The 287382-nt window shown below is 39.8% G+C and overlaps 2 protein-coding genes and 1 long non-coding RNA gene across 8 annotated transcripts; 2 read left to right on the top strand and 1 right to left on the bottom strand.

Annotated features, from left to right (window-relative positions):
• Positions 1 to 16934: 16934 nt before the first annotated feature.
• On the bottom strand, positions 16935 to 93064 carry nup50 (nucleoporin 50). 4 transcript variants are annotated; one of them, XM_073059186.1, is made up of 8 exons: positions 92856 to 93064; positions 84418 to 84494; positions 72675 to 72758; positions 50126 to 50309; positions 47669 to 48298; positions 26797 to 26878; positions 24949 to 25067; positions 16935 to 22948 (listed from the first exon to the last, which is right to left on the bottom strand). In XM_073059186.1, the coding sequence occupies exons 2-8, from the start codon at positions 84484 to 84486 to the stop codon at positions 22737 to 22739; spliced, it is 1380 nt and encodes a 459-aa protein (XP_072915287.1). In that variant the 5' UTR covers positions 84487 to 84494; positions 92856 to 93064; the 3' UTR covers positions 16935 to 22736. The 4 variants fall into 4 exon arrangements, with proteins under 4 accessions (XP_072915287.1, XP_072915289.1, XP_072915290.1 ...); XM_073059188.1 differs by lacking the exon at positions 92856 to 93064 and adding an exon at positions 92212 to 92419; XM_073059189.1 differs by lacking the exon at positions 72675 to 72758 and having other exon boundaries at positions 92856 to 93063.
• Positions 92956 to 101309, top strand: LOC140734753 (uncharacterized). The gene is made up of 2 exons (XR_012100607.1): positions 92956 to 93087; positions 101185 to 101309. It is a non-coding gene; the product is annotated as an uncharacterized lncRNA (long non-coding RNA).
• A 35193-nt stretch (positions 101310 to 136502) lies between these two features.
• Positions 136503 to 283943, top strand: phf21b (PHD finger protein 21B). 3 transcript variants are annotated; one of them, XM_073059201.1, is made up of 16 exons: positions 136503 to 136729; positions 136948 to 137031; positions 137426 to 137458; positions 137681 to 137746; positions 190904 to 191161; positions 209334 to 209426; positions 216732 to 217076; positions 223406 to 223528; positions 231993 to 232044; positions 237587 to 237663; positions 239460 to 239514; positions 253014 to 253036; positions 268307 to 268462; positions 275690 to 275765; positions 277706 to 277809; positions 279803 to 283943. In XM_073059201.1, the coding sequence occupies exons 2-16, from the start codon at positions 136978 to 136980 to the stop codon at positions 280040 to 280042; spliced, it is 1755 nt and encodes a 584-aa protein (XP_072915302.1). In that variant the 5' UTR covers positions 136503 to 136729; positions 136948 to 136977; the 3' UTR covers positions 280043 to 283943. The 3 variants fall into 3 exon arrangements, with proteins under 3 accessions (XP_072915302.1, XP_072915300.1, XP_072915301.1); XM_073059199.1 differs by having other exon boundaries at positions 136877 to 137031; XM_073059200.1 differs by lacking the exon at positions 136503 to 136729 and having other exon boundaries at positions 136738 to 137031.
• Positions 283944 to 287382: the final 3439 nt, after the last annotated feature.

Raw genomic sequence — 287382 nt, 5'->3', positions numbered from 1 at the left:
TGAACCTGTAAAATTAAAAGGACACTGTCAACCAGAAACACTGTAATACAGAAAACTGACTTTTGGAAAAACAAACAAAAAACACGTGAACAAGATGGAGCCTACTGAGGACGGACTGAGTGAATCTCACTCCGTGGTTAAAGAATCTTGGCATGTTTTATCTATTTCAGGACACAAAGACTACTATTGGCTAACTGAGTGGGTGGATGGGGCCACAGTGAGAATGCAGGTGGACACAGGTGCTACAGTATTGCTTACAAGGAGGAAATACGGCATCTCACTGCAGAAGGGACAAGGTCAACTTTGAATATTTACACTGGCAAGGTTGTCCCTGTGAAGGGACTGGCGTATGTTACAGTGGAGATTAATGAACTCCCACTGTACATTGTCAAAGGTCGTTATCCAGTGCTTCTGGGCTGCTCGTGGTCGGAGCAGCTCAAACTCAATTGGCATGAAGTGCACCTGATTAGTGGGCGCCCTGGTCTACATAATTGAGTTCAACTTGAAACTTGATAGGGAGAAAGTAAAGTCTGATGGTGGTATGAGAGAGGAGTTGGCCAAAGTAAATTGGAAGGAGATGCTGGCAGGGATGTCAGCAGAGCAGCAGTGGCATTCATTCCTGGGCAAAATGAGGAAGGTGCTGGACGTGCGTATTCCAAAAATGAAGAAATACTCAAATAGTAAAATAATACAACCATGGCTTACAAGGGAAGTCAAAGCTATTGTAAAGGCAAAAGAAAGGGCATACAAGAAAGCAAAAAATTAGTGGGGAGATAGCGGATTAGGAAGTGTTTAAAAAACCTACAGAGAGCAACTGAAAAAAATCATTAGAAGGGAAAAGATGCAATATGAAAGCCAGTTAGCAAATAATATCAAAATGGATAGTAAAAGTTTTTTCAAGTATGTTAAAAATAAAAGAAAAATGACAGTGGACATAGGACTGCTAGAAAATGAGGCAGCAGAAATAATGGGGCAAGGAGATGGCTGATGAACTAAATGAGTATTTTGCAACAGTCTTCTCTGTAGGAGACACTAGCAGTGTGCCTGATGATGTAGTGTGTGAAGGAAGAGAAGTGGGTGCAGTTACTATTACAAGAGAGAAGGTGTTCAGAAAGCTAAAAGACGTAAAGGTACATTAGTTACCCAGACCAGATGAGAAGCACCCTATGGTTTTGAAAGAGGTAGCATTGAAGATTGTGTGGCATTAGAAATGATTTTTCAAAAATCATTGGACTCTGGTATGGTGCCAGAGGACTGGAAAATTGCAAATGTCACTCCACTCTTTAAGGAAGGAGGGAGGCAGAAGAAAGGAAATTATAGACCAGTTAGCCTGACCTCAGTGGTTGGGAAGATGTTGAGTCAATTATTAAGGATGAGGTGATGGAGTACATGGTGTCACAGGACAAGATAGTACAAAGTCAGCATGGTTTCCTTCAGGGAAAATCATGCCTGAAAAATCTGTTGGAGTTCTTTGAGGAGATTACAAGTAGGATAGATAAATGGGATATAGTGGGGATATATGTTGTATATTTGGACTCTCAGAAGGCCTTTGACAAGGTGCCACACATGAGGCTGCTTACCAAGTTAAGGGCCCATGGTATTACAGGAAAGTTACTAACATGGTTAGAGCATTGGCTGATTGGTAGGAGGCAGTGAGTGGGAATAAAGGAATCCTTTTCTGGTTGACTGCCAGTGACTAGTGGTGTTCCACAGGGATCAGTGTTGGGACCAATTCTTTTTATGATGTGTAGAAATGATTTAGATGATTGAATAGATGGCTTTGTTGCCAAGTTTGCAGATGATATGAAGATTGGTGGAGGGGCAGGTAGTGTTGAGGAAACAGGTAGGATGCATAAGGACTTAGACAGATTAAGAGAATGGGCAGGAAAGTGGCAAATGAAATACAATGTTGGAAAATGCATGGTCGTGCGCTTTGGTAGTAGGAATAAACTATTTTCAAAATGGGGAGAAAATCAAAAATATGTGATGCAAAGGGACTTGGCGGTCCTTGTGCAGAATACCCTAAAGGTTAACTTGCAGGTCAAGTCGGTGGTGAGGAAGGTAAATGCCATGTTCGCATTCATTTTTAAGAGGTCTCGAATACAGGAGCAAGGATGTGATGCTGAGGCTTTATATGGCACTGGAGAGGCCTCATCTTGAGTATTGTGAACAGTTTTGTGCCGCTCATCTTAGAAAAGATGAATTGGCATTGGAGAGGGTCCAGGGGAGGATCACAAGGATGATTCCAGGAGTGAAAGGGTTATCATACGAGGAACATCTGATGGCTCTGGGTCTGTAATCACTGGAATTCAGAAGGATGAGGGGGGGATCTCATTGAAACCTTCTGAATGTTGAAAGGCCTAGACAGTAGATGTGGAAAGGATGTTTCCCATGGTGGGAGAGTCTAGGAGAAGAGGGCACAACCTCAGGATAGAGGGGTCCCCTTTCAAAACAGAGATGTGGAGAAATTTCTTTAGCCAAAGGGTGGCAAATTGTGGAACTTGTTGCCACTTGCGTCTGTGGAGGCCAGGTCATTGGGTGTATTTAAAGTGGAGATTGATAGGTTTCTGATTGAACATGGCATCAAAGGTCATAGGGAGAAGGCTGAGAACTGGGTTGGGGACAACTCAGGGCTTTACAAGGCACCAAAGGTGAAGGCATTCATGGAGGCTCCATCACCACAGAATTCAAGTCAATTAAAATCTTTCTTAGGACTACTAACATATTATGCAAAGTCTGTTCCTAACCCAGCTAGCTTGCTGAAACCACTTGATGAGTTTTTAAATAACTCAACACACTGGCAATGGACAGATTGCTGTGAAGAAGCTTTGAAAAAGCCCAAAACAGCTTTGTCACAATCTGAAGCACTCAGACACTTCAACCTCTCATTGCTCATATAATTGGCCTGCCATACATGACCCCATGATGTGGAAGCAGTCATCTCACACATCATGCCAATGGGCAAAGAGCATCCAATCACTTTCTCATCAAAGACATTAAACAAGGCAGAAAGCCACTATGCCCAGATTGAGCGGGAAGCATTTGCAATCGTCTTTAGGGTTAAGAAATTTCAACAATTCCTCTTTGGTTGACAATTGACACTGATAGATCATCACCCTTTGACGTCGAATATTGGTCCACATGTGGACATTCCTTCCCCGGCTGCTAATGGAATGCAATGTTGGGCTTTGTTACTATCTGTGTATCAGTACGATATGAAGTACTGGAGGTTGCAGCACCATTTGAATGCTGATGGGCTGTCCAGACTTTCCTTAACTGTTACAGTTCCAGAGCCATCCTGGAAAATGATCTTGTACTTCCAGGAAGTACCCACAGCTCCAATAACTATGGCGCAAGTCCAGAAGCACACAGATACTGACCCTGTTCTATCTGAAGTGGTAGACATGGTACTCATGAATGGAAAGAGGAGCCAACCATAGAATTGAAACCTTACCAGGCTCGATGGAAGGAGCTCTCAGTCCAAGTAAGATGTTTACTATCGGACCACCATGTTGTCATTCCTCCACTATTAAGAAAGCAACTGCTTGATGAACTACATGCAGGACAGTGTGGCATCGTGAGCGTGAAAGAAATCGCACACAGCTACTTCTGGTGGCCTGGACTGGATGTAACCATTAAAGAGAAGGCCAAAGCATGCCCGCATGGTCAGTGATTGAGGAATGTTCCTCAACTTGCTCCTTTGTGTCCATGGGAATGGTCTGAAGGACCGTGGCAGAGGATTCACATAGATTTTGCAAAACCTGTAGAAGGACTTAGTCGTTCTTGTTCTTAGTCACATTGGATGCATACAGCAAATGGCCTGAGATTGCCATCGTGAAGAGCATAGTATCTGAAAAATGCACTGAGGAGCCACGTTCCAGCTTTAGCTTTTTTTGAGCTTCCATAACGGCTTGTAAGTGACAATGGACCATAGTTCGTCTGAAGAGTTCAAGGCATTTATGGAAGCAAACAGTATTCAGCACATCATCCAGTCACGAATGGCCTTGCTGAATAATTCATACAAACAATGAAATAAGCCATCAAGACTTCAGTGAATCCCGCAACCAGTATCTTAGCACTTTCTTGCTAACATACTGGAACACACCTCAAATTACTACCAAAAAGGCTCCAGCCACTGCACTAATGAAAGGGCTACTTCGCAGCCAACTTGACTGCTTAGACCCTCAAACACAAAACAGATTGTACAAACTGAGCAGAAAACCCTAGCAGAGAGATAGGCAAAGTACAGTACAGAAGTTTCACAGCAGGAGAAAGAGTACCGTACTTGTCCGGAACTACATCTCTGGAACAAAGTGGATACCTGAAATGATGGTGTAATAAACTGGTCCTGTGTTGCATAGTGGAAACTAGTAACCACATCTGGAGATAGCATGTTGATCTTGTGAAAACCAACATAAACTGTCCAATCCAGGTCCAGTTGTAGAAGAGGGTCAGGATTCTAAGACAATGACTGCAGAACCTCTGTTAAGGTCAAATGACACAGCCAGTGCTCCCCCATCACCTGTCCTTTCTGAGGTGCCCCCAGCTGACAATACAGTACCCAAGCCAAGATCTATACATAGACCAAGAAATAAAATTATTTTGGCATTATTCCCAGGTCGTCGGTATTCTCACAGGAGCAGGCAGTCTCCAGACAGATTGAATTTCTAGGTTAGTGTCTAACCCTCAGCACATGGGGCAGAATAATCCCCAGGGTTATGTCTGGGAATTGAGGAAGTCTACCTCCTTTCCCTAGTTCAGAAAGAACTATTATTGTTGGTTGAATTTGATGATTATTCCATTGAATGTTAATAGTTCAGCAGCTGTTATGTGTATGGGAAGGGGAAGAAACCTTTAAAGTAAGGGGGGGGAGTGATATGTAATGTATTCATGTGTATTTTGACCCTTAAGAGTTGCTGTCAAGCTTCCCTGTGTGTTACGTACTGAGCGTAATGTGAGAGGGCATTCTGGATAGATTACTTACAAGCAAAATTAACAGCTGCACATTTGCTCATCTTGTCTCTCATGAGTGTTATTCACAGCCACCCGCCTTCCCAGTACCACAAACATAACACTCATCGTGGTGCCTATTCAACTTTATGTGGTATTGTAGTGCGCATAGTCTACTCCCAAACTAATAAAGTAAACCCATATCAATGATCATGTGCACAATTCATTTTAGATGGCTGTGCGCCACACACAACAGCACAGAAAATATAGTCTTCCGTAAAATTCATTCTCAGTCTGTAATTATCCTTTTATAATCTCCAATCTTTTTAAGTGAAGTGCTATCCCACTCTAGCAAGATTTATCAATGCAATAGCATTATCAGTTCAAAGAGGTTTTACTTCAGCGGAGTGATTAAAGCCCGGAGCACCAACAGCTGAAGGAAAAGGGAAATATTTAGAAATATTTCAAGAATGAAATGAGCCTGTGATTTGTGGCTGCAAGGATGATGAATCTGTCAGCATTTACTGTCATTAATCTGTGAAATTACTGGCAACATCTGGCATCCCCACGTACACAGTTAAACATGGAAATCCATAAGTGTGCTCCACAGGGTGTGCTGTTGGAGTCTTTGCCATGCATTCAGCACAGACTCACTAATTTGACATGACCTTAAACGTTTTGTGCTGCATTCAAGTTGTAAAGTAGTATCCAGAATATTACACCTTGTCAAATGAGAATTAACTGTGATTTTAATGACATATTAAAGCATAATTGCTACTAACAACCTCTCTAGCTCTGAAAATATTGCCTCAAGAATTATTTTAAAATGCCACGCTTTAAAAAATATTCTTTCAGTTTCATATTTTTCTGGTATTTTGTGTGCATATCCACATTTACTGTCTGGTGTAAAGTAGTACTATTCAATTAGGTGTTTATCAGAATTTTTCACACTTCTTAAAGTGTGGTCACTACTGTAAAATATCTTCCTTTGGCTGAGAAGTTTAGGTTGACCCGAGTTTTTGAAAGCTGCTAGAGTTATACTTTTGCTCCCATTTTTTATGAGTCATTGCATGGAGGTTAGGAGCGAGGTGCATTAGTGAGAAAATTGGCATGTGAGGATTCCTCTAACAACTGGAAAATATCTATTAGGACAAAGTACTAAAGGATTACTGGTAATTACAATATCATGGAAGCTATTTCCTTTAACTGCAGAATAGAGTGTGTTTATTTCCAATCTGGGGAAGAGGGTAGAAATCAATTCAAATAATTGCATAAATGGTTGAAGAAAAAAAGTGTATAACATCCCTTTCAGATAAGACAACTGAAATTTAAGGAGCTACTTAGAAGGTTTAGGAGCATAATTACATTTTTTACACCTACCTATAAAATTTTACACTTGATGAAAGGTAAATTTGTTGAAAAATAGTATATAAAATGTGAGCATCACAATAACACAAACTGACTATGCCAAAGGGAGCATTTATTATTTCCAAAAGGTATGCCTGGGACTTATGCAGAACCAGAGTAAATTCAGGACCAACTGAGTGACAGATGGTGTTGCATCTTTCACCATGAACTGTCACTGAATGCCATGCAGAGCCCACGCTTATTAAGATCGCCTCTCCAGTCTTGCACACATTCAGATCGTTCACGAGCTCACCCATCCCAATCATTTCGGAGGCTATTCTTGGGATGGGAATGAGAACAAGGGTAAGTTTGTAATTATTTTGCTTTAATTTCAATTAACTTTAATTACTATAAACATTAAAAATAATGTTTATTGCAATTAATTTAATTGCATCATATGAATTAGGAGCAGGCATAGGCCATTAAGCCCTTGGAGCTTTTTCTGGACTCACAAAAATCAAAAGTCATACAACACAGAAATGGGCCAATCACATAATCTAGATTTATTAAATTAGCATAAGGAATGGTCTAACCAGTGTCTCATAAAGTTATAACATAACATCCCAACTCTTATATTCTATATACTTTGAGTAATGAAGGCATGCATTCCATATGCCTTCTTTACCACCGTGTTGCCACTTTAAGGGAACAATAGGCTTGAAACCCCATGTGCCTCTCAAACATGAGAAAATCTGAGCAACACACACACAAAATACTGGAAGAACTCAGTAGGCCAGGCAGCATTTATGGAAAAGAGTAAACAATCAATGTTTCAGGCCAAGACCATTCATCAGGACTGATGTCCACAACTGCCTCTGTTCATTAATATTCCTTGGTAGTCTACCAGTTAACTGTATGTCCTGACATTTATATGACTTCCAAAAGTGCACTACCCTATACCTGCCAAAGCTCCACCTAACTTTCCATCTGATCTACAACCTTCCCCATTGTTCACAAACCTACTACTCATAACACCTACATTCACATCCAAATCTTTAATATTTATCACAGACACATCCCAGCACTGACTGCTGTGGCACAGACTTCCAATCAGTAAACCATGCTTCCACCAATATCCTCTGCCTCCGACCATGCCTCCAATTAACCAGTTTCCCTGGAGCTCATCCACTGGATCAACCTACCACGTAGGACCATGTCAAATACCTTACTGAACATCTACCATCCTGTCTTCATCAGTCACCTTGGTTACCTCTTCAAAACACTCCATCAAAATAATGAGGCAAGATGTTCCCCTGCACAATATCACATTGATCGTTCCCTGTTCAGCCACCAACTTTCCAAATGTACATACATCCTATCCTTTAGAAGAAAGGCCCACTGGCCTGTAGTTACCTGGCTTAGACTGCTTCTATCAGTCAATGATCAATGCTAATCTATAATCTGAATTTTGAATTCAGCTATACAGTGGTAACCTCCTACACCCTATGTGTTTGTAACACAACCAAGTCTACCTTGCGCGTTGAAGCATTAACATTCAATGCAAAAAACACCAATTCTTCCATACGCCATTGATACCCTACAACCAATTCTGATATGAACAGTGAAAGGAACATGAGAAATTGTTGTATGTTCCAATATGTCCAGATGGAAGACAGAGTGCTGATCCTCAAGCTGACATTGAGCCTCACTAGAACAATCAGGAGGTCCCTGATAAGGACAGGATAAGTGAGTTGCAAAATAAAATTGACAGACAACTGGAAGCTCAGAGACACCTCACCGCTGAACACAAGTGCTCTGCAAGGTGGTTATCCAATCCGCTGTAGAGCCTACATTATGAGCTCCCTAAGTGGAAGTGACTACATGTGGCATACAAGAAAACTGGTGTCACTGTTGCACGAGGATCCTTAATATGTTGCTGTAAGATCTAAAGTAAAACATAATTGGAGGTTGATTTTACCACCAATCTCAGATTCATCGACAGAAATGAAGATTATCACCAAAGACATTCTAGTTTTTCGTTTTGTTTTCAATATTAAAGGGAAGGTAAAACATAACTGAAGTTTAATCTTCCCTTGATGAGTCTGTGGCTCCCCTTTGCAATTCCTCACAAAATCCTAGACATGGTCATAAAGCCATTCAAGGCTTCTTTTCCACTTAATAAATTATCTATAATCTAAACTTCAGTATCCCATTGAACCCTTGCACCTTTTGATTCTCTTTGTGCCTCGATTATACTTTGTATCTGAACATTCATCATCCCAAGATAGAGAATTCCCAAAATATACTACCCTTGTTCCAGCTCGAGAAGACAACATTTCAACATTCCTTTGTTTTGTACATTTCAATGAAAAGTCACCTCTTATTCTTCTAAACTCTAGTGTGTGTAGGTCAACTTTAAAAACAGAAAATGTTGTAAAGGGCCTTGGAGCTGAAACATTACCTCTGTTCCTTTTTCAATGAATGCTGCCTGATGAGTGATTTCAAAATGTAATTTCCTATTTCCAGCACCTACAGTTTTATTTGATTTTCAAAGGCCAAACCTAAGCTCCCTTCTGATGAAAGTCAAGCAGTGGAAGAAATCTGACATTTCACAGGCTTAAAATTATTTCTCCTTTTGCTTTTCCACTGCAACAATCCAAGACAGAAACCAGCAATTTGGAATTCCTTGCATTTGAATGGAAAGTGAGGTCCCATCTTCTCCTGGACCATAGATCAGGGTGATGTGCAGACATCCGGTAACCGGTCAGCTGTACCATTTCATCTTGCAATTAATGGTCAAGTATCAAGTTACAGGATTGTAAACATAGCAAAATATCCTGTGATCCACCTTCCTGATAAGGCAGTGTTTAGTTCCTCTCCAAGAGTGTCTGTTCTAATTAGAATTAATATAATTATCATGGAGCAGAATCATTTTCCAGCTGCTTATTCTGAACCATAATTAAAACCTGAGATAGTAAGTTCTGTTATGATTGAATTACTAGGAAACAAATCTTGCAAATCGTTGGTAATTTGGTATTCAGATGCAATCAGATGCATAAAACAACCGTTTAACTATTTTAAGAATATTTTGTTTCTTAAGCCTGTTTGGATCCCTTAAAATTTCATCAGATCATCTTGTATCTTGTGGACAATTTATGTCAGTGTTTTTATAGCATATAGTAATGAAAAATGATTGCATTTTTCAAAAGAATTCAACTATAAGGCTCATTTAAAGATTTCTGTAATAAATATGACACAATGTGACAGAATTAATAATGTATTTTTAAGAAAATAAAATGGCCTGAAGCATGTTACATTTGTTTAATTTGCATATATCAATAAATTATGCATGAAATGAAATGGAATTTGTAATCTTAATCCAGGAAATGTCAGGGAAAATAAATTGTTTTAACAGTTACTACCTATTTCATACACATGCGTCTGTTGTAATTTGACAAATATCTTTTGCTCTTCTACTTTGTAAACTGGAAAGTACATTTTGTTTCTGATTAGTGTTTATGTAACGGAGATCAAATCATCACAGATAAATGCTTTTTACCTGATTAAATTCTGGTTCTGTCCCCTGTAGAACAGGAATACCTATAAATACATTTGTTGATTTACAATTATAATTTCTGACTCCCCCCACCCCCCATAAGTCTTTTATCTTTTGGTATTTCTTTAGCTCAGCAAAGATGAAGGTGAGCCAGAGAATATGAAGCAAATTTTAAAAAACATGTGATGCTTGAAACTGAGAACTAAGTTCTACAAATACTTAGCAATTCAGGCATATATGGAGAGGGAATCAAGTAACATACAATAGCTATTAATGAACCTTTAACTGCCTCTCAGATGAAAGGTTATGGATTATGAAACCCAGTTTCTTTCCCCAGAATACTTAGCTGTTTGTTGAGAAGGGTAAGTGGCCACTAGTTAATTTTGAAAAAAAATCATTTATTATGAAGATGAGCAAAATCTTTGGATTATTAAGAAATATTACCCTCTTATTTGTCACTTTTTATTATTTAACCTCTTCAAAACTGCTTTTGCCAGAAAAGGCCACATTAAAGCTTGACAGTGTAAGATATGAAGTCCAGTGGCACGAGTTACAGTGTTACAGATTAGATATGGTATTTCAGTGGAATAAAGGAAATTACAATGGTATGAGAGGGGAACTGGCTGAAGTTGTCTGGAAAGGGACATTTGCAGGAAGGACAGCAGAGCAACAATGGCTAGAGTTTCTGTGAAAAATGAGGGAAGTGCAAGACAGATATATTCCAAATAAGAAGAAATTTTCAAAGGGAAGAGGGACACTACTGTGGCTGACAAGTGAAGTCAGAACCAAAGTAAAAGCAAAAGAGAGGGCATAGAAGGAAGCCAGAGGTAGTGGGAAGATAGAGGATTGGGGAGCTTTTAAAAACTTGCAGAAGGAAACTAAGAAGGTCATTCAGAAGGAAAAGATGCATTATGAGAGGAAGCTGGCAACTAATATTAAGGAAGATACTAAAAGCTTTTTTAAGTGTATAAAGGGTAAAAGAGAATCGAGGGTAGATATAGGACCAATACAAAATGACGTTGGAGATATTGTAATCAGAGATGACAGAGGAACTGAATGCATATTTTGCATCAGCCTTCACAGTGGAAGACGTCTACAGTACAGTGGACATTCAAGAGTGTCAGGGAAGTGAGGTTTGTGCAGTAAAAATTACAACTGAGAAGGTGCTCAGGGAGCTTAATGGTCTGATGGCCAATGAATCTCCTAGACCTGATGCAATGCACCTTCAGGTTCTGAAGGAAGTAGCTGGAGAGATTGCAGAGGTGTTAACGATGATCTGTCAAGAAACGATAGACTGTACTGGATGACTGGAAAATTGCAAATGTTATTTAAGAAGGGTGGGAGGTAGCAGAAAGGAAACTATAGACCTGTTATCCTGACATCAGTGATTGGGAGGTTGTTGGAATCGATTGTTAGGGATGAGATTATGGCGTACCTGGAGGCACATGACAAGATAGGCCAAAGCCAGCATGGTTTCCTGAAAGGAAGATCCTGTCTGACAAACCTACTGCAATTCTTTGAGGAAATTACAAGCAGGGTAGACAAAGGAGATGCGGTAGATGTGGTGTACTTGGATTTTCAGAAGCTCTTTGACAAGCTGCCGCACATGAGGCTGCTTAGCAAGACAAAAGCTCATGGAATTACAGGGAAGTTACTAGTGTGGGTGGAGCATTGGCTAGTCGGCAGAAAATAGAGAGTGGGAATAAAGGGATCCTATTCTGGCTGGCTGCCGGTTACCAGTGGAGTTCCACAGGGGTTGGTGTTGGGCCGCTGCTTTTTATGATGTATGTCAATGATTTGGACTATGGGATTAATGGATTTGTGGCTAAATTCGCCAATGATACAAAGATAGGTGGAGGAGCGGGTAATGTTGAGGAAACAGAGAACCTGCAGAGAGACTTAGATAGTTTAGGAGAATGGGCAAAGAAGTGGCAAATGAAATACAATATTGTAAAGTGTATGGTCATGCACTTTGATGGAAGAAATAAACGGACAGACTATTATTTAGATGGGTAGAGAATTCAAAATGCAGAGATGCAAAGGGACTTGGGAGTCCCTGTGCAAGATACCCTAAAGGTTAACCTGCAGGTTGAGTTGGTTGTGAAAAAGCCAAATGCAATGTTGGCATTGATTTCTAGAGGTATAGACTATGAGCCGGGATGTGAAGTTGAAGCTCAATAAGGCACTCATGAGACTACATTTGGAGTATTGCGTGCAGTTTTGGGCTCCTTATTTTAGAAAGGATGTACTGACATTGTAGAGGGTTCAGAGAAGATTCACGAGAATGATTCCGGGAATGAGAGGGTTACCGTATGAGAAATGTCTGGCAGCTTTTGGGCTGTATTCCTTGGAGTTCAGGAGAATGAGGGGGAAATCTCATAGAAACATTCCAAATGTTAAGAGGCCTGAACAGATTAGATATGGCAGTTACTTCCCATGGTAGGGGTATCTAGGACAAGAGGACGCAACTTCAGGATTGAAGGACATCCTTTTAGAACTGAGATGCGGAGAAATTACTTTAGTCAGAGGGTAATAAATCTGTGGAATTTGTTGCCACGAGTGGCTGTGGAGGCCAAGTCACTGGGTGTATTTAAGGCAAGAGGTAGATAGGTTCCTGATTAGCCAGGGCATCAAAGGGTATGGGGTGAAAGTGGGAGAGTGAGGATGACTGGATCTGCCCATGATTGTATGTGGATCAGACTCGATGGGCTGAATGGTCTACTTCTGCTCCTAAATCTTATTGTCTTATGGTCAAAGTCAGATACCACTTTATATCACCAAGAGAAAATTTGTAGATGCTGGAAATCCAAGCAGCACATACAAAATGCTGAAGGAACTGACAGTGACAGTGTCAGATACAGCATTGAGGCTGCATGGAAGTATTCGGTTTTGGGTAAAAGAACAGAAGCACTACGTAGAAAAGGAGTAGAGTAGAGCTGGCTTCTTTATAGTTGCAGAAAAATACTATTTATTGAATTTTATGACCAAGCTTTGGTGTTTTCTGTCCAAATGCAAATTTCAAAAGTTCGAAGTAAATTTATTATCTAAGTACATATGTCACCATATACAACTTGCAGGCATTCATAGTAAGTACAAGACAGACATTAGAATCAATGAAAGACCACCCCCAACAAGACAGACAAAATGTGCAAAAGGCAGCAAACTGCAAATACAAAAAAAAGGAAATAATAAAAAATAAACAATAAATATGGAGAACAAGTCCTTGAAAGTGAGTCCATAGTTTATGGAAACAGTTCAGTGATGGGGCAAGTGAATTTAAGTTATCCCTTCTGTTTCAAGAACTTCATGGTTGAGGGGCAATACTTGCTCCTCAACCTGGTGATCTCAGTCCTGACATTCCTGTAACTTCTTCCTGATGGCAACAGCTAGAAGAGAGCGTGGTCTGGATCCTGATGACAGATTCTACTTTCTTATGGCAGCGCTCCTTGTAGATGTGCTACAAGGGCTTTACCCATGATGGACTGGGCTGTATCCACTACTTTTTGTAGGCTATTCCATTCAAGGGCATTGTGTTTCAATTCCAGGATGTGATACAACAGGTCAATATACACCCCACCATACATCTATAGAGGTTTGTCAAAGTTCTAAATGACACACCGAATCTTTGCAATTTTCTAACAAAGTAGAGGCACTACCATACTTTCTTCATAATGGCACTTGCATGCTGAGCCCAGGACCGATCCTCTGAAATAGTAACACTGAGGAATTTAAAGTTGCTGTGCCTCTCTGCCTCTGATTCCCCCAGTGAGAACTGGCTCATTGATCCCTAGTTTCCTTCTCCTGTAGTCAATAATCAGCTCCTTGGTCTTACCATTCAGCCAGATTTTCCATCTCCCTCCTATATGTTGATTCATCACTGCTTTTGATTTGGCCAACCCAATGTCATCAACAAACTTAAGTATGACATTGGAGCTCTGGTTAGCCTCACTGTCACATGGGGACATTGACTATGGGGGCATTCCCAGCATACTAAACTATACTAGGAGAAACAGAAAAACCCAAAATTATGACTAGTGGAAATGGCCAGTTCTGGAACAGACATATTGTAAAAAGTTGCAGAATTCAAGATAGTCCAGAAGGTTGCAACGTCCCCAGACCAAAGATGTGCTATTCCTCAAGCTTGTGTAACAATGTAGGAGTTCAGTGAAAGTCATAGGGAGATAGGGATGGCGAAATTAAGGAGGCAGGCAGATGGAAGTTCAATTACTCCTGCATACTGAATGGACCTAAATAAATAAATATGGTACTTTTGATAACTTGATAAATAAAACCTGTGGTATTAATAACATATACTTATAAGTCAGACTATCTTCTGGCAAAGTAATTCATTGGCCAGCTGTAGCCTGAGTTAATTGCTTCATTCATTCAGAAGTACATTAAAGCAAGAAAAGGACAGAGGTATTAGGAACAAAAAGTTTCCAAATTTGATCTAGTGTTTCAGTCAAATGATTTACATTTGGGCATGTTTGTCATTAGGACAGTACAAAAAGGATGAATGCACTTGGGCTGATGGGGTGGGGGGGAAGAGAGGGAACAACACTTTTTTTCTGCTCAGCTGGAACAGTAAAAGCTGAAGTTGAAAAGAAGACGAGATTCCTTGACACAATGAGGAAAGCAGATCAATGGGGAATAAATATAGAATGAAGTATTACTGAACCATACCTTTGAGTGATTTCTTTTACTGGAAATCTAAGTGTATGTACTATCTGAAGCAAGAACCTTGGGGTGAAACAGATCCAAATACCACAGCTATTTTACTTTGAAAGGCTATGAGAAACAATGAGATGAATGCAAAATTAATGTTTCATCATGGTCATTGAGTTGAATATGACTTTAGAGTTTACTTTCTAATAGTTTGAGTACACTTTACTACCCATTACAAGAACTTAATGCTGAATCCAAAGCATGGGCAACAATCCAGCATGGAAAGTCAATCTAGTTTTGTACTTCTCAGTACAGGTTTTCATATCCTTTTAAATAATTAGAAAGCTTTACTCAAGTGTTGTCCAGTCACTTCCATGAACAAATTCAGGGGGAGAACGTACAAACTCCTTACAGACAGCAATGGGAATTGAATCCAGGTCGCCGGTAGTGTAAAGCATTATACTAGCCACTATGCTACCACGTGTAGTGGTAGTTACTAGTGTTATTCCTATGGGACGCAGCCACTCCCACATGGGAGGGATTCACATACTGTGCAAGCAGGGCTGTCAATAAAGTTGAGTATCCTGCATGCTAGCGTCCTGGTGTACTATGCACCATCCCTCAATAATGAACACAACACCATGCATTAAGCCCATAATTACATTTTTGAATATATGATTCAATTACTTGTGCTACAGGAGGCCATTCAGGCCATCATGTTTACATCAGATCCCAGCTGAGTATCCAATCAGTCCCATTATCCACCTCTTTACTTTCCTAGAGCTTTATACTTGTTCTCTTTCACATAGCCAAATACTCATGAAGAAATTATATATATTTTTTCAACTATATGAAAGAGTAATTTATAGCTGCCACTTAGCTTTCCAGCATACTTCAGGACTTCTACGGCTATTAACTTTTTTTTAATATTCAGTTTTATTTCTCACATAAACATTGAAACACAGTGAAATTTATCATTTGTTAATGACCCAACAGTCTGAATATGTGAGGGGCAGCCTGCAAGTGTTGTTATGCTATTGCACCAACTTACTACTTTGTCAATTTGAGCAAAGTACTATGCTCACTACTTACTAACCCAAACCTGAATGTCTGAAATGTGGGAGGAAATTAAAGGCAGCACCAGTGGGAATTGAACCCCATTTTCTAACTGCTATATTCCTCCTCATTCACACAATTTCACTAGCCAGATAAGATTAAAAGGAGAACACACACACTCTCACAATGTATTCTCTCTGATAAATGCCCAAAACTAAAAACTGAAATAAAATATATTTTTTAATATAGCACAAGTATTTGCACCCAGGATACTTTACAACCAAGTCAAATATCACTTCCACATATTACCTCACAAACAGAAGTTTTGGGTACAACAGAAATCCCAATTTTTAATTTGTATAGTTCAGTTAGTTCTAAGTGCAATAGGAACCAAAAGAACTTAGTATTATGCAAACCAATAGTTATGCAAGCATTCAATTTTTAAACATTTTTGTTAACCAAAAGTATAAGGGATATGGAAAAGGACTTGGAGTCGGATCATGCATCAACCATGAAGTTACCATAAGGCAGAATAGGACTGAGGGAATATGTAGTCCAATGTTCCTGTGGTTCAATCAGAACAGAAAACAATTGATAACTGATAAACAATTAGAAATGTTACTGACACATAAATAAAAACATCTGTGTTACATAAATGCTCAAAATCAGCATCTTTAAAAGAGGATAACTCAAATATCTATTGGTCTATATTTTATTCATGCAAATACTTAATGGCTTACATTTTCATCTTCAAGTGTTTAAACCTGGCTCTTAATCAGTATCCTGCAACAAAACAGTTCACTTTAAAAGCTGTTGATGGAAAGCACATTTAATGAGAGCTTGCAGGTTTCTCAAAATTGGGGAGCATTAATATACCACATGCCCTCGTGCTTTATGGTCAGTAGTGTATTAATATTCTGTGTTCAAATATTATTCAAATAAAGTTTTGTTCCCAGTCAAAAATTCTTCTGGGATAGGGTACTGGTAAAAAGTGTATGTACCAAATAAAACTGTAATCACCATGTTAATTAATAATTAAATTAAGACAGCGCCTTGTTCTTAAATTAATTCAAAATAAAATTAAATTGCCCCACATCAAACTATGCATTCATTCCCTTACATTAAATAAGCCTATCAGAGAGAGAAAAAAAAATCCTTAGACTAAGCCTTCACACATCTTACAACTAAGGCTTTTAGACATCAAGCAACAAGATTCTTAAAAACAAAACAAACTAAAATGGTGTAAACATCTAATCAATGATTCCAAAATCAAGACAAAAAATCCTTTGTTAAGCATAACAGGCCAGAATATACTAAAAGTTTTAGAAAAACTATTATGAATAAAAGAAAATCAAGCCAATTGTCTCTCAGTCATTTATTTTGTAATCCACAAACATAATATAAAACTAATTCATTTAACATTGTATGAATTACAAATGCTGTAAACTAAACTTGTCTTTTCAAACAGAGGCATTTATTGCAGAGTTAGAATAAAAGGACTTCATGTTCTGTATAATAAAAAGCTTTCATCTGTGCCACTTGACAAAGTGTCACAATCTTAAAGTACACAGTACCTAGAAAACTTGCATCGGATAAAAACCCCTCATCTATTCCTGTCATACTGTTCACTTACACATCCCTCTCACATTTAGCGATCCCTTATTATTCGCATGCCTGCCTCTTTCCCTTATTACTAAATTTCAAATTTACAGCTCAAACCCACTATTTATTTATTTGGAGATACAGCACAGAATAGGTCCTTCTGGCCCTTCAAGCTCCACTGCCCAGCACCTCACAATTTAACCATAGCCTAATCACGGGACAATATACAATGAATAATTAACCTGCTAACTGGTATCTTTGGACTGTGGGAGAAAACTGGAGGGCCTAGAGAAACCGCACTATTTCACCGGAAGTACATACAGACTTTAATAGTGTCACGCTAACCGCTACAGATTGGATTGTCAAACAAAGTGAAAAATCCTCAAAATGTTCATTTTCGAGAACAAAAGCTAAGCACAATGAACATGCAACTGGACTCAAGCTTTTCAAAAATTCTGATAAATTGTTTTCTTTCTTTCATTTCAAAATCTGGATTCTTCAATTCACTTCCAATCAATGACTATCAGTCATTAGGAATGTCTAGCTGTATTGGGAGCAAATTTGTAAGAGGGAGTAAACCAAATTAAAATCACCTGTGAAGTAAGAACAAATTAAAAATCCATTCCCATTTGCAGCTAGGGTGTTAAAAAGACTTTTGCTTTTAAATTTACTTTTGAAACTGGATCAAAAGCAACTATTATAAAATGAACTGGGAACACATTCTGCGTTTGGATGCCTCAATGTAGAATTGCTGACAAAGATGAACACAGTCAACATTATTAAATATATTTTTGATTTGTGGAAGGATTTAGAGTTTCAGTTCACAACACTTGCAGATTTAAAAACCTATCAGTCACATCCTTAGGCTCACAGGGCAACCATAATTTTGCCTTCTTTTTAAAAAATGATACTGAGTGATTTAAATGTTTTCTAATTAACCAGTTAACCCATAATAAATAGGAAATGCCAGAAGCTCCTGGCCTACAAGTCAGTCAGTCAGAAGCCTGTCATGTCTATTCTTCCCCCCCCCCCCAGATAAAAATGTGATTACATTAGCTATATTGAGCAGGAAGAGAGTGCAATACTATTGCTGAGCCAATAAATTCACAGAAACTATGTCAAAAAATACCAACCAAAACCAGCAGCAATTTTGAAAATAAAAATATAAGTAATTCACATTATCAGTATTTTCAAATATCCTATAGAATACACCATACACAAGGCAGAAATAGCTGGAAATAGCCAATCAGACAGCATCAATGTAGATATACATAAACAAACAAAATTACCCTTCCAGGTTGATCTTCCATTGTAATTGTGAAAAGCTTCTCTTTTTCAGTATCAGTGAGACATTTGTTTTGCAGGAATGCCTAGCTGCAAGTCTGAAATGCTTCATAAGGCTGCTTGTGATTATAAATTTGGATGCTAAATAGCATAGTGGTTAGTGAGCCACAATTACAGCTGAAGGCATTCCGGAGCTCAGTCCAATTCCTGTGCTGCTCTCTTAAGGAGTCCTCATGGAATGCATGGGTTTTCTGTGGGTGCTCCAGTTTCCTCCCACCATCCAAAGGCGTACTGGGTAAGTTAAATGGTCATTGTAAATTGTTCCATGACTAGGTTAGGATTCATTGGGGTTGAGGGGTTGCTGGAGTGACATGGCTCAAAGGCCAGAAGAGCATACTCCACACTGTAACACTAAGTAAAAATAAAACAAACAAACATCTAAAACTGCTAAGTGGTTGGTGCTGCTGTCAGTGCACCCTGTAGAGTTCAACAGGACAATGCTAAAACTTCTTTAAGCATTAGCAGCCCCAGCAACAATGCTGGGAAGTCAACCTGTTGAACCTGCACTTGGTTACATCTTGCATAGCTCAGACACTATTTATTTCAATGAGGACAAAGTAGCTTAGGAAGGTGGATAGGTTTCAGATGACAGGAATTACTTGAGTTAGTTCACACATAATAAAGCTATATAAAATAAACTATCAAAATTAATATCATTCAAAATTTTAAAGATGTCTCAAAGATATTCAATGAAAACTGAGACCTCGCCTGATTGGGCTTTACCAATTAGGAATCAACTTTATGGATGATGTCGTCATTGCAAATATTCTTGGGAAGGAAGGGAGGAAAATATTGAAAATAAACAAACAAAAAAATCAAATGAGACTTGACAGATCTCTCTCAAGATCAATAATTGACTCTTATGAGAAACAATTGCAAAATATGCTAGATCATCCATAACTCATTAATGAAAGACCATCTGACTGAGAGAACTAGGTTCAAAAAATCAGGTTTAAAATCTTGATGAGATGTGCATTTCTTCTTTCTGCTGGCTAAAAGTTCCACAGCTAACACAGATGTGGTGAGGCTTAATTTAAAAAGCAGACAGCATCTTTAATCTATATCTGTAACTGCACCAGGAACTTGCTGTTTAGAGGTGGCCCAGATAGAACTGTCTCATGAGTAGTCTTGGCTCACAAGGCGTATCTCCTGCACATGAGATATACATCTCAAAACCTGTTAATCTCTTAACTTTTCCCAGAACTGTTACAAGGTCATCAACACATGTTAACAAATTTTTTTCTCCACAGACCCTGTATCACATCCATTGCATATTTCTGACCTTTTTCCTGTTTTAATTTCAGATTTCTAGCAATCACATTATTGAATTTTTGAATTAATTAGTTTCTATTCCATGGGATACCTGATTGGCTTAAGATGCAAATGTTTTCAAGTCATTTTGCTTTATCAATTACTCTAGCAACGTTTATAAATAAGTGACCAGCTTTCAAGGCCACATACATGCAAACAGTAACATTCTGCTAAACCTTAAAAAAATTCCAGTGTCAAAATAAATCTTTTCCAACAGAACATACAAATTCTCAATTTGGTTCAAAATTGTTTATGTTGAAAGATAGTTACTTTCATCTTGTTTTCACAAGTAGTTTTGGCAATTCAGAAATAAATTCAGAAGATGCACATCACAGGTTACAAGCAATTTTACTTCCAGCTTTTACAAAGACAGTTAGCAGGTAAAGTTGGCAAGGTTCTTCATGTGGAAGGCTCTAAGGTGCTGTACATTTCCTCTTATGAGAACCATTTTATTAAATCAGATCACATGCGATGATACTGTCTTTAACAAACTGTTAAACTGAATAACTAGACACAGAAAAGGATAGCAATATTTTAAAAATTCCTGCAGGTTGGTAAGATATAGATGTAGGAAATACCAACGTTTAGAAGAAATCAAGTTTGGAATCTCTGGGATTCAGCAACTGAATTACAAAAATAAAAGTTATAGTCTTTCCCAAGCCACTATAACTCAAAAGTTTAACACTTTCATTGGTAAACTGATTTTTAAAATTACTTTTAAAATACTTGTATGGCAAAATTTCAGCAAACCGTATTTACCAAAATTAGTTATAACAAAAGCCACATTTTAGATCAATTTAATAATGTCATCAATGGATTGCCAGTACAGACACCTCTATGCTGGTGTTTATTTCACGAGTTCCTCACCCCTTCTCAGATAACTGAGAATCTGTTCTTTTGTCCCTCTTGTGCTTATCCAGCTTCTGCTTATATTTAACTACGCTACTCAATTGGTCCTCTGCATAGAATATTCCACTTCCTACCTACTTCCCAACCTCTAGTTGCAGATTCATCACTTGGTAATATTTTCTAGGAATGAGTCACAACTCATTACATAACGATCATAATTGATCTCCTACCTTTTACTTCCCTAGAGAAAATCCCCAACTTATGACATTTTTATAGTAAGTACATCCAACTCATTTCTGATTTCATCCCTGTGCATTTTTGCCATCGCCCCAGCCCCCTGCCCCTATAGATCGTGGGATTCAAAACTGATGCCAATGATCAAAATGATGTCATGTGACACATATGAACAGTGCATGTTGCTTGATATCACTGGGCATGAGAACTGGCTAATGTCAATCTCAGCATTAATAGTTGAGGTTCAAATATGCAATACTTATCTGGATTGCTATCGATTCAATAATAAATCTGTGCATAGAGTTTGTAAACGTTCTAATTATTTTATACATCACTTTAAAATATTTTAAATACATCAACTAAAAACATTACTAAGACCATGACAAACTCCTCAAGCTTTATTCATCCAAGGAACATTTAAAACTATGCTTACTTTCCAACTCCTCAAGGATTCCCTGATCAATACAAAGTACACCTCAACATTGATATTTAGGATTCATGAACTATAAATGTTCTTAGTTATATCTGCTTATTTAAGTACAATTCAAATTTAAATGCTACAATCCAATTTCTAAAGTGGTCCCACTGATAGATCTCTTCAACAGCTGCCTATTACTTATGGCAAAAAACCCCATATTATATAGAAAATATGCTTTAAAAGCTCAGATAAGTACTGCATGCTCTCCAAAATATCGTCAAACAAAATAACATCACATAGCAGGACACACGAGGAAAAATGAAATCATGTAAATTCTGTCAAGTTAGCTTGTTTTAGACAATATTTAATTAGAGCAGATAATGCTCAACTGTGGAGATTGATTTATAATATCAGGTTATGTTTAAGAAAGCTTCTGTAGTGGGAAAGTATGGCATTAAACCACATCTTTGGCCAAATTTACCACCTTACGACACCAGTCTGAAATGCATTTTATATGGTCTAAAAATTCTTATCTTCCAACAAATTAAGTTTAATCAAATGTTACGTAAATTAAGAATCAAGATCAACGATCAATAGTTTTTTTTGATACAACTTTATGATACGAAGTGAAAGCAATGTAGCTCACCAATAGTTAAAAATGGACAGCTACAAGGGAGTTTAGGAAAATGGCAAGAATTCAACATTTATTTATTCACCAATTCCAATCACTGATGATTTCTTAAATTTACGTCATTGTATTCACAAAATCATTTCCATCCTCCATGTGCCATTTGACTTTAGTTAAGTTGGATTTTATTTTTACTTCTTCCCTGCTCAGTTCAGCTTCCAAGCTCTCTTCGGCTCAATATTTTATCTTATTCTAATAAGAGGTGTGAACCTTCCATGCTTTATCCCCAAATTGGTGAACAGGGATACTCAACTGCCTTTTTGGAAATGGAACAGAGGCAAATATCAACTGCTACAATGGTTTAATTAGGTGTTTCAACATTATTCCTATTACTTGATTATAATTTGCACTAGAGACCAGAAAAAAAGTGGAACTGGAAGTCTGAATGTAAGCAAAATAAAATTCTAATTCCCTAGGTTAGCACACAGATTTTTCCATGACATTGGTTGACAGGTTATTAAATATACTGGCCCCATTTATCAAACTCATGGTCTAAATGATCTATCAATGCTGCTGGAAATCAGGTCAGGCCACTAATGTTCACAGAAAATAACTCCAGTACATGGGGATGTCCCTTTCATAGGTAAAGCACTTCAGTGCAATCTGCCAAACAATTATAATTTCCTCAACCAGTAACATTTTATTTTAAAAGGTGAGAATTGAAGACCCTAGCAGCAACTTGGCAAAACTTGTTTACACTATCGGAGCACCAACAATTACGCTTGATGTGCAGCCTGTTTCTCAGTGATAATTTTGTGAAGCTCATCCGCATCCTGAGTAGTTTTCACACGGATCAAAATTGGCATAGCAGTGTCTGGATTTTTCTCATCAATGGGAGGATTAGGAACACAGACGAGAAGGATGTTGTTTTTTCCTGTTCTTGTACAAGGTAATGATGGATGAAGCATAATATTCAGTAAAATATTTCCTGGTTGAGAAAAAAAAGTTGAAAGCCTTAAAAATCTAGCTATTTCCCAGAAACGTATTCTCATGTACAATTAAATTTTATATTCAAGTCTACTCTTAAACATAAATCACACATTCTACTTCCATTAAGTTTTATTCAATGGCTTGCTTCAATGACTTATTAACTAATGGAAATGTTTCCCAGCATTTGTACTTGTAAAAGTACTTCTAATTTAAACAGCAACTTACAAACTCAAACTCAGTAAAATCTTTCACCCAAAACAAAGTATTAGATTTGTAAATGGACCATGGGTTCTTGTTTTATTTCCTCCAATAGTTTGTGTTTTTATGCTGGATAAGATGTTGTCAATTTTCAGTTAATAAATCTATACATATATTATAGAATAACACATCAAAGCAAGCCATTCAGCCTAAAGGCCACCAAATGGCTTTTCCAAAAATCAATTCACTTAGTAATATGTAACTATACTAATGAAATACTGAAATCATATTCAATTGTTTAGATTTCATCCCTCTCTCGCCTCGAAGGCTTTTAAGTATTGTATCAAGGTAATTTTTAAAAATCAGACATGAGCAAGGTATTTCTTACTTGGTACTGGGTCCTCTCTGTAAAATCATCATGCACAGCTAAGAGTTCAGATTCACTCTATGCTCCCTCAAGGTGGCCTGGTGTGGATGAGACACACCTTCTTCAGGAATGTGTGTTTGCCAATACGATATGGGAAGAGACGCTAAGGCTTTTTTCTGATCAGTTGCACAACACTCATTGGGTGTTCTAGGACATATACTGAGACAAACTTCCCTATCAGTGACTCAGTAAAAGATGCACTTGGGTCTGCCTGAAACTTGCTGGTCTTCCAGTGCAAGGAGCAATCCAAAACTGACTACTGTAGTCTGGATCTGTCCAATCTGAGGGACAAACTGAAGCTTTGTGTAGCTACCCTAAGCTTTCATGTGGACTGTCAGAGCAGAGTCCTTTGGAAAATCCTCTCGAAACTTAATGGGTGAAAGTTTGGGAAAGAATAATTAAAACCATGTGGACCACTACTACTACGTCAACTCAGGCCTAGGGGGCTGGCGTTGGGCACAAGGCATAAGGCCATGTGGACCACATCTAAGTAAATAAATATAATAATATGCTAAGAACACCGAATTGTCCCATAAAGCAATGGCCTGCATATATAAAAACAGTTTTTAATGAAAAAAAGCAGTTTTGGAAAAAAAATTCAAATGTGGAGGTTTCAGAGAATAGAAGTGTTAAAATGCTGCAACTCTATGAAATACAATGAATTCATGCTAGAGGACGAACAGTACCTAAAGGGTGTTGTATTGCTAACAAGTAATTGGCTGGTTTTACAGCAGGTTTTTTTCCCCAATATAATTTACAAGTGGAAGGTGTTGGGGAAAACCAAAAAGATTGTGTGCATTTCCTCATGCCATCAATGTCATTGCTAATGTTTCTTGGGGTGGTAGTGCAACTGACACCAAAAACTACTATGGTTAAAGACACTGCCACAAAACTGTTAGGGAAGGGAACTCCACAATTTTAACCCAGCAAGTGAAGATCTGTAACACATCTACAGATTGCCAACATGGCTTTTAAAGTGGTACGGATCAAAAGTCTGGGTGATGCTATTAAAAGTCTGGAGAGCTGTGGCAGCTCATTTTGCAGATAGTACATCTCTAATGAAGGCAGTAAAGCTTTAACAGTACAAATCACAAGGGCTCATCTTCTCTGATGGTGTTGTTAGAAGTGCACTTATCCAAATACGTGCATAGTATTCCATTATTCTGTTGGCCACTGCCTTATTTTACGTGAAAACCTTTGATGAAGATGAGGTACTTAATGCAGTCACCAGTCAAGTTAAGATGGCTAAACCCAGGATTTGATGATCACATTTAAGATGTAAATCTCTGGCATTGCTGGATCTGCCTGGTAGATTCTGTATAAAGTACTTTTGCTACATGATTTAGGTGAATTATAGATGCTAATTAACTCACCTAGATTAGTATCTGCTCGTAACAACAACTGAAATTTTTGATCTGCCACAGGCTTTATATGGATTGTACCAATTCCTTTATCTTTAAAATCTCCATCCTTCTTGTAGAACATTTTACATCTGGAAAAGCAAAATTTAATACTTAAGCTTAATAACATTAGGTACACCCCGATAAGAGACTCTCATGCTGAGCTTGACAATTTAAGACTGAAATTCCATATTGACAACCATGAACCTTTTCCCATATATAATAAGTGACTTTCGAAAATCTGCTTCAGGGCATCTGCATTGAATTTATGATCAGTCTTTATTGCAACATCACAAGTTTCCCTAAGAAGGTACTGATGGATGCTCCAGTTGAACTGTTAGCAGCAGTCTAACAGCTTATTAAAGCAACTCAGAATACTCCAGTGCTCAGGAGCTGGGTTTGGGATGTAAAGAAATTAGTTTCATCAATTAATAATATATTCAAAAGTGAACTTTTAGTTCCAAAAAGTTTAGGATGTCATATGATTGTCAAAAAATAACACTTAAATAGCTGTTTCTTTTCGGGGGGGGGGGGGGGGGGGAGAGGAGAGAGAAAAAAATATTACAAAGAGGCAATATTTTTCCAAAACAAATTGAAAGTAAAAATTAACCTGAAATACCAAAGTAAAAATAATTGTCAATATGTAAATAATAATTAAATATTTGTTAGTTTTATACAGAACAGAAATGGGCCTTCTACAATATCATCAAATCCATTTTAAATATTTTTCCCATCTACACTAATCCCATTTGTCCTCATTACATCCATATCCCTATGCCACAACTGTTTAGACAGGTATTTAAAATGCCTCTTAAGTGTAACTCTATCTGCATCTGCATCCCAGTGTCAACCATTTTCTATGTAAAACCTACCCCCTCAATGTCCTACCTCTCATCTTAACCCTTTAACCTCTTATTATTTTGATACCCCTGCTATGTGGAAAGAGATTTTGACCATCTACTCCATTTTTTATAATCTCATATTTCTATCAGGTCATTGCTCAGCTTCCTTTGCTATAAGGAAAACAAGCTTACACTATCCATTCTCTCCACATAACGTATACGTCTCCAAATTTTTCTTCCTGTTCTAGAAATATGTCAGCAGATTGTTCACTATTAATTACCCCTAATATAGGACAATGGCAGAAGAGTCAAACAGTTGATGGCCAATCTGAAAAAATGGCAAGGCTGGAAGTAATAAAGTGGAAAATGGAATTGTTCTGCTGAGAACTGCATGGATCAGATGGATCAAATGATCTTTATTTGTATTTTAACAAGAATCCTAATCTTTGCATCAACAAGGTATAGAATATTGAGTGCAAAAAGGAAACATGACTTTGCAAAAAACTTTAGACTTCAGCATATGCTGTTCTTTGACTGCAACAAAGCAAGTTATAAACTAATAGAACATGGGCAGATAGAGGCTAACCATTTCCAGTAATTGAACAGTCCAGATAAAATACTTAGTATAAGATTGGGAACAAAGTCTTGCATACACCATTTTGTATAGAGCTCTATGGGGAAAAAAAAATTATTTCCAGGATTAGTAAAACAGAAACCATGGCAATAGGCAGATGGATCAAAGAAAAGGGTTAAACTTAAAGTTAAACTGATTAAAGGTCCTAAATAAATACTTGCATGCAGGACAAATGCAAACACATTTAAAATAGATTCCCATTGTAGAATCTGAATCAAGTTAAAAATAGTTAAGATCCAAAAGACAATTGAAATTTAGATATGCTACTTTTACCTTCGAAATCAAGTATACACCATTCACAAAAAATCAGTTACGACAAACTTTACTTCAAATAACACTACGTACTTCTTTGAAAAGATTGCATCTTCTTCCTTGATTTCATTTACAACTGGTTTAGGAGGCTCCTCACTCTCTTCTTCATTTTCATCTACAAATTGGGATAAGCAGCAATTTTTAAAAAAATGACGGCAAAGTAAACAATGGATACAAAAACTAAGAAAAATAATTAAAAATGATTGTCAATGAGTATATACAAGATGGGTAAAATAACCTTATTGCAAGAAAAATGAACAAACATTGGTCTATATTGTAATGGTGACATTGATGATTTCCCCCCAATCCATTGTAAACAATTAATACTCAATGTGTTTTGCTATTAAGATCATACTTTCGAATCACGTACAGTAAATTTTGGTTAGTTAATTGGGCCATTGGATAATCAGGGCAGCCGCTTATTTGTTGCACCTTTTTAAAGAACTACACCTAATCCAGGAAATAGCTGGGATTCCCTTCATTTATTTGGGACAATATTCTGCTTACTCAGGGCAGGACACTGTTGTCAAACAGTACATAACCAGCATCAGTTGCGTGCACTTGTGTGGCTGTTAAAAGACATTACACCATGCTTAAAGCAATCAGTTTGTGTGTGTGTGTGTGTGTGTGTGTTATTTTCCTCCTATTTGCAGAATCTTTTGCACGTTGATTGTTTGTCCATCCTGTTGGGTGTCGTCTTTCATTATTTCTATTAGAAAACTAATCTCAGGGTGTATATGGTGATACACACACACACACACACAAACACACACATATAGAGAGAACATAAGAAGAAGACTCCTTGAAAGTAAGTTGAGGGAACAGTTCAGTAATGGTGCAAGTGAAGTTGAGTGAAGTTATCCCCTTTGGTTCAAGAGCCTGATATTTGAGGGGTACTAACTGTTCCTGAACCTGATGATGTGGGTCCTGAGGCTCCTATACCTTCTTAGTGACTGCAACAGCAAGAAGACAGCATAGCTAGGGTGGTGGGAGTCCTTGACGATTAATGTTGCATTCCTGACATAGCGCTCCTTGTAGATGTGCTCATGGTGGGGAGGGCTTTCTCCGTGATGGACTGGGCTGTATCCAGTTCTTTTTTTTTTAAAAAAAAAGGCTTTTCTGTACAAGGGCATTGTAATACAACAATCAATATACCTATACCCTCCTCCACACATCTACAGCAGTTTGTCAAAGTTTTAGATGACATGCCAAATTGTCACAACCTTCTAAGTAAAGCTCTGCCATGCTTTCTTTTTACGGTAATTGTCCTATGCGCTGGGCCCAGGACAGATCCTCTGAAATAATAACAGATGAATTTCAAGTTGCTGACCCTCCCCATCTCTGCTCCTCCAATGAGGACTGGCTCATGAACATCTAGTCTCCTCCTGAAGTCAATAGCTCCTTAGTTTTGCTGACATTAAATGAGAGGTTGTGGCACCTCTCAGCCACATTTTCTATCTCCCTCCTATATGCTGATCCGTCGCCATCAATTCGAATTTGAGATTACTGAATTGCTGGAATTTCCTAAATTGGAGGGTAACGTAGACTGGATTATTGGGGCTATTTAATGGCGGATGTAAATACACTTTGGAAAGAGAGAAGTGAGGACCATTGGGAACTGGGACAAGACAGATGAGGCGTGAGGAAAATCATACTGAATGATAGGGCATGCTTGAGTGACTGAGCAGTCTACTCCTGCTTGTATTTCTTATGTTCATGGATAATAAACATAAAAATGAATGCTGAAGGCAACAAGGATACAGGCCTGTGAAGTGAGTAACATGTAGTTAACATGACAAGTGAAACATTAGGAACAACACCAGACTCAAGTGTGTAGCCAAAATATGCATTCATTATAAAATTGCCGAGTGCAAGGAACAAAATGAGCAATCTGCAGATGCAAATTACGTTCAGTTGTTATGAAATGGATGCCTGAAAAATGGCTAGTACACCTGGTTATAATTTAGCAGCAACGTATGTAGCCCTTAATGATAGATAACTGTCACTTTAAAGACAAGAGATGATGCAATTGGAAGCATGCAGGAATCAGCAACTGTAAAGGAAAGATTGAAGAACTTAAAAAGAGTCATTGCTGTTCATTGGGTTCCTGATGAGAACTGTAGAGTGGCAAAATGCACAAGTACAAGTAGTAATCAATTATGTTGCAAAGGCACGATGATCTCTATGGAGTATTTTATCTTTCATGTTATCTGGAAAAATTATGAGCTGTTGTGACACTGTTAGGATAACTTTTCTTGCATCACACAGGTGTCTTCCTTCTTCAGGAAGTAACAAGCAGGATAGGCAAAGGGGAGTCAATGAGTGCTAATTTCTTGAATTTTTAGAAGGCCTTTGATATTGTGCTATCCATGAGCCTGCTGAACAAGAGAGCCCATGGTATTAGAGAAAAGGTACTAGCATGGATAAAAGATTGGCTGACTGGCAGAGTGCAAAGAATGGGAATACTGGGGACCTTTAGAGATTGGCTGGCGATGACTAGAGTTCTGCAGGAGCCAGTAATGGGTCCTCTACTTTTAATGTTATACATTAATGATCTGGAGACAGAATTGAATGTGCTGTAATTAAGTTTGCAGACAACACAAAGGGAAGTGGAGGAACTGGTAGTGTTAAAGAGGGAGTCTGCAGAAGGACTTGGATAGGTTGGGAAAATGGACAAAGTGGCCAGTGTGATACAATGTGAAGTGTATGGTCTAGCAGTTTGATAAAAAGAATAACGGCATAGACTATTTTCTAAACATGGAAAGAAATCAGAAATCAAAGGTGCAAAGGGCCTTGAAGGTTCAGGGTTCCCTAAATGTTAACTTGCAGGTTGAATCAGTGGTAAGGAAGGAAAAAGCAGTATAGGATAAAAGGATGCTTCTTTATAATTGAGAGGAGGAGGAATTTATTTAGAGGGTGGTGTATCTGAGGAATATTTGCCACAGATGGCATGGGAGCCAGATCACTGGTTATATTTAAAACAGAAGTTGATTGGTGTTTCATTAGTAAGGGTGCCAGAGTTTTGAGGGAGAAGTAGGAGAATGGGGTGGAGGGGGTGGGGGAAGAAAATAATCTAAGTAAGAGTGGGCTGTCGTTGGAGAGGGTACAGAGAACCTTCATGATAATAATCCCTGGATGAAAGGTTAACATGACTGAATGGCGGAGCAGATTTGATTAGTCGAATGGCATAATTCTATTCCTATGTCCTATGGTTTTACGTAGACAGCATGGACATGAACCTTTATCATTCATCAAATTTAACAGGTAATGTTATAAAGGGCAGTTGTTAGCACATCATCTCTCAGTAGCTGAAGGATCCAGATTATAATAATAGTTCAAGGTTTCCTAAAGGGAGCCTGAAAACACCTTGTACAAAAACTGTATGGAAGTGGAACTTATTTTCACTGTTAGCACATCAAAAACGTAGCAAGGTAACAAGATTAGGCTGGTGGAAAAAAGTTGAATTAATGTGGGATCATTGGTAAATGCTTGTGTAGTGGACAAAAACAGATATGACATTTACTTCATTTTTAGTTAATAGGAAAGTTGAAATAACAAAAATAACTATCAGAGATTTAAAAAAAACACAAGACTGACAGAAACATATTTACATTTATAATAATGAGCCAGATTTAGTTAATTGAGCCATGTATTAAGCTTCATCTAACAAGTATAATCCATTTGAAAAGGAGAAATAAGGAATATCTACCAAGAGTTTAGATTTAAGCGTAGCTGTCACATAATGGAAGACTGATTATTCAAGGTAAACTGGGCACACATATGCATGAGCTGAAAGGGATTTTAGAGCAGTGGAAATAGTTCATAAATTAACATGCTACAGAATCAATTTATTTCCCCATGCAGAAAGACTTGTGCTTGCCAAAGCAAAAACCCATGCACAACACAAGATAAGCAAAAGGTGAAACTAAATGAAATTGAATACTAAAAACAAAAAAAGAGCAGATTTAAACAATTTGAAAAAAAACGCTAGGTGACTGAGCAAAAAGAGCAAAAACAAATCTGAAAATAAGCTGGCAAAGGATTTCAAAGTCAAGATATTTTTAACAAATTCAGGGAAAAACAAAATTATTGGAAGTAAAGTGAGACGATCAAAATTAGATATTAGGAATATTTTCAAATAAAAACAGAAATGTCAAATAATTGCCTATATTACAGCAGCGATTTCCAACCTTTTAATCCATGGACCCCTCAGTTAATGGTAATCCCTGTATTTGAGGAGAGGTACGTTGATCAAAACAGGGATTGGGAGTTGCCAAAATTAAGGCAAATGAACATAATGAAGCAAGTAATGGCATTAAGGAATGGCAAATCCAAAATGACCTTCTACTTTTCATCCCTAAAGCATAAAGTAGAGGAGATTCTTAGAAGATTATATCATTAAAACAGTTGTAGGTTTTATTCATGAATCATTTACTCAATTGGGAAAACTCTACATCATAATCAATTCAGGAAAAACAGGGGATTAAAAATCATAAAAGCTTAACAGAGTTTTCCTATCCAATTGCAGGAAATATAAAGCTCTGCCTTCTTCGCTTCCATTGTTCAGAGCCTCACTCTTCACGCAAAGCAGCAAATTACTTGCTGTACTTCTATTGCAGATACAAGAGAAATTACATATCTAAATACATGAGAGCATCTTGAAAATATTCTTTGATCAGTGGGTCAGTATGGGTATGGTAATAGAAGAAACTGAATATTTTAAAGAGCCATCGAAAATAATGAGCAAGAAATGTCTTTGGATACTTATATGATCTAAGAGGCCATATGACAAAACCCCTTCTCCAGAACATAAGTTTGAGGAGTATGGGCAAAGGAAAGCGCAGTACAAAGGAGCAAAAGTTATGCTATTTTGCAAAAGGCTGGAGAAAGTTTGGGGTGCATGCATTAGAACACATGCTTCAGCCTTGGAATAGAGTGAATGCTAAATATTTAAAATAATCAAAAAGGAATATGGAACAAAGGAAGAGCAGGCCCTATAGCACTTTATTACATAACCAAACAATGATTTTTAAAAAGTCTAAGCTTTCAATCCCAGCATGTCATTAGAGATCACAGAACTTTGAAACAGTCTCCAAACTAAGGAATCTATGAAAAGACTCAAAGACCAACCCAAGGGTTTATTTACCTGCTTCCTCAAAAGGTGTTTTGTGCTACCATTACAATAGAGAAATTGCAAGAACCTGTAAGATAAAAAACGATCTAGTGCTTTCCCAGCATATATGACTAATAAACATTTCTCAGGTTTTCAGCTGGGTACAGGCCATTGATTATAACCGACATTTCGTTGCAAACTCTGCCATCTTCATCAGATGATACGTACACGACGCTGGAAGAACTCAGCAGGTCAGGTAGCATCCGTGAGAAAAGAGTAGCCAACGTTTCGGGCCGAGACCCTTCATCAGGAATGGGGGGGAAGAGAGGGCCGAAACCCAGTAACAGAGATAGGGGAGGGGATAGGGCTAGAGGTGCCAGGTGGAGAACCAATCAGAGGAAGGATAAAGGGGGGAGGGGATAAGCATGAAAGAACTGTAGAGATAAAGGAGCAGAAAGTTGAAAGGGGAGAGGGGCAGAGAGGGACCTAGGATAGGGTAAGGGGGAGGGGGAGGGAATTACCGGAAATTGGAGATTTCAATGTTCATACCACCAGGCTGGAAGCTACCCAGACGGTAGATGAGGTGTTGCTCCTCCAACCTGAGTTTGGTCTCATCACAGCAGTAGAGGAGGCCATGTATGGACATATCTAGATGGGAATGAGAGGCAGAATTGAAGTGGGTGGCAACCGGGAGATCCTGTCTATTGTGACGGATGGAGCGGAGGTGCTCGACGAAGCAGTCCCCCAATCTGCGTTGGGTCTCGCCGATGTAGAGGAGGCTGCACCGGGAGCACCGGATGCAATAAACTCCAACAGACTCGCAGGTGAAGTGTTGCCTCACCTGGACGGACTGTCTGGGGCCCAGAATGGTGGTAAGGGGGGAGGTGTGGGGACAGGTGTAGCATTTGTGCTTGCAGGGATAAGTGCCGGGTGGGAGTTCTGTGGGGAGGGACGTGTGGACCAGGCAGTCGCGGAGGGAACGATCACTGCGAAAAGCTGAGGGGGTAGGGAGGGAAAGATGTGCTGGGTGGTGGGGTCCTGTTGACGGTAGCGGAAGTTGCGGAGGATAATGTGTTGGATCCTGAGGCTGGTAGGGTGGTAGGTGAGGCCAAGGGGAACCCTGTCCTTGTTGTGGTGACGGGAGGATGGGTTAAGGGCTGAAGTGCGGGAGGTGGAGGAGATGCGGGTGAGGGCATCTTTGTTGACGCCAGAAGGGAAACCACGATCCTGAAAGAAAGAGGACATTTGAGAAGTCCTGGAACGGAAAGCCTCATCCTGGGAGCAGATGCGGCGGAGACGGGGGAACTGGGAATAGGGAATGGCAATTTTGCAGTGGGCAGGGTGGAAAGAGGTATAGTCAAGATAGTTATGGGAGTCAGTGGGTTTGTAGAAGATGTCAGTGGATAGTCTGTCTCTGGAGATGGAGACCAAGAGATCAAGAAAGGGGAGAGAAGTGTCCGAGATGGATCAAGTGAATTTAAGGGCTGGGTGAAAGTTAGAAGCAAAGTTGATGAAATTGACGAGCTCAGCATGGGTGCAGGAAGCAGCACCAATGTAGTCGTCGATACAGCGGAGGAAAAGTTGGGGAGTGGTGCCAGTATAGATTTGGAGCATAGACTGTTCCACATAACCCACAAAGAGGCAGGCATAGCTGGGGCCCATGCGAGTGCCCATGGCTACACCCTTGATCTGGAGAAAGTGGGAAGAACCAAAGGAGGAGTTATTGAGAGTTAGAACAAGCTCCGCCAACCGGAGAAGTGTGGTGGTGCTGGGGAACTGGTGGGGTCTGTTATCCAAAAAGTAGCGGAGGGCTTTGAGGCCTTCTTGATGTGGGATGGAGGTGTATAAGGATTGAACATCCATGGTAAAAATGAAGCGGTCGGGGCCGGGGAATTGGAAGTTATTGAAGAGGTGAAGGGCATGGGATGTATCCTGGATGTAGGTGGGGAGAGTCTGAACTATGGGGGATAAAATGGAGTCCAGGTAGGCAGACACAAGTTCGGTGGGGCAGGAGCAGGCTGAAACTATGGGTCTGCTGGGACAGTCAGGCTTGTGGATCTTGGGGAGGAGGTAAAACCGAGCTGTGCGGGGTGTGGGAATTATGAGTTTTTTGGCTGAGGGAGGAAGGTGTCCGGAGTTGATGAGGGTGGAGATGGTGTGGGAGACAGTGGATTGATGTTTTTTGGTGGGGTCCTGTGGCAGGGGTAAGTATAAGGAGGTGTCGGAGAGCTGCCGTTTGGCCTCAGTGAGGTAGAGGTCCGTCCGCCGGGCTTATCCCCTCCCCCCTTTATCCTTTCTCTGATTGGTTCTCCACCTGGCGCCTCGAGCCCTTCCCCCTCCCCTATCTCTATTACTGGGCTTCGGCCCTCTCTTCCCCCCCATTCCTGATGAAGGGTCTCGGCCCGAAACGTTGGCTACTCTTTTCTCACGGATGCTGCCTGACCTGCTGAGTTCTTCCAGCGTCGTGTACGTATTCTTTGATCCACAGCATCTGCAGTTGTATTTTTGTGTTTTCATCAGATGATGCCTGGGCACATCTAGTCCAGTGGCATTTATACCCCCGTAGTCCGTCCCTCCTGATTAGTCCTCATCCAATCAGGTTTCTGCTCTTCCACCCTGTTTACAGTCAAATTCCAGTTTACTTAAAGCGACACCTACGTCTTCATAAAAAATACCAGATTAATACCATCTGCAACCTGTAAGAAAGCTCAAATCACAGCTTATGCTGGTCAAAGGTGACCAGGGACTCAGGTCAGCTGGTGTTTACAGAATTCCGTGAATGCAGAGCAGCATATATCGGCCAGATGGGACGCATGGTGGAAACCGCATCTAGGAGCACAGGCGGGTTACCTGAAGAAATCGGCAGTAGCAGAACTGTGCATTTGCAATGGCCATAGAATTGATTTAAACAGCACAAAACTACTGTGTCGTGCCAACGGCTTTTGGGACTGCCTGGTAAAGGAAGCCATTAAAATAAAACTAGAGAAAAAGGAATTTAAGAAAGACAAAGGTCTTGCTCTAAATAAGAACTGGAATTTGATTGTAAACAAGGTGGAAGAGCAGAAACCTAATTAGATGAGGACTAACCAATCAAGAGGGACGGACTACGGGCGTATAAATACCACCAGATTAGACATGCCCAGGCATCATCCCTGATGAAGATAGAGTTCATCAACAAAACATCAGTTATAATCAATACCTATACCTGGCTGGAAGCTCAAGAACAATTTAACCTGTAAGGTGATGATAACCTCAGGAGTCCTTCCAAATCAATACAATTTCTGTGTGCAAATTATGACAAGTACCAACAGTGCATAGATCTGGAGAAAAGAGCTAATATGGATAGTATGATCATGAAGGAAGGGCTTAATAAATGTTAGGGGTAGAATTTTGTGATTGCAGGATAAGCTGCTTAGAACCAGAGAGTGAACCAGCACTGACCACAAAGATAGTTGGCTCCATCAACCATCACTGATGCTACATTCTTAAATGGAGGACTGGTCAACTACATTTAATAGTCAGTTATATTTAATAGTTAAACATTATTTAAGCATAAAGACTACATTAGTACTGTGTTTTGCAGCAATTTTTAATTAAATAATTCCTTTATAGTTTCTTGCAACTATTTTATAGTACATGTTAGTTGTGATATTGACTTAATAATGATTAGAACAAAAGTGCTCTAGATTGGTTTAAGCAAACTTCTGAATGGCTAAATTAATCGGGGCAGCCACCCCCCCCCCCCCCCCCACCAATGTTAGTATTTTTTTAAAGGTGGCAATGGATCTGTTTAAGATGACTGGAGGCATGTTTAGAGATTAGAGGTAGTGTTTTTTTTTTAAAGTATTTGGTGCCTACAACATACTGCTGTGTAGAGGATAAGAAAAATGGAGGGTTATGGACTGTTTAGGAGGGAATGCTCAAGATTGATTGTGGAGTAGTTTTATATAGGTCTAGATTTTATGATCACTGCCATTAATTTCACTTTCCTGAAGATCATGATATTATGTGTTTAAACATACTTGTTCGAAATTCACTCGGATTTGAATATACTTCATGCCTCAGTGTAATCTTTTCTCTTGGGATTGCCTAAGAGAGAAAAAGATAGAGATGATTTCCTTCTACTTCATTTGTAGGTACTGTGGGGCTGATAAGGCAGAAGTGATTCTTGATATCCACAGCTTTCATGTACAGAATTTGAATGAATCAAAGCAGGGGGAAAAAATACTCATTTCAAGCCTTAAATGGGCATTCTCTCTCAGAGATTCATGTTCTCTGGTTCTTAACTGCCCATCAGAAAAACACCCTCACGGCATTTACATTATCAAACCTAGTAACTGTTTACCGGATTGATTCATGTGGAAAAACTTCACTGCTCTATGGCCCACTGCCATCATGGCAGGTATATCCTAGCATAAATAAGGAGTCTCAAAACTACAGGTTAATTCATGTGTGGTGTTACGACACAACTTTCTTATTCTCGCACTCAGTGCAATAATCAGCATTCTATTTGCACTACACAATAATGATTCCTGTCCTGCAGGACGCACTCTCCTAGGGAAAATAGCAAAGGTACTGAATTTCCTCCATTTGTAGACAATTTCTCAAGGTCTTCAGAAACGCTATTGTAGCCTTTTCCAGCTTCATGCATCTCCACAATTCTTCTTCCAAGGTCCTCTGAAAGTTGATCAAGGCATGGTGCACAGAAGCAGATCTTTCCTGAGAAGAGCAGGCTAAGTCAATAACCTGACTTTGTGTGTCTTTTTCATAGGGCAGGGCACCTCTACAACCCACACCTCCAATCTCATCTCCTTGATTAGAACACTATATAGTTTTCATAGAAGGCATTAGCCCAGAGTTAACATACTTTTTTGAACCTTGACTCTGATTGTTTAAATGATATACTCATTGATGAGAAGTACAGTTGTTTCTGTTATTAGTTTAAGCAGATTGTGTTTGTCTATTTATTGTGACTTAGATTAAATCTGACTACACTGAGTAATTAATGTAGAAAAGCAGGTAACTGCAAAGGATTCAAAAATTTTCTTGCAACTGCACATACTGCAAATCTAATCCACAATCAATCTATGCCTTTCATTCTGCACAGCCTGAAACCCTCCATCTTTCTCACATAGATGTATACATCCAAGAGTCTCTTAAATGCCCCTATCGTATCAGCCTTTACCATCACCTTGGCAGTATATTCCAGACACCTACCATTCAGTATAATAAAAACCTGATTTTGCCACTCCCCTAAACTTCCCTCTGATCACCTTAAAACTATGTCCTCTGGTGTTGGCCTGGGGAAAAAATAGCTTGCTGTCTACTTTATGCTTCTCAATCTCTGTCATTCCAAAAAGAAAAGCTCTAGCTGGCTCAATCTTTCCTCATTAGTCATGTTCGCTAATCTAGGCAGAATTTTGGTAAATCTCCCATGCACCCTCTCTAAAGCTTCTACATCTTTGCTATATTGAGGCAACCAGAAATGAACACAATACTCCAATGGTGGCCTAACCATTTTTATGGAGCTACAATACTACCTGATAGTTCTTGAACTCAATCTTCTGACTAATGAAGGTCAAACATCATACACCTTCTTAATTTTGAGGAATCTATGAACCATACTCTACACTGTTAAGAATCTTGTATTAACCTTGTACTCTGCTGTCAAGTTGAACTTTCCAGAATTTACTTTGCACTTTTCCAGACTGACTCCATCAGCCATTTCTCCGTTCAGCTCTGCATCCTCTCTATATTTTGCTATAAGCTGTAACAACCTTCTACACTATGCACAACATCACCAACCTTTATCTAAATAAGTCTACAAACACACCCTTCCATTTCCTCATCCAAGTCATTTATTAAAAACCACCCTGTGTAGGGGCCCAGAATAGATTCCCGTGGAACACCACTAGTCAGTGACAACCAGGCAGAGCGTGTTCCATCTACTATCATCCATTGCCTTTTGTCAGAAAGCCAATTCTGAATCCACACATGGATCCACATCCACATGACTTTCTGGATAAGCCCACCATGGGAGCCTTGTGAAATGCTTTACTAAAAATCAATATACACCACATCCTCCAACTTGTTTTGTCAGCTCCTTGAAAAACTCAATTAGGTTCTTGAGGCATGAACTGCTCTTCACATGTTGACTATCCCTAATAAGACAATGCTTCTCCAAATGCTCATAAGTCCTGCCCCTAAGAATCCTCTCCATTAGTTTGCCCATCGCTGACACAAGGCTCACAGGTCTACATTTCCCAGAATTATTCTTTTAACTTTCTTGAACAACAAAGAACATCTGCCATCGTCCCAACCTCTGGCATTACTCCCATGGCCAGGAAGGACACAAAATATCAAAGATTCAACCATCCTTCCCTCACATTCATAGTAAACTGGGGCATATCCCATCCATCTCCAGGGATTTACTTGTCAATGTTTTTCAGGAGCTCCAGCACATGCCTCATTCTTCGATATGTGGCTGCACATTAACCCAATCTATGCTGACTTAACATTGGAAGTCCGATTCAGGTGGGGGAGGGGGGGAGAGCCTCACTTGTCTCATTCTCCTCAGGAAGTAGAGATGATGCTGTGCTTTCTTGACCAGAGGTGAGATCATACATTATGTGTATTCTCAGAAACTTGGTGCAATCATCTATTTGGCCTTCAAGTTGAGGCTCGCTACATTCTACCAGCTACTCTACCTCCTCTCTGTATGGTGTGTCACTGTTGTGTTCGATGAGGTCAACCATTGTTGTGCCATCAGAAAACTTGATGATTCGATGTGAACTGGATCTCGCAGTGCATTCATGCACCAGCAGCAGGCTAAGCACACAGCCCTAGGGGCGCACCATGACGGAGCCAGAGATGTTTCTGCCAACACAGAGTGACTGGTCTTTCTGTGAAGAAATCCAGAATTCAGTTACGAAGAGATATTGAGACCCAGAAAGGACAGTTTGCCCACCAGCTTCTGAGGTACGGTCATATTAAATGCCAAGCTGAAGTTGATAAACAGCATCCTGGCATATGAGGCACAATTTTCCAGGTGGGACAGGACAGCGTGGAATGCAGAGGCTACAGTAGACCAATTTGAACGATAAACAAACTGGAAAAGGTCCAGTGTAGCAGGGTGATGGGATTTCATGCGATTCATGACCACCCAGTCAAATCACTACATTATTGTTGAGGTCAATGCCACTGGACGGTAGTCGTTAAGCCAGGTTGCTGTCACCCCCTTGAGCACTGGGATTATGGTGGCTACCTTGAATGAGGGGACCACTCTTGTATTAGGGAAATCTTGTAACAGTGGGGTAGAGGCTGTCCTTGAGCTTGATGGTACATGCTTATAGGCTTTTGCATCTTCTGCCCAAGAGGCAATTGGTACTGTTTTCTGTTTTATGGCCAGTTTCTATAATTTCAATGTGTTCCTACCTTAGTCACAGTTCTGATAAAGAACTGTACCATGAGAACTGAAGTAGCAAATTTCAAAACTTGTCATATAATCTCTGAAAGTAATCTGTGTTTTATCAGGTATGAACAACATCATGACCAGAATATTCAAAATATTTAGCAAATTATAGCCCTATTTAATTACCTGGTCACATTTTTAGTACATATTTGCCCATGCTTTATTGTACCTGATTAAAGCACAAACTAGGATGCAGCCTGCCCAAATTATGTAAAAGTTGTACATATGTACCATTATTTTTCATAACAAAAATAGACTGATGCCTGAATATGACATTTACAAAGTGTTTGGCTCTATCCTTTGATAGCAAATTTTTTGGCTGCATTCTGAAACTGTGAAATAAGGAGAACTAGAAAATTACAAAATCAATTTTTGCAATTGGCTACCAAAATGTGTGAATACTAAGTGTGAGTAAATTCTCAAAAAAAAAGACAAATCCCTACATGAATTACAGTTATGTTTATACATAATCTCTTCAAAAGATGGCAAACTGGCAACATATAGGCTTCTTAAGCCTTAATCTTACAGACTATTAAATGCATTTATTTGTACATTAAAATTGTCCCTTAAATTCATCATTGGCTTCAATTACATGTGTCTCCAGCTGCCTAATCTCAGTACATCTCCCAATAACAGGAGGAAATGAAGTCTACTTTTAAATGTATGAAACAATGGAAACCAGTTGCCATGTTAATAGTGAGATCATGAAAACATGACAGCTTCCAAACCTCAGTAAACAACCATTTCTCACAATGAATGGCTGCAGAAAGTCAAACATCATGCATTTTTATTCATCATCTATGCCAAAGCAAAGGTAAGATGAGGGTGAAAAGAAGATCCAAAAGACAGAAAGCAAAATATGTATCTGAAGTAAAATTGGTCCACAACAAAATGGCAATAATGAATTGTTTTAAAAAGCCTAAATATTTTGGAAAATGTTTACAACAATAAAGGAGGAACAGGATCATCTAATTCCCACACAGGGAATTCAAACATCTATCTGTAGTGCTGTTGTTTCAGGCCAAAGCGCAAAAATTGGCAAGATCCTTTAGGGATTTCTGACCCACTGATTTCTAGCCGCCAATTCACCAAGAAAGTTGTCATACCCCATTGGAACCTTGCTATGCTACAGAGAAGTGAACCTCTCACACCTCGCACTGTTGCTTGGTCTCCCGTGGACCAGTGGATCCCAAGTGGATGATATTGCGCCCCTCCCCCCGGGTGTGGTGGGAGTTTTTAAGCGAGCAATGGGGAGGGGCACAGTGGCAAGTGGGGCAGCTGTGGGATTACAGGCTGAAGTAATGAATTAGTTATAAGCATTTGATCTTCGGTGCTCATAAATGATTACAATTGCATAATCACTTTATCTCTTACCACCATTCTCTCAAGACTTTGCTCAAAGGGCATTATAGTTGTCAAAAAGCAATGACACTCTGTAATTGGCATATCATGAGACATCTGGACTGAAGAAATAGTGCTATTTCCAGGTCTGGCCCACATGTTATTGCCATTCACTAATGTAGTAGTGTTCCCTAGTACAATTCCCAAACTCTAATTACACAGTGATGGATTTCCTGTGAATCAGGATATAGCTATCAATGGGGTAAAGTCACAATCTGCCCTTTTGAGTGGTCACATCTGCATTTATCTAGCTTATGGCCCAACCAAGAAATCACTGCCCCATTTTGTGTACATTTGGGCAGTCAGGTTTTGCCTGAGCTATGATGACATCACAACTTTCCCCTTTATTAACTGCAGCGCTTGAGGTTGAATAAACAATAGGTGATGACCATGGTTATTAATTCATAATGAAAATGGCAATAATGGCAAAGTAGCCAATATGCCTGTTATGAGAAAAAGATTTTTCAAATGAGACAATGAAACCGCCCAAGCTCCTTGAGTATTTGAAGATAATACACTCTGATAAAGCAACCAAGAACCCGACTTGCTTTCAGTTGCTTAGTGAACACTTTCAGAAAAGGAAAACACCTCAAAACATGCTTGCCAGCATGCAGAACAGTGTGAAGTTTTGAATAGCAAGAGGCATCAGGAAAGATCAGGGTCTCTGACTCACTCCAGGGCATCAGTAAGAGGCTAGAAGAAAAAGTAGTAATTTCTACAAATAAGAATATCAAAAGGTGGAAAGGAGATGGTGATTGAGCAATGAAGTTTCAGGATTTGAATTCCTCAGTGAAGACTTTAATCCATGGACTAAACACAGAGTGTGAAGGTTGGAATACAACTGAAGAAACAAGGTAAGGCCAATTTAATCCAATTTGTTCTTAAAGATAATTGATTTCTTTTATCAGTAAAATGAATTTACAAATCAAATACAAAATCACTTAAGAAAATTATACAAATCACATTTTCAGGTAAGTATTCTTCAATTACACCCCAAATTCTTATACAAAACAAAACCATGTACTCCAGTTTCAGATCAATGCAAAATTTAAAAAAAAAATACAAGAGTCTGCAGATTGTGAACCTGGAGCCAAAAAAAAGACAAAAATTTCTCCAGCAGTTTGCTTTTGCTCTAGTTGCAGAATTATCCTGCTTTTATCACAGACTTTTTGTGTTTTCTTTGTCTCGATGCTCTCTGGTCTGCTATTTTCAGCTTATTGATTTCTTTTGACACAGAAACAACCTTGCTGTTTGATGAACGTATAAAAACTGGATTTAAGCCAAAATATCAAGGTGTCAAAAAAAAATCTGTGAACAGGAAGGAAGAGGAAGAAAAGCAGAATACTAGGAAGAATCAAATGTTTTTGGACAAATGCCACTGGATCAATTTTTACCACTTCACTATGCAAACAGGTCCTCCAATAAGGAAAAATAGTTTAATAATTTTAAAATAATTGTAAATTGAGTAATCAATCCAGACAGTTTCTAAAAATAATGGGAATGATTTGGAGTAGTGACACAATGCAAGCAATTCAAGATACAAGAACTATAACTTAGGCAGTTTACATGAGCACACCACAATCAGTTTTTACATCTACATTGGACATGGTACTAATTCTGAACAGGTTCTAACTAGTGTCAGTCGCATGCACTTGTGTGGCTGTTAGACACTACAAACTGGCGAGAGATATTGTTCAAAAAGTAGTGACTTTTGACACTGATAATTGACAAGAAATGAGCAGCAAGACAATTTAGCATTGTTTTGCTCACTGTGTTCAGGTATCCAAGTTTGGAGAACCTAGAAACAACCAGGAGTAAAAATAAAATGATTTCACTGCTTCAACAAGTTAGGATCTATGAAGAATTTGAAGGTATCAACGATCATCTTGAAAGTCACACCGAAAATGAAGATGAAAATAAGGAAATGGTAGATAAATCAGTTACTGTGCATAGCCTTCGCCACTAATAGTTGTAGACTGGGTTTAGAAGGAAAGAAGGAAATATACAATCAAGTAAATAGGCAAGTAATATCCAAACGCTGGGAGCTGTAGGCTAACAAATCCTCTGTGATGCAGATCATGGGTTCTGAAAGAAGTGGCTGGAAGGTAATTAACGTGTTGGTTTTGATTTTCTAAAATTCCCCAAGATTAGAGAAGCCTCCATTAGATTGCAAAATAACAACAGTAACTCTTCTGTTCATAAAGGGAATGAGACAGAAAACAGGAAAGCACAGTCCAATTAGCTTACCATCTGCCACAGGAAAAACACTAGAGGTTATGAGTAATGATATTATAGAGAGGCATTTAGGGGAAAAATATCAAGATAATCAAGCAATATCAACATGGTGATTTTATGAAAAAGACATGTTACCGAGTTTTTTGGAAAAAGTAACATAGGAATGTCATAGATAAAAATGAATAATGAATGTACTAAGATTCTCAGTCATTTCAGTTAAAATGCCACCTCAAACACTATTCTAGAAAATAAAATTTCACAGTACAGGAAATGGCAGATTGGATGGAATAGAAATAGGAGTATTATGCATAAATCTTTTCTGTCTGGCAAGATGGAATAAATGACTGGGACAAAGGCACTAAAAGCTGGCTGCTAAACTAGCCAATGACATAGGATTGGCAAGTTGTGAGAAGGACATAGATGTCACAAAGAGATATAGATTAAGCAGGCAAAGATCTGGTACATGAACTATAATGTGAGAAACCAAGAATTTAGTAGGTACAAAAGAGAGAAAGCTAACTGTTGAGAGATAGCAGAGCTCTGAAATGTAGAGGGAACTGCATGTATTAGTGCAATATATATATATATACACAGTTGGCGCGTGGCCTAGTGGGCACGGCATCAGACTAGTAACCTGAAGGTCACTGGTTCGAGCCTCAGTGTTTGTGTCCTTGAGCAAGGCACTTAACAACATATTGCTCTGCGACATCACCGGTGCCAAGCTACATGGGTCCTAGTGCCCTTCCCTTGGACAACATCGGTGGCGTGGAGATGGGAAGGCCTGCAGCTTGGGCAACTGCCGGTCTCCCATACAACCCTCCCCAGGCCTGCGCCCTGGAAACTCCAGGCGCAGATCCATGGTCTCTCGAGACCGACGGATGCCACTACCATATATATAGTAAAAAGCACGAATGCAGATCCAGGAAATAATCAGGCAAAGTACAGGAAGCACTCCATTGCAAAGAAAAATGAAAACAAAAGTTGAGAGATTTTGCTCCATTTATATAGGACCCTGGTGGAATCACAACTTGAGTACTATGTACAATATTAGAACATAAGAAATAGGAGCATGAGTAGGCCATCCGGCCCACAGAGTCTGCCCCGCCATTCAAAAAGATCATGGCTGATCTGTCCATAAACTCAGCTCCATCTACTTGCCTTTTCCCCATAACCCTTAATTCCCTTACTATGTAAAAACCTATCTGTTTCTGAAATATATTTAGTGAGGAAGCTTCAACTGCTTCCCTGGGCAGAAAATTCCACAGATTCACCATTCTCTGGGAAAAAGTTTCTCCTCATCTCCGTCCTAAATCTTCTCCCCTGAATCTTGAGGCAATGTCCCCTAGCTCTAGTCTCACCTACCAATGGAAACAACTTTCCTACTTCTAGCTTATCTATCCCTTTCAAAATTTTGTATGTTTCCATAAGATCCCCTCTCATTCTTCTGAACTCCAGAAAGTATAGTCCCAGGCAACTCAATCTCTCCTCATAGGTTAATCCTTTTATCCCTGGAATCAACCTGGTGAACCTCCTCTGCACTGCCTCCAAAGCCAGTATATCCTTCCTCAAGTATGGAGACCAGAACTGCACACAGTACTCCAGGTGCGTCCTCACCAGTAGCCTACATAGTTGCAGCATGACCTCTCTGCTCTTGAATTCAATCCCTCTAGCACTGAAGGCCAACATTCTGTTTGCCTTCTTTAATAACCTGTTGTACCTGCAAGCCAACTTTTTGCGATTCATGAACAAGTACTCCCAAGTCCCTCTGCACAACAGCATGCTGCAATCTTTCACCATTTGAACGGCAATCTGCTTTTCTATTATTCCTGCCAAAATGGATGATCTCACATTTACCAATGTTGTATTTCATTGGCCAGACCTTGGCCCACTCACTTAACCTATCTATATCCCTCTGCAGACTCTCCACATCCTCTGTATAATTTGCTTTTCCACTCAGTTTAGTGTCATCAGCAAATTTTGCTATGCTACACTCAATCCCCTCTTCCAAATCATCAATGTAAATGGTAAACAGCTGCAGGCCCAGCACCGACCCCTGTGGCACCCCACTCATCACTGACTGCCAACCAGAGAAACACCCATTTATATCAACTCTGCCTTCTATTGTTTAACCAATCCACTGTCCATGCCAATACACTTCTTCCGACTCTATGCATCTGTACCTTACTTGTAAGACTCTTGTGCGGCACCTTATCGAACGTCTTCTGGAAATCCAAGTATACGACATCCACCTGTTCCCCTCTATCCACTCATTATGTCCTCAAAGAACTCCAGTAAGTTTGTCAAACAGGACCTATCCTTTCTGAATCCATGATGCGTCTGTCTAATGGAACCACTCCTATTTAAATGTTTCGCTATTTCTTCCTTAATGACAGCTTCAAGCAAAAAGCTCCTTATTTAAGGCTACAATAACATAAACTGCTATTTGGAATCCAGGGTTGGTCGTATCGATCAGGCTTCTCTCTGGTGAAAGGCGACTTGATTAAAACACAAGACCCAGAAGGGTGGATTCGTAAAGGATGTTTCCTCTTGTGGGACACTGTAGATCTAGGGATCCCTGTTTAAATAAGGGGTAAAGGAGCCAAGTGACCCAATTAGTTAGTACATTGATATGTATTAAAAAATAATTATGAGCAGACCGAACTAAAGGAATCCTCTGACCTATCAGATTCATTTGAAAGACAAAAATGCTGCCATCATTGAACTTTAAGGTGGTATTTTTTCATGATGGTAAGAACTTGTGTTTGTTTTTAAAGAACAGAATAGTTGCAAAAATCTTCTTCCTGGATGACAAGACAGACTCCCTACAATTATATCTTAGATGACTACTCAGTTAGTTTCTTGACAGGATTGCTTATCAGAGCTTTGCACTAAGATCTGACTTGCTCAATTCAAAAAACAATTTAAGAGTAAAAAACATTCTGTGTAGTAGGTCCTACTGAGGTAGCATCTAGGTTTAGATGGCTAATTTAAAAAGCAGTATCTCAACATTAATAAATCACTGTCTGAACTAACAACCAACTGGCATTGAACCAAATAAAGAATTAATATATTACTGAAGGGCTAAGGAGGGAATGATGAGCTCTTCCTTGTGGGGTAGAACAGAGTCAAACTTTTGGGACGGGCTCCTGCTGAACTGAAAAAGGGTAAATGGGGAGTTGACAAAGGTTTTAAACTGCAAAGCTTGGACAAACAATAATAAATTAAAAGCATGAATATAAATAAAACTGTGAAAAGCCAAACAGCTTAAACTGAAGGAAGATATAAAAAGCAAGAAACTGCATTACCAAACAGGAGAATACGATGTTAAAAATCAATTGAGAGGAACAGCTATTAAAAATTAGATGAACTGCCTGTAAAGCAATGTACAGTGTTTGTATTAAAACAGGGGAAATGGAGGCAATAGTATGTGGAGGGGAACCAGATATAGATTAATGAGACATGGCAAACAGAATGTCAGAACTCAAATTTTTACATAAAGCCGTTTCATGTGAAGGTGATATGCTGTATTTCAAGATAACACTGAAACTGACTATCCCAAAATTATCTGCCTATAAGAGCTGAGCAATGGGTAAATGCAAATGGACGTGCCATCTTGTGAGCATCTCCCTTTTTGTATGCAGACAGCAAAAAATATGCCTGCTAAATGCACAAGAGCAGACCAGAAGTACTTTTAGACAATATTAATCCAACACAATGAATTTAACACAATAATTGAGAATGAGTCAAAGAGATGAAAATAAGATGTCAGACTGGAGAAAAGGCAATTCTGAACTACAAGTAGGGAAAACAAAAATAAAACAATTTTGACAAAAAAATTAGTAGCACTAGGGTTTATCTTAATCAACGTTCAAAAGAATACACAAGCATTCTTTCTACCTTAAAAACAATAACCAAACACCGACACGAGACCATGGATGGATAAAGGGTCTAAAGGGAAAATAAATAAGAGGCAGAAACTACATGCTTGGGAGCAAACGAAGGCAAATACAAGTTATAAGAATTATTTTTCAGAAAAAAGAACCACAGTTAATTTATCCAGCCCATTAAAAATAATCCACTAGTGCAAATGAAAATGATAATCTGAAACAGTCAATAAGGGATGGTCAGGATTAAAAAGAATCTCAAACAAGCAAATCAGAAGTTCCAAACATCAAAAGAGAATAATTTTTATAACCTGACCTTATAACAAACTACTAAGTGAAAATGGAAGCATCTGCCACAATAAAAGCTAAACAACAAATTTTTACATTCTGTTCTGTACAACAGCAGATGTGAAGACATCAGATTATACCATATGCTGTACCCTTAAGGACAGCAAAACTTCTATTAAATACATGCCAATGTTAATCAGAACTTTCATGGACAACTAACTCCTTGTAAGGTTTTACCCATTGTGTTACTTCTTTATGAGAAGCTTTTGAATTGACACATACCATCCTCAAAGCCCATGAAAATTATACTTATCTTTGCCTTCTTTTGCCCACTGTGATGCAGAAATATATAATAATTAAATGTTGGAAACTTAAAAACTATTAATTTTCATGGAAACTGGGAGGAGAGAATAGTCCTTACGGCTAAGCAAAGATTCTATTTACACCAATACCTTAGGACATCAAGCCTTGATTTAATAAAATATATTTAATGTAATTATTTATTACCCATACCTTTGTGCTCACTACCTTTTACTTCTTCCGTTTTTTCTACAGATGCTGTGAAGGAAAAAGTTGGAGCAACGGTCTTCTCCTGGTTCACATCTTTTCCAAACAATGAGCCTGATGTTCCAGCACCGAAAGAAAAGCCAGTTAAAGGAGAGTTTTCCATGTTTTTCCCAAAGAGCAAGTTGATATTCCCACTATTTCCCATTGCAGTCTCAGGTTTTTTTTCTGAAGTGACTGGAATAATATCCTTGTTTTTGACAGATGAGAATAAAGATGATGGGGTTGTTCCCTGTGGTGTTTTGCTAACACCAAATGTGTTAACAGATTGCATTTCTGGCCTCTTGCTGCTTGTGTCACTCTCTGAGCCACTGTCAGAGCTGCTACCATATTTCTGTTCAATGCTTGTCAAATGCTTCTCGTAGTCTCTGAAGATTGGGGTCAAATCACAGAGTGGGTTCTCATTGACATGCTTGGTGATCCAGTCTCGGACTGAACAATTCAGTGCTGCTAGTTGTCTGTTGTACTCACTGGAGCCCACTTTATCCCCAGAGTTAATCTGATTAATACCATTTGTTTTCGTACCTATTTCACCTTTTGCCAAGGGGTTTGGTGGAGGGCCATTAGATAGAAAAGAACCTATGAAATGGAACAAGTTAAATGTTTAATTAAGTTCAGTGAAACAAAACCTATTAAATTGTTTGGAGTTCTCAGCAGTCTTCAGACAGATGAGGAATTCCTATGACAGCATGAGCCCATCTAAAAGTACAGATGGGACACAATTTCTATAATGCACAATAGATATAGCAGTGTAACATTTGTTTAAACAAGCACAAAATGCCTCAGAAATACCAGGTCAAATCAAACTCTACTCTCCTTTAACCATTTTCCACTCACCTAAACACACAGCATAAAATAATGAAAGTTTCAAGAATTGTTGAGGTGTTTTCAAGCCTGTATCCTTTACCATTAATAGTCTTATTGTATTCAACTAATGTCATAAATAATGATATGAAAGGTATTCAGTCATTTAACAGGAATCCTAGCACAACAGTTTAATTTCAGAAGGCATTTCAGGCAAGTATAAAATCAATAATTTAGGTACAGGCCCCAAGTTTGCCAAAAGTTGAATAATCAAAAATAGCATTGCCTATTTTTTTTTAAAAGAAGACATCCACAGATGCTAAAATGGGGAAAACAGGCTAACAGTTGACAGACTGATCTTCAATGAGCAAGGTAAAACAGGAATATTAATATACTAAATAGCTTTAATAACAAAGAACACTCAATTATATTACCTCAGATTGTTAGAGGCATTTTTCCCAAAAATAACTGCCTTCTTTCAGAAAATGACTAATGTTAATGACCCATTGTCAAAACTGAAATGTGAAAACACAAAAACTTCCTGCAATGTAGTGTTCAACACTACCATAAGGATATTGAAATTTTAAAGAGGGTACAATGCCAATTCATCAGGATATTGCACACAATAACTTTTAAAAGGACATATTTCCATGAGTCACATAATAGAAAAGTCAGATTTGAGAGTGGATAGTTACTTCTTTGAATTTAAAAGGTTAAAAATAGAACTTTTCTTGACATGGGATTGTGCAGGTGTAGATTTCAGCTTCACACTTAGCAACTGAGATGAAAATAAAGAGGTTGAAATGATAACAGATTGTATTTGAACCATGAGTCATTAGGCCCATTCATGAACAAATGATCACTTTCCATTTGGTAGATTTGCTCAATTGGTCCAAAGTACATCAATTAAGTGGAAGCGGAAACTTCACTTGAGCATTTGAGGATACTGATTTGAGCATCATATAATAATCCTCAACTTTTCACTGTTCAGTCCAAAAACTGACCATCTCAGATTCAGTTGTCAAGCATGCTACAATAGTGACTATGCTGCAAAGCACTTTGCTGACAACAAATATGGAATGGCCTGAGATAAAGAAGATGAGCATGTACTCTCAAGTAGAGAGAACAGAGTAGCTGGCATCATTCTTCTTAGAAGTAAATATTAAGGGGAGATTTAATAAAGGTTCCTAACTAAGAAATAGGGAAAAAAAATTGCACAGGCAGAAGTGCTGATAATTTAAAAAGTTAACAGGAGAGAAAACTATGCAATAAGTGATTATGATCTAGAATACACGCCTAAAAAGGTGGCAGAATTACATTTAATACAAACTTTCAAAAAGAAATTGGATAAACAGTTAATTAGAATTTTCAGGGCCAAGAGGAGTAGAAGGAACAAGAGTGGGTTTAAGTAGATAATTCAAAGAACCTGGCACAGCTGCACTGGGCTGTGTGCAAGATCCTATCTCTACTCTAGGAGTGCAAATTAGTTAAGAAGCTAACTAAAGATCTGTACTGAAAGGGCAAGAGGAGGAAAACACTGCACATCAAGAACACTTACAAGTAAAATACATGTAGTAGTTAACGATACTTGATTCTACTTACCCAAAGATTTATTTAAGTCTGTAGCACTACTATGGGAAGGCTTTGAAGAAGACGATGAAGTATTTCCATTGGACAACCCATGTAAAGGCTTAAAACTAGAACCATTGCCAAATGCTCCAAATCCAGTACTTCCAGTTGATGACACTAGGCCAGAAAATCCTTTGAAAACTCCACCTCCTTCAGACTGGAATATTTTGAAAACATAATTGATTAGTAGACTTTTCAAATAAGAACACAAGGTTCTAAAACAACTTGATGTCCATGTTTGACATAAAAAGTCGATAGATTCTGGCCTGGTTCCGGAGGACTGGAAGATTGCAAATGTCAACTCCACTATTTAAGAAGGGGGCCAAGGAAGCAAAATGGAAATTATAGACCTGTTAGCTTGACATCGGTGGTTGGGAAGTTGTTGGAGTCGATTGTCAAGGATGAGGTTATGAAGTACCTGGAGGCATATGACAAGATGGGCAGAACTCAGCATGGTTCCCTTAAAGGAAAATCCTGCCTGACAAACCTAGTGCAATTTTTTGAGGAAATTACAAGTAGTCTAGACAAGGGAGATGTAGTGGATGTTGTGTATTTGGATTTTCAGAAGGCCTTTGACAAGATGCCGCACATGAGGCTGCTAAACAAGATAGGAGTCCATGGAATTACGGGAAAGTTACATACGTGGATAGAGCATTGATTGATTGGCAGAAAACAGAGGGTGGTAATAAAGGGATCCCATTCTGGTTGGCTGCCGGTTACCAGTGGTGTTCCACAGGGGTCTGTGTTGGGGCCGCTTCTTTTTACATTGTATATCAACGATTTGGATTATGGAATAGATGGCTTTGTGGCTAAATTTGCTGATGATACAAAGATCGGTGGAGAGGCCGGTAGTGCTGAGGAAACAGAGTCTGCAGGGAGACTTGGATAGACTGGGGGAAAAGGGCAAAGAAGTGGCAAATGAATTACAATGTTGGAAAGTGTATGGTCATGCACTTTGGTAGAAGAAATAAACGGGCAGACTATTATTTAAATAGGGAGAGAATTTAAAGTTCTGAGATGCAACGGGACTTGGGAGTCTTCATGCAGGATACCCTTAAGGTTAACCTCCAGGTTGAGTCGGTGGTGAAGAAGGTGAATGCAATGTTGGCATTCATTTCTAAAGGAATAGAGTATAGGAGCAGGGATATAATGTTGAGGCTCCATAAGGCACTTGAAATACTGTGTACAGTTTTGGGCTCCTTATTTAAGAAAGGATTTGCTGGCATTGGAGAGTGTTCAGAGAAGATTCAGTAGAATGATTCTGGGAATGAGGGGGTTAACATATGAGGAACATTTGATCGCTATTGGACTGTACTCGTTGGTGTTTAGAAGAATGAGGGAGGATCTCATAGAAACATTTCAAATGTTGAAAGGCATGGACAGAGTGGATGTGGCAAAGTTGTTTCCCATGGTGGGGGAGTCTAGTACGAGAGGACATGACTTGGAGATTGCAGGGCGCCCATTCAGAACAGAGATGCGAAAAAAAAATTTAGCCAGAGGGTGGTGAATCTATAGAATTTGTTGCCACGGGCGGCAGTGGAGGCTAAGTCATTGGGTGTGTTTAAGGCAGAGATTGATAGGTATCTGAGTAGTCAGGGTATCAAAGGTTATGGTGAGAAGGCAGGGGAATGGGACTAAAGGGGAGAGTGGATCAGCTCATAATGAAATGGCAAAGCAGACTCAACGGGCCAAATGGCCGACTTCTGCTCCTTTGTCTTATGGTCTTATAAAAGCCACCTAATGCATTAATGCAGATTTCCAGCATCTGCAGATTTTCTCTTGTTTGTAATGCATTAATGTTTTGGTACTGATTTTAGAGTTATACAGCAGGGAATCAGGTCATTTGGGCTACTAAGCTCATGCCACTCATCAAGCAGTCAACTACACCAGCCCATCTTATTCACTCTGAATGTCAACCAATCTATCTTTAGGGTGTAAGAAGGAACTGAACAGGAACAGCATGCAAACTCCAAAAGTTAAGAGTTCAAACTGGGCCCTTGGAGCTTTGAGGCAGCTGCTCTACTAGCTGCATCATCACACTGCTTAGAGCAGATGAAATCGCTCATTTATTCCTTGTTTTCATTATTCTTAACGAAAATATATAGGCCCTTAAAATATGTAACTAATTAAGCTGCAAAAATACTTTAAATATAGCCATTAATAAAATTACAACAAATTTCATCAAACCTTTTTAAAATTATTACCCACATACAAGTTATTGAACAACAAAGCTGCAATTTAAACACAAATCTCAAATAGTCCATATTTGAATAAAAATCAATGCAAAGTGAGAAAGTGCAAAATGGAAGAAATCTAAAAATCCTGCAGCTCAGATCTGGGCACCTACGAGATACTCGGTAAGCAATGGTAGCAGCACAATTACATGACACCATCGGGTGTAATCTCATAGCATCACCATTCAGCCAGGGGTTCAACTGTAATTTAATGGTGGAAGCACCAGAACTAACTAACTAATGAAGATTTCGGGTAAAGCAAAAGCAAAAGAACTAATCATACCAAACCAAAAAAAACCCTGCATATTGTGGACAGAAAAGCAATTCCATAATCAACAGGTCAAAGCCTTGTACACATTATCCCATTGTAAATGATGGACAATTAAAGTGGAATGGGGGGGGGTTTGAAATAAAACCCATCCACAGCAATTGCATATACTATTGTCAGTAGAAAAGACAAGCCAAATCATTTGTAACCATCTTCAGCTACAAATGCCAAGTGGCTGATCTATCTCAACAACTTGCTAAGCACTTGCGACCAGAGAAACTAGATTTTGGTCAATTTGATTAATTCCCAGCAGACCAAGGATTGGTTCTGTGCACCAAATATAGTAAAAGGAATGGACCCAAACTACAATCTAGCTAAGGCAATGAAGGCTTCTTTTCCAGAACCAGAAATCTGACCCACCACAATGACAAAAGCATCGGCATGACGAAGTGGAAAATCACCCAAGCTCATCCTGTCTACAAACAGTGGAACAAACACAATCCATTTTACTGTACCATTGAAAATTCCCCCCTCCCATAACAAAGTGAAGGAAAGGTTTGTCAACAACACTGTCAAGCAACAATTATTCACCAAAAACTCACTCATCAATGCTCAATATAGACAGGGACATGCATTTCTACATATTATTTGAGTCTTGATTTAAATAAATAAGATCTGAATTTCAGAACAGCAGAGAGAACACTGCTCTTGAAATCAATACAGTATTTTTCTAATTGCGGTATCATCTGCAAAACCAACCAAAGGCTTGAGTTACAAGTATTGCACAAAATGATGGCTATGGTTGTTGAAGATTAATCATCTCATTCTTGATCAAGGCAGCATTCTGGACTCATCTTAAGTTGCTTCATCCCCTAACTAGAAGTGGCAATACTTGGTTGTATTTGCAACTCCCAAGATAATGCAATTTTCCCAGCAGAATTTGGACAATATTCAAGATTGGTCTGATGGCCCAATGATGAGACAAACGTCACAACAGTGCAGCAGTTTGCCCAATGCTATTACAGCTCGGGGTGTTTCAGAATTTGGAGTTCAATTCCGGTGCTGTTCTTTAAGGAGTCTCTGTACGTCCTCCCTGTGGAATGCATATGTTTTTCCCCAGGTGCTGTTTCCCTCCCACAGTCCAACAGCTTACCAGTTGTAAATTATCCTGTGATTAGGTTAGGGTTAATCCGGGTTGTGGGATTGCTGGGGTGGGATAGCTCAAAGGGCCAGAAGGGCCTACTTCATGCTGTATTGGCAAATAGATAAAGATCATCTTTTACTTATTAAAACTGGAAGCCAAATAACTGAAAACAAAGACAACAGCAGAAGAATTAAGCAATTTAAGACTAAAATTAAGTTTGCTTTTCACCATTTTCTAGGAAAAGGTGAAAATCCATTCCTCAATTTTGCAAAACTTCTAAATAATTTGACAATTTAGTTTCATAATGCCAGCTAGTATTTGTTTATATAAAATTTCTCCCCTTCTACATCAACTGTCATCTGGCTTTCAAAAGTAATCCTAAATCCATTCATAATTCAAATTTTTAAGCAAATTTCAACTATCAAGAGATCCTTGAGAGTTACAACAGGGGCACTAAATCATTAACATATCTGTGTGAAAATATGGATTTGAAAATTAATCTATCTCCCTTTGAAATCTGCTTACTTAATTACATACAAGATTGTGTTGTGGAATCACACACATTCAGAACAGTTGACACTCAAAATCTGAATTAAGTGCCATATTACACAATTGAATATAAACACAAAGTTCAAAACTATATTTGAATAGTATATGAAAAGATCTAAAGATATGTAATAATTCAAATGGATTTTATAGCTACTGTGATATCTGATTCATCATGGCCCAGATTTTTAGCCTCTGGTAAGGAGATAAATAATGCTTGGATTTGTGGCTTACCTAATCTACAATCTGATCCAATATTCTGCACTCTACAGAGCAAATGAGAATATAACAAATAATAGGAAATCCTTTCAATCAGGTTGAATAATCCCTGTTGAGTCCATACCTGGAAATATTGAATGAGAATGAACAACCAGGTTTTAAATCATGTCCTGAGAAAGAATTTTGAAACTAAACTGGTCTGAGTCAACAGTCAGTTATCAGTACAGGTGGCCCCCTTTTTCAAACATTTGCTTTACGATACCTTGCTGTTACGAAAGACCTACATTAGTTACCTGTTTTCGCTAACAGAAGGTGTTTTCACTGTTACGAAAAAAGGCAGCGCACGCCCCCAGAACTGCATTCTAGCCGCCATAGCTTAAACACGTGCCTGTGAGCATCTGTGCTTTATGTCGATTTATTTTGTGCATCCGTTAACAAGATGAGTTCTAAGGTATCGGAAAAGCCTAAAAGAGCTCGTAAGGGTGTTAAACTCAGCGTAAAACTAGATATAATTAAGCGTTTTGATCGTGGTGAACGAAGTAAGGACATTGTTCGTGCATTGAACCATTCACACTATTTATATGCAGAGAGAAAGAATCTTGAAAGTTGCTGATGTTACTGTTGGTTCTGCTCGTAGCAAAGTGGTCTCTCTTAGTCGGCATCCAATAATGGATAAAATGGAAAGTCTATTGCTTGAGTGGATTGAAAGGTGTACAAAGCGTGGTGTTCCGTTATCTTATACTTACGGAGAAATTAGTCAGTCTTTTTAGTAAGCTGAAACAGAAAGCACTGGACGATGGTGATGAAAGTGTTGCGAAAGTGGAATTTAAAAGGTAGTCATGGGTGGTTTGATCGGTTTCTGAGGCGAGGGCAGCTTCATAGCTTAAAGATTACTGGAGAGAGTGCTTCAGCTGATACTGAAGCTGCCGAAAAGTTCCCAGCAGAACTTAAGATAATAATTACAGAAGGTGGTTATTCGTATAAGTGTTTAACTGTGATGAAACCGCAATTTATTGGAAAAAAAATTGCCGAGCACCCCAACCTCCGATGACACAGCCTAACACACCATCAGTGTGCTCGCTGTCTTCCCGATTCCGGTAAGTGGAACAACATTGTACATACATTATTTCTACTTTATATAGGCTGTGTATGTTTATGTGTTATTTGGTATGATTTGGCAGCTTCATAGCTTAAAGGTTACTGGAGAGACTGCTTCCGCTATGTAGCGAGATTATATGCTACACTAGACAGTGCAGCAATGATTGCAGAAAAGTATTTCTACTGTATATAGGCTGTGTATCTATATGTTACTGTTATTCTAGGTTTTATGTGTTATTTGGCATGACTTTGTAGGCTTTTTTTGGGTCTGGGAATGCTCACAAATATTTCCCAAATAAATAAATAGTAATTGCTTATTCACTTTACAACATTCCGGCTTACGAACCATTTCATAGGAACGCTCTACCTTTAGATAGCGGGGGAAACCTGTATTCAGATATGCCAAAAGTTTCAGCACACAGGTTGGCATTAATGAGTCTCATCATTACTTCAATTACAAAATCATACCAATGATTTACATTACAATGTGACTCATAACACAACACAGTTCTGTTTTTAAAGAGCAAACACAAGGAAATCTGCAGATGCTGGAAATTCAAACACACAAAATGCTGGTGGAACACAGCAGGCCAGGCAGCATCTATAAGGAAAAGCACTGTCGACGTTTCGGGCCGAGACCCTTTGAGACCCAGGACAAAGGGTCTCGGCCTGAAACGTCGATAGTGCTTTTCCTTATAGATGCTGCCTGGCCTGCTGTGTTCCACCAGCATTTTGTAACAGTTCTGTTTTTACTACATGGAGTACATGAAGAGCGGTAGGTGCTTGGAATGCAGTGCTAGAGAAGGTGGTGGCAGGCAAGTTACAATAGCAAGGCTTAATCGGCATTTAGAAAGACATGAACTGGCAGGGAATGGAAGAATATGCAAGCAGACTGGATTCATTTAATTTTAAAGCATAGAAACAGGCCCATCAGCCCAAGTGGTCCTCCCCTCTATATACCTATCCAAATGAGTCTTAAATGTTGAATTTGTGCCCACCTTAAACACTTCCTCTGGCAGCTTATTCCGGTTACTCACTACCCTTTGTGTAAAGCAGTTACCTCACAAGTCACAATCTCTCCCCTCTTACCTTGTGCCTGTGTCCTCTAATTTTGGACTCCATAATCCTAGAGAAAAGACTATGACCATCCACCTTATTTATATCTCTCATGATTTTGTAAACTTCTGAGGCCACTTCTCATTCTCCTATGTCCTAAGGGTGGCCAACTTTTCCCTAGTACTCAGGCCCTTTAGTCCAGGCAGCATCATTGTAAATCTCTTTTGAACCCTCAGCAGCTTGACAATGTTTTCCCTATAGCAGGAACTGTACTCAATGTCCCTAGCACAGTCTCACTAATGACAAGGATAACTGTAAAATGCCTTTAATATACTGTAGCGATGTGCTACACACAGCGCTGAAATAACGACACGCAGTCGGTAAGTCGTTTTGAGACTAGTTTATTCAAACTTTGCGGCGCTGGCATTTAAATCCCCAGCGCCCGCCCTCTCCGGGCGGAAATGACATCAGAGGTGCATTACCAAAGTCTCCCCCCGCGCGCTGGCTATTTGTGAGCCGGTTCGCCTGCGCAGAAAGTGGGTCGCCACAATACCATCGACTTGCATGGCCTCAATTTCAGATCCCTGTTCCACAACACTTGCCAGTGCCCTGTCAAGTCCTACCCTGGTTTGAATATTCAAAATGCATTGCCACACACTTGCCCAAGTTGAAATTCACTTGCCATTCTTCAGCCCACCTCCTTAATACTCAAGCCCTCTAATTCAGGCAGCATCCTCATAACTCTATTTTGCACCCTCTGCAGCTTGATCAAGATTGCTTTATAGTTCACTGTTACCTACTTCACCATCAAGAAGACCCACTAAATTTAGCATCACATCCTAATCATTTATATAAAAATGAACAGAGGTCACAACACTGACTCCTGGTCACCAGTCAGAGAATTCACCTTTAACCATCACCCTCTGCTTCCTATCAATGAGGCAATTCTGAATACACCTAGTTAGCTCCCCCCGAATCCCATGAAACTTAACTTGCAGATAAGCCTGCTATGCAGGCCCTTGTCAAAGGCCTGGCTGAAGTCCATACAGACAACATTCACTGTCCTACCCTCATCTATTCACTGTCCTACCCTCATCTATCCCTCTAGTGACTTCAAAAACGAACTCTAAATGATTGACCAGACTTAACATCCCTTCCACAAAATCATGCTGACTATTCCTGATCAAGCCTTGACTACCCAAGTGATTGTAGATCTCATCCCTCAGAACTCCTTCCAGTAACTTTCCTACATTGAAGTTAGGCTCACTGGACAGTAATTCAATGCCTATCCTTGCTACTCTTCTTAAAGAAAAGATTAACCACTCTCCAGTCTTCTAGGGTAGTGGTCACCAACCTTTTTAAGCCCAAGATCCCCTACCATGGCCTTAGTAAAAGGCAAGATCAACCCCAGATCAATTAGTTACATGCATGCACACCAGGGCAGAAAAGACCGGAAGTAAAACCCCACAACCCAGAAGTAGAAATAATGTATAAACACCAGGAGTACCAACCCTTTTTTTTACACCGTGGACTGGTTTAATATTGACAATATTCTTGCGGGCCGGCTGACGGGGGAGTGGGGTGTTAAACACGACGGGAATACAGCAATACTCAAAGGAGGTTCCTTATGTCCAGTCTATTCTGCAATTTAGTTTTCGCGGCTCTCGGCACTTAGCTTCTATCCCACGCTGCTCACGTTTTTTCCGCTGGAAAAAAACTCAACAGGCTTGTCTTTCAGTGCAGGGTTCTTGGACTCAGGGTACCGAAGCAGTTTTGAAGGCTTCATTGCCTCATCAGACAGCCTTCGGGTCCGAGCTCCAGCCTCCCTCCACCCGCTGCCAGACCCCTTGGCCAGGTGCAGCTGTTCCTGTACCGGGGCTGCGGCAGTCGCAGTCCGGAGAGAGCAACCGACCGAGCGCAAGCCCTCCCCCCTTGTAGGATCTATCGGCCAACAAAAGTTTGTTTCAGTAGATTGCAGCGAGGTAGCTGCTCTGATACTTACGAAACGCTGGGCCCAAATTAGGTCGTCTGCAAATGTTTTAGCACCAGGTTCCCCACATTCGGTGCGTTAAACAGGTTTAGAGGCAGTGCTCCAGGTCAGTAGCGACAGCACTTCCTGCTGGCCGCCTGGGCCAACCAGTGACCCCTGGCACGAGGGTGTCACTGCGTTTAGGCGACTGATGACCTCGCATGCGTTCAAGTTCAACAGTGGGCAGGACAGGGAATGAGGAAAGGTGCAGCTGACTCGTATTTTCCTCGCGGCCTGGTGGTTGGGGACCACTGAAGTACACTGTGTAGTGCGGGGAAAGCTACATGCACACGCACTGGGCAGAAAGAACGGAACTAACCCCGCAACCCGGAAACAATCTCTCAACAGTAGTTGTGTATTATTTATTTATTTATTTATTTATTTTTTGGGATCTGCTGGGAAAGTCTCAAAGATCAACTAGTTGATCGCGATCGACGGGTTGGCGACCACTATTCTAGAGGCTAACAATGAAGCAACTATCCCTACAAGGGTGTCTCCAATTTCTTCCCAGGCCTCCCATAACATTCAGTGGTGTATTTGTTCAAGCCCTGGGGGTTTACCCAATTTGCTGTGTTTCAAGGCTGTAATACCACCTTATATGTAATATGCATTTGATTCAACACCTGCTTATTACGTTCATTTCCATGGCATCAATGATAGTAAACACAGGTGAAAACAACTTTAAAAGACTCAGCCATCTTCTCCGGTTTCATAGGCAGACCTGGTTGTTTTTAAAGAGGATTTAGTCATCCTTTTACTGTTAATAACTGAAGAATCTCTTGGGATTATCTCTAACCCTGCCTGCCAAATCCATCTCATCGCCTCTTTTTGCCCTACTGATTTCTCAAGCCTGAGGATTCATTTATACCCAATTGCCTAAACACAATGTATACTTCCTTCATTACCCTAGTCAGAGCCTTAATATCACTGAGGGGTCCCCAAACTTGCTGTTTCTACCTTTCACCCAACACGATCAAAGTTGTCGCTGAACTCTTGCTACGACCATTTCAAAAGCCTCCCAATTACCAACTGCTGCTTTACCTTTAAATAGTTATTCAGTTGACCCCAGCTAGATCTTGCCTAACGTCCTTCAAGTTGACCCTGTTCCAGTTCAGGACTTTAACCTGTAGACCTGCTGTATTTCTTTCCAAAGCTATTTCAAAATTAATAGAATTGGGATCACAGGAATCTACACAATTACATAAAACTTCTTCAAGTTCCTGCTGGTGGGTGGCGGGGGTGGTAAGGGCTATAATATAGCCCTACCAAGGTGACCACGCCTTCTTAATCTAAGACCTAGCCAAAAGGCCTTATTAAAATATCCTCTAAACACTGCTGCAACGTCCTCCCATTTCAAAAAGGCAACACCCCCTATATTCTTATCTGTTTCTCTAGTCACATCCAAAGCTTCAGTATCCTGAAACATTAAGCTGACAGTCTTGCCCTCTCCTCATCCGTGATTCTGTTATAGTTACAGTTCTCCAGTCCCTGGAGGTATCCACACCACCAGTTTTCTGCCTGAATTATTAAGCTACATGCACTGAAATAGATGCAATTTAAAGTAGCAGTCCTACCTGCTCTCTTACTGTAAACATGATTATCCTGATAATGAAGCTTAGATTCTTTGGTTCAAAGTTCAAAGTGTAGTTATTATCAAAATAAGTACAAGAACCTTGAGATTCATTCTCTTACAGGCATTTACAGTTGAACATGGAAACACAATGGAACCAATGAAAAACTACATAAAGACTGACAAACAGCCAATGTGCAGAAGACTACAAACAGCAAATAAAAATAATAAATAAACAAGTAAAAAACACTGAGAAAAGGAGTTGTAGTCTTTGGAAGTCAGTCTATAGGTTAGTGGAATTAGTTCAGAGTTGAGTTGAGTGAAGTTATCCATGCTGGTTCAGGAGACTGATGGCTGAAGGGTGGTAACTATTCCTGAACTGGGTGGTGGGACCCTGTCCTCCTTACCAACAGTATCAGCGAGAAGAGATCATGACCTGGCTAGCAGGGATCCTTGATGATGGATGCTGCTTTCTTACTGCAGCGTTTCTTGTAGCTGTTCTCAGTGGTGGAGAGGGAATTTCCTGGGATGGATTGGGCTGTACCAATCACTTCTTGTAAACTGTTCTTGAACACTGGTGTTACCATACAGACTGTGATGCAACCAGAATACAACTCCACCGTGTAGCTATAGAAAGTCGTCAGCTTTAGATGACATGCTAAATTTGCGCAAGTTTTTAGTAGAGGCGCTGTCACGCCTTCTTTTTAAATGTTACTTACATGCTGGTCCCAGGACAGATACTCTGATACGATAACGTCAAGAAATTTAAAGTTAGGTACCCTTTCCACCACCAATTCCCTAATGAGGACTGGTTCATGGACGTCCTCATGGACTGCACGTATACCTGTCTTCTCACTGATTTCACTCTTTCAAGTAACTCCCCAATCTAGTTTAAAATCTCCCTGGGCAAATTTCCCCACAACGAGATTCCCCCCCCCACCCTCCCAAGTGTAACCTGTGCCTCTTGTACAGGTTGTCTCTACCCCAGAAGTGATTCCAATGATCCAAAAACCTGAATTCCTCCCCCGCTGCAGCTTTTCAGTAATGCATTCATCTGCTCTAGCTTTCTATTGCTGGACTCACTAGCACATGATCCAAAGATTACTAACTTGCGGTCCAGCATTTCAAATTTCTTACCCAATTTCCTATCTCATTCTCTAGGAAGAGATTTTCTGTTCTACCTGTATTATTTGTTCCAATGTGTACAACAAGTTCCGGCTATTTACCCTCATCCTTGAGAACGTAACGCAGCTGCTCAGACGTCCTTAACCCAGGCACTTGGGAGGGAACACGTCACACAAGCATTTTTTTGCAGCCAAAGAATCTCCCGTCTGTCTCCCTCACTATTGGGTCTCCCATCACTACTCTCTGTCTGACAGCAACCTATCCTTCTGAGCCTCAGAGCCAGACACAGTGAGCTGAAATGCCTCTTCAATGCTATACTCATTCACTTTCTAAATACATTATCTACTTAGAACTCCACATTAAGAATACTTCTTAACTAATTAATCCATCAAAACATATCACTGAAAACCTGGCTTCAAAATAATTACTAACACTTTAAATTTTAAATCTACAACTATTTAAATATCTGTGGACGGCAATTGTTTCTATAATGTGACTTCCTGCTGTTATGTTTATGTTAGCCTCACCCGCCCATTATTAATTCACATGAATTCACTCATTTATTCACATTTCTCATTGCTACATTCATTACTGGAAAATCTGGCTACTGAGATTTCACAAATCAATTAATTGTTGCTCTTCAATACCAATTCTCACCTGACACTTCCAATTTTCGAAAAAGTGCAAGGAGATTTTCAAAATTGACGTTATATCAACATGACCATATTTGCATTTTGTAAAAACTTTATTTTTACTTGCAGATCCCTTTTTTAAAAAAGCCCAAGCCACACTAAAATTTTCGCATTATTAGATTAATCCAAACTGTGCTTCAGAACAAAGATGCTACATATGTGCATTCTTGAGATGCATCAGCTTCATTCAAATAACCATATAGATAAATAATCTTCCTTCCTAATATACTTTCATCTAAGTTTATTTGAAGGGTGATGTTGAAAAAAGATGTAAGTCAAAGTTAATTTAAAAATGTTGAGTTTGTAAAACAGATTTGAAACAAGCCACATGTTTAATTTTGCACTAAATTTCAATATAATGCCAACTAGCTGATATCTGAAGCAGGACAATTATCAATTGGTGCTTAACTCACAGAAAAATTCAACTACCACACTCACCTTGAAGATTCCAATTCCTATCAAGGAGAGTGCTTTCTCTCTTTTGACAGAATACTTTTTCCTTAAAGTAAAAAAAGCCTCAAGGATAAAAAATAAGCTACTTAAAGTAAGTTAACAAATGTTATTAAGAACAGTTAGGGAATGATCAAGAAATACACTGAGTGGAGATTTTGGACAAAAAGGTAGGTAACAACATCAACCAAAAACTAGTCAGTGATGGCATTCAATGCTAAAATTTTCATTAAACATTGAAAAATCAGTTCTTATCAGAAAGATAAAATCAATCCTACTTCTGGTGACCATCAAAAGGTAGCCATTTTTGGGATGAATATACTTTTGTCAGTTCCAAAGTTCTCTCTCTGTGTGGATTCTCCTCCACCATACATCTCAGTTCAGTCACCCATTCATTTTACCTTCTTGTTTGGTGTCAAGTTTTGTTCATACACCTATGAAATACCATGGGAATAGTTTACAGCATTAAAAGATGTTAGCGAATGGAAATTGGTGCTAGGGTATTGAGAGAAACTTGATTTCAATGCTTAAGAGAAGTACATGGATGGCAGGGGTATAGAGGACTATGGTTAGGATGTAGGTCAATAGGACTAGGCAGTTTAAATGGTTCGTAACAGACTGGATGCGCCAAAGATTCTTTTTCTGTCCTGTACTTTTCTATGGCTCTAGAAGCACCTCAGGTTGAGTGACCACACTTAGGAAAATTTCTTTTTCCACTTTCACACTTCTTTCACTCATTTTTAGAACTTTAAGCTAGTAAATGTTTCATGGTATTCATTAATGATTAGATGCAATATAAATTCCATTAGATTAATTATGCATATTGCTAGAGATCAATTAAATGAATTATAGTAAGGATATGTACAGAGGTAGGATAAGAGTAGATATGGAAAACAGATGTTTCTAACAGAGACATCGGCTTTAGAACAGTTCTCACTTGCATAAAGAATGGAATCCTTATGGAAGTTGGGGACTGTCTGTACTTTTACCAGGACTGGAGTGGTTCAAGCAGGTGGCTCATCACTTTCCTAATGACAAATTGCCAGAGATGCCAATGATCAATAAAAAATAAATTATAAATTAAACTGCCATTGGGCTCATGCTGTACAGTACTGCTGTATGCTTACTTGAAGATAATATTGAAGTCAACTACATAGTAAATACATACGAAATTTAAATTTACAACCTAGTACAATAAGTGAAATGTGCATTACTGATCACTAACAACACCCAAAGCAGAATGTACAGTCTTAAACACCTGGAACATGAAGAATAAAGTGTAGACAGTTTACACAAGATTTAACATGCACTGTAACTATTAAGCACTGCGCAACCTAGAAAGTTGCCAGTTACATCATGTAATTTTTAAATGGGTGCAGCTTTAATACTACTTCTGTAAACTGTAAAATAAGAACATGCACATAATGGGAAAAAATTGTAGGAGATTAAAGTGGAGGAAGTGAAACAGCTCATTATCTCTCAATGTGGAAATTAAAAACATGTCTACAAAAATGAAACAGACATTAATGAAATATTGGGTCAAAGTTGATGCACGACAGAATTTAGTGCAAATACCAGAGAATAACCTGGGTCAGATTGCCATATCTATGATCTCAAAAAATATTACATGGCAGCAGGAGACCCATTCCCTGCAAAATCAAAATATAACTTAAAAGATAACTCAAAAGATAGCAACAAATATGATGTGTAGATTTCAGCATCTCGACTATTCATTTTTCAGCAGACTGGTATTCTCTAGAACTGAACAATATGCCTACATAGAAGTTTAAACCAAAACACAAGATGCAAGACTCAAAGGACAAATTCACAAAAAAAATTAAAAAGGAAATTGTGCAAATTTCTTAAAATATTTCAAGCCTCATGGATGAGAAGGTTCATTTCAATGCCCTGCATAAGGAAAAACTCTGAAACAACTACTTCAGAATTAAATTATACTTTTATTGCAAGAAAAGTTCCTTTCCAGTGAGGCACAATTTCATCATCAAAATAGAACACAATGTTTTGAAGTTATGAAAATTAAACCCAAGTTCTCCAGAAGGCATGCCTTGGACCAAACTTATTTACCACCATCAAAACAATTAAAATGTTTGCTGCATTGAGCAATCAATGTCATACTGCAAACACAAATACTATCCAGTGAAAGCTTTTAATGACTAACCAATACATCATCTAACCAAATAACATTCAATTTAGTTTAAATCAATGCATTCAGAACTTTCTGACATTACTTCTTGTCATTTGATATACAGGTAGAGAAAATGAACAGCATCATGTTGGTATAGCTGGCAGTTTCCCTTCACGTTTATTCACACTGAAAAGTCCTGAACATGTGCGATGAAACCTAAGATTTCAGGATTTAGTGGTAATTCGAATGGCCATTTCTATATCAGTATTCCTTGATACTTTGGCATTATGGTGGAGAAACAGCCATTCAGACCAACGTCAGACCACAGTTTACTGGGGCTTCAAGAGCATAGCCAGGCTTTAGATATTTTTAAACATTGTGTTTTTATTTCATTTTTAAAGTTTTAATATATTCCAATATATCAAATATTTTAACAATTATTTCAATTTCTGATAAATGAAAATCCAGTGCAGTAAAACTGATAATCCACTACCTGATTATTTGGAAATGGCAATAGTCTAGCATCAAGTTTGAGAGAAAATGTTTTCCACACTCCTAATCCAACTTTCCCGAGGGCCACGTTTTCCTATTCACTTAAAATTCAAAGTTCTACTGCCTGCATTCCCTTGAAATTTAACTGATTCCATTTCCTGTGGTCCCTTGAAACTGAACAAGGTTTGATTGGTCACACTTCCTTTGAACTAAGACCTTGTTTCCCATTTTTCCTTTAAATCTACCAGTTCACTGCAGAGTTTATAATTCTACTGTACAAAATGGTGAGGCCACATGTAGAATATTGCGTTCAGTATTGGACAAACTGCCATTACCCTAAATTGAGTGGAGAGGACATTACCAGGCTTAAGGGACTGAGTTGTAAAGAAAGGTTGGGTAAGCCAACCTACCTCCTATTCATTGGAGCATAGGAGAATGAGAGCTGATCGTAAAGAGGTGTATAGACTCATGAGGGGAGGGGCACAGACAGAGTTAATGCACAAAATATTTTCCCCAGGGTTAGGGAATCAAGAAATAGGCAGCATAGGTTTAAGTTGAGGAGAGTTTTAATAGGTACCTGAAGGGCAACCTTTTCACCCAGAGGAACTACAAACCTGTATTAATTAGAACCGATTAAACACACATGCATCACCTCCGGTCAACATCAGAGTAAATCGAGTCACGGCAACAACATAATAACATAAGAGGCGTCATGTAGTGAGCGAAGAATCCAATGGTCAAAGTTTGTGCAGCAGCAGAAGTAGGATTGGCTGGACTTCCTAATCAGGGAAGTTGGTGAGGCTATGGACTGTGAAGGGACGGGAGGGAGAGATACAGCAAGAGTGAACATAGGAAAGGGACAGTCATCTAATACTAAAGGTTTTTTTTATAAAAAAAGTCATTAAAGAATTCATCGGAGAGAGAGAGGCCATTGCAGAGAGGGTTGAACAGTTGTGGGCCCTGGAGCGAGAGGCTGTCATGCTTTGTGTGCTTCATACAACATTTCAAAGCTCATTACGAAACCTGAAAAACCCTATACAATGGGACTGATTATGGCAGTAGTACTGGAGGTTCCCAGTACAGTTTTGCATAAATCACAAGACCAAATAATTAAAGCAATTCTGCTCAGCAACTACACTGTTCAAAAGACAAATTGATGAAATTTCTAAGAATGTGGAAGATACATTGTGCAACATACTCAGGACAACAGAATTTGCTCTGCAGTTGGATGAGTCAACTTTGCCAGGCAACAAATCTTTGCTTCTTGGATATGTTGGCTTTATGAAAGGTGAAAACATGGTTTAAGAGTTGTTATTTGCAAGGGGGCTAGAAACAGATATGGAGTTAATATTTCAACAGACAGGGCATCATCAATTTCTGGATGCCACTGTGGGGTTATTATTTACTTGAAAAAGCTGTATCTAACATATTTACCATTCACTACAATTCAGATATCTGTTGCAAGATACTAAGTGAACGGCTGCATAAATGAAATACTGTTATCACAGCAGTAAATTAAATCAACTCCCATGCTCTCAATTCTTGACTATTTCAAGAGCTGTTGAACAATTTAAATGCTTGCTGTTGCACATAGAAGTTCGATGGTTCGCAAATGGAAACTGCCTGACTTTTTTTTTTACGCTTTTTGAAACTGTGATAAAATTTGTTGAAGACACGAATGCTTCATTTCAGTAATCAACTCAAGAATATTAGGTATGACCTTGCTTATCTGTCAGAGTTATTCAAAGTTTAACAATATCAATTTTCAATTGCAAGGGAATGATGTGAATCTTATCAAAGTCAAATCTATCATCTCCACATATCTGTCCAAGTTAACCCTATTTAAGTGCAACATTGCCTGGCACAATCTTTCTCAATTTCTCCGAATTGGAAGAGAAAGAAAGAGTACCAGATGATCTTCAAGTATACTGTGTCCACGTGGGTGAGCTGCATAAAGACCCGTCAGAGAGATTTCAGAATCTTCTCTCAGTCCAAATTCCAGATTGGGTAATAAATCCATTCTAGAACACTTGTAATGAGCAATTAACAGGAAGGATGGAGGAAGAACTGATCTTGCTACAAAATGACTGAGCTGAAACTCAGGTTCAAAACATACCAAGACTTTTGGTTGTAGAAATAAATCTCTGAAAACTATCAACCACTGCGGGGAAAGGTCAAAATGTTGTTTATTGCCTTTCCAACATCATACTTAATCAAGCATGATTTCAGTCAGACGCCCAACTTCTTTCAAAGCAACAACAAAAGAATACAAATTACTGAACTGAGGATCTGAGACTCCTTCTGAATGACATTCAGACTAATCTTGAGAAGTTGATAGCACTGCAACAAGCCTATCCATCTCACTGAAAGGGGAAAAAATGAAGTACTGAATAGTTGGACTACTAATGTATGCTCTGCAATTGTTGATGGAAATTGTTTTTACTATATAATTAAATAAATAGTTTTATTTGCAGCTTTAAATAGATTTGAATAATCTTTGCAATTATTTGTCACTGCTTTGAATTTGCAGTCCTATTTTCTTTCACTGTCAAGTAAATCAAAATTCTCGTTTCTAAGTCATGCCCAGAAAGAGAGGGGGTGCTGGGGATGTGGTCTGGGAACCAAAGGGGTGGTAATCCAAAAATGTTTGGGAACTACTGTACTAGACTAATATCTCCAATGTTTAGGCTGTCCTATGAGGTAAACATGGACAGGCTAGGCTTGTATCTACCAAATTTTAAATGACCAAGAAGAGATAATTGAAATGTTAAAGATCCTGCATGATCTTATCAGGGTGGACATGGAGAGAGAACTTCTTCTTGTGAGAGCACCAAAATGTGGTACCACAAGGAAGTACAGGGTTTAAGAAAGCAGTAGGACAGAATTGTCTCAAGCTTTGAAATTCTCTGGAACCCTCTTCCTTAATGAGCAGTGAATGTATAGTCTTTGAATATTTTTAAGTTAAGAGCAGCAGATATACACTTGAAAGACAAGGAGTTAACATTGAAATTAAAAGGAAATCTAACATGATACATTAAATAGCAGAACAAGCTTGAAGGGCCAAGTGAACTACTTTTGTTGCAAATACATTTCTATGTATTTTTAATTTTAAATGTCATTGTCTTGCTGGAAAACAAATCTTCTCCCCAAGTCTCAGTTTTCTTGCAGACTGCTTCAGGATTTCCCTATATTTTGATGCATCCACTTTACCCTCTACTTTCACAAGCCTTCCAGGGGCTGCTGCAGTGAAGCAACACAACAGCATGATGCAGCCACCACCATGCTTCACAGTAAAGATGGTGCGTTTTTGATAATGTGCAGTGTTTCCCTTACCACAAACATAGCATTTAGTCTGATAGCCAAAAATCTCATTATTGGTTTCATCAGACCATAGATCCTTCTTCCAGCTAACTTCAGAATCTCCCACTTGCCTTCTGGCAAACTCTAGACAAAATTTCATGTGTTTCCCCCCCCCTTCCCCCCCCCCCCCAACAGTGGCTTTTTCTTTGCCACTCTCCCATAAAGTTGTAACTTTATGAAGCATCCTGGGAATAGTTGCTGTATACGTAGTCTTCCCCCATCTCAGCCACTGTTCCTTGTAACTCCTCCAGAATTGTCATAGGTCCCTTGATGACCTCCCTCACTTACTCTTCTTCTTGCATGGTCACTCAGTTTTGGAGGACGACCTGCTTTAGGCAGGTTTATAGCTGCGCCATATTCTTTCCACTTCTTGATGATTGACTCAACTGTACTCCAAGGAATATTCAGTGACTTGGAAAATTTCCTGTATCCATCTCCTGACGTGCTTTTCAATAACCTTTTCACGGAGTTGTCTGGAGTGTTCTTTTGTCTTCATGATATAGTTTATACCAGGATACTAACTCACGAGCAGCTGGACCTTCCAGATGCAGGTGTATTTTTACTACAATCTACTGAAACTCCTTGAATGCACGGAGTGATGATTTGGTGTGTCATATTAAAGGGGGTGAATACTTACGCAATCAATTGTTTTGTCTTCTGTTTGGAATTAATTTAGATAATTTTGCTAAAGATCTATTTCATTTGACATGAAAGTCTTTTTGTTGATCAATGTCAAAAAAAAAAGCCAAATTAAATCCACTGATTCAATGTTATAAAACAAAGATTTCCAAGGGGGAGGTGAGTATTTTTAAAGGCACTGTACGTCACTATACGCAATCACGAGATTCATTTTCTTGTGGACATGCTCAATAAATCCATAATAGAATAACAAATCACAATAAAATAAATGAAAGATCACACCAGCATGGGAATTCAACCAGTGGGCAAAAGACAGCAAACTATGCAAATACAAAAAGAAATAATAATAAATAAATAAGCAATCAATATCAAGAATATGAAATGAAGAGTCCTTTAAAGAGAGTGGATAGGTTGTGGGAATATTTCAATGATGAGACAAGTGAAGTTAAGTAAAGTTATCCCTTTTGATTCAAGAGTCTAGATTGTCGAGGGGCAACTGTTCCTGAACCTGGTGGTGAAAGCCCTGAAGTTCGTCCAAGTTTTAGATGTCATGCCAAATCTAAGCAAACTCCTGAGGAAGTAGAGGTGCTGCAGTACTTTCTTCGTAATTGCTCTTGCGTGCTGGACCCAAGACAGATCCTCCAAATGATAACACTGAGAAATTTTAAGTTGTTGACCCACTCCACCTTTGATGAGGACTGGCTCATGGACTCCAGTTTTCTCCTCCTGAAGTCAATAATCAGCTCCTTGGTCTTGTGACATTGAGTAAGAAGCTATTGTTAAGGTAACACTCAGCCAGATTTTCCATCTCCCTCCTAAATGCTGATTCATCACCACCTTTCATTCTGTCTATGACAGTGGTATTGTCAACAATATGACATGGGAGTTGTGTTTAGCCTTACAGTCCAAGTGTAAGGTGAGTGGAGGAGGCAGTCAGTCAGTCACACAACCTTGTGGTGTACCTGTGCTGATGAAGAATATGAAGGAAGTGTTATTGCTAATCTGAACTATCTGAGGTTTGCAAGTGAGGAAATCAAGGATCCAATGAGGTATTGAGGCCAAGGTCCTGAAGCTTATTCATTAGTATTGAGGGGATGACAGTATTGAATACCAAGCTGTAGTTGACAAAGAGCACCCTGATGTATACATCTTTGCTGTCCAGATGTTACAGAGTTGAGTGAAGAGCCAATGAGATGAAGCAGATCGCCCAAATCACTTCTCAGTGAGGAGTTGATATGTTTCATCACCAACCTCTCTAAGCACTTCACCATAGTGAATATAAGTCCTACTGGACGCTGGTCATTGAGGCAGGTTTGCACGTTCTTCTTAAGGCTGATACATACTTGTGCGTCGCATCGACACCGTAGGTAATGCATACCCTACATTGTAGGGTGATGTGCACCTCTCCAGAGAAGTTACTCATGCGTCGCGGCAATGCAGACCACAACAACTGTGATTGGTCCGCTTGGTAGCATTGCATTTCCTCCTACGCATTTCCAGTTGCTTCTTCTCCTCCATGTCTGTAGGCTGTGCGTACACCGATGCGAAATAGATGAACCAAATCGTCAAATCTATCTGCCATCATGCAAAAATATTTGAAATGCATTTCCTCGTCCATGTCTCTCACGAAGAAACTCAACACAGTGGCACAGAAACCCCACCGCCAACTAGCATTTTGGCACACACCAATGCATGCTTGCTACGGCATACAGCGACGCAGAAGTGAAAATCAGGGTTACGGCACAGGTAGCAGCATAGCCCATTAGGCACCGATACTAGTGAAGTCTGCTTAAAAATGTTTCCCTCAGACTGCTGAAGCAAGAGGTTAAAGATCTCAGTGAACACTCCAGCAAGTTGAGCAGCACAGGTACTTGGCCAGGTACCCCATCTGGGCCAGATACTTTTCATGGGTTCATCATCCTGAAGACTGCTTGCACGTCGGCCTCAGAGACTGAAATCACAGGATTATCAGGGTTTGTGAAGGTTCCTCCACATTTTGAAAATTACGAAAAAACCCTCCTTTGATTTTTAACTTGTTCAAAATGCTTAAGCTTGGCCATTCCAATAAGACCAGACTACATGCGGTAAGTTGGAGCTGTTGAAAGAAAACTTTGTTGTCTTCTGTTGTGTTTTAATTTTCTAGACAAGCAACTTTCCAGTTTGATACTGGTCAATAGCTAATCTCCTTCAAGTACAGACAATGTGCTTATAACTAAAAGGCTATAATTCTCCTGGAAGTAGTATTATCACTATAAGTGCTCAAGAATCATAAAAAATTTTGATCCTCTAGTTAGGATTTTAAGATTATTCTTTCAATGAGTAAGAGCATAGCCTGCACATTAAATTCAAGACAAAAGATACCTCAGCAGACCTGTCAAATTTTTCTGTGGCCATTTGTGTTCAGATGAAAAACACTCCAAAATCAAGTTTGGTCATCTCACATGGACACCATACTAAATAGCAATGGAAGTACAAGTACCAACTTACTCCATTATGATCTTTACAACAAATCCAATGCTAATCACCTAATAATACACCACAAATTTTTCATGCTTAAGTAAATCAAGTGCATCTGGTGAGAAAATGTACGCCAAAGTAAATAATTCTAAAACTCAAAATGGCTTTGAAAAACGATAAAGAGAATACAGATTACTACATAATGATTACATGCAGATTTGGAATTAAAAGATTTATAAAAATAACTTCCAAGTTAAAGCAGTATAAAATAATTAACACATAAGCTTTAATCAAAATTGAAATATCTAATTAATCCCCATCTGAAATGGCTAATAGCATCTTTTCTTGAAAATGCACGGTTTTCCAAACAGTCAACTTCTGTAACTACGATCAAAAGATTCTATCAAACTGCAGATTCATAGTTTCTGGGATCAGACTTAAAACGAAATGCTAGAAAGTAGCAGTAGCACAAATTCATTGGCTAATTAAAGCTACATAAATCAGGCATCATTTATGTCAATGATGCAAGTTAAGTTACATGGAGGTAGGAGAGATGGTTAAGTGGAATGAAAAGATATCATAACTGCTGAAAACCATTATTTCAAAAACTAATTTGCATCAGCCTTTGAAAGTTATACATGCAAGTCCTTTTTATTTTTTATATTTAAGGCACTAAATTATTTCTTTATATGGTGATAAAATCAAGATTAAAATGAAAATTGTCACACTGATAGGTTTATCACTCTGATCACTAACACTAACCACAGGATATACATAAAATTCCAAACGTTTTCAGCTGGACTACCCAAACAGGTTAATAAAATCAGAGATTAATTTTCAGTTGGTGGCTGTTTGCCTGATTTGTGAACAATTTTCAGTTTGAATTCTGCAAGCAAGTCCTAGGTGCCAGTGTTGCAATGACATTTAATAAGTGACCGTAGGCAAAGCCCCACACAACACCCCAGAAAGGAAATAAAAATTCAGTTATATGACTTGCCTCATTGAGGACGTTCCTGCGTTTTGCTTTTTTAATAGCTCTGTTTTTCAGCACATCTTCACTTGCAACTGAGAAGGTTCCTGCCTAAAAAGCAAAGTACTCTATGGTAAAACAATATAAACAACTCAATATCCTGTGTTCCCTTAGAAAAGGAAAAAGAATACTGAAGCTGCAAGAAAATATCAATGTGACTCATTACATTTTCATACTGGAGCCAGGAATTCAGATGAACACGAGACTCGTGCTTATCCAAAAGAAGTTTCCTGTCTTTTTTCACCCTGAAACTTCACCTCCTCCAAAAACTGGGTGTTCATTATGGTATAATCTCATTTAGAGGATAGTTCTATACCTTATTTACCTATTATATTCATGGACAGTGAACATAGATGATCGAAAGATAGGCTATAAATGAATCCCTGGCTAACTTTAGATTATTGTAGATTATACCAAAGGGATCTGCTTATCATGTTTCACATTAGATAAATCCATGTTACATTCCATTTCATCTGATGATATCAGTTTAGCACCAAGTAGTTACTGTATAAACCTTTCTCACTGTTCAAGTATTGCAGTCATTGGTTTGCTAGATCTAACATTTTGACAGCTGACAAAAACTACAAAATTGAGAACGTAATCCAGGTGAGTATAATAGGTGAACAATATTCTGGGCAGTACTTCTTCAAAAGAATGTACTGGAGATTATCAAGCAATTACATTGCTAATTTGGGAACTTCCTGTGTGAAAACTGCCTGCTTCATTAACACAAACTGCTGCAAACGTATTTTACTGATTAAGGAATTCTGGTTTATCCTAGAGTTATGCAAATATTCATTGGTTAAGTGGAGACTGCATCACGGAGTTCTAAAGTGGGTTTACAGAAATAATGGGATGTATTAATTATCTTCCCACATGCCCTAGATTCCTGGAGTAGTCCTGACAAATTGGAGGTACCAAAATGTAACACTGGCATTTAAAAGTAGGTAGCAACTACACGCCAATTAGTCAGATCTCTGTTAGTAAAGTTCTGTATACTTCATTAAGAGCATAAAAACAGGAAAAGAGTCAACTATTCTGTAAAGCAAAAGGCATCCTTGACAAATCCAGTAATAATTCCTTTTTAAGAATGCAAATGGAAGGCAGATAAGGGCTTCGATTGCTGTGTAAAATATGGTATTTCTGGATTCTTAAAATTTATTTAGTAAAGTAATATAAAATGTAGGCTCTTGAGATATTGCAAATGCAGCTCTCAAACACCACTAAATTAAACAAAGTGTTTTAATGTTCCAGAAATATCATTCATTGAATATAAATATAGCTTTAAAATTAGTCAACAGTTTTTCAAACATCTCTAAATGCCAGCCATTTAAAATATAAAGAACACACCACAGCTTCGACAGGGCACAATGCTCTACAGCCACCTTTGCTTTTGATCAGGGATCGGCAGAGGTTCATTAATGAGCAGTTCCGTTTCTACTTGCTGTTATCTAAAATCACCTTTCGATTTTAAGAAACTGTAAACTTGGATTAAACATCAAGTATCTAAGACCAAAGGTGAGAAAATGCTCAAAGCAGCAAAATGTAAACATCTGAAATTATCTCCTTCAGAGGGATCTGGATGTTCAGATGTTAAGTACATACATGACTCATCTTGAAGGTTGAGAATCAGACAAAGTATATGATCAGCCTATTGAATAAGTAAACTGGCTTGGAAAATGTTATAAACAAAATGTCTGAGTCAGTGCAGGATGGCAATTAAGGGTAGCAAGGAATTTTATTGAACTCTGCAATTCAGGCTATTTCTTGCATAGCAAAACATGAAAGTAAAAATAATGAAAACACGTGAACACCATACACAAAATGCTGGTGAAACACAGCAGGCCAGGCAGGCAGCATCTATAAGGAGAAGCTTTAGATGCTGCCTGGCCTACTGTGTTCCACCAGCATTTTGTGTGTGTTGTTTGAATTTCCAGCATCTGCAGATTTCCTCGTGTTTGCCCCGTGAACACCATGATCATTTTTGAAAAATACCTGCTACCTACAAGTTAGTTACTTAATTATTGTCTCTAGCAACAATTGAAATTTTATGTATACATATTGGGGTTTAATTTTGGAAAATTTGAATGCACAAGATAAATTGCTTTTATTTTCACCATTTAAAAATCTCTGTTATAGGGTGCTTCCAGAAAAGCTAGGCTCAGTAAAACTCTAGGAACTAAGAATAGCAGGAAAAATGGCCAAGAGAATAAAAGGTCAGGTTGGGTTAAAGTTCAAGAAGAGGATTGTACAGACAAAAAGTAAAACACGGGCTGAATATGCTATTTCATATTCAATGTCTATAAAAAGTATTCATTCCCCCACCCCTGGAAATGCTCATGTTTTATTGTTTTACAACATTGAATCACAGTGGAGTTAATTTGGCTTTTCTGACACTGATCAACAGAAAAATGTGTCAAAATGAAAATAGATCTCTACAAAGTGATCTAAATTAATTACAAATATAAAACAAAAAATAACTGATTGCGTAAGTATTCAGCACCTTTAATATGACATATCAAATCCTCACTAGAGCAGACAATTCAGTTTAGAAGTCACATAATTAGTCAAATGGAGATCACCACGTGCAGTCAAGGTATTGTAGCGATGTACTACATACAGAGCTAGAGACGACACGCAGTCGGTAAGTCGTTTCGAGACTAGTTTATTCAAACTTCGCGGCGCTGGCATTAAATCCCTAGTGCTCGCCCTCTCCGGGCGGAAATTACGTCAGAGGTGCATTACCAAAGTCTCCCCCCGCGCGCTGGCTATTTGTGAGCCGATTCGCCTGCGCAGAAAGTGGGTCGCCACATAACAACCCCCCCCCCCCCCCCAGAACCGGCGATACACCCCCCAACCTTGACCGGCTACGCCAAGTCCACATGGGCTGGTTTGAGTCGGTCCACCGTGAAAACCTCTTCTTTCCCCCCAATGTCCAGAACGTATGTGGACCCGTTGTTGTTGATCACCTTGAACGGCCCCTCATATGGCCGCTATAGCGGTGCCCGGTGTCCGCCCCTTCGTACAAACACAAACTTACAGTCCTGCAGGTCTTTGGGTACATGGGTCAGGGTCTGTCCGTGCTGTGAAGTCGGCACAGGGGCCAGGTTGCCGAGCCTTTCGCGTAGTCTGTCCAGGACTGCTGCAGGTTCTTCCTCTTGCCCCCTTGGGGCTGGTATGAACTCTCCTGGGACGGCCAGGGGTGCGTTGTATACCAACTCGGCCAACGAGGCGTGCAGATCCTCTTTGGGCGCTGTGCGAATTCCAAGCAGGACCCAAGGAAGTTCGTCCACCCAGTTAGGTCCTCTCAGGCGGGCCACGAGAGCCGACTTCAAGTGACGGTGGAAGCGTTCCACTAGTCCGTTCGACCGTGGGTGATAGGCAGTAGTCTGGTGTAGCTGCGTTCCCAACAGGCTGGCCACAGCCGACCACAGGCTGGAGGTGAACTGGGCACCTCTGTTGGAGGTAATGTGGACCAGTACCCCGAAACGTGCTACCCAGGTTGCAATCAGTGCTCGGGCACAGGAATCGGCAGATGTGTCGGTGAGCGGGACCGCCTCTGGCCACTTCGTGAACCGGTCTACCATAGTTAGGAGGTACCGCGCTCCTCGGGACACTGGTAGGGGGCCCACGATATCCACATGAATTTGGTCGAACCTCCGGTGGGTGGGTTCGAACTGCAGCAGCGGGGCTTTAGTGTGCCGCTGCACCTTGGCTGTTTGGCACTGCGCGCACGTTCTGGCCCATTCACTGACCTGCTTGCGAAGTCCGTGCCACACGAACTTGCTGGAGAACCAGCTGGATGGTTGTCCTGATAGATGGGTGCACCAAACCGTGTATGGAGTCGAAAACTCGCTGCCTCCAGGCTGCCGGGATGATGGGGCGAGGTTGGCCGGTAGCCACGTTGCACAGGAGGGTCCTCTCACCTGGGCCTACGAGAAAGTCCTGCAGCTGCAAACCCGAGACTGCGGTCCTGTAGCTGGGCATCTCATCGTCTGCCTGCTGCGCCTCCGCCAGTGCTGCATAGTCCACCCCCAGGGACAGCTGATCTGGAGAGTGCGTCCGCCACAACATTGTCCTTTCCCGAGACATGCTGGATGTCCGTCGTGCACTTGGAGATGTAGGACAGATGTCGCTGCTGGCGAACTGACCAGGGATCGGACACCTTCGTGAACGCGAAGGTCAACGGTTTGTGGTCCGTGAATGCGGTGAACGGCCTGCCTTCTAAGAAGTACCTGAAATGCTGGATTGCCAGATACAGTGCCAACAGCTCCTGGTCGGAAGCACTGTACTTGAGTTCGGGTGGTCGTAGGTGCTTGCTGAAGAACGCCAGGGATTGCCAGCGCCCCTCAATGAGCTGCTCCAGTACCCCACCGACTGCTGTGTCGGATGCGTCCACCGTGAGGGTGGTCGGAACGTCCGTTCTGGGGTGCACCAGCATCACGGCATCTGCCAAGGCTTCCTTGGCTTCAACGAAAGCGGCCGTGGCCTCCTCGTCCCAAGTAATGTCCTTGCCTTTACCCGACATCAGGGTGTACAAAGGGCGCATGATACGGGCTGCTGAGGGGAGGAAACGGTGGTAGAAGTTCACCATATCAACGAACTCCTGCAGGCCTTTGACCGTGTTGGGCCGGGCAAAGTGGCGGATTGCATCTACCTTGGCGGGTAGAGGTGTTGCTCCATCTTTGGAAATCCTGTGGACCAGGAAGTCAATGGTATCGAGACCGAACTGGCATTTGGCCGGGTTGATCATGAGGCCGAAATCACTCACGCGGGAGTAGAGCTGGCGGAGGTGGGACAGATGCTCCTGGCGACTACTGCTGGCTATAAGGATGTCATCCAAATAAAGGAACACAAAATCCAGGTCGCGTCCCACCGCATCCATTAGCCGCTGGAACGTCTGTGTGGCATTCGGAGGAACTCGAACAGGCCGAACGGGGTGATGAGTGCTGTTTTGGGGATGCCTTCAGGGTGCACCGGGATTTGATGGTATCCCCGGACGAGGTCTACTTTGGAAAATATTCTTGCCCCGAGCAGGTTTGCTGCAAAGTCCTGTATGTGCGGCACGGGGTAGCGGTCTGGAGTTGTAGCCTCGTTCAGTCTGTGGTAGTCGCCACATGGTCTCCAACCCCCGACTGCTTTGGGCACCATGTGCAGGGGGGAGGCCCATGGGCTGTTGGACCTCCGTACGATCCCCAATTCCTCCATCCTCTTGAACTCCTCCTTCGCCAGGCGGAGCTTTTCCGGGGGGAGCCTACGTGCGTGGGTGTGCAGGGGTGGTCCCTGGGTCGGTATGTGGTGCTGTACCCCGTGTCTGGGCATGGCTGCCGTGAGTTGCGGTGCCAGAATCAATGGAAAGTCCGCCAGGATTCTGGTGAATTCGTTGTCCGACAGCGTGATGGAGTCCAGGTGTGGGGCCGGCAACTTGGCTTCACCCAGGGAGAACGTCTGGAAAGTCTCGGCATGTACCAGTCTTTTCCCTTGCAAGTTGACCAGCAGGCTGTGAGCTCGCAAGAAGTCCGCCCCCAGGAGTGGTTGGGCCACAGCAGCCAGTGTGAAGTCCCACGTGAACCGACTGGCGCCGAACTGCAGCTGCACTGTGCAGGTGCCATAGGTCCGTATCGTGCTGCCGGTTGTGGCCCTCAGGGTGGGTCCTGGCTTCCTGTTGCGGGTGTCGTACCCCGTTGGGGGCAAGACGCTGATTTCCACTCCGGTGTCGACCAAGAAGCGGCGTCCCGACTGTTTGTCCCAGACATACAAGAGGCTGTCCTGGTGGCCAGCCACCATAGTCATTAGCGGCTGCTGGCCCTGGCCCTTGCAGGGCGGGCAACAACGGCGGGCTTTTGTGCCCCACCGCTGGTGGTAGAAACACCACTGTTCACTGTCCTCTTCACTCCTGCCTCTGTGCTGTGTGCGCCCCCCTGCCGGGCTTGGTCTGGTCTGCTGTTGGGTGCGTGGCCTGGTAATCTGACCGACGGACGCCACGCTCTCCCTCTTGGCTTTCCACAGCACGTCTGCCCGGGCCGCCACCTTCTGGGGGTCGCTGAAATCTGCGTCGGCCAGCAGCAGATGTATGTCCTCAGGCAGTTGCTCTAGGAACGCTTGCTTGAACATGAGGCAGGGCTTGCGTCTGTCAGCCAGGGACAGCATCTCGTTCATCAATGCTGACGGCAGTCTCTCTCCCAAACCGTCCAGGTGAAGCAGCTAGGCACCCCGCTCACGCTGTGAGAGGCCAAAGGTCCCAGTGAGCAGTGTTTTGAATGCTTCATATTTGCCTTCTTCCGGGGGAGACTGTATGAAATCCGCAACCTGGGCGGCCGTCTCCTGGTCAAGGGCGCTCACCACGTGGTAGTAACACGTGGAATCAGAGGATATCTGCCAAATCTGGAACTGGGCTTCTGCTTGGCTAAACCACACGCGTGGTCGCAGCGTCCAGAAAGTCGGCAGTTTTAGCGAAACTGCGTGAACAGATGAAGAGTCCGTCACCTTTGGTCCAAATCCCGTTTGGACCGTCGGGGTCACCAATGTAGCGATGTACTACATACAGAGCTACAGACGACATGCAGTCGGTAAGTCGTTTCGAGACTAGTTTATTCAAACTTCGCGGCGCTGGCATTTAATCCCTAGCGCCCGCCCTCTCCGGGAGGAAATGATGTCAGAGGTGCATTACCAAAGTCTCCCCCTGCGCGCTGGCTATTTGTGAGCCGGTTCGCCGGCGCAGAAAGTGGGTCGCCACAGTATCTCAATTGAACGCAGTAGAAATAAACCTGCATCTGGAAGGTCCAACTGCTGGTGAGTCACTACCCTGATAAAAACTACACTACGAAGACAAAAGTACACTCCAAGCAACTCCGCAAAGAGGTTCCCGCAAAGAAAATTTCCAAGTCACTGAATATCCCTTGGAGTACAGTTATGTCAATCATCAAGAAATGGAAAGAATATGGCACAGCTGCAAATCTGCCTGGAGCAGGGGGTGCAAACTTTTTTAATAGGCACTGTATATGTAATACTATACAAAAGCTGCAACCAAAATGATTTTGAAAAATAATTGAATTAAAGCAGGATTAGGTAAAGTAAAAATACCAATCACAATTTAGAGTCAATTACTCATGTATAGTTCAAATTATTTCAACTTTTTAAAAAAAATTAAAGATGATCAAAGCAATTTGAGCCTATTACTCTTGAAAATATTATAGTATTATGCACAAGTCTAAGGTATATATATCCCAAGACTTTTGTACAGTACTGTAGTAATTTCATGTATTGCACTGTACTGCTACCACAAAAAAAAGACTTCATGACACGTGAGTGATAAGGCAGATTCCGATACAGATCTCTATCGTGGACTGAGAGTGGAAAAGGGGGAGGGAGAGGGGAATCATAGTTGGGAAAAGGGGAAAGGAGCAGGAAGCACCAGAGATACATTCTGTAATGATCAATAAACCAATTCTTCAGAATCAAATGACTTTACCCCTTATCTCAGGACAGAGTGCATCTGCATCCACGTCCCTGGCACTCCTTCTCTGCCAACTGTCCCACACTCCTCCCCTGACACTCCAGTTCAGATATTTACAATTTGCTTCATTGAGCATTTTCTCTCCTTGGCCTTAGAAGCCTGACATTTAATCCAAGTCAAAAGGTGATTTTAGATAACAGCTAGTAGAAACGGAACTGCTCATTAATGAACCTCAGCTGATCCCTGATCAAAGGCAAAGGTGGTTGCAGAGCATTAAGCCCTGTCGAAGCTGTGGTGCGTTCTTTATATTTTAAACGGCTGGCATTTAGAGAGGTTTGAAAAACTGTTGATTAATATTAAAGTTATATTTATATTCAATGAACTGATATTTCCTAAACATTAAAATACATTGTTTAATTTAGTGGTGTTGGTTAAGAGCTGAATATGCAATATCTCAAGAGCCTATATTTTATATTACTTTCCTAAATAAATTGTAAAAATCCAAAAATACCACATTTCCCACCAGGTTTTCAAACTCGTTCTCCACTCCACATTGACAATTACAGTACTGTGCAAAAGTCTTAGGCTATATATAAAAAATAAAATGTGGAATCAATGATACTTAGAAACAAAATTAATCATCTACAAAAGTGCACTGCTCAGGAAACAAAGTAACACAATATTGTATTATTCTTACATCTGATACAATTTTCACAGATAGGAATAACTTAAGTTTTCAAATTTTAAAATTAAAAATCAAAGATTAACTTTGTTTGTCACGTGTACATTGAAATACAATGAAATCTGTCACTTGCAGAAAAAAAATCAATTCAGCGAGGATTGTGCACTTGCAGTGCCAACATACCATGCCCACAACTCACTAACCCTAACCATACCTCTTCGGAATGTGGGAAAACTGGAGCACCTGGAGAAAACACACATGGTCATGGGGAGAACGTACAAACACCGTACAGTGGCGAGAATTGAAACCAGATCTGTGTTGCTGACACTCATAACATTACAGTTACATGACGCTATCATGTTGTTCTTTGGATAAATTAGGGCATCTGTTTATTCTTTGGATATTAACAAACCAAACTACAGCTTTCAGTCTAATGTAGCTTAATACAAGTCCTGAGAATATTTTTTTTTTAAATGGAAGAGCAGCTGGAATGGACTTTTTAAATATAGAAACATAGAAAACCTACAGCACAATACAGGCCCATTCAGCCCACGATGCTGTGCCCAACATGTACTTACTTTAGAAATTACCTAGGGTTACCCATAGCCCTCTGTTTTTCTAAGCTCCATGTAAAGTGGCATGCAAAAGTTTGGCCACCCCGGTCAACATTTCTGTTATTGTCAATAGTTGAGTGAGTAGAAGATGAACTGATCTCCAACAGCCAAAAAGTTAAAGAGGAAACATTTCTTTCAACGTTTTAAGCAAGATTAGTGTATTATTTTTGTTTTGTACAATTTTAGAGTGAAAAAAAAGGAGTACCAAACAAAAGTTTGGGCACCCCAAGAGATTTAAGCTCTCAGATAATTTTTAACAAGGTCTCAGACCTTAATTAGCTTGTTAAGGCTATGGCTTGTTCACAGTCATCGCAAGGAAAGGCCAGGTGATGCAAATTTCAAAGCTTTGTAAATACCCTAACCTCTCAAACCTTGTCCCAACAATCAGCAGCCATGGGCTCCTCTAAGCAGTTGCCTTGCACTCTGAAAAGTAAAATAAATGATGTCCACAAAGCAGAAGGCTATAAGAAGATAGCAGAGCGTTTTCAAGTAGCCGTTTCCTTAGTTCGTAATGCAAATAAGAAATGGCAGTTAGCAGGAATGGTGGAGGTCAAGTTGAGGTCTGGAAGACAAAAACACTTTCCAAGAGAACTGCTCGTAGGATTGCTAGAAAGGTAAATCAAAACTCCTGTTTGACTGCAAAAGACTTTCAGGAAGATGTAGCAGACTCTAGAGTGGTGTTGCACTGTTCTACTGTGCAGCGACACCTGCACAAATATGACCTTCATGGAAGAGTTATCAGAAGGAAACCTTTCCTGTGTCCTCACCACAAAATTCAGCATCAGAAGTTGGCAAAGGAAAATCTAAACAAGCCTGATGCATTTTGCAAACAAGTCCTGTGGACTGATGAAGTTAAAATAGAACTTTTTGGCCACAATGAGTAAAGGTACGTTTGGAGAAAAAAAAGGGTGCAGAATTTCATGAAAAGAACACCTCTCTAACTGTTAAGCACAGGGGTGGATCGATCGTGCTTTGGGCTTGTGTTGCAGCCAGTGGCACTGGGTACATTTCACTGGTAGAGGGAAGAATGAATTCAATTAAATACCAGCAAATTCTGGAAGCAAACATCACACCATCTGTAAAAAAGTTGAAGATGAAAAGAGGATGGTTTCTACAACAGGATAATGATCCTAAACATACCTCAAAATCCACAATGGACTACCTCAAGAGGCACAAGCTGAAGGTTTTGCCATGGCCCTCACAGTCCCCCAACCTAAACATCATTGAAAATCTGTGGACAGACCTCAAAAGAGCAGTGCATGTAAGAAGCTGCAGAAGATCCTGAACATAGCCCAGCACATCACACAAACCAATCTTCCATCCTTGGACTCACTTTACACCAGACGCTGTCGGAGCAGTGCTGCCAGGATAATCAAGGACACGACCCACCCAGCCAACACACTTTTTGCCCCTCTTCCCTTTGGGAGAAGGTTCAGGAGCTTGAAGATTCTTATGGCCAGATTTGGGAACAGCTTCTTTCCAACTGTGATAAGACTGCTGAACGGATCCTGATCCAGATCTGGGCCATACCTCATAAATATCCGGACCCGACTTGCACTACCTTACTTTCCCTTTTCTATTTTCTAATTATGATTTATAATTTAAATTTTTATTATATTTACTTTGATTTGTACTTCAGGGAGCGTGAAGCGCAGAATCAAATATTGCTGTGATGATTGTATGCTCCAGTATCAATTGTTTGGTGACAATAAAGTAAAGTAAAAGATGGCCCAAGAATCTTACAGAACTAGAAGCCTTCTGCAAGGATGAATGGGTGAAAATTCCCCAAACAAGAATTGAAAGACTCTTAGCTGGCTACAGAAAGCGTTTACAAGCTGTGATACTTGCCAAAGGGGGTGTTGCTAAGTACTGACCATGCATGGTGCCCAAATTTTTGCTTTGGGCCCTTTTCCTTTTTTATTTTGAAACTGTAAAAGATGGAAATAAAGCAGTAATCTTGCTTAAAATATTAAAGAAATGTGTCATTTTTAACTTTATGCCTCTTGGAAATTGGGTCATCTTTTACTCGCTTAGCTATTCAGTAACAGAAATTTTGACCGGGGTGCCCAAACTTTTGCATGCCACTGTATCTATCCAGGAGTCTCTTAAAAGACCCTATCGTATCTGCCTCCACCACCATCGCTGGCAGCCCAGTCCAAGTGCTCACCACTCTCTGCGTAAAAGTTGGTTTTATTCCACATTACATGCATAATTTTCTGCCCATACAACCCACTTCTGTTATACACCCTCCACATCAAAGTACACTATACATGAACACCACTCTTCACCCCTTACCTCACCATAACAATATACCATTTAGGCTGGGGTATGCTTCCCTTAAGACCCTCCCATCTCTTTGCAAGTTGTGTTCATATCTCGCTGAATTACGGAAATTACTACTCAACAATAATTTTTACATAGGTTTTCTTGAACTTAGATTACATTACTCAGAGTATAGTCATGTATGAATACTTGAATTTTACGAGCAAATGTACTATTCCACTTGGGCTACAACATCCCAAAATAAGTTTGGAAAATGTTTGTGGAACTGACGTAGTAGCTGAAAAAAGATCTGTTGCAGCACTGAAGAGTTGAATAGTAAAATGTAATTATTTAATACTATTTTTGGCATTTAAAACATTCTACTGCACAACAATGCAATAACACAATGTATTTCAACCATTAAATACTCAGTTTTCAGCAGATTATGCTTCAGCGATAAAAAGTGGAAATTGTAACTTTCTCACAGTTGCTTGCCCTAAACCAAATTCAATAAATATGGACCTGGCAATTAACTTAAAAGACTTGGGCTCATTTTATTTTCCTACCAATAACTACCATTGACATTTAACATTATACAGTATTACAAAGAACTGCTATTTCTTTCTTCATCTCCATTCCGTACCTTGAAAAATTGTACTTTAGATTAGATATATAATAAAATGTTTGTGCACACACCTCTTCCGATTCTTCTTCCTGGTCCCAATTCCGATCAGTTAGTTCTTTGTCTGCAGTTCTCTTTGCCATTGTTATTACTGAAAAAAACAGACAAGTTTGTTCTTGTTATAACTGGATGAAATACCTCAAACTAAAAAGACAAATAGTATGAAACTATGAAAGGTAAAAAAAAAAGCAAAATTTGGTTTGACAATTATTCCTTCAAGGTCAACTTTGTTTTCAATATAATAGAAAGTTGAATGATTAATTTATAAGGTAGAGGCAAGGGGAACAGAGATAAAAGAATGAAAAATGGTGCAATAGTGTGCAAGGGAAGACAGAATGAGTAAAATGGACACTGTGTGTACAAACAGGAGAGGAGAGACTGGATAAGTATGTAATAAATAGGGCAAACCATATTAAACTTTCAACATGACAAATGTGTGTAACTAGACTTGAATCACCATTAAGATACAATAGTCTAATTCAGAGGTAACAAATTCCCACCCAAGAAAACTAATTCAAATTAAAGTTTAATTGCATTCAACCATACATGTATACAGCCAAATGAAACAGTGTTCCTCTGGAACCAAGGTGCAAAACACAGCACATACAGTCACAAAAAAATTATCTGAATATCAAGTGCATGTGATCTTGCCCAAGAGCCACATTTTTGCAAGAACAAGTTCCCCAACTTGTGCTTCAGCCCCAGATGAATGCAATCCAGCTCATCTTCTCGGGCTAACTATGATGCTAAGATGGCGACGCGACGCAGCAGCCACTTCAGAATGAATATCTGTAATCTGTCAAGTAGGATGCCGTGTACAATCCTGATTTGATGGAGATGGACGGGTGAAGCACGGAGGAACATCTGGTGAAACTTTTGAAATGCCTGTTTTCGCTGCCGCTGCTACAGTGCAATCGGAAAATCTCCGGCAGGAAGGCCCCAAATCCTTGGCTTTGCCTGTTGCTTGGCAGCCGGGGTCGAAGCCCTCGGCACAGATGATGCTCGGTGTCGGAGGCTCGAAGTTTTCGGACGGACTCAGAGTTGGCTATGGTTGGGTGCTTCCAGGGGGCTTTATCGGCAAGGTTGCAGCACTGGAGGTTCATGGCAGGAAGAGTTTTTCTTCCCTCTACCATCTGCATGAGATGATGGGCTGTTGGGACTTTGAGACTTTTTTTTACCGTGCCATATAGTCTGCTCTTTATCAGATTACAGTATTGCTTTGCACTGTTGGAACTATATGTTAAATTATGTGGTTTTTGTCAGTTAGTCTTTTATCAATCATGGTATTGTCTGCACTGTTGCAACTAAATGTTATGTGATTGTTGTCAGTCTTTTATCAATCATGGTATTGTCTGCACTGTTGCAACTAAATGTTAACTATAACTGTGGTTTTGTGTAGGTTTTTGGTTTGTTGGGTGGTAGTGTTGGTCTCTTGACTTGGTGTGTCTGGGTAGTCTTGTTTTGTCTGGTGGATTTGGAGTTCCTTTCCGGGGACCGTGCTAAGATGGTAGCGCGATATTGATACGCAGCAGCCTCTCCGGACTCTGGATTGGGGATTACCAAACGGTATGTGGTTTTTCTTGTGTGGTCTGCTTTTCAACATAATTGTATAAGGGTTAAGAGTGTTGTAAAAAAAAAAGCCTGAAGGCTTTGTGTGTCAATGTGAGGAGCATTCGTAACAAGGTGGATGAATTGAATGTGCAGATAGTTATTAATGAATATGATATAGTTGGGATCACAGAGACATGGCTCCAGGGTGACCAAGGATGGGAACTCAACATCCGGGGATATTCAATATTCAGAAGGGATAGACAGGAAAGAAAAGGAGGTGGGGTAGCATTGCTGGTTAGAGAGGAGATTAACGCAATAGAAAGGAAGGACATTAGCCTGGAGAATGTGGAATTGATATGGGTAGAGCTGCATAACACTCAGGGGCAGAAAACGCTGGTGGGAGTTGTGTACAGGCCACCTAACAGTAGTAGTGAGGTTGGGGATGGCATTAAACAGGAAATTAGAAATGCGTGCAATAAAGGAACAGTAGTTATAATGGGTGACTTCAATCTACATATCGATTGGGTGAACCAAATTGGTAAGGGTGCTGAGGAAGAGGATTTCTTGGAATGAATGCGGGATGGTTTTCTGAACCAACATGTCGAGGAACCAACTAGAGAGCAGGCCATTCTAGATTGGGTATTGAGCAATGAGGAAGGGTTAGTTAGCAATCTTGTCGTGCGAGGCCCCTTGGGTAAGAGTGACCATAATATGGTGGAATTCTTCATTAAGATGGAGAGTGACATAGTTAATTCAGAAACAAAGGTTCTGAACTTAAAGAAGGGTAATTTTGAAGGTATGAGGCGTGAATTAGCTAAGATAGACTGGCAAATGATACTTAAAGGGTTGACGGTGGATATGCAATGGCAAGCATTTAAAGATTGCATGGATGAACTACAACAATTGTTCATCCCAGTTTGGCAAAAGAATAAACCAGGGAAGGTAGAGCACCCGTGGCTGACAAGGGAAATTAGGGATAGTATCAAGTCCAAAGAAGAAACATATATATTAGCCCAAAAAAAAGCGGCACACCTGAGGACTGGGAGAAATTCAGAGACCAGCAGAGGAGGACAAAGGGCTTAATTAGGAAAGGGAAAAAAGATTATGAGAGAAAGCTGGCAGGGAACATAAAAACTGACTGTAAAAGCTTTTATAGATATGTGAAAAGAAAAAGATTGGTCAAGACAAATGTAGGTCCTTTACAGTCAGAAACAGGTGAATTGATCATAGGGAACAAAGACATGGCAGACCAATTGAATAACTACCTTGGTTCTGTCTTCACTAAGGAAGACATAAATAATCTTCTGGAAATAGTAAGGGACCGAGGGTCTAGTGAGATGGAGGAACTGAGGGAAATACATGTTAGTAGGGAAGTGGTATTAGGTAAATTGAAGGGATTAAAGGCAGATAAATCCCCAGGGCCAGATGGTCTGCATCCCAGAGTGCTTAAGGAAGTAGCCCAAGAAATAGTGGATGCATTAGTGATAATTTTTCAAAACTCCTTAGATTCTGGATTAGTTCCCGAGGATTGGAGGGTGGCTAATGTAACCCCACTTTTTAAAAAAGGAGGGAGAGAGAAACCAGGAAATTATAGACCGGTTAGTCTGACATCGGTGGTGGGGAAAATGCTAGAGTCGGTTATCAAAGATGTGATAACAGCACATTTGGAAAGAGGTGAAATCATCGGACAAAGTCAGCATGGATTTGTGAAAGGAAAATCATGTCTGACAAATCTTATAGAATTTTTTGAAGATGTAACTAGTAGAGTGGATAGGGGAGAGCCAGTGGATGTGGTATATTTAGATTTTCAAAAGGCTTTTGACAAGGTCCCACACAGGAGATTAGTGTGCAGACTTAAAGCACACGGTATTGGGGGTATGGTACTGATGTGGATAGAGAATTGGTTGTCAGACAGGAAGCAAAGAGTGGGAGTAAACGGGACCTTTTCAGAATGGCAGGCAGTGACTAGTGGGGTACCGCAAGGCTCAGTGCTGGGACCCCAGTTGTTTACAATATATATTAATGATTTAGACGAGGGAATTAAATGCAGCATCTCCAAGTTTGCGGATGACACGAAGCTGGGCGGCGATGTTAGCTGTGAGGAGGATGCTAAGAGGATGCAGGGTGACTTGGATAGGTTAGGTGAGTGGGCAAATTCATGGCAGATGCAATTTAATGTGGATAAATGTGAGGTTATACACTTTGGTTGCAAGAACAGGAAAACAGATTATTATCCGAACGGTGGCCGATTAGGAAAAGGGGAGATGCAACGAGACCTGGGTGTCATTGTACACCAGTCATTGAAGGTGGGCATGTAGGTACAGCAGGCGGAGAAAAAGGCAAATGGTATGTTGGCATTCATAGCAAAAGGATTTGATACAGGAGCAGGGAGGTTCTACTGCAGTTGTACAAGGCCTTGGTGAGACCACAGCTGGAGTATTGTGTGCAGTTTTGGTCCCCTAATCTGAGGAAAGACATTCTTGCCATAGAGGGAGTACAGAGAAGGTTCACCAGATTGATTCCTGGGATGGCAGGACTTTCATATGAAGAAAGACTGGATCATCTAGGCTTATACTCACTGGAATTTAGAAGATTGAGGGGGGATCTTATTGAAACGTATAAAATTCTAAAGGGATTGGACAGGCTAGATGCAGGAAGATTATTTCCGATGTTGGGGAAGTCCAGAATGAGGGGTCACAGCTTAAGGATAAAGGGGAAGCCTTTTAGGACCGAGATGAGGAAAAACTTCTTCACACAGAGAGTGGTGAATCTGTGGAATTCTCTGCCACAGGAAACAGTTGAGGCTGGTTCATTGGCTATATTTAAGAGGAAGTTAGATATGGCCCTTGTGGCTAAAGGGATCAGGGGGTATGGAGAGAAAGCAGGTACAGGGTTCTGAATTGGATGATCAGCCATGATCATACTGAATGGCAGTGCAGGCTTGAAGGGCCGAATGGCCTACTCCTGCACCTATTTTCTATGTTTCATCGTGTGCTTTTTTTGTGATATCATTCCGGAGAATGTTGTCTTATTTTTTTAAACTGCATTGCATTTGTGGTTTCTAAATGACAATAAACTGAATCTGAACACTAGAGAGCAACACTGACCCAGAAGGGCTGGCCTGCAGGGGCCAGCTCCCGATCAAGCATGATTTCAGCATGACTGCAGCACCTCTGTTCTCTCCTACTGCCTCTTGTGCTCCCTCCCCTCAGTGGCAGTAACAGGTGATGCAGTGGCATGAGGGGATGGTCCAAGCAACAGTTGAGGCCACGCAGCTCTCCCATCATCAGTCTCGCCAACAAAACAGATTTAGAGTATTTTATATTACCAATGTCCAACAGGGTCTTGCAATAACATTTAAGACCAACATATGTGACAAAATTTTTAGTGACAAGATCAATTTTGTGTTGCAGGTGGTTGAGGGTAAAGCAGTGGCCAAGAACCTACAGTGTTTCATGTTAAGGGATCTCTTAACTTGTCTCAGCAGACAAATAAGACAGTTTCACAGAAAACCTGAAAAACAGCGTCATTAACAATAGGCCAAATGCAACAGGTTTGTCTCTACTGCCAATAATTACTTGGTTAATGTAGATAAAAAGTGTTAAAGGATTTAAAATTATTTCAAAATATTAGGCATATCAAGAATTAAATACAAAAATTTTTTAAAAAAACAACTAAGTTACCCTTTCCCCCAAATTCTCAAATGTAAATGCGAAATTGAATTAAATGGGGTTTCTGGCCCTATGTTAGATCTCACTGTCACAGGAAAAGAGGCAGACATTCCAGCACTCTGCTGGCAATGGACTATGTAGAGTTAAGTAACAAGGCGAATGTCTTATTTTGCAGAGTCGGAATGCTTTTTGCAGACTTAAGAAAAGGCAGTCAGATCTCGACACCTACTTGAGGAAGAGGCCAAAGTTAGAGGAGAACCTACAGCCTGGTCCCTCCTCCAAGATGTAACCAACATCCACTTCCCTCTGCTGCTGTTGTGATTTGATATACAACTTAGACCTACTTGTGTGTTTGTTACTCCACAAATTACTGTATATACATAAAATATCTCATATCTGGTTTTTATTTTTTAAGATCAGGCACATGTCCATTTACAGTGTTACAATAGCACTCCACCTCCGAGGAACACGTCCTCAGTGTTAAGCGGGGTCTGAGAATACTGTATTTCATCCCTTAAGATGGATATCCTGCTGGTAATCTTCACACACTCACTGCTGCAGTCAGAGGTTTTACCTACTTCAAAAGGGCTTCAATCATCCCAGTGCCCAAGAGGAGGAAGGTAAGCTGCCTCAATGACTATCGCCCAGTCTACTGTGATGAAGTGCTTTTCGAGGTTGGTCATGGCTAGAATTGCCTCCTTCCCAAGCAAGGACCTGGACTCGCTGCTATTTGCCTACCACAACAGGTCTACAGCAGATGCAATCTTACTGGATCTACTTGGCCTTGCACACTTGGACAACAGCAATACTACATCAGCCAGCTGCTTACTGATCAACATTCAACACCACCGTTCCCTCAGCACTGATCATCAAGCTTCAAAACCTGGGTGCCCATACCTCCCTCTATAACTGGATTCTTGACTTCCTCACCAAGAGATCACTCAGTGTGGATCAGTAATATCATCTCCTCACTAACAATCAACACATGTGCACCTCAAGAATTTGACCTTAGCCCACTGCTCTAATCTCTTTACACTCAATTGTGAGCTGTGCCTAACGACAACATTTATAATTTTGGCAAAATTTCATGAGGTGCACAGGAGCAACATTGATCAGCTGGTTGACTGGTGTCATGACAATAACCCTACATTCAATGTAGTTTAGACCAAGGAAGTGATTATGGATTTAAGGAAGGGAAAGTTGGGAGAACACACAGTGAGAGGTCAATAGTAGAAAGGATAAGCAGCTTCAAGCTCGAGGATCTCAGAGGGCCCAATGTATTGATGCACTTATGGAGAAGGCACGAAGCATTTATACTTCATTGGAAGTTTGAGGAAACTCAGCATGTCACCAAAGACTTACAAATTTTTGCAGATGCACTAGTGAGATCTTTCTGACTGGCTGCATCACAATGCAATACAGAGGATAGAAAAAGGCTTCAGAGAATTGCAGTCTCAGCCAGCTCTATCATGCGCACAGTGACATTGGTATGAAGGACCTCACCATACAAGAACGCAGCATCTAGTTCTAAGGACCCTCTCCATCCCAAAAATGCCCCCTTCTCATTAGCACCATCAAGGAAGAGGCATAGGAGCTTGAAGATCCACACTCAATGTTTTAGGAAAGTTTCCAACGAACACTACATTGCTATGCCTTGTTTGCGCTTTTTATTTTTTTTTATATTGTAACTTATGATAAATATATGTCTTGCATTGTACTGCTGCCACAAAAAAATCATGACATATCTGTGATAATAAATCTGATTCTGATTACAATGCAATCCATGACCATTCATATCTTAGTGAATTAATTTATTCCATTTGACTCCACAGCATTCAAACGTCACAATTTCAAATATCTTAATTTTAAATCCATGAACAAATAATTTAGATTATACAATATAAAAAATGCTTGCAATGGAAACTTTATAACACAGATTACCTTCAAGGTAATAATAGTAATAATTAGATAACAAAATCGATATTAATGAGAAATTTTTAAAATACGAAACTTGATCAGATCGATACTGAAGGTCTAACTAGTTAATGATATCACAAAAGTATAAGCAGTGACCTTCACCACATCCGCATTTACTTATGAGGAAATCAACGTCACCCACACTAAACGTGGCACAAATACAATCAATTGTACAGGACTCATCCGACTAACTCCACGTGTTCCGAATCAAATAATTACAGTGTTCCAGTAGGGGTCGCTGGGCAGAAATAAGGATTGAAAACTATACCACTTTAAAAGATTTTTTTAAAAACCTTAGCTACTCGTTAAGATCTACACGTATGTCTGAGATCAGAAATCAACCCTTCAATCTCCATGTAACCCAATGTATCTAAAAGGACTTGTAAACTGTGAAAAACGATGCACTGGAAAAAAAACAGCTTGGTTTAATATCACTGGCATGTGTCTTGAACTGTGTTAACTTTACGGCAGCTGCACAATGAAATACAAAATAAATACGGCGAAAAACTGAATTAAATACATACTCTATTAAATAGTTGAGTTAAAATTAGTGCAAAAAATGTATATGATGAAACAGTTGTTTTACTAATCGTTTTCATTATTCCTAACCTGGTTAGATGTCTTCAGGAAGAATGTTACTTCCTCCACAAATTGAAGAAATCTTAACTTTTATCCGGAAACTTGTAAATTAACCTTTTTTCAGCAGTGACCAATTCCTTTCATTGCGGTAAATCTAGGCACGTTTTACCCAAGCCAGGTCAACTTCCATGTGGGCAAAGCTGAAGATAGGCTACGTCGACAGATCGACAGGCTAACTGACCAATCAGACCGCGGGCCAAAGCCAGCGCCAGCCACAATAAGCGGGGACCGTAATCATCAAGTTGGACAGCCTCACACTCATATAAAATGAACACGAATGTCCAATTAATGGAATAGCTACCGTTCTGTGGCTCCGTCAGCTTTACAAACAACCGAGATGGCAGAAAACGCTGTTAGGTGAAAGAGGTGGAAGTCATCCCGGGTCAGGATCAGGATCAGGGCCGAGGCCTACATGTACGTCGGGGCAAGGCCGTTTACCATTTTACTTTGAACACTCCTCCCCGAGTCATCCGGGTGGGTCTATGAAAGCGGGCGATTATGCAGTACAGTCCGCCTGCAGCACTGCATGCCCACAGCTTTTGTGCTGAAGCGGCGCAAGCGACGGTTATTATTTAAATTGCGTGCGAGGCAGGACTACGGAAACCTTGGCTCACCTGCGATAGGTGATTCTATGTTGTCGATAAACCAGACTCCCTGCCTGGGTAAGGCCCTCCACAAGTGATAATCTTGATGCTCGCCCTATCCTGTGTTAATACTGTAATCGGATGCTCGGCACTCTTTTCCCTGAAACCCTCTCCCGGCTGCTCAGCAATGAGGGGACGCCGCCATTTCGTCCTGAAGAGGCGGGCCCCGCGCATGCTCACCGAGCGGAGCTTCTATAATTAGGTGTGTAGTCCTAGCGCTGCCAATGCAGCACTGTTGTCGATTGAACCCCGTTACAGCCAAATTGCAAGTAATATTTGAGAGTATGCTAATTCATCAGATTATCATTTTGAAACATCGAAATGGAACACGTATTAGGTACAGATGAATAGTATTAAACCAGCTGTAAAACCTTCATCAGCCCCTTTCCCAGAAAAGTCATTAATATCAATTTAATTTTCTTAAGAGATTTCGATCTAACATTCTGAGGAATGGAGCATTTATATAAGACACAAGACATTCTTATTACATTTAATAATGATTGTGTGATTTAATAACCTTGTGTGCAATATGTTGCCCAATTGCATTATACCTAATATGCCAAAAATCAAGTAAAGCTTTTTTTGTCAACATAATTTCTGTTGCACGGAGCTGCATACTTAATAGAACATAGTATCCTGGAAAAGATTCGTTTTCCTCTGTCTCAAAATATGCCATTTATGGTGTCCATGCTAATCCCATCTAACAGCCAAAGAAACAAGGTCAGTTGTCATGGAATATTTCTAATCCAACTTCCAATAACCGCATCCAACCAGTATACAAATACACCAGTGTCTTACTTATGCTGAATGATTGCCCACCCATGCTTGCAAATCTGCTGAGTGGCTAACATTTCTGGTTTTTTTTGTTGCTTTGCCAATAATTTGGTGGCAATTAGTTCCTTTAGGAATTAGCACACCCATACTGCATGCCCCAGTCAGTGATAGTTATAGAACTCAGTCAACCTGAGCGGGCATTGTCGTGGTTTTTCGTGCCTCACAAATGACCAAGAGACGCAGAAGATTCTTCAAGAAGGGTTAAAATTTAATTTGCAAATCAAAACTGAGACAGTCATTGAGCTAGTCGCTGATTGCCCACCGATCCCCGGACACAGCATTTTTTATAGCAATCTCCTGGTCCAGTTGCTATAGTTGCATATCACACGTACTATCTTGTCCCTATTGTTTCTACCCATTGACTTAATCATGTTCTAATCTGCATCTCTTTAGCTGCCTCTCATTAACATACTATTGTCTTCTACATTCTTAAGATATATGCATAGCAAATAGCGAGCTCTTTCTGTAGCTACCTCTCATTAACACACCATTGTCATCTTAAGACTTCAGTCTCCTACCAAATTGGGTACCTGCATAGCAAATAGGAAACTTCAAAGCTGACTCCAAAGATGACTACACCTCTTAGCTACTTCTCATTAAAATATATTAACACACCATTGTCTTCTACATTCCTAGCATTTCACATAGTTTTGGTTACACAGCAAATAATACAAGTTTTATACTCCATAATATTTTATACTCCAATAGCATTCCAAGGCCAGGTGACTCCCAGAACATCGAAGTAGTCTTCCCATTTTCCACACCGACATGCTTTGTAGCCTTTTTGAACTTCGCACCTTGTGATCCCAAAGATCCCACTTGTAGTGCTGCTGTGAAAATGTGGACCATGTGATCGTGGGAATATCTTTCTGCTTGAATGTTTTGCACCTTAGGAATCAGGCCCTGAGCAAAAATGCTTCATGTACTTCCCACTACCCAGAATGAGCAAAGAAGTGGCAGATGGAATACAGTGTCTGGAAGTGTATGGTCATGCACTTTGGTGGAAAGAATAAAGGCATAGACTATTTTCTAACTGGGGGGAAAAATCAAAAATTAGACCTGCCAAAGGATTTGGGAGTCCTTGTGCAGTATTCCCTAAAGATTAACTTGCAGATTGAAATGGTGGTAAGGAAGGCAAATGTAATATTAGCATTCATTTCTAAAATATAAGAGCAAGGACATCATGCTGAGGCTTCATAAGGCATTGGTCAGACCACACTTGGAGTATTGTGAGCAGCTTTGGGCCCCATATCTAAGAAAAAATGTGCTGGCATGAGAGAGGGTCCAGAGCAGGTCTACGAGAATGGTTCTGGAAATGAAAGGGTTAACCTATGGGGAATGTTTGATAGCTTTGGGCTTGTACTCACTGAAGTTTAGAAGAATGAGAGTGGATCTCGTTGTGCATTTAATATTTCAATAATATAGTAAATATATTATTTGATTAAGCATTCTTTGCATAATTTGTTGCAGGTTATGTGTTAAAGTACATGAATGGCATAGATTATTGAGTCATCACTAAAGTAAAAACTAAGAAGTGTACACATTATTCCAAATCTGTGTTTTTCTTTCAATTACTTAGTTTTGGAGTTACAAAATATATCAGTGGCAATGAATATGTTTTAAAATAAAGTACAGCATGATTTTTTTTTCCTTCAGAAAAGGAGAAAGATGGTTGAGTTAAAAAAGGCAAAAAATGGACAAAATTCATAGGTTCATAAACAGTGAGTACCAGGTGATAATAATCATAAATGTTAAAAAACACTTGCACAAGGGATAACTGGCTGTTCTTTACTGAGTGAATTAAGCAGTATTTTAAAGCAATTGAAATAGCCAATGAGAAATGAGTGCCAGTTTTACTGAGTGCAGTTGGTAGAAGAGCATACAGTTTGCTTAGAAGTTTGACTACTCTGTTGTTGTGTGTATGAAGTCACCAGAGAAAATTGCCGCTAGATACAAAGTAGCTTCTTTATTCAACAAAGCAAAGTACAGCAAGCATCATATGTAGACATTTTCAGTGGAAAGGTGTGCTGGCCCAACGTGGGGCTTGATATTTTATGTGCCAAAGGATAACTCCATATGTACAATGTATGAGCAATCCTTTCTTTGAATCCATATATAATCTTTACACCTTCTGAGTTGCATCCACAGCATAGACATCCAAGTGAATTTTAATCAGCATTGACTGGTCTGAGATTTACAGCTTTTAGAAACCCATTGTTCAGCCATTCAGATAGATGGCTGTGGAGGCCAAGTCATTGATTACATATAAAGTGGAGGTTGATAGGTTCTTGCTTAATCAGGTCATCAAACATTAAGGAGAGAAGGCAGAGAATGGGGTTGAGAGGGATAATAATTCAGCCATGATGGAATGGCGCAGCAGACTTAAAAGGCTGAATGGCCTAATTCTGCTTCTACATCTTAAATCTGAACACAATGCTTCCTCTTATATTCCTCAATTCACTTATTACTGGTCTGCACTCACAATACCTGATATAAAAAGTCTGAAAATGCCACTTCATTATATTGTCCACATACTTATCAATTATTTCCTCTGGTTTCTGACTATATAGCCCAAAAATTTAGCTCCAGCAATTATGCCAGTTTAAAATGTGCTTTTAAGACTTTTACCATATAATAAACTCAGTCTTTACTTCATGATGCCATCAGACTCACTGATATGGCTCTGATCCCACAACTAACGACAACATTACCTTCTAATTCTCATGTATCATTATGCTTCTCTTCTATGCTTCTCCGTAGACCTCAGTGATATTGTTCACATTTGGAAACATGCCCAATTTTTCCAGATATTGGACAACTTCTAAATCAGTTTATATTTGATAAGTGTATTACTATGTTCATTATGTGCCAGCATCACTGTCCTACTTTAAAAATACTAATTTTCTATTTTCTTCAAACTATTCTGCTACTTCCTCAAGCACAATATCCTAATCTTCGTGCCAATGTAGTATCTGTTGCCTGTGAAGTACCTTTGCTTCCAAAGGCAAGTAGCAGATGTATGGTATTCAAAAGAATATTCCTTAAGTTCATAATAAATGGCAGTGTCAGTTACACTTATTTCTGAAAGGTAGATTTACACATACATATAATAAAACTGATTATTTGACACTAATAACCCACTAGAATATCTAAAAATAACAATTGGTGTACTTTATCCACTAAGATGATTTTTGGCATTTATTATTGTTCAGCAATATTCTGTACATATATTATTTATCTTTATAATCTTTGGGATACTCAACAATGTTATATTAATCCAATCCATTGAGCCTCAGCTTGACAATTTTAAGCGCAAATGTATGTTGCACAAAGCTTCCCTTAGCTCATCATTTCCCGTCCAAATGATTAACTTCAAATTGACTCCCCAATTTATAATCCATTATAAGCATAACTTTAACGAATCTGAATCTTGTCTTTTCTCATACTTCTCCCCTTCCTTGCCTATGCAAGACTTTGGCACTTTGTGTGTAATAGTGAACACAGGCCTTTTCCTCTATCTTCAGTCCTCACACTACCTAGCAGCATTAGATTACTTCTTTTTTCCAGTATTAAGATTGATAAAAAAAGAAGCATTGTATAATGTAAATGTAATTATGTCTTTAATAGGGTAAATATTGGAAAATACATTCACTTTGGATCATGTGCATAGCACATCAAGCTGTAAGATCTAGTGTAGTCTTGAGGTGCTGAAGGTGATAAATACAAAAATACAAAAACCAGCAACAAATGGTAAATTATTTTGTATCATAAACTATCATAAATATTATTGAAGTATAAATGTACTATTCCACATAAATGCATTAAAATATTAAATTATCCCAACATGGAAAGATAATGATTATATAAATATACTCCATGGATAAATACTACCCTTTCCTCCAGGATACAACTAGCTAAATTGAGTTTGTTGGCCTATTATATGCACTGGTTGTCTTTTTCCAGTAGATTATGGAATAGTTACTGCAGATTTGAGGTGGTAACTGTGATCCCACTACTAAAAAAAGAGGAGGAAAAACACAAAAATACATATTGGTTAGTTTAATATAATGTGGGGAAGAGACAACAATTTATTACGAAGAATACAGAGTAGTTAACATGGGAAATGATATCTTAGCCTTCATAGCCAGAGGATTTGAATAAAGGAGCAGTGATACCTTGATGCAATTATACAGGCGCTTGGTGGGATCACACTAGTAGTGATATGTGCAGTTTTGGTCTCCTTAGCTAAAAAAAGGAATGTTGTGAACATTGAAGAAAGACTTCAGTAAAAAGCAAAGGCTTTAATAAAGTCCATCTGGATTTCTGAAAGGGAAATCATGCTTGACATACACTGTAGTTTTGAGTATATAACTGGTAGACAGTTAAGGAAGAACCAGCAAAAGTGATGACTTATGATTTTTAGATTATAATACCTTAAGCCATTGGACTTGAATTAGGCCAGTCATCCCATTGAGTCTACTCTGCCATTCAATCATGGTTGATTTATTTTCCTTCTCGAATCCCCATAACTGGACTGATCAACCTCTGCTTTAAATGTACCCAATGACTTGGTCTCACAGCTATCTGTGGCAATGAATTGTACAGATTTACCACATCTGGGCAAATAAATTCCTCCTCATCTCCGTTTAAAGGGATATCCTTGCATTCTGATGCTGTTCCCTCTGGTCTGAGACTCTCTCAACTTTGGAAACATCTTCTGCATGTCCACTCTGTCTACGCTTTCCAATATTGGGTAGGTTTCAGTCAGATCCCCTTTCATTCTTCTAAACTCCAGTGAGTACAGGCACAGAGCCATCAAACTCTCCTTGTACATTAACCCTTTTACTCCTTTGATGCTCTCCAATGCCAGCTCATCATTTCTTAGATATGAGGCCCAAAACTGCTGACAATATCAAATGTGGTTTGCCAAAGCCTTATCAAGCTGCCGCATTACATCCCTGCTTTTATTTTTTAGTTTTCTTGGAATAACTTCTAACTTTGCATTTGCATTCCTTACTACTGACTCCTCTCTTTCAATATTTTTATTAATGTATACAAGAATATATAACAAATACAGAGTATATATATTTTTAAAATTGCTAACAGAATACAGACAATAGAAAAATTGAACTGTATAGGACTGAGTAACATACATGTACCGGTATATAGTACTCCGGTGATGATTACTAATACTGCAAATTTATAAAGAGTATACATTAGGAATTTTATATATATGTATAAAAAATCTAGCCCCTACTAAGAAAGCCAATGGGTAAGAACAAGGAAAAAATATTTTTTTTTAAAGTGTCGCTAAGTTGTTAACAAAGAATAACATAATTAATAACATCTACATAGAAAAAAAAACTTTCACAAGTTAGAGTAGTAGTTCATAAAAGGACCCCATGTCGTATAAAAGTACTGTACTGAATTAGAAATAGAACACCGAATCTTCTCCAAACTAAGATGAGTCATAATGTCTTCTAACCACTGCATATGAGTAGGAGAGACTGCTTCTTTCCATTTAAGCAAAATCCGTCTTCTTGCCATAAGTGAGATACAAGTCTGAGGGAGTTAAAGTTATATCTTGAGTTCCGAGAATACCGAAGAGAGCAGTAAGAGGATTAGGTTCAAAGTTAGTGTTAAAAAGTTGAGAAAAAGTAGAAAATACATCTTTCTAAAATTTTTGTAAGCTGGGACATAACCAAAATATATGAATTAATGAAGCATTGGCTGAATAACATTTGTCACAAGTTGGAGAAATATCAGAATAAAAACGGGATAATTTCTCTTTAGACAAATAGGCTCTATGTACCACTTTAAATTGTACCAAAGAATGGCAAGCGCAAAAAGATGACTTATTCACTAATTTCAAAATGGCATTCCAATCTTCATCAGAGATTTGCATATTCAGATCATGCTCCCAAGCTTGCCTAATATTATATAAAGAAAGCTATTTAAACATAAGCAGTTTATTACATATTTGATCCATCAAAAAAAGTTTCAAATTTAAAATATCTAAGAGATTCTTATCTGAACTTGAAGGAAAGGTAGCCAATTGAGAACACAGAAAATCTCTAATTTGAAGGTAACCATAAAAATGAGTTTGGGGTAAACCAAATTTGATGGACAACTGCTCAAATGACACTAAGTTCCCATCAACAAATAAATCCAAAAATTGTCGAATACCCAATCTATTCCATTCTATAAAAACTGTATCAGTAGTAGAGGGTGGAAAAAAATAATTACAAAGAATGGGACTAGAAAGGGAAAAATGAGACAAACCAAAAAACTTCCTAAATTGCGACCAGATTCTCAAAGTATGTTTAAGAACTGGGGTATCAGTAATTTTACTGAAGGGTAAAGGAAGAGAAGAAGAGAAATAATTGAGGCATTTTTAACCGGTTGAGCTTCTAGTAAAATCCATGGTGGCCAGTCGTCCCTCTTGATATAATATGACCAGAATGTGATATTCCTTACTACTGACTCAACCTACAAGTTAATCTTTAGGGAATCCTGCACTAGAACTCCCAAGTCCATTTTGCACCTCAATTTCTGAATTCCCTCTCTGTTTAGAAAATAGCCTATACCTTTATTCCTTCTACCAAAATGCACGACCATGTACTTCTTTGCACTGTATTCAACCCACCACGTCTTTTCCCATTCTCCTCTGTCGAAGTTCTTCTGCAGACTCCCTGCTTTTTTAACACTGCCTGCCCCTCCCCCTGTCTCTGTATCATCCACAAACTTGGCTGCAAAGCTATCAGTCTGTCATCCAGATCATTAACATATAATGTGAAAAGTAGCAGACCCAACACCAACCACTGTAGAACACCACTTGTCACTGGCAGCCAAACAGGAAGGATCCTTTTTATTCCCACTCTTTGTGTTCTGCCAGTCTGCCAAACTTCTGTCCATGATAGTATATTTCCTGCAATACCATTGGCTTTTATCTCTGTAGCCTTATGTAGGGCCTTCTCAAAGGTCCTCTGAAATTACATGTAAACAATATCCAGAGGCTCTCCTTTGTCTATCATGCTTGTTATTTTCTGAACGAATTCCAACAGATTTGTGGGCCTATTTTATTGTGTGCCTCCAAGTACCCCAAAACCTCATCCTTAATAATGGTCTCAAAAATCTTGCCAACTACTGAAGTCATACTGACTGGCCTATAATTTCTTGTCTTTTGCCACCCTCCCATCTTAAAGAATGAGGTGACATTTGTGATTTCCTAGTTCTCAGGATGCATTTCAGAATCCAGTGATTGTTGATGGTTAACTACTAATACCTCCATGATCTCTTCAGCTCCCCTTTTCAGAAGCCTAGGGTGCAGTCCATCTAGTCGAGATGATTTATCCACCTTCAGACCTTTCAGTTTTTCCAAGCACCTCATTGAAATAAGGAACTTATTCAAAGTGTACAGTCTTTCATCGTATACAATACTACCTTGAGATTTATTTTCTTGCAGGCATTCACAGTAGAACAGAGAAGTACGATAGAACCTGTTGAAAACTACAGACAAACGAAGACTGACTAACAACCAATCTGCAAAAGAAGACAAATTGTGTAAATAAATAAATAATGCTGAGAAAATGAGTTGTAGAGTCCTTGAAAGTAAGTCCATAAGTTGTGCATTCAGTTCTTCTGCCATTTCTTTGTCCTCAATTTTTACCTATCCAGTGTCATTTTTCTATAGTCTGATCCCCACTTTTACTCTTTTTATTAAAAAAAAACACTTTTGGTATCCTCCTTTATATCATTGGCTCGCTTGCCTTCAAATTTCATCTTTTCTCATCTTACTGTTTTTTAATTGCCTGCTGATGGTTTTAAAAGCTTCCCACTAGTTTTATGCTATGCTGTATGCCCTCTATTTTGCTTTCATGCTCTCTCTGATTCCCCTTGCTATAGTTGATTTATTCTCCCTTTAGAATACTTAATATTCTTTGGGATGGACCTATCTAGCGTCTTACAAATTACTCCCAGAAATAGTAGCTGTTGCTGCTCTTATGTCGTGTCTGTAAGTGTTCCCTTCCAATGAAATTGCAGGGTGAATTCTATGATATTATGATCTTTGCCTCCTTTATCTTAAGCTTCCTTTTTTAAATCTGGTTTGTTGCAATACAGAATTGGCCTTTCCCTAGTGAACTCGACCAACTCCACTAAAAAGTCATCTCTCGGGAATTCTACAATTCCTTCTCCTGGGATCCAGCACCAAACTGCATATTAAAATCCTTCATGACCACCATATCCTTGTCCTTTTTACGTGCTTTTCTATTTCCTGTTTGTATTCCACATCCAGACTACTGTTTGGAGGCATGTATATAACTCCCATCATGGTCTTTTTACCCTTGCAGTTGCTTAACTCAACCTACAAAGAGTCTACATGAGTGAATTTGCAGATGCTGGAAATAAATAAAAAACACAAAATGGTGTGATCACGTAGAGGCACCTATCACCCTACCAGCCTACAGATCCAACGTATAAGCCTCCGTAGCTTCCGCCACCTCCTACGTGATCCCACCACCAACCACATCTCCCCCCCCCCCCCCCCACTCTCGGCTTTCCGCAGGGATCGCTCCCTACACGACTCCCTTGTCCATTCATCCCCCCCATCCCTCCCCACGGACCTCCCTCCAGGCACTCATCCCTGCAAACGGAAGAAGTGCTACACCTGCCCCCACACTTCTTCCCTCACTACCATCCTAGGCCCCAGACAGTCCTTTCAGGTGAGGCACCACTTCACCTGCGAGTCAACTGGGGTGATATACTGTATCCGGTGCTCCCGATGTGGCCATTTATACATTGGGGAGACCCGCCGCAGACTGGGAGACCGTTTCGCCGAACACTGGCGCTCAGTCCTCCAGCAGTGGCGGGATCTCCCTGTGGCCACACACTTCAATTCCACAGACCACTCCCACTCTGACATGTCTGTCCATGGCCTCCTCTACCGTCAAGATGAGGCCACATGCAGGTCGATGGAGCAATACCTTATCTCCCGCCTAGGTAGCCTCCTTCCTGCCGGCATGAACATCCAACTCACTGACCTCCGTTGATACCCCTGCCCCCCACCCTTACCCCCATCCCTATCTATTATTTTAGTCTGGTTCTCTTTCTCTCTCTTTTTCCTCCTCACTATAATCTCTCCCCCCAGCCCTACCTTTCTTTCTCTTTTGTTTCCCATAATTCTCCACCTTCCCCAGCCCATTTCCCTCCATCCTATCACTTCCCAGCTCTCTACTTTATCCCTCCCCCCATTTCTTATTCCCCCCTCGACCATCCCATGTTACTTCACTCCTGATGAAGGGTTTCGGCCCGAAACGTCGTTATTACCTCCTCCCATAGATGCTGTCTGGCCTGCTGAGTTCTGCCAGCATTTTGTGTTTTTTATTTTTTCTACAAAGGGTCTACATCTTCTGATCCTATATTATGGGGATTATGATGCTGAGATAGATGAAATTGAATACAGAAAATGCACTGAACGGCGGAGCAGCCATAAGGATCTGAATGGTCTGCCATTTCCTTTGTTTCTATGTTTATGACCAATGAGAAGGACAGCCAGATAAACCCGACATTGATCTCACTGAAATAATGTACCCTTCGTTACTGCCTCTTTGTAACTCTTCGAAAGGATCTGGTATCTTTTGAAAGTAGCGCATAATTGCATTCAAGCCTTCCACCACTGCCACCTCTCAGTTAACTAAAGCTCCAAATACTGCTTTTTCCAGACACTTCTACTTTTTAAAGACAATATTACCAATTTAATCTCTCTCAGCTCTCCTTGCCCAATTTATTACTGAATCATCAGTTATTTTCAGCAAACACACCCATAAATAATTAGGGATTGAATTATGGACCATTTTGTTAAGTGTAAATCCCAGCACAGCCACAGCCACAAGATAAAATTCCCTATAAAAATCAGATACATGTTTCTTTCTTGATCTTTATTGACATTGCATGCAATATTTGTGTTTATCATTTACTAACAGCTTACTAGATCAAAATCTATTTTTATTATCTTGTTAAGGTTGTAGATTTCTTTACTGTTTTCTTCTTCTAGTGACTATATTGAAGAAAAATTCCTATGGCACTTCCCTTAATTTTTTCTATAATATTTGCTGCTCCACTTCAATTTTTTTTAATGTTATGTTTTCCACTTCATTTAAATTTTTTATTAAACTATTAAGAACTGAACGTATAAAGCTGATTTATTGCCTTGCTCTTATTACACTCCTGTCTATCAGAAGTGGCATTCAATCACTTAGTTTTCTGTATTTCACGGAGTATCTCTACCTCTTGTAAGTTGTTGAGTGATGAAGACTTAATATAAAGTGCCTGCTATGTTATGTCACAGATTATCTCTTTTAAAAGTTTGTATTGGTTTGCATCTGTTCCAAGAAAACAGTTTAGAGTACTAGTTTAAGATTCCAAGGCCTTTCAGCATTAATTCACAAGAAGATGGTTTCTTGACATGGCAGCTATTACTTTTAGCTTAAATTGAAATACAAGGTTAAAATTTTCTTTCATTTAAAAATAATACATTTTCCTTCAAATTTTTCATAATTTCTGTCAAACAGGTCTTGTAATACATCCATCCATTGTGCAATTACAAGTTCCTGCCCCAATCACTTACTACAGCATATAACCATATAACAATTACAGCACGGAAACAGGCCATCTCGGCCCTTCTAGTCCATGCCTAATGCTTACTCTCACCTAGTCCCACCGACCTGCACTCAGCCCATAACCCTCCATTCCTTTCCTGTCCATATACCTATCCAATTTTACTTTAAATAACAATATCAAACCTGCCTCTACCACTTCTACTGGAAGCTTATTCCACACAGCTACGACTCTCTGAGTAAAGAAATTCCCTCTTGTGTTACCCCTAAACTTTTGCCTCCTAACTCTCAACTTATGTCCTCTTGTTTGAATCTCCCCTACTCTCAATGGAAAAAAACCTATCCACATCAACTCTGTCTATTCCCCCTCATAATTTTAAATACCTCTATCAAGTCCTCCCTCAACCTTCTACACTCCAAAGAATAAAGACCTAACTTGTTCAACCTTTCTCTGTAACTTAGACGCTGAAACCCAGGTAACATTCTAGTAAATCTTCTCTGTACTCTCTCTATTTTGTTGACATCTTTCCTATGATTTGGTGACCAGAACTGTACACAATACTCCAAATTCGGCCTTACCAATGCCTTGTACAATTTTAACATTAAGTCCCAACTCCTATACTCAATGTCTGATTTATAAAGGCCAGCATACCAAAAGCTTTCTTCACCACTCTATCCAAATGAGATTCCACCTTCAGGGAACTATGCACCATTATTCCTAGATCACTCTGTTCTACTGCATTCTTCAATGCCCTACCATTTACCATGTATGTCCTAATTGGATTATTCCTACCAAAATGTAGCACCTCACACTTATCAGCATTAAACCCCATCTGCCATCGTTCAGCCCACTCTTCTAACTGGCCTAAATCCCTCTGCAAGCTTTGTAAACCTACTTCATTATCCACAATGCCACCTACCTTAGTATCATCTGCATACTTACTAATCCAATTTACCACCCCATTATCCAGATCATTAATGTATATGACAAACAACATCGGACCCTGTACAGATCCCTGAGGCACACCACTAGTCACCGGCCTCCAACCCGACAAACAGTTATCCACCACTACTCTCTGGCGTCTCCCATCCAGCCACTGTTGAATCCATTTTACTACTTCAATATTAACACCTAAAGATTAAACCTTCCTAACTAACCTTCCATGCATTCTCCGGGCACAGCGGCAGAATGGCAGACGAGGAGATCCCTAGTTACAGAACCGCAGTCTCCGGTTTGCAGCTCCAGGACCTCCCCGTAGGCCCAGGTGAGAGGACCCTACTCTGTGACGTCACCACCAGCCAACCCCTCCCCGTCGTCCCAGCAGCGCGGCACCTCCTGACTATCGTAGACCTGTTCACAAGATGGCCAGAGGCGGTCCCACTCTTGCAGCAGAGCAATCCCACCAGTAATCTAAAGGCATTCTCCCCTCTCCAGCAGCAGAGCGATCCCAGCAGCGATCAAAAAGCTGGCAGCCAGGGCTCACCCTCTGTATTCAGCTCAATATTTCAATCTTCCCTATCGCTTTAATTGGCAAAGAATGGGAGCTTTAATCAGTCCCTATTGCTTGTCAACCTGCCTCTGTTTCACATCTCCCTCCAGATTGTCATTTCTGACTCCATTGAAAATGACTGCAGTTAATTTTTACTTGGTGTTAAAACCATTCTGGTTGTTGGGAACCCGTTATGCACAATTGCAACGGTCAGTGATCTCAGACAGCTCCGATTCATGCAGCAGAACACGAATATTATTCTTGAAAGATCATTATTTTACTTTCTATTTTATAACTAATGATAGGCTTGTTGCTTTTACTTTTCTAGCTGTTTTGCAGTTTGAGGGATCATTATTGTACAGATAATAAAATTAGAAAAAAAAACTTAAAGCCCAAATGCTGCCTAGGTTTCCTGCCATAATAAGTCAATTATGGAAGTCTGTTAATGCTCTTTGTAAAGCATAGATATAAGAAAGGGACAATCACTTTGACGGGGTTATACAAAAAGTCTCCAACCAGCAAGAATTAGAATCAGAACCAGGTTTATTATCACTATATATGTAATGAAATTTGCAGTTTTCCTTCAGCAGTGCAGAGCAAAGACATAAAAAATTACTATGTTACAAAATACATAAATAGTGCTAAAGAGGAATAACAAGTTAGTGTTCATGGACCATTCAGAAATCTGATGGTGGAGTGGGAGACGCTTTTTCTAAAATGTGTGTGGTCTCCAAGCTCTTGAACTTCCGCTGATGGTAGTAACCGGAAGAGACATATCCCAGATGGTGAGGGTCCTGAAGGATGGATGCCATCTTCTTGAGGCATTGACTCTTGAAGACATCTTCATTAGTAAGGAATGTTATACCCATGATGAAGCTGGCTGAATCTGCAACACACCACAACCCCTTTTGACTCTGCACATTGGACTCTCCACACCAGCTGGTGATGCAACCAATCACAATGCTCTCTTCCATATATCGGTAGTTTTGGTGACATGCCTAATCTTCTCAAACTCCTAATGAAGTAGAGTCACTGGTGTGTTTTCTTCAGGACAGTATCAATGTGTTGGCCCAAGATAGATGTTCTGAAATGTTGATGCCAAGGAACTTGAAGCTGCTCATCTTTTCCACCTCTGACCCCTCAAAGAGGGCTGATATGTGTTAGAACATACAACAGTATAGCACAGTTTCTTTCAACTTCACCTTCCTGAAGTCGACAATCAATACTTTGATGATGAGTGTGAGATTGTCATTGCAACACCACTCAACCACCTGATTATTTCTCTCCTGTATGCATTCTAATTGAGATCAAGATCAGATGTACTGGCAAATAACTGTATTAGAAACATAGGAAACCTACAGAACAATGCAGGTCCTTCGTCCCATGATGCTGTGCTGAACATATACTTATTTTAGAAATTAACTAGGGTTACCCATAGCTCTCTATTTTTCTAAGCTCCATGTAGCCATCCAGGAGTCTCTTAAAAGACCCTATCGTTTCTGCCTCCACCACTGCCATCGGCAGCCCATTCCACACACTCACCACTTTCTGCGTAAAAAACTTACCCCTGACATCTCCTCTGTACCTACTTCCAAGCACCTTAAAACTATGCCCTCTCATGTTAGCCATTTCAGCCCTGTGAAAAAGCCTCTGACTATCCACACGATCAATGCCTCTCATTATCTTGTACACCTCTATCAGATCACCTCTCATCCTTCATCGGTCTAAGGAGAAAAGGCCAAGTTCACTCAACCTATTCTCAAAATGCATGCTCCCCAATCCAGGCAATATCTTTATAAATCTCCTCTGCACCCTTTCTATGGTTTCTACGTCCTTCCTGTAGTAAGGCAACCAGAATTGAGTGAATTACTCGAAGTGGGGTCTGACCAGGGTCCTATATAGCTGCAACATTATCTCTCGGCTCTTAAACTCAATTATATAAAAGCAATAGGAATGTAGTGACATGGAATTTTAGCTTTCCTGATATTGACTGGGATTGCTCTAAAGGACCGAACTCATAAAATGCATTCATAAGGGTTTTAAAGCAGTTTGTAGAGAACCTAATTAGGAAAGGGGCTGTACTTCATCTTAAAGTCATTGAGTCACACAATTACAGAACATGGAAACAGGAGATATTTAAAGGCAAGATAGTTAGAGCACCAAGTCGCCATGTTTGAGCAGTGGCCAATCAGAGATCCGAAGCATGAGAAGACATAGTTCACTCAGGTTCATTGATTGAAGCATCAGCTTGAGGCATTTTGGTATTTTGAGCAGTGGCCAATCAGTGATTGGGATTGGTTGGCCAGAACAAATTAAAATATGGCTGGGGCAAGCAGAGCGGCCATTGTTGGAGCAGCCATCATTGGAATGGATAGTGTTAGAGTGGGGATTTTGAGGCTTTAGCTCTTCAAGGCTTCAGTAAGGTGAGGCTTCAGTCAGAGAAAGTGAAAAGCTGTAGGTAGATTGTTTCCCCACAGTTTATTTATTGTTTTTCTTCCTTTATATTTACTCAGTTAAAACAGTAGAAATGCCAGGCAGGATAATTGATTGCTCCATTTGCAGGACGTGGGAAGGCAGAGAGACCTCCGGTGTCCTTGATGACTACACCTGTGAGAAGTACATCCAGTTGCAGTTTCTAACACTCTGTGATAAGGAGTTGGAGTTGGAACTGAATGAACTCCAGATCATTCAGGAGGCTGAGGGAGTTATAGATAGGACGTATAGTGAGGTAGTTGCACTCAGGTTGCAGGACACAGAAAACTAGAAGGGGAAAGGGGTTAAACGACCAGTGCAGAGTACCCCTTGTGGCCATCCCCCTCAACAACAGGTTTATCACTTTAGATACTGTTGGGACGGATGCCCTAGCAGAGGAAAGTCACAGTGGTCAGGTCTCTCGCATTGAGTCTGACACTGTGGCTCAGAGGGAAGGAGGGAGAACAAACACGCTGTGGTGGTAGGGGATTCTTTAGTTAGGGAAACAGAAAGGAAGCTGTGTGGACAAGAAAAAGATTCCTGGATGCTATGTTGCCTCCTGGGTGCCAGGGTCCAGGGCATGCCAGTTGAAGCCTTCAGCATTCTTAAGTGGGAGGGTGAACACCCAGAGGTCATGGCCTATGTAGGTACCAGTGAACTAGATAGGAAGAGGGATGGAGTTCTGCAAGGTGAGTTCAGGGAGTTAGGCACTAAGTTAAAGAGCAGAACCTCCAGGGATGTGGTCTCAGGATAGCTACCCATGCCACATGCTAATGAAGCTAGAAATGGGAAGTATGTGGTTTAACATGTGGCTAATAAGTTAACATAGGAGTGAGTGCATCAGATTTTTGGATCATTGGGCTGTCTTTCAAGGAAAGTGAGACCTGTAGAGAAGAGATGGTTTGCACCTGAAATGGAAGGATCTAACATCCTAGCGGACAATTTGCTAGTGCTGCATGGGGGAGTTTAAACTAGAGTTGGAGGGGATGGGAACCAGAATGCCAGAACAGTTAGTGGAGAGTTTGTGGAGACAAATGATGTTAAGACCTCAGACAAAGTCAGGAATCAAAAGATTGAACATGATGTGACTAATGTCCTGAGCTGTGTATATTTGAGTGCAAGAATTATCATAGGAAAGGCATGGACCAGCACATGGATTTATGATATTGTAGCCATTAGTGAGACCTGGTTGCAGAATGGGCAGGATTGGCAGCTTAATATTCTGTGGTTCCATTGTTTTAGATGTGACAGAGATGAAAGGATGAGAGGTGGTGTTTCTGGTTAGGGAAAATGTCACAGCAGTGCTCAGTCAGGACAGACTGGTGAACTCATCTAGTGAGGCATAATGGGTGGAACTGAGGAATAAGAAAGGTATGCCCACATTACAGACCACCCAGCAGTCCGTAGAGAGATTGCAGACTCCTGTAAGAAACATAAGGTATTAGTCGGTGATTTTAATTTTCAGCATATTGACTAGGACTCCCATACTATAAAAGGATGAGATGGAATTGAGTTTGTCAAAGGGATATAGGGAAGTTTTCTTAATTAGTACATAGAAGTCCCAATGAGAGAGTGTGCAATATTTGATCTGCTATCTGGGAACGAGACAGAGCATGTGACAGAAGTTTGTGTAAGGGAACACTTTGCATCTAGTGATCTTAATGCCATTAGTTTCAAAGTGCATGTGGAAAAACATAGGTCTGGTCTGTGGGTTGAGATTCCAGAATGGAGAAAGGCCAAATTTGATGGTAGCAGGAAGAATCTGGGAAGTGTGGATTGGGGTAGGCCGTTTTCTGGCAAAGGTGTGCTGGGTAGTAGGAGACCTTCAGAGGTGAAATTTTGAGAGTACAAAGCTTATATGTATCTGTCAGAATAAAAGGTAAAGGTAACAGGATTAAGGAGCCTTGGTTTTCAAGAGATATTGAGGCCTTGGCTAAGAAAATAAGGAGCTAACTAGCAAGTGTAGGCAGGTAGAAATAAATGAGGTACTTATGGAGTACTGTATAAGAAATGCAAGAGAACATTTAAGAAAGATATCAAAGGGGCTAAAAAGAAGGCATGGGATTGCCTGAGCAGACAAGGTGAAGGAGAATCCTAAGAGATTCCACAGATATGTTAAGAGCAAAAGGATTGCAAGGGGCAAAATTGGTCCTCTGGAAGATCAGAATGGTAACTCATGAGTGAAGGCAAAAGAGTTGGGCGAGGTCTAAAAATGGATTATTTTTTCATCTCTGTTTACTCAAGAGATAGACGCAGAGTCTATAGAAGTGAGGCAAAGCAGCATCGACTTCAGGGACCCTATAAAGAATAACTTTACAGACTAACCGACCTCCCATGTGGGACCTTGTCAAATGTTTTGCTAAAGTCCATGCCATGACTTCATCAAATTATTACCTATGCAGGTCATAGGAGAAGGTGTTTGCTGTCTTGAGGCCAATTAGGGTAGATAAATCCCCAGGACCTGACAAGGTGTTCCCTTGGACCCTGTGGGAGGCAAATGTATAAATTGAAGGGTCCTAGCAGAAATACTTAAAACATCCTTAGTGACAGGTGAGGTACCAGAGAATTGGAGGATAGCTAATGTTGTTCCATTGTTTAAGAAAGGCTCTAAAAATAAACCAGGAAATTATAGGCTGGTGAGCCTGACATCAGTAGTGGAGAAGTTATTGGAAGGTGTTCTAAGGGACCGTTCATATGAGTATTTCTATAGACATGGACTGATTAGTGATAGTCAGCTTGGCTTTGTGCATGATAGGTTGTATCTAACCAATCATATACATGTTTTTCGAGGAAGTTACCAGGAAATTTGATGAAGACAAGGCAGTGGATGTTGTCTACATGGACTTCAGCAAGGCATTTGCCAAGGTCCCACAAGGGAGGTTAGTCAAGAAGGTTCAGTCGCTTGACATTCAAGGTGAGGTAGCAAATCGGATTAGATGTTGGCTTTGTGGGATAAGCTTATAGATCTTTATATTCTGTGTTTTTCGCCTAGTCTTTCTTGTTTTTTGTGTGGGGAGGGGGACTTGGGGTGGTGTCGATATGCCTGTTCCATTTTGTTCATTTTTGTGCAGGGAGGAGAGATTTGGGGGTTGGTGTGCCTGTTACATTTTTGTTCGGGTTTTTTTGTATAGGGTCCGGGGATTTGGGGGTTGATGCTCGTACTGCCTTTCTTTTCTTTCTTGGTTTCATGGCTACCTGGAGAGGCAGAATTTCAGAGTTGTATACTTTGATATAAATGAACCTTTGAACATGGATGGTAGGGATATGATGGGCAATGGTCCCAGTGCAGGTCGATGGGACTAAGCAGTTTAAATGGTTCAGCATGGATTAGATGGGCCAAAGGGCCTGTTTCTGTACTGTACTTTTCTATGACTCTATATTCCTGTAAAGATAAGAAGCAAAAGTGGTACAATGACCTTGATTTATAAATGAAACTTATAGTTTTATCAGAACTAAGAAGAAAGCATATTTCAGATATCGGCACTGTTGGTATATAGCATCTCAAAGTAGTGTATAGTATCATATACGTACTTTGAAAATACAGTACATTTACATTGAACTTGAACTTTGAATTTTGGACAAACTTGGATTGTTTATTTCTGCAGCATCAGAGGCTGAGGGGGTGACATAGTCAAAATATAAAATTATGAGTGGCATAGATAGGCTTCTTCCCAGTGCCAAATACTGGAGGGCATAACCTTAAGGTGAAGAGGATTTACAAGGCAAGCTTATTCTACAGAGAGTGCCAGGCGCCTGGAATGTGCTGCCAGGGGAAGTTGTAGAAGCAGATATTATACTGTTGCATCATTCAAGAGACGTTTCTTTAGGTTTATGTACAGGCAGTGAATGGAAGGATAGGGACCATGTCAGACAAGTGAGATTAGTTTTCATTGGCATCGTGGATAGCATAGACATAGACATGTTCTTGTGCTGTCTTGTTCTGTGTTCTATGTCTGAATCAGAAAGGAGAACATATTTAGAGATATTGGCATATAAGAAAGAAGGTTGGTAGTAGCTATTCCACGATGCTAAGGGAACAATGGATGAGATGGCTAGGGTCTAATGAAGATTTTTGAATCTTCATTAAACACTGGTGAGGTAACAGAAGACTGGAAAAGTTAGGAGGGCAAATATGAGGGCATTAAAGTACCTCAGCAAGCTGGGTTGAGCATCATCTGTTGGGGGAAAGGAATTGTCACTGGTTGAGGTCAAAGCCCTGCGTATGGACCCAGACAAGTCAAGGTTAAGAAAGTTTTAGAAGGGAATTGTAATCTGGAGCATTATTGTGCAATGCATAGGAGCTACTTAGAGATGTGTCACCTCAGTTCATCTTTAAAAAAATCACAGTTGAATAATATTGCTTTGTAAATAAAATGGTTCCATGTGACAAAATCTGTATTATGAATATATTTTAGCAACAACACAGTTTCGTATATTCTTTATTTAAAATTAATACATACAGGCAATTAAGATAGGCCTCTGAGAAATTTAGTAAACAACGAGTATACTATCATTGGTTACCATTTGCTTCACTGAATGACAATACAGATTTTTATTGGCCCATTAACTATTACAGATAGGTCCAAATAATGCACTTGCTGCACAAATGCTATCACCCCAGTTGGAGAAATGCAATTAACAAATGTGTTGAAATTTTACTTTCACTTATAATCTATATAGATAGCCCAGATGGCCATTTTAAGTAATGCAGCAGTCTTTCCTGTGTGATTCCCGGTGAGAAGAAAGCTAGTAACAAATGCAATGTGGCAAAGAAGGCTTTTCAAACAGTACGGCATATGTAACAAAAGACTTAAAGTTTATTTTCCTTTTTTTAAATCTTTAAAATCTTTTAAAGCATTGCCAAGCGGACAGCAGATAGTGGGAATACAAATGCAACAATTTTTTTTATATTTAATTTTCTTTCCTTATTTGACTGTGATCTTGCCCCATGCTTCTAGTGTCAGAATACCAAAGGAGACAAAATGATCAGAATTATGTTACTCTGGTACATCTGATCTGAACTGTGTTCACCGGACAGAATACCCCTAGAATTAAGTATACTCTCTTTTCAATGTGCTTCTCAGAATATATAGAACATAAATGAGACCCGAATAGGTATATATTGAGTATACTGTCATTTATCTTCATAGGAACACAGAAAAGATGCTCAGTAGAAACTTTACTTGCAAAAGCTTTAAAAACTTGTTCAGCAGTTATTCAAATAATTTGGAAAGATAACTCAGCTAATAAATGTCTTTGACTTGTAACGTTTTTGTCTCTTTAAAATGTACACCTTTAAGTTTGTTCTTGGTAATAAGGGAGTTGAGGAGGCAGAAGGAATGACTAAAAAATACTACAAAATAATGTAAATAACTTAACCAATCCAAGTGACTGAACATTGGTGCTACATTCTTGAAAATATCATAAACCTGGATAACAATAACAAGTTCAAATCCAATATTTCATGAGTAAAAACTATAATGCACAAAAAGCATACAAATCATTAAAGAGATTTTGGCATTTGTTGATAGCTATTTTTAAGTTAATTTATGGACACAAGCATACTAATAACAGCTATACCTAATGATCACATAGAGATATTATAAAATGAGCATACCCAAGTGTTGCCCATTAATAACACAAACAAATAAATTGATAATGGTTTAAGTTAAGCATTATGATTAAAATGGTAACCATACATAAGCTCATGCAAGTAGGAAGTTTAGATAAATGAAATATTTTAATTAAACTATTATTTATCTCATTAACTCTGCAGCCCATGCTCCATTAACCCTTCCCTATTTCATCTGGATTGCTTGTGTACAATACTAAATACTATAATACACTTCATATTTACTCCACTCACTTCCTTTGTCCATCATTGTTCATATGTGATGATTTGTGAATTATACTTTCATACCAACATTAACACAGCTGAAATACCTTAATATTAGCAGTTGCCTTTTATAAAACGCTGATAGGCTCTGGAAATGTGGTGCTGTTACATTACCCTGCTAAGTCTCCATAGCAGATCTCAGAACCTAACATTACCTATGTTTGAAGCATCTAAACTATCACACTTCTTTTTTGTTGGATAGTTTTTTTTACTTTAATGGATAGATATTGTATGAAATAAGTATATTCTGCCAATTCAGGCTCTGCCCCCAGCTAATCAACATATTGCACTTTGCTCTCTTGCCTAATGCCTGAATACCATGCTCCCCATTTGGACAAAATATTCTCTCAAGTTTAAATTAGAGCACTTTCTAATGTTAAGATTCTTTTCAAACTCTTACATATGGTGCATAGTTCCAATTTTTCCAAAGCAAGATGATGCCAGTGACCAACAGTGATGTTTTACTGTTATGGGTGATGAGAAAACTATGGGGAGATGGGGTCCAGAGTTGACCCCCCGTGAACTATGCTGCTAACGAGAGAGAGATAAAGAGGGGGAGAGGCGCCATGCTGCACGTGCTGATAATGAGAGAGACACAAGGATTTAAAATTATGGCTTCTTCGCTGATTGTTGACTTTACTTCCAAGGACTTTTGCCACTTTGCCTGCTTGTGTGAATCCTTGCTGACACAGCAGAGTGATGCCAAGTGCTTGCTGAAACAGCAGGGAATGGCCCAGTTTGATGGACATGGACATGGTCAGTTAATGGATGGCTGGTAGCCTGGCAAGGAAGGTAAAAGAAGAGTCTGCTGAGACACAGGCAGACACGCCACTGGACACTGAACGAGTGTTGTGCACCCACAGGAAGGTGGGGGCTTGGAGGATTGATTCAGTGGAATCGGTCCGAAGCTCACAGTGTGTGAAGGCAGGCAGGTGGGGGCTTGTGTGTGTGTCCATCCTCACCTGGGTGGCAGGTCTACCAGTAAAGAATGGTCTAGCCGAAAACGGAAGGGTCATAATCGATTACCACAACAGTACAACGGATCAAGAAGACAACAGAAGGTTTGCCTGCTGCAGCTGCTCATCTCTCGATCGCTCACACTCTGTCTCTCTCTCCAACGTCACAACAGCAACTACCAAGTATCAAGGGATATGGGGACAAGGCAGGAACCGGGTATTGATAGTAGATGATCAGCCATGATCTCAGAATGGCGGTGCAGGCTCGAAGGGCTGAATGGTCTACTTCTGCACCTATTGTCTATTGTCTATTACCTCAACCCAAACTGAACTGAACTGAACTCTGCATTATCTTAAGACTATTCATTTAACCCTAGACTACGATAGAGCTTGGTTTTGATTCTTATTCCTACACTTCTGTATTTATCATTGCTAACCTGTTTTATATGTATATTTGCATTTTTGATACTGTATTACTTAATTTACTACTAAACACCTTTAGTTACAGTACCACCAGACTCCAATGTATCACTCAATTTCTGCTGGTTTGGTAACCCGGTCACTGGGTACGTGACATTACAGACAGCTCACAAAACTTCTAGATACTATAATATAAGGTTTCTCAACTTTTTTTATGCCATGGACCAAAACTATTAAGCATGGTGTCTGTGAACCCTGGGTTGGAAGCCCCTACTCTAATAGATATACAGTACTTCTCCTGAACTGCAATTGCTACAGTCTACAGCCTGTAATTTCTCTTTTAAGAATGTTGTTTTGAACTGACTAAATGATTTGGTTTTTTGCATTCCACTCTGGTATTTGGTGAACTAGCTCCTCGAGAATGCAGGTACAGTTAAGGTGATTGTCGCTGGGAGCGGACACTGCATTAAGACCTCATTTCAGAAGACAAACCAAGGATCGGCGTCATTACTCCACACTGATTAAAGCATCGAGCAAAATTAAAATCATTGGGGGCGAGAACAGAAAACGAACATGTGTTCAGCACTGTCCACCTGTGTTTCCTCTCTTTTCGCTTTTATTGTCAGGTGAGAGGTGTAGGAGCTTTGGGTCCCAAGCTGCCAGATTCGGGAACAGTTGTTGTCCTGCAGCAATTGGCCTCATTTGCCTCAGTGCTGAACTGGCTCTGTGGCTACGGACTCCCTTTCGGGTTGCCTGTGGTTAATGTTCTGTGTGTTATTTGTTTACTTCTGGCTTAATATCCATTGAGATATAAGCATCTGATGGAGGCCATGAGTGCACTCTTTACCACTGCTAATTATCATGAAACCTATAAAATATCCTTCTGGCTGGTGTAAAGATAATTATGGCAACAGAAGGGAGAAGGAAAGCTTCATAATATGGCCTGTCAATCTGCTTATCAGTCTCAAGGACAGAAATGTATACAACTGTAGATGTTAGAATTCTGAAATTAAGTCAGAAATTGCTGAAAACACTCAGCTGACTTCAGGAAGGGTAAGACGAAGGAACACATATCAATCCTCATAGAGGGATCAGAAGTGGAGAGAATGAGCAGCTTCAAGTTCCTCGGTGTCAAGATCTCTGAGAATCTAACCCGATCCCAACAATATCGATGTAGTTATGAAGAAGACAAGACAGTGGCTATACTTCATTAGGAGTTTGAAGAGATTTGACAGGTCAACAAATACAGTCAAAAACTTCTATAGTTGTACTGTGGAGAGCATTCTGACAGACTGCATCACTGTCTGGTATGGAGGGGCTACTGCACAGGGCCGAAAGAAGATGCAAAAGGTTGTAAATCTAGTCAGCTCCATCTTGGGTACTAGCCTACAAAGAACCCAGGATGTCTTTAGGGAGTGGTGTTTCAGAAAGGCAGTGTCCATTATTAAGGACCTCCAGCACCTTTTTCTCACTGTTACCATCAGGGAGGAGGTACAGAAGTCTGAAGGCACACACTCAGTGATTCAGGAACAGCTTCTTCCCCTCCGCCATCTGATTACTAAATTGGCATCGAATCTTTGGGCACTACCTCACTTTATTTTTAATATACAGTATTTCTGTTTTTGCATGTTTTTAAAAAAATCTATTCAATATATGTAATTGATTTACTTGTGTATTTATTACTATTATTTTTTCTCTGCTAGATTATGTATGGCATTGAACTGTTGCTGCTAAGTTAACAAATTTCACGTCACATGCCAGTGGTAATAAACCGGATTCTGATTCTGATTCTGATCAGGTAGCATCAGTGGAAAGAAAAACATTAACGTTACCTTTGTCAAGTCTTTGACCAAAATGTCAATACTTTTTCTCTTTCCATATAACTTGCCTAACCTAGGAAGTGATCCCAGCATTTTCTGTTTTTAAATTCACCTCAGAGTTTTTCATCAAGTGTGTTCTCCAAGGAAGAGTACAATGGACCAAGAAAACACCACTTTTTGTTTCTATCACACACAAGCAATGGAGAGAGCTTTTACCCACTTAATATCAAAAAGTCATAGTTCTAATAGACTTGCTGTCAATGAGGGGATAAATAATTACCCAGGATAGCTGAGAATGTGTGTTGAATTACAAACAGACCAGCCATGACTTTATTGACTAGCAGAGCAAAATTTAAGTGTTTCTTCAAACTCCCACTTTAAATTTAAATGTATGTTTATGTTTTTTTTTGTTTTTAATAAAATGTTTTTCTACTTCCACCTCATAACAAAAAGCTTGTCAACTTTGGTATCATCTCAGTGAATTTTTTCTGTAACTGCTCATGATTGTAAATATTCTGTAAACCAACAAATTATTTCTGTAGTTTAACATTATTTGTTTTTATACTGTAGAATTTCAGATTTTTAAGCTTTCCTTTTAAAATAAAACAACTTTTTCTCATTTATGCCACTTTAAAAGATTTATGTCTGTTCTGTTTGCACTTTCAAGTCTCGTTTCTGTTTTCTCCTCACTGTTCTTAAAATGTTTCATCTCACCTCACTTTTCTTATCAGACTTATATTTACAAGTCAACTTCTGTTCTCCTGCAACCACTTATGTCTTTCACAGTTAGCAAAACTTCCCAGTTTTGGGTAGATATAGTGGATTCGACACATTGGGACACATTGGGACATTTTGGCCCAATTAAGTGGTTGCCCCAGTTACCCAAAGTTTCATGGAAATAGCTAAAAAGGAATAAAAAAGACAAACTAATTTTAACTAAATAACAAATATGTATTTATGTAACCGGGTGACCATCGAATCTTACTCAGTATCGTTAAAAGTGTACTTAGGTATTCATCCGGGTAATGCTAGAATAGTTGTCTGTGCCTTTAAATGGAGATGGTGACGTTATTACACACGCGCGGGATAGTGGGGAGACCATTTTGCTTTCTGCTGCAGGAGCTGGTGGGGCTTTGGAATTGAGTTCCTCCCGGGGAAGCCAGTCATGGTGAGGAAAGATATTCACGAGTAAAGAACTTGACGCTGGATAGCATGGCTTGCAAAGTTCCTCACCGGCCAAGTAGAATTGCCACTACCATATTAGTACTGTTTTAGATTTGTGCGATTTTCTTTGTATTTTTATGCTGCATACGCAATCTGTCGATACGTAAGTGTGTGGATCGAAGGTTAAACGGAGATTGTAATGGCAGAACCTGATTGTAAAGTCGTTCGTTTTGTTTTAAGACCCTCTTCTGGCACTTAAACATCTAAAACAGATAAAGGAATTAAAACCCGAAAAAGCGGTTGTTGTCCTGAGTGCGTACTTTTCCCCAGGCTACAACATTTAAATGAAATGCAGAACAAATTAGAACATTACCAATACTACTACAGTTCAATAGTTCCATTTAATATCAGAGAAATGAATGCAATATACATCCTGAAATTCTTTTTCTTCGCAGACATCCACGAAAACAGAAGTGTCCCAAAGAATGACTGACAGTTAGAATGTTAGAACCACAAAGCACCCCCCAACTTACCCCTCACACAGCAGCAAAGCAATGGCCTGCACCATTTCCACAGAACAGCATCAGCACCCTCCACCTATCAAGCAAGCAATAGCAAGGCCCCCAATAAAAACCATGATTTGCAGTACAACAAAAACTAATCGTTCACCCGACAATTCAACATGCCACAGGTTCTCTCGCTCCCTAATAAAGGGAAAAAGAGGTGTCCCCTTTCACAGCGAGAAAAGAGATATAACAAAACATTTCATTGATTTACAGTGTTAATAGTTTGACATGCCATTTTTTTTCCAAGTTCTGTGATCCGAGATTCAGCAACAATCTCTCACCCACCAGCTAGAGAGAGAGAGCACAACTTGCCGAGTACACAGCCTCCAACAGCTGATCTGCTGCTGTTTCTGATGTTCTGTTCCCATGACGCTTCAACTGGTGGCACTAGCTTAGAATCAGCCCATCCAGAGGGCCGCAAAGCCTCAGAACCCCGGGGGTGCATCCTTGGGATATTGAAAAGCAGCCATCTGTGAGCTCCCAGGAGCGGGTCCCAACACTGCAAAGAACCAAAGTCTGAGTGTGTTTACTTTACTACAAACTGTATATTAGTTCCTAATAGTTATTGATGGAGGAATTCATGCAGCGTATGCTGTGGTGTTCTTTTGACTGACAGTAAATAAACAAAATCAGTGCAGACACCCAGTGCAGCTAATGGACTGGCTTCATACAATACTTTTGATGAATGCATCCTACAAATCTTCATCTTCATTGTAACATTCAAGATAATTGTTGATCCCTCAAATTCTTCATAGTTACTAACTGGCTGAAGTAGTGAAATCATTTCATTGTCACTCCTGGCCCTTTCTGGCATTTCCAAGCCTGAGTTTTTGAAACTTCGGTGAGCAAAACAGTTTTGAATTGTCTCACTGCTTATTTCTCACCAACTATCAGTGATAAAAATCACTGATTTTTGAATCCAAAACACACGCAACTGACGCTATTTAAACAGTTTGCTCTCAGCACAGTGTAGTGTCGAATGGCCACAAAAGTGCACAGGACTGACACGAGTTAGAAACTGATCAGCAAAATCCTGTCTCATTTAGATGGTATTGTATCCCAAATAAATGAAGGGAATCCTGGCTATTTTCCCGAGTAGTTTTTGTTCTTTAAGAGTTATCCCAAATAAGTAGCTGTCCCAATTAACCATTTGCCCGATTAACCGTAATCCGCTGTATTGATATTCTGACCTGTGGATCCAAGCCAATAACAAAATACATTGAAAGTGGAGGTAACCAATTTTGAACAACAAACATTAAATTATGTTTTCCGTCCTTCCTATCCACATTGGTACTCTCTTTTAAAAATCTTACTTGGCAAAACCTTACTCTAAGGTAGCACAGTGAATATCATTCTCAAATATACACATACGAAGGGTGATTGATAAGTTCATGTCCTAAGGTAGAAGGAGATGAGTTATTAACTTCAGACTTTCTGCACTTTCACTCAAAGATTTGAACTGCATGTGCATGTAATGAGAGCTTTATTGATTTGTTAATTAAAATGTGGAATAATCCGAAGCCAGTCCATCCCTATGTCCAAGTACACACTAATACAGCCCAGCAGCTGAACTCTAAGGAATGTGGTTTTTGCTGGGATGGGATCTGGTGCAGTGGTACTCATTGCAAATGGCTTACAGTGACTTTGCTGGAATCTCTGCATGTAAGGAACTTGAGAATGTGAGAAAGCCATTTAACATTGAAAGCATGTTTCCACATTCAGCATCCTGATTTATCTGTACATTAATTTCCATTTATTCATAACTTCCCTTCACATGCTACATCTGAAGAAAAAGACTTCAAATTTTTCAGTTAAACTAGCTTTAGCATAATTTTGATGAACAGTTATTAATTTACTACATTCCCTTTAGTTGAAAATTAACACTTTTGTAAAAAAAAAGCCCACTGAGAATAGGACTCAATGCAATCATTAAAAATTAGGTACTGAGAGCTGTTGGCATATGTGAAATCTTGCCTAAAATTGAAGTGGCATTGCTTGAGAAGGAGAGGACAAAATCAAGGTGGGAAATGACTGATGGACTAAGCCATCAGTCAGATTTATTATCATTGACTTAGATTACGTAGAATGTGATATTTGTGGCGGCAGTGAGTGCAAAGGCATAAAACTAATATAAATTGCAAGAAAGAAATACCTGGTAAAAAAAAGTTATACTTACTTAGTGTTCAGAAATCTGATGACAGATAGGAAGAAGCTGTTTCTGAATTGGTAAGTGTGGATCTTCAGGCCTATCCAAAATGGTGAGGGTTCTTAGTGATGAATGCTGCCTTCTTGAATACCACCTCTTGAAGACATTCTCAAATGTAGGGAGGGTTGTGCCCATGATGGAGTTGGTTGAGCCTATAACCCTCTGCACCCATTTGCATTGGAGCCTCCATACCAGTCAAAATGTTACCACTGTATGTGAATGCTCGAGCTCATGCTTATGCATTGAAAAGAGGCAGTGTGTAACCTGATCACCTTATCTCAGTTTTTCCTAATAATAATCAGAATCATGTTATTACTGACATACAGTAGGTCATGAAATATGTTGTTTTGCAGCAGCAGTACAGTGAAAGACTTAAGTTTGAAACCAGGGCCTCTGTACCTTTCTCTGCAACTGGATTCTAAACTTGCTTATTAAGAGACCACAGCCAGTACAGATTGATGATAATATAAGACCAAAAGATATAGGAGCAGAAATTTGGTCATTTGGCCCTTCGAGTCTGCTCTGCTATTTTGTCATGGCTGATTCATTTTTCTTCTTAGCCTCAATCCCCATATCTATCCCTTCATACCCTGACCAATCAAGAATCTATCAAACTCTGTCTTAAATATACATAAAGTCTTGGCCTCCACAGCTGCCTGTGGCAACAAATTCTATAGATTCACTGCTCTCTCGCTCAGGAAATTCCTCTTCATCTCCTCGAGCAGGTTTGAGTTACTGGGCTTCAACGTCTCAGAGGAACGATCTTTGTTCCAACATATTGATGCAGTCATGAAGCAGGCGCGCCAGTGCCTCCTCTTCATTAGCATTTTGAGGAGATTTGGAATGTCACCAAACACTCTTACAGACTTCTACAATTACACTGTAGAGAGCATTCTGACTGGTTGCATTACTGTCTGGTACGGATGCACCAATGCCCAAAATCATAAGAAACTTCAGATGGTTGTAACCTAGCCAGCCCCAGGCCTCCCCACCATCAAGAACATCTTCGAAAGGCGTTGCCTCAAGAAAGTGACATCCATCATTAAGGAGCCTCACTACCCAGGACATGCCCTCTTCTCATTACTACCATCAGGAAGGATGTACAGAAGCCTGAAGATAGACACTCAACATTTTAGGAACAGTTTCTTCACCTCAGCTATCGGAGTTCTGAACCATTTATGAACTCATGGTTATGACCTCACTATTACTCTCTCCCATGAGTTATTTATTTATTTATTTGTTTATTTATCCATTTATTAATCCATTGATCCATTTATTTATTTATTTATTTATTGTAACTTATAGTAATTTGTTATGCCTGCACTGCACTGCTGCCATAAAACAACAAACTTCATGACTTAAGTCAGTGACAATAAATCTGATTCTAATGTTACTGATCCTTCACTGTCACTCACTACAGGTACTTGTCATCAAATATCTCCATTACCTGGACTGTAGTATTTTAAGAAGGGGACTTATTTTGGAAGGAAGTGAAGTAGGGGCTTTGTCATCGTACTCATGTTACAAGTGGAGCAGAAAAGAAACAAAATCACTTGCATATTTAATTTATTGCAGCTAAACTGATTGAAACTATGATGAATAAATTTTATTTAAAAAGCAAATAAGGCAGTAAAGTGGAAGAAAGTGCAGAAAGTGCATTCGAAATGCCAACTAACCTCTGACAATGGCAAGAAGAGAGGAAAAAGGTAACAGATCTTTGAGAGGAATGTTCGTAGCTTCTCCTCATCTAGGAATGAAGCACCATCAACAAGCTGAGGCCATAGGCAGAAAAAGTGTTCAAATAGAAAGTGCAGAACAGAGGAAGAGGACCTTGCCGGGAACCTGTGAGGGAAGTAATCATTCTGAATCTCTCCATCTCTGGGAGACTGGGAGAACAATATTGTTCAATGCACCCCATATACAGCAGACAAAGGACAGCTACAGTGCACCCTAGGGCTGACAAAGATGGAGGCAACAGCAGTAGTGGAGTCAGTCTGACCTTCCCCAGCAACATTACCACCTTCATCATAGTCGAACCTACAGCTGAAGGAGATCAGAACGAAAATCTCAGCCTGGAGCAAGTGCAAAATTTTTCACAGGCCTTAGGCTTGCTGGGTCAGAGTAACTGACTTTGGTAATATGAATTTGGATCTTACCTCTGCAATACTATGGGTGTAAAATTGCATCAGTCAATATATGCTGTAGGAAATGGATACCTTGACGAAGTCAAGGCTGCTGTGCTGTTTTTGCAGAAGTGTGGCCTATTGCACTTTACAGCTATCAGCAGTTACTGCAATATGCCATCAATATGCTTGCTAGATCAACAACAGTTGTTCCTCTGGCCTATGGGTTCTGCTGCAGGAAGGCAACTTCACTGTCACTGAAGTCAGAGTGATGGTTGCTGGCTGTCTTTTCAAGGCAGACGTAAGGTACAGAACATATCACTCCATCTAATCATTCAGACATGCTTAGATTACTTCTTCCAAAAGGTTTTGAATGAACTCTGTGACTCATTTTTAAAGAGGAAGATCTGTCTGTCATATCTTCTCAGCTGGAAATATTGAGAATCATACTGTATGACTGTAGAATACATAACAGATGCTTTGGTCCACAATATGGGGCCAACTAATTAATCAGAGTTGGAATTGGTTTATTATTGTCACACATACCGAGATACAATGAAAAGCTGGTCTTGCACACTACACGTCCAGGGTGGGGTCAATGATTATATTGGTTGCTTTACTGAGGCAGCAAGAAGTGTAGGCAGACATCGTATAGGGGAGGCTGGTTTCCGTGCTGTGCTGAGTTGTGTGCACAACTCTCTGCTGTTTCTCGATGTCACGTGCAGAGCAGTTGCCATTCCAAGCTGTGCTGTATCCAGATAGGATGTTTTATATGGTGCGGCATTAAAAATTGGTAAGGGTCGAAAGGTACATGCCAAATGTTTTTTCAGTCTCCTGAGGAAATAATGCCACCGGTAAGCTTTCTTGGCTGTGGTGTTGGTGGCCATTTAATTAAGCTAGTAATTAAATGCCTAACTAAACTAATCCATTTTGCCTGCACAATGTCCGTGTCCCTTCATTCTCTGCACATTCATGTGCCTATCTAAGAGCCTCTTAAAAGCCTCTGACAAATACCTCCACCTTCATCCCTAGTAGCTTATTACAGGCAGCCATCTCTCCTTGTGTAAAAAAATTGCCGTACATCTTTTAACTTACCTCTCTCACCTTAATGTACAGTGTTAGATATTTCAACCCTAGGATAAAGATACTAACCATCTATTCTATCTATGCCTCTCATAATCTTATGAATTTCTATCAGGTCACATGGGGATTCAGGAGGTGCTAATGAGGTGGATTCGGAATTGGCTCGATGATAGGAAGTAGGGTGATGGTTGAAGGTCGATTCTTCAACTGGACGTCTGTGACTAGTGAGGCACTCCAGGGTCAGTGTTGGGACTTGCATTGTTCATTTTTTTATGTAAATGGTCCTAGGGTTGAAATATCTAACACTGTACATTAAGGTGAGAGAGGTAAGTTAAAAGATGTACGGCAAAAAGGTCTTATTGGTAGCAAAGCAGGTTACAATGAATTACTAGGAGATCTTGATCAAATTGGAATAGCAAGTGGATTTCAACTTAGATAAGCGTGATGTATTGTGTTTTGGCCACTCAGATCAGGGCAGGGAACTGATGAGAGTTGTGAAACAGAGGGACCTGGGAGTACTGGTACACAGTTCACTGAAAGCAGTTGTGCAAGTAGACAGAGTGGTGAAGAAGGAGTAGTTTAGGAGTAGGGACATGATGTTGCATCATTGTTAAGACAGCACTTGAAGTATTTGTTTTAGTTTTGATCACCCTGTTATAGGAAAGACATTGTTAAGCTGGGAGAGGATGCAGAAAAATTTATGAGGATGCTGCTTGGACTCGAGGGCCCAAGTTATAGGGAGAGATTGGCCACACTGGACCTTTATTCCTTGGAATGTAGGAGAGATGACCTTATAGAAGTTTATAAGATCATGAGGGCTATGGATAAAGTGGACAGTCATAGTCTTTTCCTCAGGGTTGAGAAGTCCAAAACTGGAGGACACAGATATAAATGGTGAGAAATTTTAAAAAGACCTGAGAGGTAACTTCTTTTCCTAAAAGGTAATGCATACCTGGAATGACCTGGCAGGGGTGTCAAACTCATTTTAGGTCACAGGCCGGATTGAGCAAAATGCAGCTTCATGCGGGCCGGATCAGTCGGACACGTGCGAACGCAGCTTTCGTTGCCTCCGTTTTTTCAGCCTGCTCTCATGTGTTTCAGTCTCTGCTATAACTACAAAGTGTTTCACTTTACAAATTCCGTTTCTTATGAAGAAGACTGCCGAATAAACACTAAAAACCCTGAAAACCTGGTACCTGAATAAATTCAGCATTAGCCATATCATACACCATAGGCGCTTTGATTACTGGGGCCAGCTTTAATAGTAATTAGATATTATCTCGCGGGCCAAAGATAATTCCACCGCGGGCCGGATTTGGCCCGCGGGCCTTGAGTTTGACATATATGTGCTAGAGGAAGTGGTTAGTGTGGGAGGAGGCATTTGGATAGGTACCTGAAGGGGAAAGACTTGGAGAGTTATGGGTCAAATATAGACAACTAGGACTAGCAGGGAGGATGCAGTGTTTGTTATGGATTAGTGGGGCTGGAGGGGTATTTCCATTCTGAATATGGTCTTCTGACAGCCTCCGTAGCTCCTGAGAATACAACCCAAGTTTGCTTAACCTCTCCTCCTAGCACATGTGTTCTCTTCCATTCTGCAACCACTTCAAGGCCTCCATATTTTTCCCATAATAGGGTGAACAGAATAGAATGTAATACTCCTGACGCAGCCTAACCAGAGTTTGATAAAGCTACAGCACACTGTAACTTTTTGACTCTTAAACTCAATGCCTTGACTAATAAAGGCAAGCATGCCATACACCTTCTTTACCCCCCCTATAAATCTGTGCAGCCACTTTCAGGGAGCTGCAGACTTGGACTTCAGGATCTCACTGTACATCAACTGTGTTAAGAGTCCTACCATTACATTCAAATCCCATTTGCATTTGGTCTCCCAAAATGCAACGTTTCATATTGGCCAGATTGTGCCTCATCTGTCATTTCTCTGCCAATACTGGCAACTGATCTACACTCAAAGGCCACTTTATTAGGTACAACTGCTTGTTAATGCAAACATCTAATCAGCCAATTATGTGGCAGTAACTCGATGCATAAAAGCACGCAGACGTGGTAAAGTGTTTCAGTTGTTGTTCAGGCCAAAAATCAGAATGGGGAAGAAATGTGATCCAAGTGATTTTGACTGCGTAATGATTGTTGGTGCTTGACAGGGTGGTACGAGTATCTTAGAAACATCTAATTTCCAGGGATTTTCACACGAAACAGTCTCCAGAGGTTACAGAGAATGGTGTGAAAAACAAAAATCATCCACTGAGTGGCATTTCTGTGGGCAAAAACACCTTGTTAATGATAGAGAGAGTTCAGAGGAGAATGGTCAGATGGTTCAAGCTGACAGAAAGGGGGCAGCAACTCAAATAACCACGTGTTACAACAATGGTGTGCTGAAAAACATCTCTGAATGTACAACACATGAAACCTTGAAGTGGATGGACTACAGCAGCTGAAGAACATAAACTTACATTCAGTGCCACTTTATTAAGTTTGAGAAGTACCAGACAGGGTGGTTTGAGTATCTCAGAAACATTTGTATCACTTGACAATCTTCTACACGAACCCCAACACTACCAATCTTCGTATTGTCTACAAATTTACTAATCCACCCATCCAGAATTTCATCTGGATCATTTATATACGTCACAATCAGCAGAGTTCCAGTCCAGATTACTTTGTAACACCACTAGTCACAGCCAGGATCAGTCCTGTTGACTTCTATCCTCCTTCTTATATGGGCAAGCTGGTTCTGAATCCAGATGCATCTTAATGGAAAGACCACAGACAGCATAGCTTTCTTGAACACTCTGTCCTCTGTCTCACAGGTTCAAACAAGAGCAAACAAAGGTTGGACCAGCCACTAGCCCCCAAAGTATCTGAAAAGGCAGCTTACAGATAAAATTATACTTAGGTTTGTGAAATGGGCCCATATCTACCTGAAGTATACAACTTTATGCATCTTGCTGATAGCATATCAAAATATACAAAGAAATGCATATTCACCCTTATCGACAAGCAGACAGAAGACATCAGACTTACTTGTTAGCATGGAGAGGAAAGGTTTTTGACAGAATATCTCACCTACATAATGATGTTCTCTCCAAACTGGGCTTTGGGAAGGGAATCAGAAGGTAGATATACAGTAAATGCTCTACATAAACACCAGTAGTACAACTCAAATTAATAACTGGAAAATGGAAATGGCTGCTATTACGTGTGGCTACGTCAAGCTGCGTGAGATTGAGTGCACAAACATCAAATGTCAGTACATGTCAGTCTATCTGTCCCATGTGTCCACATGGCCACATAATTTAGTGGACCTTTAGTTGGATCTTGGACCTGTTTTTTGCAGAAAAGTTTATGCTGAAAAGATCTTTGACCACAAATCCATCAAGAAGTTGTCATCATGGAATGTTCTGGGAAGCCTTGCAAGGAAAGGAGAGGGTAGATTTGTGGATAGTTCCCTGAGAAGACTGTCATTTGGCATAATATTGCATTACCAGAACTCATAAACAAACAGCAAATGGTGATAGGGGCCCTTCTTATATAGTCAGAGTCTCAATCCCACCACACAATGTCTTGCATTTACCAAGAAGGTCTGAAGCGATTTTTTTGAGGTTTTCCCCAAACAGCCGTGTAACATATGATTCAACGTTCTACAGTTCATTCCCGGAAGTGCATACTGAGACCAACATTGACTGTTGCCAGATCATCTCAGTTAAAAACATGTACTGGTCGGCCCAAAAAATGCTGCTTTTTGGATGTAAGGAAATATCCACAAGTGGATCCTGTTAATTTGCCCCTTCAGTATGCGCTGAGAGATACATGGTGCAACCATCACAAAGGCTCTGTGTGGAGGACCAGAGTCTGGGGACCTGCTGCCAGTCGACACAGAGGAAAGGCTCTGTGTAACAGCCTCTTAAAAACTTCACAGATAGATTGTTTAAGGATATTGAATTGCTGCTATAAAAACACAGTGAAAGACATCATTGTATTTACTGTATATATTATGGGAGAAAGTATATTTATAAGAAAAAAAAGTCCTTGATTTACAAACACTTCCTGCAATGCCTAGAAACTGTGTTTGCATTACTAGTGTGTGTATGGAACTGGGGGAGATAGCGGAGGTACTTAATGAATAACTTGCTTCAGTATTCACAACAGAAAAGGAGCCTAGCAATTGTAGGGATGACTTACAGCGGACTGAAAAGCTTGATCATATAGACATTAAGAAAGAGGATGTGCTGGAGTTTTGGAAAGCATCAAGTTGGATAAGTCACCGGGACCAGACGAGATGTTCCCCAGGCTACTGTGGGAGGTGAGAGAGGAGATTGCTAATCCTCTGGCGATGATCTTTGCATCATCCATGGGGATGGGAGTGGTTCCTGAGGATTGGAGGGTTGCAGGTGTTGTTCCCTTATTCAAGAAAGGGAGTAGAGATAGCCCAGGAAATTATAGACCAGTGAGTCTTACTTCAGTGGTTGGTAAGTTGATGGAGAAGATCCTGAGAGGCAGGATTTATGAACATTTGCAGAGGCATAATATGATTAGGAATAGTCAGCATGGCTTTGTTAAAGGCAGGTCGTGCCTTACAAGCCTGACTGAATTTTTTGAGGATGTGACTAAACACATTGATGAAGGTAGAGCAGTAGATGTAGTTTATATGGATTTCAGCAAGGCATTTGATAAGGTACCCCATGCAAGGCTTATTGAGAAAGTAAGGAGGCATGGGATCCAAGGCTTCCTCTACTATCAAGATGAAGCCACACTCAGGTTGGAGGAACAACACCTTATATACCAGCTGGGTAGCCTCCAACCTGATGGCATGAACATTGACTTCTCTAACTTCTGTTAATGCCCCTCCTCCCCTTCTTACCCCATCCCTGACATATTTGTTTGTTTTTTTCTTTCTCTCTGCTCATTACTCTGCTTGTTCTCCATCTCCCTCTGGTGCTCCCCCCCTCCCCCTTTCTTTCTCCCGAGGCCTCCCGTCCCATAATCCTTTCCCTTCTTCAGCTCTGTATCACTTTCGCCAATCACCTTTTCAGCTCTTAGCTTCATCCCCCCCCCCCCCCCCGGTCTTCTATCATTTCGCATTACCCCCTCCCCCTACTACTTTCAAATCTCTTACTATCTTTCCCTTCAGTAAGTCCTGACGAAGGGTCTCGGCCTGAAACGTCGACAGTGCTTCTCCTTATAGATGCTGCCTGGCCTGCTGTGTTCCACCAGCATTTTGTGTGTGTTGTTTGGATCCAAAGGGACCTTGCTTTGTGGATTCAGAATTGGCTTGCCCACAGAAGGCAAAGAGTGGATGTAGATGGGTCATATTCTGTTTGGAGGTCGATCACCAGTGGTGTGCCTCAGGGATCTGTTTTGGGACCCCTACTCTTTGTGATTTTGGATTTGTGATGCCATGGTTGCCCATATGTCAAATGGTTATTCTTCCAGACAGATTTACCATTGCAATAATGCTGAAGCACACTATCATAGTCATTGCCTTTCAGATGAATCATAAAACTAAGACAATGTATATTCTGCAAAAGATCTCATGGCCACTCGGTCGGTGTCCAATGAAAGGTGCATTTGTTTGTTCTTTATGTCTTTTTTATGATCACAAATCACTGCTGGGTACCAAGAACATCAAGAACTGCAGGACTTTCCTATCAGCGAGTTGATCGATAGCAATGAAGGTGTTGTTGTTGTTGCCTGGATTTGTTGCGTAACATACCAAGAAGTTGTGCTGCATGATTGTCTTGGGTGTTTTTATTGGAATCACTAGACACTGTTGGACATTAGCAACATAGAATACTGTAATTCCAGTTCATTGGCGAGTCTACGGCAGGTGAGTGAGCTGCATTGCTTTGGTTGTGGTGAGAACCAGGCCTATACCGCAGGGTTGCCTGTCACAGCTACCCTGTCCAGGACTGGAGACACTGTGGTAGTATGGGAGAGACTCAGTGGGGCATGTTGTAATCTGTATTAGGTTGTCTTGCCTCTTCCATTGGTGCTGCCCTCTGGTGTTCACTCAGTAGGAGAACAAGCTGGACCTGGACAACATCCCATAAATCTGTCATGCTACTCTGGGACTTGAGCTATATTATTATTTTTCTTTGTGATGTATGTTTTTCTGAAATTGTAAAAAGGGCCCAATGGATCATTGGGGACCTGAGTCACCCAACAACAAACTGTTCCAGCTGCTACCATCTGCAGACAACCCACCTCTCCTGGAAGTTCTGGGAGTCTCCCTGTGGTGAACTATTTATACCTGTCTGGACACGCCCCCCCGCTGACTGCTCCTGTGGCCCCTCCCACGGACCCTGGTATAAAGGCGATTGGAGACACCGCCCCGGCCTCAGTCTCCAGGATGCAGTGTGGTGGTCAATTGCTGCTTGTTCTTTCTTCCAGCCAATAAAAGCCTATATCTCGCCTCACGTCTCCAAGAGTTATTGATGGTGCATCACTCCCGCATATTGATAGCAGCTCCCTGATGCCAGCAAATTATATACAATATCCCAGAAATCGATTTTTTTGGAGAGTGGAGAGTGGACATCCTGATTGGTCCCTCTTCGTGCTAAGTAGACCTATCAGTTTTCTCTGTGGGCGGGCTTTACAGTTGACCTCTCTCTCTCATTGTCCATCAGTTCAGTTTAGTGTCCTGCTGCGCCTTGGCAGAGTGTTCCAAAAAAAGAAAATATAAAATGTAAACACGAGGAAATCTGCAGATGCTGGAAATTCAAGCAATACACACAAGATGCTGGTGGAACACAGCAGGCCAGGCAGCACCTATAAGGAGAAGCACTGTCGACGTTTCGGGCCAAAACCCTTCATCAGGACTGTAAATATAAAATGTACTTCACCCTCGACTACACTAAAGTGTACCCCTGCCTAATAGGGGTCAAAAATAATGACAGTGTTGCTCGCTGCACTGTTTGCAACAGTGACTTTTCTATTTCCCGTGGTGGGTTAAATGCCTGTAAAAGACATGTTGAGGTGAGTTTAACAGGTGTCATTTGTTCATTAGCATAGCTAACGTTATTTAAACTAGCTGGCTAGCTGCTAAGGAGCTACAGTACTCAATTGATGTCCTACGATGAGCCCAAACTCCCTGTAGAGTTGCTTAAAGTTGTAATAGAATAAAAAAATGACTCCACGATAATATAAGTACATATTTTAATGTCACATTTTCTGCATATACCCAACTTGGTTTATAGATTAGACAAAATCACTAAACAAAGTATTACATATACCCTTGAGGTCCACTGGTGGGGGTAGATATGGGGTTGCAGGGGGCAGGGGTGCTACTTCCCTGAAATGAGTTTTTGCAGGGTGGGATGTCTGCCTTCTGGGAAACGGTACCACAGAATGAAAGCCAGGACCAACAAGCTCCAGGACAGCTTCTTCCAGCAGACCATCAGACTGATTAATTCACGCTAATAGAACTGTATTTCTATGCTAAATTGATTGCCCTGTTGTAATGTTTATTACAATATACAATGAATTGCATATTGCACATTTAGACGGAGACCTAACGTAAAGATTTTTACTCCTCATGTATGTGAAGGATGCAAAAATTAAAGTCAATTCAATTCAACCATATGTTCTATGTACTGTTGGTAATATGTTTTGCACCTTGACCCAGAGGAATGCTGTTTCATTTGACTATATTCACGTATGGCTGAATGATAATTAAAATTGAACTTGAACAGAGAAATTCTTCTCAGTGATCCAGTTGAAATGTATACTACAATCAACATAAATAAATGCATTTTCTGATGAAAGGCCATTGACCTGTAATATTTAATCAGTTTCACCTTGTCGTTACTGACTGACCAGCTGAATTCTGTTTTTGTTATCACCAAAGGCAAGTAACATTTTGTTGTGGCACTCCAGAGTACACAGACTGTCAGCCAAATTTCCTAAAGTAGAGCTCATATTTAAGTTGATGTGAAGATCTTAGGGACACAAGGAGGTTGTGAAAAGAGCAAGGAAAGATATTCCTTTCCTTTTATTTTGACCAGGTCGACTTCGCGATTGTTAATTGTAACATAAAGCATTTTGAGTAATGATGAACTGTAATTACTGGCTATTACCTTCAACCTCCAGAACAGCTTTCTCTATGAAAAATATTTCTTAATATTATCAGTAACTAGTAAAGATTGGCAACTGGGAATACTGCACACATATCTGGAATTTGATTTATTTTTTTAACCTTGCTGTTACTTGTAAAACAATTTATAGATATGACAATACATATACGAAAAACCAGTAATCCAAACCTAGCATTATTGATATGGCTGGAACAAAGCCAAAATACAAAATCAACAGATGCTAAAGTGGTTGAAACAGCTAAAGATAATCAGAAAGGCATAAAATAATGTCATATTTGAACTGTCGATGAATTTGGGATCGTGCCAATTTTTAAAATGTTCATTGACCACTCGTCCCCTCCCCATTTCAATTGAAAGAAAGAATAGGCTGCTTTACTCAAGTTCAAACTGTGGTCCATATCAGAAGCCCACATCTTGTCTGAGTTTTCTACACCTGACTGAAGTACTTTAATGATAGGAGATAACAATTTAAGAATAGGATTGGAGTTAGGTGTGTGAACTTCAGATCCACAAAAAATAATTCTAATATTTTTATAATTTTTGCAAGAATAAGCATTCAATTCTTCAGAACCCTAAAAGCGAATTCATACTTTAAAAAATGCAGTTTTTGTTTTGGTTGGGTCTGGAGTTGTATGACTCAGGTAGACAAATTTTATGGGCCATTTTGAGCACTGTGTTCGGTTTTCAGCAGGACACCCCAGCAAATGGGAAGGAGGAGGAAAGACTTTATAAATGATGGCGAGCAATAGTTTAACGAAGCATCTAGCAAAAAAGTTTGAATGCAGCACGAGCTGATAATGCGACCTTCCCACCCTACGTTTCCCATCTCCATGTTAGAACCACTGTATCTTTAGCGAACCAACCAAGCTACACCTATTCCTGACAAAATAGAAATCAGTACAACAAAAAAAGTTTTAAAAAAATCAGGAAAAAAAAACACCCAAGCAGTGAAATAAACCATAAACAACACAAAAAACTGTAAAAGAAACAAGTACACTGAAATGAAATACAACATATAAAATAACTCATTTTGAGACTCGGGGAACACAACATGGGAGCCATGAAGATATTTCATTGGAGATGCTATTAAAGGAAGGCGTTCATGATGCACAATGTTGAAGTACAACTGTGTCCTCTCTGTACACAGAAAATGACATCAGATTCCATTTATTAAACAAACAGAAAATAAATCACAATATGTGACTGCATTCACAAACATAATTTATTGGTTTTGAGGCACTGAGACATCCTGAAAGTGCAACAAGGCATGACATAAATTCACTTCATTTTTATGACAACTTTGGGTTACAGCTAAAGTGCTTTGCAAGGTTCCCCCCCCCACCATTATAACAAAGTAGGATGCTCACATATGAACTTTTAAACTGCAATGTATTGTCAGAACAATTCCATATTTTCTGTGAAACATTTTAGCCACTGCTTTGAAAACTAATTTTAAATGTGGTCCTGATTTATTTTGCATGTGCAGAAATCTTCCCCACTCGTGAGTTTCAACACTGTAGCAGAAAGTATCAGAATTTACAAAGAAATCAGATGAAATGCAAAAAAGTTATATTTTGCTCATTTTTAAGTTTCGCAAGGGACGAAAAAATTGCCATAAATGCATTCACATCTTGAACATCCTCCTGGTGATCAATCAGCATCAGCTGATTAGGTGCAAACTAAGTATTAAAAATCTAAATAAGCCTTTTGTAGTACTTAGGTGATACAGGATATTAAAATAATATGCAGCGTCCTTTTGAGTTAGAAATTCTATTTTGAGTCCAAACTGAGATATTTGTATTTAGTTCTTGGGTTTACCACAAAGCCCTTTTGGAGAGGGGGAGGGGATGGCGTTCTCTTCAAGTTAGGTTTGATACTACCCTTTATGTGCATGTAATGGCGTTTACTTACGCAACCAGAAAGACAATAAAAAAAGCCTGCTATATTGACTTTTCCGTTTAAGTATGCTGAAAGTCGATGGGATTCAAAGGTAAATGTAAAATGGACGTTAAGGCGAGGAGCTCCGGAGTTTCACCATCTAGCCATATAATGAAAAGTAAGAGTAACTGAACAAGAACAGAAGCAGTCGATCCAAGGTTAGGTGGGGGATGGGAGATGAAATCATATGCATTTCTATGTCCCATGAATAATTCCATAAACCTTTAAAATTGAATCAAAATGTTTTAGCATTTTAACAAAGGATCCTCGCCACGTTACATTAAGGAAATCAACACGTCGTTTAACAGACTATACGTAAATTCTAAATCTATATTTGTGTTGTATTTTCCACGCCCTATCAACATCAATATGCTTTAGATTTAGAGATCCAATAACTACCAAAAAAATGCAGACAGCTTCTATAACGGCAGTTACGTCAATATCGCTCGTTTAACTATGGGAATGATCCTTCTTGCGAATTTTCAGGAACAGTTTACTTGTATGAGACTACGTGGCTTTCTAAATCGAGCTGTTGCACCTTTTAGTTGGGTTGCTAACGCGCCAGCACTTTCATCAAATTGTAAAGATGTTGTAGAGTAAGATTCATTTGTGCTGAAAAGTGAAAGATCTTCTTTTCGCCCTCATCAGAAATGTTCAGTCTTGCATTAGCAATTGGGGAATGGAAGTTTCTTTTTGCCTGTGTAACCATTTTTATGGTTTGCCTCATTTCCATCGAATAAGCGGAGAGCTGAAAAAGCAATTGCTTTCGTACATAATTTCTCTTTCTCGCAACTCTGTACTTTACTTAACGCCAAATCCCGCCTTCGCTCCGCGTTGATTGGTGCAGTGACGTCACGCAACACCATTTCAGAACGTTCCCTAGCTGCGGCGAAACTTGTGATTGGTTGAGAGCGGTGCCCTTGCACAGCGCTCACTCACTCTCTGTCATTCTAATTATTTTTTTGTTCCTTAACTGCAACCTACCTCTTCGTTAAACCGCAACTAATGAATCAAACTTGAAAGACAGGCTGGAAATACCAAAGCGTTCGGAATATAGTCACAATAAATCATGTCTGCAAACTAAACGTTGAAACACTGCAACTCTTTATTTTTCTTATTTGAAAAAAATGGGTGCGTAACAATGTAATTAAAAGGCACGCGCTTGCGCACACCAGCGATTCAATCAGTCGAAAGAACAGTCACCCGCCTTCTGAAGACGCTGGCGGATTCTGATTGAACAGGCCAGCTGTCTATCAAGCGTAGGACGAGATTAAAATACAGAAGTGTTAATTAAGTTGTCTATATGCAAATTTTCTAGTTCTGCTCTATAAATTTAAATGAGTAAAATAGATTACGTAATAAATCCGGGGAAAACTCATTTCGTTTCTTCCAGTTTACTCCCTAAAATATAGACTATTCACTCCCTCCTCGCTAGTCTTGAAAATTCACCATTGTACAACATTCTGTAGGTCAATTCACAAGAATGAAAAGTACAACAGATAAACACCTCCTATCTGAGCTAGTTAAGTTGCCTGTTTACTTTATATACTGGTTAAAACTTTGAAAATATTAATTGAAGCAAAATTACACCACAAAGGATTTATTGGATTAAGCCTCTAAAATACACTTTTGGCACAAATTACAACCCACCGCGAATGAAGCAAGGAGCATTTACCTTTTAGCTAACTGTAAGGATAATTCCAATTAAAAATAAAACTTTTGCAACCGTCTAAGACAAAGTATACATATAGACTTTTAAGCGCAGAGAAGGTCGAGCCAGAAGCAATATCTAAAGTTAGTTCTAATTTTGTGCAGCTGGTGTAGGGTGCTGGCAGCGCGCATGCGCGGCGCTGTTCCCTGGCAGGGTTCCATTGTTCCATCCGGGTACTCGATATTAGCATTGGCAGCCGAGGCACAACTTTTCCTCGAGGCAAAGTGAAATCCAGGCGCGCGCTCGCTCCCGCTGAATATAGTCCCCGGATCTCGCTGCCCAGCCGCTAACGGAAAAGCAGCGGCGGCGGCGGAGAGGGCTCGCTTGTCGGAGGCCGGGCAGCCTGGCGCACGGCGCGGCGGGCGCGCTTCGGGTCGAGCTGTTGGCCACTTTCCCCCTTCTCCGGGAGAGTTTTGTAAAAAATGGCGTAAAGTGAGTGATGAGTCCTGTGTCCGTACTAGCAAGAGAGGCGAGAACTTGCTTTGCAGACTGTGTACACTTGTTCTTTCGATTGTTTACTGCTCGATTATTTATTTTTATATGTATGAAAATCTGTTTGAGTTTTTTTAAATATTGCAGACGCGCTCCTTCCCTTTCACGCCGACACACACGCACACGAACAACTAACTTCATTTCGTTTGGATTCAAAGTGTCTGAAAAAGTGCTTTTGAAGTACAGCCATGGAGATGCAAAGCCTTCAAGAGGCACTGAAAGTAGAAATCCAGTGTCACCAGGTAACAAAAAATCTTTTTACCCTTTATGGTGTTGGGGGGGGGGGGGGAGGGAGAGCGAATCAAACCCGTTGAAAGCTGTGCATTTCTTAACGGTGCTTTGGATCTGAGGGTCAAGCCGTGGCAATAACTGCCTTCCGATATTGTTTACGTCCAAGATCTTTAACTTTGGGGGGAGTTTTTGGTGGTAGTCGAGTTCAGAGCAACAAGGATTTGGAGTAATATTGCGGTTGGGTTTGTGAGATTAGTACGAGACTTGAATATTTATGAGATGCTCGAACTGACTCAGTGTTTGCGTGCCTCTTTGTTCCTCCCAATCATGACAACTTGTATTGCTCTTTGACCTTTTTATATTTGGTTAAAAAAACATTGTAAACATTCTGTTTCTTTTTATCAGAAACTAGTTGCACAGATGAAGCAAGATCCACAGGTAAAATATCAAAATCTTCAATAATTCTTGTACGATGTGTTCGGGAAGATGATCAGAAACTTTATCAGTGTAGATCTCATTTGGTAGTCGGGATAACTACTGTGTTTTACGTTGTTCTGTAACTAAGACTTTATCGTACTTAAATGAGCAATGTACTATTTATTTTAGCACATATTTACCAATAATATATGCCAGTATTTAAAATGAATTACGTTTTTCCAGAACGGAGAACTTAAGAAACAACTGCACGAACGACAATCCCGAATAACATCTCTTAGTGAGAAGCAAGTAAGAAATTGGTTCAATTCTTGTCTGCTTACTAATGTGTATAGTGGTGATTTAACATTTGCAATGACTTTCACTTAAAGTAATTGTGGGGGAAGGGAGGATAGATGGGGCGGGGGTGTTAACAATGAATATGTAATCTTTTAAAGGTAAAACGATTGAATGCCGAAAGCGTATGTATAAAGAACAACTACTAAAGTTAAAATGTTTTGTATACTGCGATGAGTTTGCTTCCAAATGAAGTTAAGTTGTGGCGTGCATTTAAGTTGGCAAATTCTGAGGCGTCCATTTTGGATAGGTCGACATATTTTCCAAGTCTAGAAAGAGAAGGGAAATCTGGCAACTATATTGAAAATTATTTAAAGCGCTGATTTTTACGTCAAGTTGCTTATTCAGTTTTTTTGTTGGAATGCTAAAATAATTTTATGTACCAATTGATATGCTGCTATGTGTTATCTCCTTGTTCTGATTGACGTGTAAACGGTGAATTCGGGGCTAGCTTCACTTTCATTTTTCTAATCTGTGAATTTAATGAGGGAGGTATTGGTCGGGCTTATGATTTTGACAGGGATTTAAAAATACCGTAGTGTATGAATATTGGATTCGCGAAGGCCGACTTTGTATACTTGGACTATACTTGGCTTCTAGCGGAGAACCTTGATAATTACAATAGAGAAAAAAATTTCAGCACCACGAACAGATGCCATTGAATGCACAGCTTGCTGTGGTTTTGTCAGCGCTGAACTTCTCTGCTGTTTTCTGTATTTATGCAAGAAGATTTTAAATTATCTGTTATTGCTTTAAAAACAAACTTTAATTGTCATGAAGTATTTTAGAATCTTTAAAATGTAGACTCTTACTGAGTTTTTGTAAACTCCATTGATTTTGTTTCTTTTGGAATGCAGTATGCAGCATCAAGTTAACACTGCATCTTTAATTTTACTAAAGATCAAGGCATACTGTATACGGAACATTGGTAGTCCTGTTTGTCAGCTTATTAATTGCTGATATCAGTTACGAATCTTTTGTGCGGAGGGAGGGGGTCGGTCAGTGGGGAGAGATGAAGCTGGTATGTATCACCCTATTATTTATTTATTTATTTTGCCGGTACATTCAATTTCTTAGTGGAAGCTTCCATTTTGTAAGTAAGGGGTGTTGTGTGTTTTCCTAACATGGAGAAAACTATGCAAAGAAGAAATCGCAATCTGTAATAGGAGGGGGAAGGGGGACTCATTCATGCTGAACATTACGGTTTTGATCGCTTTTGTATTTTGTTGAATTAAGGGCTAGGGAGGAGGGAGCGTTTAGACTTTTAGTTATAATCGCCTCGTGTGTCAAATCAGTCGTTTGAATTTGCCAAAAATGATACCCTCTTCCCTCCCCCCCCAATGGTGGAGGAAGGTATTTTTGTTTTTGATCACTCAGCATTTTTCACACAGTAGTTAAAATAAGGTATGGAAAGCTCTGTTGTTTTTCCTTTATTGATCACATCATTAACTTTTTTTGTCTTGGTAGAAATTGTTGAGTGATGTGATCATATACTTATAGAGGTAATTGGAGTTAACTATTTGAATTTAAAAAGTCTCAGTAAAATTATAGCTAATTGTTAAAGCATTTTTGACACTTAAATTGCTTTTGATGAAAGTGCTAATAATCTTCCAGTACTTTGTGAGGGTATTCCTAATGATCCCGATATATGGAAGGTTGAAAACAAGTTCCAGTAAAACTTCTGATTATGATTCATTGAACTTATGGTGTTGCACTGCATATTCAATGTTATTTTGACACTACTTAAGATTTATTACATACACATTTTCATGCACCTGTGCCAGAGATTTTTGCTTAATTTTATATATTATAGATTCTAGAAACTAACTTAACATTTCTTATTACTTGAATTTCCAGTTTGATTTATTTTAATTGGATATCTACAATAAATTGGTTATGTTGTTACGAAAAAGCATATAGCTTTTTATTTTCCTTTTTTAGAGGGCATATAAGCTATTTTGATTTGAACATGAATGATTTAATTTTAAATTGTCTTGATGGCTTATTGTAATCTTGGAAAATAATGCAAAATTTTTGACTTGTATGAAGGTATAGGCTAATGAGAAGATAGATTTTGATTTTCAGGTACACAAGATAAATAACTGATCAGTTTTTGCATATGAATACAACTGAGAGAAATTCTATCATTTGCCCTCTTGCCCAGCAGTCCAGTATTATAACACAATACAAATGTAAAGGTAAATATAGTCTGTAGTATTGAATAGAATTAACTTCTGAATATACAAAGGTCTAGTGTCAAGATTGTGTTAACAGTGAGTACTACAGTAGGTAGAATGTTAGGTTAAAAAGTAACTTTGAAATATTTGATACACTCTACATAGAAGTCCCAACTAGAGAGAGTGTGATACTAGATCTATTGGGGAATGAGACAGAGCAGGTGATTGAGGATTTTGTAGGGGAACACCTTGCAACTAGTGATCATACTGCTTTTAGTTTCAAGGTAATTATGGAAAAGGATCGATCTGGTCCTCGGGTTGAGATTCTAAATTGGAGAAAGGTCAATTTTGATGGTATCAGAAAGGATCCGGCAAGTGTGGATTGGGATAGTTTGCTTTTTGGCAATGGTGTGTTTGGTAAGTATGAAGCCTTCAAAAATCAAATTTTGAGAGAAAAGAATTTGTATCTGCCTGTCAGAATAAAAGGTAAGAATAACACGTTTGGGGAACATTGGTTTTCAAAAGGTACCGAGGCCCTCGTTAAGAAGGAGGTGCATAGCAGCTATAGGCACAAAGGTACAAATGAGGTACTTGAGTATAAGAAATGCAGGAGAACATTTAAGGAAATCAGAACTACTGAAAGAAGGCATGAGGTTGCTCTGGCAGACAAGGTGTAGGGAAATACTAAGGGCTTCTACTGATATATTTCGAGCAAAAGGATAGCAAGGGACAAAATTTGTCCTCTGAAGATGAGAGTGGTAATCTATGCGTGGAGCCGAAAGATTCGGGAAAACTTTAAATGGACTTTCTGTGTTTGCTTGGGAGATGGACGTAGACAAAATAGTAAGGCAATGCAGCAGTTAGTTCATAGACACCATACAGACTGTAGAGGAGGAGGTGTATACTGTCTTGAGGTAAAGTAGGGTGGCCAACTCTCCAGGGCCTGACAGGATGTTCTCTCGGACTCCATGAGAGGCTAGTGCAGAAATTGCAGGGACTCGAGCAGATATTTAAAACCTCCTTAGCCAGGGATGAGGTGCTGGGGGATTGGAGGATAGCTAATGTTGTTCCATTGTTTAAGAAGGGCTCTAAAAATAAACCAGGCATTTATAGGCTGGTGGGAAAGTTATTGGAAGGTATTCTAAGAGATCGGATTTATAAGTATTTGTTTAGACAGAGACTGATTAGGGATTGTCAGCGTGTTCTTTGTGTGGCAAGTCATATCTAACCAATTTTCTAGAGTGTTTGGAAGAATTTGCCAGGCAAGTTGAAGAAGCCAAGTCAGTGGACGTTGTCCATTTAGCAAGGCCTTTGACAACTACTCGTATGGGAGTTTGGTCAAGAAAGTTCAATCACTTGGCATTCAAGATGAGGGAGTAAATTGGATTAGACATTGGGTTTACAGGAGAAACCAGAGAGTGGTAGTAGATGGTGGCCTCTCTGACTGGAGGCCTGTGACTGGTGATGTGCCACAGGGATTGGTGCTGGGCCTGTTGTTGTTTATCTATATCAACAATCTAGCTGATAATCGGGATCAGGAAATCTGTGGATGATATCAAGATTGGGGGCTGTAGTGGACGGTGAGGAAGGCTATCAAAGCTTGCAGCGGGATGTTGACCACCTGGAAAAATGAGCTGAGAATGGTGGCTGAAGTTTAATGCAGATAAATGTGAGGTGTTGCTTTTTGGGAGGACCAACCAGGGTAGGTCTTACACAGTGAGCAGTAGGACGCAGAGGAGTGTGGTAGAACAGAGGAATCTGGAAATATAGATCTTGAAAGTGGCATCACAGTTAGATAGGGTCGTAAAGAAAACTTCTGGCACATTGGCCAAAATATCATTTGATTGTGTACAGGAGTTGGGATGTTTTGCTGAAATTGTATAAAATTTGTGAGGCCTAGTTTGGAGTGTTGTGTGCAGTTTTGGTCGCTTACCTACAGCAAAAATGTAAGTAAGATTGAAAAAATTATTGTTGTTCCTTTCCATGTTTTGTGGTGCATCAGGTGGCAACCTTGCTGTTTCTTTAGCATTTTGTTTGTTTTTAGCTAGCTGGGGTCGCTCAACCCAGCATGTATGGAAAGTGTGCTAGGAGACGGCTGGATTCAAACCTGGGACCATGCACCTGAGTCCAGTGTGGATGCCACTACACCTCAGCCATTTTAGGACTGAAAGAGTGCAGACAAAATTTACAAGGATATTGCCAGGACTTTAGGACCTGAGATAGAGGGAAAGGTTGAATAAGTTTGGACTTCATTCCCTAGAAAGTAGGAAATTGAGGGGGAGATTTGATAGAGGTATGCAAAATTATGAGGGGTATAGATAGAATAAATGCAAGTAGGCTTTTTCTAATCAGTTTGGGTGTGGCCAGAGCCAGAAGTCATGGGTTAATGATGATTGGTGAAATGTTTAAGGGGAACATGATGGGGAACTACTTCATTTGGAGGGTGATGAGCGTGTGGAATGAGTTGCCAGCACAAGTTGTGGATGTGAGTTCAAATTCAATGTTTAAGAGAAATTGGCATGGATGGAAGGGATATGGAGGGCTCTGGCCCGGATGCAGGTCGATGGGATGAGGCAGAAACAATTCAGCATGGACCAGATGGACTGAAACGCCTGTTTCTGTGCTGTAGTGTTCTTTGACTCTGATGCTGCTGCATGTACAAATGACCTAAGCCAGAAAATAAATAATTTGCAACAAACAAATTTAAATTGAGGGGCTATAAAATGATGTTTGAAGCAATAACAGTGTAGTTGAAATTTAAACAATGGTCTCTTTGGTACTAATACCTGAACATAATATAATGGTAGTGTTGCAGTCTTTTTTTGCAAAACTGTCTCCTTTCTCACACACTGCTCTTGCCAGAAAATTAGTGATAATGCAGTCACTGATGGTTTAGGGTAATTTGCTATGTGATTTCAGTGACCCAGGTGTTGATCGGAAACGCTGGGCCTGTATGTAATACAGTAATGCAACTTGGTGTCACTGGAATTTTTTTGCATTGCTTGGGGGGGTGGGTGTTGTGTGTGTATATAAAGTAATATTTGGGACATAAGTTTAATGAAGTGATATTTCAACTTTTATAAATATTAGATTTCATCTGCAATGAAATGCTGTAAATGGTACCAGTTTTTCATTTTTGCATTTAAGCCACAAGGTTGTTTCAACTTTTCAAGCTGAATATTCTGTTGGCTCGTCTACTCCTTTTGATTTCTAACTTCTATGGATTTTAATAAACAAAACATCCTAACTGCTTTTTAACAAATGTTCATTTCAGTAGTATGAGTATTTTTATTGCTTAAACCAACAAGTGTTGGGAATAATTAATTTTAGTTGACTTGAAATTGCCTTCCGAAATCGAATGATTTATCTTTTGTCATAAAATATTTCCACCAAAAGTGGGGCTAAAACCAAAAGGTGACATGACTGCTTTTCCTAGGTGTCTTTTTCTAAGTACCATTTCTTAATTGGATATCTCTCTTGTGACTGTGACCATCTTTCACATATAACTTCATTCTTGTAGCTCTGGGAATTGTAAGGAGGATACACAATGGTCAAGTCTGAAAGTTTAAAAAAAATTGATGTCCATGTGTTCGTTCGCTTTCCAGCAGGGGTCACTGGAAAGCAATTAGAATAGCAACCAGCAGAAGTTTTTTGTTTTATTTGCTCATGTGTTGTGGTCAATTTTAATATGGTTAATACTGTTTTGTAATGATCATCCAGTTTTGCATAGATCAGCATTATCAAGCTACATTACTTTTCTGCTCAATGCAGGAGTATGGACTGTGAATGCTGTCAGCATTTTATTTAGTTTTGAGCATGTCTTTTGTTTTAATCAAATGGCAGGAGCAGAGATTATTATTCAGAGGTTAAAAGAATATGAAAAACTTTACAGGTGATGAAATCTGACCATCCTTACCTAACATCTGTATCAACTGCTTACTTTTTGTAAAATAGGAATTTCTAGTATGTTGTATACTGCTAATATACTGTATGTTGTAGTCTAATCTGACTTTTTAATCTTTGATAGCAGTAATGTGTGTAGTGCAAAATCTGTTGAGGTTATATAAAAACATTGTATTAAGAAGCTGAATTGGGTTCCAACTAAAATATTTGGTAATTACAGTAAAACAATTCAATTAGTAAATTACAGAAATATATGTGTGACTAATGAGAAATACCAATTGATTTCCCCACATTTTTCTCCAAATTAATGGAAACTGATATAATTTAAACATTTTATATGGTTAGTTTATTTTCTACCTATTGTGGGGAAAAATAAATGCATCTCAGTCCACCAATCTTGAATGTTATTCATTTCCAACATGTATTCTGAACTATAGAACTTGTGTAATTAAGGTTATAAACAACATTCATGATTACATAACTTTAAGAGCACATGTACTTGTGAGATAATTTAATTGTGATCATGTGACAATTACATTTTGGTTAAGAATACTGGGCTGAAGACTAAGAAGGGTGGTGAAGAATTTCTTTCTTTTAGTAAGTATTTTTGCAAAGTATGTTTGTGCTATATCCTTGTAGCTGTCTCTCCCTTCAGACACCCCACCCCACCTCTAGCAAATGCATGAGTGCTCACAACAGCCAGTTAAGTGTATTTTTTAATTTTGGACTGCCAGTGCATATGTGTTTCAAAGGTTAATATTTTACAGTTAAATTTGTAATTGATTTGAAGGCCATATTTCATTACTTCCATTAAATATAAGTCATCTATATAATGTGAATCATACTTCCATTCACATTGCAATAAGTAACCAAGTTTTTACAGCATTTTAAAATATACAATATCTATCACTAAGAAAGACTAGGGCAGCTGGTGCTTATAAGTATTACCACTTGCAGTTTCCCTTTGTAATATGCCATCCTGAGTTGGAAATGTATTGCCATTTCTTCATTGCATTTGGTCTAAATCAGGGATTCCCAACTTGGCAACCCTCGCTTAATGGTAGGGTTCTATGGAATAAAATAGTTTGGAACCACTTTTCAAAATCCTGGAACTTCCAATTGAAACTAAGAATATCTTGAGAGCAAGGAGTTTGAGGGGAATGTGAGAGGGGACTGCAGGTAGAATTTGGAGAGAGAGAGATTTGAGGCTGCTAAAATGGGTAATAGGTTGTGTTTGGAACCAAACTACAGAAGATTATAAGATTGTAATATACCCCAGGTATATGGTGACACAAGGTATTTGTGCTTATAGCAATAATGTGGAAATATATACCTCAATTTGGTGTGAAACATGATCTTGAAGAAGCTGTACCATTGGGATAGTTGACTTGACCAGGTTGAGGACTAGTTTTTTTAGTAGAGAGGGTAAATATTGCATTTGTAAAAACAAGTAAAGAGGGAGTGGGAGTGTGGTGGTCAGGTGAAGATGCTTTTGTAATGAGCAACGTAAATGTCTTTGGTTTAAATAGCTGTCATAGAGGTGTGCTGCTGATGACCAAGACTGGTAATTGCATATTTCAGGGTAACTTGGTGGTTTGGAAGGATAGAAAATGAAACATTTTAAATGGAGATTAGAAATAATGGTGCAAGGAAATCATTGGGGTCCCTTGTAAGTGCCTCAGGTTTCATAGCATTTAGATTTGAGAGTAACCATAGAACATTACAGCACAGAAACAGGCCTTCTGGCCCTTCTTGGCTGTGCCGAACCATTTTTCTGCCTAGTTCCATTGACCTGCACCTGGGCCATATTCCTCCAAACCCCTCTCATCCATATACCTGTCCAAGTTTTTCTTAAATGTCAAAAGTGAGCCCACATTCACCACTTCACCTGGCAGCTCATTCCATACTCCCACCACTCCCTGTGTGAAGAAGCCCCCCCCCCAATGTTCCCCTTAAACTTTTCCCCCTTCACCCTTAACCCATGACCTGCACTTGCCAATCATCGGACCTCAGACGTCACACTTCAGTCTCTCCGATTTGCAAACCCATGTGGTCATCAGATCTCATTCTTACTGCCTGCATGCAGCTTTGATCTTGAACCTGCTGATCACTCAATGACCCGGGGGTGGGGGGGGGGGGGTATCACCTGACTTTTTCTGTACTGCTTGTTAGCCCAACATCTGGCTGGATATCCCAACCTGATCTGCAGACATCCCACATCCATATTGTTGTCCTTGACTGTGGAATGAAAGCTTAAGATTCCAGCCTGTCCTCTAATTCCCTCACATCCTTGTCCCTAAAACCACAACCTGACCCCTATCTTCTCTGTCTCTGTGATTCCCCTCCCCCCCATCCCCATGAACCCAAAAAATACCTTTTAAAAAATGCTAAAATCTGAGCAGTGACATCAATGGACGTTGCAGTTAGGTGACATCTTGAAGTGTATACTTCAAGTCAAGTCAAGTCAACTTTTATTGTCATTTCGACCATAACTGCTGGTACACTGCATAGTAAAAATGAGATAACATTTTTCAGGACCATGGTTTACATGACATAGTACAAAAAAAACTAGACTGAACTATGTAATAAAAAAAAGAGAAAGCTACACTAGACTACAGACCTACACAGGACTGCATAAAGTGCACAAAACAGTGCAGGCATTACAATAAATAATAAACAGGACAGTAGGGCAAGGTGTCAGTCCAGGCTTCGGGTATTGAGGAGTCTGATAGCTTGGGGGAAGAAACTTAAGAACATAAAGTAGCAAAAAATACAAAAATGTATTTCTTGAGCTACAGATATGTAACATGGAGCCATAGTAAAACCTAATTACTCAGCTGAATTGAAAGAATTAATGATGGGAATAAGAAGTGAGTAGTTAAACAAATATTTTATATCTATCTACACGAAGGAAGCCATTGTAAAGAGAAAATGATGGGCGGGGGGAAGAGGGAGAATCTTAAAATCCACTGTTTGCTGGATAAAATATTGGGCAGATATAATGGAAGTGAAAACTGACAAATCTAGTAGATCTTTATGGCTTGAATCTTGGTTCTGAAAGAGTGTTGCTGTAAACAAGTAGATGCATCGATAAAAACACAAAATGCTGGCAGAACTCAGCAGGCCAGACAGCATCTATGGGAGGAGGTAGTGATGACGTTTCGGGCCGAAACCCTTCATCAGGAGTGAAGTAACATGGGATGGTCGAGGGGGGATAAGAAGTGGGGGGAGGGATGAAGTAGAGAGCTGGGAAGTGATAGGCTGGAGGGAAATGGGCTGGGGGAAGGTGGAGAATTATGGGAAATAAAAGAGAAAGAAAGGTAGGGCTGGGGGGAGATTATAGTGAGGGGGGAAAAAGAGAGAGAAAGAGAACCAGACTAAAATTATAGATAGGGATTATAGATAGTATATCCGGTATTATTTAGCGTCAATTAGTCAAACGTTTGTCTTAGTATATAGTATATATTTAACCTTTCTACGCATATAAAACACTTAAGAAATGTATGTATTTCAATAATTAAACCACTGCTTCTTAATAATTGTAGCTTTCATCAGGGCAGGGCTTTTCACATGCTCCATTAAAATTGTTCCGATCGTTGACTGACTGTAGCCTAACACTTTTCCAATTTCACCTCTTTCTGATCGCTTTATTACTTCCACTTTATTTTCAATTGTGATCCTGATTATTTTCGTGAACAGAAGCACCATGGATTCAGAGCTGTGCCGGGTCCTAAAGATCACCGCACCGATTCAGGTTAAATAAGGTCTGGGGTTCCGCTGGGTCCTAAAGACCTCACTGAGACAGGTTAAATAAAGGACTTGAGCATCCGCGCTTTTTGGTATCCGCGGGGGGTCCCGGAACCAATCCCCTGCGGATAAGGAGGGCCGACTGTAATTTTATAACTCTTGAAGTTGCTGCACGGGTTGATGGAATGGTAAGTAAGGCATATGGCATGTTTGCCTTTTTTAGTTGGGGGACTGAGTTCAAGAATCAGGAAGTTTTATTATAAAACTCTAGTTAAACCGCATCTGTAGTATTGTATCCAATTCCGGTTGCCCCAATATAGGAGGGATCTGGCGCTTTGGAGAGGGCACAGAAGCCATGTGCTATGAGGACAGGTTGGTAAACTTATATCGTTTTGTTTGGAGCAGTTGAGGCTGAGTGGAGACTGGGTAGAAGTTTATAAAACGGAGGTGCATAGATAGATGTTCAGTATCTTTTTCCCACAGTTGAAGTTTTTATACCAGAGGCCATGCACTTACGGTGTGAGAGGATAAATTCAAAGGAAATGTGTAAGGTAAGTTTTGTCTTTTATAGAGTGTTGGGTGTCTGGCATGCCCTATCATGGGTGGCAGTGGAGACAAAAATGGTACAGTCGACCCTCCTTATCCGCAAGAGATTGGTTCCGGGACCCCCTCACGGATACCAAAAAACGCGGATGCTCAAGTCCCTTATTCAACCTGTCTCAATGCGGTGGACCTTAGGACCCAGCAGAACCCCAGACCTTATTTAACCTGTCTCAGTGCGGTGGACATTAGGACCTGACGGCGGAGCTCTGAACCCGCAGTGTTTCTGTTCACGAAAATGATCACGATTAAAAATAAAGTGGAAGAAATAAAGCCATCGGTCATTGGAAAAGCGTTAGGCTACAGTCGGTCAAAGATCGGAACAATTTTAAAGGAGAAAGTGAGAAAGGCCTTGCCCTGATGAAAGCTACAATTATTACTAAGCAACGCAGTGGTTTAATTATTGGGTTTTGGGGTTTTGGGTTTTTGATTCTCCACATCAACCTGGCACAGAAGGATAGCGCGCCTGGGAGCGATCTGTCACTGGATCGATCTCAGGAACTTCTGTTCTTGAGCCTGGCGCTGAAACATACGTTCTTAAGTGTTTTATATGCATAGAAAAGTAAAATATATACTATATTCTAAGACAAACGTTTGACTAACTGACGCTAAATAATACCGGATGTACCTGTTCCGACTTACTTAGTAAGAGAACTTCCAATTTTTTTTCACTCCCGATCCACGATAACCTACACACATCCACCTATATGCTTTAAATCATTTCTAGATTACTTATAATACCTAATACAATGTAAATGCTATGTAAAATAGTTGTTATACTGCATTGTTTAGGGAATAATGGCAAGAAAAAAGTCTACATGCTCGAACAACAAGTGCTAGAAGAGCACTTCCAGGTTTTCTCAATTTGCGGTTGGTTGAATTCGCGCATGCGGAACTCGCGGATGAGGAGGGCCGACTGTATTTAATGTGCATAGAGGGAAGTGGGCTTGTGTAGGCAGAGGGACTAGTTTAGTTAGTCTTTTAATTACTAGTTTACTTAGTCCAGCACAACACCTTGGGCTGAAGGGTTTGTTTTGGTACTGTCCTGTTCTTTTCTATTAAAATTTAATATTTTATTGGCAAAATGCTAGTGTGTTGCAAAGAATTAAAAAAAAAAATCACCAGTAGTGCTGAGTCAAAATGGTTTTATGTTTAACAAACTTAGTAGAGTTCTTTAAGATGTAATCAGCAGGTAGATTAAGGGCAACCTGACGATTTTAGTTTATTCAGTTTCCACAATATGTTTAATAAGGTGTCCGTAAATTTTACCCACAAAATGAGGATGTTATTGAGGGTAATATTTTAGCTTACCTAGAAGATTGGATGACTAATAGAAGAGAGTTGCAATATATAGGTTCTATTCAAGTTTTGGCATACTGTTATTAGTTGATTGCCACAAGGAGCAATGCTAGGGTACATTCCATTTACTTTTTGCATTAATGATTTTGATGAAAAGGCTCAAGTATAATTACTTGTGTTTGCTAACAAATCAAAGGTGGATAGCTAAATTGGGCAGTGAAGAGAAGTCTGTAAGTATATACGGTAGGTATGTTGAAGAAAGGTGCCACATTGAAGTTAATGAGACTTTTTTTGGAAGAAAAGGAGAATAAATGGGGTGAATTGAATGCTGATGTTACGAGATCTTTGAGCTCAGAAGGAAGTTACTGTGCAGGTATGTCGAATAATTAGGAAGATGAATGGAATGCTTACCTTTTGGAAGTGGGATGGGGTATGAAAGTAGTAATGTCTTCCTTTAACTGTACAGTACTTCGAGACAACACCTGGAGTAATGTACACAGTTTTGATTTTTTTGAAACTTGCAGATGGATATACTTAAGACTACAGAGAAAGTTTGCTGGATTGTTTGTATGCTGAGTTGTCTTATTAAGAAAGATTTGAGCTTGGAGGATGAGATTTTAAAAAAAATTGAGACATTAAAGATTTTGAGGCAACTTAACAGGGTAAACACTCCCTTCAAGTTGGGATGGTGGTGGTAGAGGGGCAGGAATAACACAGAATTAAGATCTTAGTCCAAGGATAGTGTTTTGCCCATTTAACATTGAGATGATTCTGTAGAGAATGTAAATGTTTGAAATTGGGTATCCCAAAAGACACTGGTATTCAAAACAACCGAAGATTTATTTGACTATTGAAAATCCTTGATTATGGGCATTGGATATAAAATGTATGTCAAAACCAACAAAAGATCAAACATGATGATAACCTCAAACTCTGGTGTTTTAACATATGATGGCAGAACCATTTTTTAATATAGATTTACTCCCTTCTAAATCTTCAACATTTGGACTGCACCTGTCCTTCTAAACTTGGTTGAATATGATCAGTCTTGCTCTTGTTCTCGCTATATCCAACCCTTGTTATTTTAAAAACATCAATGAAGGTGTCCAGTTTTCCATTTCAAATATTTTTACTTCATACAGCTAGCTTCCCATTCAACCAGCATTTTATTAATGTTTTAATTAAAAGATGTGTGTAAAAACAATCTTGTATTTGCAATCTTAGGTTCCATTGAAGGATTTTGACTCCTCCCCCCCGATACGTTGGCCCGTGGCGTGCACTTCTGCACTCCTCTTTTGCCTATGTTCCCCCCCCCCCCCCCATCCGTCAAAAGTAGAATTTCCTGATGGCCAACCATTTTAACTCCTATCTTAATTACCATTCCAACCTGTTGGTCTATGGCCTCCTCTTTTATCGTGATGAGACCATTGGCGGAGCAGCACCTCATATTCTATCGAGGTGGTCTCCAATCTGATGGCATGAACATTGATTTCTCTTTCTGGTATTTTTATTTTCTTTATCCCTCCACGTTTCCTCTTCTATTCCCACTGTGGTCTCTTGCCTCATCTCCTCACCTTCCCTTGGTGCCCCTCCTCCTTGCCTTTCTCCCATGGTCTCTTCTCTCCTATCAGATTCCTTATTTTCCACCCCTTTCACCTTTTCCACCCACCTGGCTTCACCTATCATCTAGCTCATCCTCCTCCTCCCCTAGCTTTTTATTCTGGCGTCTTCCCCCTTTCCAGTCCTGAAGGAGGTTTAGGCCCGAAAGTTGACTGTTTATTCATTTTCATAGACGTTGCCTGACATGCTGAGTTCCTCCAACATTTGTCTGTTTTGTGTTGGATTTCCAACATCTGCAGAATCTCTTGTGTTTATATTTTGACTTCTACTCTTTTACAAAACCCTATGTTCATCAAATTTATGGTTATGTCCACTTGCTGTGCTGCTTTTCATACAAACCTGAACTCTTCAAACCCCTTCTAGCTCTTTTCTTGAGGATCTTATCATGTAATCTCTTTTTCCTGCTCCAAACTAATCAATAGAAGCAGCAGGAGACCATATGAATCTTGAGCCTGCTGCATCATTCGGTAGTATTCATACCTTTCAAGTTCTCTTATCCTCAAGTTCCCATAATGTTTAAAATAAATACCAGGAGTGGTGGGGTGGAGTTGCACCTTTACCAAAGGAGATGTAAGGTGCTTCTTCCTTTTGTTAGCCTGCAGGTCTCCATTGGGCAAGTTGTAGCATCTGTGTAGAACCCTCTGATCAGGGTCTTGTGAAGCCATAGGAGTAGGTGGTGGATTGTCTTGTGAAATGCACCATCTGCTCATAAGTCCTGATATGTGACCACTGACACCAGGCTGAAACACTGAAGAGTATTGATATTGGCTGGGGTCACCTGTCTTGTAAAGATGCTGCCCAGAAGAAGATAATGGCAAAACCATTTCTGTTGAAAAATTTGCCAAGAACAATGATGGCCTTGAATATACTTGATGAGCAACCAGCACCTTCTGAGGTAGAAAGTTCCAAAGCTTTACAATCCTCTAAATCAAGATGTTATTTATGTAATTTTTAAAAGGTTGAATTCCTTCGGCATTGACTATTCCCAAAAGTTTTATTCTCACTAGTTAGAGGAGATGCCCTCTTGGCACCTGCCGTACTCAGTTCCCTCAAGGTCTTGCATGGTCTCTTGGTCTTCTGTACTCCAGTCTTTGTATTGGACAATCCATTCATTCACAGAATCAACTTAATGTATTGATCTAATCTATGCTGCATGGGTTTCTAATATTATAAAATTTTCTGTTTCTTTTAGTCCTTCATTTGAATTCTAAGTCACAGATTTTCTCATGTATTACTTTTTCAACTTGCTCATATATCTACACACATTTTGTATACTTTCTGTTTGTTCTCATAAGCTTGCTTGCCCCTGCTAAGCTGAGTATCTTATCAGTTTGTTGTGGGAATTCTGTATCCACAGGGATGGCAGTGGTTCAAGATCTTCCCAAGTAATTATAGAAGGGTAACAAATGTTGGCCTTGTCAGTGACCTATTGTAACCATGATGGCGTTTATTAAATTTGTTTATTAACAGTTGGTAGGGAATTGTAATTTGTTGTAGTTTTAATTTCACTTTTAGATCTTTGCACATGCTGCTTGTCTAGCTGTGAAGGCAGACAGGCCATGAAACCCAGGTTTAACTTTGCAACTCTTACATTTGTAATTTGGGACTGTGGGAAAATAAACTGACCAGTTCTGCAACAGTTCCCTTTTTGCAATTCTTTCACTGAATCAGTGTTGTGGAGCCATCATGAATGATGGTCTACTGATTATCTGAGTAAAGGTTCAGAAAAAACATGTCCACATTGACAGAGACAATGTAGAATCTTAAATGAGTTTCCTCATTTCGAAGTGATTTTGTTTGAAGTTCAGTTTTAACTCTATTACAGTTATTATTGTAAGGATGATATAAAGCATTTTGATAGAAAATCATACTAGATCAATATTGCTAAATGCACAGTAGTAGAGTTTAGTACTTCAGCACTTTGGAAATGTGTTTATACTTAAAGCAAATGGAATTGAATTTTGAGAGTACAGTGGATTCTTGTTAATTGGGCCACTGGTTAATTGGAGCAGTTGCTTATTTGGGACAACTCTTAAAGAGCAAAAACAAATTGAGATAAAAGCTGGCATTCCTTTTGTTTAATTGGGACATTATGCTGCTGAATTGGGACAGGAGATGGTCAGTCATGTTCACTTATTGGCCATTAACATTACACTGTGATTAAAGTGAATAATTGTGTCAGTTGTATGTGCTTGTGTTATGTTATCCATTTGGGCTGACAGACACCGATTTTAAAAAGGAGTGATTTTTTGATTTTGCTTTTTTAGTTTCAACTTTAAAAAATTTTTTTAGGCCCTTGCCACAATAAGATTTAACACTAGCTGACAAAAGTACTCTCCTGGACCAAATTAAAAGCCATCTGCCTAACACTACTCATCATCAGCTAACATGGATAACTGGAGTGCCAAAATCTATAATTGCATGCTTGATATGTCAACAAGATGAGCTGCAAGAAGAAAGGGTATTATGCAAGAAACAGGGAACATCCCAAAAACGAAAGTGTTAAACGTTAAGGATCCAGGTGTTGAAGAGGACTTTAATCAATGATTTTAAATTGTAACTGTATGAGGTGTGCGTGTCAGTGGACCAGTGTTTAAAAACAGGTCAGAGAAGCTAACTAAGAAGCTGGGGCATAAAGATTTTAAAGCAACAGATGGTTGGCCTCGGTGGAAATGTAGGCACATTAAATTCAAGAAAGCTCACAATGGGAAAGGTAGTGCTGCTTCTGCAAGTGCAGAAACATGGAAATCTACAAAAATCTCTGACTTGCTTCAGAAATTTTGTACATATGATATCTACAATGCTGATGAACAGGCCTTTTTTTTGTTCCATACTGGACAGTTCCCTTGGCTACAAGCACACACTATCAGGTTCAAAGAAAGCAATGGATTTACATAATGATGTTGTTCAAACCTGTCAAGAACTGATCAAAAAGAAATTGTTGGTTATTGGCAAAAGCGTTAAACCTAGATGCTTTGAGGGGCTAAGAATGAAAAGTTTACCAATTGAATATTATGTCAGCGTACACTCGATAAATTCTTCTGTCGGTAACTATTACAAACTAATACACAGTTCTATAGTACTGTAGTATTCTAATTTGTATTTCATTTAAGTACTGTGTGTGTCCTGATGTGTCCTAATTAAAAGGAACCAACTGAGTTTTCTGCTGTAGTTAGTGTTTTGTGCATGTGACGGTGGGGGGGGGGGTGGGGTGGTGGCAACTAACTCTTTTATTTTGCCATCAAGATTCAAAACCCCAAATCCTAAGAACTTTCTACAGGGGCACAATTGAGAGCATCCTGACTGGCTGTATCACTGCCTGGTATGGGAACTGTTACCTCCCTTAATCGCAGGACTCTGCAGAGAGCAGTGCAGACAGCTCAGCGCATCTGTAGTTGTGAACTTCCCATGATTCAGGACATTGTGTAAAAAGGGCCCATAGGATTATTGGGGACCCAGGCCATCCCAACCACAATCTATTCCAGCTGCTACCATCCAGGAAGCAGTACTGCAGCATAAAAGACAGGACCAGCAGGCTCCGGGACAACTTCTTCCACCAGGCCATCAGACTGATGAACTCATGCTGATTTGAGTGTACTCTATATTACATTGACTGTTCTATTTATTATAAAATAATATGATTGCACATTGCACATTTCGATGGAGATGTAACATAAATATTTTTACTCACGTATGTGAAGGATGTAAGAAATAAAGTCAATTAAATTTGTAGTTTGCTATTTGCTTTGGAAAAAGTTTGTCCTTGAAGATGCTTTTGCTCAGTTGCTTGCCATTAGAGTTGATAAAAATTTAAATCATTTAATAGATTTGAAATATGAATAGAAATAAAACTAGGCAATTTTAGAGAACCCCAGCAGTTTTGTTAAATCCCTGTTAATGAACTACTTTAGCACCTTTTATAAGTAACACAATTTGTTAATGCTTTTGTAGCAGGAACAGTTAAGAGAAGTTACAGAGAAGCCTACAAAGTATTATTTTCCTTCTATTTTCATCCTATAATTGCATGTTTTAGCAATTCAACTCTAAGTCTCTTCACATTTTACTAATAAATCCTCATTTAAGGTGGACATCATTGATATAAAAATACCATGTAAAGTTAAAACTCTTGGCTTGAATCATGAAATTGTACTAAGACATCAAACTTCCTTGATATTTTTTTCCATATTTTAGAATACAGCAGGAATTTGTAAGTCTAAATGATGAGTACGTAGATTGTCTTTGGGGAAAAATCAAATTTTCTTTCTGCTTTTGCATAAAAATTAGTTGTCTTGTTTGGAAAATCTGGCTTTGAAAGTGATGCTAGGAGAAAGGCCGTTGAGAAAGGGCATTTATCTTGTCCTGTGGTAAATATATATCAAGCATAAAAGATTCACAAAAAATGCTTGTCACCTGAACACTTGGAAGGTAGTGTGGAAAATCTTACTAGAATTAGCAAGATTGAAATTAATCTTGCAATGTTTTGCAATTTGCTTTATTTTTTTTTGTAGAGTGTATTCTAATGGAGATAATTTGGGCACAATATTTAGAATCTTGGCGTAGTGGTATATGCCTTTTTGAATGGTTGAAGGAATGAATTCTGGTAGATTTCTACCCTCACCCCAACTTCTCTCCCTTCATACTGCTGCCAGTTGAGGTATAGTAGCAATGAGATATATGCTGTAATCCATACCTATCCTGTCAACTAGAAAGGTATCTGGCATGAGCAGCTTAAACTTAAAGGAAAATACAAATAATTGAAATGGGGACAGATATTGAATTATTTAATTCAAATCATATAATTGGATAAAAAATGAAAAACATGAAAAGCATTTTAATTAGAGTAAATTGTATTGGTATTATTAACCTTTTATATGTTCCTCTCTAATTAATGAAGTTTTTACCATGGACTGTCTGCTTGTTGTAATAGGGTGCAACTGGCTCAATTACTGATTCAATGTTTTGTAATCTTATGTGGGATAACAGGTCATCCAGGGAAAAAACAGTAAACAAAAATAATGCAGGAGCTTTAAAAACAAGAGATTCTGCAGATGCTGGAGATGCTGGAAATTCAGAGCAATATGCACACACAAACTGTAGGAAGAACTCAACAGGTCAAGCAGCATCTATTGAAATGAAACACCAGTCAACACCCTTCATCAGGACCAGAAAGGAAGGGGAAAGATGCCAGAATAAGAAGTTGGAGAGAGGGGAAGGAGGGCAAGCTGGTGGAAGGTGATAAGTAAAGCAGGTGGGAGAGGGAAGGGATGAAGTAAGAAGCTGGGAGGTGATAGGTGGTAAAGGGCTAGGGAAGAAGGAATCTGTTTCGGAGAGTGGACCATGGGAGAAAGGGAAGGAGGAGGTGCACCTTGGGCGGTGATAGGCAGGTGAGGAGGTGAGAATGGGACCAGTAGTAACCGGGGGGGGGGGGGGGGGGTTTGCGGGGTAAAATTATTGGAGGTTGGAGAAATCGATGTTAATTCTATCAGGTTGGAGGCTACCCAGAAGGAATATGAGCTGTTGCTCCTCCAACCCGAGAGTGGCTTCGTAAGACCACAAGACATTGGAGCAAAATTAGGTTATTCAGCCTATTGAGTCTACTCTACCATTCCATTATGGATTTGCCTCACTATGGCAGTAGTAGAGGCCATGGACTAGCATGTTGGAATGGGGATTGGAATTAAAATGGTTGGCCACTAGGAAATTCTGATTTTTGTGTATGGAGCGAAGGTGCTTGACAAAGCAGTCCCCCATTCTATATCAGGTTGTCACCCATGTAGAGGAGGGTGCATCAGGTGCACTGGTTACAGTAGATGATCCCAACAGATTCGCAGAGGAAACATTCTCATCTGGAATGATTGGGGCCCTGAATGGAGGTGAGGAAAGAGGTGAATGGGCAGGTGTAGCACTTCTTTTGCTTGTAAGGATAAGTGCCAGGAGAGAGATTAGTGGGGAGAGATGAATGGACAAGGGAATAACAGAGGGAGTGAGTCTTGCAGATGGTGGAGTGTGGTAAAGACATGTTTAATGCTAGTAACCCATTAAAGACGCCAGAAGTTACAGAGAATCAGACACCTCCCCCCTTTCTTGTTCTCTTTGTCTCCATCTCTGGAGACAAACTGTCTACTGATATTTTTTATAAACCTCCTGATTCTTCCCAACCTGTCTCCTATAAAAATGCCATTCCTTTTTCTCAATTCCTCCATCTCTGCCATATCTGTTCCCAGGATAAGGCTTTCCTTTCCAGGACTTTAGAGATGTCATCCCCCTCCTTCAAAGAATGGGGTTTCCCTTCCTCTAGCATTGATGTTGCCCTCACCTGCATCTCCTTCATTTTCCAGACACCTTATCTTCCTGATGCATTAATAGATATAGAGTTCCTCTCGTTCTCACCAACCACTCCATGAGCCTCCGCATCCAACACATCCAACTCCGCAACTGGAGAGGAAGGAGGAAGATGCCAGAATAGGAAGGTGGTGGGGGGAGAGCGGAAGGAGGACAAGCTGGAAGATGATAATCTGGTAGCTGATTTGGATGATGCCAAATCATCTATTCTTACCTTCACTGGTGCGTGGCATAGGCAGCAACCCAGAGATTGTAACCCTAGAGGTCCTGCTTTTCAGCTTTCTACCTAGTTCCCTAAAATCTCTCTTCAGGACCTCCTCATCTTTGCTACCTATGTCATTGGTGTCCAAAGTATGTAGACTTCTGGATGCTCACCCTTCACTTTTAAAATGCTCAATCTGACCCTGGCACCTGGGAGGCAACATGCCATATGGGTGTCTCTTTTTGTGCCCACAGAATCTTGTTTCTGTTCCTCTGACTTGGATGATGGAATTTATGGCTTTGTGGCGAAGTTTGCAGACCGTACGAAGATAGGTGCAGGGGCAGGTAGATTTGAGGAAGCTGAGAGGCTAAAGAAGGACTTGGACAACTTAAGAGAATTGGGCAAAGTGGCAGATTGAGTTAGTGTTGGGAAGTGTATGGTTATGCACTGTGGTAGAAGAAATAAAAGTGTAGACTATTTTCTAAATGGAGGCAAAATTCAAAAGTCAAAGGTACAAAGGGACTTGGGAGTCCTTCAGGCAGAATTTCCAAAAGGTTAATTTGCAAGTTGAGTCAGTTGTGAGGAAGGCAAATGTGATATTAGCATTCATTCCAAGAGGACTAGAATATAAAAGCAAGGATGTAATGTTGAGTTTTTATAAAGTACTGGTGAGGTCTCATTATTGAGTATTGTGAGCAGCTTTGGGCCTCGTAGCTTGGAAAGGATGTGTTGACTTTGGAGCGGGTTCAAAGGAGGTTCATAAATAATTTTGGGATTGAAAGGCTTATCATATGAAGTGTTTGATAGCTGTGGACCTCTACTCACTGGAACTCGGGTTTCAATGAGGTCATGTTGAAGGGCCCCAAAAAAAGTGGATCTGGAGACCGTGTTTCCTATGGTGGGAGGAAGTCTTAAGACCACAGGACGCAGCCTCAGAATGGAGGGGTGTCCTTTTAGGATGGAGATGAGGAATTTCTTTAGCCAGAGAGTAGTGAATCTGTGGAATTCGTTGCCACAGGTGGCTGTGAAGGCCATGTCATTGGGTATATTTAAGGCAGCAATTGATAGATTCTTGATTAGTCAGTGCATGAAGAGATATGGGGAGAAGGCAGGAGATTGGGGTTGATAGGAAATGTGAATCAGCCATGATAAAATGACAGCAGACTCAATGGGCCAAATGGCCTAAATCTGCTTCTGTATCTTATGGTCATAACTTCTGCCATTTTAAACGGGACCCTCCCATCAAACACATCTTTTACCCCCCCCCCCCCCCAACTCTCTGCTTTCCACAGGGATTGCTCCCTCTGTGAATCTCGTCTATTTGTCCTTCCACACTAATTTATCTACTAGCATTTATCCCTGCAAATGGAAGAAGTGCTACACCTGCTCATTCACCATCTCTCTCACCTCCATTCATGGTCCTAAACAGTCCTTCAAGGTGAAGCAACACTTGACCTGCGAATCTTCTGGGGTCATCTAATGTATCTGGTGCACCTGATGCCCTGATGCTGCCTCCTCTACATTGGTGAGACCTGACTTAGATTATGGGACTACTTAATTGAGCACCTTCACTCCATTCGCAAAAAGCAGGATTTTCCGGTGGTCAATCATTTTAATTCCAATCTCCATTCATATTCCGACACATTGGTCCATGGCCTTCGCTACTGGCACAATAAGGCCAGTCTCAGGTTGGAGGAGCAACACCTCATATTCTGTCTACGTAGTCTTCAACCTGAGGGAATGTCCATTGATTTCTCCAACTTCCAGTAATTTTACCCCTTCCCTCTTTTTCAATTCCCCACTCTGCCCCCTGCCTGCTCACCCTTTCTCTTCTCACCTGCCTATCACCTCTCCAGGTGTTGTTCCTCCTTTCTTTTCTTCCATGGTCCTCTCTCCTGTTTTATCAGATTACTACTACATACTTTTCCACCTCTCACCTCGCAGCTTCTTACTTCATCCCTGTCCCTCACCTATCTAGCTTCTCCTATCACCTAGTCTGTTCTACTTCCCCCTTCTCTCCCCCCACCTCCCACTTTCCTATTCTGGCAGTTTCCCCCTTGCTTTCCAGTCCTGATGAAGGGTCTCGAAATGTCAACTAGTTATTCATTTCCATGACCTGCTGAGTTCCTCCAGCCTTTTGTGTATAATTCAGAAGTTACAGATTTGATAGAAAAATAACTACAAGAAGCAGTTACTTTGCAAGGCCAAGTGTTCTTGTAGTGGGGAAAAGATGAGTGCTGTATAATGAAAATTGTTGATGAAACTGGTCATCTGTTCCTTTATAGATGTGCATGTTCAATTCCAGGCTGTTTGTTCAATAAAAGATTCAGAAGAGATAATGGGTTTGTAGACGTTTTCCCCGTAAGATGTTACTTGGCTCTTACAATATCCTGAGTGCATCGTAGAAGTATAAGATCTTACTTTGGGCCTCAATGTCTTGTTGATGTTTGGGCTGATAGACCTCAGTATGTGCGGTTGGGAGACTGTAGGTCTGACACGGTGGTCAGCAGCACAGGAGCGCCGCAGGGAACCGTACTCTCTCCGGTCCTGTTCACCCTGTACACATCAGACTTCCAATATAACTCGGAGTCCTGCCATGTGCAGAAGTTCGCTGATGACACGGCCATAGTGGGGTGTGTCAGGAATGGACAGGAGGAGGAGTATAGGAAACTGATACAGGACTTTGTGATATGGTGCAACTCAAACTACCTGCGTCTCAATATCACCAAGACCAAGGAGATGGTGGTGGACTTTAGGAGATCTAGGCCTCATATGGAGCCAGTGATCATTAATGGAGAATGTGTGGAGCAGGTTAAGACCTACAAGTATCTGGGAGTACAGTTAGACGAGAAGCTAGACTGGACTGCCAACACAGATGCCTTGTGCAGGAAGGCACAGAGTCGACTGTACTTCCTAAGAAGGTTGGCGTCATTCAATGTCTGTAGTGAGATGCTGAAGATGTTCTATAGGTCAGTTGTGGAGAGCGCCCTCTTCTTTGTGGTGGCGTGTTGGGGAGGAAGCATTAAGAAGAGGGACGCCTCACGTCTTAATAAGCTGGTAAGGAAGGCGGGCTCTGTCGTGGGCAAAGTACTGGAGAGTTTAACATCGGTAGCTGAGCGAAGGGCGCTGAGTAGGCTACGGTCAATTATGGATAACTCTGAACATCCTCTACATAGCACCATCCAGAGACAGAGAAGCAGTTTCAGCGACAGGTTACTATCGATGCAATGCTCCTCAGACAGGATGAAGAGGTCAATACCCCCCAATGCCATTAGGCTTTACAATTCAACCGCCAGGACTTAAGAACTTTTTAAAAGCTATTATTAATGCTTTTTGAGATAGTGATTTAGATGCATATCATATTTTTTACTGAGTTAAGTATTGTATGTAATTAGTTTTGCTACAACAAGTGTATGGGACATTGGAAAAAAAGTTGAATTTCCCCATGGGGATGAATAAAGTATCTATCTATCTATCTATCTATCTATCTATCTATATTACAGACCCGAACTCACATTGAACCTTCCTGCTTACAGTCTCCATGTTACTGGCCCTTCTACAGAGGGCTGATCGTGCCATTCTTGAATTTAGTGCATGGCCTAAGCAGTTTCGGGGGCTTCATCTGCTACCACAAAAGCTTTGACAGTTGGCACATCCTTTCCCTTGGGTTTACAAGTGGTCAAAGCAGGAGAATGGTTCCAGAAATGTGTCAAAATTCAGATATTGAAAAACTATTGAAAATGAGTTAACATTTATTTATATTGCAGAATTTTTAGAAAATGATTGAAAAATTAAAAAAATACTGGAGAGAAAACAGTACTTTCCTACCCTTTGATTTAAGCGATTTGAGCGAGTAAGATGGGCCAGATATGAGGAAGGATTCCCCTAGTTTTTGAAATACTGCCATAGGATTTCTGAACTGCAACCTTATAATGTTAATTTGGTTTTGGCAAATCTATTAGTATTGATGATGGACAATCTCATCAAGAACAGAGCTCTGTTGGGCACTTTGTATTGGCCGGTGAGAGTATATTGATAGATGTGGCGCCATCTGTTGTTCAGTAATTATATGGCATAAAAATCCTGGACTGGCTGCCATTTAAAAGGGCTGAATGTTGACACTTCCATTTCAAACTGTAGTATTTGCCAGAGAGATCTGGCTCTTTGAGGGGTGTTTAAAATTACATCTGCACTCACTCAATTTTAAGAAAGATTGAAGTAATCTTGTTTTCTTGCTGTGGCTCCTCAGCTCTGTATTTTCATCTCTAAATTCTTAGCCATTTTGTTTTTGATGCTGTGATGACTGGTTTAATTAAAAATTGAGTAAAAGCAAATAATTTGCGCTCCATAGTCCACTGTAAATATTTTTCATAACTGATCTTGTAGCAACATTTTTGAAATAGCTTTATAAAGCTTATTTTTGGATTTTTGTAGTAATGATCTTATAATGGTAAAAAAGGGAAACAATATTTGTACCAGTGAATCAAATTGTACATTCTTGATAACCTTATCCTTCCATGATGACTAATATTTTACATACTGCTCTGAACTGTGACATAATCAGTTTCTTGTATTACCGTAGATTCCGGATTTTAAGCCGCTACTTTTTTCCCACATTTTGAACAGCTTTGAACTTTGCGGCCAATAATCCGAAGCGGCTAATGCATGGTTTTTTTCATGCCGCCTCGTAAACATTTTGCCTCGTAACAGTAGACCAATAAAATTGATGAGTAGTTCACAGAGGTCCAATGAAATTGTACGATAAATCAAGCGCACTTTCACAATTAAATTATTGTAAATCAGTCATTTGTACTCACCCTCATCAACATGGAAAACACTCGAAGCATTGTGCTACCTACCCTACTTAGTTTAAACTATATTTGTTTTCTGTACTACATCGCGGGATGCTATGACGACACACCCGGTTTCGCGGTGTCTTGTGGGAAAATGCCGTTTGCGATGAAACAGGACGGAGGGGGGAGCGCATTACGCGAGCGGCTTTGGATCTGAGCGAAATCTGCTTTTAAATGCCGTTTGCGATGAAATGGAAAGGAGGGGGGAGCGCATTACGCGAGCGGCTTTGGATCTGAGCGAAATCTGCTTTTAAATGCCGTTTGCGATGAAACGGAAAGGAGGGGGGAGCGCATTACGCGAGCGGCTTTGGATCTGAGCGAACTCTGCTTTTAAATGCCGTTTGCGATGAAACGGAAAGGAGGGGGGGAGCGCATTACGCGAGCGGCTTTGGATCTGAGCGAAATCTGCTTTTAAATGCCGTTTGCGATGAAACGGAAAGGAGGGGGGAGCGCATTACGCGAGCGGCTTTGGATCCGAGCGAACTCTGCTTTTAAGTTAAAGGTATCAATAACTTTTCCTGGTAGGCTGCAGTATATATATTTTTTACCAGTCGTTAGGAGATATTGGAATGTTGTTCAGTAAAGAAGTATACGCAACGTATATTTAAAAGTAGCCGCGTACGGGCACGGTTCGAAAAAAAGCATTTGCAATATGTATTTGTTTTTGTTACCATATGGATTTAATTAAAAGTTAAAAAAATCCTCACGTGTAATATCTTTCTGTGTAAATATCTCATATTACAACGTGGGACACCTGCGGCCTAAAATCCGGTGCGGCCTTTACAATTAAAAAAATGATTTTATTTCTAAAATTAGAGCCAGCGGCTTAAAATCAGGTGCGCTCTGTAGTCCGGAATCTACGGTACTACTTCATGGTTTGCAATTAAGCACTTAAAATAAATAACTATTTGTACATTCAGTCTATAAACCCAATCCTTCACCATTTTCCATAGAGGTGCTTCACAAAATAACTTAACCCAAAACATAACATTTTTCAGCACTAAATATTACTTATTTACCAGTTTTGACTTCTGTGATCTGTTTTGCAGTTTCCTAAAACTCCTAGTTTTATGATCCATGTTGTTCGGACTGTGTTTTAGAGAGCCAAATCCAAATAATTTGGTTACTGTGGATTGGATTGGATCTCATTACGTTCTGAATAATGCACATTATTCCTGATCCGTAAAATGTTCTCTTGCACCTGTAGCTTTCTGGCAAGAACTTTGTGAAACAGTTTTTGAACATAAGTCTGTGCGTGCATTATTTAATCCATTTGCTTTATCCATTTATTTTCTTTAAAGTACTTTTGCCAAGCAATAACATTTATTAAAAGTTGCAGGGAAGCAGATAATGTCTTTCTAAATATTCACTAATTATTTTTCAGAATTTCAATCTTTTTATTGCATGAGCAACCCTTTTATTAAACCTATTGTTGTTGAAGCCCTTTGAATTTATTTTCCAGATTGTGTACGAGTTTTCATTCTGACTCTTTAAGACATTTTTTTTAAACCAATTTCCTGTTCTAAAATGCCAAATATTTTGGAAAATGAGAATTATTTGAGTTGTGCACGCAAAATGCTGGTGGAACACAGCAGGCCAGGCAGCATCTGTAGGAAGAAGTACAATCAACGTTTCAGGACGAAGGGTCTCGGCCCAAATCATGGACTGTACTACTTCCTACAGATGCTGTCTGGCCTGCTGTGTTCCACCAGCATTTTGAGTGTGTTGCTTGAATTTCCAGCATCTGCAGATTTCCTCATGTTTAGATTATTTGAGTTGGCTAGTTTTATGTCTCGGCTTCTCCAGGTAGCAAACAGTTACAGGAAAAATTTCTGATATGTTAAGCATGTTTATTGTAATGCCAAAAATACCACTTTAATTGCAGCATAGATTTAGGGTACTTAACATTTGCTTAACTCATTATCAGGTTTGGATGTTCCTGGCAAGGACAGCATTTATTGCTCTTTAGAGTAGTCATGAGCAATTGCTTTGAATGCTGCAGTTCTTCTGGAGAAAGTACTCCCACAGTGCTGTTCAGTAAAGAGCTCGAAGATTTTGATGCAGCAATAATGAAGGGACAGTAATTCTTATCACAATGGTGTGAGACTTGGAGGCAAACCTGAAAGTAGTTGTGTTCCCTTTTGTCTTCTACCCTTGTTATCAGTGATAATGGATTTGGGAGGTATTTTTGAAATAGCCAAGGCAAATAACTTCATTTTATGAATGGTACATAATGGAGCCACTAAATGCTGGTGGAAGAAACTAGTATTTTGAATGGTTGATGAGGTGTCAGTCAAATGAAGATACTTTCATTGTTGCCCAGATTTGTGCTCTGTAGGTGATGGCAAGGTTTTGGAGTGTCTGTAGTGAGTCACTCTTGGATAAACACCCTCTGTTGCTTTAAAACCATGATATTTAGGTAATAGGGCAGATATGATTCCTTTATTGTTGATGCTATAGGCCTTGAAAGTGGTGAGGCCATTTTATTTTAAGCTTAGATGGTAAGAGTATCTTGTTGACAATATTACTTATTGGCACATGAATGAATATCGACTAAGTCTTGCTGGTTACAGGCATGGATTGCTCAACTTTCTGAGGAGTTGTGAAGGGGACTGAATAAGTAATAACACTTCTAATTATAAAGGATGGAAACACCTGTGAAGCAGCTGAAAATAGTTAGGCTTGGGACACTGTGCTGAGGAACTCTTGCAGTGACATCCTTGGGCTGGATGATTGACCTCAACAGCCAAAACAATCTTTCTTCTTTTTCAAATCAAATCAAGTTTAATTGTCAACCATACATGGATACAGACAAATTAGACTGCATTTCTTGGGCCAAGGTGCAAAAACATACCCGCACATTCAAAATAACGAGAAAGGAAGCAAAAATATAGTTACATAAGCAAACACATTTCAGACCAAATTCCTGATTTCCACGTTCCAAATTCCAAGTCCTGCAAATTAATGGTTCCTGTCAGTCCAGCATATAATTCCACCCTCCTGCCACTGGAGGGCAGCACCAACAGGCGAGGCCACCCCAACTGAGCCTGGATGTCACTCTACAAGGCAAGCCTGAGGATTGAGGCCTAGATCTAGTTACAACCCTGTTGGCACTACCTCCTCACCGCCTGACCTCTGCCAAACAAGGGAAGCAGACCTGTGGCAGTCAATGTCCAACAGGGTCTTGCGATTGCAAAAGTAATGCCCAAGACTGACACTCACTGTTTCACTGCATGCCACCTTTACGCCAATTCAAAGGCACCAACTCTGGCACCTCCAAGTAGCACGCGGCAGCATAGTCTCCATCCAGGTCAGCTCTTCTGAAACCAATCCAGCTTCTGTGGATCTGTAGGCCGACTCAAATCCCCTGGCCCAATAGCTTGATATGATATCCCTGGCTAAATGGTCTGATTTGACCTTCCCAGCCTCGCAGGCCAATTTGAAAACCTTTGTGCAAGGTTTTTAGTTTGATACCTATTGGCTTTTAGTTTACCTGGAATTCTTCATGCCACACTGGTCAGTTAGCCCATCTATTTCTGCATCTTATTTTAATAAAGAATTAACTTTCTCTTGTGCCTCTTTGATTTCCTTGTCCACTTCAGAGGTATAAAATCACTGATCAGCAGAAACAAAGATTATGCGAGTCTGTCAGAAGACATACATGATGTACAATACAGTATCATCAATATCCTATGATACAAAGAATAGCTTTCAAGCTAGTTGCTCTTTACAGAGAAAAATTTACACAATGAAGTTTCTTTCTGAGGATCACTGCACTTATATGAAATTGTTGCACTAGTTCTTTTGCTTAAAAGCTGAATCTTTGTTATGTTGAATTTCAATTGTATTATGTTCTTGTTTTCCCAAGCACATAATTGTTAAGGTGCTAGCTAGTTTATTTTTGTGGTTATTTTGGGTATACATAATGGATCAAAAGTTTCATTTGGGAATTGTACCTCAATGTTAATTCCAAGTGTTGCTCAAAAATAAGAAGGGTGTGTTGAGAGCACCTCTTTCCATTGTGCATCACTAAGAAGCAAAACTGATCATTGTGTGAATTTTCTTTAACTCCATGTCCCACACTATCTTAAGTAGGATTTGCATTGATTTTCCTTCAACTATTTGAGAACAGTAATTTGATAATTGCTACTTGACACTTATGAGAACAGGATAACCATATGCACACTGCAGAGAAGACAATAAGACATGGGAGCAGAAGTAGGCCATTCAACCCATCGAGACTGTTCTGTCATTTTATCATGGCTGATCCCAGAACCCACTCAACCCATACACCTGCCTTCTCACCATATCCTTTGATGCCCTGATTGATCAGGAAAGATCAGCTTCCGCCTTAAATATATCCACGGACTTAGCCTCCAGTGCCGTCTGTGGCAAAGCATTCCACAGATTCATGACTCTCTGGTTAAAAAAATTCCTCCTTAACTCTGTTCTAAAAGGATCACCCCTCAATTTTGAGGCTGTGCTCTTTAGTTCTGGATAACCCCCACCACAGGAAACATCCTCTCCACATACACCCTATCTAGTCCTTTCAACATTTGGTTGGTTTCAAAGAGATCTCTATGCATTCTTCTAAATTCCAGTGAGTACAGGCCCAAAGCTGCCAAATGCTCCTCATACGTTAATCTCTTCATTCCCAGAATCATCCTTGTGAACCTTCTCTGGACTCTCTCCAATGACAAAACATCCTTGCTGAGATATCAGACCCAGAACTGTTGACAGTACTCAAGTGCGGCCTGCCTAGTGTCTTATAAAGGCTCAGCATTATCTCCTTGCTTTTATATTGTACTCCCCTTGAAATGAATGCTAAAATTGCATTTGCTTTCTTTACCACAGACTCAACCCGTAAATTAACCTTCTGGGAGTCTTGCATGAGGACTCTTAAGTCCCTCTGCAACTCTGATGTTTGAACCTTCTCCCCATTTTGATAATTTGATTTCATCTGCCACTTTTTTGCCTATTCTTCCAAATTGTCCAAAGTTTTCTGCAATCACATTGCTTCCTCAGCACTAATTCCCTGCATTACATTGTAAACTCAATACATTTAATGGTTGGTAATGCTTTAAATTATGATGATGACCTAAGTCTGAAGTCTATGTAGGTTCCTGTTCCCTCACTAATACACTAACCTATTCACCTATCAACCCATTTTACCATTGATCCCCCCCCCGGTTTTGCTACTCACCTATGCTCTGGAGGCAATTTAAACTGGCCCGCTAACCTATAGTCTTGCAGTTCTTTGGCATGTGTGAGGAATTCAGAGTACCTGGTGGAAAACGGAGTTATTAGGGGGAGAACATACAAACTCCACTGAGATAGCATAAGAGATAATAATTGAACCCTGTCATTAGCACTGTGAGGCTGCTGCTCATGTAGCTGTGCTGCCCCACAGTAATAAGTTGGCATAAATTTAAAATGTTTAAAGCTGAGATAATTGTATTATGGACAGGATATTAACTTGAAATGTCTTTTGAAATAATTCTATTAAAATAAATATTAAAGGATGCATTATTTCAGATGACGTGCTTCAAGTTTTTTCAGACTTAATGAAGCTGGTGTGTGACGAACTGTTCTGCATGGCCTTTGGAGCACCATTCCTGTTACAACTCGGACAACCATTCCTGTACAACTTATTGCATCATATCAAGAATGTTTTCTGTGCTGAATCCAAACTTTATCAGCGTTCCAATGGATAAGCTGAAATGTTTGAGATGCTTAGTAACTGCAAGCTGTTCCTGTTCATGTTTAATGTCTTTAGTGGTGACAATTTTTGAGAGTATTCCAATCAATTCTTGATTAATTGACAAGTATGGGTATAATGAGATCCTTGTTTATTCCTATCAGTTTTGAAGGTAAGTATATTCACTTGTCAAAAGGTAGACAATAAGCCCTTTAAATTGTAAAAATATAAATGGAGCACTTGTAATACTCTGACAGTGAAACACCAGTAGATGGCATTGGTTGGACATGTTTAGACTAAATATGTTGAGTCTAACTCTGTACATGAGATTTAACTGCTTTGAAATGGCTTTCCAAATAAAAGTAATAACGGCTTGTATTTAGTATAAATGAAAAAAAACTTGCATTGATAACTTTGTATCTTGGAGATGTGTAGAGAAATTAAATTTATAAAGACCTTGGGTGGCATCTGACATTGTTATGAGACAGCTTCCATTATTATAGTTGAATTGCAGTGGAATGGAAAATAGCTTCTTGTTGCTTTTGACCACATAATAAAATTTTTAATGATGAGTTACTTTGTGAATATTGCTAACTGCATAAGCATTCTGATTTGTACTGTTGCATGCCAAAACATGATATTACATTGTTTTCCTGTTAATATACTGCAGAGATTCTGAAGGTAGCTTAACTTATGTACAACCAAATTGTGTATCTTGATTAATTAACAGTATGGTGATGCTGTTTAATAAGGTCATAAATATTGCCAGAAATATTTTTATTGCTTGAGTATTGGTATCCATAATAGAAGTTTTACTGCTGTAATTAATGCATTTAAGTATTGTAGGCTAAATAGATTAATGTGGATTAAAATACAATTTTAAAAGTAGTGTGTTGTTCTGACAGTATTTTTCTGTTTGTAATGTTACTTGAAGTCTTTCATGAAATTTAACATTGGATTTCATCCAAAATCGTTAACTTGACAAGTATTTGTATATTTTAACCAACAGCAGCCACCATTCTTTGCTTTTAACAGGACTGAAAAATGAGTATTCTTTTATTATTCTCAAATGTACAGAGAAGGTAAAACTTTATTTGCTTTCCTTCTAGTCAGTTCATACTATCTTTTAAAATCATGGATCTTTTCCTTCAAGGAAGCAGGGTTAATGTGATTGCCACTTTGCTGAACAGTTTGTAGATTCTCTTGTACATGACAATTAATTTGTCAATATTGAATATTAATCTGCTTAATTGTCTCTTTTTTTAAAAAGTGCTTGAGCTCTTGGTTGCCATTCGAGGTTAAACAGAACCTATTTTGTGGATCTATTTGATGCTTAGCAGGTTAAGATATTAAAATGCTGAGCCACGTGGACTAGAAGGTTAGCTTTACATAAACTAATTTGCATTATGAGCACTTAAATTTGACAGTGAAGAAAAATCATGCACTTTTTAAAAATAAGTTGCCACCATGAGTCCGGGTGTTCAATTTGAATCAATTTAGAAATGAGAATGTATTATAAATATAAGTTTAATTTTAATTTCTGGCTGGCTTCAAATATAAACTACAAAACTGTAATATGACTAAATAATTGAGAGGACTTTGGATTATATATCACTGTAGGGTATATCACTACCGCAGGGCACCTTAACAAAAGGATAGAAGTGATCTTGGAATCAATCCCAGATTTTTTTTCTCTGTGGAGGATTAATTGAAGCTTTTCACCTTGGTGTAAACTTTCTGTCCTTGTACTCTTTTATCATTACATATCAACTCTGTCTGCAGTCTCTTGTACTTCACATGAATTTTAGAATATTTTTGTATGTCTTTGATACTGGTGTGTTGACGTATTACTCGCTGCCTTTTGCAATTAACATTGGAAAGCATAAACTGTCATAGAGCCAATGTAGTTCATCTTTTCATCTAATTAAACTTTGTGATCTCTTAACTTGAATGTGTGCAAAATTGCTTTGATTTAATTTCATGGAACTTGCAGAACATCCATTTAGATACATAATTTTTCTTGTTGAGGCAAGAGTGTTAGTTTGCTTTTTATTTTGGTGCCAGTGTTCCTTATAATTCTATTCAATATCTGTTACAAAGGATTATAAAGGAGAGGAGTAATCTTGTTTGTTAAAAACAAAAGTTGATAGCTTTTTGCTGAGTGCCCGATTTAAAAGAAAATTTGGCTACTGTGGTGAAAGGGCTGAAGGGTGGGAAGAATTTATTGCTTCCTACATAGAACTGGTATGCATGCTCGATCATTCAATAAGATTGTGGAGTTCTGGCCAAGAACACTGCTCCAGCTACCTGCCTTTTTCCCATAACCCTTGATTCCCTTACTACACAAAAATCTATGTAACTGTTGTCTTAATAAATATATTTAATGAGTAGCCTCCATTTTTTGTGCAACAGTAGCATAGCAGTTAGCACAATGCTATTACAGCTCGATGTATCAGGGCTCATTTCTGACATTATCTGTAAGGACATCCTTCCTGTGGACTGCATGGGATGCTCCAGGTGCTGCATTTCCTTTTGTAGTTAAGGAACGTTTGGTTAATAGATTATTTGCTGATTGTAAATTGTCCCGTGACAAGGCTAGGGTTAAATCGGGATTGCTGGAAGGCCTATTCCGCACTGCATCTTAATCAATAAATTAAATATATTTATTTCACAGGGCAGAGAATTCCACAGATTCACTAATCTTTGGGGAAAAGAAGTTTCTCCTCATCTCTGTGCTAAATTTCTTTCCCTAAAATTTTCAGGCTGCGTTATCTAAATCTAGTCTCCCTTACAGTGTGGAAACAGCTTTCCTGCCTCTATCTTATCCATCCCTTTGATAATTTTATGTTTCTGTAAGCTCTGTAATAACTCTTCTGAATTCCAGCAAGCATAGCCCCAGGTGACTCAATCTCTCCTCATAGGCCAAGTCTTCTCACCTCTGGAATCAACCTTTGGAACCTCCTCTGCCCTTTTCTCTGCACCTCTCCCCAAAAGAAAACCCAAACCAGACTACTGTCCTTCAGAAAAATCTTCCCACCCAACTCTCGATGTTCCATGCCATCCCACTCTTGACACAACATTCTTATGTTGGACAGTGTGAATCCTTATCTTTAGCTGAAGTCAAAACACTCTTACCAGCAGGACACACTGCTTTTACAGAGAATTGCTAAAATAAATTACCTCACAGCACAGAGGTAGAAATCTTATCCAGGGCATTACAGCAGTTAGCTTTCCAAAATGTTTTTGGAACATGGGAGGTGTTGGAAACCACTTTTTTTTCACTATGTGGTGGGTCATTCCCACTCACTGGCGGAAAGTGGTATAGCAATTAAACTGATGGTTTAGCAGCTTTTTCATTGGCTAAGTATCAGCACATTACCCACATGATGTAATTGTTTTAAATTATGTAGTCTGTTAACTAGTTTATTCGCTATCTAAGAAATTCCCGTTATCTATAAGAGTGATGGATTTTTCAGAGGAACCATTTTGGCTTCTTTATTCCTTTGTCTTTGCAAGCATACACCTCTTAGTATCATTTCTCAGTTCTTTATTTAGTTTGCTTAGCATTTATATGTACTCTAAAATAAACTGAAATCTTGAAATTCAGACTGCTTGTCAATTCTGACACCCAGATGAATCTTATGGATCAGAAAATAAACATAGATCCAACAGAGGAAACTGGTGCATGTGATCAAAATCCATGGGAAGATGCAAACTCCTCTCAAAAGCATCAGAGGTCAAGATCTATCTTAGGTCCATGGAGCTCTGTGTCATCTTGCAGCCCTTGTGCAGCTCTGGAAATGTTATTTTTTTATTACTGATCAAAGCAGATTTTGAAGCCATCAAAACGTTTGTGAGAGGAGAGATAATTCATGAGAATTAACTTCAAGGGATTTGTAGGAAAACAATAATCTTCAAGCATTGCTGTGCTTTGTGTGTTCCATGCTTCCTTTATATAAACAAAAACTATTGAAAGATTGTTTCACTATGCCGTGAGGAATTATGGGCATTTATCAGTTTATGTTCCCTTTCCCTGAAAATGTAATGGGACTGTTATCAGATTGGTATTTTATTGTTACGATTGTTTTTACCCACCAACGAAGGATGCCTATCATTTTACTGTTAGTTTGAGATTTACTGGTAAATAGAATTCATGTAATGATAGGAAATATTTTTATTCGAATCAGGATTTATCTTGGAGTTGGAATTCTAGATGGAGGGAGTTAATGAAATTTTATTCTGTGGTTTAGGAATCCTGCCAGAATAGAATTTTTCTGCTTGTCAATGTAATGATGCCCAAATAGTTTGGTGTTCAGTACACTGTGTTTCATCAGTCAGGGCACTGAGTATGTTCCGTTGCAGTTGTTGGTGAGGCCACACTTAGAGTACTATGTATAGTTTTAGTCACCCTGTTACAGGAAAGATGGCAGTTAAATTGGAAGCAGTGTAGGAAAGCTTTGTGAGGATGTTTCCGGAAGTAGAGGGCCTGAGTTACAGGGAGTGGTTGGCCAGGTAAGGTCTTTATTCCTTGATGTAGGAGAATGAGGGGTGACTTCAGAAAAAAGTTTAAAATTCTGAGAGACATAGATAAAAACATTTCTCTAGGTTAGAGGAGATCAAAGCCAGGGGCATAGATTTAGGGTGAGGGGAAAGACTTTGAAGAGAGCGGAGAGTCAGCTTCACACTGAAAGGTGGTGAATATATGGAAAGAGTCACCAGAGGAAGTGGTTAAGGCTGGTAAAATGACATACTTTAAGGAACACTTTGGGTAGGTCCATTCAGGATGTGGCTTTAAAGTATATCGAATGCGGCAAATTGAGTCTAGCTGGGTAGGTGTGAACTTGTTGGACTATAATGCCTGTATCTGTGCTGTACTTTTCTATGGCTCTCTATGAAAGACTCAAATTTAACAAAAAAATCTCCCTACCGTATGGGCCATGCCAGTTCTTGCAGCTACCATCGGGCAGAAAGTACAAAAGTCTGAATTTCCACACCATCAGGTTCAAGAACATCCACTTCCTTTCAACCATTTTGTTCTTGAACCAATTGGCACAACTCTAATCACAACAGCAGAGCAATACTTTGCTTTATGGTGGATTTTTTGTTGTTCTAATTGTGTTCTTTCCTGTTAAAATATTGTGTATAGTGTATTTAATTTATTTTTGTTGTAAAAACTGCCTATCTGATGCTATATGCTGTAAGTTCTTCATTACACCTGTGCATCATGTACTTGTGCACATATATGACAATACCCTCAACTTTGCTACTTTAGCCACATTCTGTCTAAATAATTTGTATACAATACCACTTTTTTTCTTTTATTCTTGGAGAATATCCTTTTATAGCAAGTTGGAAAGGATAATCTTAATAATATTGACTTACATTATTTTTCCCCAATTTATGGCATGTTGCTATCACTGGCAAAGCCATCCCTAATTGTTTGGCTGGTATAGTCCCTGGAGAAGCTGGTACATGCTGTCCTGAATCAAATTCAAGTCCTTTCCAATCCTTGTGCCACAACTAGATTTTGGCCTGCAACCTTAAGGGCTGGCAATATATTTCTAATTGGTGTGTCAATTAATGGGTATTGATAAGATCTTAGTGAAAATATTTTAAAAGATATAGATGTCAGAAATCTAAAATAAAAACAGAAAACGCTGGACATACTCAGCAGGTCAGGCTGCATCTATAGGAAGAGAAAACAGATCAGTGTTTTGGATTGGAGGCTTTTTTTTCTGTCAGTACTTTGAGAGACTCACACAGTCTTGGATGTCGAACATACTGGAAATGCCAATGTCCCAGTTTGTCCAGGCTCATACTTTTGGATTCTTGATGCCAAGGTAGCTTATGTTATTCTCATGGATGTATTTGAAGATGCAACTTTTTTTTAGAAGCTATTTGCCACCATCTGGTGCTGCAGAATCTCTAATTCCTGATACAGTGAAGGTCTAAGCGTGGAATTTATTTGCTTGCCATCATTGAACAGCGGGTTTGAGCTTGCTGCTTGCGGTCTGTATGCAGCCTGGGCATTGCAACTCTCTGGTTCCCTCCTCCTTGCTCTCCCCATCAATGACTCGTCTAGCTTTTGGCTTTATCTTTTTAACTTTACCTCTCCTGAACTTCATTTCTCTATTAATTTTTTTTAACCTCCCTTTTGACCACCCTGCCAACTCATTTTCTCTTGTGTAATTTGGTTGGATGCAACTGCTATCTTAATGTAGTCATGGTCGTTTTTCCACCAACAGTGAAAACATAAGAAATAAAGTAGGATTAGGCCATTCAGTTCCTCATTCATGCTTTACCATTCCATAAAGTCATAGCCTTGCTGCCAGATTTTTACCTTCCAAAGCTTCTAGGGATTTTTGAACCAAAGCTGAGAGCTCTTCTAGCATCCTGGCGAAAATGACATTTTAATTGTTCGTTTGATCTGATTTTTGTGAATTTTTGCGTTGCAAGTAACTGATACATTAAGCAGTTGTTAACGTGATATGCTGAATGAATGTCCTTTTCTTTGCCTCTGGGCAGTTGTTCACTGGCTGCTGATTACTAATTTATTATGACCTACTTGGTGACAGTTGCTGCTTAGTTAATCTCGGAAACAGTGTTTATTTTTCATTGCATCAAAATCAGTTTACAACAAAGTTTATCATTGAAGTTAAATAACATACCGTGACATCAGCTTTTGAACTGTATTTGTGTTTAGGATGCTGTATTTGTTGGTACTCATCTGTGTACAAGATATGACAGCATTAAGTAATTCCCTTAGGATATATTGTCTGATATATGAATATGCTTATAAAATGGAATCAGTACAAATCATTCTTGCACATCTTTGTGTCTAGTCTTTAAATGATCTGTAGCAGAAGAGATTGGTTAACTTTGGAGTGAAAATAGACCTTTTTGAACTTTTGTTTAGCGCTTGTCTGAAGGGCCTAAAATATCAGTATGAGCTGGCCATGTGTTAGATAAATTTATTTCCTTCAATGCTACTTAAATGTTTATTTTGCCTTTTGAATGTACTACTCAACTTGTCATGGAGGCACTTGCTAATCAGAAATTATATACTTAACTGCCTGACTGTAACTCTAATTCATACTTGGAATAATTTGACCCAGTGATATTCCTTTGAGTTTGAATTACTAGTTAACATTTCAGGTCAATTGCTCATAAAAAGACATTGTCCTGAAACATTAATTCTGATTTGGTTTCTGGACTGTCGCTATTGGCTAACCGATTGAATATGCCTAACAGTTTTAAAATGTTATTCGAGCCAAGTTATGTACCTGTGAAGTATCTTGACATGCACGTATATACATGTGTACGAAAACAAATGAGTGCATGCATATGTTGGTGCATGTCTACTCACAGATAAGTAAATACATTCAGACCACTCTTAATATGTCGTCTGCTTTCGTACCTTTTTGATCTGTCAAGTTTTGATTATATTTCTGCCAAATACCATGGCACATTTTGCTAGTTATATAGTTGTTTGTGGAATAAATTTGGGTACAGGTGGCTGTATTTTTCAAACGTTATCTTTATGACAGCTCGCTGTTATGAAAAATCTTCCTTGGTTAGCGAAAACAGGTACTAATGAAAAACCTGCACTAGTACCTGTTTTCGCTAACCAAGGAAGATTTTTGCTTTTATGAAAAAAAGACGCTTGCTTTATACGTGTGTGTACCTGAGAAGATTACTATGACCGTGAAGCCTTGTGCGGGCAGTTGTGTGCACATGCGTGTACGTGCATACGCATGTACTTGCGTAGGCATGTACGTGCTGATATTTTTTTCTCTCCAAATCGATTTTGGCTCACTGTCACAAGGAAATCTGCAGATGCTGAAAATTCAAGCAACACACACAAAATTCTTCCTTCTCCTTGTTTATGTTTATTGATTTGTTTAACTGCACTGTACAGCTCTGTTGTTAGTGGGAACACAGCAGGCTAGGCAGCATCTATAGGAAGAAGTACAGTCGATGTTCCTGATTTTGAAAAGTGAAACTACACTGTACATACAATATTTCTACTTTATATAGGCTGTATATTTATTATATCATTCCTGCTTTTACTATATGTTCATGTTATTTTAGGTTTTGTGTGTTATTTGGTATGATTTGGTAGGTTATTTTTTGGGTCTGGGAATGCTCAAAAATTTTTCCCATATAAATTAATGGTAATTACTTCTTCACTTTACGACATTTCGGCTTACAAACAGTTTCATAGGAAAGCTCTACCTTCGGATAGCGGGGGAAACCTGTATGTATTTATTCAGATATATTAGGAACAATACATAAAAATGTTGTTTACTGTTCGGCAAGATGGATCGAGTGGTATGCCATAAATATTGATGCTGGGACCACAGATTTTCATCATTTGTATAAAATTTGGATTAATGTTGGGGGGGGGGGAAGGAGGTGAAAGTAGAGAGCAATGCTGAACTGAGATTGCAATTAGAACAGCCATGATTTTAGTAAGCTTCAAAATAATTTTGAGGGGCACGGTGGCTTCCTTCTCCTTGTTTATGTTTATTGATTTGTTTAACTGCACTGTACAGCTCTATTAGTGGTAATATAGCGGTGTGCTACACACAGCGCTGGAATAACGACACGTAGACGGTGAGTTGCAGTTGCATAAAAAATTTATTCAAACTTCGCGGCCTCGCTTTTAAGCCTTCCAGTTTCCGCCCTCCCCGGGCGGGAATGCTAAAGGGGGCGCATATTCACAGTCCCTTCCTGCGCGTGGGCTTTTCCCCTCGCTGGTGAAGAAGGTCTGGCGCCCTTTTTGGGGCCGGCCTCTCTGCCGGCACGTGCCATTTTGTGAGCAGGTTCGAGTGCACTGGAAAGTGGGTCATCACATAACCCCCCCCCAGAACTGGCGATACACCCCCCAATGTCCACAGTCTGAGTCAGTCTCTGTTTGGGAGGTCTGCCTCTGTGCCGCGGTGCTGGAATCTCGACTGGCTGCGCCAAGTCCACGTGGGCCGGTTTGAGTCGATCCACTGTGAAAACCTCCTCTTTCCCCCCAATGTCCAGCACGAACGTGGACCCATTGTTCCTGATCACCTTAAATGGCCCCTTGTAGGGCCACTGTAGCGGTGCCCGATGTCCGCCCCGGTGTGCAAAAACAAACTTACAGTTCTGCAGGTCTTTGGGTACGCAGGTCGGGCTCTGTCCATGCTCTGAAGTGGGTATGGGGACCAGGTTGCTGAGCCTCTCACATAGTCTGTCCAGGACTGCTGCGAGTTCTTCCTCCTGACCCCTTGGGGCTGGTATGAACTCTCCTGGGACGACCAGGGGTGCGCCGTACACCAACTCGGCCGACGAGGTGTGCAGAGCCTCTTTGGGCGCCGTGCGGATTCCGAGCAGGACCCAGGGAAGTTCGTCCACCCAGTTAGGCCCCTTCAGGCAGGCCATGAGAGCCGACTTCAGGTGACGGTGGAAACGCTCCACTAGTCCGTTTGAATGTGGGTGGTAGGCAGTTGTGTGATGTAGCTGTGTTCCCAAAAGGCTGGCCATAGCTGACTACAGGCTGGAGGTGAACTGGGTGCCTCTGTCAGAGGTAATGTGGGCCGGTACACCAAAGTGAGATATCCAGGTTGCAATCAGTGCTCGGGCGCAGGATTCAGAGGTGGTGTCAGTGAGCGGGACTGCCTCTGGTCATCTTGTGAACCAGTCTACGATAGGAGGTGCCATGCTCCTTGCGGCACGGGCAGAGGCCCCACGATATCCACATGAATGTGGTCGAAACACCGGCGGGTGGGGTGGAACTGCTGCGGCAGGGCTTTGGTGTGCCGCTGCACCTTGGCAGTTTGGCAGTGCATGCACGTTTTGACCAATTCACTGACCTACTTGCAGAATCCATGCCAAATGAACCTGTTGGAGACCATCCGGACGGTTGTCCTGATGGAGGGGTGCGCTAAGTTGTGAATGGAGTTGAAAACTCAACGCCACCAGGTTGCCAGGATGATGGGGCAAGGTTGGCCGGTAGCTATGTCACACGGTAGGGTCCTCTCACCTGGGCCTACGGGGAAGTCTTGGAGCTGCAAACTGGAGACTGCAGTTCTGTAACTAGGGATCTCATCGTTTGCCTGCTGCGCCTCCGCCAGCGCTGCATAGTCCACTCCCGGGACAGGGTCCGGATGGTAGGTCTGGATATTGCGTCTGCCACGACGTTGTTCTTTCCCAAGACATGCCGGACGTCCGTCGTGTATTTGGAGATGTAGGACAGATGTTGCTGCTGGCGGGATGACCAGGGATGGGACGCCTTCGTGAATGCAAAGGTGAGCGGTTTGTGGTCCGTGAATGCGGTGTTGGTCCTACCTTCTAAGAAGTACCTGAAATGCCGGATTGCCAGGTATAGTGCCAACAGCTCCCGGTCGAAAGCACTGTATTTGAGTTTGGGTGGTCGTAGGTGTTTGCTGAAGAATGCCAGGGGTTGCCAGCGACCCTCGATGAGTTGTCCCAGCACTCCACGGACTGCTGTGTTGGATGCATCCACTGTGAGGGTGGTAGGGACGTTCGTTCTGGGTGCACTAGCATTGCGGCGTTTGCCAAGGCTTCTTTGGTTTTAATGAAAGCGGCTGCGGCCTCTTCGTCCCAGGTAATGTCCTTGCCCTTACCCGACATCAGGGTGAACAGGGGGCTCATGATTCGGGCTGCTGAGGGGAGGAAGCGGTGGTAGAAATTCACCATACCCACAAATTCCTGCAGGTCTTTGAGTGTGTTGGGCCGGGGGAAGTGGTGGACCGCATCTACCTTGGCTGGCAGAGGGGTTGCCCCGTCTTTAGTAATCCTGTGGCCCAGGAAGTCGATGGTGTCGAGTCCGAACTGGGTTGATTGTTAGGCAGTATTCACTCAGTCGGGCGTAGAGTTGACGGAGGTGGGACAGATGCTCCTAATGACTACTGCTGGCTATGAGGATGTTGTCCAGATAGATGAATGCAAAATCCAGGTTGCGTCCCACCGCGTCCATGAGCTGCTGGAACGTCTGTGCGGCATTCTTTAGGCCGAACGGCATGCGGAGGAACTCGAAAAGGCCGAACGGGGTGATGAGTGCTGTTTTGGGGATGTCGTCTGGATGCATCAGGATTTGATGGTATCCCCGGACGAGGTCTACCTTGGAGAAGATCCGTGCGCCGTGCAGGTTTGCTGCGAAGTCCTGAATGTGCGGCACAGGGTAGCGGTCCGGTGTCGTAGCCTCGTTCAGCCTGCGGTAGTCGCCGCATGGTCTCCAGCCCCCTGTTGCTTTGGGCACCATGTGCAGGGGGGAGGCCCATGGGCTGTCGGATCGCCGTATGATGCCCAATTCCGCCATTCTCTTGAACTCCTCCTTCGCCAGTTGGAGCTTGTCTGGGGGAAGCCTTCGAGCATGGGCGTGGAGGGGTGGTCCCTGTGTCGGGATGTGGTGCTGTACTCCATGTCTGGGCATGGCTGCCATGAACTGCGGTGCCAGAACCGATGGGAAATCCGCCAGGACTCTTGTGAATTCGTTGTCGGACAGCGTGATGGAGTCTAGGTGTGGGGCTGGCAACTTGGCTACACCCAGGGAGAAAGTTTGAAAAGTCTCGGCGTGGACTAGTCTCTTTCCTTGCAGGTCGACCAGCAGGCTGTGAGCTCGCAAAAAATCCGCCCCCAGGAGTGGTTGGGCCACGGCGGCCAGTGTGAAGTCCCACGTGAACTGGCTGGAGCCGAACTGTAGCTGCACCTGACGGGTGCCATAGGTCCATATTGTGCTGCCATTTGCGGCCCTCAGGGTGGTTCCCAGTTCTTTGTTGCGGGTGTCATAACTTGTCGGAGGTAAGATGCTGATCTTGGCTCCGGTGTTGACCAAAAAGCGGCGTCCCGACTGTTTGTCCCAGACATACAGGAGGCTATCCTGATGGCCAGCTGCCGTAGCCATCAGCAGTGGCTGGGCCCTAGCGTTTCCTGGGAATTTGCAGGGTGGGCTACAGCGACAGGCTTCTGTGCCCCACCACTGGTGGTAGAAGCACCATTGTTTGTTAGCCTCCGCACTCCTGCCTCTGGGTTTTGTGGGCTCTGCTGCTGGGCCTGGTCTGGTCCGCTGTTGGGCATGTGGCTTGGTGATCTGTGTGACTGACTTCCCACTCTCCTCCTTGGCTTTCCACAGCACATCTGCCTGGGCCACCACCTTCTGGGGGTCGCTGAAATCCACGTCGGACAGCAGCAGGCGTATGTCCTCGGGCAGCTGCTCTAGGAACGCCTGCTCAAGCATGAGGCAGGGCTTGTGTCCTTCAGCCAGGGCCAGCATCTCGCTCATTAACACTGACGGCGGCCTGTGTCCCAAACCATCCAGGTGCAGTAAGCGGGCAGCTCACTCGCGCCGTGGGAGTCCAAAAGTCCTTATGAGCAGGGCTTTAAATGCTGTGTATTTGCCGTCCTCTGGGGGCAACTGTATGAACTCCTCAACCTGGGCAGCTGTCTCCTGGTCGAGGGAGCTCACCACGTAGTAGTAACTTGTGGAATCCAAGGTTATCTGCCGAATGTGGATTTGGGCTTCTGCTTGTTGGAACTATAGGTGAGGTCGCAGCGGCCAGAAGCTTGGCAGTTTTAATGAAACTGCATGAACAGATGCGGCGTCGTTCATCTTCGGTCCAAATATCGTTTGGGCCGTCGAGTTCACCAATTGTAGCGGTGTGCTACACACAGCGCTGAAATAACGACACGCAGACGGTGAGTTGTAGTTGCGTAAAAAAATTTATTCAAACTTCGCGGCCTCGCTTTTAAGCCTTCTGGTTTCCGCCCTCCCTAGGCGGGAATGCTGAAGGGGGCGCATATTCACAGTCCCTTCCCGCGTGCGGGCTTTTCCTCTTGCTGGTGAAGAAGGCCTGGTGCCCTTTTTGGGGCCGGCCTCTCTGTCGGCGAGCGCCATTTTGTGAGCCGGTTCGAGTGCACTGGAAAGTGGGTCACCACAGTAACTATAAATTCCCTTGGATTCCAGAGCAGAAGAAAAGCTTCTTAGTGGGATATGAAAAATATTGCTGACCTTTTGAGACAAATATTTGAGATTGAAAGGAGGAATTGCTGCTACTTCTGCAATGAGGAGAATTTGAGCATTCAGTGCTGATGTAATCCAGCTGTGGAAGCTTCTTGTCCAAGTTTTGGTGAAAGAGAATAGCAGTCTGGATGTCCTAAGGACAGAAGTACTTAAAGGATGAAATTGTCTCATAACATTGAGATGATGAAGACATTTCCAGGATGGATATACACTTCCCAGCAAAATTGCATTTTTTTCCCTTCAAATTTGTCTTTTGTTTTATTTTTCGGTATTTCCAGAATTCTGTTGGTTGAATTAAGATGATTGAAGAATGAAATTTAACGTTGTGAAGTGAATTATGACTTTGTTGCCAAAAAGCAGTACATTGCCAGATACATCTTTTAAATGAATTCATACTTAAGTGAAGAAAAATTGCTGCTGCCTATTTTATTCAGTGTCATGGGTTTATATAGAAGAAAATAATTTTATCTTCATATGCATATACTGAAAACTTGCATGGTGTTTTTAGAACAGCCAAGTTTCAAAGTTCAGTTTGGGAGAATCCTTGGAGACCCCTTTGGTGATCTTATTGAAGTCAGCATTTTCAATCTGTGTCTGCTCTCCTAAAGTTTAAAAAAATTATATTGTAGTTTCTGATTATGGGCCAATCTATATAATTGTGATTGATCAGGTATGGGAGCAGTGTCTTGATCTTTTAAATCAGGCTGTCCTCGTTAAAAATAGGAGCTATTCTGAACTTGGCCCATCTCCACAGTCTCCTGCTTCACTTCATTGTAGTTTAAATTTTCATGTAAAGGACTTGGGGAATAACAAATTGAATTTATGCAGCATTCTCTATACTTCCTGGTGAAATGTATAAAATAGCTTAAAAGGAAAGAGCATTTTATAAATAAAGGAATTAATTGGGAATGAGAGGTGGGAGACTTCGAGAAAATCTGTTGAAAGAACAAGGATCAGTTTGTTTAGGATTTGAGTTTGAGAATTGGGTAGAGAGTGCATGTCGAAAGTGGTAGATTAATGTGAGTTATACAAAATTTTAATGCAATTATAAAACTAATCTGTTTGCAGAATGGTCTAATGAGAAAGGAAAAAAACTATAAAACTCTTACATGAAGCTAAGTACACAGTAATCAGCATCATATGAGAGTTGAGATTTATTCCTATCCCAGGCATTATCACAGTGAATTTCATGTGAGAACAGTTGCAGCAAAAGTAATTTATTAGTGATATACTGTTCAGAAATGAATGAAAATAATTTTAGAGAAGATGACCATTTAGCATACCTATTTTCCATTCCAACATGTGTATGTTTCTACATTGAATGCTGTTTTCACCTGCACAGAATCTATTTTGTGTATTGATATTTTAATTTCAAGTAAGATTTAAAAACAGTAATTTAAAAAAAAATTGGTTCCTTGAGCCAATACTCTTATTTTTTTTCATTTATCTTTTCCATTTAAGAATCTTTTCATTTCAAAAGGATGACCTACAGTGCCATCTTACTGGCACGAGCTGATCAAGTTTTTCTAGAATTCCCAATTAACCGAAACCTCAGTACAAAAAATGGAGTACCTTTTTTTCCTGAATGCTGCATTCCTCACGTTGACCTCCATCTGCTAGTTTTCTCCAGAATACCAGAGTTTCATAGTAAATTCCAACTCCAGTGGATTTCATTTGTAAAACTGATATGACGACTATAGTTTCCTTTGCTGGAGCAATTGGAAAGTTTTGCATATAGTGGATCGGTGTAGATTGGAAACAACAGCCTCCCCTAATAACAAAGGTGCTTTACTTGCAAAAAGTATTTTTTCATATCATTGCTTTGATTGGTGAGGAAAGAGTAATGATAGATAAGCAAAGGGATTAGAATATTGTAGAGCACAAATTTCTAAAAACTAATGCAAGTCATATTAGGCACAGAACCAGATTATATATTACAATTTTTTTCCCTGTAATATGCCAGTATGGATAGAAGATTGGATGATTGACAGAAGTCCAAAAGTGGCAATAAAGGGGACCTTTTCTGATCGGCTGCTGGTAAATATTGGTGTTCTGCAGAGATTGGTGATGGGACCTACTTCCTTTCACATTATATGTTAATGATCTGGATGACGGAAGTGATGGCATTGTGACCAGGTTTGGGTGCGAGGGGCAGGTAATGTTGAGGAAGCAGGGAATCTGCAGAAGGATTTTGACAGATTAGAATGGGCAAAGAAGTAGCAGATGGAATATCTTGTAGGGAAGTGTATGGTCATGCACTTTGGTTGAAGGAATAAAGGCATAGATTGGTCTCTAACCAGTGGAGAGAAATTTAAGAATTCGCAGATGCCAAAGGACTTGGGAGTCTTAATACAGACTTCCCTATAGGTTAACTTGCATGCAGAATCGGTGTTGCAGAAAGTATCCATCTTACCTGTTCCTGAAAAGTCACTCCTCCATGCTACCCAAGGACTGGCCCGTTTAAGGAGCATTACAACCTTCCCATTGGCTGCCGCTTAGCGTCTCTGCTGGTTGATGATGTCTCGGTGCAGGTAGAGTGTGCTGAAAGCATCTAGCCTCTTTGCTCTCTGGGTCATTGTGGACCAATTTGCAGATTATGCCATGGAAACAATGGTAGTGTGCTGCAATAAGAAAGGGCCTGGGTGCACACTCTAGATATGTATTTGTAACTGAATGGAACTTGAACAATTTATGAAATGTTTAGTGTTTGTCTTGGCCTGTAAATAAATGGGTAACTTACTTACCAATAGTGAATGTCTCCTCTCTCTCCATTCGCCAAACCCATAACCTTGCGTTCGTCACCCATGGAACTGATTTCACACAACATTCAGTAGTAAGGAAAATGTGTGCAATGTTAGCATTCATTTCCAGAGGACAAGAATATAAAAACAAGGATGTAATGCTGAGGCTTTGTAAGGCATTGGTCAGGCTGCATTTATAGTATTATGAGCAGTTTTGGGCTTCAAGAAAGGATGTGTTGGCATTAAAGTGGTTTCTGAGGAGATTTACCAGAATGATCTTGGGAATGAAAGGGTTAACATGAGCTTTTGATGGCTCGTCACCTGTACTTGCTAGAGCTTAGAAGAATTGGTAGTGGTTGGGGGGGGGGGGGGGGGGTTGGGTTTCATTGAAACCTTCTAAATTTTGAAAGACCTAGATAGAGTGGATGTGGAGAGGTTATTTCCAGTAGTGGAGGAATTCAGAACCAGAGGGCATAGCCTCAGTAGTGGCAGGCACAGGAAGCTGTCGACAGAGCGAAGGCACAGCTGTGGCACAACATTTTGGTGGGCGCTGTGGTGGTGGGGCAGGCAGGACTGGGCTGTTTTCCCAAACCACGCTACGACAAAACCTGCGGAAAGAAGAAGCGTCAACTGGTTCAGGACGAGATACGAGCAGAAGTGGAGGAGGAACGATACAGCAAGATGGTCAGCATGTACAAACAGGGCGCCTGGACTAGATGGGAGCATGCAGAACCTTGTGCAAGTTCTCCTGGACAGAGCTCTGGAGAGCCGAACCATTGCGCATCAAGTTTCTCATCCAATCAGTCTATGATGTTGTCCCAAGCCCGGCCAACCTGCACAGGTGGGGCATGGCAAACACTCCAGCATGCCAACTGTGCCAGAAGAGGGGCACTTTGGAGCACATCCTCAGTTGCTGCCCTGAAGACATTGGAGGGAAGGGCGATACTGCTAGCGCCATGAGGTCCTGAGATCCTAAGGTCCAAGGTCTATGGCAACGCAATCAGCACAGTGATTCAAGACAGCAAAAATCAGCACACTCCCAAACAGTCCATCACCTTTATTAGAGCAGGAGAGAAGGCTCAACATCGGCCTAGCTCCTCAGGAGGGCTACTTGCCACTGCACGGGACTGGTAGCTCAAAGTCGATCTAGGGAAGGCAGCTCAGGTTCCCAGAGATCATCACAGCTACTCAGCTGTGCTCGGACACGTTGTTAATATCGGAGTCTACAAAGCAAGTGGTCCTGCTGGAACTCACTGTCCCCTAGGAAGACCGGATTGAAGAGGCCAACGAGCGCAAGAGGGCTAAATACACAAATGTTGTTGTAGAATGCTGGAGCAATGGCTGGAGAGCTCGTGAGTCAGTCGAAGCTGGGTGCTGGGGCTTAGTTGGCTATTCATTACAGCGGACTCTTAAACTCCTTGGAGTAAAAGGACTGCAGTGCAGAAGAGTCACTGAGAACGTTCTGGAGGCTTCTGAAAAGGCCTCGCGGTGGCCGTGGATCCGGAGGCGGGATCCGTGGATTAGTGCGCCACTTGGACACAAGTCGGGGGGTGATCACTCCATGCTGGGTCACCTGGGCAAGGGTGTCTGATGATTAAAGACCCGAAACATCCTACGACCCCGGGTTCATCACTGAAGACGTGTCCAAGTAACACCAGTAGGTCAAACACAAGGAAATCTGCAGATGCTGGAAATTCAAACAACACACACAAAATGCTGGTGGAACACAGCAGGCCAGGCAGCATCTATAAGGAGAAGCATTGTCGATGTTTCGGGTCGAGACCCTTCGTCAGGACTAACTGAAAGGAAAGATAGTAAGAGATTTGAAAGTAGTGTGGGGGGGGGGGGGTGGAATGCGAAATGATAGAAGACCGGAGGGGGTGGGATGAAGCTAAGAGCTGGAAAGGTGATTGGCGAAAGTGATACAGAGCTGGAGAAGGGAAAGGATCATGGGGTGGGAGGCCTTGGGAGAAAGAAGGAGGGGGGAAGCACCAGAGGGAGATGGAGAACAGGCAAACAACTAAATATTGTCAGGGATGGGGTAAGAAGGGGAGGAGGTGCCAGTCCCGCCACCCCACTCGGGATAGGGTTCCCCTTGTCTTCACCTACCACCCCACCAGCCTCCAGGTCCAACGTATAATTTTCCGTAACTTCCGCCACCTCCAACGGGATCCTACTACCAAGCACATCTTTCCCTCCCCCCTTCTTTCTGCTTTCCGCAGGGATTGCTCCCTACGCGACTCCCTTGTCCACTCATCCCACCCCCATCCCTTCCCACCGATCCTGGCACTTATCCTTGCAAGTGGAACAAGTGCTACACCTGCCCTTACACTTCCTCCCCCACTACCATTCCTCCCCCACCACCATTCAGGGCCCCAGACAGTCCTTCCGGGTGAGGCGACACTTCACCTGTGAGTCGGCTGGTGTGGTATACTGCGTCCGGTGCTCCCGGTGTGGCCTTTTATATATTGGTGAGACCCGACGCAGACTGGGAGACCGTTTCGTTGAAGACCTACGCTCGGTCCGCCAGAGAAAGCAGGATCTCCCAGTGGCCACACATTTTAATTCCATGTCCTATTCCCATTCTGATATGTCTATCCATGGCCTCCTCTACTGTCAAAATGAATCCAAACTCAGGTTGGAGGACCAACACCTTATATACTGGCTGGGTAGCCTCCAACCTGATGGCATTAACATTGACTTCTCTAACTTCTGTTAATGCCCCTCCTCCCCTTCTTGCCCCATCCCTGACATATTTAGTTGTTTGCCTGTTCTCCATCTCCCTCTGGTGCTTCCCCGCCCCCCCCCCCCCCCCCTTTCTCCCGAGGCCTCCTGTCCCATGATCCTTTCCCTTCTCCAGCTCTGTATCACTTTCGCCAATCACCTTTCCAGCTCTTAGCTTCATCCCACCCCCTCCGGTCTTCTCCTATCATTTCGCCTTTCCCCCTCCCCCCACTACTTTTAGATCTCTTACTATCTTTCCTTTCAGTTAGTCTTGATGAAGGGTCTTGGCCCGAAACGTTGACAATGCTTCTGGGATCTGCCAAGGGATTCTACCTGGGAGGAGGTGGGGTGAGAGTAGAAGTGCAGAAATGCAAAATATGCAAGTGAGAGATTCAACAACCACTGTCGAGGGAAAGCGAAGTTTCCTGCAAATGATGCTGCCTGGCCTACTGTGTTCCACCAACATTTTGTGTGTGTTGTTTGAACTCCAGTAGGTGTATTCTACAACTATAGCTAGAGGGTGGTGAATCTGTGAAGTTTATTGCCATGGTTATCTGTGGAGGACAAACTATCGAGTATATTTAAAGCAGAGGTTGATAGGTTCTTGATTAGTGACTATATCAGAAGTTATGGAGAGAAGGAAGGTGAATGGGGTTGAAAGTGAAAGTAAATCAGCCATTATTGACTGATGGAGCAGACTTAATGATCTGAATAGCCAAATTCTGCTCCTATTTCTTAGTCTTATGGAATATTTATGATTGTGGCTGAATGAAAATCAGCTGTAAGCATAAGTTTTTCAACCAGATTTTATTTAATTCATTAATTTGATTTAGAGATATAATGCGGAACAGGCCCTTTGAACCGTGCTATCCAGCAACCCCTGATGTCACCGATTTAACCCTAACCTAATCACTGTAATTTACAATGACCAGATAATTTACCCGGTATGTCTTTGGACTGTGGGAGGAAACTGAAGCACCTGGGAAAAACCCACACGTTCCACGGGGAGAACATACAGAGACTCCTTACAGAGGACCAGAGGATGCCGTGATTGAACTCCGAATGCCGATGTCCTGAGCTGCAATAGCATTGCAATAACTGCTACACTACCGTGACACCCCATGGTTGGATATGACTTCTTTTCCAAAAGCAGCTTTTATTCCCAGAGCAAAAAAAAGACTGCTGGAGGGATTCAGTGGGACAAGCAGCATCTCTGTGTACCTTCCACCCCACCGTCAAGTTCTCTTGCGCTGTTTCTGCCACCTCTCTCCCCTTCCTTGATCTCTTTGTCTTCTCAGGGCACAGGCTATCTTATAACATCTACTATAAACTCAGTTTACCCATAACTTAACTATGGTAGACCACTTCCATCCTCTGTCTTGTAAGGACACCAATCTGGTGTCACAGTTTCTCCTTGTCTGCTGCATCTGTTATTAAGATGTTATTGCCATCCAGGACATCTGAAATCATTTGCTGGAAGCTTCGCTTTCCCTCGACAGTGGTTGTTGAATCTCTCACTTGCATATTTTGCATTTCTACACTTCTACTCTCACCCCACCTCCTCTACACTTCTACTCTCACCCCACCTCCTCCCAGGTAGAATCCCTTGGACCTTACCTTTCACCTTGCGAATTGATTGCAAGTCTGAAACTCTCTTGCTTTTATGTTTTTTCCCCCCTCTTAAAATGATTGTTCTTAGTAATGTGATTTTGTATAATATGAGGTTTCTTTGGGTTGCAACTCACGTTATGTATAGAAGAACCCCACGTACTAATGGAATCGAGTCAGGAAAGCATACAAATCAAAGGAGTAGGCATATTAAATGACAAAGCATATTTGAAGCTGTATTGTAATACTTACATTTCCATTTTAAAATTATGAAACTAAGCTATCTTAACAGTTTATATTTCTTTTTATTTAGAAAACTGAGGGGTAGTTTAAAATGTTTGTTTAGCAAGGCCATTCCCTCTGGTAATAGTGTTGTAGAGCACTACATCACAGAAAAAGGCCCCTGCAAGTGACCCAAGTGCTGCATCTGCCCATTCATCTCCATTCAGGGCCCCAAACAGTCCTCCTAGGTGAGGCAACACTTTACCTGTGAATCTGCTGAATTGTCTATTGTGCCTGGCACTGTTGATGCAGCCTCCTCTACGTTGGTGACTCCTGTCGTAAATTGAGGTACAGATTCATCGAGCACCTCTGTTCCATCCACCAAAAGCAGAACTTCCCAGAGGCCAAACTTTTTAATTCCCATTCCGACATGTTGGCCCATGGCCTTCTCTTGTGCCACAATGAGGCCATACTCAGGGTGCATGAGCAACACAAATTCTGTCTGGGTAGCCTCTCACCTGATGGCATGAATACGGATTTCTCCTTCTGGTTTAAAAAAAAATCCCATCCTCTTTCCCTTTCCTTCTGTTTCCCACCCTGGCCTCTTACCTCTTCTCACTTGCCTATCACTTCCCTCTGGTTCTCCTCCTTCCCTTTCTCCTATGGTCCACCTTCCTCTCCAGCTCTTTTCCTATCCACCCGGCTTTACCTATCAGACAGACAGACAGACATACTTTATTGATCCCGAGGGAAATTGGGTTTCGTTACAGTCGCATCAACCAAGAATAGTGTAGAAATGTAGCAATATAAAACCATAAATAATTAAATAATAATAAGTAAATAATGCCAAGTGGAAATAAGTCCAGGACCAGCCTGTTGGCTCAGGGTGTCTGACACTCCAAGGGAGGAGTTGTAAAGTTTGATGGCCACAGGCAGGAATGACTTCCTATGATGCTCAGTGTTACATCTCGGTGGAATGAGTCTCTGGTTGAACGTACTCCTGTGCCTAAGCAGTACATTATGGAGTGGATGGGAGACATTGTCCAAAATGGCATGTAACTTGGACGGCATCCTCTTTTCAGACACCACTGTCAGTGAGTCCAGTTCACCCCCACAACATCACTGGCCTTACGGATGATAACTAGAATCACCTTCGAGCTATCCTCCTTCTCCTCCCCCTTTCCCCACCTTTTTAATCTGGCATCTTCCTCCTTCCTTTCGAGTCCTGAGCCCAGCATTTTGTGTATTTTCCTCTGTGGAAAATGCCTGCTTGAATTTCCCCTGTCTATAGCACTCAAAATTTTGTATAATTCTATCAAATCTCTCCTCATTCTCCTATGCTCTGGGAGGAAAAAGTACTAACCTATTAACTTTTCCCTATAATCAAGTTGGGTCTTCAAGTCCCAACAACATCCTTGTAAATTTTCTCTGTACTCTTTCAGTCTTATTGGTCAAGAGACCCAGTCTTAAAGTTACAGTGAAACCATGTTGGAATAATCTCTTGCAGCATTTATTCTCATAAAAGATGAGGCATTTTTGTTTTGGGCTCTCTTCTGAAAGGCAGTCTCAGTTGAAAATTTAAGACTGCACAAAACCTCTTGATTTTGATCATCCACTACAAACAATTTAACTAGACATTTAATTTACCAGCTTATTTTTGGGGGTACTATGAAAAGAAGCCAGAGTATCAAGATGAATCTTTTGAGCGCAGGGGAGACATACAAACTCTACACTAATATCACTGAAGGTTGAGATCAAGCACTAGTCACTGTGCTACCCAAGTATAATTTGGGTCTCTCTTAACTTCAAGCGCTGTCTGTTTAAAATTTTTTTTTTAAAATCCCAATAGCTGAGTGAAGACTGACTGGACTCAAAATGTGTCCTTTTATTTTTGTAACATTAAGTTAACTCTACTGTCTTAATTAATATCGGGTCAAATTAATGCAATAAGTCTTTACAAAAACTCCAAGCAGCTGGTAGGATGGGGGAAGAGGCAGAACGAGCCTCTTGGATTTGGAGTAGGCGAGAGGAGGGAAGCTGGAAGCCACGAGCAGATGAGCAGTGATTTGGCCACCACTGCCGGCCCACCAACTGGAGAGTGTCGTGGTTAAGGGTCGAAACACTCTGTGAAGGTTGGGAACCACCTGATGACATCTGCTCCTGGCTGAAGGCTACGGTTACCTCAAGGTATCTGGAGAATGCACCGTAACAGGTGTATGTAACAAGTAACAAGTTCCTTTTATTTGGCCATGATAAAATTCATGCAAGTTAATGTAAATGTTTTCACTAACTTTTCATCAGCTGAATGTACACATTTAAGCATTTAAAAAAAAAAATGAAACTTTCTTTATTCTCTTTCAGAAGCTTGCAGTGAGAAGTTGTCCTGTTGGGAGCACTAAACCTATTTCACTCATCAAGGCACCTAACCAGAGCATCGCAATATCAGTGGTGCCATCTAAGAATCCCATCACCATGGTTACTGCACACATTAATGGACAGAAGACAGCTAGTACAGATCCTCCACAGATGGCCCCTATCAACCTCCAGACAACAAGTAAACTGACAGGGAGCAATTTGAATTCCACTGGAAGGCGGGTTCCAGAGACATCAAACTCACAGGTAGATGCTGTTAAATACACTAAACAAAAAAAATTAAAATACTTGTGCAGAAATGGTGTAAAATATCTAGATTGGTTGTGGAGTGATGATTTAAAGTATCAAGTTCATTCACTGAGAAAATATTCTTATAAAGATAGTTTGTGATAACAGATAATAGATTCTTAGTTTAAAAACCTAAATTCCCTATGCTCTGTCTTGTGAAAGTTTCTGCATTACATTTTTCAGAAGGGTTACTTTTCTTAAGTATAATGTCATGCATGAGAAACTATGGTGTGTTGTACTACAGGTAGTCCCCGACTTACGAACGTCTGGCTTACGGACAACTCATACTTATGAAACGAGGAAGGAGAATGCTGTCTGCCATTTTAAGTCGGATCGCGACGCCGTCTGCCATTTTAAGTCATTGCCGTTGACACTGTGTTGAGTGTGTAACTTTGTATTTGATTTAAATTTTTCTTAGCAAGATTCACCCTGACCCCGCCCCCCCATTCCGGTCAGCTGGTGGTGCAGTGAGGTCAGCACCGGGCTCAAGAACAGAGGCTCCCGAGTTCTATCCAGTGACAGACCGCTCCCGTGCTGGGTTGATGTCGATCCAGTGACTCCCGTAGCCTTCATGCCGGGTTGATGTCAAGCTCGCAACTCGACCTCGTAAAAAAACACTGCTACCTCCAGTTTAAATTCCCACATGGAATATTGTGGAGGATCAAATACCCAAACCCAGCACAGCCCCCACTTGTCCCATTTAACCTGTCTCAGTGCGGCGGACTTTAGGAGCTGGGGAATTTAGTAGGGTGGTCCTTAGGACCCAGCGGACCTCAGGAGCTGGCGGATGTCGGGACCCGCAGCCTGCAGTGTTTCTGTTCCGTTGATGGGAAGCGATCGCAATTGAAAATAAAGTGGAAATAATAAAGCGTTTGGAAAGAGGTGAAACGCCATCGGTCATTGGAAAACCGTTAGGCTACAGTCGGTCAACGATCGGAACAATTTTAAAGGATAAAGGATAAAGTGAGAATAATGGAGCATGTGAAAGGCCCTGCCCCGATGAAGGCTACAATTATTAATAAGCAACACAGTGGTTTAATTATTGGAATACATACGTTTCTTAAGTGTTTTATATGCATAGAAAGGTAAAATATATACTATATACTAAGACAAACATTTGACTAACTGACGCTAAATAATACCAGATGTACTTGTTCCAACTTGCTTACAAATCAGACTTAAAGACGAACTCAGGAACAGAACTCGTTCGTAACCCGGGGACTGCCTGTATATAATGTTCCATTTAATACTCTTGACATGGTATTGGAAGTATTTTTAAAAAAACTTCTGAAACAGCTATTTTCATTTTCAAACCTTATTTGTACTCATGAAATCTCTAGATTATATTTTGACTTTGTATCAACGATAAATAAAATGAGGTAAGTTCTTTTTAAACACGGAGAATGGTTAGGTACCTGGCTGGTGGTAGAATCAGATACAACAGTAATGTTAAAGATGCATTTAAATTGATGCATGTATATCAGGAAATGGAGGAATGCAGAGCATGTGCAGGCAGATGTGATTACTTTAGATTGCCTTCATGGTCAGCACAGATCCTTTGTTCTGTTCTCTGTCTGTTCAGACAAATGTTTTGGATTTGAAAGAGTCACTATTACCAACGAGAAAATGTTGCTACAAAGAAGTCACTTCTTTTAGCATCTTATATAATGAAGTAAATTGCAATACTCCAAAGGTAAAGCATAAAAACAAAGCAGTAAAGGAGACGAGTAACCTGATGTATTACTTGTTTTTACCTTTCTCAATAAAACTTAGGAAGTGATTTCCCAAGAAATGACAGTTGTAGCTTGTGTTCAGAGGCACTTTTTAATTATATTGAAAGCACCGTTGGCCATTTCAAGATGGAAGGGGTGAGAACACCAAGATTAGATACAAAAAATATATTTTATCAGTTTTGTTGAATATGGATGCAGCTAGCCCATCTCCACTTTCTCATGAGTCATAGAGCACCACAACACAGAAATAGTCCCTTTGCTTCATCTAGTCCACTTTGAACTATTATTCTGCCTAGTCTCATCGACCGGCACCTGAATCATAGCCCTCCATACCCCTTCCATCTATGTATTTGTTTAAGCTTCTCTTAAATGCTGAAATAGAACCCACATCCACCACTTCCGCTGGCAGCTCATTCGACACTCCTACCACCTTCTTAAGTGAAGAAAAAGATGTTGATGGTGGTGATGAATCTGTTACTTTGGTGAAGATACTCAGTATTGTTGCAGGGATAGTTCCCAAACTTAGACTCTTTACAATCTATGAGTGGCATGATATTGAAGAATCAGAATGGGGTATAATTTAGAGATTAACCTGCAAAGTGGCAGTGAGGTTGCTGGTTAAATAGACTGCATTGGCCTGGATGTTGTCAAGCTTATTGAGGGAGTTGCACTTGTCTCAACAAGGTGGGGAGTATTTCATCAGACTTCTGATGTATGCTGTGTATATGAAGAAACAGCTTTGGTGTTTCAGGAGGCAAGTTACTTGTCACGGGATACCTAGACTATGATCTGCTATATTAGCTATGGTATTGATATGTCCTTGAAGTTTACCTTTATTGATAGCTGTAAGAGACTTGTGAAGAAGAACTGGGACAGATTTAATAGAATGACCAGCAGATCAAGGATATAATTAATCGCAAACGTAAGGCATTCTTGGATTGGAATCTCCTGCTTTTCTCAAGGGAAAAGAAACAGTTTTAGAGGTACCTGCAGTGGAGTTCCACTGGAAGTTCCGGGGTTAAAGAACAGATGCTGGATTTTTGGATCGAAAGAGCACAAGAGAAAAAGCATCAGGGACACAGAGGCAGGCAGTGCTCACTGGAAGGAACACTCCAAAGACCTTGTTAATTATTATTCTGCTCTTGATGCAAGCTCAGAAGCCAAGCTCCAACCATCACTGATTCATATGACATCTACCAAGCTGATCTTTGCTGCACTAAATGACCCAACACCATCCGTACCCCAAATGTGGTGCTCTATGCGCAAAGTTCCTTCAGCAGATTGTTACTTCAGCATTATTATGGTTATGGCATCTGAGGATTCAGAGGATTTCCTGGACCGTGTTGTGGCCACAGAAAGTGGGGCAACTTCTTTTCACTGGGTGACATCAATGAATTGACAAAAGAACCCATTCACAGTTTTACCCAGTGGAACGAATATTGTCACTCCTGATTTCATTACAGTCTTGGTCCAGACGTGGATACGTAAATAAGTAGATCCCCTTTAACTTTTGACCAGCGGTATGACTTGCTTCATCACTGATATTTTTTTCATAAGAAAATAAGAAATACAAGAGTCATCCATTGTGTATGGGACTTGCTCTGCTCTTCATTATTATTCTAGCTGATTCAGTACTTTGTCCAAACTTTCAGATACCCATATGGTTTTATTCTTTTAACTTGTGAAGAAAACCCAATAGTTTCAGCAGTGTATATATTAATCACTGAGATCCTCATACCATAAGGTATAAAATCCCCAAAACACGTGGTTTTCTGTGTGAAGAGACTTCTCTTAACAATTCTAATGTCTGATTTCTTATTCTGGTACTGCTTCCTAATTTTGTTCTTTCCAATCTGAAGAAACAGTGTCCTGCACTTATACTATAAATCTTTCTCAGATTCTATGTCAGAACAGAACAACCGCTCGTGCTACTCAGCTCCAGGAAATATAAAGCGTTGCATTCAATAATCCGAAATTCTTCCATGGATACTTAGAATATTTAACTTGATCTTAACAGGAAAATTGGGCTCAGGGAGTGATAACTGTTTTGTTGATACCCAGCTCAACTCAGGGGCAATGACTAAATTGGTCCACTCAAAGAGAACAAAGCAGGGCAGTAATTTGGTAGTGGGAAAGAAAGGGTGAGTGCATGAGTGATGGGTAAGCACAGAAAGCTCAAGCTGGTTTGAAGAATAGTATGAATTACTGTGAAAGTTGGAGAACAAAATTACAAAGCTAGCTGAATGGACCTGTCATTTGAGGTCTGTGCAGACTGAAAAATAAGAATGCAATCATTTAAGTGAAAATCTAAAAAACAACTGCAGATGCTGTAAATCTGATTTTAAAAATAGCAAAATACTATGAATTTTCATATGGTTAGGCTGCAAATTTTTCTGTGACTTGAAATGTTGACTCTGTTTCCCTTCCCACAGGTGTTGCCTGATCTGCTGAGTATTTCCAGCATTTTTTGTTTGTTTTGCAATCATTTAAGTGTTTGATACTTCCCCCACCATCTTGGGGTCAGTCCTTCAATTAAATCATCTGATCACTTGTTATGGAATTTGATTTCTTTCACCCATTTTCATTAATGCAGTTGTGAGATTCAGAAATGCAATGAATGTGATGGTTGCATGACTTATAAATGAAATCTCTTGAGTCTCATGAAGGGTCCTTTGTCCAAAACATTAACTGTTTATCTTTTCATACATGCTGTCTGACTTGCTGCACATTTCCAGAAATTTCCATTGTTTTTTGTTTTTTTTAATCCTATATGCATAAATCTAGTCAGCCAGGAAATTTCCCATCATTTTACCATTGACAACTTAATATAAGCCGACTAGCTTAATATTATGATAACTCCTCATTAAGCCATTTTGACTCCTATTATTCTAAAATGTTGCCCTTTGTTTAACACATCCCTGACTCATCTTCCTTCCTGAATAATATGACTTTAAAGATCATAATCTACTGAAATTCTGTGAAATTAGTACCCCTTTCTAGGTAGTCACAGTGACAGTTGATTGGACCATTCACTTTGTACCTTTGTCAAAACATGAAATAATGCTTTTTAAGGATTTGCAAAAAGCTTCAGTATAAAGTCTTATGAGGAAAGATTGAATGAGTTAAGGGCATTTCTCTTTGGAGTGATGGGGGAAGGAGAGGCAAATTGATAGGTGTATAAGATTATGAAAGGTATAGATAGAGTGGACAGACATTACCTTTTTCCCAGGACGGCAATGGCTAATACCAGAAGAGATACATTTAAGGTTAATGATGCAAAGCTTGGGGGAGATGTTCGGCTTGTACGGGAGAGTGAAGAGATAATTGATCAAAGTTGCAGGGAAGTAGTCACCCCAAAGTTGCAGGAGGCAAGTAGCTGGGTGACTGTCGAGACAAATGGAAATAGGCAGTTAGAGCAGAGCACCCCTGTGACCATTCCCCTCAAAAGCACTTTTGTGGGGGTGACCTCCCAGGAGAATGCCATGGCGACCGGGTTACAGTTACTGAGCATGGGTCTGGAGTGCAGAAGGGAAAGAGAGAGAAGAAGAAGGAGTGGTAGTGACAGGGGACTCAATAGTGAGGGGAACAGACAGGAGATTCTGTGGATGTGAACGGGACACTCGGATGGTATGTTGCCTCCCAGGTGCCAGGGTCAAGGATGTCTCGGATCGCGTCCACAACATTTTGGAGAGGGAGGGGGAGTAGCCAGATGTCTTGGTACTTATTGGTACCAATGACATAGGCAGGACAAGCAAAGAGGTTCTGAAAAGAGAATTTAGAGAGCTAGGTAGAAAGCTGAGAAGCAGGACCTCCTGGATAGTAATTTCTGGATTGCTGCCTGTGCTTCGCGCCAGTGAGGGTAGAAACGGGTTGATTTGGCAGATAAATGCGTGGCTGAGAAGCTGGTGTTGGGTCAGGGTTTCAGGTTCTTGGATCATTGGGATCTCTTCTGGGGGAAGTATGACCTGTTCAAAAGTGATGAGTACCAATATTCTTTTGGGCAGGTTTGTTAGAGCTGTTGGGGAGGGTTTAAACTAAATTGGCAAGGGGATGGGAACTGGAGTGAAGGGACACTGGGAAAGGACGGATGGTTAAAAAAAAAAGGTAAAGATAGCATACAGTCAGACTGTCAGGAAGGACAGGCAGGTGATGGGACTTAGTTGCAGCCAACAGGCTGAGTATTGAAACATTAGGGATGCAGAATCAGAAAGGATAACATATGGTACTCAAGGTGTTGTATCTAAATGCGCATAGTATAATAAATAAGGTGGATGATCTTGTTGCACTATTACACATTGCCAGGTATGATGTTGTGGCCATCACTGAATCGTGACTGAAGGATGGTTGTAGTTGGAAGCTAAATGTCCAAGGTTACACATTATATTGGAGTGATATGAAGGTAGGCAGAGGGGGTGGTGTAGCTCTACTGGTAAAGAATGGCAATAAAATCAGTAGAAAGAAGTGATATAGGATCAGAAGATGTTGAATCCTTATGGGTTGAGTTAAGAAACTGCAAGGGTAAAAGGACCCTGATGGCAGTTATATACAGGCCCCGCAACAGTGGCTGGGGAGGTGGACCACAGATTACAACAGGAAATAGAAAAGGCATGACAAAAGGGCAATGTTATTTTAGATATGGGAGATTTTAACATGCAGGTCAATTAGGAAAATAAGGTTGGTAATGAACCTCAAGGAGTGAGTTTGTTGAATGCCTAAGAAATGGCTTTTTAGAGCAGTTTGTCACTGAGCCTATAAGGGGATCAGCTATACTGGAGTGGGTGTTATGTAATGAATTGGAGGCAATTAGGGAGCTTAAGGTAAGAGAACCCGTAGGAACCAGTAATCACAATATGATTGAGTTCAACTTGAAATTTGAGAGATGGAAAGTAAAGACTGATGTAGCAGTATGTCAGTGGAGTAAAGGAAATTACAGTGTTACGAGAGAGTTTACTTTGGCCAAAGTAAACTGCAAGGAGCTGCTGGCAGGGATGACAGCAGAGCAGCAATGGTGTGAGTTTCTGGGAAAAATGAGGAAGGTGCAGGACATGTGTATTCCAAAAATGAAGAAATGCTCAAATGGTAAAATAGTACAATCATGGCTTACAAGGGAAGTCAAAGCTATTGTAAAAGCAAAAGAAAGGGCATACAAGAAAGCAAAAATTAGTGGGAAGATGGAGGATTGGGAAGTTTTAAAAAATCTACGGAGAGCAACTTAAAAAAATCATTAGAAAAGATGAAATATGAAAGCAAGTTAGCAAATAATATCAAAGTGGATAGTGAAAGTTTTTTCAAGTATGGGGAAAAAAAAGAGAAATGAGGGTGGACATAGGACCACTAGAAAATGAGGCGGGAGAAATAATAACGAGGGACAGGGAGATGGCTGATGAACTAAATGAGTATTGTGTATCAGTCTTCACTGTAGAAGACAATGGCAGTATGCCTGATGATGTAGTGTGTGAAGGAAGAGAAGTAGGTGCAGTTACTATTATAAGAGAGAAGGTGCTTTAAAAAGCTGAAAGATCTAAAGGTACATAAATCATCCGGACTAGAGGAACTGCAACCTAGTGTTCTGACAGAGGTAGCGTTAGAGATTGTGGTGGCATTAGAAATGATCTATCAAAAATCACTGGACTCTGATATGGTGTCAGAATACTGGAAAATTGCAAATGTCACTCCACACTTTTAAGAAAGGAGGAAGGCAGCAGAAAGGAAATTATAGACCAGTTAGCCTGACCTCAGTGATTGGGAAGATGTTAAAGTCAATTGTTAGGATGAGGTGATGGAGTACTTAGTGACATAGGATAAGATAGGACAAAGTCAGCATGGTTTCCTTCAGAGAAAATCCTGCCTGACGAACCTGTTGGAATTCTTTGAGGAGATTACAAGTAGAATAGATAAAGAGGATGTAGTGGATGTTGTGTATTTGGATTTCAGAAGGCCTTTGACAAGGTGCCTCACATGAGGCTCCTTACCAAGTTAAGAGCCCATGGTATTACGGGCTCATGGTTAGAGCAATGGCTGATTGGTAGGAGGCAGCGAGTGGGAATAAAAGGATCCTTTTCTGGTTGGCTGCTAGTGACTAGTGGTGTTCTGCGGGTGTCGATGTTGGGAACCACTTTTTATGCTGTATATAAATGATTTAGATGATGGAATAGATGGCTTTGTTGCCAAGTTTGCAGATGATATGAAGATTGGTGGAGGGGCAGGTAGTGTTGAGGAAACAGGTAGGATGCGGAAGGGCTTGGACAGATAGGAGTATGGGCAAGAAAGTGGCAAATGAAATACAATGTTGGAAGATGCATGGTCATGCACTTTGCAAGTAGAAATAAATGCACGGACTATTTTCTACACGGAGAAAATCCAAAAATCTGAGATGCAATAGGACTTGCGAGTCCTTGTGCAGAACACCACCACAAAGGTTAACTTGAAGGTTGAGTCGGTGGTGAGGAAGGCAAATGCCATGTTTGCATTCATTTCAAGATGTGTAGAATAAAAGAGCAAGGATGCTGAGGCTTTATAAGGCACTAGTAAGGCTTCACCTTGAGTATTTTGAACAGTTTTGGTCCCCTCATCTTAGAAAAGGTTGTGCTGGCATTGGAGAGGGTCCAGAGGAGGTCATAAGGATGATTCCAGGAGTGAACGTTTGATGGCTCTGGGTCTGAACTCGCTAGAATTCAGAAGAATGAGGAGGGGATCTCATTGAAATCTTTCAAGTTGTTGGAAGGCCTAGACAGCAGATGTTCAAAGGATGTTTCCCATGATGGGAGAGTGTAGGACAAGAGAGCACAGCCTCAAGATAGAGGGCGCACTTTTGAAAACAGATGCAGAGAAATTTCTTGAGCCAAAGGGTGGTGAATTTGTGGAATTTGTTGCCATGTGCAGCTGTGGAGGCCAAGTTGTATTTAAGGCAGAGATTGATAGGTTTTTGATTGGACGGCATCAAAGGTTATGGGGAGAACGCCGGGAACTGGAGTTGAAGAGGAGTAAAAAAAAAGGATCAGCCATGATTGAATGGTGGAGCACACTCGAATTGCCAGCTGGTCTAATTCTGCTCCTATGTCTTAATGTTCTTATGTCAGATGTCGATATTTTTTTAAGCGGAGTGATGAATGTCCAGAACCTACTGCCGGTGTTGGTGTTGGTGTTGGTGCTGCTATAATAGTAGCAACATCTATGAGATTCTTAGATGTACACATGGGTGTAAGAAAAATTGAGGGTCAAGCTGTCAAGGGGACTCCACAGAGTGGATGTAAAGAGAAAGTTACATACACAAAATGTTGGAGGAATGCAGTAGGCTAAGCAGCATCTAGGAAAAAAGTATAGAGTTAACATTTTGGGCTGAGACCATTCATCAGGACCGGGGGGGGGAAAAGGATGAGAAGTCAGGGTAAGTAGGTGGGGAGAGGGGAGGAAGAAGTTCAAGGTGGTAGGTGATAGGTGAAACTGGGAAGGGTGAAGTAAAGAGCTCAGAAGTTAATTAGTGAAAGAGATGGCTGGAGAAGGGAGAATTTGCTAGGAGAGGGTAGAAGACCTTGGAAGAAAGGGAAGTGGGAGGTGAACCAGAGAGAGCTGATGGGCAGGTAAGCAGATGGGGTGAAAGAAGGAAATGGGGAATGGTGAAGGAGAGTGGAGTACAATTACTGGAAGTTCAAGAAATGAATGTTCATTCCATTAGGTTGGAATGTAAGGTGGAATATCAGGTGTTGCTTGTCCAACCTGAGTGTTGCCTCATTGCAGCAGTAGGGGAGACCACGGAATGGGAATGGGCAGTAGAAATGAAATGAGTGACCAATGGGAGATCCCACTTTTTCTGGCAGATGGAGTGTAGGTGCTCGGTGAAGTGGTCTTCCAATCTACATTGTGTCTTGCTGATGTACAGGAGGCCACACCAGGAGCACCGGATACAGTAGATGACCTGAACAGATGACATATGAAGTATCACCTCACCTGGAAGGATTGTTTGGGGCCCTGAATGGTAGTGTGGGCGAAGGTGTTCTGCTTGGGTGGGAAGAGGTATCATTCAGGTAGCTGTGAGGGTCTGTTGGTTTATAACAGACATCAGTAGATAAACTGTCTCCAGAGGTAGAGACAGAAAGATTGAGAAAGTGGAGAGAATGGTTGGAAATGGACCAGGCAAATTTGAGGGACAGGGTGGAAGTTGGTGGCAAAGTTGATGAAGTCAATAAGCTCAGTGTGGGTGTAGGAAGCAGTAGCAATGCAGTTGTCGATGTAGTGTTGGGAATGTTGGGGAGTGATACCAGTTTAGGCTTGGAACATTGACTGTTCCATGTAGCCAACAAAAAAAGCAGGCATAGCTGAGACCCATGTGAATGCCCATGGCTACACCTTTGCTTTGAAAGAAATGGGAGCAGCCGAAGGAGAAGTTATTGAGAGTGAGGTCCAGTTCTGCCAGATGAAGGAGAGTGGTGCTGGAGGGGAACAGGTTGGGTTTAAGGTCTTCCTGATGGAAGATGGAGGTGTATAGGGATGGGACACCAATTTTAAAAAGAGACGATCAGGGCCAGGATTTTTGAAGTCATTGTATAGATCCAGACTGTGTGAAGTGTAGGTAGGAAGGGACTGAACTGGGGGGGTGTGGTGAGGGGTGGATAAAACAGATTTGAGGTATGCAGATTTAAGTTTGGTGGGGTAGGAATAAGCAGAAACAGTGGGTCTACCTGGATGGGCAGGTTTGTGGATCTTGGAGAAGAGAAGGTTTGCTTTTTTGTATGTATCTAGTAAGATGAGAAGTTGCCTATGAACCATTCTTCCTCCAAAGAGTGATGAAAGCAGCCTTAATGCAGAAGTGGATAGTTGGTTGATATAATAGTGGGGGATGGTGTGGATCACTCCTGAATGGTCTTCCTTTGGTTCTGAGACTGTAATCCTTGGTTTCAGGCATCCTGTTTAGGGTAAACTTCAACCCTACCTCTACAAGGCCATAAGAATTTTGTACGTTTTGATAACATCATTTCTGATTCTTTTCAAGCCTAGAGCATGGACTCAATCACTGTTACTTAGCCTCATTGAGCAATTTGCTTCTCTCCTAGGAACCATTCTGGTTAATTTGCACTTCTATTGCAAGCATGTGAAGTATACAATATTCTAAATGTTGTCATTTAAGGGCCCTTCATATTTCCAATATATTTTAAAATATTCTTCTGCTCAAAATCCTCTAGTCATTAAGTCCAGTGTACTATTTGCAATCCTAACAAATGCTGTGAGCTGGCATTCCTCGTGACTCAGGGCATGCAGATCCTTATAGATCCTCTGCATGTGGACAACCCTCAGTTTCTCATTTTAAAAAAAATCAGTTTTTCTGTTTTGGCCCATCAAAGTTGCCAGTAAACTTTTTTTGTGTTGCATACCTTTGTTATCATCCATTCATTTGGCCTGTCAATGTACTCCTGCAAACTGTTTGCTGTATCCTCATATCTGGCACTGCCATGCCAGCCAGCTTTGTATCATCAGCAAAGTTGGGTATATTAGTCTTGTTTCCCTCATCCAAATCATTTGATATAGTTCGTGAATAGCTGGGGCTCCTGCTCTAATCTTTGTAGCCTCTCAACCAAAAAAAATTATTCTTGTATTCAGATTGTTTGTTATCCTCAATCCATGTGAATGTTTTATTCTCAATTTCATGTGCTCTAATTTTGTTTAATTTCTTGTATGGCACATTTTTTTGAAGGCCTTCTCAGAAATGAAATTTATCACATCCATTAGTTCCTCTTTACCTATTCTGCTAGTTAACATTTCAAGAGGACTTAAATATAAAAGCAAAGATGTAATGTTGAGGCTCTTTCAGGCACTGGTGAAGGCTCACTTGGAGCATTGTGAGTAGTTTTGGGCCCCTTATCTAAGAAATGATGTGCTGACATTGTTGAGGGTTCAAAGGAGGTTCACAAAAATAATTACACCATTGAAAGGCTTACCACATAAGGAGCATTTGATGGCTCCAGGCCTGTACTCACTGGAGTTCAGAAGAATGAAGGGGATCTCATTGGAGCTTAAATGTTGAAAGCCTCAGTAGAGTGGATAGGGAGAGAATGTTTCATATGGTGGGGGAGCCTAGGACCAAAGGCACGGCCTCAGGATAGAGGAAAGTCCATTTAGAACAGAGATGAGGAGGAATTTCATTAGCCAGAGAGTGGTGAATCTGTGAAATTTGTTGCCATAGGCAACTATGGAGGCCAAGTCATTGGGTATATTTAACGCAGAAGTTGATAGGTTATTGATTAGTTAGAGCATGAAGGGTTATGGTGAGAAGGCAGGAGATTGGGGCTGAGAGGGAAATGGATCAGCTATGATAAAATGGCGAAACAGACTCGATGGGCTAAATGGCTTAATTCTGCTCCTGTATCATACTGTCTTATGAGTGGTAGTTCTGTGGGTGAAAATGCCCTGTTGGTGAGACAGGTCAGAGGAGAATAGCCAGGCTGGTTCAAGCTGACAGGAAGGCTAAAGTAACTCAAAGAACCATGTGTTAACAACAGTGTGCAGAAGAGCATCATTGAACACACACATGTTGAACCTTAAAGTGAATGCGCTACAGCAGCAGAAGAACACACCAGGTTCCACCCCTGTATCTAATAAAGTGGCCACTGAGTGCACTTTCTTAACTCTTTGATAAGTGCACCTTAACCACAAAATTAATTAGAGCATAGAACATAGCACACTTACAACCATGATGTGATAGTAAGTGATCAGCCATGATCTCAGAATGGCGGTGCAGGCTCAAAGGGCCGAATGGCCTACTTCTGCACCTATTGTCTATTGTTATACCAACATTTTAACTTTATATGATCAGTCTAAACTTTCCCTTCCAGATAGCCCTCGATTTTATCTTTAAATGACTGTCAGTCTTGCACAAGTCTGGATCTAACATAGCATCACACAAATTTCTGTGAAGAGACAGAGCCTCAGAATAGGGAGCCTTCCATTTAAAACAGAGATGAGGAAAAATTTCTTTAGCCAGATGGTAGTGAATCTGCATAGTTGTTTGACATAGATTGCTGTGGAGGCCAAGTCATTGGTAAATTTAAAGCAGAGGTTAATAGATCCTTGATTAGTAAGGGCATCAAAGGTTATGGGGAGACGCAGGAGAATGGAGTTGAGGGATAATAAATCAGCCATGATGGAATGGCAGAGCACACTTGATAGGCTGAATGGCCTAGTTCTGCTCCTATGTCTTATCGTATTAACATCCGATCTGTGGGCATCACTAAAGAACCAACAGAATTTTGGAAGTTGAGGACTTACCCCATTTTATATCTATTTTACCTTTGGATTTCCAGAGCTGTCAATATTTTACTTGTACATCATCAGAAAAATACATAAACTCCAGGTAATAAATTCCACTAAAAGATAATTCAAGCAAAGATGGCATTACTTAGATTTTAAAGGATTAATAGTTGATTTGGTTGAAGTTTAGAAGAAACTAGTTGATCTATTCTACATCAACAAGTTAGGGATTCTCCAACTGAATATTAGAGCCAAACTTTGAAGAAGTAAGATTAGTAAATGTAAATGCTTCAGCAAACTCAGAGCAAGCAGTAATTGCTCTGAGTTGTTATTTTGGAAATATTTGTTAACCAGAGTGATTGTCCAGGTGTTAGATTACAATCATAACAGAGTTGCTGCCATTTGCTGTTATAATTACATGAAAAGGACATAATTTTCAAACACTTTGCTAATGTGTAATGCACCATGAAATGTACTGGTTTTTAGTTCCCTTAGTTCCCCATGTTATTTTTAATCAGAGTCAAAGTTAAGTTTATTGTCATAGGCATGAGCACATATATTCACTGGTGCAGTGAAAAGCATGTTTGCAACAGCATTACTTGCATTTAGCATTGAATAAGCAGCATTCCTAAAAAGAACATAGATTTAATATAAATCATACAGAATTTTCACATAAAACACAATTAGAGCGAAAATAATATTCATTTTAGTGCAAAGTAAAGTTCATAATGTTTCTAAACTGGTGATTAGGGTACTTGTTCTTGGACTGGTGATGTGGCAGTTTAGGCTTTTGTATCTCCTGCCTGATGGCAGGTATGAGAAACTGGCATGGATCGGATGGTGGTAATTTTGAAGCTCGATATTGCCTTTTAATAATACTAATGTTAAGGAGGGATGTATTAAGTATTCTATGCAGTTTCTTGCATTCTTGCACATTTGAATTGCCATAGCAGACCATGATGCAATGATTCTCGATTCAATCAACAGTACAACTGTAGTAGTTTGTTAGTGATTTGATGACAAGCTGAGCCTTCTTAACCTTATAAGTAAGGTGCGTCATGGCCCTTATTTTCTTATGATTGCAATACTGAGCTGTAGCTGATGAGCTGTTGCCTCATATACCTGTTCCTGTTCAATGGTCCAGAGCAGAGAAGAACCATAGAAATTGCACTAGCAGTTGACCTGTTGTCGTAGTGGACCTTTAGAAACAAATTGGAATGGATCCGGATCACCTTTGAACAATGGATCTGGATCACCTCTGAGCAAGAGTTGATTCACACCATAACTAACATCTCAAAGCACTTCTTTAGGTTGATGTAAGTGCTACCTGATGGTCGCCATTGAGCCAGGTCACCACTCTCTATACTGGCACAATAAATGCAACCTGTAAAGCAGGTGGGAAAATCAGACCATAGAGGTAAGAGATTGAATATGTCTATAAATGCTGCAGCCAGTTAGTCAGTACTCAGCCAGTTACACCACCTAGACCAGATTCATTTTGTAGATCAGTCTTCTAAGGAATGCCCAAACATTGGCCTTTGAAATTACAGGGAACTCTGGAAATGTGGGGTTAGTGTGGAAGTCATGGTTCTCCCTATGAAAGAGCACATAAAAGGCAGTGAGCTCATCTGGGAATGATGGGTTATTGCCACTTATGCTACCCAATCTTGCTTTTCAGGAAGTTGTATTGTGCAAGCTTTGTGGTCACAATTTAGTCTGAAATTGCCTCTTTGAACTTATGGCCTTCTGAGGTTGTACGGGGAAGACTTGTGTTACCCTTGGTCTCCACAGATCTACCCCTCAATAGGTTGAGTCCCTTGATTCAGAGCTTCTGGTCGGGATAATGATCCTTGTAACAGCTGGGCAGTTAATGCAGCATTTGTCCTTTATGGTTTGAAAGGTTCTTTCATAGAAGAAAGAACCCTTTTGTTATCCTTGTCTGTTTCAGGAAAATGGATAAATCACATCTGCTGCAGTATATTTATATAAATTTCTACCATAGGTTGTGGGAGGAATTGCACAATATTGGATTCCCTTGCCTTATATGGGCATTACAGAATTGGAGTGCAGTTGGGAAGCCACTAATGAACAGGTTGATGCAACTTTAGGATCCTGATGCAAATGTACATCAGTGGCATTCTAAAACTGTGTTTTGAAGTAATATCAATGAACAACGGCAGTTTTACGTGAGACTGGTGGAAAATTCTGGACATCTGTATGACATCTACAGACACTACAGAATTTCAAAAACATAATGGAGCTTGGTTTTTGGTGCATCTCAAGCAGCAGAGTGCTTTAGAGCAGAACTGCAGTGGTGGTAGGAGTCCTGGAAAAGCTGCTGAGACTATCTCACCATACTGATACAACATGAGTAACTGCTTGCTGATTACTAGCTTTAAGCAAAATTGATTGCTGAGTTTAAGAAAAATTTATTATTAGAATGCAATTACTTACAGTACCTAGATCATGCAGTTCACAGATGACTCAGTTCCTTGTAATGACACCTGCACTTTTTAAAGAAAAATAAATTACCCATGACCCACCAAATAACTCTGAATGGAATATCACACTACTATGTTCCTTCTATTAAAAAGGAATCCTAATGGGCCTTACTATTTCTTTGTCATCTCTTGTTTATGAAAGGTTTCTGTTTCCTTTTGTTAGCTCCTAATCTTTTCTCATACTATCATTATGTCTCTAAATACAGTACAAGAAACACGGTGAAAATACATTTCTGAGGTTCCCTTTTGAGTTTACGTATATTGTCTCTTCATTTGGTTAGCCATGACAGTCTGTGTTCCCGTTTCCTAATCTACGAATGCTTCTTGCCTCTGGTGAAGAAAGTCTGTGGCCATTTTAGGAATTCTTAACTCTTGCTCATTGTTTTAACTATGTCACCTTAGACTCTTCGAAATATGGCCTCCATTTTGAATGTCCAGCTCCTTTTGTCCTTCTGACAACTCAGTTTATGATCCTTAATGTGGTATAAGGTAGATGGTCTTGTTGTACAGTTCGAGATTGACAGGCATGACGTGGGCATCACTGAGTTATGGCTGAAAGATGATCCTAGTTGGGAGATTAACAGCTAAGGAAACATTTTATTGAAAGGATTGACAAGTAGGCGGATGGGGTGGGGTGGCTCTTTTGGTTTAAAAAAAAAATGAGATCAGATCCTTGGGAAGTGGTGACAAAGGATCAGAAGATTTACAATCTTGTGGGTAGACTGAAGAAACTGTGAAGGTATAAGACCCCGATGGGAGTCATATACAGTCCTCTGAATAGTGACCAGGATGTGGGTTATAAATCACAACGAGACAGTAAAGGCTTGCAATAAGGGCAATGTTTTGATAGTCTTGGGGTATTTCAATATGCTGGTAGATTGGGAAAATCACATTGACGTTGGATCCCAAGAGATGGAATTTGTAGAATGCCTACGAAATTTCCTTTTGGAGTGTTGTTGAGCCCAAGAGGGGAAAGACAATTCTGGATTGGGTGTTGTGTAATGATTTTGATTTGATTAGGGAGCTTTAAGGTAAAGGTGCCTGTAGGAGACAGTGATAGAATTTCTCCTACTGTTTGAGAGGGAGAAGCTAAATTCAGATGTATCAGTATTATAGTGATTAAAAAGGAATTTCAGAAGCATGAGAGAGGAGCTGGCCGAAGTTGATTTGAAGGGAACAATATCAGGGATGATGACAGAGCAGCAATGGCTAGAATTTCTGGGCGCAATTTGGAAGGTGCAGGATAGATGCATCCCAAAGATGTATTCTAAAGCTAGGATAAGGCACCCATGGCTGACAAGGTAAGTTAAAGGCAGCAAGTTAGAGGATTGGGAAACTTAAAAATCAACAGAAAGTAACTAAAAAAAGCATTAAGGAGAGAAAAGATGAAGTTGTTAGTCAGTAATATGAGAGGAAAGAGTGGAAAATGACACTGGAGGGGTAGCAATGGGGTATAAAGTAATAACAGACGAATAGTAAGTATTTAGCGTCGGTGTTCACTGTGGAATACACTAGCAGTATGCCAGAGATTTGAGAGTGTCAGGAGGCAGAAGTGAGTGTAATGGCTATAACTAAGGAGAGTGCACTTGGGAAGCTGAATGGCCTGAAGGCAGTTAAGTCTCTTGGGTCACATGAAATGCACCACAGGTTACTGAAAATAGCGGAAGAGATTGTGGAGGTACTAGTAATCAAAAGTCACTAGATTCTGGAAGATTGGAAAATTGCAAATATCACTCCACTCGTTAAGAAGAGAGAGAGAGGTAAAGGAAGGAGATAAGGCCAGTTAACTAGACTTCAGTGGTTGGGAAGATGTTTTAGAGTACTTGGAGGCACATGATAAAGCGGGCCAAAGTCAACATGGCTTCCTCAAGGTATGTCACATTTTGGGTATTTATGATGGAAGTGGGTTAAATAATGTCACATCTTCAGCAGATTTAAAGAACAAAATACTGAAATCTTCCTTCTTGGAAAAGGTAGAATTGAATGTTATTTAAAATAGTAATATTTTAAAATTTTGCAATTGTGTAAAGCATCCTCAGTGAATTATGTATTGTATTAAAATCTGCTTCATCCTGAATATGTTCACAGCATCTCTCGTGTGAAATTTTGTGCATCATTGGTTTGAGGCCTGATCACAATTTACAATAAATTTCAAAATCCATTCTAGTATGAATTGGTTTAACTCAGAAGGTATTTGGTTGTTTGATTCCAACAGCCAGACTCTTCATTCTCAATTTTTTTAACACCTCATGCTAACTTTAGAACAGATTTTACAGATGAGTAAGAGCCTTGGAAATGCAGGATATGAACTATTACTACATTAACTGTACATTTAATCCATGTTAACAAGTAACTAATGTGTATGTTTTACAAGCCCAATAATGAATATATATTTAAAAGGCTTTTGGCAGTGAAAATACCTCTGAAATAAAATACTCGTTTTGTTTATTTAATGTAATATTGCCCTTGTTTCTCATGAATAATGTTCATTGTTCCACATGTATGATCATTACTGTTTAAATTGTTGATAAATCAATATTTTATTGTGTTTTGTTTCAGCTTCTGTCAGAATTGGATTTCCATATTTGGAAGGCAATTGTAAACAAATGCCTAACTTAAGGAGAAGTTGTATTATGATTTTTTTCCCTTCTACAGACTGTGGGAACTATTACTGCAGTGCCCATCAAGGTCCCCCAAGTCAGCTCATTACAGAGGTTGGCAGGCCAAGGACCCCCAGTGCTACCTCAGGTAAAGATTTTGTTTATTTTATTTTGAATTATAGTGAGGAATAGGCCCCTCCAGCCCAACGAGCCACACTGCCCAGTAACCCACCTATTATTTGGAATGCTAAGTAATAATCCCTTTTGGTTGATACCTTCACTGTTGGACAGCGTTCTTAGGTGTTCCTTGTGGAACAAGGATAACTTTCTTATACTTAAGCTTTATGTATCTTTTGAGCAGGTGAGGAAGGAGATGCTTGACAGGATAGGTAGATGTTAAATTTACTCAATTTTTGTTTCATTCAATGTTTTTGAATCTAGGTGTTATTGGCAAGGCCAGCATTATTTATCTACCCCTAAGGCACTTAAGAAGGCAGTGCTGGAAACTGGTGAGGGTTGAATAATCTCCAAATTAGCATGAACTCCATTCAACTATCTGCTTAATCCTGGATGACATTGAACTTCTTGAGAGTTGTTGCAGCAGTATTCATCCAGGATGTTAAAGAATATTCACTCATGCTTGTGATTTGTGTATTTTAGTTGGCAGAGACTTCAGGATCAGGGGATAAGTGAACATTTTTTTTGTTTCGAGTTAGTGGAGATTTTGAGGACACTGATGTTGGTGGATTTAGTATTGGTAATATTGAGTGAAAGGTAGATGGTCACACTCTGTTTTTGGAGGTTGGCATTACCTGCCGCTCTTGTGCAAATGTTACTTGTCAGGTATTAACCACGCTGCAGTGTTTGATAGATCTTCACGCAGCTTTGAACTGCTTCATTCATTGAGAATTTGAATAGAATTGAATACTGTGCCATCATTGAATATTTCTTCTGCTGACTTTACAATGAAAGAAAAGTTATTGATATAGTAGTTGGAGATTTTTGTGGTTAAGCGATCGCATTGAGGAACTCTTGAAGTGACCTCCTGGACTGGAGATGATTGAGCTTCAGCAACAGACATCTTTGGGCATGGCATTACTCCAGCCACTGGAGCGTTGTCCCTTTGATGGGCATGGATTTAATTTCTGTCAGGGCTCCTTAATGCCACACGCAGACCAATGCTGTCTAATGTTGAGCAGTCACTCAGCTCCACTCTGGAATTCAGCTTGTCTGCATTTTGATGAGGGGTATAAAGAGTTCTAAAGTCAAGCGATCCTGATGAAATTTAAACTATCCATTAGTGTGCAAGCTATTGATAGCAAGCACCACTTGGTAGCACTGTTGATGTCACTTTTTGTCCCTATTACAGACTGGGAGTAGATTGATTGGGTGGCTGACTTAGTTTTGCCTTGTTTGTGGGCATGATGTACTTGTGAAATTTTTCAGATTGTTGGGAAGGTACTAGTGTTGTAATCATGTAGAAACAGCTTGGTTAGAGTTACAACTGGCTCTGCAGCACAGTTCTTCAGCGCCAAGCTAAAGTGTTGTTTTTGGTCTTGGGGCTTATACTATGTCCAGCCATTTTTGAGCTTACTGTGATTCAAGATGGCTGGAAACTGATTTCAGTGGTAATGCAATCTCAAAATGAACATAAAATTGATAATTTATTCAGCATTTCTGTCATTTTGTAGCTTCTTATCTTGTAGCTGTCGTCTTATATTTCGATTGCCCTTCAACATGTATTGAAGCAGGGTTCATCTCCTGGTTTAGTAGAAATGGGAGGAGCAATTAAAGAGTATTCAAGTTCATGAGGTTACCTAAGACACATTTCTACTGCCAAATCCTTTGAGTTTATCCCATTTAACATGATGGTAATGCCATATAACAGAGTGGAGGATGTCATCGTTGTGAAGCTAGGAATTCAAATCTGCTGGGACCGTGTAGTGGTCATTTCTATAATTGCTATCATTGTCAAGGTTTATCAGCCATTTAAGTATAAAGCTTTTCCCTTGTGGGCAAACAGGCCAGTGATTACTTAAATAATAGTCTTTGTAAGTGCATGTACCAAAGCATTGTTTGCTAATGCAGCTTGATGATAGAGGTTGGACTAACCTAAGTTCTGGATTGGAGGCAAAATGGGTTGAACAATTTCTGATTTCTCAGCACTGTTCATGCAGAAAGTTTATTGGAAGTGAGCTGCAACAATATGACAATAAAGACTGAGAAAGTGCTTGGATGATTATACAGCTTTGTGACGTGTATCATAAACTGCTATATGAGTGCAATAACTTGGTTACACATCAGTCAGAGTGCGAACCATTCCTTGATTCTCGTGTGTTGAAGTTGATTGTCCTGAATGGAATCTTTGGCTGTTTAACTTGCATATGTGTAGCAGCTTACATACATCACAGGATGGCAGAGGAAACAAAATTTAATTATACAAATCCAGTGGCAAGCAAGCCTTTTATTGATTCTTTTATCCATTAGATAAACTTATCTTTTATCTAATTTATTAAATGTAGGTCTATGTTTTTGTGATGAAATCACAATATACATTTTGTAATTTTTTCTATTGATATTTCCATGTGAAATCTGATTGTAGATAAGGTATCTTGTCTTAATTCTTTGCCCCAAAAGCAACCAAAACCTAAGGGTTCCAATAAATAGGCTATCACTAAAGTTCTGCTAATTCTGAACATCAGACTAAAACACCAGCTCTTCCCCATGCTGGCTAATTAAAAATAATCCTTAATCTCCTCAGATTCTATAAAATTGCTCAGCAAACTTAATTGTGTGTTTTATACATCCACTGCTTACACATCTTATCTAGTTGAAAATATTTGCCCCAGGTGAAAAATTTGAAAATAAATAATGTATTGACCAATGTCAATTGGTTCTTGGTTAGAACATGGAAGGGCCTTCAATACAGCTAATCTAAGTATACTAATATTGGAATGCAACAAGTATGATATATTAATGCAGTAAATTAGTATAGTTTAATCATCACTTAAATTATCTTGACTCGCTTGTTTGGCTGAGTTTTAAAAAAGAGCTTGTGGCTTTTCAGGATTTCTTGGCGGGCTTCAATCATAATGATCTGTTAGGCACTTGGGAAAGACCAATAAAAGCAAGTGAGGTTTAAGTAGAGCAGCTGTTGTGGGAGTGGCTTTAGTTGGAGTAAACAGTGTCAGAGTGTTCAGGTTCTGGCATGCAAGGGTGAAGGCCAAGATACATTTCTGGTATGTTTTTATCTTTCCTAGTCTGTTAGTATATGGCTAGTCTGGTGAGAATGGGTCCACGATTAGTGATATCAGACAGACAGACATACATACTTTATTGATCCAGAGGGAAATTGGGTTTCGTTACAGCCGCACCAACCAAGAATAGTAAAGAAATATAGCAATATAAAACCATAAATAATTAAATAATAATAAGTTAATCATTGCCAGTGGAAATAAGTCCAGGACCAGCCAATTGGCTCAGGGTGTCTGACACTCCTAGGGAGGAATTGTAAAGTTTGATGGCCATAGGTAGGAATGACTTCCTATGACGCTCAGTGTTACATCTCGGTGGAATGAGTCTCTGGCTGAATGTACTCCTGTGCTTAACCAGTACATTATGGAGTGGATGGGAGACATTGTCCAAGATGGCATGCAACTTGGACAGCATCCTCTTTTCAGACACCACCGTCAGAGAGTCCAGTTCCACCCCCACAACATCACTGGCCTTACGAATGAGTTTGTTGGTTCTGTTGGTGTCTGCTACCCTCAGCCTGCTGCCTCAGCACAGAACAGCAAACATGATAGCACTGGCCACCACAGTCTCGTACAACATCCTCCGCATCGTCCTTCGTGTTATGTTCTTCATGTGAGATGTTGGAATTCTGGGAGACCTCCATTCTCCCTTTTAACTGCATCTACACAAGTTTCATTGATCTACAGCTTCTTAGAGATCATGTTAAGGAACTGGATTTGCAGATCAATGACTTTCGACTCATGGGAAAATGAGGAAGTGATGGATAGGAGCTATAGGGAATAATTGCCACTAAGGTGCAGGAGGAAGAGGGAAAGGATATAGGCATCCAGTGCAGAGTATCCCTGTGGCCATTCCTCTGAATAATACATAAACCACTTAGCATACTGTTGGGGGAAAATCTGCTAGGGGAAGCTGTAGTGAGTGGCCCCCTGGCACTGAGCTTGGCTCTGACTTAGAAGAAGAGGGAGGGGGTGGAGAAGAAAATGCAGTATTGATAGAGGATTCCATATTTAGAGTAGTAGACAGGAGATTCTGTGGAAGTGAAAGAGACACCCAGAATTTGTGTTGCCTTCCAGGTGCCAGTGCAGATATTTCTTGGATTGGGTCCACAACATTCTAAAGGGATAGGGTGAACAGCTGGAAGTACAACATCATGGGTAGGAAAAGGGATGAGGTCTTGAAGAGAGAATATAGGAGTTGGGAAGACAGCTGAAAAATGGGACCAAGAGTAGTAACCCCTGGATTGTTGCCTTTGCTGCAAGTCAGTAAGGGTAAGAGTAGGATGAACTCGCAGATGAATGCATGACTGAGGAATTGGTGCAGGCTGCAGGGTTTTTGATTTTTGGATCATTGGGGTTTCCTCTGGGGAAGGTATAACCTGTACAAAAAGGACAGGTTACACCTGAACCCAAGGGGCACCAATATCTTGCAAACAGGTTTGCTAGAGCTGTTGGGAAGTGTTTAAACTAATTTGGCAGGGGTATGGGGATAGGGCTGAGGACGGGGCAGTTAGTAAACAAGTTGATGCAGTCTGTAATGAGACCGTGAGAAAGGACATGCAGATGAATGTGAAAAATTGCAGTCAGTGGGATGAATTAAAGTGTTAACGGAGACAAAATGGAAAGGGGTAAAGAATACAGGACTGAAGGTGTTGTGTTTGAATGCACGTGGTATACAGAATAAGGAAATCCTTTAAGATAAGGTTACTAATTAACCCATATTTATTTATTGACATACAGCATGGAATAGAGCCTTCCAACCATTTGAGTCACACTGTCTAGCAACCCCTGATTTAATCCTAGCCTAATCACTGGAAAATTTACAATAACCAATTAACTTATCAACCAATATGCCTTTTGACTGTGGGAGGAAACCTATGCAGTCACAGGGAGAACGTACCAATTCCTTGTAGGCGGTTGTGGGAATTGAACCTGTGTCGATGGCACTGTAAAGCGTTGTACTAGCCACTACACTACTGTGCTGCCCCTAACAGGACAAGGAAATTCTGTTATGATTCAAGTAAATCTCTTTATGATGAGCTTTCTGTGGCTGATTGCAACAATGTATGAGCCCCTGTAACAGCATTGTATTATGCATCTTGTCATCCTTCTCCAGCTTCTTGAGTGTTTGACATGGTATAGTGTACCATCCTTTAACTTGTTTTTCTACTCCACTTCCCAGAGCAGTGCCATTCTTTTCACTTAATTCCATTCTTTCTTAATCTGAAATCAGGTACATATTTCTAGCTATTGATCTGCCTCCTACCTGTATATAGTAATATTGAGAATCTTCCATTTGCGTTCTTCCATTTTCTCATACATTACATTAGTGACCCCAGTCACACAATTAATCAGTTTCCACGTTTAATTTCCACGTTCAACTCCACATGAAGCATAATTTTTTCTCCATTTAAAATATGGGAAGACAAGCCGTATTTGCATTTGATCAATTTCATTTATGGATAACTGGACTGGGCTGTGCTGTTGTTTGTAAGGGACTTTATTCACTCCATCACACTGTTTGATATTGATAATTAACAATGAAAAGAATACATATTTACATTCCCTATAGAGTGAATGGGAACTAAAACAATCCTGTTATTGATCATTAGCCATATAAATTACTGGAACATAAAATATCTATATGTTATATTCATAATGAAATTCTAAACACATCAAGTATCAACACTTGTGGAATTTTGTCGTTGAGCCTACTGGGGGGAGCAGCTACACTGGGTGGGTTTTACATAATGAACCGGAAGTGATTAGGGAGCTTAAGGTAAAAGAACCCTGAGGAGACAGTGATCACAACTGAACAACCAAACTAAATAATGGTACTGAGGCCAGTAATCATGAAGTACTTTGACTGGCTGGTAATGGCACATATCAAAAACTCCATTCCCACCATACTGGGCACTTTCCAATATGCTTATCGACAGAACTGCTGTATGACAGATGCCAGAGCATCTGTCATGCACCTGACCTTGACACACTTATTTTAAAAATGCAGGTGCCTCCAGGACTACGTGCTGAGCCAATTGCTGTACACTCTGTTCACACACAAATGCATGGCTGAATACCCGAATAATCACTTCAAGTTCACCGGTGGTATGACAGCAATGGGATTATCCCCAATAATCGCTATGAATGGCCTGCAGAGAGGACGTGGAAGAGTTCCATGCCTGGTGTGAAGTAAATAACCTCTTCCTGAATGTCAACAAGCCAAAGGAAATGGTTATCGACTTCAGGAGTACTCATACCACTCATACCCAGTTTTACATCACCTAATTAGCAGTGGAAACTGCAAGCAATTTCAAATTATTGGGCGTGCATGTCACGCACAAACTCTCATGGCCCCAGAACTCATTCTACACGATCAGGAAAACTCACCAATGCCTCTACTTTCTGAGGTGGCTGAAGAGAGCTGAACTATGCACATTAATACTCATATCCTTCTACAGATGCGTGGTAGAGAGCATTCTAACATGCTGCATCATTGCATGGTATGGAAACTGCACTGCAGTGGACAGGAACTCAACTCATCACCCACACTAGCCTGTCTGCCATCAAGGATGTAGGTACAGAAGGGTACTGGGAAAGGGTCAGAAACAGCATGAAGGATCCCACCCACCCTGCTTATGGTCTATTCCTCTGACTCCCATCAGGAGGAGGTTACATAGCATCCATGCCAAAAACTGGCTCAAAAACTGCTTTTCTCAAGCAGTAAGGCTGATCAACACCTCACCCACTAACCCACCCGTCCACACCCCCCCCCACCACCACTAGTTTAGCATATCGTATCAGTCACCTTATGTATGGTACATGCTGTTTTTTGCCTAGTGTCACTTTTTGGACAAAAAAATCAATTTATGTATATAAGCTATCTTGTGTGTTTATATTTATTACATCAGATCTGGAGTAACAATTATTTCATTCTCCTTTACACTTGTGTCTGGAAATGACCTAATGAAAAATGGGCAATCTTCAATTTAACTTTGGTGAATTCTGCAACTTCGAATTTGTTTCCTCATTGCTGTATATACAAAAATGTTGGCACTAAGAGAAAACATCGTTAATGCTGTTAAGTACTCATTTAGAATAGATAATCCCTCAGTAAAACTCAAATGAATTGTATTATCTAATCAAGGGTATTTGTTTAAAATCTCTTGTAAAATTTTATGATATACTTGCTTCTTCAGGTTAGGCCAAAGACCCTAGTTCCAGACAGCCTCTCAGTCACTCTGTGTCGTGACCAGACTTCCGGTCAGCCTCAGTCTCTTCAAAAAAGCACCATTGTCAGCATCAAGAACCCAAGTCCGACTCTTCCCACTGCCAATAATACCGTCAATCATGTGCAGACATCGACTAGCCAAACACAAAACTTTGCAGAGTCGTCATTGGTTACGACACCAATCAGCAGTGCTGGTGTGGCTTTTGCAATCATCTCTGCTTCCCCCAACAATGGCAGTTCCATGAGCAGCAGTACAGTCTCCCTGACCAGTGACACCATCAGTGTTCAACCTCTTCTGCTCAGCACAGATAAGGTAAGGAAAATCTAAAGAAAACGTGTCATGAGACTAAACAAAACATGATTAGAATACAGTTTAATTTACCACTGCAGTAGATTTCTTGTATTATGTATAATTACATTACCTTTAACTTTAATCAGCCACATTGCTTCATAGTGCCAAACAGAAAAAATTTACATGATGGTACATTTCCATGTGAAAAAGTATGGTCTTTATTTTTGGTAATATCATTGAAAAGTACTCTTATTAGAAGCTTCCCATGATTTTTGGCATATTACTTAAAATACAATAGAAGTTTCCAAGGTACTTCACTAAAACATTGAAGAAAATTGAAGGGTTTTGGCCTGAAATGTCGACTGTACTTTTTTCCATAGATGCTACCTGACCTGCTGAGTTCTTCCAGAATTTTGTGTGTGTTGCTGAAAAAAAAACAGTACTTGCTACCTGTTTTACTGCTGGTGATTAGGGCAGCAATGAAGGTCCTCCATCTCTGGCAGTGCTCCAAGCCCCCGAACATGTCAGTAGCTTCCTTTTGGTTTTCACTACTATCAGTTATGCATGTCCTGGAGACCCAGGAACACTGTCACACCCAGTTGCAGAAGGGTTCTTTGTTGCTGTTTCCGTAACAATTTTTTTTACCCTTCACTGTTGTTAGCCCTGAGTTGAACCCCCAATCTGGAGGACTGGCGGACTACTCTGAGTCTGGCCTCTACCCTTTGACCTGTTTGGCATGAGTGACCCTACCAAGAGCCAAAGCATTAAGCCCTGACTCCAGTCAACATAGCTCAATGGGTGATTGAGGCACACACACCTCTAAACCATGACAAGGTTGTGGTTCTCTTGGAGAAAAGAAAATGGTATTGGTCCCTTGAAAGCTTCAAAGTGATATAAAAAAAAGCTGTAAGAAGATGTACAGTGCCTATAAAAAGTATTCCCCCCCCCCCCCCGGAAGTTTTTATGTTTTACTGTTTTATAGTGGATTTAATTTCGCTTTTTTGATGCTTGTCAATAGAAAAAGACTCTTTCGTGTCAACGTGGAAGCAGATCTCTGTAAAGTGATCTAAATTAATTACAGATATAAAACACAATATTTGATTGTGTAAGTATTTAGTGTGTATGACACACTAAATCATCATTGGTACAGCCAATTTGTTTTGAAGTCACATAATTAGTTAAATGGATATGTTTTTGGAGACCTGTGTGCAGTTAAGTTGTTTCCATTGATTGTAGAAAAAAATTCAGCTGTGTTTGGAAGGTCAAACTGCTGGTGAGTCAGTATCCTGGCAAAAGGTACACCATGAAGACAGACTAACTATCCAACCAACTTCGCAAAAAAGGTTTTGAAAAGCACAAGTCAGGAGATCGATACAAGAAAATTTCCAAGCCACTGATTAGCCTTTGGTGTACAGTTAAGTCAATCATCAAGAAATGGAAAGAATATGGCACAGCTGTAAATCTGCCTGGAACAGCTTGTCAAATACTGAGTGAATGTGCAAGAAGGGTACTAATGAGGCATGTCACCAAGAGACCTAGGACAACTCTGGAAGAGTTACAAGTCTCAATTGCTGAGAAGGGCAAGACTGTGCATACAACAACTGTTGTTCAGGTCCTTCACCAGTTGCAGCTTTATAGGAGAGTGGCAAAGAGAAAGCCATTGTTGAAAATAAAAACCCACATGAAATCTCGGCTAGAGTTTGCTAGAAGGCATGTGGGAGATTCTGAAGTCAGCTGGAAGTAGGTTCTATGGTCTGATGAAACCAAAATGGAGCTTTTTGACCACCTGACTGAACGCTGCGTTTGGCATAAGCCAAACACCGCACATGATCAAAAACACACCATCCCTACCGTGAAACATGGTGGTGTTGTGGGGATGCTTCACTGCAGCAGGCCTTAGAAGGCTTGTGAAAGTAGAGGATAAAATTAATGCAGCAAAATACAGGGAAATCCTGGAGGAAAACCTGATACAGTCCACGAGAGAACTGTGACTTGGTTAAAGATGTGTTTTTCAGCAAGACAGTGACCTCAAGCATAAAGCCAAAGCTACACAGGAATGGTTTAAAAACAACAAAGTTGTCCTGGAGTGGCCAAGTCAGAGTCCAGGCCTCAATCCAATGGACAATTTGTGGCTGGACTTGAAAAGGGCTTTTAACTCACAATCCCCATCTAATCTGACAGAGCTTGAGCAGTTTTGTAAAGAAGAATGGGGAAAATTTCAGTGTCCAGATGTGCAAAGCTGATAGAGACCTATCCATACAGACTCAAGGCTGTAATTGCTGTCAGAGGTGCATCTGCCAAGTATTGACTTGAAGGGGGTGAATACTAATGCAATTGATTATTTTGTGATTTATACTTGTGATTAATTTAGATCACTTTGTTTTCACTTTGACAAGAGTCTTTTACTGTTGATCAGTGTCAAAAAAAGCCAAATTAAATCAACAGTGACTCAATGTTGCAAAACAATAAAACATGAAAACTTCCAAGGGGATGAATTCTTTTTAATTGGCACTGTTGATTTCATAAGCAGTATAAGTGATGGTAGATGGGCTGAAAGGTCCAAGGTGTGAATTCCAGAACTGTGACAAGTAGGCCATTGCTATAGCATTGAAAAATAACAACATGAAAGAGACCAGGTTGCAGGAATTTCAGAAAAGTTTGGGATTAGGCTAAATTTGAGAAGTGGTAGGGTGTTGCAGAAATGAGACATACAGGATTTGAAAATCAGAATAATCTTTTTAAATTGTGCTGTTGTTGGTCTGGGAATGAATAATAATCAATGTACACATATGTTAGATAAGAGGTTTGAGGCGCATAAGTAGGAGAGTTTTGTTCATCTCAAGTTTATGAATAGATGAGTGTGTAAGTTTAACAGTAGTAAAAGCGCCAAGTTTCAAAAACAGTTTTATATTGGTATATTGCCACATGTACCAAGTTACAGTAAAAAGCTCTTATTTTGTATCCCATCCAGACAGATCATACATAAAGGTAGTAAAAAGAAAACAGATCAAACAATGTAGTATTGCAGTTATAGAGTGTGCAGTCTAGGTTGGTAAACAAAATGTAAAGGACATGATCTAGATGAGGACATCAAAACTTCATCTTTTAGCTTATGTGAAGTAGAAAAGCCAAAGTCAGGACAGGAATGGTGGAGAATGAGCATCTGTGGGATGAAGGAAATTGTTAACTTTTCTGATTGAAACACTTGATTAGTTCTGGTTCAGCTTTATATATTATCCATGGAGAACAATGATCAGTAGCTGTAGAAATAATGGCAGGGGTTGAAGATTGCTTTTCCCATTATTTTCTGTGGAGGAAGCATTTAAAGATAATTCAAAAAATGTGCATCTTGTTTCCTCTCTAATGCCCTTTTCTCTAAAAATTTGTAATGGTGTTCATTTAGAATCATGGCTACGATCAAGGCTGTAATAACTAATTGTTGACAATATTTTCAATGGTAAAATGAATTTTTTATTTAGAGGTACAGCATGGTAACAGGTGCTTCCAGCCCAATAAGCTCGCACCACCCATTTACACTCATGTGACCAATTAACACGTCTTTGTCTTTGGGATGTGGGGAATGTGGTTGAAAACTGGTGCTCTCAGAGGAAACCCACGTGGTCATGGAAGAATGTACAGCGTCCTTACAGACAGTGATGGAACTGAACCCGGATCACTGACTCTATAATAGCGTTCCACTAACCACTAAACTACCATGCTGTCTCAATTCCAAAGTTAATCTGGAAGCTTGCCTCCTGGGTAAAGCCCTCTGAAAATATTTTGGGAGTCAAATTGATAACTGAAAATAAAAACAAAACAGTGTTGTTTATAGTGAAAGTCTGATAATTTGGTATCTTTGCACTAGGTTGCTGAACTTGCAGAATTCCTGGACTTATCAGAATCAGGTTTATTATCACCAGCATGTGATGTGAAATTTGTTAACTTAGCAGCAGCAGTTCAATGCAATACATAATCTAGCAGAGAAAAGAAAATAATAAATAAAATAAAAATAATAAACAAGTAAATCAATTGTGTTATATTGAATAGATTAAAAAACATACAAAAACAGAAATACTGTATAGTTTAAAAAAAAACATGAGATAGTGTCCAAAGATTCAATGTCCATTTAGGAATCGGATGGCAGAGGGGAAGAAGCTGTTCCTGAATCACTGATTGTGTTCCTTCAGACTTCTGTATCTCCTACCTGATGGTAACAGCGAGGAAAGGGCATGCCCTGGGTGCTGGATGTCCTTAATAATGGAAGCTGCCTATCTGAGACACCACTCCCTAAAGATGTCCTGGGTACTTTGTAGGCTAGTGCCCAAGATGGAGTTGACTAGATTTACAACCCTCTGCAGCTTCTTTCGGTCCCGTGCAGTAGCTCCACCCACCCTCCATACCAGAGTGATGCAGCCTGACAGAATGCTCTCCACAGTACAACTATAGAAGTTTTTGAGTGTATTTGTTGACATGCCAAATCTCTTCAAGCTCCTCATAAAGTATAGCCACTGTCTTGCCTTCTTTATAACTACATCAATATGTTGGGATCAGGTTAGATCTTCAGAAATCTGGACACCCAGGAACTTGAAGCTGCTCACTCTCTCCACTTCTGATCCCTCTATGAGAATTGGTATGTGTTCCTTCGTCTTGCCCTTCCTGAAGTCCACAATCAGCTCTTTCATCTTCTGACACTGAGTGCCAGGTTGTTGCTGTGGCAGGACTCCACTCGGTGGCATATCTCACTCCTGTACACCCTCTCATCACCACCTGAGATTCTACCAACAATGGTTGTATCGTCGGTATATTTAAAGATGGTATTTGAGCTATGTCTAGCCACACAGTCATGTGTATATGGAGAGTAGAGCAGTGGGCTAAGCACACATCCCTGAAGTGCGCCAGTTTTGATCATCAGCGAGGAGGATATCTTATCACCAATCCGCACAGATTGTGGTCTTCCAGATAGGAAGTCGAGGATCCAATTGCAGAGGGAGGTACAGAGGCCCAGGTTCTGCAACTTCTCAACCAGGATTGTGGGTATGATGGTATTAAATGCTGAGCTATAGTTGATGAACAGCATCCTGATGTATGTGTTTGTGTTGTTCAGGTGTTTTTTTTGGATGTTATTCCAATTATTCTACCACAGAATTTTAATTTACCTTTTTTCTAGTGAACCAGGAGAGTTCAAAGAGAATATGGAAAATGGGAATCTGATACAGCAGTGACATCGAATTTATTTGAGGCGGGTGTGAGGCATTGCAATTTGAGTTGTCTCATTAGTGCTGGACATTCACAGTAGACAACAGGGACTTTGGAAGCAGTGATATACAGAGAGACCTTGAGGTAGAAGTTCATAGCTCACTATGAATGATGACACACTTGAATAGGGTTGTGAAGAAGGCTTTTAAGTTGCCTTCAGCGACAGGGATATTGAATATACAAGTTGGTTCATCATGATGTTGTAGCTATACAACACATTGGTTAAGCCACACTTGGAATATGGTGTGCAATTCTGGTCACCCCATTTTAGAAAGGACATGGTAGCACTGCAGAGAATGCAGACGTGATTCACCTGGATGTTGGATTTTGAATTGATTACAGAGAGATTGGTTAGACTGGAATTGCTCTTATTGGAGCGTAAAAAGCTAGGGGATAATCTCATAGAGATTTGTACAATTATGTGAGACACATTAGATAGGTTAGATAGTCAATAGATAAGTTAGATAGTAGGTAGATAGTGTTGGCAGTACTGTAGTGTAGTGGTTAGTGCAGCACTTTACAGTGGCAGCTATAAGATCAGATTCAGTTCCCACTGCTGTCTGTAAGGGCTTTGTAAGTTCTCCCCAAGACCAGTGGGTTTTCTCTGGATTCTCTGGTTTCCTCCCACATGCCAAAGACATATGAGTTGGGGTTAGTAGGTTGTGGGCATGTTACAGGATGTTGGTGCTGGAAACATGGTGACACTTGTGGACTACCCCACTACATCCCTGACTCAAGTCATGCATTTCACTGTATTGATTATATGTGACAAATAAAGATAATCAAATAAAGCGAATTTGATCTGATCTGTCTTTTTCCATGAATTGGGGATTCTGAAGGGTGTAATTTCAGGTGGGAGAAAATATGTGATGGAGGTCTGAGGGGCAAGTTGGGTATTTCAATAGGCATGAATGAGTTCTGCTGAAGGGCTTATTTTCATGCTGTGTGATTCTGTGACTCTCCCTTCACCACTCCTCCCTCTCCCCCCCCCCCCCCCCCACACCATCAGATGCCATTTTTTGACTTCTTCCTTATTAACAGTATGGTGTTGTGTAAGTTTTAAAAAATTGTCATTCATTTTATAATTTTTTTAGGTATTAATCATTCAACCTCAAAGCCAGACACAAACAGAACACTTGACAGAGAAAAGAAAAACTTCAGTAGAACAACCACAGGGCCATCTTTCTGCAAAATCAAAGAGAGAAGAAAATCCCGAGGTAATGTAACAACCGTGGAGGATACAGCAGAGTTTTTTAAAGAAATGACATACTTAAAAGATTAGTATCACTCTAAAGTAGGATCATGGACCAATCTAAAGGCCCAAGCTCTACCGACCTTCTGGTAACGAGATATGAAAGTGTTTCAAGAAGACTGGAGGAATTAAAATGCTAATTCAATTCAAATAAGGGATTCAAAGAATCCCTGTTCAAAAGAGAGAAGGATAAACATAGTAACTGTAGACCAGTTATTTGTATGTCATGAACTGGAATTCTTTTTGTAGCATTGTCCTGTGCAAAATTAATTATCAATAACTGAAAACCAGTATTTTGCAGATTTATTAAAAGCAAATTTTATTCTATCAACTTGGTAAAGTTATTAAATTATGTAATGTAGAGAATTGCTGAGGGTACACCAAAAGATGTGATATTTAGACTTTGAAAAGTCATTTGACACAGAGCCACATAATAAAACTTACCAAAATTGTCCATGCCATTAACAGAGCGGTGGTTGCGAATACAAAATTGTCCACCATATGACCATCAGATTAAATGTAAACAGTTGATTTTCAGGTATGAGACAAGTATGCATTGGTTTCTCCTAAAGGGTGATTTTAGGCTTAATGTATATATAAAAAAATCTGGCCTTGGGCATAATTTGAAAGCTTGTAGTTAATATGAAACCAAAATGTGATAAACAAACAATAAACAATGGAACAGCCACAAGAAGGTCAAACATTGTATAGCAATTATCAAAAAAATGAATAAGTATGTTTGTGATTAGATTAAATTTAGCACTTTTTGATTCAGGTTGAGGGAGATTTGGGGAGAAAAAGTTGATAAATGATAACAGTTTTGAAGAGTGAGTCGTGGAGTTTGAAGGAACAGAAAGACCTTGGGATATACACTAGTTTCCACTTTATTTGGTACAGGATTGCAACCTCATGTGGTCTTCTGCTGTTATAGCCTACCTATTTCAAAGTTTGACCAGCTGTGCATTCGGATGCTCTTTTGCACACCACTGTTGAAAGGTGTGGTTATTTGAGTTACTGTCACCTTCCTGTCATAATGAATCAGTACCGCCACTCTCCTCTGACTTCTCTCATTAGCAAGGCGTTTTCATCCACAGAACTGCTGCTCACTTTTTTTTGGGGGTATTTTTGCACCATTCTCTATATACTATAGAGACAGTTGTGCATGAAAATCCAAGAAGGTCAGCAGTGTCTGAGATATTCAAACCACCCTGTCTGGCAACAACAATCATTTTACGGTCAGTCACTTAGGTCACATTTTTTCCCCATTCTGATAGTTATTCTGAACACCAGAACTTCTTGACATTATCTGCATGCGTTTTGGCATTGAGTTGCCCTTACAGGACGGGTTGATTAGATATTTGCATGAATGAACAGGTGTATAGGTGTACCTAATAAAGTGACCACTGAGTGGATTTGGGGAGGAAAAAGCTTTTCAGGTGATTGGCAAGAAGACTTTTAAGCAACTCAAAAAAAAAAATCATCTCTGACATTGGTTTATAGTAGCTCGTATTGTGAAACTTAATAAAAACACTTGCTTGAGCTTGAGGATTGTTTCCAGTCAGGGTATTTTAGTAGTATATTAATATCTTAGAGTCTACAAATCGATTTCCCATACTTGGGTTACATGGAGTGACTAGAGAAAAAGGGGTTGTTATCATGGTGGTCAAGTTAAATAGATATTCAGAATCTTAAAAGATCCTTGATAACTTAAACAAGGACATTCCTGTGTCCAAGAGATGGCCTCGTTTTTTTTCCAGAAGTACCAGATGCAAGGTAACCAAAATATTTTAAGTAATGAGTAAGTGGAATAGACTGCTTGAAAAGATAATGGAAGCAGATCAAATGAGTTTTAATAGGCAATTTGATAAGTCCTTATGTAGAAAAGCTTGCAAGGCTGAGAAGAGAGGATAGGGAAATCAAATTAATTGTATTGTCTTAAAATGGACCAAGTAACTACTTCCTAGCCTGTATTTTTCACTGATGTCTTGTGGGAAAAAATATGAAACCTAAAAAAATTCCATACCCCCTTACCAAACCATTGGCAGACCATATTGGTTATAATTTGAGATTTCTGTATGACCTATATCTACTATAGCCAGAAACCAGCCCAATTCTCTTCCTGTGCTAGTCAAGACATTGTTTCAGAATAACTAAGGCTAATTTGTCCAAATTATGTCTTTTTTTGTATATATTAATGGATTATTCAAATATACTTGCCACAAATGTATTTGTGTTGGTGGAAGTCTATGCTTATGGAGCCTGCTTAAAAGCTGAAAAGCAAAGTAGTGCAACTGCTCGAAATTTAAAATGAAAATGAAAATCATTAAGTCAGAGAGCATCATAAAAAGAGAAACTTTGGAATAGCTAAGTTCTTGAAAATGAATTAAATTTTGATTCCTGAAGTCAGGTAATGTGTCCAGTGGGCAGGTGATATTCTGCACTTCAAGCTTACATTGAGCTTTGTTGGAACATTATAGGAAACCAAAGACACAGGTCAGAGTAGCATGGAGAATTGTTGACAGGAATCTGGCAGTTTGGTGATTACCTTTGTGAACTGAACAAAGTTGTTCAACAAAATGGTCATTTTTTCTACCCAATGTAGAACAGACCACACCATGAGCATCAAATGCAAAACAAGATAATTAAAGCTCTTGGAAATGAAAATGGATCATTCCAAATATTTTGCCATTTCTGTGAGAGGCTTGCTATTAATTCTAAGAACACTGTCTAGTTTCCTGGAAAGAAGCTCCATATACAAAAAACTGCATCTATTAAGATTTTGTGAATGGTATCCTGTGTTTACAGTGTAACCCATGTGTTTCTTGGTCAAAAATTTTTAAAGGAGATTTTTAGACACAATTAGCTCAGTATAATTTTTTTTGGCGAAGGGCCTGTCCCTGTGCAGTTTTGTGTCAGAAACCTACTGTACATACAAATGATGTGGAAAGAAATAATTTCTCAAATCTGGCACTTGGATGTAGAAGAAACCAGCATGTCAAAAAATGAGTCATCAGTAAATAGGAGATGGTAACCATATTGGAAAGGTGAAATTAGACATAGGGGACAGTGAGAAAGGTCCTCAAATGGTACAGGAGGATACAAATCAGTTCAAAATTTGTGAAGAGAAATGGTGGATAGATTTTAATCTGGATAAAGATAAGTTGTTAAATTACGAGGTCAAATGCAAGAGGAAAAGATTATGAAAAGGGAAAATGGAAGAAGTTCTATATAGTGGATTCCAGTTAATAGGGACACATTGGGACGAGTACACTTTGACCCAATTATGCAGCTACCCCAATTAATTGGTTTCGTGGGAAAAGGTATAAAATAGACAAACTGAGTATGTATTTAAATGAAATATGGTACAAATGAGAACACTACCAATACTAGTCCAATAAATAAAACTATATTAGTTCCTAATACTATCAACGAAGGAATTCATCAAGATCACATTTATTTTTGACCGTAAATGAACAAAATCAGCACAGACACCAAGTGCAGGTAATAGACTACCTTCGTATAATGTTTTTGATGATTGCATCTTCCAAATTTTCATTTTCATGGTTACTTTCTTTCTTTCTTTTTTTTTAAATAAATTTTTTTAAAATTAGTTTTTCAAAACATTTTACAAATTAAAAACCCCAAATCCCAATGAGGAACATTAATACAGTGCAAAATTAAGCATACAATAACAATATGCTACAAAGGAAGAGAATTTAACAAAAAAGCACCTAAATTAAAGACAAGTAAGCTTAGTATCCTCCTCAAGCCCCACAACACAAGAGAAAAAACAACAACAACTCCAGACCGACCACAACACAATATAGAGAGTATAAGTCAGGACAGTCAAACTCCCAGACTGTGAATACACTTAACAACAGAGGATAATGCCTACTACCAGAAAAAAAAGGGAGCTGAAAGCAAGGGACCGAAAAGAAGGAGAAAAAAAATCCCTAGTCAAGAGGAAGGTTATGAAAGTACTCGATAAAAGGTCCCCAGACCTTATGGAACTTTAGATCCGAATTAAGAACTGAATAATGAATTTTTTCGAGGTCCAAGCAGGCCATAATGTCGTTAAGCCATTGCGCATGAGTGGGCGGGGCAACATCTCTCCATCTAAGGAGGATCAAGCGTCTAGCCAGGAGAGAGGCACAGGATAGTATTCGGCATTTGGTCGGACCCAGACGTAAATCTGTCTCGCCCCAAAAACCGAACAGAGCAATTAAGGGGTTTGGTTCTAGGTGCTGATTCAGAATACATGATAATGTAGTGAAGACATCTTTCCAGAATTTCTCCAAGCTAGGACAGAACCAGTACATATGGATGAGAGAGGCCATGGTTACTTTCAAGATGATTGATGCTTTCCAATTCTTCGTGGTTCCAAACTTGAAGTAGTGAAATTGTTTCATTTTCACTCCCAGTGATTTTTTTTGGTATTTTGAAACCCGAATGCTTGAAATAGCATTGAGCAAAACAACTCTGAATTGTCTTAATGCTTATTTCTTGTCAACTATCAGTGTCAAAAATCACTGCTTTTTTGGAATACAAACACATGCGACTGACATATTTTAAAAACTTTTTGCTTGAAGAACCATGTCGTGTCTAATGGCTACTCAAGTGCATATGATTGACACCAGTTAGAAGCTGTTTGGCAACAGTTTCCTGCCACAATTAAACAAAAGGAATTCTTGCTATTTTCTGGATTAGTTTTTGTTCTTTAACAGTTGTCCCAAAAAAGTGGCTGCCCTGATTAACCAATGGCCAAATTAACAGGAACCACTGTATTTGACTTTTCTGAAGGTATTTGGTAAGGTGTTGTGTAATAGGATGCTCACGAAGTAAGACCTTGTGGTAATGGTGGTTAGTATTGGCATGCATGGAGGATTTTCTAACTAACAGAATGTAATCAGTGTAGGTGGATTACTTTTAAGTTGACAACCTATATTTAGTGGGGTGCCAAAAGTGCTTAGTGCCTCAATCATTTGCTGTCTATGTTAGATGAAGACTGACAGTACTGTGACCATTTTTGTTGTTCATACTAAAGTAGGTGAGAATGCAAGCTGCGGGAGAATGCACAGAACTTAACAAAAACAAATAAATGAGCGAAGTCATCAGACAGAAATTTGACAGAATCTAAATTGTGGAAATGTGATTTTATCAATTTGAAGGAGGAGGAATAAAAAGCAGTGTTATTTAAAGGGAGACCAAAGATGGCATAGTACAAACCTTGGTCTCAGCTTTCTGTGGCTTTGTACATGAAATATAGGGAGTTACCATGACAGTACCACAGTTAATTTAGAAGGCAAATGGAATGTTTGCTTTTATTATAAACAAAATGGAAAAGGTAATGAATTTACTGTGTGGGGCATTGGGAAAACTTAATGAAAGTTAGGTTTATACCTGAGAGAGCGAGTTTGGCTTATGAGGACAGTTAGAGCCTATATACATTAGCAATGAGAAACCAAAGAAGCAATGAGAAACAATTGAAATTTGTATTACCTTCAGTAAGCTTAATGCAAATACTGAGAGAATGTTTGTCCTTTTTTGGGAAAATCTGGAACTCAGATATACAGCTTAAGAATAAGAGGTTGCCTGATTGAAGGAGGTAGAAAACATAGAAACATAGAAATCTGCAGCACATTACAGTCCCTTCGGCCTATAATGTTGTTCTGACCATGTAACCTACTCTAGAAACTGCCTAGAATTTCCCTAGTGCATAGCCCTCTATTTTTCTAAGCTCCATGTACCTATCTAAGAGTTTCTTTAAAAACCCTATTGTATCCGCTTCTACCACCTTTGCAGGCAGTGCATTCCATGCACCCACCACTCTCTGTGTGAAAGACTTACCTCTTGTCAACCCCCTTGTACCTATTTCCAAGTACTTTAAAACTATGCCCCTTCGTGTTAGCCATTTCAGCCCTGGGGAAAAAGCCTCTGGCAATCCACACCAACTATGCCTCTCATCATCTTATACACCTCTATCAGGTTACCTCTCATCCTCCGTCACTCCAAGGAGAAAAGGCCACGTTCACTCAACCTATTCTCATAAGGCATACTCTCCAATCCAAACAACACTCTCTATCGTATCCACATCCTTCCACATGAAGTAACCAGAACTAAACACAGTACTCCAAGTGGGCTCTAACTAAGGTCTTGTATACCTGTAACATTACCTTGTGGCTCTTGAACTCAGTTCCACAGATGATGAAGGCTAACACACCATATGCCTTCTTCACCACACAGTCAACCTACGCAGCAGCTTTGAGTATCCTATGGCCTCGGACCCCAAGATCTCTCTGATGCTCCACACTGCCAAGAGTCTTACCATTAATACTATATTCTGCCATCATATTTGACCTATCAAGATGAACCATCTCACACTTATCTGGGTTGAACTCCATCTGCCACTTCTCAGCCAAAATTTTGCATCCTATCGATGTCCCACTGTAACCTCTGACAGCCCTGACTATCCACAACACCCCCAACTTTTGTATCATCAGCAAATTTACTAACCCACCCTTGTACTTCTTCATCCAGGTCATTTATAAAAATCACAAAGAGGAGGGGTCCCAGAACAGATCCCTGCAGAACACCACTTGTCACCGTCCTCCACGCAGGAAAGAATCATCCACAACCACCTTTTGTCATCTGTGGGGAATTCTGGATCCACAAAGCAAGGTCCCCTTGGTTCCCATACCTCATTTCTTTCTGAATGAGCCTTATCACATGCCTTGCTGAAATCCATAGGAACTATTTCTTTACAAGTCAAGATTCTGTTGAATTTTATATTGCAGAAATAAGTGGAAACTGTGTCATTGAAAATTTTCAAGGTTTTGCTGGGCACACTTTTGATCTGTTGAGTTGAGGGAACACATAGAAAAATTGTGCTGAATATTGGTTGATTAAGCATTCTTGTTCATTTAAATAATTCATTATGTGTTATATGTATAAATATGTGAATTGCATACATCCTGATGGTACTACATGATAGGCGTGTTAAGAAAAACATGAAGGTTAGACTCGTATTTTGGACTCCCTTGTCTTTCTTTGAATTAGTTTAATGTTTTGAAGTTCCAAAACATAAAAGTGGCGGCGAGGCACTTTTAAAAATGAACGTGAGATGGCTACTGACCTGTTGAAGTGCAGCTAGGAATAGTCGAGTTTGAAGAAAAAAGGGAGATCGGATCATAGAAGGAGCAATAGAAAGATTAATAAGGGAATACTCCAGTGAACTAAATGCACCTTCCCAAGATCAAGATAGACATCCTAGAAAGAAGAAGAAGAATGGGAACAAGCAAGAAAGAATCCAGAACTGGGAGAGAAGCAAAGATCAAAGTAGATTCACAGAGAAAAGGTGAAGAAAGGTGTCCAGAGCTGTGAGAACTACTTCCTACAGTCTCAAAGTCAACTACAACCAACCAACCTGAAATGGTTTCACAGCCACAAATCTCATCTGCCAGACAGTGATTTCCCCTTGTCAGGAAAGACATTATCCCACAGTGATTAAATCTTTAGGGCAAAGTGGAATAATTTAAAATTTATTATGCTGTGAATGTCTATATATAGTCATTGTATTATATAGTATATTGTGGAAACAGTTGAGATGCATTCTCTATTGAGTTGGAGTTTGTAGCTAAGCAGGGAGGAGTGTATTTAATACTTTAATAGTACTTGAATAATTTCATAAATATATTGGTTAATTAGGCATTCTTGATTTAAATTGTTTATTACGGGTTATATGTATAAATATGTGAATTGCATAAATCATCACGCTACCACGCAATAAGTGAGTGTGGCTCGCTTCAAGCAAAACACAAAGTACGACTCGCATTTTGGACTCCCATATCTTCCTTTAAATTAGTTTAATCTTTTGAAGTTACAAAACATAACAAGGTGGAGAGAACAAAGGCAATGTTTGTGATGGGTGGGGGCTATTGTTGTCTGAATGATCCAGTTCTTCCAGAAGTTGATAGTTAATAGATGAATAAAGCTAGAGAAATGCATTAGAAATGGAAAAGGCTCAACATAGCAGCTGCTGGAAATACCACAAAATGAGCAGCATCTATGGACCAAGAACAAAACTTAAGGCCATCATTTTCATCACTATTGGGCATTCTGGCATGACAGAAAATGCAGTTGTTCTGACATTGCTGAATTCAGTCTTGAAGCTGCTGAAGTGGGAGCTGAGATGCTGTTCCTTGAGTTTGTCTTGGGCTTCATTGGAAGGATATAGTAGACAAAAGATCTGGAAGTCAGTAATTTGGAATTAAAATTAAAATTTAATAAGCCATGAGCTTTAAGAATAACAGAGAAAGCTTGAGTTCTCTTGCAGAAGTAGGATTCTTACATTCTTATGTTTGTTTAGAATTGTATTTCACTAAGTAATACTGGCTTCATAATGCCTGTAACATGTACTCTTAAATTTGCAGAAACTTGCCTTTATGGTATCCCTTGGCCTGGTTACTACTGAGCACTTGGAAGGTAAGTTGAATATGAAATTCTTGAAGCAGTGTTCTTTTTGAGTAAAGATTGGCAAATAATGGATGTCAGAGAGCATTTTAAGAGTGAATTAAAAAACACAGTATGAACACATTTAAACTAGAGGAGGCAGAATTCCTGGCATTTAAAAAAAACAGAACAAGTTAAATTTTCAAGTGATCATTTTGATTTTTTTTTTCAAAATTCCATCTTTTTCGATATTTGCTTTCATGTTAAATGAAACAGGCGAGCCATTAATTATTAATGTATTGCTTTGTTATTTTTCTAGTTAAGTCGACAAATTGTTTTTGTAAGTTGTCAGTTTTTCTGGTGGTATTAATGTTTGCTGAATAGTCGAGAAATTCGAATAAAATAATTTTTAGAATGAATTTGCCTGGGCATGTGGGTTTGCCTGTGTCATTTGTGAACCCCGGTACACTTCAGAGAAGTGTACAGAGTACAGAGAATTATAGTCAAATGCTGATATGTCATTAGTGAAGTTTTTTCCCCTCTGGTGTCAGTATAAAAGATATTACATATCTGAATTAGAAGGTTGAAGAGGCAGGCAGAAAATGTAGTCTTCATGCAATGGCATAGTTTAGAAAACATTAACTGTTTCTTCAGAGCTTCAGGAAAAGTATTTAAGAAAATAATCTCTCCAGGGTCTGCCCAGATGCTCTACTGCCCACAGAGAGTAAAGACATGATGATAGTGCATGACTGGACAAATTGTGAAGGAGGATTAATTTCAATTCATAGGACATTGAGAATAGTTCTTGGACAGTAGGCTAAATAACTAATAACAGATAAGGACATACCAACAAGAATTGAATATGTCTATTTTTGATAGATAAGGTGCCACATAAAAGGTTGTTACACAATGAGAAAGATCTGTGTGGTTGCAATAATTGGTGGATTATACTGTAAGCAAAAGGGGCCCAACCTCTCCCTCAGTGTCGCAAAAACAAAGGAGCTGGTTGTGGATTACAGGAGGAATGATGAGAGGCTAGCCCCTATTGACATCAATGGATCTGGGGTTGAGAGGGTGAACAGCTTTGAGTTCCTTGTCATAAACACCACCGAGGATCTCACGTGGTCTGTACATACCAGCTGTGTAGTGAAAAAGGTGCAACAGTGCCTCTTTCACCTCAGACGTTTGAAGAAGTTTGGTACAGGCCCCCGGATCCTAAGAACTTTCTACAGGGACACAATTGAAAGCATCCTGACTGGCTGTATCACCACCTGGTATGGGAACTGTACTTCACTCAATCGCAGGTCTCTGCAGAGGGTGGTACGGACAGCCCAGCTCATCTGTAGGTGTGAACTTCCCATTATTCAGGATGTTTACAAAGACAGGTTTGTAAAAAGGGCTGGAAGATTCATTGGGGACCTGCGTCACCCCAACCTCAAACTGTTCCGGCTGCTACCATTTGGGAAATGGTATCGCAGCATAAAAGCCAGGACCAACAGGCTCTGGGACAGCTTCTTCCACCAGGCCATCAGGCTGCTTAATTCATGCAAATGCAACTGTATTTCTTTGTTATATTGACTATCCTGTTGTACATAATATTTAATATAAGTTACTATAAATTGCTCATTTAGACGGAGGTGTAACAAAGAGTTTTACTCCTCATGTCTATGAAGGATATAAGTAATAAAGTCAATTCAATTCATTTCAATTCATGTAGGGAGTAATAAAGAATATTGGGAGGTAATGTAATCCAAATGCTACTGCTTGGAGGGGCATGCAAGAGTCAGGGGCCTAAGGGCTAAGGGTATTCACTGATCTTTACAGTTGATTAGGCAGTTGGGAAACATTGTATGAAATATTTGGTTTTATAATAGTGAAAATGGCTACCAAAAAAAGATGTGCTGAATTTTACAGTTCTGTTATTTGGTCTCAACTAGAATGTTAAGCGTCATTCTTGACACTATTTAAGAAGAATTTAACGAATGAAAGTTATGAGTGGGTTGACTGGGGTGATGGTCAGGTCGAAGGACATAAATTATATAGAGAATTTAGTGAAGTTTACCTTGTTCTTAAAGTAGAGACAATGAATTTTTAACAAAGTTATTTAAGATTGTGACGTTTTGTAAGATCCATAGGATGAAAGTTGTTTCTTGTGACAAATGAAGTGGAAGTAAATTTTAAGATGTTAAGATCTGAGTATGCTTCTTGAGATCAGATCTCAGAGGAGCTTTCAAAAAATAATGAAGCATGTACAGTGGATTCAGGTTAATTGGGACACATTAGGACCAGCACGTTTTGGCCCAATTAAGTAGCTACTCTGTTTAGCTAAAGTTTCATAGAAATAATGTAAGAAGTATAAAACATACAAACTGCCGTTGAACTGAGTAACAAGTTATGTATTTAAATGAAATACAGAACCAATTAGAACACTACCAATATTGCTATAGTACTGTAAACTTGTGTATTAATTTCTAATAGTTATTGATGGAGAAATACATTTGCCTTGTTTATTTGATTGACTATAAATGAACAAAATAAGTGCAGATACCTAATGCAGATTATGGACTGCCTTCATTGCCTTCCTGGATGAAGTAGTGTTGTAATCCAACAATAAATTTCCTGGCATCTTGTGTAGTCACTAGCTTAGGTTCAATTTTGTCATTCTCATCACTTTCCTCACCATCGTATTCCCCACCTTGGTGTTTTGATACATTGCTTTCGATGATTGCATCCCCCAACTTTTTATTTTCATTGCAACATTTAATATAATTCCCGCTATTACGGACACTTACACTACACGCTGCATCCGCGAAGTAAACAGCATTATGAAGGACCCCACGCACCCCTCATACAAACTCTCTCCCTCCTGCCATCTGGGAAAAGGCACTGAAGTATCCAGGCTGTCACGACCAGACTATGTAACAGTTTCTTCCCCCAAGCCAGCAGATTCCTCAATACCCAGAGCCTGGACTGACATCAACTTACTGCCCTCTACTGTGCCTATTGTCTTGTTTATTATTTATTGTAATGCCTGTACTGTTTTGTGCACTTTATGCAGTCCTGGGTAGGTCTGTAGTCTAGTGTAGTTTTTTTTTCTGTGTTATTTTTAAGTAGTTCAGTGTAGTTTTTGTACTGTTTCATGTAGCACCATAGTTCTGAAAAACGTCTTATTTTTACTGTGTACTGTACCAGCAGTTATAGTCGAAATGACAATAAAAGGTGACGACTTGACGATACCTTAATATTTTTCATAGTTCTCGTTGAAGGAGTGAAATCATTTTATTTTCATTTCTGGCATCTCAAAACCTGTATGCTTGAAACCGCAGTGAGCAAAACAGTTCTGAATTGTCTTGCAGCTTAATTCTCGCCAACTATCACTGACAAACTGTAGTGCCTGTAAAAGGCAACTCTTTCACACACTTCCTTGGCTGTTAAAAAAGGTATCTGTAGACTTTCCTCAGTTGCTTCCAACTTTCTGCAATACAATGTTTTTAAGTTTGTTATGATTCCCATATCCATTGGTTGCACCAAGAATCTTGTATTGGCAGGCAGAAATTCCAACTGCAAGTTTCTCAAATATTCTACATTACGGTGTGCTGCACAATTGTCACCAAGCAGTTCAACTTTGCTTGATTTCTGCTGTAGCTCCCTATCCCAATTCATTAGCCATTTCTTTAAAATTTAAGAAATCATCTGTGCATTCTTATTAGCATAGTATGTAATTGATAAATTATCCATTCCTAGCCCCTTAAAGCATCAAGGTTTAACATGTTTCCCAAAAACCAACTATTTATTTTTATCAGTAGTTCCTGACTTATTTGAACAACACAACAGTTATGTGATCCATTGCTTTCTTTGTATTTGACAGTGCTATGTGTTTGTAAGAGGGAACTGTTCAGCTGGGCGTGATTTTAAAAAAAGGCCTGTTTCATCGGCATTGATATCTGCACAAGAATTTTGAAGGAAGTTGGGAAGTTTTTAAGATTTCCATGTTTCTGCACTTACAGCATCAGCACTACCTTTCTTGCCATGTGCTTTCTTGTATTTCATGTGGTGACTTGTTTATTGCTGTTGGTCCACTGATATGCACACCTCGTACAGATACAATAGCAAATCATTGATTGAGGTCTCTTCAACATCTGGATCCTTACCTACACACTTTTGATTTTTGGGATATTTCCTGTCTGGCAACAAGTAATGAATGCCTACTTTTTACCCTGCTGATGTATCAAGCATGCAATTATAGATTTCTGCACTCCAGTTACCTTTGCCAGCTGGCAATGGTGTTTGGGTGGATTGTTTTTAATTTTGTCCAGTAGGGTAATTTTACAGCTGATGTCAAGTATTTTTCTGGCATCTTGGCAATGGTCTCAATTTTTTCTAAAAGTCAAATTTTCAAAATATAAAAAAAAACAAATTGATCAGAAATCATTGCTTTTAGAATCTGTGCCCGTCAGCCCAATGGATAACATAACACAAACTTGTAACTAATGCAACTGTTCGCTCTAAGCATGGTGTAATGTCTAATAGCCATACATGTGACTGACCATCTCCTTTGCCAATTAAGGGACATGGTGTCCCAAATAAACAGAGAGAATCCTGGCTGTTTTCTCAGTCAGTTTTTATTCTTTAAGAGTTGTTCAAAATCGTTAGCTGTCCCAATTAACTGATGACTCAAATAACTGGAATCCACTGTATTTGTAAAAAGCAACTAATATACAGTTATTTAGGAAAGGCTAGGGATGTGTAAGATCAATTGTTTAGCTCTTTCAAAGAGTTTGCATCAACATACCATGCTGGATAGCTCACCACTGAGCTGTCAGGTTCTATAGTTTTATAATTGGACAGATTGCAAATCACTTTGGCCTAAATTGTGAACTAATTAGAACAGATGATAATTACCCACGTGACTGGGCACTACTAGGGTAAAGTCAAATGTTTATATCTCTAAATAATTTCTTCACTGGCTTTTGAGGAATAAAAATTGCGGATACGAATCTATTAACTTTTTATTTGTCCTTTGGGAATTGTGTTGAGCTTTCAGTGCTCAACTTGAAAATTATCTGTAAACTGCATACTCTTCTCAATTTATTATTTAAACCAAACATCTTGCTTATTGTGGAAGTGCTTTTCTAACAACTCTTTATAGTAGTGTAGGTGTACATCAGATATAATTGGGGCTATTAGTTATTTTATTGCATTATTCCCAGTTACAAATGTATTTTCTTCTCCAAGTTATTCTGCTGTCCTGATTACAGATGTTCTTTTAAAAATATATAACAGCTATAAATAAAATGAATTATGCTTTCTTCTGGAGATCCAGTCTGTTCACATAATGTGCTTTTTCACATGAAGCATATTTTTCACTGCATCATTTTATGGTTACTGTAATGTATATTATAGTTATTGTGAATTGATTACTGATTGTGACATTAAAATACTTTGAATGGTGCTGTAGATAGCCTTAATAAATACTGTCTAAAAGTGTGAATGTGGCATTTAGAGCAACCACTTCATTCAGTTTTATTTTAAAGCAAAATACTTGCTAATAATGGAAATGCTGTCATGGTTACAGAAATCCAAAGCAGGCGCCAAGAAAGAAAGAGAAGAAGCACAGCCAATCCAACATACAGCGGATTGTTTGAACCAGAGGTAAATGTTATTTGGATATTTGGGTAATATGATACTTCTCTGAATCAGTTGAGGGTTGATGGTCAAATGTGGGCACAGTGCCCCTGTGTAAAGATGTACTTGGAAGTTAATTCTTCTTTGCGATCCTAAAGCTTGAAATGTAAAATAGGTACAATTATTAGAGGTTGCAGGTTAATCTTGTTTCCTGTAAGATGCTACCATGATTACTATTTTACATGTTAACCTGAGGATTCAGTTTAAAAATGGAGTAGCTATTGTATTAGTGGTTGGGACCAACTTTTTGAGTTATCCTGTGATTGTTTGGGTCATTTAATTTGATTTCCCTCCCCCAAAAAATCATAAAACTACTATTTACTGCTCTAATCTTAACATAGCATTTCTGTAAGCAGTTGTTCTGTTAGGGACGGAATAGTTGTATTTAATTATTCAGAATTATACACCCAATGATTAGTGTATTATGCATTGAGCTTGATTGCAGTTAATCTATATGTAATGTTTTGATAGCAGGAAGATGTGGTTTATAGAGTAGGGCAGACTGGGAACAATCAACAAGCAGAGTGAGAAATGGAATTATATCCATGTTCTCTGTAGGCGGAGAATATTAAGCATTTTTGTCATTCTTAATGTATAATGAACTATTTGAATGACACTCAGTTCTTTGTAGCAGGGAAAAACAAATAATTCCAGTAGACATAAAAAGAGCTTATAGTGCTGAATAATAATTTTCAGTATTTTATATGCCATTCTGACCCCTCATTTACTCTGTTTAAATCACAGAAGGAAGTCTTTCACTCTGCATTCTTTGCTATAATATCCAAAAATTATGTTGCCACCTTGCTCTCTTACTATATTGCATCTCAGTATATTTCAAGTATATTTCCAACTTTTCCTTTTAAAAAAAAAGTCTTGCCACTTTCCGTAGTAAATATTACATACCACGATAATCTCTGTAAGCAATAACTCTCAACCTATCAACAATGAAAAAATAAAACTTATTGCTATATAAGGTTGGATAGGAATATAGGTTAGACAATGGCTTTCACCACTGACCTGAATTAAAGTAGAATGAAAGATTGAAAAAGTGGAAGACAAACAAAATCAAGGACATTTTAATGTAAAGGACTAAAATATGAGATTGTTGTTTCTGGATTAACTAAGTCCTTTCAGATGAACAAAATGCAGAATTCTTTTTGCATTTATTTATTTATTTGGAGATGCAACATGGATACTTCAATATTTAGATATTTCTCAAAAAAATCTACCCCTGTTGACAAGTAGGTAACTAATTTTTCTTTCAAGTTAATGAAAAAACTAAGCAATTATCCTTTGTCCCTACCACATAGTCTTCAAATTCATTGACACAATTCTCTGTTTGATGTACAGCTGCTGCAGTTATGCTGTCTAGATTTTTATTCTTTTGCCTTTTAAGGCCTCTAGATTTTTTGAAAAAGTGTTTTTTTCAGTAATGATCTCAAAGTTTTGCGCCTCATCTAATCTCATGGGATTCATGGGATTGCAGGCTATAATATTGGCATGATTTTGTTACATAAAAATGTATGATTGGATTAGCTTTTAATATATTAATGCTTTTGTGTATCACTGTAAAAGTATTTAATTATTTGTGACAGTCAAGCATCTAACACTAAATGGTCATTATCTTTGCCAGCATAAAGGCACTTTAAAATATTTGTCACAATACAGCACACAAATACAGATGTTTTTTATTACAAAAGCTAATGTCTATTTTTTAAAAAGGTATTGACTTAATGGTCTTTCTTGGTTAATATTCCCCCCAGCGTAAACGAATTGCAACAAGCTATCTAAATGGTTCTTTGTATATTTCAACAAGAGGTATGTATTTCTAAGTTCATCCAATCCTTTCATTTTATAGTTTCATGTAATGCAGATGATAATATAATGGGAAGTGTGAATATAAGCTGCAGGGAATTCAACAGAGATTTCATTTTTAGGCAAGCATTTAATAAAGACTTGCTACTTTCAGTTTAAGATATTAACTCGTGTCAAAACATGTTTGCATATATGGCACTACAGTTACTGCCACAGAGCTCCAAGGACCAGGATTCAATTCTTGCATTCAGTGCAGTCTATGTGGAGTTTGCATGTTCTTTTTTTAACTATGTGGGCCTCCTTTGAATGTTCTGGTTTCCTCCCACATCACAAAAGCATATTCTAAGGTTAATTGACAACTGCAAATTGCTCTTATTTTAGGGTTAATAGCTACAGGAGTCAAATAAGGAGTTGATGAGCATCAGTGGGAGTCAATAGCCTGGGATATACTATGGACCCAAAAAGCTGAATGCCTCCTGTGTCATTGTATCTATGATGTAATAGCAGAATATTAGAGTTTTGAGATGGGAACTATATTTTAACTGTATGATGCTAGCTTTACTGATCTGCCTTAAAATAATCAATAGCATGTAGATTAATAGGGTGGCATGGTATCATGCCTTCACAGTTTGAGAATCTATGTGTAAGAAGTTGATGTTGCACTTTCCCTCGGCCGAACCACAGTCCTGAGTGAAGTCAAAGTTCAAAGTACATTTATTATCAAATTACGTATGAAGTATACAACTCTGAGATTTGTCTTCTCTACAGACAGCCACGAAAGCCATGAAACCCATTCAAAGAAAACAAACCCTCATGCGCAAAAAAAAATTGCACAAACGACAACAAGAACATCACCCCCCCCGGCAGAAGTCAGTATCAGTATTAAATGCCCTTAATAACTAACTGTGCATCCATGGCCTTCTGTGATAGATAATTTCAAAGATTTAGAGTTGTTTGAGTTTAAAAAAAAATCTTACTGTCTCAGTTCTGAATAAACACTTTTACTGCAGTGGCAGCACAGTGGTAAATAGACAGCAAGGAGTTAGCTCTTGAAATCTTGTGCATTTGGTCATGACATTAGATCTAACCTCCTCCAGCTTACCAAATGGCTGTGGACTAAATGTATAGATTCGGTGTTCTTTCATATTGAATGTCATCTGGAAGAAGTAAGAGCACAAAGTTCTCTTAAGTGAGGAAGTTCAGTATTCCTTATTGAGAGTGGCTTCATAGCAGCAATATTGACTAATCCTGAAGGACACCACTGCCAAACTGGATCTACAGCAAGTAGTGGGTAAGCCAACATCAAGGATAAACCCACATAACATCATCCAATCAGTTTACCTGTTTGGGATGCATCTGTTCATGACAATTTTGGGTTTGGCAATCTATCCAGTTCAAAAAATGTTTCACCTTTGTTTCCCTCTTGTTTAACCTATCCAATGTTACGCATTCATACTGAGGTAGTATTTATAGCAACAACATTCCTTGGTAAACAGCAAGTATTATTGTCATTGAAAAATTAAACAATAGTCTTGAAGTTTTGGAAATCTGAAATAACAAAGACAGTGAGCAAGTCAGGCATATCTCTGGAGAGAAAAGTTGTTACCATTTCAGGTGAAAAATAATGTTCCTTTAGAACAGATGATGAGAAATTTCTCTAGCCAGAGGGTAGTGAATCTTTGGAATTCATTGTCACAAATGAATGTAGAGGCCAAGTCTTTAAATTTTTCAATTAACAGGTATCTTTAAAACAGAGGTTGCTAGATTCTTGATTAGTATGGGCATCAAAGGTTACGGGGAAAAGGCAGGAGATTTGTTTTCCCTCTCAGACATAATCAAATGGCTGAGCAGACTCGTGGGGCTGAGTGGCCTAATTCTGCTCTTATGTCTTGTTTTATGGTCAATGACCTTTCAGTAATATTTCAAATGCTGTCTGAGATCCTGATTTTCTCAAGCACTTTCAGTTTTTAATTTTGGAAAGCAGTTAAAAAATAATGATGAAGATACAAGGAATTAGAATCTCTCTGGCCCCCATCATCTTATTTTTACTATGGTTCCGTTCCTTCCTACCTACATCTGTGATACATCACAAGCTCTTGATCTTTTCAAGGATTTCAGGTTCTCTGGCCCCCATCTTATTTTTACTGTGGATTTCCATTCCCTGCACACCTCCACCCTCCACCAGGAAGGCCTCAAAGCTCTCCGTTTCTTTCTGGACACCAGACCCAACCAGTTCCCACTCTCCTCCGCCTAGTAGAACTTGTCCTCACTCTAATTAATTTCTCCTTTAGCTCCTCTCATTTCCTTCAGACAAAAGGGCTGGCCATGGGCACTTGCATGGGTCCTAGCTATGCCTGACTGTTTGTCGACTACGTGGAACAGTCTGTGTTCTAAGCCTGCACTGGTGACCATCCGGCACTTTTCCTACGTTACATTGAATGTGTTGGTCTGCTTCCTGCACCTGTGATGAACTCGATTTCATCCAACTTACACCCTGCCCTCAAGTTCACCTGGTCTATTTCTGACACTTCCATTTCTCGATTTCACTGTCTCTATTTCTGGAGACAGCTTATCCACCAATGTCTATTATAAACCAATATACTCTCACAGTTACTTGGACTATATCTTGTCCCACCCTGCTATTTGTGAAAACACCACCCCCTTCTGTCAATTCCTCCATCTCTGCTGCATCTGCTCTCAGGATGAGGCTTTTCATTCTAGAATGAAGGAGATAACCCTCTTTCTCAAAGAAAGGGGCTTCCCTTCCTTGACCATCAATGCTGCCCTCAACTGTATCTCTTCCATTTCACACACATCTGCTTTCATCCCATCCTCCCCCCACCCTACCAGGAATAGGGTTCCTCTTGTCCTTATCTACCATCCCACCAGCCTCCACGACCAGCACATAATTCTGCAAAACTTCTGCCACCTCCAGCGGGATTCCACCAACAAACACATCTCTTCTCCCCTCGCCCCCCCACTTCCTGCTTTCCTTAGGGATAACTCCCTACGTGACTCCCTTGTCCATTTATCCCTCCCCACTGATCTCCCTCACTATGATTCAGGGCCCCAAACAGTCCTTCCAGATGAGGTGACACTTCACCTGTGAGTCTGTTGTGGTCATATACTGTGTTTAGTGCTTCCGGTGTGGCCTCCTGTATATCGGTGGGACCCAACGTAGATTGGGAGACCGCTTTGCCGAGAATCTACGGTTCATCTGCCAGAACAAGTGGGATTTCTCAGTGGCCACCCATTTTAATTCCACTTTCCATTTCCATCCCATTCCGATATGTCCATCCATGGCATCCTCCACTGTCGTGATAAAGCACAGATAGGTTGGAGGAACAACACTTATATTGTGTTTGGGTAGCCTCCAACCTGATGACATGAACATCGATTTCTCAAACTTCCAGTAATGCCTCCACCCCCCCATCCCTTCACCATTTCCCATCCCCTTTCCACCTCTTATGTTATCTCTTTACCCACCCATCATCTCCCTCTGGTGCTCCCCCCCCCCACCATTTTCCTCCTTTCTTCCATGGCCTTTTGTCTCTTTCACCAATCAACTTCCTAGCTCTTTGCTTCATTCTTCCCCCTCCAAGTTTCAGCTATCGCCCGGTGTTTCTCTCTCCTCTCCCCCCCCCCCACCTTTCAAATCTACTCTTCAGCTTTTTTCCTCCAAGCCTGCTGAAGGGTTTTGGCTTGAAACGTCAACTGTGCTTTTTCCTATAGATGCTGCCTGGCCTGCTGAGTTCCTCCAACATTTTGTACGTGTGGCTCGGATTTCTAGCATCTGCAGATTTTCTCTTGTTTGTGATTAGACTCTCCGTACTACAAACCGCATTTCCAGAAAAGTTGGGATATTTTCCAAAATGCAATAAAAACAAAAATCTGTGATATGTTAATTCACGTGAACCTTTATTTAACTGACAAAAATAGAAAGAAAAGATTTTCAATAGTTTTACTGACCAACTTAACTGTATTTTGTAAATATACACAAATTTAGAATTTGATGGCTGCAACACACTCAACAAAAGTTGGGACAGAGTTAAAGTAAGATTGAAAACTGCACAGAATATTCAAGTAACACCGGTTTGGAAGACTCCACATTAAGCAGGCTAATTGGTAGCAGGTGAGGTATCATGACTGGGTATAAAAGTAGCGTCCATCAAAGGTTCAGTCTTTGCAAGCAAGGATGGGTCATGGCTCACACCTTTGTGCCAAAATTCTTGAGAGAATTGTTAGTCAGTTCAAAAGGAACATTTCCCAATGCAAGATTGCAGAGAATTTAGGTCTTTCAACATCTACAGTACATAATATTGTGAAAGGATTCAGAGAATTCAGAGACATCTCAGTGCGTAAAGGGCAAGGTTGGAAACCACTGTTGAATGCACGTGATCTTCGAGCCCTCAGGCGGCACTGCCTAAGAAACTGTCATGCTACTGTGACAATTATAGCCACCTGGGCTTGGGAGTACTTTGGAAAACCATTGTCAATTAACACAGTCCGTTGCTGCATCCAGAAATGCAACTTGAAACTGTATTACGCAAGGAGGAAGCCATACATCAACTCTATGCAGAAAAGCCGGCGAGTTCTCTGGGCCTGAGCTTATCTCAGATGGACAGAAAGACTGTGGAACCATGTGCTGTGGTCAGATGAGTCCACATTTCAGCTAGTTTTCAGAAAAAACCGGCATCGAGTTCTCTGTGCCAAAGATGAAAACGACCATCCTGATTGTTATCAGCAAAAGGTGCAAAAGCCAGCATCTGTGATGGTATGGGGGTGCATCAGTGCCCACGGCATGGGTGAGTTGCATGTGTGTGAAGGTACCATTGACTATGAGGCATATATTAGGATTTTAGAGAGGCATATGTTGCCATCAAGGCGATGTCTCTTCCCGGGACGTCCATGCTTATTTCAGCAGGACAATGCCAGACCACATTCTGCACGGGCTACAACAGCGTTGCTTTGTAGACACAGAGTGCGTGTGCTTGACTGGCCTGCTGCCAGTCCAGATCTATCTCCTATTGAAAATGTATGGCGCATCTTGAAAAGGAGAATCAGACAATGGAGACCACGGACTGTTGAGCAGCTGAAGTCTTATATCAAGCAAGAATGGACAAAATTTCCAATTGCAAATCTACTACAATTAGTATCCTCAATTCCAAAACGATTAAAAAGTGTTATTAAAAGGAAAGGTGATGTAACACCATGGTAAACATGCCTCTGTCCCAACTTTTGTTAAGTGTGTTGCAGCCATCAAATTCTAAATTTGTGTATATTTACAAAATACAATTAAGTTGGTCAGTAAAACTATTGAAAATCTTTTCTTTGTACTTTTGTCAGTTAAATAAAGTTTCACATGAATTAACATATCACAGATTTTTGTTTTTATTGCATTTTGGAAAATATCCCAGCTTTTCTGGAAATGGGGTTTGTAATTTAGCATAAAGCAAGCTCATTCAATTCATTGACCCATACCAATATTTATGCTCTATAAACACCTTCATTATTTTTTTTCAACTACTCCTAATTAGTTTAATTTTTGTGTCTCTTCTTTCCTTTTGTTTGCCTAACTTTTTTAAAACTCCTAAGCTGTTCATGTCACTAAAACACCTGTCTGCTACTTCAGTCACCTTTTTGAAATAATTTTAGTTAGTTTACTAAGGTTTGTCTTGTATTGGCAGTTTGCCTTCTTTGAAGAATATCACCAAGCTATAATAGTTTTTAAGATTGGCAGCTTGTCTGGTCATTTTCTGGTGCTTGTCTGTCAGTAATTACCTGATTTAAAAAATGCATTTTCAAAATACATTATGTTTGAATTAGTGCCATTAAATTTACCATTTGATAACCAGATAGTTTCCCCTAAATTTTAACTTCCCATTCATTGAGATATTTTCAATGAAGCAAACAATTTATTTCCATGCAGCATCTCTCTATATTCCCTCTTCATTGGTTCAGATATCCCATATAATTCCTACAAAGTAAATGGGCAGCAGGAAAACAAGCTGACCTGTTTCTATTGCTAACTGGTATGTCCAATACTTTGCAGTGGGTTGTGACTGGGAAAGTGCTCTTGGCACAAAATATCTTTTTTTTTTGCTGAGCATGTTGTGCTTCTCATCCCTTTATTGACGTGTTTAAATATTTTGGCCAGGATGAAAATTAATATGGACCTAACGATAAATTTATACAAATTCAGAAAGGCATGTTGCACGCTTTGAGGGTTTCCAACTTACACCACCTTTCATCTCTTTTTGAGTTTGAGGTTATTCACTATGAGTTGCTGTTATGACATTCTGATAACACTTTCTTGGTTAGATTAGTTTATGGAAAAAACAACAAAAATGTAATATAAACAGGAGTCTCCTAGTGATTCCTAGTGAATATTCTACCATTCATTAAGATCATGGCTGACATTTTACCTCAACATCATTTCCAACCAGTAATTCCATATACCCTTGCTTCCTCAATAACCACAAACCTATTAATCTCAGTCTTGAATATAGTGAGTGACTGAATTTCCACAGCCTTCCGAAGATTCTCTACCTTCTGAATGATGAGGTTTCTTCTCATTTCAGTCCCAGACAGCCAGACTCATTTTTTTGGGTTGTAACTCCTGATTCTAGCAACTCTAGTATTAAGAAACATATTAGATGTTACGGGCACCTATCCCCTCCAAGCCATACTTTAATAAGATTACCACTCTTTGAAGCTTGGGAGCATAGGCACAGAATACTCAATCACTCCAAAGGGATCAAATTCACCAACTTCAAAATGAATCAGGAAAATCTTTGTTAGATTCCCTTTATAAAAGTATATGGGAGACCAGAACTGCTCACAATATTCCACATGTAGTCTTGCTGGGGCCGTTTTGTATTTGTTTGTCTTCTGAATTCATTGATCTACGTACATTTATTTTTTTTGTATACTTGCATACAGGTGTTCCCCCCTTTACAAAGGTAGAGCGTTCCTATGAAACCTTTCTTAAGCCAAGATGGCGTAAAGCGAAGAACCATTAATTTGCATGAGAAAAATCTTTGTAAAAGTGAAAATCCTCTTTGTAATGTGAAGACGGGTTACTAATGTAGGTCTTTTGTAAAAGCGAAGTGGCGTAAAGCAGGGGACACCTGTATTCATATTCTAGTTTCACCAGAATGACATCCCATATTATGTTTCTTTTGTACATCGTAATCAACCCAATAGGTCTGTGCTAGAGCTTCTTGCAGAGAAATCCTATCAGTTCTATTTCCCCCTCTCACTTCACTGAAACCCTACAACTTGTTCTCTGTCACATCATAACATGTCCTTGTCCACTAATTTAGCCTGTCTCTATTCCTGTCAGTCCATAATGCTACCCAACTTTGTATCATCAGTAAACTTAAATATAATTTACATAGCCCGTCATACACACCATGAACACTGCCACACCTTTAAGCACCCCATTCATCACAGCTGTCAATCCATAATGACCCATTTATTTCTACTGTTTTCTGTGTTATCCAATCATCAGTCCATGACACTATTTTATCCCTAGTCTTGTGCTCTTATTATTTTTAATAATATCTTCACCTGCAGAATTGAAGCCCTTTAGAATTCTAAATATACATTACTATTTGTGACAATTCAAAAGAATATAACAGATTTGTAAATTAAGATTTTTTTTTCATAAATCCATGTTACCTTTGCACCTTGTCATTAATCACCAAGTGCCCTGTTACTAATGAATGAATTCTAGCCTTTTCTCAACCACTGATATCAGGTTGTAAGGTCTCTAGTTTTTAATATACCTTCCATTCTTTGGTAACTAGGACTTTTGAATTTTGGCTGATGACAAGTTGTATATCCATTTTGCCCATACCCACCACCTTCAAAGACTTGGTATATAGATCATTAGATCTTCGGGATTAAGCAGGTTTCAGTCGCACTAATTACTCTATTACTGTACTTAATTTAAAATTAGTGCTAGTTTATTTGAGCTCCTCATTTCAAACCCCTTGAAGCTCTTTGTGCCTTCTATAATGATGGACTTTGAATATTTGTATAATTTCTCTATCCTTTCCATGATTCCCAATATAATTTGTCCCATACAATTTATAAGGGCCAACATTAAATTTTCCTGTTCTCTTATTTGTTCTTTGTTTTATCATGCAACTTTTGTTTCCTTTTCTGTATCAATCTCTTAGTTTTCACTTGAATTCTAAAATCTTTCTAATCCCCAAGCTTGCTGATCATTTTGGTGGTAAGGGAAAGGAAAGAGAAAAGGGGGAGAAAGAAAGCTAGGATATCATTCAGTTTCATTACTGTACTATAAACTATTAATTGATAATTTATCCTAACAGTTTAAATATGTTAAACACAAAAGTACACTGCAGATGCAGTGGTCAAAGCAACACGTACAACACGTTGGAGGAACTCAGCAGGTCGGGCTGCATCCGTGGAAATGAGCAGTCAACGTTTCGGGCTGAGACCCTTTGTCAGGACTGAAGAGGGAGAGGGCAGGGGACCCTATAAAGAAGGTGGGGAGCGGGTGGGAAGGAAAAGGCTGGTAGGTGCCAGTTGAGAGACCAGTGAGAGGAAAGATCAAGGGGTGGGGGAGGGGATAGGCAGGAAAGGTGAAGAAGAAATGTAAGGGGAAAGCACTTTGTGTAGTAGAAGAAGGCAGAATCATGAGAGAGGTGATAGGCAGCTGGAGGAGGAAGCAGAGTGAAACTGGGATGAGGGAAGGGAGAGGGAGGGAATTACCAAAAGTTGGAGAATTCAGAGTTCAAGCCAAGGGCTGAAGACTACCCAGACAGTATATGAGGTGTTGCTAAACCTCCCTACACCTACACCTCCTCTCTTACCACCATTCAGGGCCCAAAGCAGTCGTTCCAGGTGAGGCAACACTTCACTTGTGAGTCTGTCGGGATCACCTATTGCATCCTGTGCTCCCAATGTGGCCTCCTCTACATCGTCGAGCCCCAACGCAGATTGGGGGACCGCTTTGTCGAGCACCTCCGCTCCGTCCGCCGCAACAGACAGGATCTCCCGGTTGCCACCCACTTCAACTCTGCTTCACATTCCCATTCAGATATGTCCATACATGGCTTCCTCTACTGCAGTGATGAGGCCAAACTCAGGTTGGAGGAGCAACACCTCATATACTGTCTGGGTAGTCTCCAGCCCCTTGGCATGAATGTTGAATTCTCCAACTTCCGGTAATTCCCTCCCTCTCCCTTCCTCCGTCCCAGTTTCACTCTGCCTCCTCCTCCAGCTCCCTATCACCTCTCTCATGATTCTGCCTTCTTCTACTACACATAGTGCTTTCCCCTTACATCCCTTCTTCACCTTTCCTGCCTATCCCCTCCCCCACCCCTTGATCTTTCCTCTTATTGGTCTCTCAACTGGTACCTACCAGCCTTCTCCTTCCCACCCTCTCCCCACCTTCTTTATAGGGCCCCTGCCCTCTCCCTCTTCAGTCCTGACGAAAGGTCTCGGGCCAAAACGTTGACCTCTCATTTCCACAGATGCTACCCGACCTCCCGAGTTCCTCCAGCATGTTGTACATGTTAGTTTAAATATGTTACAAGGTAGGCACGCCCATTTGTGTTTTCTGAATTCTGTAATTTGGGCAAAGACAAGCTGTTATAGGTTAACCTGTGTGTTATTTTGTATTTGTTCTTATATTTATCATTTGATGCAAATTTTCAGAGGATTTCCCAATTTTAATTTTTACCCATATGTGGTGCTGTCTTTTAAATTTTAGTTGTGGGTCACTTTTGAACTTTCCCATGTGTCTGTTGATTCTTCCCCAGTTCAATGGCAACTCTCAATGTCCTGGCTTAAACCATTCATTTGAATTTTGGATGGTATATTTTTACAAAGAATCACAGGCTACATCACAATAGGAGGCCTTTTACGCCAAGTATGTATTCTATCCATGAAAAATCCAATCCTTCCTACTTCTTGAAAATGTTTTTTAATTTCAGGTGCTCACTTCCTTTGAATTTGATTGAATCTTCCTTCACCATCTTACTTTTCCTGATAATGAATTCCAGTTCCTACCCACTAGCCGCATAATAGTAGTATGTAAGATATTGGCATGACATGGGTGATTAGTCCTTCCAGTGTTCACTTGTTGCACATTCCATCCAATGTTTTCATGACAACAGAGAATGTTCAGACTGTATATTGGCATTTGGCATCACGTGTTTATCCGCCCTATTTGTATGGTATTTCAATGCAATATAAAAAAAACAAAAAAGTACCTGTGAAAAGTTGTTAGGTAACCAACATGTGCTGATTTAATAAAAATCAAAGCAGAATTTTTAAGAGAAAACTTACCTAGTTTTTGACACATTTCTATATTGATTTTTTTTCATCTACTTTGATAAACATTTAAATCAGTGAGTTAGGGAAATTTAATTGATTGAAAGTGGTGTGTCACCAGGCAATAATCTAGTTGCATGCTAACTTCTAATATCAAGTAAACAAGTTTCATCTTCTTTCTTCTGTCTTTCCTGGCCTACGAAGTCATTAATAGGTTAGTAGATTAATTGGTCATTGTAAATTGTCCTGTGATTAGGCTAGTATTAAATAAGTGGGTTGCTGGGTGGTATGGTATGTTGGGCCAGAAGGGCCTGTTCCGCACTGTATCTCTATTATTTATTTTGTTTTGATTTAATCTGTGGTATCCTGTACCATAGATCTGATTTTTTTTGATTTGGTTGTTCAAGGTGGCTTCAATCACTGATCGTAGAAAATAATGGCAGTTGAGTATTTTGAAAATGATGAGAGATTACGAAGTGTTGATGTTCAAACCTAGCTGGTGTGTCCCTGAAAGCCAACATGCAGGTACAATAGGAAGGCAAATGGCGTGTTGGCCTTTATTGCTGGAGGATCTGAGTACAAGAAAAGTTACTACAGTTCTATAAGGATATGACAGGACCCAATTTACAAAGAATGTATATTTGTGGTAGAGGAACTGCAGCAAAGATTCACCAGAAGAAATTTGGCCCCATTTTGCACTTCTCTTCTAAATGGATTAGTCCATAATTTGAAAACGTGAGCCTCCAACCCCCTCCCCTCCTGTTCGGGATTTCTAAACCAGAGGAAGCATCATTCCCACATCTGCCCAGTCATCGTGAAAATATCAGGTTTATGCACAAGGGTGGAAGTGGTATCAGAAAAAGAGAGAGATACTGGAAATGAGACAATGGAAAAGACGATGTTTTGGGCTAACGCCCTTTCATCAGGACTGGAAAAGAAGGGGGAATGTAACCAGAGTAAAAAGTGAGGGTGAGGAGTACAAGCAGGCAGGAAGTAATTGAGCCCAGGTTATATGGGATAGGTAGGTAGCTAGGGGTGGGGGCTAAAAGGAAACTGTGTGATGCTTGGAAGAGGCAAAGGCCTAAAGAAGGAATCTGATGAGGAAGGACGGTAGACTATGGAATAAAGGGAAGGAAGTGGGTAATCAGAGGCGAGAGGGGGAAAAGAAGAGGTACAAGGGCCACCATAATAAGGGAAAACAGAGGGGAGTGGTAACTGGAAATTGGAGACTAATTGTAATTTGGAGATTACCAAGACAAATGTTCCTCCAACTTGTATCTGGCTTTATGGTGGCAGTAGAAGTGGCCATGGATAACATGTCAATGTGGGAATGGGAAGTGGAATTGAAATGGGTAACCACTGGGAGTTCCTGGCTGTTGAGGCGGATGGAGCAGGTTGCTCAATCTATGTCAGGTCTCACCAATTGTAGAGGAGCCTGCATTGGAAGCACTGCTTGCGATAATTAACACTGATGGACTCTCAAATGAAATACTGCCTCATTTGGAAGAACTGTTTAGAGCCCTGAATGGTGGTAAGGGAGGAGGTGTGGGGGCAGGTATGGCATTGTTACAGGGATAAGTTCAGGGAGGGAGATCAGTGGGGATGAACAAAGGGGTTATGGAGAAAGTGATCCTTGTGGGAAAGTGTGGGGGTTTGGCGAGATCCTATTGGGGATGGTGGAAGTTGCAGAAAATAATGTGTTGGATGTGGAGACTTGTGGGGTGGTAGGAGAGGATGAAGGGAACCATATCCCTATTATGTCAGGTGGTGGGGATAGGGTGATATGGGTGATGGCACATTGATAATAGTGGAAGGAAAGCCTTGTTCTCTTAAAAACGATGACATCTCAGATGTCCTGAAATGGAAAGCCTCTTCCTGAGGATAGATGTAATACAGTCAGAGGAACTGAGAGGAGGGAACAGCATTCTTGCAAATGTCATTATGAAAGAAAGTTCTCGTCAAGGTAACAGTAGGTGTTAAAGGGTTTGTAAAAGATGTTGGTAGATAATCTGTCTCTGGTGATGTCTCCCTTGGCCACTTCCACCTATCATCTCCTAACTTCTCAGATCATTTCCTTTCATCCCCCATCACCTGGGCTCACTTAATTTCTGCCAGCTTGTCCTCCTCTCCCTCCCCATACCTTTTTATTCCATCTTCTGCCTCCTTCCTTCCAAACCTAATGAAGGGCCTCGACCAAAAACATCAACTGTTCATTTTCCTTCTTTAGATGCTGCCTGACCTCCAGCATTTTGTGTATTGTGACAGATACACTAGACCTATATATTCTAGAGTCTAGAAGAGTTTAAAAAAAATGTACAAAATTAATTGTGGAATTTATACATGTTCCATTCCAACCAAGATGCTCATCGAATCTAGTATTATTTGCCAGTATTTGGCCTATGATCTTCTAAGCCAGGGGTGGGAAACCTTAAATACAAATGATTTTCTAGCATGCGTTATTCATTAATTTGAGGCAAAACGTAATTAGATGCATTTAAATGGATAACTCCCATATTTCAAGATTTTTATGGCATTTATCTGGCCCACCGTCCGCTAATTAATATGCGATCCGGCCCACAGAGGCAAAAAGGTTGCCGACCCTGTTCTAAGCCTTTCCAATCCACATACTTGTCCAACTATCTTAAATGTTGTTATTGTACCTGCCTCAACCTCTTCCTCTGGCAGCTGATTCCACTTGGACACTACCTTGTGTGTATTTAAAAAGAATGGCCATCAAATTCCTCTTAAATCTTTCCCCTCTCACAAAAAAATATATGCTCTCTAAGTCTGAGCTGGAAGAAATGGAGATGAAGTTTTCTCAGGCTTGAGAGTACAGAGCTAGAAGTCATATTCTCAAAATAATGAATAGATCATTTGGTACTGAAATGAGAAGAAATTTCTTCAGTCAGTGAATGATGAATCTTTGGAATTTTCATTGATTGGAGCTATAACTGAAATTGGAATATTTTTAGTTCTAGATGAATCAAGGGATAAGGGAAAAGGACAGGAAATGATGCTCCTGTTGAATAGTGAAAAAGGCTTAAAGAAGACCCAATTGTGTGGTTGTACTCCCATTTCTTATGTTTTTTTCTGTTACTTAGTCTGATCACTAATTCCATACTACTGATCTGGTTTATATTCTTTAAACCAGCTCTTTCTAATATGTTTTACCTCTTTCCTTGACACGCAAGCCAATGAGGAACTTTGTTGGAAGGTATGTTCTCTCCATTCTGTGGTTTTTCTCTATTTGAATCTCTTGATGTTCAAATCCAAGAGATATTTATTATGTCCAGTGTATGAAGTACAGGACTAATCCTTTCAACTTATCTAAAGGTGGCTGCATTTTTATTAAGAAAAATTGTTGCTTTTATCACTTATGACAGTGATGCGATCTGTTTGGGGCAATGTCCTAGTGAGATTGCAGCTACATAAATGGAGCAGTAAGTTATTAGAGAACCATATAATTTTTGAAGAGCATATTTTGAAGTGTGAGTATGAAGATGTAAAACTTGCAGTGGTGTATTATAATTGACAGCATTGAGTTCCAGCAATATTTAGTTTTAATAATTTTGAAGAAGCTGTGTAGGCTTTTTAATCTGGGAATTGTCATGGAATTGACAGCTCAGGAACAGCCCTTCATCCAACTGCATCAATGCTGATCATTTTGCTTATCCAACTAACCGGCTTGTCTGCATTAGATTATTCTGTGCTGTGCCCATTCAAGTGCCTTTCTAAAAGTTACTTAAATTTAATGGTTGTAGTCTATCTCCTCTACCAGTTAATTTCGGATATCAATCACTCTGCTTTATTATAAAGATAACTTCCCCCTCAAATCTCTTTAAAATCTCCTTTGTCTCACCTCATATCTATGTTCTCTTGTTTTTGATACCTCATTCAAAAAAGATATTGACTATTCATCCTATTTAAGTCTCCTATAATTTTGAGTAACCCCTATCTAGTCATGTCTAAACCACCTTCACTCTAGAGAAAACAAGCCTAGCCGATCAAATCTCTTCTCATTGTTAGGTAACCTCCAATCCAGACAATAATGCAATATATTTCCTCAGCACTGTCGCTAGTACAATTATATCCTTTCTATAGTGTGGCAATCCAAACTGCACATAATACTGTTAAGTACACTATTGACTCTTGAAAGAATGCTACTCCCTTCAACCAGTTCCTCTGTTTCTCCCTCGTCTGTTCTGACAATGAGAATTTTCCAGAAAAATTACCTGCTAACTGTTGATCCTGTCTAGTGAAGTTGCAATTTCTAGTCCCAACTCTATTCCCAGGTTCTTCTCCCAGGTGAGGCATCGCGAACCTATGGCACACATGCCCAATCTATAAAACAAAGAAATTTGTTGGTATGCACAATGCAGTGCTGCCACTCAGTTCTTTAAACCCCACCCATAAAAGGTACACATACTAACTTGCTGCTAAATAAAGCAGAAAATGATGTTTTACAACTAGAGAGCAGTGAGATATTTTCACAAAAAAGTTCTCACATCAGCTAAGTCCCAGCTGGATGGTTGCAAGAATGTGACATTAGATGGTATGTTTTGAAATCCTTGCAGACCTGGTGACATCAATATTTGGATAGTAAATGGATACAATAACAGTATTATGTAGAAATGATAGAATTAAAAAAATAATAATTTTGAACCGGTTTACTAAAATGGTTCCTTTATTTAAATCTGTCTCTACTTATACTTTTAGTAATAGTAAAACAATGAATACTTGTAAATAAGCAACAGGATTCATCCTTTTTTCCCTTAAATAAAAGTCCATAAATATTAATGCATTAATCAGTGATGACCTCTGCTGAAAATTACCATGGCAAATTAGAAGATTATCACTAATTTGGGCACATGCTCTCAAAAGGTTCCCACTCAATTTGCAGGTGAATACAGATGAGAAGTATCTGCATTGCTGTGATTAAACCAAAACCTGTACCTGCTTCGTGATTGAAAGTGAATATTTTGAATAGTATCAAGGGCTTTTTTCCCTCCCTAAACTCAGTTTGTCCAAACTGTTCACTAAAAAACTGTTTACTACAAAGTAAGTTATTCATTAGAATATTTTAAATAATTTCTATTATGCATCATATTTTATGATTGTGGAGAATCCAATCTAGTTCTGATACTGGAAAATGTTTATTTATTTATACGTTGTTTTCTTATGGAGTTAATATTAAACTAATGCAGTTTAATTTGACTTGCATCTAAAATTAATAAAATGTTGCTAGTTACCAGTTCATGACCAGATTCTGGTTTGATGTATAGTTCGCAAAGACTTTATAGCTGGAAAATTCAGTGGAGGCATATATAGACTTATTTATTATAGTCTCTTCAAGATAATACCAGTGAATGAGCACTATTCAATTGAGCTTCCAGTTCCAGTGAAATGCATGAATATTACGTAGTACCAGGTTTTGATTCCCAGATTTCTTTTTAAATGCATCTGGCAATGTAGCAGTTTTAGAGCTGTAAAATATTACAAACATTTTGAAACATACAAAAGTCACAATACAGGGGAAAAACGAGTTAGTCTCTGATAGCATTGAAGGTAGGTGTGACTGAATCATGAAAAGGGTGATGATAGAAAACACACTTACTGGGAATCAAAACTTACAAGGGAAAAGACTTGAATGATGTAGTGTCTTTCATGGCTTCAGGTTGTATCAAATAATTTGACAAACAGAAGTACTTTTCCCAAAGTTAGTCAGTGTCATAATGTACAAAACATAGAAGTTAATTTACCTGCAGCAAACTTCCAGCACATTGATATGATTCTGATCATTCTATTTTTGCTGATTAAGGACTAATTATTGGGCTAGTCTGGCTGATGACAATAACTACCTTTCTATTCAAAAAGGTGTTACAGGATATTTTATGTCCACTTATGAAAGCACATAGGGTTTCAGTTTAGCATCTCTTGCAAAAGATGGTTTCTGTCAGAGGAACTCAAAGTTAAATTCAAATGTTCAAAGTGAATTTATTATCAAAGTGCGTATGTCAGCATTTACAATGCTGAGATTCAATCTCTTTCAGTCATTCATAGTAAATACAAAGAAACAAAGAAAAATAAGAAAAATAATAATAAATAAGCAACAGATATCAAGAATGTGAGATGAAGAGTCTCTGAAAGGTTGTGGGAACAGTTTAGTAATTTGGGCAAGTGAAATATCCCCTCTGGTTCAAGAGCCTGATGGCTGAGAAGTAATAACTGTTCCTGAACGTGGTGGTGTGGGTCCAGAGGCTGCTGTACCTCCTTCCTGATAGCAGCAGTGAGACGAGAGCATGGCCTGGATGGTGGGAGTCTCTGATAATGGGTACTGCTTTACTACGATTGCACTCCATGTAAATGTGCTCAGTGGTGGGGGACTGCTTTACCCATGATGGATTGGGCTGGATCCACTACTTTTTTTGTAGGCTTTTTCATTCAAGAACATTGGTGTTTCCATACTATGTCATGATGCAGCCAATCAGTATACTCGCCACCACACATCTATCAAAGTTTGTCAAGGTTTTAAATGACATGCCAAGTCTACACAAATTTCAAAGAAAGTCGAGGCACTGCCGTACTTTCTTCATAATGACACTTGTGTGCTGGACCCAGGATAATACTCTGAAATGATAACAAGGTTTAGTTCTGGATTACCTCTACCTCTGATCCCCCGATGTGGACTGGCTCATGGACCTCTGGTTTCCTCCTCCTGAAGTCAATAATCAGCTCCTTGGTCTTGCTGACATTGAGTGAGAGGTGATTGTAATGGTTTCACTCTGCCAGAGTTTCAACCTGTCTCCAATATGCTGATTCGTCACAACCTTTGATTTGGCAAGTGACAGTGGTGTCGTCGGTAAACTTAATTATGGCATTTAAGCTGTGTTTAGCCTTGCAATCGTAAGTATAAAGCTTCTAGAGCAGGGGGCTAGGCCTCCTGTGCTAATGGTGAATGTGGAGTTGTTGCCAATCTGAAATGTCTGGGGTGTGCAATTGAGGAAATCAAGGACCTAGTGCATAAGAAAGTATTGAAGCCTTAGTCTTGGATCATATTGATTAGTTTTGAGGGGTTGATAGTTCTGAATGCTGAGCTGTAGTCAATGAAGAGCATCCTGATGTAGGCATCTTCACTATCCAGATGTTCCAGGGTTGAGTGAAGAGCCAATGAGATGACATTGGCTGTGGACCTGTTGTGACAAAAGGCAAATTGGAGTGGATCCAAGTCGCTCCTTAGGCATGAGTTGATATGTTTCATCACCCACTTCTCAAAGCTCCTCATCACAGTGGATATAAGTGCTACTGAATGATAGCCATCGAGGGAGGATGCCACACTCTTCTCAGGCACCAGTAAAATTGAAGTCTGATTGAAGCAAGAGGGTACTTCAGACTGCAAAGCGAAAGTTTAATGGTATCTGTGAACACTCCAGCCAGTCGATCAGCATAAGTCTTTAGTACTCGGCTGAGTACTCTGTCTGGGCTGGGCTGGTCACCCTCCTGAAGGATGCTCACACAGCCTCAGAGACTGAAATTACAGGGGTGTCATTGGCTATGGGAATTCAAGAAGATGCCTTCACATTTCAATGAGCAAAGTGAGCTTAAAAGGCATTAAAAGGCTTCTGGAAGCAAAACCTTGTTGTCTCCTATGTTGCTTGGTGCCCTGCCCCAGCTATTCAGTATCTTTCAGTGATTCAAGTTTGGTCTGGAATTGCCACTTTGTGTGTGAAATGGATTTCCGGGTGTTGTACCTGGACCTCTTGTATTTTACTTGATCGCCAGATTTCAATATCACTGATCCAGCCTGCAGCAAATTGCAGGAGATCTCTTGGTTTATCCAGGGCTTTTGGTTGTGGAAGACTGAATGATTTTGTGGGAGTCATTCACATCTTCTGAGTCCTTGAACAAAGTCCAGTCCACTGTAACCATTCCTCTGCTTCCCGCAACCACCTCTTTGTTGTTCTTATCCCTGGAGTCTTGCTCTTTAGCCTTCGCTTGTATGCAGGTAGAAAGAAGACACACAGATGGTCAGATTTCTCAAAAGTGTGGTCTAGGATGAAACAGTAAGTATTCCTAATTAGAGTACCTTGTGCTGCAGGTGATATGTTAATAATAACTGGACAGGGATTTCTTCAAGCAAGCCCAATTGAAGTCCCTGACAATGATTTGAAGAGTATTGGGGTAGGTCGTTTCTCATCTGCCAATCGATACAGTCAAGATATTGAGTACCTGCTTAACGTCGGCTTTTGGTGGTATGTAAATTGTGGTCAGAATCATGGAGGATGGAAAGTGTTAAAGTGTTTAATTGAAAGACAACCTATAGTTCATTCACATTGTATGGAGTTAATGACAGGAAAGCAGTAATTACGAAAGAAAAATAAAATGGCACTAAACTGCAATCTTAGGGTCATGCTTGCTCACTTAATAGAAGTGGTAAATACTACTTTTAAGCAATAATCCAAAATTATCCAGTTTTCCTAGTTTACAGGAAATTGCACGTTGAGTAGCATATACCGTAAATTAAATTACACACGAGCAAATGAGTATTTCACCTGAAAGGGATTCTTGACAGTAGAAAAGAAGCTAAAGAGGAGGTATTACATCTCCTACACTGACATGAGAGGTTGCTATAAGATAAACTTAGGCGGTGACGTAAAATGAATCAGGGTGCTCCAGAGAGAAACCGTATTAAATACTGGCATTGCCAGGGAAATGTCAGTGATGACTTGGGATCATCCACTAAATAGCATCATAGAGACATACAGCACAAAATGCTGGTTAGCCTGGTTTATCCATGCTGATTGAGATGAATATTATGCTAATCCTATTTTCATGCATTTGGCCCATATTCTTTTCCTTTCATGTCCATGTACCTTTTTAAATGCTGCAGTAACATGTTTCTACCATTATCCTCAAGCCATTTGTTTCATAAAACCACCACTCTCTGTATGGAAAAAGTTGCCCTTAAATATGTCCCTTTCAACTTTGAACCCATGTCCTCCAGTTTTAGACTTATTTGAGGCCCTCTGTTGGTCGGAGTCGACCATGGATGTTACATCTGAGCTGTCTCTGTGATACACAAGCCAGGGCAGTGCAATATGGAGAACAAGCTCCATGCAGCTGATGAATCCAAGGGGAAGGAAGAGGCCAATATAATTTCCCACCAGTGGGCTTGCAGGAGTTGCCAGTCAGTGTTGAACTCAATGTAGGGCTGCCTTTAGGGACTTCAGCTCCAAATATTTCCTCAGGATTTACTTGTGAAGCCTTCCCATGAGTGGATATAGCCGCAAGGCAGCGGAGGTTTGAGATCTGAGATTTTCTTCTAGATGAGCTGCCAACCACAGCTAATGAGCTCTATCTGCCTGAAGTAACTGGTTAAAGGTGCCATTAGCTTGTTTTTGCCCCTTTTCTTGTAGTAGAAACAGTTCCACTGGACATGAAGGCCAGGAGCTGCACATGGTTGTCAGAGGATATTTGAGACTCATGCCACTGGGAGCATTTAATAGGTAGTGCGAGCTTATCCCCACTACCACCCCAAGCTATAACAACCTTCTTTACCATTAGAAAAATACTGTGAATTTCTCTCCTGTTTATGTTCCTCATCATTTTATAGATTTCTGCAGGGCAGTCCTCGGCTTCCTGCGTTACAGTGAGAACAATCTGTTGGATTCTGAAGTTTTAATCCAAGGTTCATTCAGGTGTCAGGAAAGAGGCAATAAGCTTGTTGATTCACAATCATTCTAATAAGTTGATAGAACAGTTGAAAAAACATTGAAACTGATAGCAACAGAAGTGGAAGATAGTAGCAGAAGGCAGACCAGAGGTTAAGATGGCACTGCCAAAAATTCCATTCATATTCGTAGATAAGAATCAGCCAATTAGAAAGCCTTTATTCAAGTAATGCAGCACTGGTATGATCAAAATCATACCAGTGTAACCACTTGGGAACACTCTGAACAAACAAGTGCATATACATACTGTAGCCACTAGGAAACATTAAACTGTTACTTCAATGTAATAACTACTTAACATACAAGCAGATAGTTAATTGTTGAGCTGCAAAAAACAAAGTCTAAAAATAATCTAAGAATTAAACAGTTGTATCTAATAATCACCCTTTTGATTCAAAATTGCACATTTAGAATCATAACTTCTGAAAATTAAGAGGCAGGAAGATCTTGTAGTATCTAAGGAACTATAAAATAATCAAAAACTAAGTTAGGAAATATCGAAGGATATATTCTTCAGTGTTCATAGCAATATGTCATTCTTAGACGGATTAGTAAGCACACTTATGGGCGTTTAAACTATTGTAATATTGTTCGCTCTTAAACAATTAAAAAATAGAAATTACAATGAGAGGTATTAGTATGAATAACATTACTCGCACTATTGAGTAATCCCGGCTTTCAAGACTTAAGTGGATCTGGTCAAAGAAATTCCATCAGATTGATGTATTTAAACTGCTTATTTACAGAAATGATCAGGCAAATTAGTTATGTCTTCAGACTCATCAGGTATGTCAGTACAATACTCCTTGCCTATAACCACATATTCTCCTCTTAACTGCTAAGAGAGGATCTAATGCCTTATGATACTGAAGAACCATCTTACACATGGGAACCATTTCTGTTGTTATTTTTCCCAAGGTATCAGCAGTGTCATTGCTTACCCTTTCTAAGGCTGCAGTAACATTTGTAATCTCTCGTATACTCCTTGCAACACCATAAAATGGGAATAAAATTGATGCAAAATAATGTCGTTCTGAAATGCCTTGTTTTACTTCTTGGCTCGAGAGGTAAAGTTAAGGGCTGTGTGTGGTGTGTCTGTCAGTCTGTCTGCCTGCCTCATGGCAGAGAAAACATACCATAAATTACAAGACCTTAACCGATTATATGCAACAGAGTTGTCGGCTCCAGGCTCCATTTCTGCACATAAACTGCTTATTGTTCCATGAACTTAGACCATTTCTTCTTACTTGACAAGGGCTTTGTTGAATTGTAATATTTTTCTGATGGATATCATCAATGAAAATTCCAGTCATTACATTTAGGACAATGTAAAGTATAATTTTATGAACTATTGAACTATGCCCTACTGGATCGGTACTTTTTGAACACAAGCAAAAATCGCTTTTATAGTGAGCACATGAAAATATTTAATAGCTTTGTCATGAACATAGGAATAGTCAGATATGATATGATTTCCTAAATCATGCTGATTATATTTACATAATTGATCCAGCTTATGACAGTATGTGGGGGGCATGATCATTGTAGATTTATTTTTCACTTGAGGATAGTGAATCAGGCATAGTGTCAACATTGCTGTTGCTGGAATGTTTAATGAAGAGGATGCATGTTTGTTCTGGATCTGCAGGAATGCCTAGGACTGACTGGTTATTTTGACATGTGTGGTATATATTGAGATACTCAACAGCTGGAGACATTAACAGCATCAGCAAATTCATGTGATACAAATATAAATTGAGACATCTCAGCTGGCACATTGTAAGTAGGGAATGTTGGCAAAAATATAACAACAATAAATGATATTAGAATGAACTTCATAATGTCTAGTAGTTGTCAACTTGCTTGAAGTCTTTTGGCTGATTTGTGATTTGCTCTCTGTAGCCCAGCAGTGTAGGCATTGGGTCAAGAGGTTACTAGAATGTTAACCACAGCACTTGTCATCAGGCACCACTCTAGCTCACTTGCAGTGCTTTTACCTTCTACCTTCACCGCTGAGTTGATACTAAACAGCACTTGATAAGTTCCCAGTGGTTCCTTATCCAGTTTCTTAATCTGGACCCATTTGCCAGGAATCAGGGTGTGTCCTCATTCTGTTGGATCACTCCTAGTGGCAGAACCCCCAGGAAGCAGACTGGGCAGCAAGGGTTATATGCACACAATTATTAACTAACTTGTCTGCCATAATGTATATATCAGCGGCTCTGAGATTGAGGGCTTCCAGCATTGACATAGGATGCCCTGTCACCACCTCGAATGGACTCGTTGTAGTTTTCTTCGGGGTTGCTCTGATGCTGCACAAGACCATTGGCAGAGCTGTAGGCCATGGTACACCTTCACCATGATACTTTGTCATTGTTTGATTCCATTCATTCATTTGACTTAACCTGATGACTGATGTAGACAATGAAAATACCTTTCAATGTTCATCAGTCAACATAATTTCTGTCAAATGCTTCCAGTGGAATTTAGTTCTTGATCAGTTTTTGCTGTGTTTGTAGCAGTGGCTTTCCTTGCAGGAATAGTTTCCACCCGTCTTGAAAACCTTTCCACTATTACCAGTACATACGAGTATCCTTGACCCTTTGGCAAAGAAATGTAGTCCAATTGTAAGTGTAAAAATGGACCAGATAGGGCAGGAGCACTTAATTGTGGTAGCTTTTCTACTACTCCACTGTTTGTTTTCTGGTATGTCATGAATCTTTTAAATGTTTGTCAATCTTGTGCACTGAACTTTAAATTCCACTACCAATAGCAGAATCTGTCAGTTATATATGTGTGTTATGACTAAAGGAAAAATGGGTGGAGTCACGTAGCACTTTAGTGCAAGGGTGTTTATAAGGTACATCAAAAATCAGACTTACAAAAAATTAGTGAAAATAGTGAAAAGAAAATTGCCATATTTATAAAAAGATAATCTACCAGAAAGCACAATAACAGCTCCCCTCGAGCGATGAGCTCCGTTTATTAGGCAACAGGCCATATTATCTTTAATTAAACACAAAGTTAACTTAGATTACATATGAATTAGAATTTACAATCACATTACAAAATAAACAGAAGAATCTGCCTTAAGTACAGTTTACAAACAACATATACACATTTACCTATCCCCATTACTAAAGAAGTGAAATATTCTGCTGTGTTTGGCGAGAACAGTGCCATAAAGCCAACAGGAGCACATCAGCTCAGTTTAGGACCCATTATGAGAATGCTTTGGGGGAAGACATTGAAGTGCGTACACTCAGTGCAACAACAGCAGAATGATGAGGCATATTTGGGTGTGTGTAAGGAGTGTGTTTACCGAATGTTGTCCATCACGTTACCACCTTGCACTCCTGCAGCAATGATACTCAGCAGCCAAGACTGGCAGTCTCCAGTAACATTTGTGTTTAAGGTGATGAGAGGCATTGATCGTGTGGATAGTCAGAAGCTTTTTCCCAGGGCTGAAATGGTTGCCACAAGAGGACACAGGTTTAAGGTGCTGGGGAGTAGGTACAGAGGAGATGTCAGGGGTAAGTTTTTTTTTCTCAGAGAGTGGTCAGTGAGTGGAATGGGCTGCCAGCAACAATGGTGAAGGCGGATACGATAGGGTCTTTTAAGAGACTTTTGGATAGGTACATGGAGCTTAGAAAAATAGAGGGCTATGGGTAAGCCTAGTAATTTCTAAGGTAGGGACATGTTCGGCACAATTTGTGGGCCGAAGGGCCTGTATTGTGTTGTAGGTTTTCTGTGTTTCTATTTCCTTTACCTGCTTTATGGTGGACATAGAATTTGAAGGTTTGGAGCTCCAGGTACCACTGTGTCACTCTGGCATTACAGTACTTCATTGTCTGAATCCATGTTAGTGCTCTGTGGTCTGTGTAAAGGTCAAACTCCCTGCCAAGGAGGTAGTACCAGAGGCTGTCAAGGGCCCACTTAATGGCCAGATGCTCCTTTTCAATGATGTTTTCCCTTGGGAGGAGTTTTCAGCTCAGGTAAAGGGCAAGTCATTCTTATCCAAGTTCTCTTTGGGGCAGCACTACCCCAATACCTTCTCCTGAGGCATCCACCTGGACAAGGAACTATTTGTTAGTCTGGGCTCTGAAGAACAGATGAAGAATATGTGAGCTTGAAGGGCTTAAAAAGTGGTTTCACACTTTTGCATACCAGAAACAATGGTCCATCCAGCTATTTGAATTCCTCTCTAATAGTTGAGGAGCCATCAGTGTACAGAATCAAATCTTTGGTAGAGTAATAACACAGATGATGCTGTCAGTCTCCATGTTCTTGAGTTAAGACTGGGATTATGTGTTTCTCATTGACATACCAGAATCAGGTTTAATGTTTCCGGCATATGTCATGAAATTTTTTAACTGAACAGCAGCAGTACAATGAAATACATGATAATATAGGAAAAATAAATAGTAAATCAATTACAGTAAGTATATATGCATATTAAATTAAAAACAGTGCAAAAACAAATAAAAGTGAGGCAGTTTTATTGGGTTCAATGTCCATTTAGGAATTAAATGGCAGGAGGGAAGAAGCTGTTCCAGAATCACTGAGTGTGTGCCTTCAAGAAGGAGGTACAGAAGCCTGATGGTAACAGTGAGAAGACAGCATGTCCTGAGTGATAGGGGTTGTTAATGATGAACGCTGCCTTTTTGAGACAACACTTGCAGAAGATGTCGTTGATACTGTGGAGGCTTAGTACCCAAGATGGTGCTGACTAATTTTACAACTTTCTGTCGCTTCTTTCGATCCTGTGCAGTAGACCGCCCCCCATACAAGATGGTGATGCAGTCTGTCAGAATGCTGTCCACAGTACATCTGCAGAAGTTTTTTAGTGGCTTGGGTGACAAACGTAATCTCCTCTGTCCCTGCCATCTTTATAGCTGCATCAAATGTTCGGACCAGGTTCGATCCTCAGAGACTTGAAATTGCTCACTCTCTCCACTTCTGATCCCTATATGAGGATTGGTTTGTGATTCCTCATCCTATGCTTTCTGATGTCCACAATCTTTGGTCTCACTGTTATTGAGTATATGGTTGTTACTGCAATACCACTCAACAAGCTGTTATATGTTGCTCCTGTACACTCTCTTGTCTCCATCTGAGATTCTGCCAATAATGGTTGTATCGTCAACAAATTTATAGATGGCATTTGATCTATGCCTAGCTACACAGTCAAGGGGATAGAGTAGAGCAGAGCAGTGGGCTAAGTACATATCCCTGAGGTGAGCCAGGGTTGATGGTCAACAAGGAGGAGTTATTAATACCAATCTGCATATATTATGGTCTCCTGGTTAGGAAATAGAGGATCCAATTGCAGAGGGAGGTGCAGAGACCTAGGTTCTGTAGCTTTTTGATCAGGACTATAAGAATGATGGTGTTAAACGCTGAGCTATAGTCAGAGAACAGCATCCTGACATAGGTGTTTGTATTGTCCAGGTGATCTAGGGCCGTGTGAAGAGTGTTTGAGATTGCATCTGCCATAGACCTGTTGTGATAGGCAAATTGCAGTGAGTGGGTAATATAGGGTAAATGGTCTACCTGTATCAGGCTGTAGGTGCAGTATACGATACGCATTTAAAGTTTGAAACACTCTTAGTTGTTTTTCCTTAAGAGTCATAAGATTGTTTGAGTACTTGCTGCCTTTCAACAGATTGTTGAATGCTTGAGCAATGGTTGATGGGTCTGTCACTAGCTTGTTAATACATTGATCAGCAATGGTTTCATCTTCAGTCCCGCGTGTCTTCACTTTCTGGGTTTTTATTAGAGCAAGCTGTGGCATAGCTGTCAATCTTACTGTTTCATCACTGTCATCCTCATTTGAGTCTCTAGGGGCTGTTGCAGAGTTTATGTGATGTCCATACTATAATTCTTTGAAGCTCAGATGATGTTGCTATCTCGGAGACGAGGGCTGTGTTTCTTTTTTACTGATCTGTTTTTTCAAAATAGTAGCACATCAGTTTTCCAAATCCTGATTTCCATCCAATGATGTATTGAAGCCAGAACTAAGTTAGTGAGAACTCAGACAAATTGGAACAGAGGAAGTTCTTATTCCTTCTGTTGCATGCTGCAAATTCTACTTTGTCTGTGATTGTTCCAAGTCCTTAAACTTCACAACCATGCTCGCCGACTACACCATTTGCTGGTTTCTGTTGTTTCAATACAAGTTTCTTCCAGAAGTCAAAAAAGAGGCACAGACTTGTTGCTTCACAGTCATTTTACTCAGTGTTGATAGAACAAAGGAAAAATTGAAATGCACAGTGAGAGCTGAATCACAAACAAGAGAAAATCTCCTAATAACTCCTGATGAGTATCTCAGCCTGATAGATCCAGTGGGAGCAGAAGGCAGAGCAAAGGCCATAAGATAAAGAGACTAAAATAGTACTGCCTTGTGTTCAGATATTTTTATACTCCATTAGGTAAAAAAAAATCCATTCAAATTCGTAAATAAGAGTCAGCCAATTAGAAAGCCCTTATTCAAATAATGCAGCATCCGATAAAGTTTCCAGAATCATACTAGTGTAACCACTAGGGAACATACAGAACAACTGCATAGGCATACTGTGGCCACTAGGAAGCATATTAAACTGCTGCATGCAAACAAAAACTACTTAAAAGTTCAAGCAGATAGTTGATTGTTAAGCTGCAAAGAAAATAACACTTAAACAGTCTTAAAAAAAAATCTAAGAATTAAACAATCAGATCCAACAAACCCTAGGCTATTCATTTTTTAGCCTTGTAACTAAAAACCTTTATTTTTGGCAACAGTCTGGTGTATCTCTTCTGCATTTTTTCTAGCCTCACGTATCCCTTCTCTGGTACAGTTTCTAGAACTGTGCATAATATTCCAAATGTGATGTAACCAATGCCTTGTTCAGCTGTAATGTGATGTCTCAACTCATTTACCCTATACCACCTGCCTATGAAGGTGGGCAAACTAAACACGTACTTCATTATCTTCCCCAAATGTATCACTGCTTTCAGGGTACTGAACTTGCAAGGTCTTTGTGCACTGAGGAATTTCACTTTGTCAAGTCACTGGAACCATTGTTGTAGAGCAGAAGAGCTGAAACCAGAAACAGAGCTGTGTTTGATGTTTTTTTTATCAATCTTGGTGAAGGGGAATCTTGCTTGAAGAAAAAAAAATCAATAGAAATCCCAGTAATGGAAGGTGGAATTGCCAGAATGTATGTGGTTGGGTCAGAGAATCTGGGAGAATGGAAAGAAAAATTAGGAGAGAAATTACCCCTTTTAAAAAAACATACATTGAGATAGATACAATTTTGGAGAGACCAAAGAAGCCAAATTAGTTTGGGGTTGTTTTGGCAGAGAATTGGCATTGGCAGGAGATGAATGTCCTCATTTATTCCATTGTGCTATGACCTTGATCTATAATAGCCAATTTATTATAAAGTGACATCTACCAGAATATACGACACAAGCAAAAATAAACAGGAACCATAATAATAACACGAGGAAATCTGCAGATGCTGAATATTCAAACAACACACACAACATGCTGATGGAACACAGCAGGCCAGGCAGCATCTATAAGGAGAAGCACTGTTGACGTTTCGGGCCGAGACCCTTCGTCAGGACTAACTGAAAAGAAAGATAATAAGAGATTTGAAAGTAGAGGGGGGAGGGGAAAATGCGAAATGATACAAGACCGGAGGGGGTGGGATGAAGCTAAAGGCTGGAAAGGTGATTGGCGAAAGTGATACAGAGCTGGAGAAGGGAAAGGATCATGGGATGGGAGGCCTCGGGAGAAAGAAAAGGGGAGGGGGAGCACCAGAGGGAGATGGAGAACAGGCAGAGTGATGGGCAGAGAGAGAGAAAAAAACAAGAACTAAATATTGTCAGGGATGGAGCAAGAAGGGGAGGAGGGCATTAACGGAAGTTAGAGAAGTCAATGTTCATGCCATCAGGTTGGAGGTATATAAGGTGTTGTTCCTCCAACCTGAGTGTGGCTTCATCTTAACAGTAGAGGGAGGCCATGGATAGACATATCAGGATGGGAATAGGACGTGGAATTGAAATATGTGGCCACTGGGAGATCCAAATAATAACCATAATAATAAACTGGGATATTGTCTCAATTATAAATAAACCAGGAACCCTATCCAGTGTTCCTCAGCTGTGCAACTTGGTAAAGAATGAGGGAAAACTGTAATCTTTTCTTAAATCATTTGATCTATGTGGATATCTGGCAAGTCCAGCACTTTTCATCCAAACTTGATCACACTTGAGAAGGTGGCAATGCTAAGCTGCCACTTGAACAGCTGCAATCCATCTGATGAAAATATTCTGTAGTACTGCTGGGCTGGCAGAACCTGGAAGGAGTAATGATAATAGTCATAGGTCTGTGTATAGTGGAAAAAAAAGGGAAGATTATCTAATTGGTTGCAGTTTTTGTTTATACTGTGCACTTTAGTTAAATTGCAAAGCTACTAATGCACCAATTTCAGTTCAAATTAAGTTCAACCAATTGTATTAATTAACCAGAAAACAATTCTTAAATTGATACTTAAGTTGATTACACTGTAGATATGTAGTCAATATAATGAAATTAAGGGTAGTTGAAGTGGGATCACAGGGGTAAGAGTTGTTTTAACAATATGGAGGGATTTAAATTTTGCATGTCTTTCTTCAAGGTATTTAAAACTACTTTGGTCAAAACCACTTGTGATATTTGTTACAAATTGCTTAAACTAATCTGGATTTTCCTTGGCTTCATATTGCAGGATGACATTCATGAAGATTATTGTACAGTGTGCAAACGTAGTGGTCAACTTCTTTTGTGTGACACTTGTTCTCGTGTTTATCATCTGGAATGCTTGGAACCTCCCCTTAAGACAATTCCCAAGGGAGTATGGGTCTGCCCCAGATGTCAAGAAAAGGTACTGATACTATATCATTCAGCAAATTTGATTGCATTAATAAATTCAAAACACTTTGTAAGCAAAATAAAGCCACAATTAGTCTCAGGAAAGCAGACGTACGTAGTCTAGGAATTAATTTATGGTAACTTACCTTATCTTAACTGGAATGTCATCATCTGTCTTGGACCTATTTTCGTGATGACTGATTTAGGGATATTGTCTCAATTATAAATAGTTTCCATTTAGGTAACATCATAATACATTTTTTCTCATTGTTTGATATCTGGGTGTTGCTGGCCAACTACCGTAGATTCCGGACTACAGAGCGCACCTGATTAAAAGCCGCTGGCTCTAATTTTAGAAATAAAATCAATTTTTTAATTGTAAAGGCCGCATCGGATTTTAGGCCGCACCGGATTTTCGGCCGCAGGTGTCCCACGTTGTAATATGAGATATTTACACAGAAAGATATTACACGTGAGGATTTTTTAAACTTTTAATTAAATCCATATGGTAACAAAAACAAATACATATTGCAAATGCTTTTTTTCGAACCGTGCCCGTACGCGGCTACTTTTAAATATACGTTGCGTATACTTCTTTACTGAACAACATTCCAATATCTCCTAACGACTGGTAAAAAAATATATATATTGCAGCCTACCAGGAAAAGTTATTGATCACCTTTAACTTAAAAGCAGCGTTTTCGCTCAGATCCAAAGCCGCTCGCGTAATGCGCTCCCTCCCTCCGTCCCGTTTCATCGCAAACCGGCATTTTCCCACAAGACACCGCGAAACCGGGTGTGACGTCATAGCATCCCGCGATGTAGTACAGAAAACAAATATAGTTCAAACTAAGTAGGCAGCACAATGCTTCGAGTGTTTTCCATGTTGATGAGGGTGAGTACAAATGACTGATTTACAATAATTTAATTGTGAAAGTGCGCTTGATTTATCGTACAATTTCATTGGACCTCTGTGAACTACTCATCAATTTTATTGGTCTACTGTTATGAGGCAAAATGTTTACGAGGCGGCATGAAAAAAATCATGCATTAGCCGCTTCGGATTATTGGCCGCAAAGTTCAAAGCTGTTCAAAATGTGGGAAAAAAGTAGCGGCTTAAAATCCGGAATCTACGGTACTACTGTTGTACCTCTGGAGAAGGTACTCTCATGGTTCATTACAGAATTTTAATGCAGAGGTGATGAAGAAGCAGAGAGATAATTCGAAGTCGGGATGAATCGTGACTTGGAGAGGAACATTCATATAGTGACTTTCCCTTGAATTGAAAGCCCTTTGTCCCCTTTGGTTGTAGTTTAGGAGGTGCTGTTAGAGTAACCTAGGTAAGTAACTACAGTGCATTTTGTAGATGGTGCACCCTACAGGCGCTGCATTAGTGGTGGAAGAAAGGAATGCTTATAGTTGTTAATAGAGTTCTAATCAAGTGGGGTGCATTGACTTGGATGGTAGGAAGAGTTATCAAAGGATGCATTCTTGGAACAGCTTGTACGAGAGCCGACTAGGGACAAGACTATTCTGGATTTAGTGTTAGGTAATGAACAGGATTTGATAAGCAATCTTGCAGTAAAGGAGCCATTAGGAGGTAGTGATCATAATATGATAAGTTTTTATCTGCAATTTGAGAAGGATAAGGGCAGCTCGGAGGTGTCAGTGTTGCAGTTGAACGGGGGAAACTATGGAGCCATGAGGGAGGAGCTGGCCAAAGTTGACTGGACGGATAGCCTAGCAGAAAAGACAGTGGAACAGCAATGGCAGGTATTCTTGGGAATAATGCACAAGGTGCAAAATCAGTTCATCTCCCAGAGAAGGAAGGATTCAAAGCGGGGAAAGGGGCCACAGTGGTTGACAAAGGAAGTCAGAGATTGCATAGCATTAAAAAAAAGGAAGTATGACAGACCTAAGGTGAGTGGGAGGACGGATGATTGGGAAGTTTTTAAGGAACAACAGAACTTAACTAAAAAGACAATACGGGGAGAAAAAATGAGGTACGAACACAAGCTAGCCAGGAATATAAAGGAAGATAGCAAAAGCTTTTTTAGGTATGTGAAGAGAAAGAAGATAGTTAAGAACAATATTGGGCCCTTGAAGAATGAATTGGGTGAAATTGTTATGGGAAACAGAGAAATGGCAGAAGAATTTAATGAGTACTTTAGATCTGTTTTCACTAAGGAAGACACAAGCAATCTCCCAGATGTATGGATGGGCCAAGGACATAGGGTAACAGAGGAAATGAAACAGATTGACATTAGGAAGGAAACGGTGATGAGAAGACTGATGGGACTGAAGGCTGACAAATCCCCGGGTCCGGATGGTCTGCATCCTAGGGTACTAAAGGAGGTGGCCCTGGAAATTGCGGATGCATTGGTAATCATTTTCCAATGTTCCTTAGATTCAGGATCAGTTCCTGAGGATTGGAGAATGGCTAATGTTATCCCACTTTTTAAGAAAGGAGGGAAGGAGAAAACAGAGAACTATCGACCTGTCAGCCTGACATTGGTGGTGGGGAAGATGCTAGAGTCCATTATTAAGGATGAAATAGTGGCATATCTAGATAGCAGTGATAGGATTGGGCCGAGCCAGCATGGATTTACCAAGGGTAAATCATGCTTGACTAATCTGTTGGAGTTTTTTGAGGATGTAACCAGGAAGTTAGATGGGGGAGATCCAGTGGATGTAGTAGATAGATAGATAGATACTTTATTCATCCCCATGGGGAAATTCAACATTTTTTCCAATGTCCCATACACTTGTTGTAGCAAAAACTCATTACATACAATACTTAACTCAGTAATAATATGATATGCATCTAAATCACTAACTCAAAAAGCATTAATAATAGCTTTAAAAAAAAAAAGTTCTTAAGTCCTGGCAGTTGAATTGTAAAGCCTAATGGCATTGGGGAGTATTGACCTCTTCATCCTGTCTGAGGAGCATTGCATCGACAGTAACCTGTCGCTGAAACTGCTTCTCTGTCTCTGGATGGTGCTATGTAGAGGATGTTCAGGGTTTTCCATAATTGACCGTAGCCTACTCAGCGCCCTTCGCTCAGCTACCGATGTTAAACTCTCCAGTACTTTGCCCACGACAGAGCCCGCCTTCCTTATCAGCTTATTAAGACGCGAGGCGTCCTTCTTCTTAATGCTTCCTCCCCAACACGCCACCACAAAGAAGAGGGCGCTCTCAACAACTGACCTATAGAACATCTTCAGCATCTCACTGCAGACATTGAATGACGCCAACCTTCTAAGGAAGTACAGTCGACTCTGTGCCTTCCTGCACAAGGCATCTGTGTTGGCAGTCCAGTCTAGCTTCTCGTCCAACTGTACTCCCAGATACTTGTAGGTCTTAACCTGCTCCACACATTCTCCATTAATGATCACTGGCTCCATACGAGGCCTAGATCTCCTAAAGTCCACCACCATCTCCTTGGTCTTGGTGACATTGAGACGTAGGTAGTTTGAGTTGCACCATATCACAAAGTCCTGTATCAGTTTCCTATACTCCTCCTCCTGTCCATTCCTGACACACCCCACTATGGCCGTGTCATCAGCGAACTTCTGCACATGGCAGGACTCCGAGTTATATTGGAAGTCAGATGTGTACAGGGTGAACAGGACCGGAGAGAGTACCTCGATTTTCAGAAGGCATTTGATAAGGTCCCACATAGGAGATTGGTGGGTAAAATCAAAGCTCAGGGCATCGGAGGGAAGACATTGACCTGGATAGAAAACTTAGAAAACTGGTTGGCAGATAGAAAGCAAAGGGTAGCGGTGAATGGGTGTTTCTTGGAATGGCAGGTGGTGACTAGTGGGGTGCCACAGGGCTCGGTATTGGGACCACAGCTGTTTACAATTTACGTCAACGATTTGGATGAAGGCATTGAAAATAACATCAGCAAATTTGCTGATTATACTAAGCTGGGTGGCAGGGTGACATGTGATGAGGATGTTAGGAGAATTCAGGGTGACTTGGATAAGCTGGGTGAGTGGGCAGATACTTGGCAGATGGCCTTTAATGTGAATAAGTGTGAGGTTATCCACTTTGGGAGTAAGAACAGGAAGGCAGATTATTATCTGAACGGTGTAGAGTTAGGTAAGGGAGAAATACAAAGAGATCTAGGAGTCCTTGTTCATCTGTCACTGAAGGTGAATGAGCAAGTGCAGCAGGCAGTGAAGAAGGCTAATGGAATGTTGGCCTTTATTACAAAGGGAATTGAGTACAAGAGCAAGGAAATCCTCTTGCATTTGTACAGAGCCCTGGTGAGACCACACCTGGAGTATTGTGTACAGTTTTGGTCTCCAGGGTTAAGGAAGGACATCCTGGCTGTAGAGGAGGTGCAGCGTAGATTCACGAGGTTAATTCCTGGGATGTCTGGACTGTCTTACGCAGAGAGGTTAGAGAGACTGGGCTTGTACACGCTGGAATTAAGGAGATTGAGAGGGGATCTGATTGAAACATATAAGATTATTAAGGGATTGGACAAGACAGATGCAGGAAATATGTTCCAGATGCTGGGAGAGTCCAGTACCAGAGGGCATGGTTTGAGAATAAGGGGTAGGTCATTTAGGACAGAGTTAAGGAAAAACTTCTTCTCCCAGAGAGTTGTGGGGGTCTGGAATGCACTGCCTCGGAAGGTAGTGGAGGCCAATTCTCTGGATGCTTTCAAGAAGGAGCTAGATAGGTATCTTATAGATAGGGGAATCAAGGGATATGGGGACAAGGCAGGAACCGGGTATTGATAGTAGTTGATCAGCCATGATCTCAAAATGGCGGTGCAGGCTCGAAGGGCCGAATGGTCTACTTCTGCACCTATTGTCTATTGTAATTGTTGCAGTTCCACAAATCCAGACAAGTGTACTCATTAGAATGGAAAATTACGGTAAGTGGAAAAGTTCAGATGAATTATTACCTTGTTGAAAGAAGTGTTTTGGCTTTCGCATAATGATAAAGTATGAGAGGAAAGAGGAGGTTAACGGAAAGGTGTCTTTGCCTACTCTTTCATCACTTCATACATTGCAGGCCATCTGACAAATCTCATCTGGAAAGAGAAATTTATATGAGCGGCATTTATGCCCCAGTTCCAGCTGCTGAAGTATGAACTGTTGCAAAATCACTAAACAAGCTGCCATATCTGACCTGACACAAAAACCTCCATTTAGGTAATGGCTCGATTTCTTCTAAAGTACAGTCTGTTACAGTTAGCGAACACAACCAACACCTATTGGTCAGCTAACAACCAATCCCAGGCTAACTTTCATTGGTTAGTTGTTATTCCTAACAACGCCTTGAATTTTCTTGGGTAAACTTTAAATAGTTGTTCTTTGGGGTACATTGTTGAGGTTTTTGCAGCTGTGTGGTTTTACTTGAATAAAGGTTATTTTGAGTTCTGGCTTTGGGTCTCATCAGTAGAACAGGCAAGTGAACACAACAAATTGGTGACGAGGTACTGTATTACACCAACATGGCAATTTCAGCAAGAGACTTGTATGTAATTCTCTATCAGCAGCAAGCGCAATCTGAGGTGGTCCAGCTGAAGTTAATCGAAACCTTGACGAACAAGTCATCAGTGAGTCCAACAACTCGTTGTCAAACACTGAACAGAATACCTGTGAGTCATTACCAGCTTCCAGTTTGATGCTGCTTTGGGAGTTGTGTTTGAACTTTGGTTCAAATGTTACGAAGATATCTTCTGGGTTCGAGTTTGTCAGTAAAGATGACTCGTGGAAGACACGCACTTTGCTCCAAGTATTCAATACTGCTTGAATGTGAGCATTATTTCAACTTCCTCCAGCCTAAGAACCAGCATGACCTATTGTTTGACAAAACTGTCCAACAGTTAACAATCATTTTTGGAGAGCAGTTATCTCTTTTCAGTGTTCACTACCATTACCTAAAATTCATTAAACGTGAGGCTAATAACTTCCTCGTATGCTGGTGTTGTCAGTCACAAGTGTGAAAAATTCAAACTGAATAACGACTGAGTCATAGTTCAAATATCTGATTTTTATTTGCGGACTTCAGGCACCTGACGATGCAGTATTACAATGGAAAAGATCCCCTGGGTACCAGGTCAGATTGTCAAACAAATGGAGAAAATACTCTATGAAGTTGTAGTATACAGACATTCTTGGTGTCATCACGTCCACCAGTTGCGGACACATGTTCCAGAATACCCAACAGGTTCGTTAGGCAGATTATCAAACACAGAGCTGGACTTCCATTTCCACTTGGAAGAGTTCAATTTACCCCAACCAAACCAACCCGAATGCCAGCACAGCTGCAAGTAACATTGTGATAAGATTGTGACAGCTTACAACCATGAAGAAGGGCTGATCACCAGCTGTCAAATCTAAGTCACCCCTCTGCTCAAATCCTACAGGTATTCAGCTTCGAGGGAGATGTTATGGTGAGTCAGAATAACCAATGCCTATTAGTTGGCTGACAACCAATCTCAAACTGACTTGAATTGAATTGACTTTATTTCTTACATCCTTCACGTACTTGAGGAGTAAAAATCCTTACTGACTTTCACTGGTCATTGTTCCTAATGTTTTAAATGTTCTTGGGTAAACTGTTTAAATAGCTGTGATTTGGAATGCACTGTTGAGGTTTCTGTAGCTCCATGGCTTTACTGAATAAAGATTATTTTGTGTTCCGACTTTGTTCTATCTCCTGACTTTGGGTCTCAGCAGTTGTTACAGGTAAGCAAACACAATGTATCACTGCCACTAATACTTAAACTTTAAGGTGAAAGTGAAAGATCTCTCTTATTAATAAATCTTGTTTAAAACTGGCTAATATGGACAAAACCATTCCAAGAAATCTGTGTTCCAAATCAATTAAAAAAAAACTTTAGAAATCTGATGTTGATTTTCGCTCTTTGTAACGGTACTACAATAGAAATTGAAAGAATCGAGGCCTCATAACAATGGTTCATTTTGTGAATGTCCTCTAAGGTTCTTCTTCGTATGTCCTGACATTGAACATAATGGAAATTATAGAATCAGTGCTTAACTGTGTCTGTAATGTTTTAGACTGATTTTTAAAATGTGCCATGTCATTTTAAGTCATTTTTCTTTTATCTAAACACATATAATTATTACAGTGTAGGCCCAACTGAATAAGTTTATTCATTCAATCAGTGATCCTAGGACAACTGTTAAAGAGAGATCGGTGAAATGTGAAATTTTTTCACTGGTAAATACCTTCTTGGTCTATACAGGTATTAAAGAAAGAAGATAATGTATCATGGCCTGGGACTCTGGCTATTGTCCATTCCTATCTTGCACATAAAGCAGGTATGTTGACACCTAAAATGGTTAACTCTAGCAAGTAGAAAGATCAAATGCAGGTTCAAATTCAAGATCTTACTGATATGTACACCATCTTTACAGGAAGCATATTCAGTTTGTAAGTGAAAGTTGAACTCAAATTGTTGATAATGTTAACTCTTATGGTTATGCCATTTTCAATTGGAAAAGCTTCCATGCATTTCTTCAAGATACCAATCCATAACAATAGGCTTAAAACAGCAACAACTCCTGTTAACGTAGAGCCTTTAGGAAAACATGAGTGTTGTTCATCCAAATCTGACATGGGGTCATAGGCCAAAAGCTTGGTTAAAGAAGAGCCTTTCCAGTTTAAGGCACAGCTACCAGTCTTGAAATAATTATCTTCATGAATGTGGAAAAGTTTGGAGATACAGGAATGCAAACACCTGAATGTGAAAAGGTTGCAGGATTTGACTTAAGATTAAAGAGAATTGAAAGAGACAATGAGAATTTTTATGTCTCAGTTTTGCTTAACCAGGTGTTATTTTAGATTGGCAAAGGGAGGGATGAAGTGTCAATAGGGCATCTTGTGATTTAAGACAGATAGTTTCAGTTGGCTAGAAATTTACAATGGTTTTTAAAAGAAGACAGCTCTTGAGAATCTTCATACAAGTGACAAGGACATTTTTTTTTAGTGGTAGATAGTCTGAGACAGGATTAAAGATGGGTGCTATTACATAAGAAGTGGGTAAAATCAATGTGACATCAAGGATGTCAAATTCAGAAAGAGATTCAAAGAGGGATGAAGTTGAAGCTAAAAAAATGAATTTGTGGAAAGGACAAAAATTTAATGAGACAAAATTTCTCTTCAGTCAGAACTGGATGTTGTAGTTTACCGATTTGGGGAGATTGGAAAGTTCAGAATAAGTTGCTGTCATTCCTCTGTCAGAATGTTGAAATGTGTAATGAGTTTTCTGAAGCTTTGCAAAGGACAGTCTTGGTAGCATATGCAGAGCTATGGGGAATATTTTCACAATTACAAAGTTTCACATCTAAGTAACCTGGCTGTATTATGAATGAGAACATTACAGTAATCAGAGGAATCATGGGTGAAATGATGAGGGTGAAAGAAATTAATGAGGAGAGAGCTTCACAAACTTGCAGAAGCACTTTGGCAGAAAAAATTGATCAGTGGCTAGATTTTCAGCCATTGTTTATCTTCTACTGTTTCTTTTTAACATTATCATTTCAAAAAATAAGCTAATCAAGCTAGGCTGTGTCAGGCTTCATAATCTCAGTTATTGTAATTTAATATTGGGAAATGTCTATGATACTTCATTTTACTTGGATTACTAAGTCCAATGTCTCATGATGCTGATTTATTAAAAAGTAAGATCGTTTAAAAAGAAGGCAAATCTGCTTTAAAATCTCTAAAAACATGCAATATGAAGCTGCCTAGAGAAGATTATGAACTTGGAGGTATAATGGAGTTTAATTAATATAAATAACTGAAATCATAACATGTTGGCTTAATTAACTCTACTGATTTTATTCAGGTTGGCTTCATCTTACAGTGAAGCTTGGATAAATCTCTCAGTATTCATTTTTAATCAAACATTTGCAAATGTTAATAGAAATATGTAGATAACTATATAATACTTCAATAATTTTTGTTCATTGCTTTTCAATGCAAATAAAATATTCTTAGTGATTCTTCAGTGTCTGAATTTGACATGATGATCAAAGATAAAATAATTCAGCTGATGAAAATATAAATCATTAAGAATAAGTCTACTTTATAAGACCTTCATCTGATTGTTCTACGAATTTCTGTCTGCAACTACAGATAAAACTGCGCTGAAGTAAATGCTTTAGTAATTGCATGTGCCTGCTCTAAAATATACATGGGTGTTAACCTGATTAGTTGAGAAATTAATATTATTTTAAAATTATTGTTATTTCAACAGTGAAAGAGGAAGAGAAAAGGAAACTGTTAAAGCGAGGTACTGAGTTAAAGTGTGAACATGAACAGCTGGAGGAGAAGGACAGATTGCTCAGTAATGCTGTCACGGTGAGATTGTTTACAATTTACTGGTTGTGGTCAAATGACTAAAATGCAGTATGAACCTTTAATTCCCTTTCCATTTATGTGCATAAAACTCTTAATGGTTACTACTTAAAGTAAGTGTGTATTTTTATTATGGCATGCCAGCTGTATTTTTTTACTTCACTGACTTCTAGTAAAAAGAAAATACAACTGGCATCCCCATACACACTTTTTTTATATGTACTAACTAGAAAGGCATTAGCATCATGCTTATAGTTGACTAAATCTGGTTGGAAGTTCAGGCTAACCATTGAGATATTGCATATGATTTTTTATAACAGTAATCAACTTAAGTGTTTTTTATAATTCATGGATGGCAAACTTTGAAAAATTAACACAACAGGGCTGAATCCCATGCATGAGCTGAATTTTCATTTAACTATGGTTCTAGATGAGATGCTGAGTAAAATAACATTAATGTTCTTTTAAAAAAGTGATAGTGTTCTTTTAATATTCTATTCTAATTGCAAATATTTTGAATGTGCCTGTGCCCAGTTTGTGTTCCAAAGGAATGAGCTGCTGTGACAGGTAACAACTTAAAAAAAATGTTGGCTGTGCTGCCTAAATAATTCCAAATATGGCAAAAATTTTAAGTATGAACTTAACGTTTCATAAAATTGAAACAATATTTGTAAAATACAGAAATAAAAACACAAAATGCACTTTGGACAGCAGCTGTGGCGAAAGTGACAGAGTTCAGGTGGAGTTCTATAGAAATGCTGCCTCTCTTGCCAAGTTTTACATAGAAAAGTACAGCACAGACCCTTCAGCCCATAATATTGTACTGAACCAATTAAATTAATAATCAAATGGCTAATTAATCTCTTCTGACTCCACAATGCCCATATCTTTCCATTTTCCTCATATTTATATGCCTATCTAAACATCTCTTAAAGGTCTGTTTCTGCCTCCTCCACCACCCCAAGCTGTGCACTCCAGGCACTCACCACACTCTGTTTTAAAACAAGAACCAACTTGCCCCTCACATCTCCCTTGAAATAACCCCCTATTTCCAACAGTTCTGTTTTTATTTCAGATTCCTATTTACTGTATTTTGTAAACCTATTTCTGTTTTCAAAATGTGTAATATGTAATAGAAGATAACAATATGAGTATTGATTTGAGGGTTTTAATACTGATTGAAAGTATGTTTAAATAGTATTAGTGCATAATAAAACATTACATGGTGTGGAGTTTACATTGTATCGTGGCATCATACACTCCTGTCCATAGATCTGTTGATTCTGCAAAATGATTTAAAAAAATACTTCTCAGTAACAAATTTATTTTATACTGTCAGCAAAAGTTTAGCATTCTAAATGAAATTGGACTTGAGTTTTAATTTGGTGGGGGCATTGGGCAAAATGCAAAATCAGCAAAGTAATGTACGCAAGATGTTTGCAATTGCAATGCTGGGTGCAATTATTTGTTATAAGAAAAATATTAAAGCTGTAGAATGGAAATAGAAAATATGTTATCAACAATGCCTGAAATGCCTTATAATTTTGGAAAGACTTGGAATGTTTTAATTCTGAGTGTTGTGAGTGAGTCAAGTATTGACAAATTGGTTCTGCCATTTGGCAAGTTGGGAAGGCCTAAACTCAGGAACACCACTGGAGAAATGAAGGGTAGTGTTAAAATAATTTTATTTACAATGAAGGACTGGACATGTTTTACCAGGAGGTAGCTATTCAGACAAAGACCACAATTTGACTTAAAATGAAACTGGATGAGTTTTCAGAAGAATAACTCATAGTTCTGGATGTGGGTTTGTGACTGTATTTTGAGAAGTCACTTCATTAGATAAAATGGATTGAACAGTCTAATTCTGTAGATTAAAATATCTAGGCGAGAATACAAATTCAAGCAGAAATTTGTTCAGGGTCTATACAGTTCACTATCAGTGACTCAGACATGCCAGCTGAAGAACTTAAGTTGTCTAATCTTTATTTAACAGAAATGTCTGGAGTTGAAAACCAGTCTCATAGCTAAACAGAAAGGAACTCGGGCCTCCTTGGAACGCGTGAAAACTCTGATTAGACTGATGCAGAGTGAACAAGTGATCCAGGTTACAATGATGACAACCACAGCCACCTCTCGAGCATCCCCACTGGTTTCCCTCCCATGGATCAAGCCTTCAGCTGCAGCAGGGACCCCTCCAGCCCCCTTGAAGCAGCAGTCACAAGGAAAGAACTAAAAGAACTGGGCAAATTCAGATTTAATTATTGTTTGGGAATATTTACACATTTTTATGTGCAGAAACTGAGGGGTATGATAACTGATCAGTGCAGTACACTATGCAGACAATGATGGAGCAAAAATGCACCATGCAGGTAGTTTGTACTGTGATTGCAATCCTTTAAGCCACTACTTTGAAAGCTAAAGAGATTTTAATTTTTTTATTTTTTTATGTTGGCCTTAACTTAGATTCTGAAACCAGAAAATGGCTGATTTTAAAAAAAGAAGAAACATTTTTTCACTTCTCCACAACAGGTGTTTTGAACACTAGTTTGCCTCATGGGAGAGGGAAGGAAACAAATCCATAAGCATTGGAATGCACTGCAGTAGACTGACAATTACCACAACAGAGCTGTAACATATAATGCATTTTCCAGTGAAATGGGGATCTTTTTAGGACTGTACATTACTGTAACTAAGTTCAAACATGCAAATACTCGGTTAAGACAATGTCTGACATATTTATTCAGGTGACGCGCAAAAAACGGTTTTATTGTGTATGTATGGGTCTTCAGAGCATTCAAACAAAGTTTAATTTTTTCAGTATTAATATAGGTAAGAAACATATAAAATAAAGTATGAGGTTAGTATTTAAAATGGGACAATAAGTACAGTATTTTCCTGCTGATGCCTATGAAACATGTTTTATCAAGTATTTAAAGGGTACAACTGCAAAACTTATTTTGCAACTTATCTTACTATTGACATTTTTGTGCAGACTAATCTTGGAAAAAGTATAGTGGGTATTTTAGGAACGCTATGTCTTCTTTCTTTGCTTTTTTGTTTAAGTACTGTATTTGTTTGCCAGATTTATATTTAAAAATAATGCCAAAAATGTTTTCCTCCTCCAGTACTGTATTTGTATCACAGAAAAGTGACAATTTAAAAAAACCCTGGGATAGTGATAAAGTTGAGGGGTGTTGGGGAAGGAGGGCGAATATCTGCTTCTTGGTACATGTAACTGCCTCAGACTTGCAACAGATAATTGGCACTGAAAATGTTGATGCTGGAGTCAAGTATCATAAATTATAAAAAGGTTTACCACATTTTGTAGACCTCTTGTTCTTTTAATAAATAAATAACACTCCAAGAGCATTAACTAATTTAGACAGCTTGATTCGCTAGCTAGTCTTCCTGATATTTAAAAATAGGGGTCTGCACCTTGGGAGGCCGCTGCATTTTGGCGTGGGAAGCTTTAGGCCTGCTCTGGCAGTGCATGGTCCCTTCAACCATTTTCACAATTCCGGGAAAAACTGTGCAGTACAATGCAAATCTATTTTATTACAGTCAACACTTCAATGAACAAGATTTTATATTCTTTTACTGGTGAACAAAAAGAAAACCACAAAATGCTACTGGTGTAATGCCAATAAGCATTTTGATGTGGCTTGCAATGTAAATGTTTCAGGTTAAATGTTTTTTGATGACTAAAGAGAAAAACAAATTGTTCAGTTATAAAATATTAAACAGTTGAATCTTTTTTTTTGAAGGTGGGATGGTGGGTGGTGGTTGATGAAGAAGTCTTGGCCTGCTAGTTTAGTTCAAAAAGACTGTCCAGTGGATAGTGTGCATCAAAGTGAATTAATCTTAATTCTGCCAATGTAGTTCTTTTTTAAAACAAAATTAAAACTGAATTGTGAAATCTGCTTGTACATGCTTTATGAAACCATTTTCTATCAGGTAACTACATCCCACACTTAAGAAAAAGAGATGTGTTCACTTTCACAATGTGTGGCTTCAAAACATATCTAATCAATCACACAACATTTATTTTGCATATCCTGATTTTTCTGAATCCACTTTCTAATTATTTATTGTAGTATTGCACAAAAGGTGTACACATTTAAACGTACAAATGTTAGGTATCTATAACGGAAGAAACTTTTACAAGTAACTTCCTTTGCTGACTCCTTTAATGCTCTGTATGGAACTTGAAAATAAAATGTTTGGTGTGCTATCTCTACTTATGGAAAGCTTCATGTTGTCCCAAATGAAGGCAAAATAACGTGGTTGTAGGACAAATTAGCCCCATGTAGAATTATTCTGGCCCAAATAAATTGACACTTGGAAATTACGCATTTCTTTTTGACATGTTTTAGACGGGAGTCACACATGAATTTCTTTCCATTAGTCTGAGAATCTCTAGATCTAGATTAATCTCAGTAGGTAGATAGAAATCTTACTGAGCTATAAATAATAAAACTTCATTATTTTCACAGTGAAATGCAAACAGCAACGATATAAACAAATTAGTGTCTGTAGGTTAGTGTTTTTTTAAAATCCTCTCTTTTTGGGATATCTGACCACAAGTGGAAATGCCAAAAATTATTCAACTTGCTCACTTCTTAAAAATCTGCATATCTTCTGCATGGAGGGCCATGCCCTCTTGTTTTAGAAATCTGAAACATTTCTCAGGTAGAGGCTAGCCAAAACAGATGATCAAAGTGCATGGTTGGTTTCAGCCCCAATGCTAATGCGGAGTTGTACTTTTTAAAACAAAAACTTACTATTTCTTTTTATGATAATTTCAAGGAAAACTTTAAAGGAACAGTAAATGTAATTGTATTCCAAACAGTTGTGATTTGACAGTAGCTGTCTAGCAAGTGCCACTTTAATTTTATTAGTTTGGCTGCATAGTTTTTATTTTTAAGTAGAAGTTTATTATGGAGGAACTGGGTGGAAAAACAGATTTGTGATTTTTTAAAAATATGTGCAGGAATCTGATGCATAAATAATATGACTGGATTCTAAATTATCAAAGAGTGTGGTTGAGTGGATAACTGTAATGATTAAGTGTAGTTAAGGTTTCTGAAGTCTTCTAATTTTTAGTATAATGTTCCTTAATGAAGATTTGCTAAGATAAATCAATTACAGATATATAGATATAAAGTAGAAAAAAAGGAATTCTGTTGCATGAATTTTATAACATGGTGCAAGCATGCACAAAAAAAAACACTCAGGCTTCTCAAAAAGCACATTGCGTTCAGTGCAAAGATTTTGACAGCATTCCAAATGTGTTGTAGTGTATTGAATGCGTGATCTGTTACCACAGCAGTGGAATAATCTTGCACTAACTATCCTTAGGTGCCATACATATAAGAGCCTTAAGTAACAAATTTATTTTGCAGTTACTTTAGTATTTCATTACATATTCATATATACTGAAAAATGGTCAAGAATATCATTGAAATATTATTTTAATTCATGCTTTCTATTATGTTGCTAAACAAAAAGACTGTAGAGAAATACACTGGAAGGACTAATTTGTATCCATCGTTCATTATTCTGTTTTACCCTTCCGTAACAAACAACTATTTCATAATATACAATTTGATTTTGCTTCATGGATAAGTGATTTACTTGATTAAGTAATCCACAACTTATGCAGATATATATGGACAACAGAATTATTTTAAGAGATACAAAATAATAAACTGTATTTCATTTGTGTTGTAGATATATTTGTTGATTTTTGTTTCCCTTCTCCATGGGCCTTTTTCAATCCCTTAGCCAACAATCATGCAGAGTGCCTTTAAAGGCAGAATTTTAAAAAAGGGGAAAAAGCACAGCCAAATCACCTCTACTATCTTTCGATTTTTACTTGATATCAAATCATTGTATATTGTAAATACACTTAGAAATATATGGTAGAATTTTTGATAGCTTTTCACTGGAATGGGTGATTGGGTTAATTTATCTAGACACAAAATAGAGTAGAATGACTACTCTTAATTTAAGAACGTTAACTTGCCAGAACGAAATTAAGCAGATTAAAATGGAATTGAGAATTGTTACAATTGTTTGTATAAAAGATGTTTCAAACACTTAAAAAAATTAAACACTGTTGCATCATTGTACAATTAGTCTTTTTATTTATTTCCATTTTCACTTTGAGTTTCTTAAAACATTTGTTGGATGAGTTTTATTCTCGTAGTTCATGGTATTAGAAGTACTAAGCTGGTAACATACTGCATTCCATTCCATTTTAGTTTTATGCTGATTTCTAACACCAGCCTCCTCTCAATCCTCTATATTATACAGTTAAGCAAAATACAACTCTTCCTGGCACCCTCTCAAATAATAATCAGGTTGAGCCAAGCAATTTTTAAATTGTGGTTTTGTTTGCTATTTTTGTTTGTTTTGATCTGTTCTAATTCAATCCAAAAAGGCAGTCCAGTTATGAAAATTATGCCTATTGCTTGTTTGCATGGAAGATTTAGGTGGTTGTTGTGCTTTACTTTTTCCTCTCTTAGAAAGTACAATATGGTTGCACACTAATCACTGGATGGGCGGTTTAGTTAAAGCAAAAAGTTTTCAAAATATAGACTTCAGTAATTACTATCGCATTAATACACTGTTAGATATTTGTAAGAAAATTAATAAGTATTATACTGTTCTGCTACTTTGAAATTTATGTGGCTCTGCCCATGGTACGTGGAAGGTAAAAGTACAAATATGTCAAATGGATTTGTGAGCATTTTGTTATAAGATATGGTGCCGCAGCAATAAAAAAAACATTTAAAAAAACATTTTTTAAAAAGCCTACCGCCAGATGCAGAAAGTGTTCAGATGACAGATTTGTAAATAAACTACATTTCCTATTGCAACATCCATGTATTTATAAATGCTTCATGTAATAGAAAAAATCATTCAAATGAATAATATGCTGTTTGTTGACATTGTTGCTGATTCTCTTCCCCCGCCCCCCCCATGATTATTTCTTCTGGTCTATCACCAAAAATTTCATGTTTATTATACAGGTATTCCTGGGCCATTCTCAAGTTAAATGACCAAGGTAGGACACTTGTTAGCTCAAGATCCTGATCATCATTGTACAATAGAATTCAAATTATCCCCTTTTTAATTGTTTTTCTTTTCTCTGTTGGTAGTACTTCCCCCTATCTCTCCCCAGCCTCAATATTCTCTCCTCCATGTATTACTTGTTTGCTATTGCTCATTCTCAGATATTTTGCTTGATATTTTGATCTGTTCACCGATCACCAACTTCTACACTTCCTTCTGGACTTATTTTGCACATGCCGCAATCTCATTTTCCCAATCAAGAGTTCCTTTCTTGGATCGTCATTCAAAACTGATAACAAACAACAGAGTAAGAGCAGTCTGCATTTGCGTACACTTGTCAAGTCCGTAAATTACCAAAGTGCAGTTATGGATGTTAGAAAACTACAACAATCATTCTGCACTCACAATACTCACAGAAAAAAATGATACCATTGTATTTTGATAATGTTTGAGGACATAATCCTTGCTCTTCATCCATTGGTAATGGGCATACCTTGGCTGAAAGTTAACAGAAGGAAAATGCCTCTAGAATTGCAATGCCACGCCAGGGCTATGTTTGAACACAAGTTTAGATTATAACATCCTTATGCAGGGGGGAAGCTTGATATTTCAAGTCTAGAAAAGAGCAACCTAATCCCAGGATTTCACTTGTATTCTGATTGGGAATCGTTAATACTAATTGCTTGAATTCTAGAATTACCATATCCCATTATTATAATTTAGCTTAAAGTCTGAATTTTGTCTTTCTTAGCATGTCATTCACTTTAATAAAATTATTTAATTTCAAAGCCCTGTCTGATGTGGTTTTTGTCTCTTATGTAAAGATGCCCAAGTTAATTTTGTTGTTTATATTTCCACACATTATAGCATATTCAGCCCATTGAGTCTAAGCCAGTTCTCAGCAATCCCATTCTCCCCATTTAGTTTCCTGTAACCTATTCTCTCATGTGCCTTTGAACCTTTACTTTTATCAACACCCCCCCCCCCCCCACCCTCCCAGAGAGTAGCCAATTAACCTGACAACCAAGACACCCAAAATGCTGGAAGAACTCAGCAGGCCTGGCAGCATCTATGGAAAAGAGTTGATGTTATGGGCCAAGACCCTTCGTCAGGACACATAATATTTCTGATGAAGGGTCTTGGCCCAAAATGTCAGCTGTTTTACTTTTTTCCATAGATGCTGCCTGGCCTGCTGAGTTCCTCCAGCATTTTGTGTGTGTTGCTTGGATTTCCAGTATCTGCAGATTTTTGCTTGTTTGTAACCTGACAACCAGCACGGTTGTGGGATGTGGGAGGAAACTAATCACGGAGAATATACAATTTCCACTCAGTCGGTAGTAGAAGGTCACAATTAAACACAGTAGCTGGAGCTTTGAGATAGCTAGGCTACCTGTAATGCTAGTGTGCCATCGTGTGTAAATTAAGTTTATATCTTAATGATATTTATGTTCTTTCCTGAGAGACTTGTGAAACAGTAATTGTTTGCAGGTTGGATGCTCTTATAATTGTTACCATATTGTACCAGTTGCTTGGTTAAGCAAATGCATGGAAAGTTTTGTCATACCTAATTGGCTACACCCACCCAGAACCAAATATACCATCTTTGCTTAATGGGACTTCTGCAATGTGAATCAAACTTGCACTTTTTGACTGAGAGACATAATTGCTACCACTGAATCAAGGGTTTACTCCTTGATGAAACATGAGGTTTAAAATTATTCCTACTGCATGGGGTTGTGCATTGTAAATTATGATTTAACTTTTGCAAAGAAACTCCATGTGGACTCTAATGATGACTGGACTACTAGGCTAGGTTTCTGTGGGACAACTGTGGAAGTAAATGCACAAACACTTAGAGATTTAAGCAATTGTTCAGTGAAAGTCAACATCTGCTCATATCAAATCCAGACTTTGTGAGGACTACTCTTTTAAAATCCTAATGCTAGTTGAACAGTACTCCTCCTAATGTTGGACGGAGTAGCAGGCAGATTTGTAGCTCAGGGATGATTCTAAGAGTTCATTACCCATGTCTGCAAAATAGTGAATGCTAAACTGCACTATTGCAAAACAAGTGGCATTTGATCATATGTATTGGTTATAAGTATTAGACCACATATTTTGAATTCTGGATTGGCAGCAGCCCTCTGCAGCTATTTTGCTATCTTTTTTATGTTTCAGCATACTTGGAAGAGCTGGATTTTGCTAGCCAATGGTTTACTTCCAATACAATTGCATGATCATAGAGTGGCCAAGGGTAAGTTGGGTCAAATGAGGTAGCTGGCATAGTAATAAAATGTATTTTCACATTCTAAAATGTTTAAGTCACTGAGTATTTTGAGAATAGTGATCATATTTCCATCAGTTTTAGATATGTATGGATAAGGTTCACACTGGTTGTCAGGTGCTAAATTGGTGTAGGGAGCAGCTACTTAGAAGTAAATCCACATATGATACAGAATCCTTCAGCCAAATGACTGAAGTTCATGACTAGCATAT

This window comes from Hemitrygon akajei, chromosome 10 (genome assembly GCF_048418815.1).
Source record: "Hemitrygon akajei chromosome 10, sHemAka1.3, whole genome shotgun sequence".
Classification (NCBI taxonomy): Eukaryota; Metazoa; Chordata; class Chondrichthyes; order Myliobatiformes; family Dasyatidae; genus Hemitrygon; species Hemitrygon akajei.
Note: the sequence above shows the minus strand (reverse complement) of the source record. Positions and strands in the feature narration are given on the sequence as shown.

Bases quoted from the DNA above. Each gene is read 5' to 3' on its own strand.
- nup50 (XM_073059186.1), bottom strand. From the start codon at position 84,486: ATGGCAAAGAGAACTGCAGACAAAGAACTAACTGATCGGAATTGGGAC. The intron at 25,068-26,796 runs GTACGTAGTGTT...TTGCTTTTCCAG, and splicing joins GATGCAATCTTTTCAAAGAA to ATGTAAAATGTTCTACAAGA. The intron at 22,949-24,948 runs GTGAGTTAATTA...TTTCTCAACCAG, and splicing joins ACGAGCAGATACTAATCTAG to GAAATATTTTACTGAATATT.
- phf21b (XM_073059201.1), top strand. From the start codon at position 136,978: ATGGAGATGCAAAGCCTTCAAGAGGCACTGAAAGTAGAAATCCAGTGT. The intron at 275,766-277,705 runs GTATGTTGACAC...TTATTTCAACAG, and splicing joins CTATCTTGCACATAAAGCAG to TGAAAGAGGAAGAGAAAAGG. The intron at 277,810-279,802 runs GTGAGATTGTTT...TTTATTTAACAG, and splicing joins TGCTCAGTAATGCTGTCACG to AAATGTCTGGAGTTGAAAAC.